This window comes from Crinia signifera, chromosome 3 (assembly GCF_055691185.1).
Source record: "Crinia signifera chromosome 3, ASM5569118v1, whole genome shotgun sequence".
NCBI classification, from domain to species: domain Eukaryota; kingdom Metazoa; phylum Chordata; class Amphibia; order Anura; family Myobatrachidae; genus Crinia; species Crinia signifera.
This window is the reverse complement of record NC_139219.1, coordinates 156,219,216-156,507,573: the sequence shown is the minus strand read 5'-3', so window position 1 is coordinate 156,507,573 and position 288,358 is coordinate 156,219,216. Positions and strand designations below refer to the sequence as shown.

At 45.1% G+C, this 288,358-nt stretch overlaps 3 protein-coding genes across 7 annotated transcripts; 2 read left to right on the top strand and 1 right to left on the bottom strand.

The window, feature by feature from the left end:
• Nucleotides 1-92,130: 92,130 nt before the first annotated feature.
• LOC146063896 (heat shock factor protein 2-like) lies at nucleotides 92,131-153,138 on the top strand. 2 transcript variants are annotated; one of them, XM_083176792.1, is made up of 13 exons: nucleotides 92,131-92,368; nucleotides 95,159-95,267; nucleotides 99,890-100,062; nucleotides 101,577-101,660; nucleotides 104,166-104,290; nucleotides 106,349-106,412; nucleotides 107,206-107,255; nucleotides 108,643-108,715; nucleotides 133,188-133,306; nucleotides 135,737-135,874; nucleotides 146,469-146,538; nucleotides 147,613-147,694; nucleotides 151,823-153,138. In XM_083176792.1, exons 1-13 carry the CDS (start codon nucleotides 92,276-92,278, stop codon nucleotides 152,149-152,151), a joined length of 1,509 nt encoding a protein of 502 aa, XP_083032918.1. In that variant the 5' UTR covers nucleotides 92,131-92,275; the 3' UTR covers nucleotides 152,152-153,138. The 2 variants fall into 2 exon arrangements, with proteins under 2 accessions (XP_083032918.1, XP_083032919.1); XM_083176793.1 differs by lacking the exon at nucleotides 147,613-147,694 and having other exon boundaries at nucleotides 151,823-152,019.
• An 8,326-nt stretch (nucleotides 153,139-161,464) lies between these two features.
• On the top strand, nucleotides 161,465-212,729 carry HSF2 (heat shock transcription factor 2). Of its 4 annotated transcripts, XM_083176791.1 has the most exons (13): nucleotides 161,465-161,700; nucleotides 168,181-168,289; nucleotides 168,749-168,876; nucleotides 168,981-169,105; nucleotides 174,674-174,749; nucleotides 176,496-176,557; nucleotides 176,654-176,738; nucleotides 194,039-194,184; nucleotides 195,414-195,671; nucleotides 202,556-202,661; nucleotides 205,272-205,325; nucleotides 209,364-209,451; nucleotides 211,463-212,729. In XM_083176791.1, the coding sequence occupies exons 1-13, from the start codon at nucleotides 161,608-161,610 to the stop codon at nucleotides 211,726-211,728; spliced, it is 1,596 nt and encodes a 531-aa protein (XP_083032917.1). In that variant the 5' UTR covers nucleotides 161,465-161,607; the 3' UTR covers nucleotides 211,729-212,729. The 4 variants fall into 4 exon arrangements, 3 of the variants coding, with proteins under 3 accessions (XP_083032917.1, XP_083032914.1, XP_083032916.1); XM_083176788.1 differs by lacking the exon at nucleotides 205,272-205,325; XR_014471704.1 differs by lacking the exons at nucleotides 202,556-202,661; nucleotides 205,272-205,325 and having other exon boundaries at nucleotides 211,463-211,605.
• A 33,893-nt stretch (nucleotides 212,730-246,622) lies between these two features.
• Nucleotides 246,623-265,216, bottom strand: SERINC1 (serine incorporator 1). The gene is made up of 10 exons (XM_083176787.1): nucleotides 265,011-265,216; nucleotides 260,203-260,364; nucleotides 259,900-260,093; nucleotides 259,356-259,435; nucleotides 254,493-254,630; nucleotides 254,175-254,344; nucleotides 252,084-252,174; nucleotides 251,846-251,987; nucleotides 251,154-251,381; nucleotides 246,623-248,664 (listed from the first exon to the last, which is right to left on the bottom strand). Exons 1-10 carry the CDS (start codon nucleotides 265,047-265,049, stop codon nucleotides 248,526-248,528), a joined length of 1,383 nt encoding a protein of 460 aa, XP_083032913.1. The 5' UTR covers nucleotides 265,050-265,216; the 3' UTR covers nucleotides 246,623-248,525.
• Nucleotides 265,217-288,358: the final 23,142 nt, after the last annotated feature.

The following is a 288,358-nucleotide window of genomic DNA, read 5'->3' as shown; positions in this document are numbered from 1 at the left end:
GATCTTCCAGAAAGAAGCTGTGAAGATCGGAAGCCGGCGAGTCTGCATCAAGGTACGCCATCTTGCACCACACCGTTGCAGGGGCAGTGTCACAATTACATCAAATGTGATCCAAAACATAAGATCTGTGCAGAATGTTACTTTCCTGAAGCAGTAAGGGTTATCTTACAAGTTTGCCCTAGTGTTTAGACTTTATTATATATTTATTAAAATTTTGGAAACTTATTTTAATAAGATAGTTTAAAAATAGATAAAAGTTTTAATAAATAAAATATTGGTAACTCTTTGCTGGTAAAAAGTGGTAAATGTTACTGCTGTCAGGGTTTTTGCCAGTGGAAGAAGGGACAGGAAAAAAAGGTGCAAGGTAAGATGAAAGTGGTTTGCAAAAGACAATGGTGTACAGGGGGTGGTTTAGGTGTAAGAATAGATAAAATCAAAGGAGTAGTGGGATACAATGTCAAAGGGGGGAAATAGGCCCTTATTCTGATTGAGTCGGATGGCTCCGTGTGCGGTCGGATGGCCGATGTTTGGTATTTGCGCATGTGCAGAGGCGTATCTGCGCATGTGCGAATGCCTCACATGTCTGAACACGGAGAGGTCCGTGCAGAAAACGATCATATGGAACCATCGGAGCAGGGGGTGGAGAGGGGCATGAAGGGATGTTTGGGCTCATTACCATATGTGTACGCCCCGCGTTTCATGGGTGTTCCCATGATAACGCTGGCCGTATGTATGGAAATGCCACCATGACGCCCGAGTGGGGGGCTGACAACTGACATAGCCGGATGTCAGCTGTCTGCCCATATCCCTGCTTTCACAGGGAAAAATGTCCGAGTGGTCTGGAGCACTCGGTGCTGCCTGACCGCTCGGTCCATCATTCGATGGTCGGCGACCATCGGAGGATGGGGGAGGTTCCCACAGATGGAAGATGTTTTCACATGAAACATCCAGTCGCGGTCCGTACGCTCAGCTTCTTACCGCAATCGGGCAGTGTGAGTGATCTGTATGGTAGGTGGGGCTAACAACACTCGGTTCCTGAAATACGCATCCGTCAGAATCAACTAGAATAAGGGTCATAGTCAGACATATAGTTGCGCTGCTATAACACTTCCTGCTTTGCCTCATTAGCGAGGCGAAGCAGGAAGGGACATCAACAAGATGTATTAACATCTTGTCTGCTGAAGCGAGGGAGCGCTAACTCCCCCCTCCGGCGATGTCCCCTCCTGGAGATAGCGCATCAGTTTACACTGATGCGCTGTCTCCTGTCCCCCGGCCGGCTCGACTGGGCATGTGCGGGATCTCGCTGCTCACGCAAGATCCCCAGCGCAGCCCAGAGCTAACAGCAGTTTAGATAGGGCTTCGCCAGCCTGCTGCTGGCGAAGTCAAAACCGGCAACAGGCGGAATGGTCAGCGATGCTGACCTTTCATACATTCGGCCTGCTATCATTTAGATAGCAGTACCGATATGGACAGGGGCGCATAGCGCCCCTGACCTTTCAGTAGCGCACGCAGGGGGGGTTTCCGAGTACACAGAAACCCCCCCAGGAATCTAAGGGCCATTGTCTGAAAGCTGAGGGTCCCCTCTTTCCAAGAGTACAAGAATTTTTTAAATCGGACCTTGGGAACCGGAGATATCTGACTTCAAAGCAGTGGTCCCCATCCAAGCCTGTTAATTGCTGTTCCCAGTCAGATATTTCAGGTTCTGTCTGACGTAGAGTTTTTCTGAGGATATTTTCCAAAAGCTGGGACTCTCCCCCTTTGAAGGACACTAGAATCTTGTCTCTACTGTTCCCAGAACCAGATATATCAGCCTTCAAGCAGCTGGTTACTGCTCCAGCTCCACACACCTGGTATGTAGTTTTATATACTCCTTGGCAGATTGCTCTGCCTCCTTAACTCTGATCCCCCTAATACCATTTGGTAGGTGGGATTCTCTTGTTTTTAATTCCATTAAAATCTAAGAAATCTATTTTCGGGAACTGGAGATATCTGCAGTCAAGCAAGTTGTCCTCCCACCAGAAAATTATGAATAATAAGCCCACTCCACTATACACCCCTCCTCTGCATATTAAATATCCCCTACCACCCTGGAAGTTATGTATCAGGGCCCCTTCATTCAGCCCAATGCCCCCTTCTCACACCATCTGTGCAGTAAAGGGGTAATTAGTGGAAATTACTGATCCAGGCCCTACATGCTGAGCGGTTGATATAATACCCCCTACCACCCGCGGGACATCAAAACATATACTGGGTCACCTAAGTGTCCATCTCCGTACTTTGCTCCGCACCTCTGGAAACCCCCTTCTGAAAATCCTGCGTTTGCCCCTGCCTTTACCGCATCTCGGCTCCTTCATACATGGGGGAGAAGCGGTATCAGTGCACATAATGTGCGCTGATACCCCTTCTCCCCCATAATGCCTGGTCATACATCTGCCCCACAATCAGTTATGGGGGGACATGGATTAATATCTGATGGTGCTGGAGGACAAACACACACTTAAAAATTGAGATGGCTACATGGTGACATCCAACTTTGGGCCTGGTGAGGGACATGAGGCATACACAATAGGGCTGGGTGGACATGTAGACATACATATAGAATCTGGAGAAGACATAGTGACATACAATGGGGACTGGTGGGGTTATGTAGACATACACACTGTGGGTATGGGTGAGGGAATGGAGACAGTTATTCAATAATGAACTATGGGAAGAAGGAACAGAGCAGTGGTCTCACATAGCCCACTGGTACAGAGTGGATGAGTAGAACGGGGGGGGGTTGCAGCATGTGCACAAGAAGAACTGTGTCCACCATAGAAGCAGAGAGAAACCAATTGTGGTTCCAGAATGGGCCCACTTCCATTGGCACCCCTATCACAAGAGCCCACCAGGCCCTAGATGGGCCTCCTGGACAACCTGCCCAGGCATAAATGAGGACAGTAAAGCTGGAGAAATTCCACTGGATCCCCACCTGCACATACAATATGACTACACATATGCAAAACAGTTCTTACTTTTGTCAGCAAAGTTAGACTGCTAGTAAATCAGAAAATATCATAGAGTAGGAAAGATGTTATCTGGATACCAGAGTAGCCCCAGTTTTATAAATACAGTACCAGTGGCATGACATTTTGGATAAACTGGAATAAGTGGAGATACTGAATGCTACTTACCCTCTATAAAAAAGTTTGGTACAGACTTTGCAATGCACTTATCAGATAGCTGGCACACTGCTAAAGATGTCTTAAAAGATTATTTCCAGTCTGTGCATGTTGGTTTTTATCTTTGTTAAGCTGCACAAGCTGAAAAAAAGGTCTTGACATTTGAGCATCATTCTCCAAAACACATTCTCTGCTTCTTTAGCTGTAAAGGCACTACAAAAGCAATTATTCAGCTGAATCTAGATTTAGACGTTTACACATGTCTTACTTAGTGGTATAAAGAGTCCATGGAAAAAAGTGTTATCCGATGTGTACCGATCAAGCCATCAATGATGATAAATACTTGCATCAAGTGTTAGATTATCAGATCATTGCTTAAGTGTACCATGTACGGAAACAAACACCTCACAAGGGATAATGCACTGCAGGGAATGGTGCCCACAGTTCAAGACACTCCACTCAGGCATTATGAAACTTCCAGTCTAATGCATCAATAGAAATTCTGTAAATACAGTACAAATTGTTCAGATGTGAGTCTGGTCAGACAAGACGCCAATATAATTCTATAATTTCTAATAGCAATCCATTTAAATTGATATGTAAAGACAGATTACAGGAAAATGTGCTTTCTAATCTTATTATTCTAAAACAAGGTTATTTCAATGTACTGTAGTCAGATTATCAGCAGTAGTCAGATCATCGAAAAGTCCTTATTGGCCATTTGATGCATGAAACCTGCAACAATATTTACTGTGCCAGCTTTATTTCTCTTTAAAAAAGGCAGATTTACAATGGTTGTTCTCATTGCTGGATGAAGGATTTTAAGGACCCAAAGGCTACAAAGAGTTAACCGGCTCCATAAAATTGAATGTGTTCTCCGTATAGACCAGACATGGTCAAACTATTGCCCTCCAGCTGTTGTGAAACTACTAATCCCATCATGCCTTGCCACAGTTTTGCTATGACTGAATGGTAAAAAATATGGCAAGGCATCCTGGGATGTGTAATTTTACAACAGCTGGAGGGCCACAGTTGGACATGCCTGGTATAGACCAACTCAATGTGAACACATTTATTTTGTAACCTACATAGAATTGAGAAAAGGCAAAATCATTGGTGGGGAAATTTACTAAAGGTCGAGTTATGGTAGATTTGTCTATTTTGGCAAAAAAGCTACGGTTTTGTGAATCGCAAATTTATTAAAGATTAAATGCATGGAAATCGCATGACAAATCATTACAAATCATTATCACATACCTCCCAACATCTGGGAAGGCGGCGTGGGGGTGGTGTGCGCACATTTTTGGGGGCGGGGCCTGTCGGAAAGGGGCGTGACTTTACTTGCGGCACTACCTTGAGGCCACGCCCCCATTTTCCGGCACGGTGGGGGCATGCCCAGCAGCTCTGTGAGCTGCTGGCCAGCCCCCAGCCCCTCTCCATGCAAGAATAGACGCTGTGCGCATGCGCACAGCGTCTATTCACGGACTACAGGGCGGACTCCCAACTGCCCCCCCCCACCGCGGGACACTGCCGGTGGCGGGAGGGATGCGGGAATGTCCCAAAATATCGGGACGTTCCCGCGATAAGCGGGGACAGTTGGGAGGTATGTTATCAGTACAAACATCATTTAAATGTAATTGTTAGTAATAGAATAACTAAGTATTATCTGTACAAAATTGCACCCAAATCATAACAAAATCATACCCCAATGCAGTGCTTTTTTTGTGAATGACAACAAAGCAAGTTAATGTATAAATATATTACAATATACCTATTATAGTTCTGAACTAATGTTTACAATATTGATACTATCTACATGCTATTACGGCAAAATTTTCTAAGCTGCTGTGTTCCAGCTGAGTTATAACTGGCTGGTTATGAATGTGATCGCCTGTGTTTTGTGTGAAAAAAAAGCAGCTTATTTACTAAGGTGCCGTGTTCTCTTGATTTGAATTTTCCGATAGTGAAGTGATTTGTGTTTGGCTGCCGAGTTTGCCGGCAGCTAAACACTGCCGAACATGAAGCATACATGGATTAGTTAGTTCCGTGTTATGCCTCTCTATTTAAATGTAAAAGAAAGAGTTAAAAAATAAAAAACAGCATAGGGTTCCCGTAATTCCAGGAAGCCTTTGGAAACAGAATGCTAATGATATTAGATGCCCATATTCTGAGGCATCTATATTTATATTATCACAAAGGTCCTCTGTTCACTAATTCAGCCATAATTACTTTAATCGGCAGTTTCACCTAAACCATGCTGGGTGTACCCTTTAGGTAATGATAAAAGGTCCTAACTCTGACATGTCCATGACACAAAATGTGTACAAAGAATGAGTGGTAGGCTGCGCTAAACAATAAAAAAATAAATTTGCTAATAAAAAATTACTATAAATTTAATAAACACATTTGTAAAGAATTTTTATATATATAGCATGCTCAACAATTAAAAAGAAAACAATTTATAATAAAATTATTTAAAAGAATAACAGTGTCCATGACACACCCACAAAAAGTTTATTTTACTGTATGTCAAATGCCCAGTTGATGCCAAAGCGACTCCCAATAATATCTATATATAAGATATGTTTTGGCTAACATAGCTCATAAGCAGTGCTTAAAGTGGTCCTGGTGAGGTGGTGGAACTTCCCTGTCCACCCGTCCCCCCATATGTCACAGCCAGGGTGGGTGCTAGGGTGTTTGGCAACCCACTGCAAGCTCTAAATGTATGGCCTATCTCACATACCCATGAAGAGAATAATGTGGGCCACATAATGCCACCCTTAATGCAAATTATGCCCCACAGTGCAAAACAATTCAACAGTCCAAAAATCAGGACAGTGCGCACCAGAGGTGTGCCACAAAAACTTAGGGCATGGCTTTGTGGGAAATGGGATTATGCACACTGCAATGCAATATGACACACACGGTATTGCCCCTTACATATTATGCCACATAAGTGCCACTTATCATTGCATATCATTGCTAGGGTTTTCTTGCTCATTGCCAGGGTTACATGCTCAGTGCCAGGGGTTTCTTGCACAGTACCAGGGGTTATATGCATGGTGCCTAGGGTAACATGCTTCATGCCAGGGGTAATATGCTACTGTATTCATAGACAGCGCGCACAGCAGGCCAGTGGCAGCCCCCTTCTCATGCTACTGCCCGTCAGAGCCTGACACACACTGTGCAGCAGACACCATGAAGGTGACAGGCTGCAGTGGCCCTACTGATGCAGTATTGTAGTGGGCTGGGGGGGCAAATGAAACCTTGCCCACCAGCCCAGCCCCCCACTGCCAATGTGTCTGTCCCTGCCTGCAGATTTGCTATAAAAGAGACAGCCGGGCAGAGCGATGTAAACTCGGCTGTCTTTCTTGTCTATCCCCATCCGCGACTCTGCAGCACGGCGTGGCTATGTAAAAAGATGCGCTGGGCCTGGCTTATGGCCTGGCAGCCAATCAAGCAGCTCCAATGGGCTCGCGAGTCATGAGCTTCCTGATTGGCTGCCGGGCAATGAGCCGGGTCTGGTACATCATTTTGAATAGCCGCGCTGTGCTGTGGAGTCGCGGGATAGACAAGAAAGACAGCCGGGTTACCACACTCTGCCCGGCTGTCTCTTTTATAGCAAAGCTGCAGGCAGGGACAGACACAGCAGGGCAAGGTGACCGGACAGTGGCGGAACCGTTCCCGCCTCCAATATGGAACTGACGGAACGCAGTTCTGCCCCATTCCAGCTCACTTTTACCCCTGCTCATAAGTACTAAATGATGCATATATAGCTCACAACAAATGTGCAGTGTGCGATAAAGTAGCCCCACTGGATAGGATACCCACCAGATAAATAACACCTGGACAGGACACTACAAGCTCTGGCATAACAAGGATGACACTGCTGATGTACTGCATCTACTTGGGGGTGGGGTGTTTCCCAGCATCTCTACACCTGACTCCTGTGCCTCCTGGTGGCCCTGGATCTAGAGTGCCAGTCTGAGGACCATAAACATGCTGACACTACCATCTTGTGCAGAGACTTCAGGACTGCCTGCGCTGAGCCTTCCCTCTCATTTAGGACTCCCTTCACACCTCCTCTAGTACTGTGTTTTTGGGGCTCAAGAACGTGCATCAAAGGACCTGCTTCTCTCAGATCTTCTCGCAATCTGGGCTATTTCTAGATTTATGAACCGAGAGGCAGATTTATTAACCCTGGTGAAGTAGTAAATTGTTCAGTGATAATGCACCAGCCAATCAGCTCCTTACTGTCAGTTTTCAAACCCAGTCTGTAACTGTACAGTTCAGGGCTAATTGGCTGATGTGTTGTCACCAGCCACATTATCACTTCACCAGGCTTAATAAATCTGTTCGAATACCCCTCATTTCTCATACTGTCCCCACCATTGGCTTCAATCACTGCCTTTTATACCACTATTTTCTGCTCTGCTCTTATATTTTCTCTCAGCAATACTCACCTTGCATTATGTATAACTCTCCATCAGTCAGCATGTGGTCCACTACGGATTGTATCCGAACTGCATCTCTGTTAGCTGTATTTACAGTATCCCACTTTATACAATGTACTTCTATCACATTGTATACTATGCCTGTAGGCTATACCTCAACTTAAGTACATCCTCTGTGGGCATATTTCATACTGGATATATCATACTCCCACACAGGTGCCAGTTTTCCCATATATGCCTTGGGTCCTTGTTTGGCTAATCTCTCACAGTGTAACCTTCGAAGTGCGCTCAGTATGGCTGCATTACCTGTGGATGGGAAGAAAAATACATGGAGCGGATGTCAGGGCCGTAACTAGGGGGGGGCTGGGGGGGCACGCGCACCGGGCGCTGGAGGCAGGGGGCGCTGGAGGCAGGGGGACGCTGGTGTGACCAGCGGCAGCAGCGGGGAGCTAGCGCCGCAGCCGCTGCCACATCAAAGATGGCCGCCCGCCGCCGCCCCCTCGTCTCCCCGCTCCCCCGCTGGCTGCCCTGCTCCCGTCCCCTCACGTCTCCCCCGCTGTGTATGCGGGAGAGACGTGCTGCTGCGGTGCTGCATATGCTGCTGGACCGCTAGCCAATGGCCGCTCGCGGTCCAGCAGCCACCAGTTGATTGGCTGCTGGACCGCGAACGGCCATTGGCTAGCGGTCCAGCAGCGGGAGTTAGAAATGTTAAAATCATACAGCACAGCAGCAGCACGTCTCTCCCACGAATACAGCGGGGGAGACGTGAGGGGACGGGCAGGCAGGCACAGGCACACTGACAAGCCTGCCTGCCTGTCTGCCTCCCGCAGGCGGGGGAGGGGGGGGTTCTATCCCCCTTGGCAACGAGCACACTGGCATTCTATCCCCCTTGGCAACGAGCACACTGGCATTCTATCCCCCTTGGCAACGAGCACACTGGCATTCTATCCCCCTTGGCAACGAGCACACTGGCACAGATCAATCCCCCTCGGCAACGAGCACACTGGCACAGATCAATCCCCCTCGGCAACGAGCACAGAGGCACAGATCTATCCCCCTCGGCAACGAGCACAGAGGCACAGATCTATCCCCCTCGGCAACAAGCAAATTCAGTCCACCTTGGCATCGGCATGAAGCCCCTGGCATTGAGCATATAGGTAAGTGGCACTTATGTGTCAAATGTGTATGGTGTGTTATACAGTATGTCATGGGCATTGCGTCGTGTTATATAGTATGACATGGGCATTGCTTAGTGTTATAAAGTATGACATGGGCATTACGGAGTATTTATTTGTAATGGGCATTGCGGTGTTATATAGTATGTCATGGGCATTGCGTAGTGTTATATAGTATGTAATGGGCATTGCAGTGTTATATAGTATGTAATGGGCATTACGGTGTGGCTGGGGGCATGGGGGCTGGGGGCATGGCTAGAGGCTCACAGAGCCTCTGGGTCATGCCCCCATAGCGGCAAAATGGGGGCGTGGCCTCGCGGGGGAGCAGTGATTATAGGCCACGCCCCCAAATTAGGCCACCCCCCCCCCCCCCGAAAATTTCGGCGCGCCTCCGGCGCGCAGCATCACTAGGGTGGGGGGGGGGCACCAAAAGACTGCCTTGCCCCGGGCGCCGGAAACCCTAGTTTCGCCCCTGCGGATGTTATGGTGGGTTTTGGGTCATTTGTTCTAGAAGTAAACTATTCCACCCAGGATAATCCTACATAGTGTGCCCACAATGGCTATCTCATATGGTACCTTTCGTGGGTGGAATATATAATACATGAAGCTACCACCCTAGATTACTGCATTAACCCTAGCCTATGTAGATTACTGTTGTATGTAATTATTTATGTGTTGTTGACTATATTTTGTAATACCAAATTATTTTACAATGCACAATATTTCTTACGTTTGTGAAGAGACTTCGGGGGTGTTCGATCTGTGCCGCTATTTCTGCTGGCTGAAATTGCGGCAATTTCCTATTCAATGCTGCCGTTATTGACAGCATTGAAGGCAGTCAGATCCGACTTATTTTAAAGTCGGATCTGTTTAGTCGGAAACGGACGCGGATTGTCTAATTTACGGATGTTTTTTGAGAATCCACGATCCACGGACTTTCCAACACTCAACATTTGGAAAACTGAATTCCAACTGTCGAGTTACTGTCGGATCAGATGAAAACAGCCCAGGATTCCGACAAGAATATATCAACATGCTTGGCATGTTATCATTGTACACACATTCAATGGTCTTAATGCTATCCCCCAAACCATCCCCTTGTGCCTAACCCTCACCTGCCACAGCCCACCCCTAACCCTTGAATCATGAGTTCTATGTCAACCAATATAATTAATGTTGGGGGAGATGTAAGATTACATAATGGGCCTTATTTTGGTTCACTCTTTCTGACAAAATCCTTCTTAGATGGACAAAACCATGTGCATTGCAGGGGAGCATATGCAAAATGTGCAGAGAGAGTTAGATTTAGGTGGGGTTTTACTGCAAAGTGAGATCTATATTGAAGTGTAAAAATAAAGCAGCCAGTATTTTCCCTGCACAGAAACAAAATTACTCACCCAAATCTAATTCTCTCTGCACATGTTACATCTGCCCCCCTGCAGTGCACATTGTTTTGTCCATCTAAGAAGTATTTTGTCAGAAAGAGTGAACCAAAATAAGGCCCAATATTTGATGAGCATCAGGATTCTGTAATGACACAATATAAATCTGTTACTTTCCACAAAACTTTTGGGAACATTCACTTCATTTTAAATTTATGCAGCAATGTTGTGTTTGGGAAACTGCTATTAGAAAGGCAGGGTGCACTGGTAATTTGTGTAGAGGCACTGGTTGCATAATCAATATATAGGTCCAATGCCAATGCCAATATGAACATAAGGGATTATTCAGACCTGATTGCTGAGTGCGAAATTGCAGAGTCATGCTATCAGGTAGTCTCCGCCATGCCCAAGTGTAATTCAGCCCTGTGCAACTGTGTGAATGGCTTGTGAAAATATTGCAGATCATCACACACCTGCAAATAAATTTGCAACTCACTCACCACTCCTTGAGTTTCTGACAATCAATCAAACAAAGGCCGAGTTGCGAAAAAAAGGCACTGATTTTTGTTGCTGCTTGCATATGCAGTCGTTCAGTGCAAATTCACACAGCATTTTTATTGTGTGTGAGTGGAATAAATTCATGCGGGGAGGGAGAGGACATCAGGGACGTGCAGTCAGGGGAGGCAGGGGAGGCAGTGCCTCCTCTGTCATAATGATGTGAATAATAAAAAGAAGATATTTATATATCTTCTTTTATTATTTTCATCATTTCTACCTCTCCCCCTGCCTCCTACCATCTTACACTGCTGCATGTGAGGGTGGGAGGCAGCGGGAGAGGTGCCTCCCGCTGTTAACATTAAAACACCGGGCAGCAGGGGCGGGTAGGGGAAAGCAGGGTGCAGCAATGGGCTGTAAAAGCCCATTGAAAATGAATGGGGAAGCGGCACTCATACTGGTGCCGCAATGACAGGGGCACCAGTATGAATGCACGCCCCCAGATGTGATTGGGTCAGCGGATCCAGTGATGGATCCGCTGTCCAATCACACACATGCAGGGCCCACCTGGATAGGATGCAGCAGCGCGACAGCGTGGAGTCCAGCGCCGCTGGGAGATAGCCGCTGTCACCGCCGAGGAGAGGTGAGTCCGCTGGGGGAGGGGGGCGCATGTACGCCCTGCTGCCTGTGCCCGGCCGCTGCATATACCATATAGCATGGTATGCGGGCGGGCGAGCGGGGGCAGGAGCGGCAGGGGGGGGTCCCGTGCCTGTGGTCCCATGCCTGTGGTCCCGTGCGGGGAGATCAGTGCCTCCCCAGGCAATGACCTCACCGCACGTCACTGGAGGACATGCATTAATAAATCCTGTATGATTTTTTACAAGTCCATGATAATGCCTCAATTGCTTCTCCTCCCCAATTAAGAATGACCTTTCCTATTGACATGCCTTAATCTCTAATCAGCCCATTCTGCTCCAGAATATTACTACTAGTTAGTGTCCCAACATACATACACACACACTAACTTACTACTTACTCATCACCTGTTCTAGAAACAAGGGACCTCACTCTTGTTGACTCGCAAGGCTACAAATTTTCCAGACCCCGCCCGCCCGCACGGCCGCCCCCCCCTTGCATGCCAGGAACCCCCACATGACTGCGAATGGATTATTTGCATAATCATCAATTCGCAGCCTTGGGTGCGGGGGAGAAATCATTTGATGGCCGTTGACCATCGAGATTTCTCCAGCGCTTGCAGATCTGAGACTCCTCTGTGGGGTCTCAGATCTCTGAACAACCTGTGCGGGAAGCAGGCGGGCAGCTGACATCCGCTGACATCAGCTGCCCACCTCCCGCACCCGTGTCACCTGGTCATTACCATGGGAATGCCCACAATCTAGTGAGAATGCTTAGAAAATCCCTACATGTGTAAGACCAATAAGCCCTTACCTCCCTAAGGAAGTCGCGCTCGGAACCACTCAATATAATTTAACCAAGATTGGTTTCAATCTAAATAATGGCAATATTAATGATAATAATAATAATAAAACATTGAAATTAAAAGACAGTCAAATGGAGAATAATTAATAAAGCATTTTATGTTAATCAAAGATAAGATAAAGGCATAAAAATTATAACATAACATTTAATAAATGTACATATAGGTAACGGCCAATACACAATAAAAACAAAAAATTGTTAAAAAATTATGAAAAAATGAAAAAAGATTTGATTAAACTGCTGTGTAACAAAGAGTAAAAAAGTGTATAAGAATCACAGGAGTTTGTTTCCTGGATAGGGATCAGTTGATGCTCCACTGAATTTCAGTCATAGAGAGCGTCTTGGTACAATGTGTCCATTCACTGGGGAGATTGCTGAGATGGCAACTGTTGCTAAATACCAGAGTACCTTGTTTGTATGCAACGTCTGCCCAGGTTCTCAAGTAGGCTCCTGTGTGCCAGCCGGCGTTGGATGGATGAAGGGATCTGCAGAACTGACGCGATTCCCCGCCTTCGTCTGTTGGTGGCTTTATCAAAGATCAAGTGACACTTCCCTTCATCCAGCCGGCGACACAGGAGCCTACTTGAGAACCTGGGCAGACGTTGCATACAAACAAGGTACTCTGGCATTTAGCAACAATTTCAGCAATCTCCCCAGTGAATGGACACATTGTATCAAGACGCTCTCTATGACTGAAATTCAATGGAGCATCCATTGATCCCTATCCAGGAAACAAACTCCTGTGATTCTTATACACTTTTTTACTCAGCAATTTAATCAAATCTTTTTTAATTTTTTCATCATTTTTAACATTTTTTTCTTTTTGTTGTGTATCGGCCGGTACCTATATGTACATTTATTAAATGTTATGTTATAATTTTTTATGCCTTTATCTTATCTTTGATTAACATAAAATGCATTATTAATTATTCTCCATTTGACTGTCTTTTAATTTGACTGTCTTTATTATTATTATTATTATTATTATTATCATTAACATTATTAATATTGCCATTACTTAGATTGAAACCAATCTTGGTTAAATTATATTGAGTGGTTCCCAGCGCGACTTCCTTTGGTATTCTCTTGTCTTGCTTTTAGGGATTGGTAATCCCGTTTAGTTAGCAGCTGGAACCCTGTTGTTATAGGGTTACGTTAGCGCTCATTTTTTCTTGTTTGTCTTTCCTTACCTCCCTACACTGTGAATGACCATGTGTACGACCAGTGGGGGTACAATCAATGTGTGAGGTCACTGATTGTATAACAAATGTCTGGGGCCACCACTGCTATAATCAATAGGCGCTAAGGGCTATATCGGTGCTAGAGTGAGATATGCGTAAGGAGATGAAGTGGTTTTATTTCTGTGGTTTTACCTGCAAAGTTGAACAAAATGCATCCCTTTGTTCAGTTACTTAGAAACCATTTTATTAGGGTTCATTGGAATTTATAGATTTTCCATGCTAAGAAAGTCCTAAAGAGTCATAAAGAAACTTGTAAAGCTTTCTGCCTATGGAATTTTGAGCTGAAATGCATGTAACAAAGAGTTTGTTTTTATTGAACTTCCCGTTACTAATAAACATCTATTTAATATCTTAGCTGAATGTTGTTTACACTTTTGGAATTACGTGAATGCAGAGCAGGTTTGTTATGCACAAAAACTGATTTGTTAAAAGGGATACCAATACCCATTTTGTACATCCTCAGGAGAAGTCTACAAGACCCTTTTGTGATGTGTGGTCTACACTTATATCAGAAGAAAAGTACTTTTGTTAAAAGTTTATTGCAAATCTTAGCTTGTTCGAAGGGGAGAGTGAGATAATTTTACACCTTTAATACAAGCAGGTTATTCTGTGTGTTTTAGTCTGACATCACTCAGTAATTATGTTGTTGTAAAGAATAAATATTCACACCGTCTATGTGTCATTTTTTTGTTTTCAAGCCAATAAAGCTTTTCATGGTGAAGGAAGCCTGCACATTGTAATTATGACATATGCATTTATATTGTGTCATTACAGAATGACGAACAGCATCAGATCCTCTATTAAACAGATGTGTGCAGCAGCAGCAGCAAACTACCAGCAAGCCATCAGATGGTGACTCTCAAATATTTGGCCAAATAATAGCATTCCAAATGAGTGTGTATGTGTGTGTGTGTGTGTGTGTGTGTGTGTGTGTGTGTGTGTGTTGTGTGTGTCTAAAGACTGCTATTTTTCTGTGGAGTTGTTCTGAAGCTGGCCATACACTTATGCAATTTTGCCCTATTTCACCTGATTCTGACATCAGGCAGATAAATCAGGTGACATCAGATAAAGCACATGTGTTTTAGATGCGATCTGACGGGCGGTTCTGAGCACATCAGATCTGTGCCCCAGATTGCAAGTGCTGCACGTAGGACCTGTTCAATAAGATGGCCTCTTGCCAGTGGTGTAGTTAGGTGCCACAGTGCCCGAAGCAAGGGCATGTTTCCCCCCCCCCCTCCCCGATTTGTAGTAGGCTCTTGCTTGGTGAAAAGGGGGTGCGGCCTAACATTATACCACACACCGTAATGCCCATTGCACATTTTAGCGAACTTTGTAATACCCATTACACATAAAGCCGTATGCTGTAATGCCAATTACATACTATATAACAAACCTTAATGCCCATTACACATTTGTCACATAAGTGCCACTTACCTACATGCTCATTACTAGGAACTTAATGCTCGTTGCCAAGGGTGACTGATCGTGCTCGTTGCAAAGGGGGGCTGACCTTGCTCGTTGCCAAGGGGGTCTGACCCCACAGATTGCTCCCCCTGTATAATAATAATAATAATAATAATAAAAGGACCCCACAGCCAGCTGCTACAATAGTGAGCTGGGTGGAAAGGAAGAAGCCCCAGACCACTAACCCAATGATCTACCTGGCTGCAGTCAAGTGTGTCCCGGTTTTCTTCCATCGGCTCTGCCTCTGTCCATCCACAGGCCGTCCAGACTCCAGCCGCTCATCCCTTGACACCGCCGGCTCCCCCTTCCTGCTCGCCCGCTACCCGCTGTGCCCAGCATCAGTACCCCCGTACCGCCATAAAAACCTGGCGAGCGCACTCACTGCGCATGCGCCGGCTAGGGATGCCGGTGCCAGCTGCGACTTCACTGGCTTTCCTGTACAGTCTATTTTTAATTGCGATGCTGATCACACGGGGGTGCGCATCGGCAATGCAACTCTATACACACTGTGCGATTTGTGCTAACTTTTCCTCGATTTTCCTCTGATGCACCTTAAGCCCTGAGTGCCGATGTGGCAAAAATAGATGCTTATGACCTGACTTCTGTTAGTGAACTATGGTACAATTGAATGCCGACCTAAGTTGTTGTTTATACTGTATACAGTATGTATACTTTCAGTACATCAGGATCGCTTAACATGCATACACATTGTCACATTTACATAGTTATTGTACAGTGTATTAAATAGTACTGTTTTACTGCCATCTAATGGTGGGAGACATAATGCACAAATGGATTATGTGCTTATTTCAGCAATGTGAATTATACAACAAAGCACCACTGCAACCAGCTTATCTTCTGGATAAACTGCTCACTTTGTTATTTTGGGCTAGATGTGAAGTTTGAGTGCATCTGCAGTCAAAGCAAAAAGGTAACACACATTAAAAATGATGTGTATTTTCTGAGGGGCAACCCAGCTTTTTGGCTGAGCGACGTGCTGAAGCACGATCACTCAGCAAACATTGCGGTGCTTTCACGATGCACACCACGATGCTGTGTGCTGAGTCATTGTGCTGAGCGGGGTTTTGCCTAACAGGACCCGAGATCTAGAGAGAGCCAGTGCAAGCAGTGGCTTTCTCTGTGGGCGATAGTGATTCACAGGACCGCGCATCACCAACACACATGGAGCAGTCAGTGCTTTATTTATAAGCAATCTAGTCAAATCGCTTATAAAAGGGGCTGAAATTGCCCCTGTGTGTTCACCTTTACACATATTTAATGATACATTATAAATACATTACATGTGTCACTCAGCATATCATGAAAAATGCATCTATATTATTTAAATATTTATATATCTGCTACGCATTATAGACAAACCACATCATTAATTTCTTGATAATTACAGGCATTTTACTGTTAAATAATAGCAACCTTATTGCAACAGTGCCAACTGTGTTAGCTCTGCAATGTACAGTATGAAATAGAGATTCCTCAGAGCTCCCCTCCAGTGATCACTGTTCCATTTATATCTGATGTGCTGATGTGATACATAATCACTGATAATAAAAAAAGATAAAAACTGCTAAAATCATGTCATTTTTGTGCAATCCAAAATCCGAAATTTAGTTTTAAAATTTGAATTCCAAAACTGTGGGATGATCTGCATGTTATCAGCTACAGTGTTCTTTGCAGTGACAGAAAATATTTTTTTTTCTAATATCACAAGTAGGAATTAGATTTGCCAATTTACTCTAAATAAAAGTACAATTAATTGCAATAAAATTGTTGATAGATGCAGTGCCCATGCAGTTAGGTATAGTGAAACTTCAAGTGGGCCCAAGTGCTGGCACACCCACCTCTTATGTACACACACAGACACATACATATTATATACACACACATATGATTTTATATATATATATATATATATTTATATATATATATATATATATATAGTTCACTGAGGTGCTGTGCACACTCCCTCTGGACTTCATTATTGTGTGGGACACTGAGCATATAACCTTTTGTTTCTGGAGAAAATCAAGCTCTTTTGCTTCTTTTGGAGTTTGCCTATCTGGTTATCTATGAGAAACTGTATCTGGATATATATTTTTGATTTGGAGTGACATAGCTGAATCAGTCGCTCTGTTGTTCCTTATGAAGTTGCCCCTGATGAAGTCATGAGAATGACGAAACGCGTTGGGATTTCCACCATCAACTTTTGAGCAATTCATCTACCCACCAGAAGTGGCATATTGTTGTAACACTTGTGTTTGTGTTTATTTGTTACACCCGATATAGGGTGATTCATGTGAAATTTCATTCTTAATCCTTTTGTATTAAATACAATTCTTTTATCTAAATTGCTCTGTTATTCTAGCGCCCTCTGAAACCCCCCTTTCTTTCTCATATATATATATATAATATATATATATATATGTACCATGGGTCCGGCACTCCCAAAGAAGGTTTAGCGAATACTCCACGGTGCCCTCCCAATGGGACAAATAGATACAGTGAAGGTGCGGCACTCGGATAAATTCAATCAGACTGAGACGTACAACAACGTTTCAGTTTTTTCAAAAAAATTGAAAACAGTTTTTTCTATAAACTGAAACGTTGTTATACATACAATGAAAGATTTCCGTTTCCTTCCAATTGATCACGTCCCCCCTTTGAGGAGAGGGGGTGACAGAGGTACCCTTCTGTTACAAAGAGAAAGCTTTTGGATTCACCAACTTGACTGTATCTCCCCCAAAGGACTAAATGAGGAGCATTCCTTTCACTGTTTTTTATGAATTTTTTTCATCTTTTTCATATATTTTTTTATATTGTATATTCATGATTTGTATTGACCTTGCAAACTGTATTGAATTGTATGTTGCTTTTCTGTTGGCTAGGATGGTGCTGACACTTTCTGCCTGTCATACAAGTAGTGGGAGCCGATACTGTGTGCCATAAGATGTTTCTGTATTTATGAGCATGACCACAGTGGTATTGGATTACAAGTCCAGATCCACTGTGCTATTGTCCGCTGCTCCGTTGGTGTGAGTGACACTGTAACAGGTGATGGGGTCGGTTCTGATTAGTTTCGGTCCGGGCTCTTTCCCCGCAACAGATAGCACTCCCAATTTGTTTTGACAGTCTCCATGACAACGCGCGTCTGTAACGGGGGGCAGTTCCCTACCAGACGTCTAGCGTACGTGTGATGACGTCACCTGTGGTGAGCCCAATGCGGAAGCGAGAGACGCGTGCAGTGAACAGCGTCTGCTGTAATCCTGCACGTCGCCAGCTTCACGCTAATAGAGGTTCGCCGTGCTCAATAATGGCTTACACAGACGGGCTCCCGCGCTTGAAATTCAGGTAGGCAGGTGCTGGCACTTTTTGGCTAATCATGTATGGCATATATACCGGGTCTACTGGACAGTCCATTCATGCTCCTGAGGACGGTGAGAGACTACCGAAACGGCCGTCGGGCATGAATGAACTGTCTAGAGGATTTCCATGATGTTAACAGCCTGTTGAATTGAATATCTTCTTATTGGATGTATCGCTTGTATTTCCATGGATTCCTCTTGTCATTTTTTTGGACTTCATCCATATAAAATTTGCATTTAAAACGTTTTCTGGATGTGCTGGCTTCATATTTCTTCCAAATCTACCATTCAACTACGTGGCTACAGCACTTCGCCGCTGAGAACTTAAAGGTGTGCAGCTCTGTTCCTTCTACACTATATATATATATATATATATATATATATATATATAAATAGGAGTAGGTGTATGGTCGGCACTCCGAGCAATCAATCAAAGCAACTGGTACGGTGCCCTCCACGGCTTTGCAGCAAACAATAAGACAGTGTAGATAGGCGGCACTCGTATCTTCAAACAAACAGACTGACTCAGAAGTTTAAGATGACGTTTCGGTTTATTAACCTTCCTCAGATATACAAACATGTGCTGTGCTTACCTTTATACAAGTGAACTACATACGCCCCTCACCACCGTCACCGTGCAAAAAAAAACAGAAATCTACTGAGCGCTATTAAAAAAAGTTCCCTGGAGTCCCAGGGATCGGCACTCCAAACAACCTTATAACTGCGGCCGGTGCCTTCTCATAGATCCTCCATATATCAGCTACTTTGGAGGGCACTCGTAGCGCAATAAGAACACTGTAAATGCCTTGGTAGATCAACGTTTCAATTTTTTCAAAATTGTCATCAGGATAACATAGCAAAGGAGACATGCCTGTTAAATAGACCTAACACCAAAGTGAGACCAGCTGGTTAGATCAGGACCATACCCCCGTCCTTGCCCTGGCAAAAAACAATGTCATATAATCGACATCTGGTCATAGTTAATCGCCCATTACCATTGCAACATAAACCAAGCTAACATAAGGTTTTTTTTTTTTTTAAAAAGCATTGTAACAAAAATTCTAATAACCAACAATACATATTAGCCCTTATTCTGGTTCACTCTCAGAGGCAAAATCCTTCTCAAATGGACCAAATCATGTGCACTGAAGGTGGGGAAGATATAACATGTGCAGAGGGTAATATTTGGGTGAATTATTTTGTTACTGTGCAGGAAAAATACTGTTTTTTTTTACACTGCAATTTAGTTCTCACTTTGAAGTAAAAGCCCACCCAAATCTAATTATCTTTGCACATGTTACATTTGTCCCCCTGCAGTGCACATGGTTTTGTCCATTTGAGAAGGAATAAGTCTTTGCGAGTGAATCAGAATAAGGGCCATTGTGTGCATATACAAAACAATATACAGTAAATTTCATACAAAAAGAATCTGTATAGCTATTTGCGGAAAGCTGAGAACAAGATCTGCTCATTTAATCCCCGCAGTGGTATCACATCTAATTGATGGATCCACCTGGACTCGCATTGAAGGAGTTTTAGTCCCCGATTCCCTCCTCTATTAGAGGCCGGTACACAATCAATCATGCGGTAACGCAAACTAGTTAGTGGATGTTTACACTCCAGGAAATGTCAGGCGACAGCTTGGTCGCTTTTACCGGAGGACAGAGCTTGACAGATGGCACATTCCTCCCATTAATGCCTTAAACCTCTCCTTCCCGGCTGCATGCTAGCCCCTCGCATACTGGTGAGTATGCAAGGGATGCCAGCTGTATGTATTCTGGTGTTGGCATCCGGATCCTTTTCAAGATGCTGGTCTTCTGATGGCAGTCAGGATGCCGGTTATGTATACTAAACCTAGCTGCATCCCATTGGTGGATTTATGGGATGGGGGGGCAATAGGTTGAAGTTTTGCCTTAGGTGCCAAGAAGCGTTACACCTGTCCTGTATACAGTGCAATCCACTTCAAGGGACATGTGTGCAACATCATAGGAGAAGGGACAGCATTCTCTGTGCCCACAGTTACCATGGGCATGGGCAAATTTGTACCCACCATAATCGTTCCTGCATGCAGCAAAACACATTGCATTTTAAACACTTACTAATTGTAAAAAGCATGGCAAGTGCTTTGAGTTTTACATGGTTTGTTTTGCCAAGAAAAAATAAATAAAACCTTCATAATCTAATACTATACTCTACTGCTTTTTGGAACCCATTTCATGTATTGGACAAAGCAAAAATTAGACATTTTGCTGCCAATAGTACTTTACCCTTTGATAAATATGCCTCTGATGTATCATGTGCTAAAAAAAATTTTTTTACATTAGCCCCTTCCTGACAGAGCTAGTTTTGGCGTTCCTGACAGAGCCATTTTTTTCAAATCTGACATGTCTCACTTAAGTGGGGATAACTTTTTTTTGCTTTTACTTATCCCAGTGATTTTGAGATTGTTTTTTCGTGACACATTGTACTTCAAATTAGTGGTAAATTTGGGTCGATACAGTCTGTGTTTTTTTGTGAAAAATACCAAAATGTCGTGAAAAAATGGAAAATTTAGCGATTTGCAAAATGTTAAATTTTCTGCTTGTGAGACAAATAATCATACCACTCAAAATAGTTAATAACTAACATAGACCATATGTCTACTTTATATTTCCATCATTATTTCAACTTCCTTTTAATTTTTTTGGACACTAGGAGGCTTACAATATGAATAGCAAATTCTCAAATTTTCAAGAAAATTTCAAACACTGATTTTTTTAGGGACCAGTTCAGTTCTGATGTGACTTTGAGGGACTTGTATGTGAGACACCCCCATAAATGATGCCATTTCAAAAACTGCACCCCTCACAGTATTCAAAACAGCATTTTGGAAGTTTGTTAACCCTTTAGGTGTTTCACAGGAATTAAAACAAAGTGTAGGTGAAATTTCAAAATTTCTTTTTTTTTGCAGATTTGCAATTTTAATACATTTTTCTAAGGAACACAGTACATTTTACTAGAGAAATGTGACTAAAAATTGATTCCCCCAATTCTTTTGTTTTCATAAATATCCTATATGTGGCCCTAGTGTGCACGTTGACCAAACCACAGGCTTCATAATAGAAGGAGCACCTACTTGATTTTGGAGACTCCTTTTTCTGAGATTATTTTTTAGGCACCATGTAGGTTTCTAGGCACCATAAGATGCTAAAATTTAGGAACCCCCCCACAAGTGACCCCATTTTGCAAACTACACCCCTCAGGGAATTCATCTAGGGGTATAGTGTACATTTCAAACCCCCAGGGGTTTCACCAATTGTGGTACAACTGGGCATTGAAAATGAAAAATTAAATTTTTTACACAAAAATGCAGTTCTGGCTCAAAATTTTTAATTTTCACAAGGAATGAAGGAGAAAAAGCACCCCAAAATATGTGCCCCAATTTCTCCCGAGTACGGCAATGCCTCACATGTGACCAAAAAATACCAGTTGGGTGCATGGCAGGACTCCGAAGGGAAGGAGTGATTTTTGGATTTTGCAGCTCAGATTCTGGTGGAATTTTGGTGGGTGCTATGTCGCATTAGCAAGACCCCCCAAGCACCAATACAGTGGAACCCCCCCACAAGTCACCCCATTTTGCAAACTACACCCCTCAGGGAATTCATCTAGGGGTATAGTGTACATTTCAAACCCCCAGGGGTTTCACCAATTTTGATACAAGTGGGCAGTGAAAATGAAAAATTAAATTTTTTTACACAAAAATGCAGTTCTGGCTCAAAATTTTTAATTTTCAGAAGGTATGAAGGAGAAAAAGCACCCCAAAATCTGTGCCCCAATTTCTCCCGAGTACGGCAATGCCTCACATGTGACCAAAAAATACCAGTTGGGTGCATGGCAGGACTCAGAAGGGAAGGAGTGATTTTTGGATTTTGCAGCACAGATTTTGGTGGAATGAATGGTGGGTGCTATGTTGCATCAATACAGTGGAACCCCCCCACAAGTCACCCCATTTTGCAAAGTACACCCCTCAGGGAATTCATCTAGGGGTAGAGTGTACATTTCAAACCCCCAGGGGTTTCACCAATTTTGATACAAGTGGGCAGTGAAAATGAAAAATTACATTTTTTTACACAAAAATGCAGTTCTGCCTCAAAATTTTTAATTTTCAGAAGGTATGAAGGAGAAAAAGCACCCCAAAATCTGTGCCCCAATTTCTCCCGAGTACGGCAATGCCTGACATGTGACCATAAAATACCAGTTGGGTGCATGGCAGGACTCAGAACGGAAGGAGTGATTTTGTGGATTTTGCAGCTCAGATTCTGGTGGAATTTTGGTGGGTGCTATGTCGCATTAGCAAGACCCCCCAAGCACCAATACAGTGGAACCCCCCCACAAGTCACCCCATTTTGCAAACTACACCCCTCAGGGAATTCATCTAGGGGTATAGTGTACATTTCAAACCCCCAGGGGTTTCACCAATTTTGATACAAGTGGGCAGTGAACATGAAAAATTACATTTTTTTACACAAAAATGCAGTTCTGGCTCAAAATTTTTCATTTTCAGAAGGTATGAAGGAGAAAAAGCACCCCAAAATCTGTGCCCCAATTTCTCCCGAGTACGGCAATGCCTGACATGTGACCAAAAAATACCAGTTGGGTGCATGGCAGGACTCAGAAGGGAAGGAGTGATTTTTGGATTTTGCAGCTCAGATTCTGGTGGAATTTTGGTGGGTGCTATGTGGCATTAGCAAGACCCCCCAAGCACCAATACAGTGGAACCCCCCCACAAGTCACCCCATTTTGCAAACTACACCCCTCAGGGAATTCATCTAGGGGTATAGTGTACATTTCAAACCCCCAGGGGTTTCACCAATTTTGATACAAGTGGGCAGTGAACATGAAAAATAACATTTTTTTACACAAAAATGCAGTTCTGGCTCAAAATTTTTCATTTTCAGAAGGTATGAAGGAGAAAAAGCACCCCAAAATCTGTGCCCCAATTTCTCCCGAGTACGGCAATGCCTGACATGTGACCAAAAAATACCAGTTGGGTGCATGGCAGGACTCAGAAGGGAAGGAGTGATTTTTGGATTTTGCAGCTCAGATTCTGGTGGAATTTTGGTGGGTGCTATGTGGCATTAGCAAGACCCCCCAAGCACCAATACAGTGGAACCCCCCCACAAGTCACCCCATTTTGCAAACTACACCCCTCAGGGAATTCATCTAGGGGTATAGTGTACATTTCAAACCCCCAGGGGTTTCACCAATTTTGATACAAGTGGGCAGTGAACATGAAAAATAACATTTTTTTACACAAAAATGCAGTTCTGGCTCAAAATTTTTCATTTTCAGAAGGTATGAAGGAGAAAAAGCACCCCAAAATCTGTGCCCCAATTTCTCCCGAGTACGGCAATGCCTGACATGTGACCAAAAAATACCAGTTGGGTGCATGGCAGGACTCAGAAGGGAAGGAGTGATTTTTGGATTTTGCAGCTCAGATTCTGGTGGAATTTTGGTGGGTGCTATGTGGCATTAGCAAGACCCCCCAAGCACCAATACAGTGGAACCCCCCCACAAGTCACCCCATTTTGCAAACTACACCCCTCAGGGAATTCATCTAGGGGTATAGTGTACATTTCAAACCCCCAGGGGTTTCACCAATTTTGATACAAGTGGGCAGTGAACATGAAAAATAACATTTTTTTACACAAAAATGCAGTTCTGGCTCAAAATTTTTCATTTTCAGAAGGTATGAAGGAGAAAAAGCACCCCAAAATCTGTGCCCCAATTTCTCCCGAGTACGGCAATGCCTGACATGTGACCAAAAAATACCAGTTGGGTGCATGGCAGGACTCAGAACGGAAGGAGTGATTTTTTGGATTTTGCAGCTCAGATTCTGGTGGAATGAATGGTGGGTGCTATGTTGCACCAATACAGTGGAACCCCCCCACAAGTCACCCCATTTTGCGAAGTACACCCCTCAGGGAATTCATCTAGGGGTAGAGTGTACATTTCAAACCCCCAGGGGTTTCACCAATTTTGATACAAGTGGGCAGTGAAAATGAAAAATTACATTTTTTTACACAAAAATGCAGTTCTGGCTCAAAATTTTTCATTTTCAGAAGGAATGAAGGAGACAAAGCACCCCAAAATCTGTGCCCCAATTTCTCCCGAGTACGGCAATGCCTCATGTGTGACCAAAAAGTGGCAGGACTCAGAAGGGAAGGAGTGATATTTGGATTTTGCAGCACAAATTCTGGTGGAATAATGGTGGGTGCTATGTCGCATTAGCAAGACCCCCAAAGCACCAATACAGTGGAACCCCCCCACAAGTGACCCCATTTTGCAAACTACACCCCTCAGGGAATTCATCTAGGGGTATAGTGTACATTTCAAACCCCCAGGGGTTTCACCAATTTTGATACAAGTGGGCAGTGAACATGAAAAATTACATTTTTTTACACAAAAATGCAGGTCTGGCTCAAAATTTTTCAATTTCACAAGGAATGAAGGAGAAAAAGCACCCCAAAATCTGTGCCCCAATTTCTCCCAAGTACGGCAATGCCTCACATGTGACCAAAAAATACCAGTTGGTTGCATGGCAGGACTCAGAAGGGAAGGAGTGATTTTTGGATTTTGCGGCTCAGATTCTGGTGGAATGAATGGTGGGTGCTATGTGGCATTAGCAAGACCCCCGAAGCACGGTGAAATTATGAACCTAATATTCCATAGATGTGTGGTATAATTTAAAACACTCCTTTATACATAGGCCGGGTTTGTCGGGGCAAGTGTCACACTGGAAAATAGTTTGCTTTCTTATTCCCTTTTTATAGCAAACTTTGCACCTTTTTTGTGTCCTGCCCTTTTTTCCAGTGGAGGGGATTTCATCAGGAAAATGCTGCCCTGGTACAATACGGGGGCCAGTACTAGAAGTACTGGGGCCCTCTGCCTGCTGGTTCCCAAATATTAGGCCCTTTATGACTTCCTCTTGAAAGTGCATAAATGTCCCCCTCTGGCCGGTAGAACGGAATAGCACGTAAGCGTTATACAGTGCCATCTGGATGATATACACGGCCACCTTCTTGTACCAGATTTTTGTTTTCCGCAGGGCACTGTACGGCTTCAGTACCTGATCTGAAAGATCCACTCCGCCCATGTACCTATTGTAATCCAGGATACAATTAGGTTTGGAGGTGTGGGTACTGGTACCTCGTACAGGGACGGAGGTGGTACTGTCTCCGTGAATTGTTGTCAGTATAAGGACATCCCTCTTGTCCTTATATTTGACCAACAACATATTTTCGTTGCATATTCCCCTGCTTTCACCCCTTCTCATTACTTGGGCAATGTGCGTTTTTGGGAGGACTCTTTGGTTCTTGCGCACAGTACCGCAAGCTGCTGTACCTCTTGAACCAAGGGCCTTAAACAGGGGGATGCTAGTGTAAAAGTTATCCACATAGAGGTGATAACCTTTATCCAGGAAGGGGTGCACTAAATCCCAGACAATTTTCCCACTAACACCTACGAGGGAGGGGGGGCATTCTGGCGGTTCAATTCTTGAATCCTTCCCTTCATATACCCTAAACCTGTGAGTGTACCCTGAGGTGCTTTCACACAGCTTATACATTTTTATGCCATACCTTGCCCTCTTATTGGGAAGGTACTGGCGGAATTTAACCCTTCCTTTAAAATGTATAAGGGACTCGTCGATACAAATAAATTTTTCAGGGATGTACACCTCTTCAAATTTGGCACTGAAATGATCAATGACCGGCCTGACTTTGAATAGCCGGTCAAAGGTGGGATCATCTCTGGGTGGGCACTGTGCATTATCGGTGTAATGTATGAATTTAAGAATTGTCTCAAATCGAGTCCGGGGCATGGCCATACGGTAAAATGGAGTACTGTACAGAACATCTGTACTCCAATATTGCCTAATTTCTGGCTTTTTTACTATGCCCATATGAAACACCAGACCCCAAAACGTCATCATCTCTACTGCATCTACAGGGGTCCACCTAGCAAATGATGACGTGGGGTTTTGAGCAATAAACTGCTGGGCATATAAATTAGTTTGGTCCACCATTAAATTTATAAAATCATCAGAGAAAAATAATTTGAAAAAGTCAATTTCTCTGAGACCTGTGGAATCAAATTGGATTCCTGGCATGCCCAAAAACTCAGGAACCTGGGGCTCAAAATTGTCTGGTGGTGGGGTCCATACTAGATCAATTATTGGGGGGGGAATCTCAGCTGATCTACGGGGGCGTCTTTGAGGGGGTCCCTCATCAGCAGAGGAGGAAGAGGAGCTTAAGGCAAATCCTTCAAATTCCCCGCTTGCATCACTGCCTGTGTCAGAGTCAGAAGCAAGCATGGCATATGCCTCCTCCACTGAATACATTCTCCTGGATGATTGGGAGGACATTTGGGAGGACATTTGGGAGGACATTTGGGATGCCATTTTTATTTTTGTGTTACCGGTAGTGAAATGTTTCAACACGTGTATAGTGTAGGGGGGGGCACAAACTTTATTTCAATCCGGGGGGTATGTAGTGTGTAGTGTGTATGTAGTGCAGAAAAAAAAAAAAATGCTTTATACCAATAAAAAAAAAAAAAATGAAGGGGTTAAAAAAAAAAAAAAATGAAGGGGTTAAAAAAAAAAAAAGGAAGGGGTTAAAAAAAAAAAAGGTCCTGCGCCAAAAATTGAGCACAGATGTTGGTCAGTAACGTCTGTCACTGAACAGCGCTCAAAGGCAACAGGAATTTGATCAAAAAAAAAAAAAAAATAGATCAACCCTGTGCCGAAAAAGATGATCAGTGATGTACGTCACTGATCAGCGCACAGCGGCCACAGGACACCCACAAAATCACAGTGTGTGTAAAAAAAAAAATTAAAAAAATACCCCACAGCACACACACAAAAAAAAAAGGTGATCAGTGATGCGACACTGATTACCAGTGAGGTGCAGCAGGTGCACAACCTTTGGTGCAACTGACAGGTATATATAAAAAAAAAAAAACCTCTGTACCCCCAAAAAAGTTGCTGATCACCTCAGATATAGTGATCAGCACAAAAGGCGGGGACAGCAGACACAAAATTTAGCACTCTCTATCACTATCTCTCTCTATCTCTCTATCTCTCACTATCTAACACTATCTAACACTCTATGACACTGCAGCAGCAGCACTCACAGGTATATCTATATATAAAAAAAAACCTGCGCCCCCAAAAAGTTACTGATCAGTTAATTTATACTGATCAGCACAAAAGGAGGGGGCAGCAGTCAGTTATATAAAAAATATATAGCACAATCTGTCACTATCTCTCTCTATCTCTCTCTCTCTATCTCTCTCTATCTCTCTATAACTATCACACTGCAGCAGCACAAAATATAGCACTCTGTCAGTAGGCCTCTCTCTCTATCTCTCTCTCTCTATCTCTCTCTCTCTATCTATAACTATATCACACTGCAGCAGCACAAAATATAGCACTCTCTGACACTATCTCTCTCTCTATCTCTCTCTATCTCTCTCTATCTCTCTCTATCTCTCTCTCTCTATCTCTCTCTATCTCTCTCTATCTCTCTCTATCTATCTCTATCTATCTCTCTATCTATCTAGCTAATACTAATACAGTGCAGCAGCACAATATCACAGTATGGCACAATTATTGCACAGGATCCAGGAAGCAATCAGCAGCGATCAGGTAAGTATTGCAGCAAGTATTTCTGGTCAGTATGGCGGCAGGGGGGTACGGTGACCGCACTGCACGCTTTCCAGACCGGAATGGCGTCTGCAGTGCAGTCACCGTTAGTTTAAATCTCCCTCCTTGGCTGTGATTGGTCCGTCGGTCCGACGGACCAATCACGGCCTTTGGGGGCGGGCGGGGTGAGGTGGGGTGACACCAGTGTCACCCTTACACCCCGCGGTGATTGGTGCTGTACTTTACAGCACCAATCACCTCTGATCCCGTGTCACCGGCGAACGTTATTCGCCGGTGACACAGGAAAACGCTGTGAATGGCTGTTCACACTGAACAGCCAATCACAGCGATCGCCGACGGGGGGGCGGCATCGCAGCCCCCCCGGGGCATGCACGGACATGTCTGCTGTCAGGGACAGCAGACATGTTGAAACTGTCACCGCGTCTATAGACGCGGTGACAGTTTAAATCCATGACGTACATTTACGCCATGTGTCGGGAAGTGCTTCCCGACCATGACGTAAATGTACGTCAAATGTCGGGAAGGGGTTAGGAACCTGCATAAAGTAGTAATTAAAAAGGTAAGATAAAAATATAATTTGGCTATAAGAGTAATACTTTAACAGCTGAGCTATTTATATTACGACTGTCAATTTGTGGGTGAAAAAAGGGCATAATTGCTATTTTAGAAAAAGAGTACAAAATAAAGAAAGTGTCCAGCTGTGACTTGGTGTGAGCTTTTGGCTATAAAGAAGTGGTTTCAATACTTATGACTACTGTTCCATTTCACTGCACAAAACAAGACATCTATAGTTGTGGTCAACAGGGAACCAGAGTTGTTTTCAGGGAGTGTGTGTGACGTCAGCTTCGTGCTTGATCTGCCTGCACTGTATCTCTTGCAGACTTGTGAAACGTTCAGTTTTCCGCAGACTAGCATAGACTGGGAAAATTTACATTTGGGTGATTTATTTTGTTTTTGTGCAAAATAAATACTAACTGTTTTAATCTTACTCTGTAATTTAGCTTTCAGTTTGAACAAACCCACTGCAATTTAGCTTTCAGGTTCATCACACCCACCCAAATCTAAAGGTCCTCATACACTATGGGCCTTATTCTGGTTGGTGCGGTCCTTTCCGAATATGCGGCCAGGACCGAGTGTCCTGAGCCCCGCCTTCCATACGGATCGCCCACTGCGTCCGAATGCGGTAAGCCGCTGACCGCATGGAGTGGATTTCCCATGTATGGTTCCCATCTCTGGGAACCTCCCCCATCATTCGATGGTCGCAGACCATCGAATGCAGGACCGAGTGGTCAGGCAGCACCGAGTGCTCGAGGCCACTCGGGCATTTCTCCGTGCAAAAGCAGGGATCTGGGCGGACAGCTGACATCCGGCTATGTCATATGTCCGCCCCCTACACGTGCGTCACGGCCTCATTACCATACGTACGCCCAGCGTTTTCATGAGAACGCCCATGAAACGCGGGGCATACACATATGGTAATGAGCCCAAACAGCCCTTCACGCCCCTCTCCTCCCCCTGTTCGTAGTGTACACAATTCATGCGGTATTTGGACGTACGTCCCGTTCGCGCATGCGCAGATATGCCTCTGCACATGCGCAAACACAAAACATCATATATATATATATTTTATTTTATTTTAAATGCCGATTACACATTAAGAAAGGGGGTGGCCATGCCCCCTTCACCAGTGGCCACACCCACTTTACCTGTGGCCATGCCCCCTTTCTGGATATGTACCGATTTCTACCCTTCAGATGTTGGAGGGTATGCTTTATGCGCCTGACCCTCCACTATAAGCTATGGTTGAGTTTAGTTTCCATTCACTGTAAATACCCGGATGTGACTTGTAGTGAGGGTGGTAGTGCTTTCATGCCCTTAAAAAAAATTGCCCTAAATCTTGGTGTTTTGTAATTTTTCCTGTGATCTGGCTTCCAAGATACCCTTGCAGGCTCGCTTTGCTTACTCCACTTTGGACCTAGTGGTTTGCTCTGCTTCACTCGCCACTGGTTACTATTCCCAGTAGATAATTGGACCAGTGCCTGATGGGAAAGGTCATTTCTGAGAAGGGAATCTAGGCTTTACCCAGGGGCGTAACTAACTATTTAGTGCCCCCCCCGCCGCACGTTTATTCGGCGCCCCCCCCCCCCCCCCCACACCTAACCTGCCCCCCTGGCTCTCTGTCGGGACCTTCCCGGCCGGCTCCTGCTGCTACAATGAAAACGGACTCTTAGAAAATGGCTGCCCCCATACTGCAGACAGAAAACTGTCTGCAGTATGGGGGCAGCCATTTTCTAATTGTCAGTTTTCATTGCAGCAGGAGCCGGCCGGGACCGTGACGGTCAGGCAGGTCCCGGCAGAGAGCTGGGCGAGACGCAGACCGCGGGTAACTATAGCCCCGCAGCCCCCCCCGGCGGCACCCCCATTTTCTCTGTGCCCCCCCACCACCGCGGGGGCTGCGGAGCTATAGTTACGCCACTGGCTTTACCTACAAACGCCCCCATACATAACTTGAGCCGCCCAGGCAATCCTGCAATTCTGCTTCCCGGGAGGCAGGATTGCATGCAATACATTGCATGCTGTACCTCTGCATGTGATGTATTGCATGCAATCTCCTTTCCCTGGGATCTCCGACTTCGATCCGCACAGGATGCATCTGATTGGATGTCGCACAAATACTCTTTGAGCCAATTTCACCCAATTTCTCAACCCGATCTACCAGAATCGGGTGAAATCCGGCCCAAATTGCATAATGTATGAGAGCCATGAGTTATAGAGGATGGTACATTATTATTATTATTATTATTTTATTTATAAGGCACCACAGCGCCGTACAATGGAAAAGTACAGGGAGACAAACTTAACAGTACAGTAAATGAATAACAAAATAGAGTACAGGTAAAATGAATGCCACAATTCAATACACATTACAGCTTAAATGTAAGTAGTGAGGATTTGACTACTGTGCTACTAGGGGCTGGTGGCCAAAAGATGGAGATGAGTGTGCAGACGAAGATGGAAGTGTTTGAGTATGGGAGAGCTGTGAGTGAAATATGTAGAGAAGAGGGTTTTGACAACAGGACGGAAGAGGGCCCTGCTCTGAAGACCTTACAATCTAGTAGGAAGGGGAGACAGGCAGATTACATGAGGTGCAATCGAGTGGGAGGTGGCTTGATTGCAGGATGTAAGCAGGTAGAGATTGTCAAGGCATGTGGCTGGGGTCGGAGGACCAGCCTCAGAAATAAGTTATTCAGTGGAAGGGTAGGCTTTGAGGAATAGGTGAGTTTTCAGTGCCCGTCTGAAGCTTTGCAAAGTTGCGGAGAGTCTAATGGAGCGAGGAAGTGCGTTCCACTGAAGGGGTGCATGTGCATTAGTGACAGTAGCAGGCTCTATCTCACTTGAAATAGAATTATAAATTATAACTATTAACTCTAGCTCCAGTCATATAGTGCCTGCTGCTGCCCTAACCTGTTGAATGCACCCTCCGCTATAAAGGTGCAAATTTGGCTATGATGATTTTGACTATGCAACTTTCCTTGAATCACCAGAACCCAGAACCACCGATATTAACTATGCACACTGTGTGATTATGACTATATATGATTTTGCAGAGGTTGTTGCTGTGAGGCAAGAATTTACTGGGCGCTTGAAAGGAGGGGGAGGGGAGAGGGTAGGTGAAGGAGTTAATGGGCTGAGCGTAAAGAGAATAAAGTTTGAGACCAGAAGAAATAAAAATTAAAAGTAAACAAATCAATAAAAAATAAAAAATAATAAAAATAAATATAAAATAAAAATAATAAATAAAAATAAATAAAAATAAATAAAATAAAATTGTGCGCTAATGTTTACACTCTCTTGAGTGGTTATTTTGTAGGAGGCAGCAGTCCAGAGTATGTTGCTAACTGTGCTAGTCTAGCCCTTGCATCTAACCTGGTAACAGGGGAAGGCAGCGGCGTATCGCCGGTCTGTGTCTTCCGTGTGCGGCGGGCGGCTTCCGGGGACGTCACCTTCGTACGAGACTTGCGGCGTGTAGAATGAAAACAACCAGAAAGGACAAGCCTCCTAATCACTGCAGCTGGACAGCCAGACACCGCAGTGTTAGCGTACCGTGCTAACATGTATACAGCCAGGGATACTCCTATAAAGTTATCTTTGTTATTCAGATCCTGTAGGTGTCCATAGGATCGGGGGTTGACTCCCCAATGTAGTAGTGAATGAAAAAAGAGAAAAATATTTTTTTTCTCAATAACATTTTTTTAGATATATGTGCAGATACAAGAAAGAAACACAAATTTTGAACAGCGCTGTGTGAAATAATGATATAGTTTATTCAAAAGAATTTTATAATAACAATACTGTTAATATCACAAAGCCGGCAACAAAGACAAGACAAAAAACATTTAAAAGGATTATTCCCAGACTCCTGGTTAGTCAATCAATGCATGCATGTCTTCCTATTCAATGCTTGAAAACTCATTAGGCCGGTTAGTAGTTTTAGTTCTTAAATCTACAGTCCTCACCTATGTTCACATAGAATTCATTTTATACTTAGGCGTTTGCTTGGATATGCGGTGAGGGTTCTGGGCTCCAGGCTTCCAGCGTGCTGCTCCGACCGCTGGTACAGTCCAGAATATGCGGTCTTTTCCGGGCACCTTTTTAGCTGGGTCTCTTTAGCTAGAGTGGTAGCCGAGCGTGATCGCCTTATGTGCAGATACAAAGATGTGCATCAGAGATGGTCAAAAAATGACAGTACCTGAGAGAGCGGTGCATGGCCATCCACCGCTAGGCCAGGCAGTCACTAGATGCAACAAATAAGTAGTAGCACAGTCCCTCTCCACCAACGCATTTCGACAGACTAGCTGTCTTTTTCAAGGCTGGAGAGTGACTGTGATAAGTGGAGGTATTTATACCAGTGGACATTAATCAAAAAACTTCTCCCACATTGGGGAGGGGATTGGGCCGGAAATGTAGGCAGAAGTGTCATAACCACACAAATAAAGTAAATGCCGCACCAATTCTTAGGATAATATATAGATAATGTGGTGTGACATGGATAGTAAAAAACACAGCATTGTGTGTTAAACAGAAAAGGGCTTTTAAGCCGAAAATCCATAACCAGGAAGCGGCGGGTAACACGCATCTGAAGCGCAAACGTCACTTCCGCCTCTCCTATTTACTACTACGGGGCACAGATTCGGGAACTAGGAAGTGGCGGGTGACACGCGCTAGAGGCGCAAACGTCACTACCACCACTTCTCCTATTGCTGTGGGGATTACTAGGAAGCGGCGGGTGACACGCAAACGTCACTTCCGCCGCTTCTATAATAGAAACGTAAATACAGGATATGTAAATGCAGCTGAATGGACCGCATATTGAAGTGCTGGGAACGTCACTTCTAGTGACGTGCGCCACATCATTACTAAAGCTAAAAGCTTATTAAAATTGGACCACATATTGGTAAATGGTCCAGATATATAACCACACTATAGAAGATTAAATAAATAAGAAATGATTGACCACGTATAAATACCTAAACTTTTGCAAAAAATACTGTATAACAAGTTTAAAAATACATTTTAAAAGTATCAAAATGAACAAGATAAAAACATAGTCTATAAAAACCACTTGAGCTCAAAGTCGGAATTGAATCCATGAGGTGATAAGCTATTGAGGTCATAGATCCACCTCATCTCTTTTTGTGCAAGACGTATATCTCTAGTATTAAGGGGGAAATTTACTAAGAATACGAATGCAAAAAGTTGCATTCGTATTCTTAATACGAATGGCTACGACTGCATACGGCGTATGCTAAGTCGTGTTCCGGAGGGGGATTTACAAAGCAGTCAAATACGACTGCTTTGTAACCCTCGGATGGTGTATAAATTTGTATTAGCTGGCCGTATATACGGCTGCTAATACGAATTAGTGTAGGCAGTCAGTCAGATCTGTGCAGGCTGCAGTGTGTAAAAAAATAGAGAAATAAATAAATAAAAAAACGGCGTGGGGTCCCTCCCACAGCCGTAACCAGCACCAGGCTGAAGGAGCCGGGGCCGGTAATTCAAAATCAGGGAACCTGACAAATAGGGGTTCCCTGATTTTTAACAACCAGCCCCAGATTCCAGGTCCGGGGCTGGTTCCCAAAATACGGGGGACAAAATGAGTAGGGGTCCCCCGTATTTTAAGAACCAGCCCCAGGCCAAACCAGCCAGCAGGGTAATGCCACAGCCGGGGGGAGACTTTTTATACAAGTCCCCCCGGCCAAAGCATTCAGCCCTCTGACCGGTCAGCCTGGCCAGGGGCCCTGGGGGGAGTGGGCACCCCCCTAATAAAGGGGTCCCCCCCTCCAGGACTTACCTGACCAGGCTGAAGCCTGGTGCTGTCCCCGGTGACCCTGGAGCGGTGGCCACCGGGCTGATTTGAGTGTAAAAAATAGAATTAAAAACTATTGTTTTTTACTGTGGAAGTATGAGTCCCAGCAAGCCTCCCCCGCAAGCTGGGACTTGGAGAACCACAAGTCCCAGCCTGCGGGGCATTAAAGGGTCCGCTGGCACTTGTAGTTCCACTGTAAAAAAAATAGAAAAATAAACACACTGACACACAATAAAAATAAAACTTTAATACATCCAAAGCCCATACATACTGATACTTACCTATGATTCTATTGGCCGCTAGGCGGCCAATCAGGAGCCGTCTTTCTCAGTGATGGAGTCGCCGGCATGTCACAGAAGGTGACAGAAGACCAGGACTACGTCGGATCAAGGCTACAGATCTTCACAGGAGGACCTGGGTGAGTTGGATTTCCTTCCACAGGTCCCCCATGGATTTCTTCGGACCCGGATGGATGCCGACACAGACACCGCCAACATGGAGCCGACCGACGACATGTAGCAGGACAAGGCACCGGACCAAGACCCAGGGACCTACCTACGGGCTCAGGATAGGCAAGTATCAGTAGTATGGGCTTTGGAAGTATTAAAGTTTTATTTTAATTGTGTGTCAGTGTGTTTATTTTACAAATTTTTTACAGTGGAACTACAAGTGCCAGCAGGCCCTTTAATGCCCCGCAGGCTGGGACTTGTGGTTCTCCAAGTCCCAGCTTGTGGGGGAGGCTTGCTGGGACTCATAGTTCCACAGTAAAAAACAATAGTTTTTAATTCTATTTTTTACACTCAAATCAGCCCGGTGGCCACCGCCCAGGGCCACCGGGGACAGCACCAGGCTTCAGCCTGGTCAGGTAAGTCCTGGAGGGGGGGGGGGGGGGCTTTATTGGGGGGGTCCCCACTCCCCCAGGGCCCCTGGCCAGGCTGATCGGTTAGGGGTTTAATGCTTTGGCCGGGGGGACTTGAATAAAAAGTCTCCCCCCGGCTGTGGCATTACCCTGCTGAGACTGGGTTGTTCAATCGCACAAGACAATGTATTTTTAATAAAATATTTTCAACAAAAATATAGACCAAAAAGGTATGTTAATTCAGGGGTGTGCCACCACTGACAATGTACAAGTAAAATCAAGGAAAGAAGGAGAGAAAAGAATTGTCATTGTGTGGTGCACCTACTGGGAAGAATTGATCATTTAAAACATAACCTTTATTAATTCAATTAATATGGTAAGCGAAACTTTTAAAAATGAACACACATATGAACAAACAAGTGACTGGTGATTGGTGCTTAAAATTGCACGTGCGGACGTTCTGTGTGTGTATTTTTACATAGAGTAGACAGGCCTTTTTGAAACAATTGGGTTCCTTGGTAGTGTTACTGCAACTGCTGCAATTATTGTATTAATTATGTTGCTTATCTAAGCATTCAATTGAACAAGGTTACAGTTTGCAGGCAAGGAAAAAGACTCTATCTGTGCACCGCAATGTCTGGGTTTCCCCTGCTGGACAGATTTATTAACTCAAACTGACCCAATGGGTCCTGGTGATAGTGTACCGATTGTTAACCCCTAGTGTTGGGTATAAATAGGGCAAGGAACTAGCTAGGTCACAATTATAATATTATATAGAATCCTTGTAGTATGTGGGCTAAATTGCCAGTGTGCACGTTTGGTGATGTACCCACTAACGGTGCACTCAAAAGTAATGCCTCAAGTGGAATAATAAACTGTGCTAATTGCTGCAGTGTAGGTACATATTACATATTGAAATCAGGCTAAACACAAGGGTATTCTAAGTACTACAGTTCAGGGTTAACACTAATCTTGGAGCTGCGGTCTGATAGTTAAGCTGCTGCTCATATATAGCTAGTGCAGGTTATTGTACAGCACACAATAAGTTTGAGCGGCACAGAGAGTCGGGCAATAACCCTTAAAAGGGCTTGAAATATAACAGCACTGTCACTGATACAAAGTTAGCATATAGTATAACACACGCACACACAGTTAGGAACGCCCGCACGGCTAAAGGTGCCGAACGCGCAATTTCGTTAACCGCTTTTTCCAGTTTCTTACTTGTAACTCTTGATATTCCATTTATGCCATTATGTGTTCATGTCATAAATTATATATAGGCAAAACCACTAGAGCATTGAAAGTACGTTGGTCGGAGCATATAAGGAATATAAAAAGGGAATTTACCGACCACCCATTCTCCATGCAGTTAAAATTACACCATCAGAGCTCCGTTAACAATATTATTGGGTTTTGGGGCCTGGAGCAAATTAAAGAAAAGGAGAGACATAATAAAAGAGATATACGTCTTGCACAAAAAGAGATGAGGTGGATCTATGACCTCAATAGCTTATCACCTCATGGATTAAATTTCGACTTTGAGCTCAATTCGTTTTTATAGACTATGTTTTTGTCTTGTTAATTTTGATACCTTTAAATTGTATTTCTCTATCATTCTTATGGGATACAGGGAAGTCGTTCTTAACGATGGGAAAAGAGCTTATCCGTAGGAGACAGGCACATATAAAACTTTATACTGGGTGTACTGGCTCCTCCCCTCTGCTCCCCTCCCTCTAGCTTCAGTTTGAGAACTGTGCCTCAGGAGAAGCACATGTCAGGAAGAGCTCCAGAGAGTTTTATCTTCTGTTTTATTTCTTTATTATTTTGGGGCTGCTGTTTTGGACTTAACAGCAGTCCTGCATCGTGGGAGACTAGGGGAAGGGTTCAGCTGCTGGCCACTTCAAGGTACCGAGCTGTCCCTGCCACAGGACCACCGTCCTGAGTGGGTGCTGTTACCGCGGGCATTGCGCTGCAGCGCGCACACCCCTGGGATGCCGCACACCCCTAGTCCAGTCTGAAGACGTCAGTGGTGAGTATTACCCCGGGGTCCCCTGCCGTGGGGTCCCCGGGTTATTGTGCGGCAAGATGGCGGCGGTATGGCGGTGCCCTGCACAGGGACCGCGTAACCCCCTGCCTACACTGGGACAGGGTACAGTTCCTGTTTTGTCCAGGGCAGTTACCAAAGAGGTTTGGACATTCCCCAATGTCAGTCTCAGTATAAAATGCAGGTAAGCTCAGGCGCCATTACGCTGGGCGGAGCTTATCCAGAGCGGGACCAGTGCTCTGTGGGCGCGCTTTTGGCTACATGCTACAGGAGCAGCCATCAGACAACACAGGACACTCCACAGTGTATGTGTTGCAGAGGGCAGAAGGCACATGACACTTTCCAGTGTATGTGCTGCAGCGATTAAAGTGCTATCTCTGTCAGAGTGTTAGCCCTGTTGTACATGTGTATATAAATGTCTTAAATGTACAGTATATATATATATGTGTCTGCTACCTGCACCTCACAATGTGCACAGCTAAATACTGGTCCCCCTATTTCTGTGATAAACCCACTTGCTTAAGCAACCATCACGAGGTATCACACACTGTAACATGACACCTGTGTGCAGCTGGGGTGATGGGGGAAGGGTTCCTGCTGTGCAGAGAAACAAGCTCAAACATGTGAGCAGCACAGATATTGTCACTAACTGCTGTGTTTAGACCAGCAACATCAAAACCGGGGCCCCCTCAGGTGAGTCCCCGGTTTTGCGTGCAGCATGAATATGGCGACTGCGGTGGCAACCTCGAACCGCATGGTCACCTGCATACAGACTGCCTCTGCACTATAACTGAAGCACCATTGAGACAGAAAGCGCCAAAACCTGCTCCCTCCCTGGGTGCTGAAAAGGCCAGGGCAGGGAATCTGCAGATAACTAATAGCGCTAGTAAGTGTTACCTTGGGTACACTTCAATTGACCTATTATATGTAAATATATATATATTCCATTGACAAAAAACCTTACGGTTTCACATGTCCCATTAAGGCTTCATACGCATGATCTACCATTTCTGAAACCTGCTGTAACTCTTCCACTCAAACGCCAAAAAGCAATGAAATTACGATCATTAAGGCTGACGCCTTAATGGACGTGTTCCTTGCGCAATACAGATATGGTACGCCATCACAGCCTGTGGGTAAGTGCAGATTCAGCACTCTCACAGAGTGAGATTGCTGTCACTCACACAATGGTGGAGCTGCTAATTCACAGATTTGTGTGCTCATTGGAATACACACATGCAGTCTATGCAACTGAAGGTCTGAGCAGTTATGTGGCGCACTCATCCTAATAAGTACCTGCAATCATGTAAAACTGTCTATACCTCTGAGTTACTATAGTGTTCATTCTAGCACCCGCCATCTTTGAAAACCCATGCAGTTCCTCTTCCTTGCCTGAGGTGTAGCTGTCTGCTGTAGTAATTCTAGCACAGTGTGGTCTGTATATCAGCACAGCAAACCAGACCTGTGCTAGAAACACTACAGCAGACAGCAACACCCCAGACAGGGTAGAGAAACTGCATGGGTTTTCAAAGATGGCAGGTGCTAGAATAAACATTATAACTAGAACTATCCCACTGAGGGTCCAACATCTTTCACACTTACTACATATATCCAATTCATTTAGTATTCACATGCAGTTACCAGAAACATCTTTCATAATTGCAAAAACTATAATACTCCCAACTACTATGCATCTACACTTTCTTCTCCTATACGCCTTCAGGCTGCTCTGTCTTCCCCAATCCCTACTGCTGTGTGTACTCCCTCATCCGCACCAATGTGTCTTTTCCCATCTGCGCTGCCCTGTTTTTCCACACCGATGCCACTCTGTTTCTTTCTATCTGTGCCAATGCCTCCCCATCTATTAGTGATACTCTGTCCCCCCCTCCATCCATGCTGCTCTGCCCTTCTCATCCATGCCACAGTTTCCTTACATCTGTACTGCTCTTTCTCTCCTATCTGGTCCACTCTGTCTTTTCTCCAACTGCTTCACTGTTTCCCACCCAATCGCATCACTCTGTCTTACCTCCCCCAATCTGTGCCATGGTTTTCCACCCATCCGCATTTGTTAGTCTCCCATCAGTGCTGCTTAGCCTTTCCACAATCTACGCATTTCTATTCCTCCTCATCTGCACCACACTGTCTCCTCCCCCAACCAACACCACTTTTACCCCATCCGCTCAACTCTCTTTTGCTCAGACCTTCAGTTGCATAGACTGCATGTGTGTATTCCAATGAGCACACAAATCTGTGAATTAGCAGCTCCACCATTGTGTGAGTGACAGCAATCTCACTCTGTGAGAGTGCTGAATCTGCACTTACCCACAGGCTGTGATGGCGTACCATATCTGTATTGCGCAAGGAACACGTCCATTAAGGCGTCAGCCTTAATGATCGTAATTTCATTGCTTTTTGGCGTTTGAGTGGAAGAGTTACAGCAGGTTTCAGAAATGGTAGATCATGCGTATGAAGCCTTAATGGGACATGTGAAACCGTAAGGTTTTTTGTCAATGGAATTTCATTGTTTTTTTTCAATTTATTTTTTAAATTCAGAAATCTAAAATTTCACAGTAAGAATAAACATTGGATTTATTTAAATGTTTAACGATAACACACCCCTGGCAACGTGCATTACCCCTGGCCACAAGAATTTCAAACCCCTGGCAATGAGCATTACAAACCCCTGGCAATGAGTATGACACCCGTCCCAGTGCATGACATCCAGCCCATGTAACCCCTGGAAATGAGCATGACACCCAGCGTGTAGAAGCTTTACTGTAGGGCATTGAAGGAGGATATCCTAAATCATATATTGATGCGCCTGGGCTGCACTAGCATTTTAACTCGTCCCACCCACGTCACCTCCTCCATCCAAAATTGCTGGCAGTGGGATTGTGAAGAAAAGGGTTTGATAACAAAGGGTGAGAAAAAAAATGGCGTGGGTTCCCCCTCCTGAGCATAACCAGCCCCGGGCTCATTGAGCCGGACCTGGTTCCAAAAATACGGGGGACAAAAAGTGTAGGGATCCCCCGTATTTCTGAAACCAGCACCAGACTCTTGGGCCAGTCCTGGTTCCAAAAATACGGGGGACAAAAAAAAACTGGGGGTCCCCCATATTTTGGAACTAGCACCGGGCTCCAACAGCCTATGCTGTCATGACACAGCCGGGGGACACTTTTTACGTAAGGTCCCCCGGCCGTATCATGCTCATTGTGGCTGGTCAGCCCTGGATGGGGTCACTGGGGGAGTTGGGACCCCCCAATAAATGGGGTGTCCCCCCCCCCCCAAGGCTTCACCTGTCCAGGGCTGAAGCCCGGGGCTGTCCCCAGCATCCCTGGGTGGTGGACGCTGGGCTGATATGGTATGAACACGCAAACAAAACATTGCTTTTTACAGACAAAAAAGTCCCAGCAGGGGTCCCCCCTGCATGCTTGGACTTGGTGAACCACAAATACCAGCATGCAGGTCATTAATGGGTCCCCTTGGACTTGCAGTCCACCTGTAAAAAGAATGTTGAAATAAAACACAGACACGGTGAAAAGTAAAAGTTTATTGTACACACACTAATTTTACACCTCTACTTATAAATTCCAGGTTCCAGCGTTGCCTCTCATGTCCTGCAGCAGCTCACCCCGCACTGACTGGGGGGGGGTGTGCTTTGGAAGCATTCATCCCTGATTGGCTGTTAGCATCTCCATGGAGATGACAACAGCCAATCTGGCACATGGGCAGGAATCCTGGGAAAGTGGGGACTCTGCCACTAGAACTTACCTGTCCATGCTGAATCCCAGGGCTGTACCCGATGGCCGTGGACTGTGGCCATTGGGCTGATGCAAAATGTAAAAAAAGAACAAACTATTGTGTATTGCTGTGGAACTACAAGACACAGCAAGCCTGCACTGCATGGTGGGACTTGGAGAACCACAAGTCCCACCATGCAGGGCAATGAAGGGCCTGCTGGGACTTGTAGTCCCACATCAGAACAAATAGTCAAATAAATACACGCACACATGAATAATAAAACTTTAATGCATACAGAGCCCATTCACATAGATAATTGCCTATGTTGCTAGTAGTTCGGTCCCCTTGTCCAGAAGTATCCAGATGGTGTTCCTGCTGAAAGAAATCCTTCTCACCAGCCATCTTCCATAAATAACAAGTGTGTAACAGGAGATGGGGATGGTGCAGGGTGAGAGTAGGACGTGGGGTGGCGGAGGATGCAGGGAGGGGGGACGCAGAGTGGCGTAGGATGTGGGGTGGAGGATGCAGGGAGGGGGGACGCAGAGTGGAGTAGGATGCGGGGTGGTGGAGGATGCAGGTAGGGGGGATGCAGAGTGGCATAGGATGCGGGGTGGTGTAGGATGCAGGGAAGGGGATGCAGAGTAATGTAGGATGCAGGGAGGAGGGACACAGAGTGGCGTAGGATGCGGGGTGGTGGAGGATGCAGGGAGGGGGAATACAGAGTGGCGTAGGATGCAGGGAGGGGGGATGCAGGGTGGTGTAGGATGCGGGGTGGAGGATGCAGGGATGGGGGACGCAGAGTGGCGTAGGATGCGGGGTGGCGTTGGATGCAGAGAGGGGGGACGCAAGGTGGTGTAGGATGCGGGGTGGTGGAGGACGCAGGGAGGGGGAATACAGAGTGGCGTAGGATGCAGGGTAGGGGGGATTTAGGGTGGTGTAGGATGCAGGGTGGTGGAGGATGCAGGGAGGGGGGACGCAGAGTGGCGGCAGATGCAAGGTGGTGTAGGATGCAGGGAGGGGGCTGCAGAGTAGTGTAGGATGCAGGGAGGGGGGATGCAGAGTGGCGTAGGATGCGGGGTGGTGTAAGATGCAGGGAGGGGGTTGCAGAGTGGTGTAGGATGCAGGGAGGGTGGATGCAGAGTGGCGTAGCATGCGGGGTGGTATAGGATGCAGGGAGGGGGTTGCAGAGTGGTGTAGGATGCAGGGAGGGGGGATGCAGAGTGGCGTAGGTTGCGAGGTGGTGTAGGACGCAGGGAGGCGGATGCAGAGTGGTGTAGGATAAGGGAGGGGGGCGCAGAGTGGCGTAGGATGCAGGGTGGTGGAGGATGCAGGGAGGGGGGATGCAGAGTGGCGTAGGATGCGAGGTGGTGTAGGATGCAGGGAGGGGGATGCAGAGTAGTGTAGGATGCAGGGAGGGGGGATGCAGAGTGGCGTAGGATGCGGGGTGGTGTAAGATGCAGGGAGGGGGTTGCAGAGTGGTGTAGGATGCAGGGAGGGTGGATGCAGAGTGGCGTAGCATGCGGGGTGGTATAGGATGCAGGGAGGGGGTTGCAGAGTGGTGTAGGATGCAGGGAGGGGGGATGCAGAGTGGCGTAGGTTGCGAGGTGGTGTAGGACGCAGGGAGGCGGATGCAGAGTGGTGTAGGATAAGGGAGGGGGGCGCAGAGTGGCGTAGGATGCAGGGTGGTGGAGGATGCAGGGAGGGGGGATGCAGAGTGGCGTAGGATGCGAGGTGGTGTAGGATGCAGGGAGGGGGATGCAGAGTGGTGTAGGATGCAGGGAGGGGGGACGCAGAGTGGTGGGGATGCAGGGTGGTGTAGGATGCGGGGTGGAGGATGCAGGGAGGGGGGACGCAGAGTGTCATAGGATGCGGGGTGGTGTAGGATGCGGGGTGGAGGATGCAGAGTGGCGTAGGATGCGGGTTGGTGTAGGATGCAGGGAGGGGGGAAGCAAAGTGGTGTAGGATGCAGGGAGGGGGATGCAGAGTGGTGTAAGATGCAGGGAGGGGGCACGCAGAGTGGCATAAGATGCGGGGTGGTGGAGGGTGCAGGGAGGGGGTACACAGTGTGGCGTAGGATGGGGGTGGTGTAGGATGCAGGGAGGGGGAAGCAGAGTGGCGTAGGATGCAGGGAGGGGGGATGCAGGGTGGTGTAGGATGTGGGATGGCAGAGGATGCAGGGAGGGGGGACGCAGAGTGGCGTAGGATGCAGGGTGGAGGATGCAGGTAGGGGGGACGCAGAGTGACGTAGGATGCGGGGTGGTGGAGGATGCAGGGAGGGGGGATGCAGAGTGGCATAGGATGCGGGGTGGTGTAGGATTCAGGGAGGGGGGATGCAGAGTGGTGTAGGATGCAGGGAGGAGGGACGCAGAGTGGCGTAGGATGCGGGGTGGTGAAGGATGCAGGGAGAGTGAATACAGAGTGGCGTAGGATGCAGGAAGGGGGGACGCAGAGTGGCATAGGATGCGGGTGGTGGAGGATGCAGGGAGGGGAGACGCAGAGTGGTGTAGGATGCAGGATAGGGGGGACGCAGGGTGGTGTAGGATGCAGGGAGGGGAGACGCAGAGTGGCATAGGATGCGGGGTGGTGGAGGATGCCGGGAGGGGAGACGCAGAGTGGTGTAGGATGCGGGGTGGTGGAGGATGCAGGGAGGAGGGACGCAGAGTGGCGTAGGATGCGGGGTGGTGGAGGATGTAGGGAGGGGGAATACAGAGTGGCGTAGGATGCAGGGTAGGGGGGACGCAGGGTGGTGTAGGATGCAGGGAGGGGGGACGCAGAGTGGCATAGGATGCGGGGTGGTGTAGGATGCGGGGTGGAGGATGCAGGGAGGGTGGACGCAGAGTGGCATAGGATGCGGGGTGGTGTAGGATGCAGGGAGGGGGGATGCAGAGTGGTGTAGGATGCAGGGAGGAGGGACGCAGAGTGGCGTACGATGCGGGGTGTTGGAGGATGCAGGGTGGTGTAGGATGCGGGGTGGAGGATGCAGAGAGGGGGGTAGCAGAGTGGTGTAGGATGCGGGGTGGTGGAGGATGCAGGGAGGGGGGACGCAGAGTGGTGTAGGATGCAGGGAGGGGGGATGGAGAGTGGTGTAGGATGCAGGGAGGAGGGACGCAGAGTGGCATAGGATGCGGGTGGTGTAGGATGCAGGGAGGGGGGATGCAGACTGGTGTAGGATGCAGGGAGGGGGGACGCAGAGTGGTGTAGTATGCGGGGTGGAGGATGCAGGGAGGGGGGACGCAGAGTGGTGTAGGATGCAGGGAGGAGGGACGCAGAGTGGCGTAGGATGCGGGGTGGTGTAGGATGCAGGGAGGGGGGGATGCAGACTGGTGTAGGATGCAGGGAGGGGGGACACAGAGTGGTCTAGGATGCAGGGAGGGGGGACGCAGATTGGTGTAGGATGCAGGGAGGGGGGATGCAGGGTGGTGTAGGATGCGGGGTGGAGGATGCAGGGATGGGGGACGCAGAGTGGCGTAGGATGCGGGGTGGCGTTGGATGCAGGGAGGGGGGACGCAGGGTGGTGTAGGATGCGGGGTGGTGGAGGACGCAGGGAGGGGGAATACAGAGTGGCGTAGGATGCAGGGTAGGGGGGATTTAGGGTGGTGTAGGATGCAGGGTGGTGGAGGATGCAGGGAGGGGGGACGCAGAGTGGCGTAGGATGCAAGGTGGTGTAGGATGCAGGGAGGGGGCTGCAGAGTAATGTAGGATGCAGGGAGGAGGGACACAGAGTGGCGTAGGATGCGGGGTGGTGGAGGATGCAGGGAGGGGGAATACAGAGTGGCGTAGGATGCAGGGAGGGGGGATGCAGGGTGGTGTAGGATGCGGGGTGGAGGATGCAGGGATGGGGGACGCAGAGTGGCGTAGGATGCGGGGTGGCGTTGGATGCAGAGAGGGGGGACGCAAGGTGGTGTAGGATGCGGGGTGGTGGAGGACGCAGGGAGGGGGAATACAGAGTGGCGTAGGATGCAGGGTAGGGGGGATTTAGGGTGGTGTAGGATGCAGGGTGGTGGAGGATGCAGGGAGGGGGGACGCAGAGTGGCGGCAGATGCAAGGTGGTGTAGGATGCAGGGAGGGGGCTGCAGAGTAGTGTAGGATGCAGGGAGGGGGGATGCAGAGTGGCGTAGGATGCGGGGTGGTGTAAGATGCAGGGAGGGGGTTGCAGAGTGGTGTAGGATGCAGGGAGGGTGGATGCAGAGTGGCGTAGCATGCGGGGTGGTATAGGATGCAGGGAGGGGGTTGCAGAGTGGTGTAGGATGCAGGGAGGGGGGATGCAGAGTGGCGTAGGTTGCGAGGTGGTGTAGGACGCAGGGAGGCGGATGCAGAGTGGTGTAGGATAAGGGAGGGGGGCGCAGAGTGGCGTAGGATGCAGGGTGGTGGAGGATGCAGGGAGGGGGGATGCAGAGTGGCGTAGGATGCGAGGTGGTGTAGGATGCAGGGAGGGGGATGCAGAGTGGTGTAGGATGCAGGGAGGGGGGACGCAGAGTGGTGGGGATGCAGGGTGGTGTAGGATGCGGGGTGGAGGATGCAGGGAGGGGGGACGCAGAGTGTCATAGGATGCGGGGTGGTGTAGGATGCGGGGTGGAGGATGCAGAGTGGCGTAGGATGCGGGTTGGTGTAGGATGCAGGGAGGGGGGAAGCAAAGTGGTGTAGGATGCAGGGAGGGGGATGCAGAGTGGTGTAAGATGCAGGGAGGGGGCACGCAGAGTGGCATAAGATGCGGGGTGGTGGAGGGTGCAGGGAGGGGGTACACAGTGTGGCGTAGGATGGGGGTGGTGTAGGATGCAGGGAGGGGGAAGCAGAGTGGCGTAGGATGCAGGGAGGGGGGATGCAGGGTGGTGTAGGATGTGGGATGGCAGAGGATGCAGGGAGGGGGGATGCAGAGTGGCGTAGGATGCAGGGTGGAGGATGCAGGTAGGGGGGACGCAGAGTGACGTAGGATGCGGGGTGGTGGAGGATGCAGGGAGGGGGGATGCAGAGTGGCATAGGATGCGGGGTGGTGTAGGATTCAGGGAGGGGGGATGCAGAGTGGTGTAGGATGCAGGGAGGAGGGACGCAGAGTGGCGTAGGATGCGGGGTGGTGAAGGATGCAGGGAGAGTGAATACAGAGTGGCGTAGGATGCAGGAAGGGGGGACGCAGAGTGGCATAGGATGCGGGTGGTGGAGGATGCAGGGAGGGGAGACGCAGAGTGGTGTAGGATGCAGGATAGGGGGGACGCAGGGTGGTGTAGGATGCAGGGAGGGGAGACGCAGAGTGGCATAGGATGCGGGGTGGTGGAGGATGCCGGGAGGGGAGACGCAGAGTGGTGTAGGATGCGGGGTGGTGGAGGATGCAGGGAGGAGGGACGCAGAGTGGCGTAGGATGCGGGGTGGTGGAGGATGTAGGGAGGGGGAATACAGAGTGGCGTAGGATGCAGGGTAGGGGGGACGCAGGGTGGTGTAGGATGCAGGGAGGGGGGACGCAGAGTGGCATAGGATGCGGGGTGGTGTAGGATGCGGGGTGGAGGATGCAGGGAGGGTGGACGCAGAGTGGCATAGGATGCGGGGTGGTGTAGGATGCAGGGAGGGGGGATGCAGAGTGGTGTAGGATGCAGGGAGGAGGGACGCAGAGTGGCGTACGATGCGGGGTGTTGGAGGATGCAGGGTGGTGTAGGATGCGGGGTGGAGGATGCAGAGAGGGGGGTAGCAGAGTGGTGTAGGATGCGGGGTGGTGGAGGATGCAGGGAGGGGGGACGCAGAGTGGTGTAGGATGCAGGGAGGGGGGATGGAGAGTGGTGTAGGATGCAGGGAGGAGGGACGCAGAGTGGCATAGGATGCGGGTGGTGTAGGATGCAGGGAGGGGGGATGCAGACTGGTGTAGGATGCAGGGAGAGGGGACGCAGAGTGGTGTAGTATGCGGGGTGGAGGATGCAGGGAGGGGGGACGCAGAGTGGTGTAGGATGCAGGGAGGAGGGACGCAGAGTGGCGTAGGATGCGGGGTGGTGTAGGATGCAGGGAGGGGGCGATGCAGACTGGTGTAGGATGCAGGGAGGGGGGACACAGAGTGGTCTAGGATGCAGGGAGGGGGGACGCAGATTGGTGTAGGATGCAGGGAGGGGGGATGCAGGGTGGTGTAGGATGCGGGGTGGAGGATGCAGGGATGGGGGACGCAGAGTGGCGTAGGATGCGGGGTGGCGTTGGATGCAGGGAGGGGGGACGCAGGGTGGTGTAGGATGCGGGGTGGTGGAGGACGCAGGGAGGGGGAATACAGAGTGGCGTAGGATGCAGGGTAGGGGGGATTTAGGGTGGTGTAGGATGCAGGGTGGTGGAGGATGCAGGGAGGGGGGACGCAGAGTGGCGTAGGATGCAAGGTGGTGTAGGATGCAGGGAGGGGGCTGCAGAGTAGTGTAGGATGCAGGGAGGGGGGATGCAGAGTGGCGTAGGATGCGGGGTGGTGTAGGATGCAGGGAGGGGGTTGCAGAGTGGTGTAGGATGCAGGGAGGGTGGATGCAGAGTGGCGTAGCATGCGGGGTGGTATAGGATGCAGGGAGGGGGTTGCAGAGTGGTGTAGGATGCAGGGAGGGTGGATGCAGAGTGGCGTAGGTTGCGAGGTGGTGTAGGACGCAGGGAGGCGGATGCAGAGTGGTGTAGGATAAGGGAGGGGGGCGCAGAGTGGCGTAGGATGCAGGGTGGTGGAGGATGCAGGGAGGGGGGATGCAGAGTGGCGTAGGATGCGAGGTGGTGTAGGATGCAGGGAGGGGGATGCAGAGTGGTGTAGGATGCAGGGAGGGGGGACGCAGAGTGGTGGGGATGCAGGGTGGTGTAGGATGCGGGGTGGAGGATGCAGGGAGGGGGGACGCAGAGTGTCATAGGATGCGGGGTGGTGTAGGATGCGGGGTGGAGGATGCAGAGTGGCGTAGGATGCGGGTTGGTGTAGGATGCAGGGAGGGGGGAAGCAAAGTGGTGTAGGATGCAGGGAGGGGGATGCAGAGTGGTGTAAGATGCAGGGAGGGGGCACGCAGAGTGGCATAAGATGCGGGGTGGTGGAGGGTGCAGGTAGGGGGTACGCAGTGTGGCGTAGGATGGGGGTGGTGTAGGATGCAGGGAGGGGGAAGCAGAGTGGCGTAGGATGCAGGGAGGGGGGATGCAGGGTGGTGTAGGATGTGGGATGGCAGAGGATGCAGGGAGGGGGGACGCAGAGTGGCGTAGGATGCAGGGTGGAGGATGCAGGTAGGGGGGACGCAGAGTGACGTAGGATGCGGGGTGGTGGAGGATGCAGGGAGGGGGGATGCAGAGTGGCATAGGATGCGGGGTGGTGTAGGATTCAGGGAGGGGGGATGCAGAGTGGTGTAGGATGCAGGGAGGAGGGACGCAGAGTGGCGTAGGATGCGGGGTGGTGAAGGATGCAGGGAGAGTGAATACAGAGTGGCGTAGGATGCAGGAAGGGGGACTCAGGGTGGTGTAGGATGCGGTGTGGAGGATGCAGGGAGGGGGGATGCAGAGTGTCGTAGGATGCGGGGTGGTGTAGGATGCAGGGAGGGGGGATGCAGAGTGGTGTAGGATGCAGGGAGGGGGGACGCAGAGTGGCATAGGATGCGGGTGGTGGAGGATGCAGGGAGGGGAGACGCAGAGTGGTGTAGGATGCAGGATAGGGGGGACGCAGGGTGGTGTAGGATGCAGGGAGGGGAGACGCAGAGTGGCATAGGATGCGGGGTGGTGGAGGATGCCGGGAGGGGAGACGCAGAGTGGTGTAGGATGCGGGGTGGTGGAGGATGCAGGGAGGAGGGACGCAGAGTGGCGTAGGATGCGGGGTGGTGGAGGATGTAGGGAGGGGGAATACAGAGTGGCGTAGGATGCAGGGTAGGGGGGACGCAGGGTGGTGTAGGATGCAGGGAGGGGGGACGCAGAGTGGCATAGGATGCGGGGTGGTGTAGGATGCGGGGTGGAGGATGCAGGGAGGGTGGACGCAGAGTGGCATAGGATGCGGGGTGGTGTAGGATACAGGGAGGGGGGATGCAGAGTGGTGTAGGATGCAGGGAGGAGGGACGCAGAGTGGCGTACGATGCGGGGTGTTGGAGGATGCAGGGTGGTGTAGGATGCGGGGTGGAATATGCAGAGAGGGGGGTAGCAGAGTGGTGTAGGATGCGGGGTGGTGGAGGATGCAGGGAGGGGGGACGCAGAGTGGTGTAGGATGCAGGGAGGGGGGATGGAGAGTGGTGTAGGATGCAGGGAGGAGGGACGCAGAGTGGCATAGGATGCGGGTGGTGTAGGATGCAGGGAGGGGGGATGCAGACTGGTGTAGGATGCAGGGAGGGGGGACGCAGAGTGGTGTAGTATGCGGGGTGGAGGATGCAGGGAGGGGGGACGCAGAGTGGTGTAGGATGCAGGGAGGAGGGACGCAGAGTGGCGTAGGATGCGGGGTGGTGTAGGATGCAGGGAGGGGGGGACACAGAGTGGTCTAGGATGCAGGGAGGGGGGACGCAGATTGGTGTAGGATGCAGGGAGGGGGGACGCAGATTGGTGTAGGATGCAGAGAGGGGGGATACAGAGTGGCATAGGATGCAGAGAGGGGGGACGAAAAGTGGCGAAGGATGCAGGGTAGGGGGGATGTAGGGTGGTGTAGGATGCGGGAAGGCAGAGGATGCAGAGAGGGGGGACGCAGGGTGGTGTAGGATGCAGGGAGGGGGGACGCAGGGTGGTGTAGGATATGGGGTGGAGGATGCAGGGAGGGGGGACGCAGAGTGGCGTAGGATGCGGGGTGGTGTAGGATGCAGGGAGGGGGGATGCAGAGTGGTGTAGGATGCAGGGAGGAGGGACGCAGAGTGACGTAGGATGCGGGGTGGTGGATGATGCAGGGAGGGGGGACGCAGAGTGGTGTAGGATGCAGGGAGGGGGGACGCAGAGTGGTGTAGGATGCAGGGAGGGGGGATGCTGAGTGGTGTAGGATGCAGGGAGGAGGGATGCAGAGTGGCGTAGGATGCAGGGTGGTGTAGGATGCAGGGAGGGGGAATACAGAGTGGTGTAGGATGCAGGGAGGGGGCGACACAGGGTGGTGTAGGATGCGGGGTGTAGGATGCAGAGTGGAGTAGGATGCGGGGTGGTGGAGGATGCAGGGAGGGGGGACGCAGAGTGGTGTAGGATGCAGGGAGGGGGGACGCAGAGTGGTGTAGGATGCAGGGAGGGGGGATGCAGAGTGGTGTAGGATGCAGGGAGGGGGGATGCAGAGTGGTGTAGGATGCAGGGAGGAGGGACGCAGAGTGGCGTAGGATGCAGGAAGGGGCGACGCAGAGAGGTGTAGGATGCAGGGAGGGGGGATGCAGAGTGGTGTAGGATGCAGGGAGGGGGATGCAGAGTGGTGTAGGATGCAGGGAGGGGGGATGCAGAGTAGTGTAGGATGCAGGGAGGGGGAATACAGAATGGCGTAGGATGCAGGGAGGGGGGAAGCAGGGTGGTGTAGGATTCAGGGTGGAGGATGCAGGAAGGGGAGATGCAGAGTGGTGTAGGAAGCAGGGAGGGGGGATGCAGAGTGGTGTAGGATGCAGGGAGGAGGGACCTAGAGTGGCGTAGGATGCAGGGTGGTGTAGGATGCAGGGAGGGGGGATGCAGACTGGTGTAGGATGCAGGGAGGGGGGACGCAGAGTGGTGTAGGATGCAGGGAGGGGGGACGCAGATTGGTGTAGGATGCAGGGAGGGGATATGCAGAGTGGCATAGGATGCAGTGAGGGGGGACGAAGAGTGGCGTAGGATGCAGGGAGCAGGGATGCAGAGTGGTGTAGGATGCGGGCTGGTGGAGGATGCAGGGAGGGGGAATACAGAGTGGCGTAGGATGCAGGGAGGGGGGATGCAGAGTGGTGTAGAATGCAGGGAGGAGGGACGCAGAGTGGTGTAGGATGCGGGGTGATGGAGGATGCGGGGGGGAATACAGAATGGCGTAGGATGCAGGGAGTGGGGACGCAGGGTGGTGTAGGATTCAGGGTGGAGGATGCATGGAGGGGGGACGCAGAGTGGCATAAGATGTGGGGTGGTGTAGGATGCAGGGAGATGCAGAGTGGTGTAGGATGCAGGGAGGAGGGACGCAGAGTGGCGTAGGATGCGGGGTGGTGTAGGATGCAGGGAGGGGGATGCAGGCTGGTGTAGGATGCAGGGAGGGGGGACGCAGAGTGGTGTAGGATGCAGGGAGGGGGGACGCAGATTGGTGTAGGATGCAGGGAGGGGAGATACAGAGTGGCATAGGATGCAGTGAGGGGGGACGAAGAGTGGCGTAGGATGCAGGAAGGAGGGATGCAGAGTGGTGTAGGATGCGGGCTGGTGGAGGATGCAGGGAGGGGGAATACAGAGTGGCGTAGGATGCAGGGAGGGGGGATGCAGAGTGGTGTAGGATGCAGGGAGGAGGGACGCAGAGTGGCGTAGGATGCAGGGTGGTGTAGGATGCAGGGAGGGGGATGCAGGCTGGTGTAGGATGCAGGGAGGGGGATGCAGAGTGGTGTAGGATGCAGGGAGGGGGAAGCAGAGTGGCGTAGGATGCAGGGAGGGGGGATGCAGGGTGGTGTAGGATGTGGGATGGCAGAGGATGCAGGGAGGGGGGACGCAGAGTGGCGTAGGATGCAGGGTGGAGGATGCAGGTAGGGGGGACGCAGAGTGACGTAGGATGCGGGGTGGTGGAGGATGCAGGGAGGGGGGATGCAGAGTGGCATAGGATGCGGGGTGGTGTAGGATTCAGGGAGGGGGGATGCAGAGTGGTGTAGGATGCAGGGAGGAGGGACGCAGAGTGGCGTAGGATGCGGGGTGGTGAAGGATGCAGGGAGAGTGAATACAGAGTGGCGTAGGATGCAGGAAGGGGGACTCAGGGTGGTGTAGGATGCGGTGTGGAGGATGCAGGGAGGGGGGATGCAGAGTGTCGTAGGATGCGGGGTGGTGTAGGATGCAGGAAGGGGGAATGCAGAGTGGTGTAGGATGCAGGGAGGGGGGACGCAGAGTGGCATAGGATGCGGGTGGTGGAGGATGCAGGGAGGGGAGACGCAGAGTGGTGTAGGATGCAGGATAGGGGGGACGCAGGGTGGTGTAGGATGCAGGGAGGGGAGACGCAGAGTGGCATAGGATGCGGGGTGGTGGAGGATGCCGGGAGGGGAGACGCAGAGTGGTGTAGGATGCGGGGTGGTGGAGGATGCAGGGAGGAGGGACGCAGAGTGGCGTAGGATGCGGGGTGGTGGAGGATGTAGGGAGGGGGAATACAGAGTGGCGTAGGATGCAGGGTAGGGGGGACGCAGGGTGGTGTAGGATGCAGGGAGGGGGGACGCAGAGTGGCATAGGATGCGGGGTGGTGTAGGATGCGGGGTGGAGGATGCAGGGAGGGTGGACGCAGAGTGGCATAGGATGCGGGGTGGTGTAGGATGCAGGGAGGGGGGATGCAGAGTGGTGTAGGATGCAGGGAGGAGGGACGCAGAGTGGCGTACGATGCGGGGTGTTGGAGGATGCAGGGTGGTGTAGGATGCGGGGTGGAGGATGCAGAGAGGGGGGTAGCAGAGTGGTGTAGGATGCGGGGTGGTGGAGGATGCAGGGAGGGGGGACGCAGAGTGGTGTAGGATGCAGGGAGGGGGGATGGAGAGTGGTGTAGGATGCAGGGAGGAGGGACGCAGAGTGGCATAGGATGCGGGTGGTGTAGGATGCAGGGAGGGGGGATGCAGACTGGTGTAGGATGCAGGGAGGGGGGCTGCAGAGTGGTGTAGTATGCGGGGTGGAGGATGCAGGGAGGGGGGACGCAGAGTGGTGTAGGATGCAGGGAGGAGGGACGCAGAGTGGCGTAGGATGCGGGGTGGTGTAGGATGCAGGGAGGGGGGGATGCAGACTGGTGTAGGATGCAGGGAGGGGGGACACAGAGTGGTCTAGGATGCAGGGAGGGGGGACGCAGATTGGTGTAGGATGCAGGGAGGGGGGACGCAGATTGGTGTAGGATGCAGGGAGTGGGGACGCAGATTGGTGTAGGATGCAGAGAGGGGGGATACAGAGTGGCATAGGATGCAGAGAGGGGGGACGAAAAGTGGCGAAGGATGCAGGGTAGGGGGGATGTAGGGTGGTGTAGGATGCGGGAAGGCAGAGGATGCAGAGAGGGGGGACGCAGGGTGGTGTAGGATGCAGGGAGGGGGGACGCAGGGTGGTGTAGGATATGGGGTGGAGGATGCAGGGAGGGGGGACGCAGAGTGGCGTAGGATGCGGGGTGGTGTAGGATGCAGGGAGGGGGGATGCAGAGTGGTGTAGGATGCAGGGAGGAGGGACGCAGAGTGACGTAGGATGCGGGGTGGTGGATGATGCAGGGAGGGGGGACGCAGAGTGGTGTAGGATGCAGGGAGGGGGGACGCAGAGTGGTGTAGGATGCAGGGAGGGGGGATGCTGAGTGGTGTAGGATGCAGGGAGGAGGGATGCAGAGTGGCGTAGGATGCAGGGTGGTGTAGGATGCAGGGAGGGGGAATACAGAGTGGTGTAGGATGCAGGGAGGGGGCGACACAGGGTGGTGTAGGATGCGGGGTGTAGGATGCAGAGTGGAGTAGGATGCGGGGTGGTGGAGGATGCAGGGAGGGGGGACGCAGAGTGGTGTAGGATGCAGGGAGGGGGGACGCAGAGTGGTGTAGGATGCAGGGAGGGGGGACGCAGAGTGGTGTAGGATGCAGGGAGGGGGGATGCAGAGTGGTGTAGGATGCAGGGAGGGGGGATGCAGAGTGGTGTAGGATGCAGGGAGGGGGGATGCAGAGTGGTGTAGGATGCAGGGAGGAGGGACGCAGAGTGGCGTAGGATGCAGGAAGGGGCGACGCAGAGAGGTGTAGGATGCAGGGAGGGGGGATGCAGAGTGGTGTAGGATGCAGGGAGGGGGATGCAGAGTGGTGTAGGATGCAGGGAGGGGGGATGCAGAGTAGTGTAGGATGCAGGGAGGGGGAATACAGAATGGCGTAGGATGCAGGGAGGGGGGAAGCAGGGTGGTGTAGGATTCAGGGTGGAGGATGCAGGAAGGGGAGGTGCAGAGTGGTGTAGGAAGCAGGGAGGGGGGATGCAGAGTGGTGTAGGATGCAGGGAGGAGGGACCTAGAGTGGCGTAGGATGCAGGGTGGTGTAGGATGCAGGGAGGGGGGATGCAGACTGGTGTAGGATGCAGGGAGGGGGGACGCAGAGTGGTGTAGGATGCAGGGAGGGGGGACGCAGATTGGTGTAGGATGCAGGGAGGGGAGATGCAGAGTGGCATAGGATGCAGTGAGGGGCGACGAAGAGTGGCGTAGGATGCAGGGAGCAGGGATGCAGAGTGGTGTAGGATGCGGGCTGGTGGAGGATGCAGGGAGGGGGAATACAGAGTGGCGTAGGATGCAGGGAGGGGGGATGCAGAGTGGTGTAGAATGCAGGGAGGAGGGACGCAGAGTGGTGTAGGATGCGGGGTGATGGAGGATGCGGGGGGGAATACAGAATGGCGTAGGATGCAGGGAGGGGGGACGCAGGGTGGTGTAGGATTCAGGGTGGAGGATGCATGGAGGGGGGACGCAGAGTGGCATAAGATGTGGGGTGGTGTAGGATGCAGGGAGATGCAGAGTGGTGTAGGATGCAGGGAGGAGGGACGCAGAGTGGCGTAGGATGCGGGGTGGTGTAGGATGCAGGGAGGGGGATGCAGGCTGGTGTAGGATGCAGGGAGGGGGGACGCAGAGTGGTGTAGGATGCAGGGAGGGGGGACGCAGATTGGTGTAGGATGCAGGGAGGGGAGATACAGAGTGGCATAGGATGCAGTGAGGGGGGACGAAGAGTGGCGTAGGATGCAGGAAGGAGGGATGCAGAGTGGTGTAGGATGCGGGCTGGTGGAGGATGCAGGGAGGGGGAATACAGAGTGGCGTAGGATGCAGGGAGGGGGGATGCAGAGTGGTGTAGGATGCAGGGAGGAGGGACGCAGAGTGGCGTAGGATGCGGGGTGGTGTAGGATGCAGGGAGGGGTGGATGCAGAGTGGTGTAGGATGCAGGGAGGGGCGGATGCAGAGTGGTGTAGGATGCAGGGAGGGGGGATGCAGAGTGGTGTAGGATGCAGGGAGGAGGGACGCAGAGTGGTGTAGGATGCAGGGAGGAGGGACGCAGAGTGGTGTAGGATGCAGGGAGGAGGGACGCAGAGTGGTGTAGGATGCAGGGAGGAGGGACGCAGAGTGGCGTAGGATTCGGGGTGGTGTAGTATGCAGGAAGGGGGAATACAGAGTGGTATAGGATGCAGGGTAGGGGGGGATGTATGGTGGCGTAGGATGCAGGGAGGGGGGACGCAGGGTGGTGTAGGATTCAGGGTGGAGGATGCAGGGAGGGAGGACACAGAGTGGCATAAGATGCGGGGTGGTGAGGATGCAGGGAGGGGGAACGCAGAGTGGCGTAGGATGCGGGGTGATGTAGGATGCAGGGAGGGGGGGATGCAGAGTGGTGTAGGATGCAGGGAGGGGGATGCAGAGTGGTGTAGGATGCAGGGAGGAGGGACGCAGAGTGGCGTAGGATGCGGGGTGGTGTAGGATGCAGGGAGGGGGGATGCAGACTGGTGTAGGATGCAGGGAGGGGGGACACAGAGTGGTGTAGGAGGCAGGGAGGGGGGACGCAGATTGGTGTAGGATGCAGGGAGGGGAGATACAGAGTGGCATAGGATGCAGTGAGGGGGGATGAAGAGTGGCGTAGGATACAGGGAGCAGGGATGCAGAGTGGTGTAGGATGCGGGGAGGGGTAATACAGAGTGGCGTAGGATGCAGGGAGGGGGGATGCAGAGTGGTGTAGGATGCAGGGAGGAGGGATGCAGAGTGGTGTAGGATGCGGGGGGGAATACAGAATGGCGTAGGATGCAGGGAGGGGGGACGCAGGGTGGTGTAGGATTCAGGGTGGAGGATGCATGGAGGGGGGACGCAGAGTGGCATAAGATGCGGGGTGGTGTAGGATGCAGGGAGATGCAGAGTGGTGTAGGATGCAGGGAGGAGGGACGCAGAGTGGCGTAGGATGCGGGGTGGTGTAGGATGCAGGGAGGGGGGATGCAGGCTGGTCTAGGATGCAGGGAGGGGGGACGCAGAGTGGTGTAGGATGCAGGGAGGGGGGACGCAGATTGGTGTAGGATGCAGGAAGGGGAGATACAGAGTGGCATAGGATGCAGTGAGGGTGGACGAAGAGTGGCGTAGGATGCAGGAAGGAGGGATGCAGAGTGGTGTAGGATGCGGGCTGGTGGAGGATGCAGGGAGGGGGAATACAGAGTGGCGTAGGATGCAGGGAGGGGGGACGCAGAGTGGTGTAGGATGCAGCGAGGAGGGTCGCAGAGTGGTGTAGGATGCAGGGAGGAGGGACGCAGAGTGGCGTAGGATTCGGGGTGGTGTAGTATGCAGGAAGGGGGAATACAGAGTGGCATAGGATGCAGGGTAGGGGGGGATGTAGGGTGGCGTAGGATGCAGGGAGGGGGGACGCAGGGTGGTGTAGGATTCAGGGTGGAGGATGCAGGGAGGGAGGACGCAGAGTGGCATAAGATGCGGGGTGGTGTAGGATGCAGGGAGGGGGGACGCAGAGTGGCGAAGGATGCGGGGTGGTGTAGGATGCAGACTGGTGTAGGATGCAGGGAGGGGGGATGTAGGGTGGCGTAGGATGCAGGGAGGGGGGATGCAGGGTGGTGTAGGATTCAGGGTGGAGGATTCAGACTGGTGTAGGATGCAGGGAGGGGGATGCAGACTGGTGTAGGATGCAGGGAGGGGGGACGCAGGGTGGTGTAGGATGCGGGATGGCAGAGGGTGCAGCGAGGGGCGATGCAGAGTGGCGTAAGATGCGGGGTGGTGTAGGATGCAGGGAGGGGGATGCAGAGTGGTGTAGGATGCAGGGAGGAGGGACGCAGAGTGGCGGAGGATGCGGGATGGCAGAGGATGCAGAGAGGGGGAACGCAGGGTGGTGTAGGATGCAGGTAGGGGGCACGCAGGGTGGTGTAGAATGTGGGTGGAGGATGCAGGGAGGGGGGACGGAGAGTGGCGTAGGATGTGGGGTGGTGGAGGATGCAGGGAGGGGGAATACAGAGTAGCGTTGGATGCAGGGAAGGGGGATGCAGGGTGGTGTAGGATGTGGGACGGCAGAGGATGCCGGGAGGGGGGACGCAGAGTGTCGTAGGATGCAGGGTGGTGTAGGATGCAGGGAGGGGGGATGCAGAGTGGCGGAGGATGCAGGGTGGTGGAGGATGCAGGGTGGTGGAGGATGCAGGGAGGGGGGACGCAGAGTGGCGTAGGATGCGGGGTCGTGGAGGATGCAGGGAGGGGGAATACAGAGTGGCGTAGGATGCAGGGAGGGGAGATGCAGGGTGGTGTAGGATGCGGGATGGCAAAGGATGCAGCGAGGGGGGATGCAGAGTGGCGTAGGATGCAGGGTAGGGGGGTGATGTACGGTGGCGTAGGATGCAGGGAGGGGGGGATGCAGGGTGGTGTAGGATTCAGGGTGGAGGATGCAGGGAGGGGGATGCAGACTGGTGTAGGATGCAGGGAGGGGGATGCAGACTGGTGTAGGATGCAGGGAGGGGGGACGCAGGGTGGTGTAGGATGCGGGATGGCAGAGGGTGCAGCGAGGGGAGATGCAGAGTGGCGTAAGATGCGGGGTGGTGTAGGATGCAGGGAGGGGGATGCAGAGTGGTGTAGGATGCAGGGAGGAGGGACGCAGAGTGGCGTAGGATGCGGGATGGCAGAGGATGCAGAGAGGGGGAACGCAGGGTGGTGTAGGATGCAGGTAGGGGGCACGCAGGGTGGTGTAGAATGTGGGTGGAGGATGCAGGGAGGGGGGACGGAGAGTGGCGTAGGATGTGGGGTGGTGGAGGATGCAGTGAGGGGGAATACAGAGTAGCGTTGGATGCAGGGAAGGGGGATGCAGGGTGGTGTAGGATGTGGGATGGCAGAGGATGCCGGGAGGGGGGACGCAGAGTGTCGTAGGATGCAGGGTGGTGTAGGATGCAGGGAGGGGGGATGCAGAGTGGCGGAGGATGCAGGGTGGTGGAGGATGCAGGGTGGTGGAGGATGCAGGGAGGGGGGACGCAGAGTGGCGTAGGATGCGGGGTCGTGGAGGATGCAGGGAGGGGAATACAGAGTGGCGTAGGATGCAGGGAGGGAAGATGCAGGGTGGTGTAGGATGCGGGATGGCAAAGGATGCAGCGAGGGGGGATGCAGAGTGGCGTAGGATGCGGGGTGGACGATGCAGGGAGGGGAGATGCAGGGTGGTGTATGATGCGGGATGGCAGAGGATGCAGGGAGGGGGGACGCAGAGTGGCGTAAGATGCGGGGTGGTGTAGGATGCAGGGAGGGGGGATGCAGAGTGGCGTAGGATGCGGGGTGGTGGAGGATGCAGGGTGGTGGAGGATGCAGGGAGGGGGGACGCAGAGTGGCGTAGGATGCGGGGTCGTGGAGGATGCAGGGAGGGGGAATACAGAGTGGCGTAGGATGCGGGGTGGAGGATGCAGGGAGGGGAGATGAAGGGTGGGGAGATGCAGGGTGGTGTATGATGCGGGGAGGAGGGACGCAGAGTGGCATAGGATGCGGGGTGGTGTAGGATGCAGGGAGGTGGGACGGAGGGTGGTGTAGGATGCAGGGAGGGGGGGACGCAGGGTGGTGTAGGATGTGGGATGGCAGAGGATACAGGGAGGGGGGACGCAGGGTGGTGTAGGATGTGGGATGGCAGAGGATACAGGGAGGGGGGACGCAGGGTGGTGGAGGATGCAGGGTGGTGGAGGATGCAGGGTGGTGGAGGATGCAGGGTGGCAGGGGGGGCTGTAGGGTGGGGAGGACTTGTGGATGAAATGGGAGCCTGCAAGTTCAACATACTGAGCATTAATTAAAATCCTATTTACCTGCCTGGCTCCAGCGAGTCCAACAGCGGCGGGAAAGGGACATCAAACACAGGCACGTCAGGGCAGGAAAGGGACCCAGGCACACCTCACCTGGGTGCACGTTGGCGGTAGGAAGGAAAAGACCCGGGACCACCCTGCACAGCGATTGAGGAAAGAAGCATTGTAAGCAGCAGCACTTCACCCACTACATATATACACATATATAAATATACATATAAAAAATATAAATATGCATAAATATAGACATAGATAACTATACAGATACATATATATAGCTATATAGATGTGTGTGTGTGTGTGTATATATATATACACACACACACATAAATATACAGCCCCCGCCAGCGGCCGGCTCTTGCCAGGGGCGTGCACGCACTAGATGCTCACGTGTGCCCCGTGGCTACGGAGCTAGCTCCGCCACCGCCTTCCCCGGTGCCCCTCGCCACCCCCCCATCCCTGCCCATCTCCCTGAAGTGGAGATGGGCATGGACCCGCAGCGGCACTGTCCTGAAACTGGGACGCGCGTGCGTGTGAGGCGCATGCGCGTCCCAATCAGATGGAGCACCTCTGCGCCTGTGATCGCCAGCGGAGACCTGCTGGCGATCCCTGGCCAAAGAAGAAAGTCGCTCAATCTGTATATACATACATATACCTATACATACATATACATACCTACCTATACACATACACACACACATATACAGTATATATATATATATATATATATATATATATATATACACACATACACACACACACACACACACATGTACATATACATACACACAATATATATATATATATATATATATATATATATATATATATACACACATATACATATTCACACACACACACACACACACACATATATATATATACACATATACACACAAATATGCAGTGTCAATAGTAACCTGGCTCCTGCTGTGTAGATGCTCCTGTCGGGCTCCTGGTGATCGGTGGCAGCAGATGGGGGACAGAGACCAGATGCCTCCGGGGTCCCGATTCTTCAATGGGCAGCCAGGTGACCACTGCTGCTGTGGGGGGACAGAAACCAGCTGCCTCCGGGGTCCTCAGAAATGCAGTGGGGACGGAGACCTGGCTGCCGGGACCTGCTGCGGGAGGGTCTGCGGATCAGCACCGCAGTGAGGACAGAGACCAGGCTGCGGGGGAAGACTGTACCGTTCGGTATTAGGTACAGCTCCGACATCACCTCCGTCAGGGCGAGCAGCTCCCGTAGTGAGACAGCCGCCCCGGGCTCTTCTTCCCCAGCCGGATCCAGGTTGATGATGGCAGCCGGGCGGCCCATGCTGGTGAGCAAGGCATGTATGGCGCGGACATACTGTAGGTGCTCTTCCCAGAGCCAGGGGGGCCGATCACCGCCTGTCCAAAGCCTAGTAGCAGGTGCTGATTGCCGCCACTGGCTACCGCCATGCTGAGCGGGCACCGGGCACCGGGCCGCCAGAAAAAGAGGACATGGCAGGAGCAGCAGGCTCTCTGGGACCCCGCTGGTGGCGGTGGTGTCTGGACCTTGGCGCCGGTAATTGCAGGGGGTGCTGTGGTCATCGTGGATGGGTGCCGGTGCCGGTAATGAGGAGGGGGGCTGTGCTTGCAGGGTGATCGCAGGGGGGATGGTTCTTTTGTGCTGCTGTTAGTGGTGAGGAAGGTGCAGGGGAAGGAGCCATTTGTGCCGCTGTCATCAGCTGAGCTCCCCCCGCTCACCGGAGCCGCTGGTAGGGAAGAAGGTGTAGTAAGCAGACACAGGAGTTGGCCATGTTTGTGCACCCAACTGAAGCCACTGTACACCCCCTGTAGGCGGCTATGTACTGCGGCTGCGCAACAAGTTGAGAACTCCTATCTTTATAATGGGGGACGTTTCACTAAATTTAATAAAAACTGTACCTATCTGAAAATCCTCAACCCCAAAAGGCACTCCACTGGGACAATATCTACCTAATAAAACAAACCCCAAGTCTCAATTGTTCCCCTACCCCGAGTTATGCCTTCCCAAAAAAACCCTCATAGACTAACATGGGTGACAAAGTGTCATTTCGCGAGTGTCAGAAAAAAACTGACAGTTGGAAGTTTAGATCGCTCCCAATTGGTCATTTTTTTATATTTCGACCTGAAATTTGGCACGCAGCACCGGTTGACGATTCTACGCGTACATGCCAAATTTCAGCTCAGTACGCCCAGTCACTTTTGAGGTGCAGTCCCTCAAACACCATGCCCCCATCCGAAAAGTTCCCTATGGGAAAAATCCGTTCGTTGGATTCAGCCTTAATATAAGGGCACTACCGTGCCCTTATAATTACGGTGTTGCTTTTATACACTGCATTACCAGCCCTTCAGAGCTGTGGTAAGAGTGTCAGTGTCTCTGTGTCCTTATCCCGCTGGCTTGATAGCTAGGGTGCAGACACTGAAATGGTAAATGCTTCACATAATGCCTACTACACACTGTCATACATAGTCTGTGTCAATGTGTCTGGGTGGAAAGGCTCTCTCTCCAACATGTTGAGAAAGTTAACCTGCAGGTGGTGCAAGAATGTTTTCACTCCTGCTGCCTTATCACAAGTGACTTGTCACGAGGTGTCCCCTTAACCAATGGGGGGCAGTAAGTACACTCCCAGGAGTTTGCTTGATCCAGCCATATAAGACAAGGCTGGAGAAGATGTCCTCACCTCTATGGTGTAGTGGATGCTTGCTTTCCTCTTTTGGAGAAGCAAGGTGATTACTCTAATCCTCAGCGCATACCTGACCAACTACCACTGTGGATTGTGTGTGTCTGTGTGTGTGTGATTCTAATTACTGAGATTCACAGTTGCGCTTGACTAGGGTGAATAATAAAGCACTAACAGTGCAGTTACCATTAATGCACGCAACCCTGATAAGGGTGATATGAAATGGTGCAGGTGTCTGAAAATTACACAGCTTTCAGGACACAGCTAAGGTTCTGTGTGAGGCGCAGAAGGAGTTAGGTGCCATTAACGGCCATAACTCAGCCATGGCGGTATTGGGTCACAGACCCCTAAGGCTTCGGCTATGGATGGCTGACGCTGACTCCAAACGGAGTGTTGAAAACCTTCCCTTCACGGGTGAACGGTGGTTTGGCAGCGATTCAGATGAGTTAAATCTCAAAGCCACTGCAGGGAAGGACCATCTTTCCTCCCTCGACACCATAGGCGCCCAAGCGTCCCATTTCCTATTACACCCAACAGTCCTTTCGGACCGGCTAATCCAGTCGGCCGGCACAAAGCGGCCATCCGGGGCAGCTGCAGGTAAACCCGCAGCATGACGGTGGGACTCCACCAATAGCTCGGGCAGAGGTGGGAGCCAGACTGGCGTTCTTCGGCCATGTTTGGGAAGCCTCGTACCACAATGCATGGGGTACAGGCTCTTATTGCACATGGCTACAAGCTGGAGTGTGCAGTACAGCCACCTCAGAGGTTCTTCAAATCAGGCCTTCCAGCGTCCCCTGAGGACCAAGTGGTGTTGCAGCAAGCAACCCAAAAGCTGGTACAGGCCAGGGTGATAACCCCGGTCCCTCCCCTAGAGAGGGGACAGGGTTATTACTTGAATTTATTTGTAGTTCCAAAACCGGACGGGTCAGTACGCCCGATTCTGAATTTAAAATCCCTGAATCCCTTCTTGAAGGTGACCAAATTCAAGATGGAGTCCTTGCGGGCCGTGATAGCGGCACTGGAGGAAGGGGAGTTCTTGGCGTCCTTAGATGAAGGACGCCTACCTTCACATCCCAATATGGGCCCCTCATCAGAAATACCTGAGGTTTGCGCTATTGAACGATCACTATCAGTTCGCGCACTGCCGTTTGGCCTGTCCTCAGCCCCCCGCATATTCACCAAGGTAATGGCGGAGATGATGGTGGTTTTAAGGATAGAGGGTATCTGTGGGATACCATACTTGGACGACCTGCTGGTAAGGGCGCGGTCGCCACAAGAATTACAGACAGCCTTACAGGTTACTATACAGACCCTGTCGGGTCATGGTTGGCTCCGGAACTTGACAAAGTACTCTTTAAACCCTTCACAGAGACTCCAGTTCCTGGGGATGGTGCTGGACACGGCTCTCATGAGAGTGTCCCTGCCACAGGACAAGGTGGTAGACATTCAACAACTGGTCACAGATTTGTTGAAACCCCCCCCCAGGTGACGGTGCACTTGTCCTATTAGGAAAGATGGTAGCCTCTTTCGAGGCTCTCCAATTTGGGAGGTTTCACAGCAGGATTTTCCAGCTCGACCTCCTGGGAAAGTGGTCCGGTTCACACCGCCAGATGCATCGGCGGATTGTGTTGTCATCTCGGACCAGACTGTCGCTACAGTGGTGGCCCCACACGCCCAACCTGCTGGCAGGGCGTCGGATTGGCATCCAGGATTGGGTCTTAGTCACCACGGATGCGAGCCTCACGGGATGGGGTGCAGTGACCATGGGTCAGTCCTTTCAGGGCAAGTGGACCCTATGGGAAACACGCCTCCATATCAACAACCTGGAGTACGTGCTGTGTATTACGCACTTCTGAAGGCGGCCCCTCTCCTCAGCGGTCAGGTGGTCCGCATCCAATCAGACAATGCCACTACTGTGGCATTCCTGAACAGACAGGGCGGGACCTAAAGCAGGCCCTGTATGAGGGAAGCATCGAAGATCCTGTCCTGGGCAGAGAGTCACTGTCAGGCTCTCTCGGCCATATTCATACCCGGGGTGGACAACTGGGAAGCAGACTTCCTCAGTCGCCACGAGCTCCATCCCGGGGAATGGAGTCTACACCACCAGATATTCAGTTCTCTGGTGACTCGGTGGGGGACCCCACTAGTAGACTTGATGGCATCAAGACACAATTGGAAAGTATCCAGGTACTTCTCCAGGGCAAGAGACCCTCAGGCAGAAGGAGTGGACGCCCTCTCCATACCGTGGACGTTCAACAGCCTGATGTATGTCTTCCCACCGATCCTCCTAGTGGCTCGGGGGTTAAGGAAGATGAGAAGAGACGGAGCCGAGGTGATCCTTGGGGCTCCGGACTGGCCACGAAGAACGTGGTACCCAGAACTTCTAAGTCTGCAAAGGGATTCGTGGCGCCTACCTCTGCAAAGGGACCTGCTCATGCAAGGTCCGTGCGTCTTCCAGGCCTTGGAACAGCTGCGTTTGACGGCCTGGAAGTTGAGCGGCAGATCCTGACACAAAAGGGATTTCACACATCAGTCATCAAAACTATGACAAGTGAAAGGAAACCAGTTACGGTTGCACATTACCAACATATCTGGAAGAGATATGTGGGTTGGTGTGAACAGGGAAGGTTTACTCCATCAGAGTTTTAACCTTTAAAGATTTCTCAGATTTCTTCAATCTGGTTTGGATCTGGGCCTACGTTTAGGCTCCTTGAAGGTGCAGGTATCTGCACCATCTGTCTTTTTCCAAGAGAAACTGGCTAATATACCTGAAGTGCATACAATTCTGCAAGGAGTATTGCAGATACAGCCTCCTTTTGTGGCCCCTACTCCACCATGGGACTTGGATGTCGTTCTGACGTTCCTAAAATCCTCCTGGCTTGAGCCATTGGAGACAATTGATCTGAGGAAGATGGTGGTCTTACTACCCCTAGCTTCGGCTAGGAGGGTCTCTGAGTTAGGGGCATTAACTTGCAAGAGCCCATATTTGATCTTCTATGAAGACAGGGCAGAATTGCGCACAAATGCGCGTTTTCTGCCTACAGTGGTGTCTGCGTTCCAGGTGAACCAGCCTATTGTGGTTCCTGCTAGTGGGCCTCATTCTGAGGTACCAACATCTTTGGATGTGGTAAGGGTTCTCCGGTCTACATCAGGAGAACAGCGAGAAATCGCAAGACTAATGGACTTTTTGTCCTTTACGATGCCCAAAACATTGGGCGTCCTGCTTCTAAGCAGTCTATTGCACGATGGATCTGTGCAACAATTAAACAGGCTTATGTGGTAGCAAAGCTTCCTATGCCTGCTGGGGTGAAAGCCCACTCAACTCGTTCAGTGGGGACTTCCTGGGCGGCTGCCCGAGGAGTATCGGCCTTACAACTGTGTAGAGCTGCCACATGGTCAGGCCAACACGCTTTTGTCAAGTTTTACAAATTTTGACGCTCTGGCCACTGAAGATACTCAGTTAGGGCAAGCGGTGCTGCGGCAATAGGTTCCGCACAATCCCGCCCGTTCTGATATCTTTGGTATATCCCCATCGTTAAGAACGACTTCCCTGTATCCCATAAGAATGATAGAGAAAATAGGATTTTAATACCTACCGGTAAATCCTTTTCTCGAAGTTCTTATGGGATACAGGGCGCCCGCCTCTGTGCGGAGATTTGCCTTACTCACTTGGTGAGGTGTGGACCAATACTGGGTCCTTCTGTTGCCCCTTTTGTTCCTTGCGGACAATAGGGTGTAGGTTACCAAGGTAACTTTACTATAACATCGTGTACCTTAGCGGTTCACGAGTGTAGATTGTCACTTAGGTGATAGTTCTTAAAAATTGTTCCAGTTGGAACACAGTTCAAAAAAGTTGTCATGTTTGACATGTTCTTAGGCCCTTAGACTTCCCAGATTCTGGGGTCGCTAATGTGGTCTATGTACGTTGAATGTATGTTGGGTGTGCTGGATGAATCTCACCACGGTAAATATACACATATTCCTCTCATATTGTTCTTCTCCTTCGGCACAGTTCACTTAACTGAAGCTAGAGGGAGGGGAGCAGAGGGGAGGAGCCAGTACACCCAGTATAAAGTTTTATATGTGCCTGTCTCCTACGGATAAGCTCTTTTCCCATCGTTAAGAACGACTTCCCTGTATCCCATAAGAACTTCGAGAAAAGGATTTACCGGTAGGTATTAAAATCCTATTTTTTAAATTTGTTATATTTTTTGTAACAATTTAGGTATTTCTACGTGGTCAATCATTTCTTATTTATTTAATCTTCTATAGTGTGGTTATATATCTGGACCATTTACCTATATGTGGTCCAATTATAATAAGCTTTTTGGCTTTAGTAATGATGCGCCGCACGTCACTAGAAGAGACGTTCCCAGCGATTCAATATGCCGTCCACTCGGCTGCATTTACATATTCTGGTTTCTATTATAGAAGCGGCGGAACTGACATTTGCGTGTCACCCGCTGCTTCCTAGTCATCCCCCCAGCAATAGGAGAAGTGGTGGTAGTGACGTTTGCGCCTCAAGTGTGTGTCACCCGCCAATTCCTAGTTCCTGGATCTGTGCCCCATAGTATTAAACAGGAGCGGTGGAAGTGACGTTTGCGCTCCAGATGTGTGTCACGGATTTTCAGCTTAAAAGCCCTTTTCTATTTAACACACAGTGCTGTGTTTTTTACTATCCATGTCATGCCACATTATCTATATATTAACCTAAGAATTGATCTGGCATTTACTTTATTTGTGTGGTTATGACACTTCTGTCTATATTTCTGGCCCAATCCCCTCCCCAATGTGGGAGTGTTTTTTTGATTAATGACCACTGGTATAAATACCTCCACTTATCACAGTCACTCTCCAGCCTTGAAAAAGACAGCTAGTCTGTCGAAACGTGTTGGTGGAGAGGGACTGTGCTACTACCTGTTTGTTGTATCTAGTGACTGCCTGATCTAGCGGTGGATGGCCATACACCGCTCTCTCAAGTACTGTCAATTTTTTTACCATCTTTGATGCCCATCTTTGTATCTGCACATAGTACCCACGCTTTTATACATGAAAATTTTTTTATTGAGTAAAAAAATCCTTTTTTTCTCTTTTTTCATTCACTACTACATTGGGGAGTCAACCCCCTATCCTATGGACACCTACAGGATCTGAATAACAAAGATACCTTTATAGGAGTATCCCTGGCTGTATACATGTTAGTATGGTACGCATTGACTACCATCCGCTCTATCACTTAAAGACACTGAGGTGGTCCAAAGTTGATAAAGATACCTTGATGAGCCTGTACACATTTCACTTTGTGTGAGTGAGGAATATTTGGGAAATCCCTTCCTCTTCCCCTGAACTAGTTACGTTTAATCTAACACATCCTTATTTCCTTTTTGTATGGAAATCCTCATGTGAGACTATTACATCTGAAACACAATTGGACGAACAAGAACCCAGCTCCTCTATATCTTTGTCGTTTTTTTGCAATAAACTAACCACAAGAGGTTTTGTTGGTGACCCTCATTTTACACTGTGAGGCTACAGGTTTCTGGCTTTGGCCTTGGGACTATTACACTTTGTACTCCTACTGGATGCCAGCTGCCTGCCCACTTCCTCCCGAATGTGCACACATATATAAGTGATCTGAGAGTCAATTTAGATATGTGTGCACTCACCACATCTTTCAATGCAAATTTGCAGCCTTGTGAGTCAACCAGAATAAGGTCCTGTGTATATTCCTCATAAGTTATTGAGAGTGGTGCATGCAAAGACACACTGCAACTTTGAATAATTGGGTGCCTTCTCTGACTCAGGTACCTACAAACTAATCATTGGCATGTGTAAAAAGAGGTGAGGGGATAGGTGCATGGTATAAGCCAGGCAGGCATGAATGGGAGTAGCTAAGAGCTTGGTACCCACAGTGGCGAGTTAGACCATTGGTGAAAGGGGGGGGGGGGGCTGAGTTTCTTTACCTCTGTTTGAACACTTTAAGCACTGCTTACATAACATAGACTGTGTTCATGAAGAAAGTACCATAGTAGTACCCTGAGTGCTTGGCAGCTTGTTAGGAAAAAAATGATACCAGAATCTAGACAATAGAAAATTTGATGATACAAATGGATATTTTGGGGGAAATTTACTAAAGGAAATTTGTAAAAAATTAGGTGTATTTGTATCCAGAAATACACTTATTTTTGACATTTACTATCCCGAAAATATGGCAATTCGTATTCGTATTTATGTGCTATCAATACGAATACGAATAGCCTTATTTTCGGGATAGTAGATGTCAAAAATAAGTGTATTTCTGGATACAAATACACCTATTTTTTACCATCTTTGATGCCCATCTTTGTATCTGCACATAGTACCCACGCTTTTATACATGAAAAAAATTTTATTGAGTAAAAAAATCCTTTTTTTCTCTTTTTTCATTCACTACTACATTGGGGAGTCAACCCCCGATCCTATGGACACCTACAGGATCTGAATAACAAAGATACCTTTATAGGAGTATCCCTGGCTGTATACATGTTAGTATGGTACGCATTGACTACCATCCGCTCTATCAATTAAAGACACTGAGGTGGTCCAAAGTTGATAAAGATACCTTGATGAGCCTGTACACATTTCACTTTGTGTGAGTGAGGGATATTTGGGAAATCCCTTCCTCTTCCCCTGAACTAGTTACATTTAATCTAACACATCCTTATTTCCTTTTTGTATGGAAATCCTCATGTGAGACTATTACATCTGAAACACAATTGGACGAACAAGAACCCAGCTCCTCTATATCTTTGGGGGTTTTTTGCGATAAACTAACCACAAGAGGTTTTGTTGGTGACCCTCATTTTACACTGTGAGGCTGCAGGTTTCTGGCTTTGGCCTTGGGACTATTACACTTTGTACTCCTACTGGATGCCAGCTGCCTACCCACTTCCTCCCGAATGTGCACACATATATAAGTGATCTGAGAGTCAATTTAGATATGTGTGCACTCACCACATCTTTCAATGCAAATTTGCAGCCTTGTGAGTCAACCAGAATAAGGTCCTGTGTATATTCCTCATAAGTTATTGAGAGTGGTGCATGCAAAGACACACTGCAACTTTGAATAATTGGGTGCCTTCTCTGACTCAGGTACCTACAAACTAATCATTGGCATGTGTAAAAAGAGGTGAGGGGATAGGTGCATGGTATAAGCCAGGCAGGCATGAATGGGAGTAGCTAAGAGCTTGGTACCCACAGTGGCTAGTTAGACCATTGGTGAAAGGGGGGGGGGGGGGGCTGAGTTTCTTTACCTCTGTTTGAACACTTTAAGCACTGCTTACATAACATAGACTGTGTTCATGAAGAAAGTACCATAGTAGTACCCTGAGTGCTTGGCAGCTTGTTAGGAAAAAAATGATACCAGAATCTAGACAATAGAAAATTTGATGATACAAATGATTATTTTGGGGGAAATTTACTAAAGGAAATTTGTAAAAAATTAGGTGTATTTGTATCCAGAAATACACTTATTTTTGACATTTACTATCCCGAAAATACGGCAATTCGTATTCGTATTTATGTGCTATCAATACGAATACGAATAGCCGTATTTTCGGGATAGTAGATGTCAAAAATAAGTGTATTTCTGGATACAAATACACCTATTTTTTACCATCTTTGATGCCCATCTTTGTATCTGCACATAGTACCCACGCTTTTATACATGAAAATTTTTTTATTGAGTAAAAAAATCCTTTTTTTCTCTTTTTTCATTCACTACTACATTGGGGAGTCAACCCCCGATCCTATGGACACCTACAGGATCTGAATAACAAAGATACCTTTATAGGAGTATCCCTGGCTGTATACATGTTAGTATGGTACGCATTGACTACCATCCGCTCTATCACTTAAAGACACTGAGGTGGTCCAAAGTTGATAAAGATACCTTGATGAGCCTGTACACATTTCACTTTGTGTGAGTGAGGGATATTTGGGAAATACCTTCCTCTTCCCCTGAACTAGTTATAGTTACATTTAATCTAACACATCCTTATTTCCTTTTTGTATGGAAATCCTCATGTGAGACTATTACATCTGAAACACAATTGGACGAACAAGAACCCAGCTCCTCTATATCTTTGGGGGTTTTTTGCGATAAACTAACCACAAGAGGTTTTGTTGGTGACCCTCATTTTACACTGTGAGGCTGCAGGTTTCTGGCTTTGGCCTTGGGACTATTACACTTTGTACTCCTACTGGATGCCAGCTGCCTACCCACTTCCTCCCGAATGTGCACACATATATAAGTGATCTGAGAGTCAATTTAGATATGTGTGCACTCACCACATCTTTCAATGCAAATTTGCAGCCTTGTGAGTCAACCAGAATAAGGTCCTGTGTATATTCCTCATAAGTTATTGAGAGTGGTGCATGCAAAGACACACTGCAACTTTGAATAATTGGGTGCCTTCTCTGACTCAGGTACCTACAAACTAATCATTGGCATGTGTAAAAAGAGGTGAGGGGATAGGTGCATGGTATAAGCCAGGCAGGCATGAATGGGAGTAGCTAAGGGCTTGGTACCCACAGTGGCTAGTTAGACCATTGGTGAAAGGGGGGGGGGGGGGGCTGAGTTTCTTTACCTCTGTTTGAACACTTTAAGCACTGCTTACATAACATAGACTGTGTTCATGAAGAAAGTACCATAGTAGTACACTGAGTGCTTGGCAGCTTGTTAGGAAAAAAATGATACCAGAATCTAGACAATAGAAAATTTGATGATACAAATGGAAATTTTGGGGGAAATTTACTAAAGGAAATTTGTAAAAAATTAGGTGTATTTGTATCCAGAAATACACTTATTTTTGACATTTACTATCCCGAAAATACGGCAATTCGTATTCGTATTTATGTGCTATCAATATGAATACGAATAGCCGTATTTTCGGGATAGTAGATGTCAAAAATAAGTGTATTTCTGGATACAAATACACCTATTTTTTACAAATTTTCTATAGTAAATTTCCCCAATAATGAGAAAAGCATTAAAAATAGATTCAAACAATTGTATTTTTCACTGAGGAAGTCCTTTAATTATTGGGGGTTGTTCGAATGCAGTCATATATCGACAACAGTAGAGATGTCATTGTACTACCAATAACACAACAATACAAGAATTTCCCAAATGCCCCCCACCATGGGATACTGCTGGCCCTGGGTGGGATGTGGGACAGTCCCAATAAAACAGGACCATCCTGCGGACATCAGGACAATTGGGAGGTATGCAATTTGTAATTACTACAGCAGTGCACCAGCTAGTTTATCTGGAAATGTTGACCGTTGGCAGATCTCAATGGTAGTTTTAGCCAGCCCTGCACTATGCAATATATCGTCCACTTGAGCGAATATATGATACATCACTAGTGGGTCGGCGAGTGTAGGCAAATATGTCTGTGCATGATGTCATTCACAGACTTATTGCATAGGCTGTGCCGCACAGACAATGGCTGATATAGGTTCATCACTGCCTCAACATCACAGCTGGGCAGGCAAATGTAAATGCCCTCCCAGCTGAATGACAGGATGAACACATTGAATGGTCTATCTGCCATCAAGTAGTGATACCCAGCCAATCTCATCACGCCTTTCACTCACTTTTCTTGGACTGCACCTAGCAAAAAGACACTCTCTTTCACAAGACTGCTAATGTAAAATGTCAGATGGAAGTGGGAAGAAGCAGTTTATGGCAGGGATGTAATAGAAGCCAATTTTGGGAAATGTCCGATTTTTCTGCAAGAGTCGCTTATTTTGTAAATTCAGTCAATAAATAGCACCCGAGTTCATGAAAAGTTGGATGTTTTTGGGAAGTAAATAGTCAGATTCAGATGTTTTCCCCATGTTAAACAAAAAACTCTGCTAATGTAAAGGAGTCTGAGTAAGAAAGTCGGACACAAAAGAGCTCTATAAAGTTGGACATAATTAGAGATTTTTGTGAGCTGTAGTCCACAATGTTGTAAAACGATAACAAGTACATGATTATAGCATATATGCAGCAAATATCTTTAGAAAAATATTTTTAACCTTTATAATCCCCCCCCAAAATCCCAAATTGACCGCAGCCTAACCCTAAATCCCCCCACATAGCACACCCCCCCTTTCCCCAAGCGCACACTGGCGCTGGATGCAGATTCTCCATTCAGCATCCTGGGATTTCAGCCCCAGCATCCTAATTGATGCCCAGATTTCAGTGCTTGTCTCCCATTGGGATAGTGCTGAAATGCTAAAATCTACGAAGGTTGCACTTGCAGGAAAGCAAGTCTGAACAACCTATGTTTCTCCAGGTCTAAGGAAAACACAGGCCCCTTAATGCTTTGTCAGATAGTTGGAAACTGGCATGGTAGGCTGGGACTTGCAATATCACATAAATTGGAGAACCACAAATGTTACTGGTCTGCAACACAGTGGCAAATGCAGTATAGAGGGGGTTTCCAAATGTATCAAAAATCTCAGATTCTGCAATGCATTAGAGTAAGTATGGGAGTCTGGGGGGAGCGATAACAGCCCTGGTCTTATTATATAATGGATACTGTATGGAATACATTATTAATATTTAACAGTACATATGGTCTGTAGTATAGGCTGTTTTAAACATTTAAATAAGATAATGGTCAGGAAATATTTAAACATATCATAATATATAAATACACAAACATAATAGAACCAGTACTACACTTTCTGAGCTCCCAATCTCCCACTTCATGGTAAGGCTCCTGTCTTCCTCCTGCCAGCTACTCTCTGGTCCATTGCAATGTTTGAGGGCAGTAAATGTGGTAGAAGCTCTGCTCTGTCCCTTAAACTGCATGATGTGGTGGCAACTCTAGTGATCATATTATATACAGTGCTATTGTTTTCATAATTTAAGGCAATTGCCAGAGGAGCGGGGTTTCTGGGCAAACAGAAACCCCTCTGCGTTTGCCTTTGCAACAGTCACGTGTTCTAATTTCTGCAACGATTACTTTAAGACATGAGTGAAGAGCAATTCATCATTATTTTGTAAGAGAAAATGTAAGTCTAAAATAAAGTGAATTGATCCTAAATTTGTAGAAGTCAGGAAGTCACATTATCGCTTTACAGTGATCCATTAACTTCTGATTCCCACAAACATAGGTTATAGATTTATCCCTCACTTTAAGCATTTATGTGAATCCTGTTATGTGAAAGAGTTAACTGTGGTTCATTTACTCAAGGAGTAGAAGTGGTTACAATACATCTGTTTTTTATGCCTGTACACACCCACATGGCTCCTTCATGATATAAATGGCAAGACAACATAGCCAAGCCATATAACTACTGCACTTTCCTTCCAGGAGTAATCCCATCTAAAACCTGTTAAATCACAATATCATGGATGTCTAACTTAACAAAGACTGAGGCACAGACAGCAGGGACATTATTTATTACTTTAATTCATACAGGATGTTGACGATCATGACAAACATAAGCTTTTGCAAATATACATAAAAATGATGGAGTTTCAAAATGATACACCATATAAAATATTCTAAGTCCCGTAGACAAGTAGTTCTTTCCACTAATCATTAAAAGACATAGATTATAAAGCACCGATTTCCTCCCACTTCAACCTTTCACATGTTCTGTGTTCTAACGTGCCTAGCTCTGACAGTGTTAGTAAAAACAAAAATTATAGAAAACCCTAATACATATCTTGACATATTTCTACATCCAGGTCAGGGAATCAGGAGAATTAAACATGTTTTAAAAAAAATCTCAGCTCCCCGATCCAGCTCCCCCCCAAAAAAAAGGGATTTTTGAAAAAAAGAGTTTTCCCAACAAATTGACAATCATCGATGGCCACCAATCTATTAGGGCCTTAATTTTCAGACATATTCAAGATTGGCATCAAGGGTCTGGTTCTTAGTAAGACACAAGTGTGAAATCAGATGGATCTTGCAGATTTCAGCACATGGCCTGGATCATACTTACACTAATGAAAACTGCTGCTGTAAACAGTTTGACCCGTCTCATACCTCCCAACATTTAAACATTGCTGATTGGGTCTCAGGTGTGTGGTGGTAGCTGCATGCTCCCAAAAAGGGGCATGGCCTCCATAAAGGGAATGAGGCTTCACAGGGATGTTGCAATTGTAAAGCCATGCCCCATTTTTGTCACTGTTGAGTGCATGCCCCCAGCCCCTCTGTCTCTGAAAAGCACAGAGCAGCGACAGGCATGGGGACTCTCAACTGCCCCCACTCCACTGAGGGGCATTGCCAGTGGGTGTGGGACACTGGACAGTCCCAAAAAATGTAACTGTGCCGTGAAAATTGGGACAGTTGGGAGGTATGCTGTCTATTGATGTTCTAGTTTCCGTGATGGTGTTTATGAGTGGTAACTGAGGTATAGACTCTGTTTTCTTAAATACTGTTATTATTGCTGCAGGTGGCATTAACTTGTTGCACAAGGCCTACCATTTGCACTAAGCAACAGGTGTTTGTCAGAAGCAGCAACCATTTTGTCTACTATGACGCATAAAAAACATAAAAAAAATTGGCTGAAGATTCAGAATAGTTTTGTAAAAGTGATTTCTTGTAGAAAATTGTTGCAATTGACAGTACAGAGAGTGAGGACAGCCAGCTAGTCTCCACATTCTTGTCAACAATATGAGAACGACCCGATAACAGGGCCACGCATGCGTAGACCCCAAGGCCACTGAGTATTTCCCTAGTAACAAGGAAGTTGGGTGATGGGTGAATTATGATAGCATGATTGAAAGCAAAGCTTGCCAATAAGACTCTATGCTTATGAATAATTAATTAATTCATGTGAGTAAAGTTTAAATATCAGAGCTAGAGAAGGAGGGGGCAGGCAGTTTAGGAAGAACAGGCAAGCCCGGGGGCTGGAGGAAACTGTGAATGAGGTTTAATGGTTGATCCCTGTCCTTGATAGGTTTCCATTTTGATTTGATATAGAATTATTGTTTAGGTATAAGCCAATCAATTTTATGTTTCTTGTGTTAGTCTGCATTTGCAAATACCTGTAATCAAGCTATCTTTCAAGTAAAGCATTGCCATTAATTTTTTACAAGTTTGCGTTGGTCTGCAATTATTTCAGAGTTTGCCGTTATATTTAAGAGTTATAAAGTAATTATATATACTTCCGTTTTATCACATTGAAATGCAAGGAACAGGCCCATTTTGTGGGAGTGTTATGATTGGATAATTCAATTTCAAGCATAATTGTAGCATGCACACAGAGAGCCTGATTTAGATCCTGATGAAGTAGCTCAGTAGCTTACATGCCTTAATGTACTGATTTTCGTACTTTGCACATTTTCCACATGTGCAGTATAAGTCCTGTAACAGCAGCTGCAGACATCAGTTGATTTACAGTATGCAGCCATTCAAAAAATGTAGGCATGTCACTGACATTTTGGGGGAGTGATGAGACCAGAATCTTCACTGAAAGGCAGAAATTTCCTGGCCTCTTTGTAGGAACTGCAGTGGCTGGCTGGCTTGCATGACTCCATGGGCCATGCAACCGGCCAATGTTTTAGCTGGTGATCAGATAGGTACACACACAGCACAGATCACTAATGCAAGCCAGAGATATCGACATACAGATGGAGCCAGGCTCCCTCTTGCTGGCAAATCGCCAGACTGTCTCCGCTGGCGATCCGCCAGCAGCCCGGCGCTCCATCTGACTGAGACACGCGTTGGGGCGATGGGAACCCTGTCCGTCTCCACTTCAGGGAGAGGGACAGGGTTAGGGGAGGCGGTGGGGGGAGCGGGGAGGCGTGGGGACCCCGGGTGAGCGCCGGCAAGCCAGCGGGGACCCGGGGAAGCGCCGTCGGAAGAGGACGGGCGCGCATCTCGTGCGCACGCGTCCCCTTTCGCAGAGCAGATGGCGGCTGGCAGGAAATGGCGGCTGCCAATTCTGCCGCCATCCCCTCCAAAGACAACGCCGGCTCCATCTGTATGTCAGATGCCTCCTACTGGATTACAGAACCAGAGGGATACAGGTACAGGGAAAATTGCTGAGGGCCCTAGTGCCTAAGGGCTCACAACCTCTATTAATCAGGCTCCAGACTGTGCACTTGATTTATACAATATACATATGTTACATTGTACTTCATAAGATTATGGTGTACTTTTGACATTTACATTGCAGTTATTAATGCAGTATATTATCATGCATGCACTAGAAGTATTTATAATAGAGGGGCCCAATGCATTCACTTAATCCACTAGTGCCATATAGACACTTTTCATACGATTCAGATGAATTGTTGCAATGAAAAGAGTCACATTGCATGTCCTTTTCTTACGATTGTGATGCAAGGTGCTTTCCCATGTGCATCGCAATCGCAGAACTTGGGGCTGCCACAAAGATTTATCAGATTCCACAGCCATGACTGGAATCGCATATGATATATTGCATACAAAAGAATCACATACGATGTATCATATGCGCTCCAGCCGGCTGCAAGCTGCCGGGTGAGTTGGTGGGGTATCGCATGTGAGGTACCCAGTGGCGTAACAATAGCTCCGCAGACCCCGCGGTTGCTTGGGGGTGCTAGGTAACTTTGGGCGCTGCTGGGTCTGCAGATGTTATGATTGCCACTTGGGCGCTGGAGGAAACTATAGGAGGCAGAGAGCCAGAGGTCAGGCGTGAGCCCGTGACCAGGACCGCTGACTAGAACGACCACGGCAGACCCTACACTAACTCTATTGAGCACCTCAGGCAGACGACAAATCCCTGCGAACACTAGACTCCACCTGTGGCCGCCGCGTTCGAAGGAGCGAGTTAGGCCCGCTCCAACCCCGATGCAGCTAGGTCTTGTGGAAAGGACAAAGAGTTAGTGATTGTCAGAGTTGGCTCAAGAGCAGGGCTGGGAAACACCGGCCCTCCAGATGTTGATGAACTACACATTCCAGCATGCCTTGCATCAGTTTCAGCAGCCCTGCTCAAGAGGATAGTCTAGCTAACGGGCATAACTAAAAATAACCCCTATCTGCCAATAACCCCACCTGGCCAAGGACGGGAATACGACCCACTCGCAAGCACAAGTGACTGATACGGGGAATCACTACACAACAGGCAACAAAGACTAGGACGCGAATCCCCAAAGCAAAAACTGGACTGAACAGGGAGGCCCTGCCTAATAAGCAAAACTGGAAGGATGGGTAAAAGGGAAACCAACGTAAATAACTGGTAACCACCAGAGAGGGGGACAGGCTAGGCCCACGGCGGGGAGACGTCCTGAACCCCAAAACTAAATAACGGGCTGAGCAGCCGAATAAGCACAAGGAGATAGGCAGTACTCCAGAAGAAACAAATAGTGAAAGACCAGGCTCCACAGGAGAGCTTACGTGATCCAAGATGATATGGTAACAGTGGGACTGGTCCACACACGGGAGCTGACCACAGCGTGAAGGAACTCCGAGCTGAGGCAGAATGCAGGAATAGAAGCTGCCAGAGGATCTAGTCCAGGGACTAAAACAGACACCAGGACCAGGGACCGGGTAGGGCTTGCTGAAAGCTATAACCGGCGCCATGTTATGGGAGCTCAACCCTTAAAAGGGAGAGCCAGCCCAATCCATGGTTTAGCTGCCGGACCAGAACCCTGATTAAGCTAAGTTTCAGGTGGCCGAGCGTGCATCTCTCCGGCGTCCCCTGTTGCTAAGCAACCACTGAGCGGCTGCAGGGGAACGCCGGGCGCATAGAGACACGTCCTCCCCCGGACGGAAGTGACTTCACACCGCCGGTCGTAAGTGACGCTTGGACGCTTCACACGGGGCTCCTGCTGCTCCTCCTGTAGAGTGTAATTTGTAGAATAGCCACCCACTTCACAGCAGACAGTTATTAAGGATGCTAGAGGAGGCAGAGACCTCTTCTTGCATCCTAAATAATGCTCTGCTGTAAGGCAGTGGCCATTTTGTGTGGGACATTCTAACAAGAGGAGCAGGAGCGCCGGGACTGACAGCAGGTCCAGGAAGCCGGGATCGTCAGCGCGGCGGAAGAAGATTCAGTGGTGAAGGGGTGAGTAGGTGAAGGGGACGAGTGGGGGAAGGGGGGAGGGGGTTTTGGAGGTGGGGACGCAGAAATTTTAGTGGTGGTTGGCACCCCAATTCTAGTTACGCCACTGGAGGTACCGCATGCAGTACTTTGCACTAGTAGATCGGGGCCTTAAGGCTAGTCAAGCCTCCGTGGCCTCACCCTATCTGGAGGCTGGACAAATCCCTAAACAGGAGCCCCTACTACTGCTTTCACCCAATTAGGCCCTTCATGCCCCTGTCGAAATGTGCTGCATTATCGTACTAAAGCATTGCTGCTGCCCCCTCAAACCACATCTGAATTAGACACTGAGATAGGACATCTGTTCCTCATAGATCCTTTGCACCTAGCATGGGGCTGCTCCAGATTGACAGGGCCTGATTGAAGTTCCAGGTGCTCTAGGCTAATAAACATGCAGCTCCCCTTAAAATGCTGCTAAACACAAATGCATGAAAGCTCAGGGACTTGCCATTCATACTGCTCATGTGCATGTAACGAATGTTATACAAATGGAATGTAGGATCTAATGTTTGTGGTGTGTGAACAAGACTTTGGCTTTAGGCTGCCCAGCTGGCGCTGTAACACAATGTACATACTGTAAAATAATGGTTACATTTGCACAGCTTAATAAAAGTACCACAGTACATGGGGACGGGTGATAGGTAGCTAAAAAGTGTGGAATAAATTAGGCCTTCATTTTATTCCTTGGCTGTCTCTTGCAAGCTTTAAATCTGAAGCACTGGAATCTGTACCCAAAGAAGATCTGGCCTTACAGCAGAAAAAAAAAATTAAAAAGTTTGCTGACTGTTGTAAATCATTTTTATTGATTTATGTGTATGTGATGTGAAAATTATTGAAAATTTGCAAACATACAGTGTTAAGAGTGAAAAAAAATGTCATCACTTGTTTCATGAATAAATATTATTGAAACCATTGCACCTCCATGTGGTGGCCAAGGAAAATGAAGTTATGAATGCTGAAATAATAATAAATAATGGGGGACATATATTAAAGCAATCCTGCAGTATGAGTTGTGTAATATAAGTTGTGTAATATAAATTGTGTAATATTTTTGAGAATTTCTGTATTGTAATTATACTTGTATACACCTCTGGAATGTACACGAGACTGGCATATTTTGTGAAGTTTACCTAGACCAGGCATGTCCAAACTATAGCCCTCCAGCTGTTGTGAAAATACACATCCCAGCATGCATTGCTATAGCTTTAGTATTCCCTAATAGCAAAACTGGGGCTAGGCATGATGGAGGGCTATAGGTTTGGACATGCCTGACCTAGACCCACTGCCAGATTAAGCCTTTGCGGGGGCCTGGGGCACTTTAGACAGGGGAGCCCCCTTGCACTTGTCATTACTGGCCTCACAAGAGAATATTAGACTGTCAAAACAAGAGTAAAGGCACTATAAACTTGGTCAAGGGGTAACTGCAGGGGGGATTTTATATTTTATAATTTATATATATATATATATATATATATATATTATATATATATATATATATATATATATATATATATATACACACACATACATAAATACCAAATGAAAAGTCTGTGTTTGTCCCTCTGTACCTTACTCTGTAGGACTGTAGGAGACCTCACAGGCTCAGTGCTACCTCTGATTAAAAACCCTCCCATGATGAAGATGCTGCTACTGTCCTCCATGGGCCTGAGAAGCATGTAATGAGCTCCACCAATCAGAGCTCAGCAAAAACCTCTCTGCCTCTGCCCTCTTGTGCAAAGTATCAACTCCCAGTAATGCACTGCACACTTCTGCACTCAGTGTGCCTTGACTCCTGATGCTCAGAATCATTAATCATTGTCACATTGGTAGATAGGTGAAGCTGCAGCACTAACTCACTTCCATGCACAAAACCTTTATATATATATATATATATATATATATATATATATATATATATATATATATATATATATATATATATATATATATAGAAATGTTTTTTAAATACATGCTGACCACAGGGGGGCCCTAGCTAGAGGGGGGCCCAGGGATCCTGACCCCCTGTGCCCCCCTTTAGGCTGGCCCTGCCTAGACCACAGGTTCTCAAACTCGGTCCCCACACAGAAATAAAAGTGAAATAATTAGCTCCATCTGTGGGTCTTTTCAAATATGTCAGTGAGTAATGAGTGCAATTGTGCACCTGCCAGGAGACCTGGGAAAGGTAAACTGTGTGGGGTCCTGCGGACCGAGTTTGAGAACCACTGTCCTAGACTACAGGAAGAGTGTCTATCCCTTCTGAATTACATACTTCATTACATAATCCAAAGCAAACTGCTTCATTATGGCCATGCCCCTTGCTGCACAATGGCACTTGTTTCTTGGATCAGAAATTAGGCTAATATGACCACATTAATATTCAGTACATGTGCCATAATGGGTACTGTATCCACATGGATCACCAAGACATATATGACATACATAGCTGAAGGGCCTCAGCAACAAAGTTTCCTGGTAACTATTTCAAAATGCGGACTTCAATGTACTTTGCCAAAATATGCTATTTTGGCAGTGAGCACCCTCTTTCTGGATTATTCACAAAGGGTGTATTGTAAAAATAAAAATGCCAATTTCCATGAACCATCTTAACATCTGCCAATAGACTGTGGGATTGTAAAGATGGTTTAATAAATATGCGTGACAGCAGAAAATATAAAATTCACACATCATAGCTTCATGATTTAAAAAGAAATGGCATTACTAGACAAGAAACACAGGCACATGAACAGAAGCGAGACATATTAAAACAAGACAAAAGGAAGGGTGAGGTTTCAAATTGTCTTGGACAGATCACTCAAGGAAATTACTTATTTTCCTAGTTACATTACGGGAATTTTCGATTCCCTGTTCTTTTCTTTCCAATATACCTTTTACATACTGTTTATTACAGTATCTATTTGAAGTAAAATTACATTATTAAGAAATGATATAGAAAAGTTCTGTTTTGCTTTAATCTAAAAAAATATATGTTACTGCAATAAGCTATCCATAGAGTCCGTGCAGTGGTACCAAGCTGCATACAATTAATTGTAAGCATGGTAGTGAAATAGTCAACCATCCACTTCAACATCTGATAAGGATACACGAGATTTTGCTTGGGAATACCAGGAAATTTAGTTGGTGATTGTATGTATTGGTCATTGTTTAAGTGGGTCCCATAGGATCTGTTAAATTCAGCTGCACCATTTAGATAAATAGGAGTGCTCGCCTCATGACAGATACAGGATGCTCCTGTTTCTGTGTACTTTCTATAACTTCTAGTGCTGAATTTTATGTTATTGCTAGTGGAGAATGAGTACTTTTTTATATTTCTCAGTATCTGTATTCTAGGGTGAAGTTTGTAGCGCTAATTTTAGTCTACAATTTACAGTATAGTTTATTACCGGTTATTTATATAGCGCACACAGCAGCGTAGACATTTCGGCATCAGTGAACGGCATAGTTTACAGATATATCTCATCGGCTGTACAACACAGCCAATGCCCAATATATCTAACGATATATCAGTGCACCGGTCTGTGTGTATAGATGAATCACAGATGCCTGTACAGCTATGCCAGGAGCCCCCTGTTATTGACAGCTCAGTGCGTGGGCGCATGCAAATGCACCCACCTATTTGTGATGTCAGTCCCCACAGACCTGGCAACTTGTATGGAGAACACGCTGCCCAATCCGTGTGTAGCTACGATAGGTACTATGGGCTGCAGGGCTGCAGCCCCCCCAGGGAAAATCCGCCACTGTAGTGAAGCCAGATGCAGTCTGTGAGAATACATTGGCTTCACTGTGACTGGCAGTGACTTCCAATTGGAAGTCTGACCTGCCAGTCACAAAGGCAGTCCCATTGGGAGGTGTTCCCTCCCTCCAGGATGCCTTTGTGCGGGCTGCTGTGCAAAAAAGGTACTGCGCATGTGCTGGTCCTGATGCCTGTAACTTATGTAGGCGCCAGGACCAAGATTGCTTTTATGGGCTGTTGCCCAAGCAGCCCATAGAAGCTGGTCAGTCCTGGCACCTGTCATCACAGCACAGGCGCCGGGAGGAGAGGAAGTAGTAGCAGCGGCAGTGGCGACAGGGGGGTGCCTGAATCGTGGTACCCCCGCTGCAGCCAGAAGCAGCCCCCCTTTCCCAATAAGGTAAGAGCCGCCACTGTCTACTAGTGTGTACGCACCTTAAGATTGAATGAAAATATTGATTGGGTTAGGCAACACACTTATCCAATGTCAGACCAACTGGTCAGTCTCAGGTTGAATTATATGTAGATTGGACAAGTGTGTATGCAGCTTTAGCCCAATTAACAGATCTATTGTGAACAGATTTAGACATTTTCTTTACAATAGCTCTATACCTTTTTATATTCATAAACACGCCTCCCAACTGTCTCACTTTTGGCAGGACAGTACCTCTGTTTGGGGATTGTCCCACTGTGACATCCATACTCCAGGGATGGGAGGTAGTTGTGGGCACTCTCAGAGTGAATAGAAGCCATGTTCATGCTCATAGCATATACACAGTGCAGGGAAGAGTCTGGTGGCAGATTAGCATCTCCGGGCGTGCCAGGCATGCCTCCAGAGTGCGTTCTGTGATTTCATTCCCTCTAATAGTCCATTTGGTAAGTAGAAACTTCTTTATCACTGTAATTATGACTATCAAAAATAAAAAAAAGAATTTCCCTAGTATAAAAGACAAATGCTAAATAGCAATTGTTCACGGTAAAGAGGGAGAATAGGGTGAATTTCAGATTAACGAAGAACATCGGTCTATTCGGCCATATAATAGGATGTTTTATCTTACCGATAAATCCCTTTCTCTGATTCCATAGGGATGCTAGAGTAATCCTTACAATGGGGTATAGACGGGTGACTTTGGAGCCAGGCACTTTAAATATTAAAATTTTGTGTGTGTGCAGGCTACTTCCGCTCTATGCCCCTCCAACAGACTAGTTAAATACTGTGCCCGAGGAGAGACGGGAGACAACAACAGAGGAAGAGAAACATAAGAAAAACACACATTAAGTAAAAAAAAAACTGGCAAGCAATAGCAACCCAGACAAAATAATTGAACTAACCAGTGTCCTGTAGACAAAGCAATGCGGTGGTGGGTGCCTAGCATCCCCTATGGAATCAGAGAAAGGGATTTATCGGTACCAAAGTACCAAAATCCCATTTTCTCTTTCATCTATAGGGGATGCTAGAGTAATCCTTACGATAAGGACGTCCCATAGCCCCTCCCATGGGCGAGAGAGCGTTTTGTAGAACAGTACGGCCCAACAAAGATCCAGAAGCCGCAATAGTATCGAACCGATAAAATTTTATGAACGTGTATCTGCCAGCCCAAGTAGCTGCACAACATAATTGTAAAGAACCCGGGCAGCCGCCCAAGAGGGACACACCGAACGGGTGGAATGACCCAATACTGATGCCGACATTGGTCGTGAGGCTGTAGCATATGCCTGACAAATTGTTAGATGTATCCATCTAGACAAGGTCTGTTTTGAGGCAGGCCAACCTTGTCTATTTAATTCAAACAGAACAAAAAGAGTATGTCTTATGGATGGAAGCTGTTGTCTTAACATAGATGTCACTGGAGACTCATCCGTTAACACAGGCACCACAATAGGTTGATTTATATGGAATGCCGAAACCACCTTTGGAAGAAAATCCTGACATGTTTGAAGTTCTGCCCTGTCTTCGTGAAAAATTAAATAAGGTGAACAACATGATAGGGCCCCTAATTCAGACGCTCTTCTAGCTGAAGTAATGGCTAGTAACAAAAATGGTTTTCCAAGTCAAAAATTTTAGATCTGTCTGTTCAAGAGGCTCAAACAATGGAGACTGTAGAAACTGTAACACCAGGGTAAGATCCCATGGAGCTGTGGGTGCCTTAAAAGGCAGCTGAAGCCTAAGTACTCCTTGAAAAAAAATCTGAAAGAGATGCTAGCTTCTTTTAGAAAGGTAACGGCTTTTCATGCTCACATCATTGTTGGAATTACTATTGACGTAATTCCCCTCTTCTTGAGCAATGCCTTTTCAATAGCCATGCCGTTAAACGTAGCCAATGTAAGGCATGATAAAGAAAAGGACCCTGCAGAAGCAGATCTGGCCACAGAGGCAGCATCCAAGGGTTGTCTGATACCAACTGGAGATTGGCATACCAAGATCTCTTTGGACAATCGGGAACAATTAGGATAACCATCACCTGTTCCTGCTTAACCTTCTTGAGAAAGCATGGAAGCAGCGGAAAAGGTGGAAGAGCAAAGACGAATTAGAACGGCCACGGAGTCGTCAACATGCCTACTGCCAGAGCCTGCGGATCTTGAGTTCTGGAGTAGTAACTGGGCAGATTCTTGTTGTTGCTTGAAGCCATGAGATCCACCTTCGGCATCCCACCGATCTACCAATTGGTGAAAGATGCTCGGATGCAGAGACCACTCTCCCTGTCTGCTGATGTAATCTACTTCCCAGTTGTCCATTCCAGGTATGAAAATTGCTGAGAATGCTTGAGAATGTCTTTTGGCCCAACAAATGATTGGTACCACTTCCTTCATGACCGCCCTGCTTTTCGTTCCTCCGTGTTTGTTGATGTTGGACTGAACCTGCACAGCCTTTCCTTTGGAATTGGAGTAGACTGACACAAGGCTCGTTAAACTGCCCTCAATTCTAACACATTCATTGGAAGAACTGCTTCCTGAGGAGTCCATTGACATTTAAAAAGTGTTTTGAGGTGTCACTGCACCCCAGCCATGCTTAGTGGCATCGGTTGTGAGCAGTACTCTATGTATGGGTCCGAACCGACATCCCTGCACCAGATTTTTCTCCTTGAGCCACCACAGCAGTGATAGACGACTCTGCGGGGACAATCTGACTAATTGATGAAAATGGAGATGAGAACCTGTCCACTCGGATAGAAGATGTAGTTGGAAAGGTCTGGAATGGAATGTTCCAAACAACCGAATGGAAAGAAGAACCGATACCCATCTTGGTTGCAGGACTTGATGAACTAATGTCTGTATGGCATGAGCTTTGTTTACAGGAAGGAAAACCTTCTCCAAAACGGTATCTATGATCATTCCCAAAAACAGAATTCCCTGAATGGGAACAAACTGAGATTTGAGCACATGCATGCTACAAACATGCTGGATTAGAGCCTCTTGAGTAACTAAAATGTAGTGAAAAAGGCGCTCTTTGGAAGCTGCTTTGATCCTCCTCTCCTGTCCATGCTGCTCTCCTCACAGAGGCGTACCTAGATAATCGTGGGCCCCATAGCAAAAGTTTGTAAGGGCCCCCTATTTAGCAACTGATGGTGATACATGTATGTAAAACATATTACTTAGACAGCAAAGATGGGCCCCCTTCAGCTCTGGGCCCCATAGCAGCTGCACCCCTTGCACCTATGGTAGTTACGCCCTTGTCTCCTCACTACCTTTCTAAGGTCGAAATGGTGCCAGACCCCTTTATATAGAGTGTGCGATGCCTATTCTAGGGGACTTAGGTGGGCCATTAGGTGTGTATTTTGTTTGGTTTGGTTAGGTGGTGTTTGAAATCGCATTCTGGTTGATCAGAAATTTGCACATGACCAGGTCATAAAATCATGCCACATCGCACCATATCGCAATTTTCCTGGCGGGAATTCGCAACCCATTAAATTGTATTTTTTTTTTTTTTAAATTGGTGATTTCAGAACACGCAATAAGGTGCAATTTTCAAACCTTACGAAAAATTGCACTCTATTAAATGTCACCCTTTATATTTCTCGCTTTCTCCTGCAGAAATATTCATTTAAAAGGTTACAGGTGCAGCTTTATTCTGAATATATTTAATAATAGATAAAATTTATGTTTATTATTTCTTTTTTCGCCTTAATCATTTTTCTGTGTATTATGTAGACTGCATTTATCCGAGGCAGCGCCAGTGAAATTACTTATGTGGAAATTGCTACATAATACTACTTTAACCATACTTTTTACTGTTACGATTCAGATTTTAAGGTAATACATGCTTGATACAAAGTAGCTGCTGTTAAAACTACAGATTTCAGGGTTTGCTAGTCCAAGCACTACTTTACTATTTTTCACTTGCAGAATCTATCATCTACAGATTAAATGGTCAATTTGTTTAATTTGGGCATTGTAATGTACCAGTGTCTTTCACTTTAATACGCTCTCCTTACCCAGATTAACGCTGGCATATTGATCTCACAGCATATTTTATAGATAATTTGAGGTGTATTTTGAACCCACAGGATATTGACACCCCCCCCCCCCCCCCCGTAGTACATATACTGTATTTCTGATACTTTGCAGGCTTAAAATCTACTGGTATCTTCCTTGTGACATAACTTTATCCTACAGGTGACTATTAATTAACCTTACATATAAGGGTTTTCACATACCGTCACAAATTAAATATCGCCTCAGCGAGATTTATTCTATAATAAATATGTCTAGTGTCCGTGTGACTAGGAAACACTGCCATCTGTTGGTAGGAAGTGAAACTGCATTGAGTGAAATTACATCTCTTTCTCTCTCACACATGAAAACACAGAAGGAAGCAGACTAGCTTTTAAATCTTTTGCTTTGAGCGGGCTTACTAGTTGTTATATGTGTTTTTCTCTGGTTCACTACCTACTTTTTGATTGTATATATATATATATATATATATATATATATTATTAAAAGTTATATTTTTTATTTCTTTTTGATTTACAACTAATGCAGGGTACACACCAGGACGACCCACTCACGATGCACATCGTGAGCGGGTCATCAGTGTTTCTTCCGACCCGCTCACGATGTGCACCGTGAGAGGGTCCGATCTGATGGCGACCCGCACCCGGGAGTATGGTTGTTTCCAGATCCTACCTGCTGCAGGTAGGATCTGAATAACGACCGACCGACCCGCGGGACCGCACATCGGATCGGTATCGGACCACACCAGGACAGAAAAGGGCCCAATCACCACACAATCTACATCCAATCGGTCGGAATTTGATCTAGATTGATGGGATCTGACCCTTGTCGTCCTGGTGTGTACCCAGCATAAGACTGCCCCCAACAAAAGAGATGACTTGTTTCTTATTCCAATTTATACCCTCCCTTCTTGCAATTTATACCCTCCCTTTCTTCTTGCAATTTATACCCTCCCTTTCTTCTTCCAATTTATACCATCTGAGGAGAGTACTTGTTTCTTCTTCCAATTGCATCTGCTAGGGAGCAAGCAGTCGCTGTAAACCGGTATAATTTTTTTTATTTTAGCCGATACAGACCATAATAAACGATACTGTGCCGGCTAAAATGGTTCAGTTAGAGGGTGCGGGTGCGGGTGCGGGTGGAGAGAGCTGAGAACTTGGCCACATGGAGAAGGGGGAGGTCACAGGTCAAAGCCATCCAATGTGCCCATGATGTACAAGGTGTGTATTTTATTGGGATGATCACCCTATTCTGTTATGCCCCATACATATGAAGTGATGGGAGCAGTGTGCTGAGCGATCAAGTTAAGCACAGATCAATCAGCACTCAGCTTTGCACCAGTGATGTGTGTTGAGCTATCTGTTACAGCCAGTGTTCTTAATTGAGAGAATACTGGCTATCACTATATTTATACTGCAGGCACAGTGGAAAATGCAGGATTTTTAGAGGGGGAGTAAGTGCAGGAGTCTGGGGGAGCGTTAACAGCCTTGAAAATTGGTCTTTTTATACACGCTAGATTCCTCTTAATCAACAGCAGCCAGAGACTGTCAGTCCTATTCAGCGGCAGTCGCCGGAGTGTGGGACGGCTGCAGCAGGACAATTTGTAGGAGAAATTTTTACATATGGCCCCCGAAGGATTTTTCCCATACAAACGGCCCTTGGCACAAAAAAGGTTCCCCACCCCTGCAGTAGTGCATTGCTAAGCTCGCAATCTCCCACTTCATGGCAAGGCTCCTGTCTCTTCCTGGCAGTTACTCTCTGTTTGAGTGCTAAGGTCCACACATTCAGTAAATTAGGTAGACGAAGCTGGTACACTAGGCATGTGCAGCAGCTCCGCTCTGTCCCTTACACTGCATCATGTGGTGGCAGCTCTAATGATCATATTATATACTAGTGCTATTTCATAATTTAAGGCATTCGCCAAGAGGAGGGGGGTTTCCAGGCAACCAGAACCCCCCCCCCCCCCGTGTTTGCCTACACCACTTCACAGCGAGAGAGTGTGGCGGTGTCGCACAAGGTTTCTTTAAAAAACAAGAAACCAGAAATCTAATTTTCTTTATCCCATACATTGTGGAGACATCTGACCATAGTTTTACAATCATTGATACTAGAGATGAGCGGGTCCGGATCCCCGAGATCCGACAGATCTGAATATCGGGGATCCGGGCCAGATCCGAGCCGACTCGGGAGTTCCCGTCTGAATTCCGGACCAATAACGAGGCCGAACGTCATCATCGGGCTGTCGGATTCTCGCGGGAGCGGGATCTTATAAAAGACGCACGCGCGCCCTGCCCTCTTCACTCCAATCTTGGAGAGGGAAGAGGGTGGTTGGGAAGCTCCGTGTGCTCCGTGCTGTGCTCTGTGCCATGTGCTCTGTGGCCTGACCTGTGCCCTCACTTGCCCTGTGCTGTGCTCCGTGCCATGTGCTCCGTGCTGTGCTCCGTGACCTGCCCTGTGCCCTCACTGCCCTGTGCTGTGCTCCGTGACCTGCCCTGTGCCCTCACTGCCCTGTGCTGTGCTCCGTGACCTGCCCTGTGCCCTGACTGCCCTGTGCTGTGCTCCGTGACCTGCCCTGTGCCCTCACTGCCCTGTGCTGTGCTCCGTGACCTGCCCTGTGCCCTCTCTGCCCTGTGCTGTGCTCCGTGACCTGCCCTGTGCCCTCACTGCCCTGTGCTGTGCTCCGTGACCTGCCCTGTGCCCTCACTGCCCTGTGTTGTAGACTTGAGAGTCAGTGACTGTTTATAGGCCTGAGCCCTGTAGTGTGATTTAACAAACTAGGTGCTGCAGTGCTCACACGCAGGGGCTGCAGTGTCCACTGTCCAGGGGCTGTCCTGTGGCCCGTGCCCTGTTGTGATTTATTTAGCCCTAAGCCCTGTGTTGTGATTTATTTAGCCCTGAACCCTGTGTTTTTTTTGTGATTTAACTAACTAACTCAGTGCTGCAGTGCTCACATGCAGGGGCTGCAGTACTGCTGAGTAGTACACTGTGTACAGGGGCAGTTTGACGGCCTATATCTTAATCATTGTCCAGTGTCACGAGTCACTCACGACATATATCCTGTGTCCTGTCCTGTGTGACGACTGATGACATATCCTGTGTCCAGTGTGACGACATATATCCTGTGTCCAGTGTGACGACATATATCCTGTGTCCAGTGTGACGACATATATCCTGTGTCCAGCGTGACATATATCCATTGTCCAGTGTGACGACATATATCCTGTGTCCAGTGTGACGACATATATCCAGTGGCCAGTGTGACATCTAACCATTGTGTGACGGCATATATCCAGTGTCCAGCGTGACATATATCCATTGTCCAGTGTACAGGAGCTGTGTCCAGGGGCGGTGTCCAGAGGCTGTGTCCAGTGTGACAGCTGTGTCCATTGTCCAGGGGCTGTGTCCAGTGTGACGGCTGTGTCCAGTGTACAGGAGCTGTGTCCAGAGGCTGTGTCCATTGTCCAGGGGCTGTGTCCAGGGTGACAGGCTGTGTCCAGTGTCCAGGGGCTGTGTCCAGTGTGACAGGCTGTGTCCAGTGTAAAGTAAGAAAAATAAATAAAAGTAATAAATAAAATAAAAACACATTTTTGGAGGATGATGGAGGAGGAAATAGTGGGAGTGCTGAAGCTGCTACCACCAGTCATGACAAGGCCGATACCTCTTTGTATTTGCTGTTTGGAGCATTTCTCTTTTTTTGGGATAGTTTATTAAACTGCCACCCTGCGAGTGGGTGGTGGTTAGATAGCAGGATGTAAAAAGGCAAGGGGTCGGAGAACCAGCTGGTTTATGCAGTGGAAGGGTGATGAATAGGTGAGTTTTCAGTGCCCGTTTGAAGCTTTGCAAGGTCGGGGAGAGTCTAATGGAGCGAGGGAGTGCGTTCCACTGAAGGGGTGCAGCACGGGCAAAGTCCTATACTCTAGCATGGGAAGCAGTGATCAGGGTGGAGGAGAGACGACAGTCGTCAGCCGACCGTAGAGGGCGGGAGGGTGTATGAATGGAGATGAGGTTAGAGATATATGGAGCAATGGAATTAGAGATGGCCCTGTATGTGAGTGTGAGGTGTTTGAAGAGGATTCTGTAGGGGAATGGAAGCCAGTGCAGATTTTGTTGAAGGGGAGTGGCAGAATTAGAGCGGCGGGAGAGGAAGATAAGCCTGGCTGCAGCATTGAGGACAGATTGGAGAGGAGCCAGTTGGGATTGAGCGAGGCCGGTGAGGAGAACATTGCAGTAGTCGAGCCGTGAGATGACCAATGAGTGGATGATCAGCTTAGTTGCACTCTGTGAGAGAAAGGGCCTGATGCGAGCAATGTTGCGTAACTGGAACCGGCAAGAATGGGCCAGGGCTTGGATGTGGGGTGCAAAGGAGAGGGAGGAGTCAAGAGTGACACCCAGGCAGCGGAGTTGGGGAACAGGGGAGATGATGGTGTTGTTAACAGTGATAGAGATATTAGTAGGGGGCATAGCTCTGGGTGGGGGAAAGATAATAAGTTTGGTTTTGTCCATATTCAGCTTCAGAAATCGCTCAGACATCATAGGCTATGAATGAGTGCACACCAGTACAGATAAGAATGTGTGTGTTATAATGTGCTTTGTCGCTCTCTATCCTGTCAGGGGTTCACACAAAGGGATATAATGTGGGTCATTGGGTCGACCTACATTATGTCGACCAGTGAAGGTTAAAATGGCTTAGGTCAACACCTGAAATAGGATGACATGCCTAAGGTAGACATGGATGGAAGGTTGACACAAGCATTAAGTCGACATTGACTAGGTTGACAGTCAAAAGGTTGACATGGGTTTTTCACTATTTGGTGTGTCCACCTAAAGACCATATACCAGGCATTTCCAAACTATGGCCCTCCACCTGTTGCGAAACTACACATCCCAGCATGCCGTGCCATAGTTTTAGCATTGTCTAATAGCAAAACTGTGGCATGATGGGCAGAAGCCTATGGAGCGACACCCACATCATTTGATGGTCGGCGACCATCAAATTGTGTGGTGCGCACACGCAAATCTAAGACACTTTCAGGTGTCTTAGGCTTGCGTATGTCCTGGAGGGGTACATGGCGGGCAGCTGACATTCGGTGATGTCAGCTGCCCGCTCTCAGCATCCACCTCATCAGCCCATTAGCATGAGAACGCCCAGCATTTTCATTGGAATGCCCATGAAACCCCATGAGCACGACTACCCGTCCCGCATCCCCTCTGCACTGGTGGGTGCGAGCGCCCGCCGAACACTGTTCGCCATGGCTGCTCACACCCGGCACATGAACATGTGCAGAAATGCACATGCGCAGTAAAGAATGTAAAGAAACATTGCGTACTATTGCGAATTTGCAACTGTGTGCATGGACCAGAATAAGGTCCTAAGAGTGCAATACAAGGCAGCAAGAGATATATTGCTGAAACGGGAGCCTCCTAAAGAATGTGGTAGAATAGGCACCTATTTTATGGCAAGTCTTAAGCCGTCTACACACAACAGCGATATGGGCTGATATCACTGGCAATATGGTCGCTGGCGACCATATTGCCAGTGATGGGAGTGTGCCCCGGCGATAAATCGCCGGGTGCGCGCTCCCGTTTTCCGCCCCGTTATAATCGCTGGTCGCAGGAGCGACCAGCTGATTCCCTCTGGGGCTCCCCCGGCAGAGGTTCCCTTTCATCAGCGACCATCTCTGGTCGCTGAAGCAAACTGGACACTGAGCGATATATCGCTCAGCGTTAGCGATATATATCGCCCCGTGTGTACAGGGCTTTTAGGTGCGTACACACTGGGGCGATTATTGCAAATATCGCTGGAAATATCGTCTCCAGCGATGGGAGTGTGCACCGGCAATAAATCGCAGAGTGCGCGCTCTCGTTTTCAGCCCCTGAATGGTCGCTGGTCGGAGGAGCATGCTCCTCCGACCAGCGACTTCCACTGCCTCTTCTCCCGGCAGTGTGACATTTTCATCTGCGACCATCTCTGGTAGCAGATGAAAACGGTACACTGAGCAATATGATTGCTACCAATATATTGCCAGCGATCATATTGCCCCTTGTGTACGCTCCTTTATTATGATAAAAAAAACAAAAAAACACATTTTTAGAAATTACAAATGTATTAATTCCTAATTCTTCGTAGTTATTTATAGTTATTTGTTTATGTGTCTCTACGCCTATGTGTCTGCAATGACAGGCAGCTGTTTAATAACTACTCCTATCCTCTTCGCCGATTAATTTGCTGAAACAAATGCTACATAAATCATAATGTACACAGTAGAATACTGTTGATAAAACTTTGTGAATAAAAAAAAAAAAAGAAGCAAGCGGCTCGCCCACAGACCCAATCACGACACCGGTTGGCAGTCACGTGGGTAGAGGACTGCACCAGTGGCGTGTGCGGATGGTAATCACGTGTGTGGGCTGGGCTGGCGCAGTGTGTCTATGGACTGTGATGGAGGGCATGTAAGCGGCGGGGGACAACAATAGCAGTAGCAGAGGCATTCTACCCAGGCTGAGCATCAGCAGCATAAGAGGAGGAAGCGGGGGAACATGAATGTCATCCCCGGTGTCCCCAAATTTCTCACTAAAATATGGGCGCTGGTGGAGGACACCAGGAACAGCAATTACATCTGCTGGAGCCAAGTAAGGGGCGCTGGTGTCCGCTGTGAGCTGGCAGCAATGCAGCAGCTCATCCCTAGCTGATGCCATGGTCGTGTTCTCTTCATACATTACACTAGGGAGCTATTTGTTCGAATACATTACTGTGGGCACAGTCACACTGTGGCATGGCTGCCTCCCTCATCTCTGCTGTGTAACCAATGGTTTAATCATGCGTTGTGTGACACTACCGGTAGTAATTACAATCTTCCATGATATCACTGAAACATCAATCTTTTATTAGTTAACCAATTATTTATATGCTGCTGCAGGTTACTCTGAGCACCTTGAAGTAGAAAGTAGTAATAAATGTAACTATACAAGAATAAAAAGCCAAATTCCTAATGTTCAAACATTGGCGATAATAGAATACAGGCTATATAATAATTGTTGCGCATGCAGTCATAATACCTTCAGAAGCAATGCCGGCTGTTCCACCTAATGGTTTGGTGTCACTAGGTATTGGGGAGGAGATACTGGTATAAATGAGGAAGGGAAGAAGGACCTGCTCTTAACAGTTTACAATCTACTATTTACTTCCTGTTTAATTGCTAACATTATTTTGTTAGTGCATATTGTCAGTATGGCATTATTTTTAAATAAAAACAAATAGGCCTAATTTGTAAATGGATATGTACACATTATACTGTAACCCATATACCAGTCTGTTTTTGTTTTTTTATTCTAAATTGAACTACAGTTCATCTTGAAGAATAGATGTTCTGATGTAGAAGCATCCAGAGGATTATCAACATACACAAATAAGGATATTTCCATTGTGAACTGTAGCATTTCATCCAGAGGGAATGGAACATACTGTAGGCCCCGATCGCAGTACAAATTTGTTCTCAAAATGGGAAAAACCATGTGCACAAGCAGCAGGGGCAGATGTAACATGTGCAGAGAGAGTTATGTTTGGGTGGGATGTGTTGAAACTGAAATCTAATTAGCAGTTTAAAATAATACAGCCAGTATATTTACCCTGCACAGAAACAAATTAACTTGCCCAAATCTAACTATCTATGCATGTTACATCTGCCCCACCTGCAGTTAGGACAGGGCTGGGCAACACCTGCCCTCCAGAAGTTAATGAACTACACATCCCAGGATGCTTTGCATTAGTTTTGCTATGTGGCCATGCTGAAACTGATGCAAGGCATGCTGGGATGTGTAGTTCATTAACATCTGGAGGGCCGGTGTTGCCCAGCCCTGAGTTAGGGTGACCAACTCATCCCTTTAATCCGGGACACATATTAATTACACAGGTTCTGTGGCAGTTTAAAACCAGGTGAAAGCCAGCCACAGAACCTGTGTAATTAATGTGTCCCGGATTAAAGGGATGAGTTGGTCACCCTACCTGCAGTGCACATGGTTTTGCCCATTTTGAGAACAAATTTGTACTGCGATCAGATCTGAATAAGGGCCGTAGTCTGTAGTAACTCGAGCTAATGGCAAATGCAAAATAGGTTTTTACCTTACATTTAACACTCATTATACGCAGTGTTTTGAGTAGGAGTAATAGTCAAATAGTGCACATTATATGTAGATATTTATCATTAACAATGGAGGGGAATACATTTTTGGATATTGATGCAATGTTGTGCAATGGCACATCTCTTTGGGATATGGTAATTAGGTCAACCACTGAAGGTTGACAAGGCTTAGGTTGGAAGGTCGACACAAGCATTAGGTCCACATGAGTTTTACACACACAGTGGATCAGGCAGTGGCACTCTGGACTTCGTATAGGTGACAATAATAGCCATAGTTATCTATTAATGTTTCAGCCTTTTTGTTGTCATTTATACAAACTCCGGAATGTCACTGCCTGATCTACTGTACACTGGTCCGACTGGGACGGATCGCTCTGAGGGCATCAGGCAAGTGTTTAATTTTTTTTGAGTGCTTGTTGCAAACTCAAAAGTGTGTATGTACTGTACATGAGTGTGTATGTGTGTGTGTGTATATATATATATATATATATATATATTAGTCCTGATGTCGGCACTCATCCCTTACAAATAGCAATAAGATGGCCAGGTGCCCTCCTGGGTATGCAGGTGCAATACTGATGTATAATTGGCGGCACTCACGGCGTAAGAAATGAAGACAAGCTACAACAGGGTGAAGCTTAACGTTTCAATTCATAAACAGAATTTTCGTCAGAAGCGCTTCTGACAAATTCTGTTTATGAATTGAAACGTTAAGCTTCACCCTGTTGTAGCTTGTCTTCATTTCTTGCGCCGTGAGTGCCGCCAATTATACATCAGTATATATATGTATATGTTAAGAGGCGGCACTCTTAGGTCTTTGAAGAAATATTTCAGGCGAGAAACACCATAACTTGGACTTTTCTCAAGGCTGGCAATAGATTCAAATACAGGGAACAGGAATATGTATATATTATGGCGTCGCTTGGGTGACAATTTGCTACTCCAAGGTTTCTATTCTTGCTTCCCTGGTCCCTACAATCCATAACTGTTTGGAAGAGCAATCTGTTCGTGCTTAATCTGTATTGTGCAGGGATCGCGTGCGTGCATGCATCATCATCTGCATAATAAATACAATTCTGCAGGCTGTACATGAAAATGTTTAATTCTCCAAGCATAATGTATGTTATTTTCTTATTATTTTGCATAAGAAGTTTTTTTAAATTATGTTATCATTCTCATTGGTGTCTGGTTTTAATATTTAAATTGTATTTCCTACTTGCTTGTATGGTGGCCAGAACATACTGTAATATAAATACTGTATAACACTTATTTTTCTATATAGGATGGAAACAGCTTCATAGTGTTGGATGAAGGAAGATTTGCAAAAGAAATATTGCCTAAACATTTCAAACATAACAATATGGCCAGTTTCGTGAGGCAACTCAACTGGTGTAAGTATAGACCATTTTATTATGGTTTCTTTCACACTTAAAATAGCCATCAAAATACAAAAGCAGATTCTAGAGGCCTGATTGTACGGCCGCAAATTCTCACGATCAGCGAGATTTAGCCTCCGCCCTGCTCCAGGAAACACCCGCAAATGAAAGTGCATGCTGTGCGAATGGATGTATACGGCTGCACATCCATTTGCACCTGAGCGAAAATGTCCAAATCCCGACGTAAGCCACTCGCCATCGAATGTTTTTTACACTGGACACAAATCATCGCAGCTGTTGCATAGCCATCGACTCCACGGCTGTGATGAATACAGGAACATCAGCCTGCTACTGACGTAACGTATTCTCCCCTAAACGGCCAGCGAACAGAAAATGTTACAGGAGTTTATTGCAGCACGGCCTCGCACTTGCGTATTGTGAACTTTACGCATGCGCAGTCTATAGATAATATGCCATTGTGTGACTTTACAGACATGTGATCAGATCTAAATCGGGCTCTGTCTAGAAAAATAAAACATGTGACTCCCTTATTGAATTAAAACCAGCCTTCCAAGATTAGTTGTCCCTAGTGTAGTCATCCTAGGCCTGAATACCGTAAAAAAAAAAAAAACATGTCCTAACGCCTCAGCCATGGGGCTGTGACAGTGAAAAATTTTTTTTAGTTCTAGATGTAGTCATGTTGGATCATGCTAGGGTAAACAAACCCTTGGTTTAAAAAGGTGGTAAAGTATCCCAAGGTCCAGTGTAATAATTAAATTAATAATTTAAACTAACTAATAGCCGCTACATCTTTCTCTGAACTGAAGAGATTTATTTATTAACAGTTTCTTATATAGCGCATACATATTCCGCAGCGCTTTACAGAGTATATTTGAACATTCACATAAGTCCCTACCCCAGTGGAGTTTACAATCTATATTCCCTACCACATGTACACGCACACAGACATTCTAGGGTTAATTTGTTGGGAGCCAATTATCCTACCAGTATATTTTTGGATTGTGGGAGGAAACCAGAGTACTCAGAGGAAACCCATGCAAGTACGGGGAGAATATACAAACTCCACACAGTTAGGGCCATGTTGGGAATCTAACCCATGACCTCAGTGCTGTGTGGTAGTAATGCTAACCATTACACCATCCGTACTGTACATATTATCTGAAACAAATAAGAGAGAACATTTAGGGACCTATTTTTAGAAGCACATGAAGTGCTTGAGATAATATGGCATGGTAAAGTGTAGTCTTACTATGTTTATCTAATTTAGCTTTTATAATATAAAGAAAATACTATTTTAAAACGCTGCTTAAGGTGTCTGTACAGGCTGTGATAATTGCATGCGTTTTGGTCCTGTTCATATCTGCAAATCGCAGCGTGTATGGGCATAGTTGGTTAGATTGAGCTGTCATGGAGAAAACAATGTGTAATTGTCTATCAAATAAGTTTAACCAGCACAATCCAAAAAAAGTGCTTGTGTTAGTGGTTCTTAATGCCAGACAATAGGAACATTAAAAAAGAATGAGACTTCAAGGAAACCAGAGATGATTAGACAGTCTGTTTGCTAACTGCTTGAGTGTCCAAGAAGTTAAACCCTGAGTCGAAGTGGAGTACCCCAGGGATCTGAACTTGGACCGGTGCTTTTTAATATCTTTATTGGTGATATTGCAAATGGAATTGAGGGTAAAATGTGCCTTTTTGCAGATGACACAAAGGTATGCAACAGGGTAGACACACCAGGAGGGGTAAAACAAATGATTGAGGATCTAGGCAGATTAGAGAAATGGTCAAGAGAATGGCAACTACAGTTTAATGCCAAAAAATGCAAAATCATGCACTTGAGTCTCAGAAATCCAAAGACTCAATATAGTATAAATGGCACTATAATGGAAACTACTGAGAAAGAGAGGGATCTAGGTGTCACTATTTCAGGGGACTTAAAAGCAGGTAAGCAATGTAACAAAGCAATGAAGAAGGCAAGTCAGATGCTTGGTTGCATAGGGAGAGTTATCAGCAGTAGAAAGAAAGAAGTAATAATGCCACTGTATAGGTCATTGGTACGACCTCACCTAGAGTATTGTGTTCAGTTCTGGAGGCCATATCTCCAGAAGGATATAAATACATTAGCGACTGTACAAAGAAGAGCAACTAAATGGTGCATGGCCTACATCACAAAACGTACCAGGAAAGACTAAAATATCTTAATATGTATACTTTAGAGCAGAGAAGGGAAAGGGGGGACATGATAGAAACTTTCAAATATATCAAGGGCTTTAACAAGGTACAGGTGGGAGACATTCTTCACAGGAAGAGAAGCAGCAGAACACGAGGACATGCACTGAAACTAGAGGGAGGAAGATTCAGGGGAAATGCGAGGAAGAATTTTTTCACAGAAAGAGTAGTAGATAAGTGGAATAGCCTCCCAACAGAGGTGGTAGACGCAAATACAGTAGTACAATTTAAACATGCTTGAGATAAGCATATTGATATCCTTACAAAAAAATAAGGATCAAATATGGTTTGAGGTAACATGTTTAAAAAAAGGGGCAGACTAGATGGGCCAAGTGGTTCTTATCTGCTGTCAAATTCTATGTTTCTATGTTTAGTAGCAATGATTGCCCTGAACAGGAGCAAAGTACATGACAGTTAATTTACATGTATACATTAGATAAAAGAAAATTCCAAGAAGACTGCAAATAGGAAGCCCAAATACTAGTAGTAGTCTACTTTGATTTAAGATTTTTTTGTCCATTTACTAAAAGTGAGATTCTGGTGCTTGAATCAGATTTATTATAATTTATTTTTTATTAAAGGTAGATCTTTAACTATGGTATAATGGCAGCTGAATAGGGAATTTCTGTGTCAGCAAGTCATGTGAAATGACCAGTGAATGGACTGTTTATTTGTGAGGAGATAGATATATATATATATCTATCTATCTATCTATCTCTAATAGTATAAATAATAAAACTTTAAATATATAGAAAAGTCTAAAGATTTAATACATCCAATGAGGGTTTAAAAAAGACTACACATACAAATACAATAAATACATAAGAAAGGGGTAGTAGATGCGTTTAAAAAAAAAAAAATCACAATACATATGACTAGATTTCATACATGGACTAAAAAAGAAGAAATAGAAGAAAGAACGCTTAGCTTTTCAGTGGAAAGTGAGTTAGGTATCAGAAGCTGCCCAACATGTTTCATCACCACTGACTTCCTCAGGGGGTGGGGACAAACTGGCAAAGGCTCCTATTTATCAGGAACGCAGGATTACCTCTCTTCCTGCTACTTTAATCAATCAATCAGAACTTGTATAAATCCAGACTGGGAATCGGGCAGATTCTTTATAAAAATAGGATAAATCTGATGTAATAAAGGAAAACCATGGCTAAGAACATTAAAACGGATAGGGGACATGTCCACATAATGCCAAATTTATGTAATTGGTACTGTAACAGAGGCGCTGTGGGGCGAGACGTCACTTCTGCCCCACATCTGCCGTCAGTCTCCTGCTACTGTGCATGCGTGTGCGGCGTTTTCATTCAGGAGGCTCTGTCCATGTAGCTGGATGGCGGCGCTTCCTGATTGTCATGTGTTCTTTTTGTGGTGTGCTCATGCGGCCAGTCATAATAGTAGTTGTCACATAGAAAAAGAAAAATGGGAACAGGTTACACCAATAAGGGAATGTCATGCGCCGTACTGTTCTGACTTGCTATACCACCTCTGGCTCAATGTGATAACCTCATGTATAGTTCACCTCTCTACTATACTTAAAACCATCTGATTAAACTATGTTTCGAAGATATACTAGCTACATCTATTCAATATTTATTTATTAGCAAGTTATCATTTTAACATTACAATCCAAGAAGAATTCTAGCTCTCTAACCCACCGTATATAAATAGCCTAATTAAGTGCACCATTTATCTGTAAATTCTGCTGGTTCTAATAAAGTGGGGATATACTAATACACCTAGTATATTGGTGTGTATATACATGTATGGATATCAAAGTGTATGCATACCCGTGCACTATAATCCAAATCACACTTACACTGCTAATTTTTCTTTTTCTATGTGACAATTACTATTATGACTGGCTGCATGAGCACACCACAAAAATAATTCATTTCAATGCATATTTGTGGCCACGAGGTCTCTCTAAAGGAAACCTGCATGCCAGATGCGTTCCAGAACAAGAGGACGTTAACCCTCCAACGTCCTCACATGACAATCGGGAAGCGCCGCCATCCAGCTACATGGACAGAGCCTCCTGAATGAAAATGCCGCACGCGCAATCTGTTTTAATGATCTTAGCCACAAGATTCTGCCAGATTCCCAGTCTGGATTTATATAAGTTCTGATTGATTGATTAAGTAGCAGGAAGTGAGGTAATCCTGCCTTCTTGATAAATAGGAGCTTTTGCCTATTTTTATATTTATAGTTTTATTATTCGTAACACTTAAAACACAGGTCGCCGAGGTCCAAAACTATTTTTACCATTTACCTCCCTGTGCACAGACTGTCCACCACCGTTTAATTGGACTTGTGCTGACGCCCCATGTACCTAAATATAGACCCATCCTTGACCATATATATTTTTGCTTTTACAGATGGCTTCCATAAAGTTATGCAGGATGAGACTGGAGCAGCTAGGCATGACAAATATTGTTCCGGCAGATACCAACATCAGTTTTTCAAGCGTGGCCAAGAAGAGCTATTGTCATTGATAAAGCGGAAAGTAACCACAAGTACCGGAGACAAGCGTGTGGTCCGCAAGGCTAAGGTTTGTATGCTTGTTTCCTTCTAAGATACTTAAAATATGATATAGACAAAGCACTAATTTTCATGCATGGTCCATATAATAATTCTAGACTTTTTTGCATTCATAGAAAAATGTACTGATTTTTTGTTAGTGTATACAAAGACATTGGGGATATTCAATGTTGGGTCAAGACTGTCGGACTGGCCCGACAACCGTGACCCTGTCCCGCTCTCGGTCTGCTCAACTGAGATTTTTCAGGCGGGATTCAACGTCCCGCCTGCCACGGATCAAGAAGGGGGGTGGCCGCAAGAAGCGGCTGGAAATCGGTGAGCTTTGGCCGAGAGGTCATTAGAACGAGCCTGACTGCTTGTGAAGTCAGGCTCGTTCTGCTGTTGGGAAAGACCGCATTGAATAGGGCCCCGCAGACATTCCCGACGGAGGAGATTGAATATACCTAATTGTGACAGAGAAGGCTTCATTTGTCGGCCTGGGTTATGTTTGTTTTTTGGTTTTTCTCCATTAGACCATTTATTTGTGGTTTTACTGCCCCTCCTTCAGGTTCCATGAGCTGTCATTACTGACCATCCCTGTGGTGGTACTCCACCACCAGACTCCCCTGCATAGCTCCTTCAGTGCGGTGTATTAATAATAATAATTATAATTATTATTTTTAACAATTTGTCCAGGTCGTAGTTACAGATTTATTAAGGGTTTTAATTAACGTAAACCCATTCTTATGGACAGTATTGCTTTACATTTATTCCATGGATGTATTTTTAGAATTGTAAATATTCTGTCTGGCTTAATTCAATGATTGGTGACCCATTTGTTAAATGACTTAAAGAATGGAAAAGCCATTCTACGTTAAGTGGGTAACTGACTCAGCCTTCCAATTCCTACTTTCAAAGCAAAGACTATTACTGTATGTAACAATACTATTCTTTGTGTTTACACAAAAGTTCTTGCTTTATCTTTACACTAATGTATATGTTCAGCTTTTTATACTCCACAACTTGTTTGATCTTTATATTGGGCCTGATTCTGGTTCACTCGCAAAAGAAAATTTTCTCTCTAATGGACAAAACTATGTGCACTGCAGGGGGGACAAAGAGTTAGATTTGGGTGAATTATTTTGTTTCTGTGCAGAGTAAATACTGGTTGTTTTATTTTTACACTGCAATTTAGATTTGAGTTTGAACAGACCCCACCCAGGTGTAACTCTCTCTGTACCCCACCTGCAGTGCTCATGGTGTTGCCCATTAAAGAGACCTTTTTGTAATCCTTACTAAAATTACTCCCAATGTATGAATTAGAATTTGTGCAAATTATAATAACAATGGAGAACATGTTTTGTCTGTACCACACAGAAATAATGCTTGAAAGAACATTCTACACCAATAACATGGCTATATGTGCTTGACATTTAGGGTACATATCTATTGAGAACAAAATTCAAACCAATGCATCAATCTATCTTTGTAACAAATATACGCAATTTATGCCACAAGTTCTTACCCTGTAATTAACCCTTATAGGAGGAGTCTGTTGAGTGTGGAGAGGAGACTTGCACCTTGATCTGCACTGGGCAGACCATTGAGACACACCACTGCAAAACTAAGGTATTTTGAGTTGCACATTATATCCGTTTGTGTGTCCTCCTCCCCCTCTTTAAATACCTGTTATGAGTGTTGTGAGTTGCAAATAAATAGTGTAAATAGGAAGTGCAGATTGCATGTGCAATAATGGACATTTATCATAAACCCTGAAATAGCGCAAGTACAATAAATATTAAGCACTGGGGAAAAAGCCACACGCAGACTACAATTTATTTATATCAATCATACATTGAAAACTCACTGTATATGTATATAATTTACTGGTATGATCTCAAAATATATACATTCATCATGTAGAATCGTGATGAAGCAATAAGGGTCTAAAACCTAGTTTGAACCACATCAAGATCAAACAATATGGAAAACCAAGGATGCCTCCTTTTCCATGTGTATGCAATAACCTAGAAATGTTCAAAAAAAATGAAATCAATATATTGGTCCCCAAAATGATAATAGCTTACCACAACAGACCTTTTCTTTAGTACCGCTCCTGTATTAGCAGATAGCACAGTGATTTGGTAGTGATTGCATACTTTCAATGGTAGATATTGAAATAGTTGATATTTAACAGCTTTTTTTTTTCTTTAAATATTAGTAGCCAATTTATCATGTGGGTTTAAGAAATGTGTATGCACTGTGAATATCGCCCTCTCAACTTTTCGAACACTGGGCTTTGCTATTGTGGAATGCTAAAACTGAGCGTGCATGCTGTGATGTGTAGTTTCACAACAGCTGGAGACCCATGAGTTTGCCATGCCTGGGCTAGAATATTATTAATAATCAGTGGCCCCTCTCACCAAAATGTAGAAGTCCTGTGTTTGAAAAGTTGATAAATGTCCGAGTCCATAAACTATTATAATAGGGCAGGTGGTATTTGAAGGGAACAGTGCCCAACAGCTTTCTATATTGTTTTTTGACTTGTACTTAGATTTTATTAAGATGGAAGCCTTTGATCATGTTCCAAAGGGGTTGTAGTATCTGGGGCGCTAATACTAAACAATACAGTGCACAAAGGTATAAAGAGTAAAGTCCACTGGGCCATTTAAGTAGGAGTTTGCCTGGTTTAAAATCGGCAATATTTTTACCCAAGACTTAGGGGGGTATTCAGTCCCGGCAGTCATGACCCTGGCTCGTACTCGGCCAGCTCTACTGTTTATCGGCAGACGGGATTCAATGTCCCGCCTGCCAATCGACAAAAAGGGGGTGTGGCTGCATAAACGGCCGTGGATGGTTGAATTATGACCCTGATCTTGATAATCCACGGCTATTCTGGGCAAAACACCCAACTGCTTTTAAAGTTAGGCCCGTTCTGTCGATCTGCCTCTTCAATGCTGTCAGGAAAGACAGCATTGAATAGATGCCCGCTGCTATTTCCCCTAAAGCTACTAGGAAAGTGGATAGCCAGATCTGAAATGAGCACGTGTTACAAAGTCGAGTTTTTCACAGTCTGCATTATCTATAGTTGACCTCCAATCTGACCCACTCAAGGCTTTTATGGTGTATTATTTTAGATTTGCCCATATGGCCTTGGAGTTTGTGGACTTATAAACCCAACCTGGTCTAAAATATTTGTATACAGCTTTATCATTGTTAGGAAACCACTTTCTTTAATCTTCTACATGCCTTTGAATAAGAATCACCTGATTCTTAATTACATTGTAATGGGAGGTAATTGCAATGTGTTTATTGTGTTTTATTTTTTCTGGTGGATTGGCAGTTAAAAAAACCCTGCTCTAATTTAGTGCCCCTGTGATTGATATATAGCCTTTCAAGTACTAAGTATCAGAGCGCTGTGAAAGGTTCCCTCCATCTGTCCCTTTGCTCACTGTAATGACATTTGGGGAAGGAAATGTATTTCTCCTTTGCATAGCGTTGTGTGGATCTTTTGGATACATTTACTAATGTCTCTCCAGTCTTATTAGTTTCTCATATATGCATCATTTAGAAGAACTTCATTTACTAAGTGAATTCATTTCTGTTAAATTCTGCATGTATGTATGTAAGTAAGTTTTGTTTATGTAGCGCACTTTCTCCAACAGGGCTCCAGGCGCTTCATTGCTTGTGTTTTTTTTTTTTTTTTATTAAACGATCAACAATTGTGTGTGTGAAAATATTAAAGTGACTGGTAGATGGGGGGGGGGGGGGGGGGAAACTATAATTCTTCTCATTGATTCCCAAATAATAGTATTAATATGGGAGCGGACTGACGAGGGACGATGGATGTTGAACTACCTGTTAGCCTTTAGCTTGATTTTATTTAGTAGATGCAGATATTCGTTCTTCTTGTGTTTTGTCATAATGTACATTCCCATTATATTGCTTTCAGTCCCAAACAGTCTACTAATACTCCAGTGTCTTATTTAAAATGTATGTATGCCACAATATTATATACTAGTAGTATATATGCTCTTTCTATGCTTGGTTTCATAGGCACATATGTGAAATTCAGAAGTGCATTTAAACTCATCCTTAAAGCGAATCTTGCTTACAAAGTCTACTCTCTACTAGGTTCCCGTCCTCCAAATTGAAGAAGGTAAAACAGGACCAGATGACCTTCAGAAAATCTTAACGTTCCTCCATCAGCTGCAAGCAAGACAAGATGTTCTTGATACAACTGTCGAATCTCTAAAGAGGTACAAAAGGGGGGCATTTAGCTAGAGGGGTAAACCTCATTACACACTGGGACAATCCCATTTGTTAGGGCTGTTCCACTGGCAGGCCGCATTTACCCTCTGTATCACTTGGTGCTCTGCTCCCGGAGTGCTGGGTATGCCCCATAGTGATGAAAGCAGAAGGCATGGCTAGCAATAGCGGAATTCGTGCAAGACCATGTGGCCTGGTTCACTTCTTTATAATGTTAGCTATGCCATTGTAACTTTTCATTTAAAAGGGAATTAAGAATGTAGACATTTAGGAAAATAACTATAAGATTGTGCTGAATATTTGCTCTTTACAGTTTCAGTTCAGTGTGTACAGTATATCCAGAAATGCATTTTTAACAGTAATGAATGTTTTCAAATATTACATGCAATTCTTAGTACTTGGCTCGGAGCATACTATTAAATAGTAGAAGTTAAAAGTTGTAATTTAAAGCACCACCTTTTATGTTTATGTTATTAAATCTAGAAGGTATGTTCTGACTTTTATTGAAGCAAAGACACCACATCGCAGCAGCACAATTGGTAAAAATAACACACAACATATTGAAGTGATACAGCTATATTACCCACATTTCAAGAAACCTTGAATTACTTTGCATATAATCTGCAATGGAAAGTGCGTGCTGATGCTAAGCTTCCATCACATAATTTCAGCATTCCTAAAGGTTGGATGTTTAAAGTCCAATGGAACAATTCTTATGAACAGAAACCGTAACAACAGAAAACAAAGGAACATGAAAAAGCGCACTTGCTTGTATACTTTTTATTTAAAATAAGAAAAAAAACGAAAAGAATATAAACAAACACAAAAGGAAAAAGAGGAGGAGAAGGATGTTATCTTTTAATAAGCATGTGATAGCTAGGGGTTGTATACTGGAGATGATGGAGTGCACTCTGGAGATTCAATATTCAAAAAAGGTGTATTGTGAAAAGTAGCATCTAATATGGGCAACGTTTCGTGGCTCGTTGCCCCTTTTTCAAGGCATACGCTCCGAGCCCTGAAATGGTGCTATTGAGTGATTAAAGGACACCTTTAATATCGGACTTGCTGTCTTGGAGTGCCGCTGCTATGACACAAAATATTTTGACTTTCTCATATATTTTTTTATTTCGGAAAATTTGCATGCAATAATGAAAGCTCTTGAGGACTGGACCCAAATTTAAACATAAAATGCATTTTTTTTTCTGTTTTTAGCTTTTACATACAGCCTGAATAATTATAATAATTACTAATTTTGTGCATTTAAAGTATTATTTTTGTCTCTTTTTGATTTGGGTCTCTATATACTTTTAGGACTTCAGAAAATCTGATGTAGTTTTAGGCCAACTTTTAGCAGAAATATAAACCTGATGTATGATCTGTACATAGTCAGTTATAGTAACAGCCATAGAACAGAAAACAAGCTACAGAATATAATACAGGTTTAGTATCCCGTATCCGAATTATTCCAAATACCGTGTTTTTTTTTTTTTTTAGAATTCAAATATATATTTTCTTTACCCCCCCCCCAACCCTTTTTTTATACTTACCAAGTCCTCTGGCTACCACGGCAGGCCTTCAGCATCCTCTCCGTCGTCTCCAGCGGTCCCAGGAGTGCATTGCGCGAGTGTGTGAGCGTGCTGGTGACGTCACCGGCGCGCCTGGGAACTCACGCAATGCACTCCTGGGACAGCTGGAGACACCAGAGATGAAGCTGAAGGCCTGCCATGGACACCGAGTACTCCATGGATGCTGAGGGACCATCAGGGCACCACCAGGGGACAGGTAAGTCTGTTTAAAAAAAAATAATTCCAAAATCCGGAAAAATCCCTTATACGGAATGCTGGTGGTCCCGAGCATTTCGGATAAGGGATACTCAACCTGTATATGGTCCCTTAATTTGAATTTGCCATAGAAAGCTTGTAAACTAAAACCCATTTTATAGGATTATTGGAGTGCTCTGTATTTTATTTAAAAAAAATATTTTAATGGAAGAGCATTAGTTACCTCCATAATTGTCACATCTCTTTTTGTTTTTCTCTTTAATTTAGGGAAAATGAGGCCTTATGGAAAGAGGTCCTACAGTTAAGACCAGCACAAGCACAGTTTGAACCTGTGAGTATAAAATAAAATATTAATTTAGAAACATTGGTAGATCACAGTAGACCTGCTAGCATGCACATATATAAACACACTAAATATAAGGAGATGAATTTAAGGCGAATGTACTAAACTTTCACTTGAACACGTCAGAAAGTGAAAAAATTGAACAATTTGTGGGATATTCATTTAGCTGCGGGACAGTCAAATTATCGCAGCTATTACAAGAAATGTGCTGCAAAAACAGCTTATTTCGGGTGTGCACTCACCTTTTTTCACACCTATTCTTTTACAAATTCCTGAAACCAGGACTAGCACAATGATTCAAGATGGCAAAACTAGAGATAAGTATAGGAGAAAATTAGTAAATTTGTCTGTATCCCTAACCAAGCTAAATTAATATGGGAAAACATTAGAGGTCTATTGGTGCCCATAATATTATTAGTCCCATGTGTTTTTTCACATGATCATGGTCCATTTTAATCTGATAATTAGATACTGCGATAATGACCATCGTTTTTTTATCAGCCTACACGGCATCCGGGCTAATAGGATGCCGCCTTTAAGTAATAACCACAGTAAGATTTGCTGTAGATGTGTATATTTTAAAACAAGGGACCCCCCTCCTTTAAAGGGATTGGTCATTTTTGAGCAACTCATCCTTTGTGTCAAGTGTTCCTAAATTATATAGCAAATACTGTGCTCTACAGAGCCTACTGAAGGGCTAAGGCCAGGTTGTAGCTTTCATCTTTTGAAACGGAGCAAGGTGCAGGATTTCTAATACTTATTAATATACTTTTCTTTTCAGGTTGCTTCATCTCAGACTTATGACCAAATGGCATCCTTACAAACAAATCCGTAAGTACATCTTAAATGTAATTAATCATGACTCTAAGAAAATAAAGCATTATCAGTCTTGTACCTCTGGGTATTCCGCACAAGTGCGTGCACCACATCATTAACGAGCACCTGTCATAGACTGTGCAGGCAGAGCACTTAGAATAGCTCTAAGCATTCACTGTCCCTAAGGACACATTGTTAATAGGTGCAAATAGAAAAAAGAGCACATCTGGAAGCAAAATAGAACATGACCCTGACTTACTACCCAATTAGTAAAAAGTTAAGGGTGTTTGTATAGGGCACTATTATGCTTGATTCAGATGTGTACGGAGTTGCTGTCGCTGTTGCTTACATAGAAGCAGCAGCAATAGCTCCAATATGGCAGTGCATAGGCATTCATCATTGAAACGCACAAGGAATCGCCACATGAATGTTCGTTTATCATTAAAACACACATGGGAATCATCACATCAGAGCTTTCAAATGAGAAGTACAAACCTAAAAATACTGGTTACAATAGAACAAAGTTTTAGTTCTATTCCAAAAAATATATATTACAATTATAGGATACTAAACAGATACAAATACAGGTCGAGTATCCCTTATCCGAAATACTCTGGACCACGATCATTTTGGATAAGGGATATTTACGGTTTTCGAATAATTTTGTTATTTAATACTTACCTGGTCCGCTGGTGGTGCCCCGCTGCTCCCACTGAGGCCTTCAGGATCCTCTTCAGCGGTGCCAGAAGTGTATTGCTCAAGTTCGTGAACGCGCCGGTGACGTCACCGGTGCGCCTGCGAAATGTACTCCTGGGACCGCTGAAGACACGGAAGAAGATCCTGAAGGCCGCTGTGGACATTGGGGGACATGTTAAGTATGAAAAAAGGGGGGTGGTGGAAAAAACAAACAAAAAAATCAGACCTATTCTAAAAAAAACACGGTTTTGGAACATTTCAGATAAGAGATCTACGGATACGGGAGGCTCGACCTGTATACGTTTACCAGATTGTGCATCATTGATTAATAAACTTTTTTATTCCTTATTAACCGGGTAATAATTTAGATAACAAATTTAGAATTGTATGTAATAGTAGAACCTGCTTACTGCAATAAATGTATCCTATTTTATCCCCCCCCCCCCCCCCCCCCACTGTTTACTACCTTTTTCATTATATTTTTTTGAGCTTTTTTTAAGGAACTATATAATTACAAGAATTGTTATAGCACTCCCTATAAGATTTAGTCTGGTGTGGGATTCTTTCAGTATCTAGATTTTAGTAATCTCTAGTATTTGCTCCAGCAGAGTAGAAAAAAAAAGATAGGTGGAGCAGAAGATGTATGTCATATATGTGTACACAGTGTAAAGAAATACTCAAATATCGTTTTTGCATTGCTTTGTAGGCCACTTATGATTGACAGTACAGGAAACTACAACCAACTGTCAGTCTCCAAAACCTCGCAGACTGTTATTCAGGTAAACCAATAGTTTTTTCTTTAAAACTAAATTTCATTTTTTATTTATTTTTACAAAATGTTAATACAAAGCATTGAGACAGATAAATCACTACTCAATCAGCTACTGTTATTTTTTCAAACACATATTGCAACATGAAAGTAAAGCTGGATACATATTGTAAGTTTGGACATGTAATCTGGCTGCTTGGAGTGATATCTGGTAATGGGAGCAAATGATTTTCTCCCTTATACCAGGAAAATAAATGGTTTGGATACATTTTATCTGTTTTTAAAGTGTTTTGAAGCAAGTGTGTGATACAACGGGGAGAGTAGATGAAGTTTGTTCAAGTTGCAATATTTGAACTCTGTTGTCCCAAATAGACCCAGGAATCTGACGCTCCAGAAAACAGATCTCTGCTTCATTGCTTTCTCTTTCAATGGTCCTGGTGACACAGCTTCACATTGGGATGTAGGAGGGTCCGCAGGAGCCAGGCACCTATCCTAAAGCTTTTGGAGGGTAGGCTCCTCCCCTACTGCATCCCAGATTCCTCACAGTTCGTGTTAGGTGCCCACTGGAGTGGGTGCTATTCTAAAGGGCTGCTGGAGCAGCCGAAGGAGTAGAGTTAGTTAGGGTTTTTATTATTTTATTAACTTCTACACTAGCTAGGTAGGCACAGTGTGAGGATTCTCATTAGTGAATCCTCACACTGCTAGCGCAGCAGGAGCTGACAGAAACGAGTCCTGTCAGCTCACTGTGCACGAGGGAGACGCTGTCTGGCCTCCCTGTGCAGCGCTTACAGCTTCTTTTAAGAAGCTGCCTGGGCTCCGGAGCGCTCTGAAACCGGCTTCACGCTAGGTGGGGATCATGGGGGACAGGCGCTCCGTGATGGCGGCGGCCATTTTCTGCGGAGCTTACACACTGAGCTCCTGATATGAGAGGACAGCAGTGTTGTTACAGGCATGTTCCGAGTGGTCCCCAGCTGAGGGGGAGATACTGGAACGAGGAGATCCTACAATGGGAGCGGCTGTCTGGGGGTAGTTGGCGCCAAAAGTCACAGACCCCGCAGCAGCAGGGACTTGGTCCCTTCCCTCACTCTGTTTTGGCGCCATTCAGAACGCTTGCAGCGGAGCTGAGCTGGCTTACAGATACTAACAGAGTGATTGGATTTCCTGGGCTTCGCTTTCCCCATTCTGAAGACTACAGAAAGCTAAGTGACTGAGTACACTGTATATAATGTATGTACATTTAATGCTGTGACTGTGTTATTGAGAACATCATGTCTGAGCAACAGTCTGTGGTTTTGGGGGAGGGAGCCTTTAATGCATTGAGCACTTGCAGTGGTTGTACACTGAAATTTGTCCCTAAGGGGGGCTTATGTATTTGTTGCGCTGCTGTGAAACCCATGGGGAGTGAACCCCAGAGGGTAGTGCATCGGACCTTGCGAGGGCTAAGTCCCTGAGACAGGTCGGAAAATGCTTTGGTGCATTACTGGACAGGCAAGAGTGATGGCTGGTAATTTCCCTAGACCAGGGCCATTCTCTCAGCAGTCCGTCCAGCTCTTTGCCTCGGACCCAGACAGATCCTGACTTCTACAAGTCATGCAGGATACTGCTATGGGAATCAGCAGGTTTAAATTACTTGTTTGACAAGTTTTATGGTTATTCTGGGGGGACCCCTAAAAGGTCTTATTCAGTGCCATTATTAGCTGCTGATGAGGAGGGAGAGTACACAGACATACCCTGGGTTCAGGGTGATGTTTCTGAAGAGTCCTCACCCTCTGGGGTGGAGGATTTGATTACTGCTGTAAACAGGCATTGAATTTGTCTGTGAAGAAAAAACTCCTGCTAAGGTTGTTTTTAAGAGACAGCGTGAGGGAAATGATATCTCTCTGCAGACAAGGGTTTACAAGATTTATTGGAAAACCCCTGACAAAAGGCTTTAGATGCCTAATAGATGGTTAAGCCTGTATCCTATGCCTGAGGATCATGCAGACCTCTGGGAAAATGTTCCAGTGGTAGAGGCTTCTGTGGTATACTTGTCAAAAGCCACTGTGCTACCAGTGCAAGCCTTCAAGCAAGCAAGTCTTCTGATTGGCTTCAGTCTGGGTCTCTAAGGCCAGGATTGGTGGGTCAGTGACCTGTGCTCTAGTTGATATACTGTTTTTTGTGTGTTGTTACTATGCAGAGAAGTCTAATGCTGCTGCAGAAATGTGATTCAGGCTGAGCAGGAAGCTCTCAAAATGGCTGCCAGAGTTTCCTCAGTGTCTGGAGTGCCAGGAGAGTGCTCTGGCTTATAGCTTGGAAGGCAGATAACAAGTCTAAAAAAGGCTTAGAGGCATTAGCTTTTAAAGGAAAGCTGTTATTGGTTTACAACTGAAAGAGATCAATAAGCAGGCCACAGGTGGAAAAAAAAAGCACTTTCCTGCCTACCCCTGCAGCCAAGCAGACATCAAGGTTTTCTGTTTTCAGGCCATCCTTTCGGCCCTCCCCTAGAGGAGGTGCGTCCTTTTGAGAACAGTCTTTTAAGGGATAGTCTCAGTCCTCCAGGGGCAAGGCCCCATAGTCAAAAATTGGGTTCTTTTTATAAGAAACCAAAGGAGAGGAAAAATCCTCTGCATACTGCCAGGGGTTTTGCCCGGCGGTGTTTAAGGAGGGGGGACGTCTGTCACTGTTCAAAGACGCAGGGGCACTGTTAGACCGGAACGCTTGGGTTAGAAATATAACCCAGGGTTAAAAGATTCCCTTCAAAGTTCTTCCACCGAGAAGGTTCATTCCTACACCACTACCAAAGGAGGCTCGACTCCGTACAGCTCTCTTGGGAGCGGCTCATTCTCTTTTAGAGAAGGGTGTGGTAGTCCCGGTCCCCAGAGCGGAGGGAAAAAAGGCTTTTATTTCACTCTGTTTTTGGTGCCCAAACCAGACGGGTCTTTCAGCTGATCCTAAACTTAAAGGCATTAATAGCCATTTGTGGGTAGACCATTTCAAAATAGAGTCTCTACGGTCTGTGCTGCTAAGCCGGGACCAGGGAGAATTTTTAGCGTCCATGAAGGTCCAGGACGCATACTTGCAGGTTCCTATGCACTCGGAACATCAGGGTGTGCAATAGGAGACCTTCTCCTGTAATAACAGGCGTTGCCTTTCGGTCTGGCCACAGCGTCAAGGGTATTCACCAAATAATGTCAGAAATGGCGGATGTGCTTCGACTTAGGGAAATCATGGTTATTCCATTTTTGGACGACCTGCGGTTTAAAGCGGAGTCAGCAGACAAGTGAAGAGTCACTTGGCAGAAACCATCAGGTTTTGCAGATTCACGGCTGGCTTTTAAATTTACAAAAATCTCAATCGGTGCCGTCACAGAGACTCCAATTCTTGGGGATTGGTCTGGATACCCAGTTGCATTGGGTGTTTCTACCAGAGGCATAGGCCAGGGATCTGGCTGCCTTGGTACAGGAGATCCTAGGGTCTCAGAGCACAGCAGTATGGAGGTGCCTCAAACTGCTGGGGAAGATGATGGCGTCTTTCGAGACGTTACAGTTCGCCAGGTTCCACTCTAGAGTGTCCCAGTGGACAGGGAACACTCAGACCATGAGGTCAGAACTATTAAAGTACACCAGAAAAAAAAATAAAAAAAAACTTTTTTCTTCCTTTCTGGTAGATGATCCCACACCTGCCGATATTCGCAAAAACCTGCGCATATCTGCACATCGTCAAATGCTTAATCCCGGACGAGCCCCCATCTATTAAAGTACATTTACTTAAATATGCAAAGTCTATCTAATTTATTCATTTCGCACGCAACCAATAATTGAATGTCCAGATTTATAACCAATGAATATTATTTATGAATGTAAACTGATGAAACTGTATCATGGATTACAAAATATATAACAATACAGGTATTATACATAATAACGATTATATATTCCAGCATCCTTAAATAAAGCTAACCTCAGTGATGTATAATGTGTATGTGAATTACAGCGCGGGAGGGGGCGTGGCTTATGAAGAAGCAGCCATTTTGTGATACCAAGTCTTTGTGTCCGCCATTTTAGATACCGCCGCATGGCATTCAAACATCTTATGGTAACTGTCGGCCATCTTAGATTCCACTACATGGCACACAAAGGAAACCTTAACAAAAGACTAATAACTTTCGCCTGGCAATCACACATACTGACTGTATGTTCATAATTCCTTTCCACAACATTTATTCCAAATTATCTCTAGCTTGCATCATACGATACGCTCAATCCTTACAATAACTCGCACATTCAGCAAACACATTTTACCTGCAGCATACACAATTGAATATCATTTAAGCTACAATGTACTTCTCTGTACAGAACACCTAACTGGCACATACAATCTATGGCCTTGTTATATCATACTCACATCACATGCCGATACACACACCATCCGAGCATCATGCTATCAACATTTGTATCATATAAGTTGGATTTATCCGATAGTTTATCTAGATATTCTCACATGATATCACACAAAGCATTCACACTCTGTTCTTGCATAGCCTTACACATGCATTCAAATACCAAGAATCCCTTTGAGAACAACACACTCTCTTTCATACAAAGAGTCCATACCATATACTACAGAACTCCTTTGCAACCAATCCCTTGGACACACACAGTGGCTAGTTTAACTATCCAGACACATAGCAGAGAAAAGCAAGCTATTTACACTCCTTGCATACAAACGATCCAGGAACTAGGCCTCTGCTTTTCCACATGGCAGCAGCAGGCTTAGACTTCACTTTATCCACATGTAAACGTACACGGCTATATCTACCAATTTAAGCATATCCTTACTCACATTCATAACATCTACACATACCCATATATATATATATATATATATATATATCAGATTCCAATCATTACTTTATCTCTTACAGTCACTTTTCACATACCTTCCAATCATTTGACCTTCTCAGACCTTCAACACTCTATACCTCAATCATACTCTCATGAATAAGCTCTATCCATTATCAATATTCCGAGCCATGCCTGATACACAGTAATATAAACATTTGATACTTATCCCTCACTCATGTCCTGGCGAGTCCAATCCCATAGCTCCTTCCGTCTCCTGCTAAAATCACACACTAACTTATTTGATTTTCTCTGGCTTTCAAGAGAACTCTCGGGGGAGGAGTTGATCCTATTGTCTTCCCCTGGTATCACTTAGCTTATGTTTACAGTATCTTGTGACTGGCTTAGGTGCTTTCCAGAGAACCATTCATTCACCTCCTTTCATTAGCTTATAGACACGCCCCTCTGATTGCTGTATCCTAATCTTATGTGAACTTATGATTCGTAATAACATGTGAGTGCAATATGATATGGAATTCCAATAACTGTCATCTGACAGTTATTATAATTTCGCACATTTTGAGTCCAAACATGACATTATGTTATATCTAAAAATATGTAAATTAATATTCGATCTTTTCCTTACTTATGAGATATGAATAATATTTATCTCAGACTATATTAATTTAGTGGGCATGATTATAATTATGATTATGGAAATTATATGCTGGGAAAAATTAGGCATTGACAGTCGCCCATTTGACAGATTATAATAACTGTCACATTAATAATGCATAATTTCCGCATTAATTTTCATAATTCATAAAATTTCAATATTTTTCATAAAAAATATTTTTCATTGATAAAAAAATTTTTTTTAAAGGGTGGAACTTATGTGTATGTGTATAAAGAAGGGGATGTATCATTTTTGCGCAATGGCTTAATCCGAGATTAATAATAAATGGGGGAGTGCATTTACTTAACGCCGGCATGTCCAGACTATGACCTCACAATAGTTGTAGGGCCACAGCCCAGACACACACGACTGAATGATACATTTGGGGAGTGTATGTGTAGTCTATGTGGGTGTAGTGTTCCTGCATAGGTGTTGTGTAACCTACCGCAGGGTGTACAGGGTTGTACAACCTTCATATGTCCTACAAAGGATGCTGGGAAAACATTGATGAACAACATAACAAAAAAAACAATTTAACAGAGTATTATAAAGATTTCCTGAAAGAGTGGAGAACAGTCATTTCTCTTTGTGCAGTTAGTGGACTAAAAAACCTGGCTAGACCTCCCAGGATAAAAACCGTTCTAACGCACTTTTGGGTCATTCCTAGTGTCTCTTGACATTAAAACTAAGGGCCAAAGAAAGTCTCTAGTGGGTCTTCTGCTCATCACGACGTGGGGTCGTCTAGGGGTCATCATTCTCTTGGTCGGCTTGAGTATTTCGTCGGCTCTTGGGGCTTTCTAGCTGGGTTCCTGTCCAGTCATCTGTCGGTATCCAAGTCGTCATCTCGAGGACCATCGTCTGTCTACAGCTGGGCTTGTCTTTTCTTATCCATTGCATCTGTAGGAAAAAGGAGTATCAATAATTTTGCATTTCCACCTATTTTCCCTACCATCCTTGGCTTCTTGTATTCCATCCGATCCACTTGTAGACTTCCGATAGTTCTGTCGTCGACTTGTTTCCCTGCAGAGACATAAACAGAAAGAACTTCCCAAACGTTAAAAATATCCCGCCTCCCACATCAGTGAAGCTTCTACACTCTAGAGTGCTATAGTTTAACCCTCGCCTTACTGTCTTTTGACACTAGGTGGCGCTCTAATTTATTTAAAGGTATTTCTACCCTGTACTACCAAACCTCTTTCAATTTAACCTCTATACCACTCCATATATTACAAATACAGTTGTCTGAGCCAAATAATCTGTGTTCTTCTTCGGAAAAATGTGACTAGAGGAAATCTGAGATATTTAGAATATTCAATCTCTCATTTTCCTCTTCTCTGTCTAATCACTAGGGACTATCAGTTACTTGACATCTGGACCTAACACTATCAATATCTTGAGATTTTTAAATCTCATTTAAAACACTAATATATATATATATATCTCGTTGTCTAGGGGATGAAACTTTTTCAATGTTAGGTCCATACGCTCTCCATGCAGTTAGGAGCAATAGGGGTTTCCAAATTCAATGCGTCACATTTGACCGGGTCCAATCACAGCTCTTTCTGGCTTAGCTAAACAACACAAAGAAAAACAAGTCGTTAGACATCTTACACGACACATGTCTGATTCTGTGAACCATCAAAACAAACAATAACAATCAAACAAACAAAAGAGAGTACGTATAAACTAACTTCCATTTCTCCTTATCTCCTTACCTGATTCCTAAGAACCTGGACTGACAATTACACCACATACAAGTCACCACTAGGTGGCTATTAACTTTTTTAACCACTTCCCTATGCCTATGTGTTCACATACATATGTGTCATGGGAACTATATGTCATGTAATGAACAAGCATGTTTCAAAAACAAATTTCCCAATACGTCATTACCCTGGTACCGAGGGCGGATCGTATGCAGTACTCCTTTGAGTAGAACATGTTATCTTGTTCTCTACCTTTCCTCGTGTTCTATACCTGTATGTCTTACCATAGTCTAAACCTTCATGTGTTTGCTGTAATATTGTGTTCTACGTTTAAATCTTTAATCTATTTGTTAAAAAGGGGAGAAAGAAAATTTAGGAGTCTTGCTGGTTACCGTTCTTCTTGTGCGACATCTCTGCTTCTCTATACCTACAGCAGTTATTAACCTGGGGATGTAATTAATTTCAAATACAATTTGGCCTTCTCAATTTATCTTGTTACCTTAATACTTATTACCTGAGTCAGTGTGAAACCAGTATACCTACTTCTCCAGCTGTCAATTTGGCGTCAACTGTACATTCTCTTACCACTTGGGAAAAACAAACATCCTCTCTGGCTGTTCGACTCCGCCTTACATTTGACTTCTCTCGTCTCGGAGATGACAGCTGTCTGGAACATTACGTCAACACTTAATAATCCTTAACAAGGAGTTGACACAGGGTATAGGTTAGTCAGTTTCACAATTACATCAGACACTTTAAAATAACTGGTCCCATTATATACGAATGGGGGGGTATTGCTATTCTGCATTAACAGTCCAATTGCATCTTTTGTCATCACTCTTCCTATTGCCTCTTCCTATACCACAGTTTTAAACAAACACTATGCCTCCTCTTACCTCGCGTTGATGAGAGCAGACATTGTTTTCAATTCTTATTGTGTAATTCATCCGGTTCGAAGCTATCAACACTGGGAAATTCTAAACTTGCTGCCTGTGTATTCCTTTTTCATTTGGCAAACAACTGCTCGTTCACCGTGCCCACAGCACTTAATGAAAGCAGCCATTCCTTTTGGCTGGCTTGCTTCCTCCCTAACATGCACGTTATCACAGCGTGACCCGTAATTACCCATAATTACAGGAATAAACGTTCACAGCTTAATAGATAATCGGTGGGTTATTACTTATCTGAGAGCTCCCCAAACACTCACTTCTACAGCTTCCTAGAACATCCCACAGTCAAGCAGGTGCGAAGGATACGAGGTACGATACTCAATCACCAAGTCTTTCAACTAGCAGCGAACTTCTAGCCAACTTGCTTGGAGCGGCACAATTTTTCCAGGGTATAACAAACTTGTTTTCCTATACCCCCAAAAATCGGATTTCTAAAGTAGCTAATCGGAAACAAGTGCGTTCCGATATATCTTCTTGTACCCTCCTAGCGGAATCAATTCCACTGAAGGGGCAGTTCCTATGTGTACGTCGGCACGTACACTCTGTCCTTACTGGACCTGTCCTACACTGGACTACACTGCGCTTGGGTCGTGTCCGTCCCACACCCGTTCGCCTCAGTTATGTTTTACACTGGGCGCTATACATCTTACGGTCTTATGCTTAAACTTGAAATATTTCTGTACAGAAAATCTTCCTCAGGCCGGTAGCTTTTCTACTGGATGTCACACGAGTGTTCCCTTGACTATCAATGGGAATTTGATCAATACTACTTGAATTTCTTGAATTTTGAACAATAATAAAAGAGTCCTGTTTGTAACTCAACAGGAGTCTTACTCAATATGTATGAATTTATAATTATCACTCAATTAAGTATCACTACCCATCCTTGGGCATTTACCTGTACAGCGTACCTAGGCAATCACATGTGCCCGCACATGTGTCCGTCACGCAAACAGTGTCTCACTGAGCGGCAGACGTTGACACCCATGTGTCCGAGTCCCGCCTTCTTTTGTATACTTTGCAAACCTATTTGCACTTGTATTTAACTTAATTCTTCAAGAAATCCCAATAGCACACTCTTTCTATAACATTTGTGGTTAGCACGGATATGGCACTATGAATTTAACACCTCTTACAATACTGTAGATATCTCATATTCACATGGGAAAACAAATGCAATTTTACTCTTAACAGGCACAAACTCCACACAGTACAATACCTCTTACCAATTTTTCCATGCACTTATGCATTTGGGATAAAGATCACAATAGTTACAAAAAGAAATTTTCTGTCTATTGAGCCTATTCAAAACTACAGTCTCTGCTGCTGAGAGTATAAATGAACCATTCCTATTCAAACTCTCCCTTTGGCTATGGTTGTAAATCTATTGTCTCAACACCTTAATTTACATCTAAATACCCTCTGGCTGGCCCTTTTTAAAAGTTAAGAATCTTTTTCTTTGCTGTATTATATGCTTAGGAGAAAATCTGTCTTTTAGCCTGAAATAAAAAAGAAAAATGTTATATATCATAACTTGGTAATAATTACTTTCAGTTTCAGGTTTAATACTTTAGAGTAACATTCAAATTTCATACCTCTTGGAATTTGTTGATTTTAACTGTATTAGATTTTTCTATTGACTGGTATTTTATCTCTCTCTGCTTTTATCTTTCTAAAGTTAAAATACTTATGACTCAATCCTATCAATTATGGGAATGAAAGTTTACCATTAAACACTCCTAGCCACCTTGCCTACTATTCTCATTACCATATGTTGAAAGATATACTAAAAATAAAATAAATTTATTTAGTAGACATAGCACTTTTACCCAGAATTCTTTGCAACATACAATTATACATATAGCTTTCTCAGGTTGAGATGGTCTGCAGTAAAATACCTGCAATTTATGGCTATACATTATTCCCTTATAATCCGCTTCTGCTGCACTTATAAAAGATGTGCATTTATTTAAAATTTGCACTGCTTATAAAACAATTCAAATTTAAAAAAAACAATTCAACCTGAAACAGCCCTTGCCAATCATATCTGACTATTATTTAAAAGATAAACATCAAAAGGAGATACCATCACATGAGAAAAAACAAATTATTAAAACATATATATATTTATAGAATTGCATCTTGATATTTAAATATAAATAAATGTTTTTCCTTTTGTCCCAAAGTTCAAATTAGAGCTTTGTAATACTACAGATCCAACACAGGCCCCTAACCGGCAGTAACATGGAAACACACAAAAACGCACCAGAAAAAAAAATAAAAAAAAACTTTTTTCTTCCTTTCTGGTAGATGATCCCACACCTGCCGATATTCGCAAAAACCTGCGCATATCTGCACATCGGGGTCTTTTTATAAGAAACCAAAGGAGAGGAAAAATCCTCCGCATACTGCCAGGGGTTTTGCCCGGCGGTGTTTAAGGAGGGGGGACGTCTGTCACTGTTCAAAGACGCAGGGGCACTGTTAGACCGGAACGCTTGGGTTAGAAATATAACCCAGGGTTAAAAGATTCCCTTCAAAGTTCTTCCACCGAGAAGGTTCATTCCTACACCACTACCAAAGGAGGCTCGACTCCGTACAGCTCTCTTGGGAGCGGCTCATTCTCTTTTAGAGAAGGGTGTGGTAGTCCCGGTCCCCAGAGCGGAGGGAAAAAAGGCTTTTATTTCACTCTGTTTTTGGTGCCCAAACCAGACGGGTCTTTCAGCTGATCCTAAACTTAAAGGCATTAATAGCCATTTGTGGGTAGACCATTTCAAAATAGAGTCTCTACGGTCTGTGCTGCTAAGCCGGGACCAGGGAGAATTTTTAGCGTCCATGAAGGTCCAGGACGCATACTTGCAGGTTCCTATGCACTCGGAACATCAGGGTGTGCAATAGGAGACCTTCTCCTGTAATAACAGGCGTTGCCTTTCGGTCTGGCCACAGCGTCAAGGGTATTCACCAAATAATGTCAGAAATGGCGGATGTGCTTCGACTTAGGGAAATCATGGTTATTCCATTTTTGGACGACCTGCGGTTTAAAGCGGAGTCAGCAGACAAGTGAAGAGTCACTTGGCAGAAACCATCAGGTTTTGCAGATTCACGGCTGGCTTTTAAATTTACAAAAATCTCAATCGGTGCCGTCACAGAGACTCCAATTCTTGGGGATTGGTCTGGATACCCAGTTGCATTGGGTGTTTCTACCAGAGGCATAGGCCAGGGATCTGGCTGCCTTGGTACAGGAGATCCTAGGGTCTCAGAGCACAGCAGTATGGAGGTGCCTCAAACTGCTGGGGAAGATGATGGCGTCTTTCGAGACGTTACAGTTCGCCAGGTTCCACTCTAGAGTGTCCCAGTGGACAGGGAACACTCAGACCATGAGGTCAGAACTATTAAAGTACACCAGAAAAAAAAATAAAAAAAAACTTTTTTCTTCCTTTCTGGTAGATGATCCCACACCTGCCGATATTCGCAAAAACCTGCGCATATCTGCACATCGTCAAATGCTTAATCCCGGACGAGCCCCCATCTATTAAAGTACATTTACTTAAATATGCAAAGTCTATCTAATTTATTCATTTCGCACGCAACCAATAATTGAATGTCCAGATTTATAACCAATGAATATTATTTATGAATGTAAACTGATGAAACTGTATCATGGATTACAAAATATATAACAATACAGGTATTATACATAATAACGATTATATATTCCAGCATCCTTAAATAAAGCTAACCTCAGTGATGTATAATGTGTATGTGAATTACAGCGCGGGAGGGGGCGTGGCTTATGAAGAAGCAGCCATTTTGTGATACCAAGTCTTTGTGTCCGCCATTTTAGATACCGCCGCATGGCATTCAAACATCTTATGGTAACTGTCGGCCATCTTAGATTCCACTACATGGCACACAAAGGAAACCTTAACAAAAGACTAATAACTTTCGCCTGGCAATCACACATACTGACTGTATGTTCATAATTCCTTTCCACAACATTTATTCCAAATTATCTCTAGCTTGCATCATACGATACGCTCAATCCTTACAATAACTCGCACATTCAGCAAACACATTTTACCTGCAGCATACACAATTGAATATCATTTAAGCTACAATGTACTTCTCTGTACAGAACACCTAACTGGCACATACAATCTATGGCCTTGTTATATCATACTCACATCACATGCCGATACACACACCATCCGAGCATCATGCTATCAACATTTGTATCATATAAGTTGGATTTATCCGATAGTTTATCTAGATATTCTCACATGATATCACACAAAGCATTCACACTCTGTTCTTGCATAGCCTTACACATGCATTCAAATACCAAGAATCCCTTTGAGAACAACACACTCTCTTTCATACAAAGAGTCCATACCATATACTACAGAACTCCTTTGCAACCAATCCCTTGGACACACACAGTGGCTAGTTTAACTATCCAGACACATAGCAGAGAAAAGCAAGCTATTTACACTCCTTGCATACAAACGATCCAGGAACTAGGCCTCTGCTTTTCCACATGGCAGCAGCAGGCTTAGACTTCACTTTATCCACATGTAAACGTACACGGCTATATCTACCAATTTAAGCATATCCTTACTCACATTCATAACATCTACACATACCCATATATATATATATATATATATATCAGATTCCAATCATTACTTTATCTCTTACAGTCACTTTTCACATACCTTCCAATCATTTGACCTTCTCAGACCTTCAACACTCTATACCTCAATCATACTCTCATGAATAAGCTCTATCCATTATCAATATTCCGAGCCATGCCTGATACACAGTAATATAAACATTTGATACTTATCCCTCACTCATGTCCTGGCGAGTCCAATCCCATAGCTCCTTCCGTCTCCTGCTAAAATCACACACTAACTTATTTGATTTTCTCTGGCTTTCAAGAGAACTCTCGGGGGAGGAGTTGATCCTATTGTCTTCCCCTGGTATCACTTAGCTTATGTTTACAGTATCTTGTGACTGGCTTAGGTGCTTTCCAGAGAACCATTCATTCACCTCCTTTCATTAGCTTATAGACACGCCCCTCTGATTGCTGTATCCTAATCTTATGTGAACTTATGATTCGTAATAACATGTGAGTGCAATATGATATGGAATTCCAATAACTGTCATCTGACAGTTATTATAATTTCGCACATTTTGAGTCCAAACATGACATTATGTTATATCTAAAAATATGTAAATTAATATTCGATCTTTTCCTTACTTATGAGATATGAATAATATTTATCTCAGACTATATTAATTTAGTGGGCATGATTATAATTATGATTATGGAAATTATATGCTGGGAAAAATTAGGCATTGACAGTCGCCCATTTGACAGATTATAATAACTGTCACATTAATAATGCATAATTTCCGCATTAATTTTCATAATTCATAAAATTTCAATATTTTTCATAAAAAATATTTTTCATTGATAAAAAATTTTTTTTTAAAGGGTGGAACTTATGTGTATGTGTATAAAGAAGGGGATGTATCATTTTTGCGCAATGGCTTAATCCGAGATTAATAATAAATGGGGGAGTGCATTTACTTAACGCCGGCATGTCCAGACTATGACCTCACAATAGTTGTAGGGCCACAGCCCAGACACACACGACTGAATGATACATTTGGGGAGTGTATGTGTAGTCTATGTGGGTGTAGTGTTCCTGCATAGGTGTTGTGTAACCTACCGCAGGGTGTACAGGGTTGTACAACCTTCATATGTCCTACAAAGGATGCTGGGAAAACATTGATGAACAACATAACAAAAAAAACAATTTAACAGAGTATTATAAAGATTTCCTGAAAGAGTGGAGAACAGTCATTTCTCTTTGTGCAGTTAGTGGACTAAAAAACCTGGCTAGACCTCCCAGGATAAAAACCGTTCTAACGCACTTTTGGGTCATTCCTAGTGTCTCTTGACATTAAAACTAAGGGCCAAAGAAAGTCTCTAGTGGGTCTTCTGCTCATCACGACGTGGGGTCGTCTAGGGGTCATCATTCTCTTGGTCGGCTTGAGTATTTCGTCGGCTCTTGGGGCTTTCTAGCTGGGTTCCTGTCCAGTCATCTGTCGGTATCCAAGTCGTCATCTCGAGGACCATCGTCTGTCTACAGCTGGGCTTGTCTTTTCTTATCCATTGCATCTGTAGGAAAAAGGAGTATCAATAATTTTGCATTTCCACCTATTTTCCCTACCATCCTTGGCTTCTTGTATTCCATCCGATCCACTTGTAGACTTCCGATAGTTCTGTCGTCGACTTGTTTCCCTGCAGAGACATAAACAGAAAGAACTTCCCAAACGTTAAAAATATCCCGCCTCCCACATCAGTGAAGCTTCTACACTCTAGAGTGCTATAGTTTAACCCTCGCCTTACTGTCTTTTGACACTAGGTGGCGCTCTAATTTATTTAAAGGTATTTCTACCCTGTACTACCAAACCTCTTTCAATTTAACCTCTATACCACTCCATATATTACAAATACAGTTGTCTGAGCCAAATAATCTGTGTTCTTCTTCGGAAAAATGTGACTAGAGGAAATCTGAGATATTTAGAATATTCAATCTCTCATTTTCCTCTTCTCTGTCTAATCACTAGGGACTATCAGTTACTTGACATCTGGACCTAACACTATCAATATCTTGAGATTTTTAAATCTCATTTAAAACACTAATATATATATATATATCTCGTTGTCTAGGGGATGAAACTTTTTCAATGTTAGGTCCATACGCTCTCCATGCAGTTAGGAGCAATAGGGGTTTCCAAATTCAATGCGTCACATTTGACCGGGTCCAATCACAGCTCTTTCTGGCTTAGCTAAACAACACAAAGAAAAACAAGTCGTTAGACATCTTACACGACACATGTCTGATTCTGTGAACCATCAAAACAAACAATAACAATCAAACAAACAAAAGAGAGTACGTATAAACTAACTTCCATTTCTCCTTATCTCCTTACCTGATTCCTAAGAACCTGGACTGACAATTACACCACATACAAGTCACCACTAGGTGGCTATTAACTTTTTTAACCACTTCCCTATGCCTATGTGTTCACATACATATGTGTCATGGGAACTATATGTCATGTAATGAACAAGCATGTTTCAAAAACAAATTTCCCAATACGTCATTACCCTGGTACCGAGGGCGGATCGTATGCAGTACTCCTTTGAGTAGAACATGTTATCTTGTTCTCTACCTTTCCTCGTGTTCTATACCTGTATGTCTTACCATAGTCTAAACCTTCATGTGTTTGCTGTAATATTGTGTTCTACGTTTAAATCTTTAATCTATTTGTTAAAAAGGGGAGAAAGAAAATTTAGGAGTCTTGCTGGTTACCGTTCTTCTTGTGCGACATCTCTGCTTCTCTATACCTACAGCAGTTATTAACCTGGGGATGTAATTAATTTCAAATACAATTTGGCCTTCTCAATTTATCTTGTTACCTTAATACTTATTACCTGAGTCAGTGTGAAACCAGTATACCTACTTCTCCAGCTGTCAATTTGGCGTCAACTGTACATTCTCTTACCACTTGGGAAAAACAAACATCCTCTCTGGCTGTTCGACTCCGCCTTACATTTGACTTCTCTCGTCTCGGAGATGACAGCTGTCTGGAACATTACGTCAACACTTAATAATCCTTAACAAGGAGTTGACACAGGGTATAGGTTAGTCAGTTTCACAATTACATCAGACACTTTAAAATAACTGGTCCCATTATATACGAATGGGGGGGTATTGCTATTCTGCATTAACAGTCCAATTGCATCTTTTGTCATCACTCTTCCTATTGCCTCTTCCTATACCACAGTTTTAAACAAACACTATGCCTCCTCTTACCTCGCGTTGATGAGAGCAGACATTGTTTTCAATTCTTATTGTGTAATTCATCCGGTTCGAAGCTATCAACACTGGGAAATTCTAAACTTGCTGCCTGTGTATTCCTTTTTCATTTGGCAAACAACTGCTCGTTCACCGTGCCCACAGCACTTAATGAAAGCAGCCATTCCTTTTGGCTGGCTTGCTTCCTCCCTAACATGCACGTTATCACAGCGTGACCCGTTATTACCCATAATTACAGGAATAAACGTTCACAGCTTAATAGATAATCGGTGGGTTATTACTTATCTGAGAGCTCCCCAAACACTCACTTCTACAGCTTCCTAGAACATCCCACAGTCAAGCAGGTGCGAAGGATACGAGGTACGATACTCAATCACCAAGTCTTTCAACTAGCAGCGAACTTCTAGCCAACTTGCTTGGAGCGGCACAATTTTTCCAGGGTATAACAAACTTGTTTTCCTATACCCCCAAAAATCGGATTTCTAAAGTAGCTAATCGGAAACAAGTGCGTTCCGATATATCTTCTTGTACCCTCCTAGCGGAATCAATTCCACTGAAGGGGCAGTTCCTATGTGTACGTCGGCACGTACACTCTGTCCTTACTGGACCTGTCCTACACTGGACTACACTGCGCTTGGGTCGTGTCCGTCCCACACCCGTTCGCCTCAGTTATGTTTTACACTGGGCGCTATACATCTTACGGTCTTATGCTTAAACTTGAAATATTTCTGTACAGAAAATCTTCCTCAGGCCGGTAGCTTTTCTACTGGATGTCACACGAGTGTTCCCTTGACTATCAATGGGAATTTGATCAATACTACTTGAATTTCTTGAATTTTGAACAATAATAAAAGAGTCCTGTTTGTAACTCAACAGGAGTCTTACTCAATATGTATGAATTTATAATTATCACTCAATTAAGTATCACTACCCATCCTTGGGCATTTACCTGTACAGCGTACCTAGGCAATCACATGTGCCCGCACATGTGTCCGTCACGCAAACAGTGTCTCACTGAGCGGCAGACGTTGACACCCATGTGTCCGAGTCCCGCCTTCTTTTGTATACTTTGCAAACCTATTTGCACTTGTATTTAACTTAATTCTTCAAGAAATCCCAATAGCACACTCTTTCTATAACATTTGTGGTTAGCACGGATATGGCACTATGAATTTAACACCTCTTACAATACTGTAGATATCTCATATTCACATGGAAAAACAAATGCAATTTTACTCTTAACAGGCACAAACTCCACACAGTACAATACCTCTTACCAATTTTTCCATGCACTTATGCATTTGGGATAAAGATCACAATAGTTACAAAAAGAAATTTTCTGTCTATTGAGCCTATTCAAAACTACAGTCTCTGCTGCTGAGAGTATAAATGAACCATTCCTATTCAAACTCTCCCTTTGGCTATGGTTGTAAATCTATTGTCTCAACACCTTAATTTACATCTAAATACCCTCTGGCTGGCCCTTTTTAAAAGTTAAGAATCTTTTTCTTTGCTGTATTATATGCTTAGGAGAAAATCTGTCTTTTAGCCTGAAATAAAAAAGAAAAATGTTATATATCATAACTTGGTAATAATTACTTTCAGTTTCAGGTTTAATACTTTAGAGTAACATTCAAATTTCATACCTCTTGGAATTTGTTGATTTTAACTGTATTAGATTTTTCTATTGACTGGTATTTTATCTCTCTCTGCTTTTATCTTTCTAAAGTTAAAATACTTATGACTCAATCCTATCAATTATGGGAATGAAAGTTTACCATTAAACACTCCTAGCCACCTTGCCTACTATTCTCATTACCATATGTTGAAAGATATACTAAAAATAAAATAAATTTATTTAGTAGACATAGCACTTTTACCCAGAATTCTTTGCAACATACAATTATACATATAGCTTTCTCAGGTTGAGATGGTCTGCAGTAAAATACCTGCAATTTATGGCTATACATTATTCCCTTATAATCCGCTTCTGCTGCACTTATAAAAGATGTGCATTTATTTAAAATTTGCACTGCTTATAAAACAATTCAAATTTAAAAAAAACAATTCAACCTGAAACAGCCCTTGCCAATCATATCTGACTATTATTTAAAAGATAAACATCAAAAGGAGATACCATCACATGAGAAAAAACAAATTATTAAAACATATATATATTTATAGAATTGCATCTTGATATTTAAATATAAATAAATGTTTTTCCTTTTGTCCCAAAGTTCAAATTAGAGCTTTGTAATACTACAGATCCAACACAGGCCCCTAACCGGCAGTAACATGGAAACACACAAAAACGCACCAGAAAAAAAAATAAAAAAAAACTTTTTTCTTCCTTTCTGGTAGATGATCCCACACCTGCCGATATTCGCAAAAACCTGCGCATATCTGCACATCGTCAAATGCTTAATCCCGGACGAGCCCCCATCTATTAAAGTACATTTACTTAAATATGCAAAGTCTATCTAATTTATTCATTTCGCACGCAACCAATAATTGAATGTCCAGATTTATAACCAATGAATATTATTTATGAATGTAAACTGATGAAACTGTATCATGGATTACAAAATATATAACAATACAGGTATTATACATAATAACGATTATATATTCCAGCATCCTTAAATAAAGCTAACCTCAGTGATGTATAATGTGTATGTGAATTACAGCGCGGGAGGGGGCGTGGCTTATGAAGAAGCAGCCATTTTGTGATACCAAGTCTTTGTGTCCGCCATTTTAGATACCGCCGCATGGCATTCAAACATCTTATGGTAACTGTCGGCCATCTTAGATTCCACTACATGGCACACAAAGGAAACCTTAACAAAAGACTAATAACTTCCGCCTGGCAATCACACATACTGACTGTATGTTCATAATTCCTTTCCATAACATTTATTCCAAATTATCTCTAGCTTGCATCATACGATACGCTCAATCCTTACAATAACTCACACATTCAGCAAACACATTTTACCTGCAGCATACACAATTGAATATCATTTAAGCTACAATGTACTTCTCTGTACAGAACACCTAACTGGCACATACAATCTATGGCCTTGTTATATCATACTCACATCACATGCCGATACACACACCATCCGAGCATCATGCTATCAACATTTGTATCATATAAGTTGGATTTATCCGATAGTTTATCTAGATATTCTCACATGATATCACACAAAGCATTCACACTCTGTTCTTGCATAGCCTTACACATGCATTCAAATACCAAGAATCCCTTTGAGAACAACACACTCTCTTTCATACAAAGAGTCCATACCATATACTACAGAACTCCTTTGCAACCAATCCCTTGGACACACACAGTGGCTAGTTTAACTATCCAGACACATAGCAGAGAAAAGCAAGCTATTTACACTCCTTGCATACAAACGATCCAGGAACTAGGCCTCTGCTTTTCCACATGGCAGCAGCAGGCTTAGACTTCACTTTATCCACATGTAAACGTACACGGCTATATCTACCAATTTAAGCATATCCTTACTCACATTCATAACATCTACACATACCCATATATATATATATATATATATCAGATTCCAATCATTACTTTATCTCTTACAGTCACTTTTCACATACCTTCCAATCATTTGACCTTCTCAGACCTTCAACACTCTATACCTGAATCATACTCTCATGAATAAGCTCTATCCATTATCAATATTCCGAGCCATGCCTGATACACAGTAATATAAACATTTGATACTTATCCCTCACTCATGTCCTGGCGAGTCCAATCCCATAGCTCCTTCCGTCTCCTGCTAAAATCACACACTAACTTATTTGATTTTCTCTGGCTTTCAAGAGAACTCTCGGGGGAGGAGTTGATCCTATTGTCTTCCCCTGGTATCACTTAGCTTATGTTTACAGTATCTTGTGACTGGCTTAGGTGCTTTCCAGAGAACCATTCATTCACCTCCTTTCATTAGCTTATAGACACGCCCCTCTGATTGCTGTATCCTAATCTTATGTGAACTTATGATTCGTAATAACATGTGAGTGCAATATGATATGGAATTCCAATAACTGTCATCTGACAGTTATTATAATTTCGCACATTTTGAGTCCAAACATGACATTATGTTATATCTAAAAATATGTAAATTAATATTCGATCTTTTCCTTACTTATGAGATATGAATAATATTTATCTCAGACTATATTAATTTAGTGGGCATGATTATAATTATGATTATGGAAATTATATGCTGGGAAAAATTAGGCATTGACAGAACAAATGGTGTTGTTTTCAGAAACTCGATCCTTCCTAAAATGGTGGATGGAGGTGGATTCCCTTCGGGGGAGTCGGTTCCTGCAGTCCTGGAGCTGGTTGGTAGTCACTACCGACGCCAGTCTCAGAGGCTGAGGGGCAGTAGTCGTGGACCTGCGTCTGCAGGGCTTGTGGACTTTAGAGCAGAAAGACTGATACTTTACAGTCTGCCTTACTGATCAACATCTTGGAACTGAGGGCTGTGTGGAAGAGGTTTTCTCTGGCGGGAGAAAAGATTACAAGAGCTCCCTTTTAGGCATTCAGACCGACAACGTCACAGCTGTGGCGTATCTGAATCACCAGGGAGGCACACACAGCAATCTGGCCATGTGGGAGGTGTCCCGAATCTTCTTGTGGGTGGAACAGAATGTTCTAGCATTATCAGCAATCTTCATACCAGGAGTGGAGAATATAGAGGCCGACTTCCTGAGCAGGGAGAAACTGATGGAAGGAAAATGGAGGCTGAATCCACAAGTATTCCACTAGATTACAATAAGGGGGAAACCCCGGATAGGGACCTGAAGGCATACAGGTTCATCCATCAGGTACCCAGGTTGTATGACAGGACGTGGGATCCACTGGCAGAAGCAGTGGATGCCATGACTATCCCCTGGGAGGGGAATCTTCTTTATGATTTTCCGCCAGTTCCAATGCTGGCAAGAGAGTTGAAAACAATACAGGCCCAGACAATTCCAGTAATTTTAGTGGCCCCAGATTGGCCAGGGAGATCCTGGTACTCGAGGCTTCAGAGATTCTCTGTGGACTCGTGGCGTCTACCTCTGAGGTCAGACCTTCTAAAACAAGGACCGTTCAACCAGCTGGATTCAGCTCGATTAATTTTGACGGTCTGGCTGTTGAAAACGCCATTTTGAGGAATATAGGATTCTCAGAGGCGGTTAACGCAATGAGGAAAGCCAGAAAGTCAGTGTCTTCTGTAAATTATTTTGGGGCCTGGAAGACCTATATTTGGTGGTGTGTAAGACAGAGGTCACGCACATCGAGATTTAAAATGGCTAAATTGTTGGAGTTTTTTACAGGAGGGCCTTTCCTCTGGATTAGGCCTTCAGTCACTCAGAGTACATATCTCGACCGTGTCAATTTTTCTTTCCAAAGAAGGATTGCGTTAGAACCAGAAGTACAGACCTTCCTGCAGGGGGTTTATCTATTGAAACCTCCCTACAACCAACCAGTAGCGCCAGGGGAATTATCTCTGGCTCTGGAGTACCTTAAAGACCTTGAGCCGTTAAGGTCGGTTGACCTTAGTTTCCTTTCAGGGAAGCTGGTAATTTTGTTGGTGGTGGCGTCAGAGAAAAAAAAAAAAAAATATCGGAGTTGATTGCTTTGTTCTACAAGTCTTCCTCCCTTATATGTCATGATGATAGGGCTGCCTTTCGGACAGTACCCCTAGATTTTTACCAAAAGTAGTCTCTGCTTTTCTTCTAAATCAGGAGATTGTTCTGCCTGTGTTTCAACCCCCAGAGGGTTGTTAGGAAAAGGGACAAATTGAGGAATTTGGATGTTGTGCGCGTCTTGCGCGTTTATGTGGACAGAGTTAAGAGTGTCAGAAAGACTGATACTTTACTGGTTTTGTATGACATACACAAACTTAGTTGGCCTGCTTCTAAGCAGACCATTGCTAGGTGGTTGCGCTCTGTTATTGCGTTTGCATATACAAAAGTTGGTAGGCCTGTACCGGCCAGGATTAATGCGCATACCACCAGGTCGGTTGCCACCTCTTGGGCGGTTCGACATGGGGCAACAGCTGAGCAGGTTTGCAGCGCTGCCACTTGGTCATCTGTTAATAATTTTGCCAAATTTGATAGGTTCCATGAGTTCGCGTCGGTGGACGCATCATTCGGGCGAGCAGTGATGAATACTGCAGACCTGAGCGTACCCACCCAAAAGGACCGGCTCTGGAACGTCCCAATGTGAAGCTGTGTCACCAGGACCATTGAAAGAGAAAAAGGGATTTTTGTAAGAACTTACCGTTCGAATCCCTTTCTCTGATATGGTCCTGGTGACACAGCGATCCCTCCCTTACGCTCAGTAAGTATGCCAGTGTGCATGATGTTTCATGTTATAATTGGTTGAAAAGTTAAATTTAAAATTGTGCATATAATATGTGCAGTTGTTTGTACTGAGTTAATGTATTCCAGTGGCTTTGAAAGATTGAACTGAGGAATCTGGGATGCAGTAGGGGAGGAGCCTACCCTCCAAAAGCTTTAGGATAGGTGCCTGGCTCCTGCGGACCCTCCTACATCCCAATGTGAAGCTGTGTCACCAGGACCATATCAGAGAAAGGGATTCGAACGGTAAGTTCTTACAAAAATCCCTTTTTCTGACATTCAATGTCTCCAGCATGTGGCTGAGCCTATTAGTGCCTGCTTGTATGTTGAGCTATGGAAGCAGCACTCGTCTGACTCTTATCACTGGCCTGGGTGAGGAGCTGCGCATGCAGGATAGGAATTGGAGTTTTAGTTCAGACTGATCCGTATGAGCAACAGTGGTCTGGTCCCACTTGTCTAAGTGTCAGGCTACACCTGCAACATTTGTAGTTATATCGAGATGAAGATGTAGTAACACACCAACCGTAAAGTATCCTGAAAGATGTGCATTCCAAAGCTAAAGGAGCTGTAGGTCTCTAGGAAAAATATATACATACACCATTTAGTGGTTGTTGAAATAAAGAAACCTTGTTCCTTTTTCATTTAGAATGTGTGTCTCCTTAAGTGCATGAAGCTGGTCTGCCTAGTTTGAAACATAATTTAGTATGTGTACACTATATGATTTGTCAGGGAGTTCCAGGCAGCTCAAGGGAAATAATTAATGACATTGCATAATTTACTATTGTTGTCTAATGTGTACCCAGCTTTAACCTTCCCACCAGGTTGTTTCAGAAGTTAAGTTATCCCATTGACAGGTCTTTCCACAAGCTGTTTTTTTTTTTCTTTTCAATTGAATTTTTTGGACTTTTACCATCCACTCCACGTAATCCTTATATTTTTCCACCCACTATGACTGGCAACAGTAAAGTGTGCCAAGGAACAGCAAGACACAATGTGCCAATGTCACCCTTTTTCTCATCCTATCGTAAACCACTTGGCTGCATGTACAAACGACAGAGGGGTCGCAAATATCTTGCGGGAGTCTTCATTGTTGACGATATAGTGTGTTCACCTTTAGATGATATGCATGAAAATATCGTTAATGATGATTATCGAGTGTATCATGTATTTTATCGTCTAATGTCAGCAGTTGCATCTTATGCAATTGTCCGTTTAAATCAGGGGTGGGGAACCTTCGGCCCTCCAGCTGTTGTTGAGCTACACATCCCATCATGCCCTGGTATAGTTTTGCTATTTGGCCATGCTAAAACTGTTGCAGTGCATGCTGGGACTTGTAGTTTAATAACCGCTGCAGGGCCAAAGGTTCCCCACCCCTGGTTTAAATGGTTAAGCCAGTGGTTCCCAAACTTTTTTTGAATGATGGCACCCTAAAGTATCACAATTAATTTAAAGTACACCTAGGCCAAAAAAATGTAGAAAAAAATATGAAATCAAGTAGAATTCTGAGTACTTGTGTACTTTCATGGTGCCGTGCGTATTTGTCCCCTTGCGGGGCTCGCTACGCTCGCCCACGCTATCTAAAATTAACTCCATGCCAACGTGGATAGTGGGGGTACGAACTATCCATGTTGGCATGGAGTTTACAGCCCCGAAGCTGGACACAGACGCTGGCGTCGTGAAACTACACAAGTACCTAATTCTGTAAGTCATCCAAAGGGACAGTTTTGTGGGGAGGGACCAGATTTGTTTCTGTTTGTACAGACATGTTATGATTGGCAGCCACATCACTGGTTTTGTCTGTTACTAATTTCATTGGTACTTGGACACCAATTCATGGCCCCCCTGCAAGTGTCCCAAGGCACCCCAGGGTGTCACGGCATACCGTTTGGGAACCACTGGCTTAAGCAAAGAATAAAATCCCTGGGATAATTAAGATCGAGATTAGCATGTAACATTTGATGATGAAACACGATTAAAAATGTTTCATGTGTGCTTTTCTTATTACATTTTATTGCTTTGTACCTTCATTATATGTCCTGTTTAATGTGTAGGCATTTGACAACGGATGGTCCACTGACAGGAAGTCCAGCAGAGGCATCAAAAGAACTGTGAAAGAAGATATAGACAGCTCTGCAGAGGAGCCAAATGACCATTTATTAAGTAGTTCTTTGTAAGTTGATCACTTTTGTTTACTTTACAAATATTCAAATTACATTATGAAAAAATATATACAATTTATTGGTTACATATGTATATCTTTTTTCCTCCAGATCAAAGGTGAGAGAAATAACTAATGGGTTTAAGCTACAACCAATAGGAAGCACATCATTTGAAAATCATTCTTCCTGATGTGCTGTTTTAAAAATGAACATATTGCTCAACAAACGTGGCAGGTTTAAAGGGGCTGATTCTGAGTTGGTATGGGTCATTGGGTCGCACAATATTAGGTCAACATGCATTGTGTTGACAACTGATGTTCTACACAGCGTAAGTTGGCACATGGAATAGGTCGACATGGATGGAAGGTCGAAACAAGCATTAGGTCGACAGTCAAAAGGTTGACATGTTTTTTAAGTTTTTTGTCCCGAATGTCAACATGGACACCGTGTCGGTGAACCGCATCCCCTTCATGGCTTGTTGCACTTGCTGTGTTTCAGGCACTAGCCTCGCTGCGCTGGGCACACTATTAATTTTCTCCCTTCATGCCCTAGTGGATGGCAGGGCATGAAATACCACCTATCGCCCCAAAAACAAGTGACCTTTTGACTGTCGACCTAGCCATTGTCGACCTAATACTTGTGTTGACCTTCCATCCATGTTGACCTAAGCCATGTCGGCCTTCAGTGATCAACCCAATACATGTTGACCTTGTATGTGTCGACCCAACAACTGTATTCCTTCTAAATTGGGAACAAAAAAGCAAGTTACTGGCACCTGGACAAACCATATTGCAATGCAAGTGCTAATATCTATATCAGGGGTTCTCAGACTCGGTCCTCAGGACCCCACACAGTTCACGTTTTGCAGGTCACCCCGACAGCTTCATTCATTACTCACTGACACATTTTAAAAGATCCACAGGTGGAGCCAATTATTTCACTTGTGATTCTGTGAGGAAACCTGCAATACATGCGCTGTGTGGGGTCCTGAGCACTGAGTTTGAGAACCTGTGATCTATATAATATCTATTTTTTTGTGTGTGTGTGTGTCAGCCCACAAATCCCGGGCAGCTTTATTTTTACACTGCAATTTAGATTGGAGTTTGGAATCTGAATCTCTCTGTACATGTTAAATTTCCACCACCTACAGTGTAACCAAGAGATTTAGATTTGGGCGGGCATATCCCAATTCAAACCTAAATTGCATTGTAAAGTTGTTCAGCATTTGCAGACAAAATGCAAAAGCAGCCACTAATTACATTACATGCAAAAAAATAAATGAAGGATTTGCCAACATTACTTTGCAGCATGGCATTCCCAAGTGCAAAGTTAAGGCCGCCATACACTATGCGATTTGGCCCCGATTTATCCCCGATCCAGATAGATCGGGCAGTGAAATAGGACCAAATCGCAGGTTTTGACACCCGGTCCGACCTGATGCGCGGTCCCGTGTGCATCGGGTCAGAGTCGGGACGTCGGACCGGCTGCACATAAGATAAATCTTATGTGCAGCCGTGGGGACTCTGAGGACGCTGGCGAGGGAGGGGGGCGGAAGACGCCGGCGAGGGAGGGGGGCGGCAGGGGGAGCCGGAGCAGGGAGCTGTCATGCTCCGTCCGGGCGGGGGGAGCCGGGAGCTGTCAGCACTGAAAAAATTGTGCTAGTAGTGCGGACGCTGCGGGGGACACAGGCGGCAGTAACAGAGCCGGGCGGGGGGAGCCGGGAGCTGTCAGTACTGAAAAAAAAAAAAAGCCCATACAATGAATGGGCAGCCTGTGATTGGCTGAGCGCTCTCTCAGCCTGTCAGCAATTGGCTGAGAGAGCGCTCAGCCAATCACAGGCTGCCCATTCATTGTATGGGCTTTTTTTTTTTTTCAGTACTGACAGCTCCCGGCTCCCCCCGCCCGGCTCTGTTACTGCCGCCTGTGTCCCCCGCAGCGTCCGCACTACTAGCAGCGTGCGTCCGTCCCCCCAGCCGCCTTGCAGCATCCCCCGCCCGCCACCTGGATGTCCCCGGCCCCCCTGCTCGCTCCACATTGCAGCTCCACGGGAGTTGCAAATGATACATCGCATGCGATGTATCATTTGCAAAACGATACATCGCATGCGATGTATCATTTGCAAAACTTGGCACATCAAGTGCCAAATCGTGTGTCCCCCTCCCGGGGAGCTGCAGGGGGAAATCAGGTCCGACTTGTCCTTAGGACAAGTCGGACTAATGTATGGGGGCCTTTACTTTTTTCTCTTTCAATTTGAATTGATTTCCACTATCTGTTACATGTAGATAACGTAATTTTATTATATACTGGAAATGCAAATAAAAACTGGTTGTTCGTTTAAAAGGATTTACATGTGTAACACTTTTTTTTTGTGTAGATTCTTGATTACTCGTATTTTATTGAGAGCTTCATTGAAACGCTGTACTATTTTGCCTTTTCTACAGCCATAGATCTCAGGAGTGTGACCGATATCAAACTGATGACTCGGACCCTTCAGACGTACACTCCTGCCAGAGTGATGACATGGCTAATGAGGATTACTCTCCTAACCATAGCAATTCATTTGCAAAGATAGCAGAAAAGTAAGTAATGAGAGGTGACGTTTCAATTTACTTTGTTAGTAAACAATATTCATAATAAAATGGTAATCCAAGTTAGACAAAGTGATGGGAATCCCAATTCATCAGTCTTGAGGCCCTGTACACTAGTGCAACTTCTCAGAGGCTTGAAGTCACATGCATTTTCCCCTGAAGTCCCTGGCAGGATTGCATACGATACACCGTTATACAGTCCTTTTTGTATACAGTGTATCCTATGCGATCCCAGTCATTACTGTGGCATCCAATAAATCTTTGTCGCAGCCTTGGGGATCTCAGGCTCTGATGTGCATGGGAACACGGATCGGAATCTGATGTTAAACACATACAATGTGACACTTTTTACATGATGTTTGGGTCTGATGCGTCGGAGTAGGGCGAAAAGGGCCCAAATAGCGCTAGTGTATAGGCACCTTAAGGAAGCAAGAAAGAATTGGGTTCAACAGCCAGAAACCAGGCTTCTTATTTTAAATATTGCAGAAAGGGGGAGCCTGGACTGCACACAAGAATTTTAAACCGAATGAGAGGTGCTCCCATGTTAAGGCTTCTAGTACCTATAGTGAAAAAGAAAAATAATGATGCACACTCTTAATTTAAATCCCTGAACATTCTAACTGGGTTGGGATCATTTGGGCTACAGCATGATGGTTGATATTTTGTTTCTCGTTCGGCAGGTCGTTAGTTCGACAATGTTTAGGTCGACAGTCAAAAGGTCGACAGTGGACATGGACACAGTTTAAAGTGCAACGCATACCCTCGCATCGCTCGCTGCGCTCACAATGCGTCGGGCACGGTGCCTCGCTGCGCTCGGCACGTTATTTTATTCTCCCACCACGCCCTAGTGGATGGTAGGGCATGAAATACCGCCTGTCGGCTCAAAAAATCAGCGAAAAGCCCCATGTCGACCTAGACAATGTCGAACTAATGACCTGTCAAATTTTTCCTGTGTCAACATTTTCCCGTGTCGGCCTTTTCCCGTGTCGACCTTTTCCCGTGTCGGCCTTATGGCTGTCGGCCTAAATGACCATCATGCTGTAGAACAAATGACCGCATCCTCTAACTTGCACAATTTTTACCAAACTGGTTTTTACTGTTTGCGGCTTTTTACCAAGAATCCTTTAGCCCAAATTTGAAATAATATACTTGGGTATAGAATCTTAACTCACTAGGTATGCCAGCATATTACAACAGTTCATTGATTGCACAGGCAAGATAACTGGGAAGATACAGCTATGTATCATATTATAAGGTAGAAATTCAACAAGTTAAATTAAATGGTATAGTACTTAGTCGCCAGGTTAATCACTAGATATTGGTGATATTATTCCTCTCCAGTGTGCCCATTAGGGTGGGGACCACTCGAGAAGATTGCCATTTAGTTTTTAAATATCTGACATTTTTGTGGCCCAACTGGCAACAAAAAAACACAGTGGCAATACATTTTCATATTGTTGTATACCAATTTAAACAATTGATTTATTTTGTAGCGCTCCACCTTCACCTATTGCCTTTTGTACTCCAGTATATTGACTTTTTGTGATCGCCTCTTCTTTGTCATTTTTCTCCAGACTCTTCCCTTGACCTCTCCCTCTCCACCTTCTCTCTCCCATCCAGCTGTCTCTCTCTGTCCCAGTGCTATTTGAAACTCTGCATGTACCTAGCGATTTGCTGAGCGACGCTAGAAGGCTTAGCAAGATCCCTCAGCACAGTATTCTCTGGCGATATTACTAGATTTATCCAGCATGTTCGATATTAATCGCTGGGCAATAACGAGGCGCGGGACCTCGCATCCATATTGCTATAGCCCCTACACACAGAGCGATGTAGGGGCATTGTCTAAGCAATTTAGAAAATGTCCCGGTACTTGTGTAGTTTCACGGCGCCAGCATGCTACTTCCGCGTTCTACGCTCGCCACAAACTATGTAAAATAAAGTAACTTAACTCCATGTCAACATTGATAGTTCATACCTCCACTATCCATGTTGGCATGGAGTTGATTTTAAATAGCGTGGCGAGCGTAGCGAGCCACCGAGCCCGCAGCGTGGGCGAGCGAAGCGAGCCCCGCTAGGGGACACCGACGCACAGCGCCATGAAACTACACAAGTGCCAATGTCCCTAACTCGTTACATTTGTAGGCCCCATTAGAAAGAGCTTATTGCCTCCCTCCCTCTCTCCAGAACATCCCCTTTCCTTCCTACATCTTACTGTTGCCAACACTGTCTGTTTTCCTGTCATATCTGCTTCTTTTGGTCATCATGACACATTAGTCTCCTTAATTCTCCATATTCATGCTATCTCTTCAGCCTATCTTTCCACCTCCCAAACACCTTAAGTTTGTGACTTCGGGCAGCACGGATAGTGTGAGGATTAGTATTACTGCTTCACAGTAAAGATCATAGGTTCAATTACCACCATGATCCTAACTGTGAGAAGTTTGTCTATTTTCTCTGTACTTGTGTGGGTTTTTTCCCACTATTCAAAAATATACTGGTAGGTTAACTGCTTCCAACAAGGTTAACCCTAGCGTGAATGTGTGTGCGCATGTGGTAGGGATATAGATTGTAAGCTCCAATGGGGCAGGCACTGATGTGAATGGCCAAATATCTATAAAAGCACTGCGCAATATGTGTGCACAATATAAAACTGTTAATAAGAAAATAAGCTTCACCCATGAGGATACTGAATTTTCCATACCCTTCCCATTTCCTGCTTTGACTTGGTCTTACTCACTCCTGACTCCCCTATGACCTATATATTTAATGCTCATTTGATCTTACTTTCCTATTCCATCATTTTACATCGACTTTTAATGTCCTTCTAATGCTCAACATCTCTTGTAGTACCCAGATTAAATGCCTATCTTTAAACTGCAAAGCGTTTAATAATTCTTCTTGCGTCAATCTGGGGAACGCTGCTTTAGCCATTACATCTGGGGTTAGAGTGTAGGTCCTGCAGTTTACCAAAGAGTTAAAAAATAAACTCCTCTCCTACTTCCAGTAGCTCTGTAATCTTGTTTTTAGTTCTTTTGAGTGATGGCACACATTTTTGCTAACTTTTAGTTAGGTTTCATTGCATTGTTTTAATGAGATTCTACTGCTTCAGTCTCTGTTTGCAGGAGCAGTAGGGTTAGTGTAAGCCCTTGTCCTGCCATGCTGGTCCATTTGGCTCTGCCATTGCCAGACCATACTACGAGGAAGCAGCAGGTCAGACTGGAGCAGCTACTTGTTACCCTGGTATCACTGGGCTGACCCTTTAACTGCTTGACCAGATACATTGTGTCATATAGAGATAAGAGGTGTTTCCGGAGATCATGACCTTGAGGGATGTGCCTGACCTAGATTTCCGGGCTACTCACTTAAATAGTAAATATCCTCTGTATGGAGCTTTAACACAGGATCCTGAAGCAGCTCATATGGATGCCATGAGGGCACCTTGTTGCTTTCACATTGGGTACATGCTTCCACCTCTGTTAAATACTACCCAGGTTTCTTCAGCATATTCGGCCAGGAGTGGTATACTCTACTTCACAGCATGTTGACGAAGGCTCCTTTTCAACCTACCTCTTCGGCCAGACTTACTTCACAAAGGGCTGTCTGCATTAACATTTGTAATGACTGGCTTGATTGGCATGGTTCTCGAGGCCCAGATCTTGAAGGCATAGGAGCTTTCCCTGCTGATGGTTCAGACAAACTGGTGACATCCAAAATAATTAGTATGAAAGTTACACATCTTCTCGTGCAAACATCAGCATCTGTTGGCTGCTGCCTTCAATTTCCACATCTCTTATCCTTTTCCAGAATGGTTTGACTAAAGGTCTTCCCTTTTCATCACTCAAAGGGCAGGTTTTCAGCTTTGTATCTAGCCACTATACCTACCACTTGTCCCTAATTGGGACTCGACCTCTTGTATCTGTTGAATTGCTGTACATCACTTTGGCAATTGTGTTCCATCTGGCTATTGCATCTTCCAGAGATTTTTCTGTACTGTTTGCTCTGTCCTGGAAACCTCCTCGGATCATTTTTCTACTAAACCTTTTCCTTTTTTGTATGGGGATGCCAATTTTTGTCTGAGAAGTTCTTTGTGCAGCGATTGCCCTCTTGTTAGGTTGCTTTAAGAAGTCCCACATGCAGTGGCTAACACAGATCATTTGAAGAGAAAATAAAAATTGTTTTCTTGAAGTCCATCTGTAGATGACTTCCATCCCTCCCTGATTTGTTGTCTGCTAATATTGCTCAATTTATTTATATGAGTGATCTGCAATATTTTCCGGATGGATAGTAAATAAGCAGGAGACAGTCTGACTGTAATCTCAAGCTAAAGTTCCTGTGAAATGTCAAGTAACAGAACCATATATAAGCAGTTCTACACGCCGAAGAAGTTGGCATTTTTCACATTCTTAATGAATTCTGATTATGGAGCTCAACAGAAGCTACTGGAGAGCCATGTCCTTCTACGATTACAGGAGTAGTCTGCGACAGAAGGCGCATTTTGACCAACTGTGAAACTCTTTTGGAGGCGGAAGCACATTCCCCTACAACTGTGTTTTTTGAGTGGTTTGCAGAGTTTCAGCACGAGATTCATCGGCTTGATACTACACAATAAGCTTGGGCTGAGCAAGGTTTCTGTAAGCTGGGTGACCCATTAGCGAAGACCACAATGTGGCACTGATGCCTTAGTGCAGTGGTAGCCAACCCTAGCCCTCGAGAGCTACCAACAGTTCACATTTTCCAGACAACCTAGCTGCTGCACTCATTACTCACTGACACATTTTAAAAAATCCACAGATGGAGCTAATTAGCTCACTTGTGATTCTGTGAGGAGACCTGCAAAGCATGCAATGTTGGTAGCTCTTGAGGATTAGGGTTGGCTACCCCAGCCTTAGTGCCACAACATGCAGGCCAGGTGAATCTTGGATCTACAGTTTAGAACAAAAACCAAACAACCCAGTGGACCATAGTTGGAGTTTTACCGCTACAAAAGTGTGCACAGCATGTGGCCAACCAGATTGTGTTAATTTGTCTAATTACATTTGAGCCCCTGAAAACAGTACTGTGTATGAACTGGTTACAATTCTTAAATGTTTTTTTTTTTTTACCTTTTAAATTAAAGGTAAAAAGCCTGACCTTTTAATTGCATCTACAGTTTTTAATTGAAATCTAATGTGGTGGAGTACAGAGCCAAAATCATGAAATTTGTCAGTGTCCAAATATATATGAGGCAATACAAAATAATATTTTGTTGCACTTTTTTTATCTTAAGACTCATGCTTCTGCTTTGTGTACTTTAATTTAATTTTTAATGGTCTTCCCGATCTACATTTTCACCCATACAATTAATTTTCAGTGCAATAATCACAGGAAAGTGATGGTTCAAATGACCCTCCTGTAGAAGCCTTTTGCTCTCAAGATGGATGTCTTGAGCCAACGAGTTGGGTCATAGTCGCATGATAGCATTCTCCTTGAAACTGGATATTTGGCTGTAAAAGAAGCAGCGCCAAGCAAAGGTCCTTGGATACTGCACTGACCTCCAGGGCATTGTTTGGGGGTAGGTTCTCATAAGCTGATCACTGCTCCCCACCCCCGCAGACTCTTGTAGGTGAACAGGACCCAGTCCAGTCCTGGATCCAGAGGGGGCTGCTGTTGCCTAAGTTGGACCGTTGGAGCCACCACAGGAGATTATTAAACTTAAGTGGATAAAATGTCTGTGCTTTAATGTAAAGATGGGACCTGTCCCACCTGGGCATGAACTCTAGCTGAAGAGGACAGGAGTGGATTTTAACCCCTTCCCGACATTTGACGTGTATATATACGTCATGGCCGGGATGTACTTCCCGACACATGACGTATATACGTCATGGCTTTAAACTGTCCCCGCGTCTATAGACGCGGTGACAGTTTGGAAATGTCTGCTGTCCCTGACAGCAGACATCCCCCCTCGCTGCCCAGGGGGGGCAGGGATGCCCCCCCCGGTCGGCGATCGCTGTGATTGGCTGTTCAAATGTGAACAGTCAATCACAGCGTTTCCTCGGTAACACAGTGATCGGTGGTGATCGGTGCTGTTAAGTACAGCACCGATCACCACCGATCGCCAGCCCCCCCTCCCACCCACCCGGCAGCTCACCCGGCAGTCCCTGCAGTCCCTCCTTCCGGCAGCCGCAGCGCACGCAGCGCTCCCCCCCTACCACCCCCCCGCCAGCCGCAGCACAAATAAAATAACTTGTAATGTACTGAATTATATATATATATATATATATATGTGTGTGTATATATATATACATGTGTGTGTGTATATATATATATATATATATATATATACACATATATATATATATGTGTATATATATATATATATATATATATATATATATATATAGACCGATAGATAGAAAGATATTCCCGACATATGACGTATATATACGTCATGGTTTTAAACTGTCACCGCGTCTATAGACGCGGTGACAGTTTGGAGATGTCTGCTGTCCCTGACAGCAGACATCCCCCCTCGCGGCGATCGCTGCGATTGGCTGTTCAAATGTGTTTTCTGTGTTACCGACGGCTAAGCCGCTCGGTAACACAGTGATCGGTGGTGATCGGTGCTGTTAAGTACAGCACCAATCACCACCGATCGCCAGCCCCCCCCACCCGGCAGCCCCCCCTCCCTCCCACCCACCCGGCTGCCGCAGCGTCAGCACCCCTCCCACCCCCCCACCAGCCGCAGCGCCAGCCCCCCTCCCAAAGCTGGTGAGCAAAATTGGGTCACATGTGGGGGGGTTATATATATATATATATATATATATATATATATATATATATATAGACAGATAGATAGAAAGATATTCCCGACATATGACGTGTATATACGTCATGGTCGGGAGGTACTTCCCGACCGAAGACGTATATATACGTCATGGTTTTAAACTGTCACCGCGTCTATAGACGCGGTGACAGTTTGGAGATGTCTGCTGTCCCTGACAGCCCCCCCACATGTGAGGCATTGCCATACTCGGGAGAAATTGGGGCACAGATTTTGGGGTGCTTTGTCTCCTTCATTCCTTGTGAAAATGAAAAATTTTGAGCCAGAACTGCATTTTTGTGTAAAAAATTACATTTTTTTACACAAAAATGCAGATCTGGCTCAAAATTTTTCATTTTCACAAGGAATGAAGGAGACAAAGCACCCCAAAATCTGTGCCCCAATTTCTCCCGAGTATGGCAATGCCTCACATGTGACCAAAAAATACCAGTTGGGTGCATGGCAGGACTCAGAAGGGAATGAGTGATATTTGGATTTTGCAGCACAGATTCTGGTTGAATGACCCCTGAAGCACCCATACAGTGGAACCCCCCCACAAGTGACCCCATTTTGCAAACTACACCCTTTAGGGAATTCATCTAGGGGTATAGTGTACATTTCAATCCCCCAGGGGTTTCACCAATTTTGATACAACTGAGCTGTGAAAATGAAAAATTAAATTTTTTCATTTTCACAGCCCAGTTGTATCAAAATTGGTGAAACCCCTGGGGGTTTGAAATGTACACTATACCCCTAGATGAATTCCCTGAAGGGTGTAGTTTGCAAAATGGGGTCACTTGTGGGGGAGGTTCCTAACTTTTAGCATCTTATGGTGCCTAGAAACCTACATGGTGCCTAAAAAATAATCTCATAAAAAGGAGGCTCCAAAATCAAGTAGGTGCTCCTTCTATTATGAAGCCTGTGGTTTGGTCAACGTGCACACTAGGGCCACATATAGGATATTTATGAAAACAAAAGAATTGGGGGAATCAATTTTTAGTCACAATTCTCTAGTAAAATCTACTGTGTTCCTTAGAAAAATGTATTAAAATTGAAAATCTGCAAAAAAAATGAAGTTTTGAAATTTCACCTACACTTTGTTTTAATTCCTGTGAAACACCTAAAGGGTTAACAAACTTCCAAAATGCTGTTTTGAATACTGTGAGGGGTTCAGTTTTTGAAATGGCATCATTTATGGGGGTGTCTCACATACAAGTCCCTCAAAGTCACATCAGAACTGAACTGGTCCCTAAAAAAATCAGTGTTTGAAATTTTCTTGAAAATTTGAGAATTTGCTATTCATATTTTATGCCTCCTAGTGTCCAAAAAAATGAAAATGAGGTTGAAATAATGATGGCAACATAAAGTATACATATGGTCTATGTTAGTTATTAACTATTTTGAGTGGTAAGATTATTTGTCTCACAAGCAGAAAATTTAACTTTTTGCAAATTGCTAAATTTTCCATTTTTTTACGACATTTTGGTATTTTTCACAAAAAAACACAGACTGTATCGACGAAAATTTACCACTAACTTGAAGTACAATGTGTCACGAGAAAACAATCTTAAAATCACTGGGATAAGTAAAAGCAAAAAAAAGTTATCCCCACTTAAGTGATACATGTCAGATTTGAAAAAAAGGGCTCTGTCAGGAAGGCAAAAACTGGCTGTGTCAGGAAGGGGTTAATGTACTTCACAATGCTGAATGTAGAGATCATGGACCCCAGGATGGACATGCTGTGAAAATCCTGGAAGCAGTGAATTTTGGAGTGTGGTGCTTGGATCTTCTCTGACCTGTTATATGCAAGACTCTAGCAGGTGTTCAGGAAGACTTGCACAAATTGATCATCCATAGAAGGGCCACTGTCAAGCGAATGTGGCTTGACCAAACTTTCAGTGACCAGGCCCAAGCCATTGAAAAGGTAGGGTTCTGTCGAAGCAGATTCTCTTCCATTACTGCCATGATCTCCTTGAAGATACGAAAAACAGTGGACAACCGAAAAGGCTGAAACTGGGAATTGTCGCTTTGAATTGCACACCTGGGACGCATTGATGGACAGTTCTTATGTGGCTGTGTATATGGGCATCCTGGATATCCAAAGGCTTAATATAATCCCCTGCTTCTCTGGTCAGGAATAAAGATTCAACATGAAATTTGGGAACCTAAAAAACCTTTATCCTAGGCCTTTATTGCTCTAAGATTAAGAATTGGCAAGAAAGAGCTGCCTGACTTTTGTACTAGAAAAAAGTTTGGTAGACCCCTTTAACTCTTTGAGGCAGGGGACCGGGAAGTTGAACTCTTGAGACCAGAAAGGTCCCTGAGAGCTTCTACTTTGCTTGGATTTTCTGGCAAATTTACAGAAGCCAGCCTGCCACCTTGGGATACCTTATGATGGAGCCTGCCTGCCTTGTCATGCGGCAGGCATGTCTGCTGGCTTACTGCAGAGCTAAGATCCTTTTTGAGGAAATACACCTGGCTGAAAGGAACAAAAACTTGTCTTTGCTCTGGATGGTGCGACTGATTGGAACAGTCGTATTGTACACTGCTAAAATGGCAAAATAGGATATCCCCAGAGTGTGGGAGTGTCCCTATGTTTTTGTTTTTTTGTGTGTGTTATCCTGCCAGGTGCTTAGCCAAAGAGCTCTCCTAACCACCACTGTCGATGCTAAAACCACAGAGACCAAGACCCCAGCATCTAAAGCAGCCTCCCCTAGATAGGTGCTCACTGCCCTAATATGTACTACTAAGGGTAAAAGTCCTTGCACTTGGTACACATGGAAAGGCTTTCCTCTAATTCCTCTGGCCAATGGCGGACTGCCTTAGCTACCCATGCTGGTTAGGGAAAGTCCAGTTCAGAGTCTATTGCACTAGTTAGTAAGTAGGAGATGAGTGCATTAATGAAAGTTTTTGCAGTGTGTTGTATGATAGATGTGTGTATTGCGATATGTTTTGTAAGTTGGCCACACACCAGACCAACTTTCCTCCAACAATTCAACTACTGTGGTAGACTTTTGTATGAATTTTTTGGTTAAGTAGCGTGGCACTTATCAGATAGGGATCAGCCTGGTCTATTCTATAAGGATATCCAAAAAGGGCAATGGTATGAGGTTGTTTTTAGTATAGACAGCTGGGCGCTCCCCTTTGTTCGAAACGAGAAAAAAAAATGAAGATTAACTTTAAGATTAAACAGAGCAAGAAGAAAAGGAAAGTTAATCTTCATTTCCTTTTTTTTTTTTTTCGTTTCAAACAAAGGGGCGCGCCCAGCTGTCTATACTAAAAACAACCTCATACTGTGGTAGACTGTAAATTGCTCCCATACATTACCAAATTTTCTTTTCGAACAGACATTTGCTCTTAAACACCAGACAATGAACATAAACCTAATTCAGACAAGCTGTTTAAATCAAACAGATTTAACCAACTTCACTGTACAACCATTTTCATCTGTAGCAGCCCTAATTGTTGGATTGTTGGAGGAAAAGGTGTTCTGTGTATGGCCATCGTATGATGTGTATAACAGGGTTTGGAAAATGAACATGCTGTACAGGGGGAGCAAAGTTTAATGCTGAATCCAAGATGATACCTTGACGGCAGATTTGAAGGATTTATGATTATAATGTTGTAAACAGAGATTGTAAGATCTGTCACTTTTTTATTAAAATGCGTATGTAATTTTTACACCTGTGTTAATTTCCCATAGACTCATGGTAATTTTTTACAAGTCTGTAATAGATCGGTAATATATACAGTAATATATGTCTAAATTTTTTTATTTTTATTAAGCAAAATGGGCAATCGCAGAAAACAAGTTCCTCACAAGCGACTAAAAACCAGTGCAGAAAGATATGTGTCGGTAAGTTGTTTTTGTTTTTTTATAAACCTTCCTGATTTCCTGGAACCAATGCATGCAAACTTTCGAATTCTGTTCTGCAATCAAGAGGTTAGATTACCTAGAAAACATTTTGGTGAAAAGGCCTGCGTTAAATTCCTTAGGTAATATGGTTTAACATTCCATTATTCTCTCTTTAGGTAAAGGTGGCCTGGTCTTAAGATTATTAGACTCATCGACTTTGTTTTAAAATATAAAGGTGCCCATACACGGTGCGACAGGGGGTGCGATGTGATGCATGCTCTCTTGCACATCCCATTGCACAGCACATAAAGTATATGCAGCCCGTGCGTTTAGTACTAGATTGCATCGTATCATACAAAAAGCACGGTGCTGTAGCACATTGTATTATTTTTGTACGCGATGCTATGCAATCTAGTACTAAAAGCACAGAGTTCATCGCACCTGCGTATGGGCACCTTAAGATTAGGAAATTAAACTGCCATGAGGTGCAAGCGTTAATTTAAGGGACCTACTCACGTGGAGATGTGCTGAGCGTTCGAGGCTGTGTGCTGAGCGATCTAGCAGGGCCAGTGTTCTCTCCCCGGAGTTGACAAATTAATATCCAGCATGCTGAATATTAATCGCCGGGTGACAGCAAAGCGCGGGGCCTCACGTTGCTATCGCAATGCCCCTACACACGGAGCAATGTAGGGCCATTTTCTAAGCAATCTATTGAAATTGCTTCGAAAAAGCCCCTAAATCGCTAAATGTGTAGCCCCATGAGGGTTGGGTTCTAACCAGCAAATTACACTAATTAATTATTATTAGGCTCACTGTAGGCTTTCTGTCGGCCTGTACATTTTTCATAAATAATTTAGAACAATGTATTGGTTATTATTTTTGCAGCCATGATTTCAGATAGTGAAACCTACTTCAGTTGTGTACTAAACAAAAGGGCGTGTAAAGTAAATCTAGAAAATCTGATGCCCACTTGTATGTGTAAGCTAAAATGCCTTCATACATCAAAAAGCATTCCCAGAAAAAAAATCACACTTGCATTATCTTGTGTTTTGTGTGGGTTTTTATCACATGTAGGCAACTAAAGCTCAGAATGGATCACAGTGGATTGGTGGTTCAGAGAATGAAGATGAAGGCAAGAATTGCTTTGTGGACTCTGGTAAACCAATCCTATAATACAGAATAAATGAAAAATGGTTTAGAAATATTTTCGCTTTTATTTTTTATTTTTTTAACCAGTCCACAGGGATTTATTTTATTATTTTGTAAAGCAACATGATGAGGTTTTTGTTATCAGACAGTCATTGGCTTGTTACTAGTTTTAAAATAAGACCTTCAATAAAGGAGCCCCTTTTCTATGGGAAAAAAATATTATAGCATTGTATCTTGCAGAAAGAGCCACTTTCAAATACGCAAAATATACTTTTAAGGATAGAAAGAGTATTTATTTTTAGAAGGAAACCTAGTGTACTCCTGGAAAATGCTTGCTAAATGAAAAACTTGTTTCACTGCACAGGAAAGGGTTTAGTCTGCAATTAAGAGGAATACATTTATAAGAAGACTTTCTGGAAACACAAAATCACATATAATGGGGTGGTTGAATTAGAAGTGATTGGTGCAGTGATTGGGGTGTGTCAAATAAGAGAAAACGGTACTTATGTATTATCTGGGCTCCCATGATAAATGCACCCCATTTTTTCATACCCCTACTATCCAACTACGCATGGAGTTGATTTTATATAGTGTGGCGAGAGCAGCGAGCCACCGTGCCCGAAGCGTGGCGAGCGTAGCGAGCCCCGCGGTCTCATAAGAAAAACGGAAGCCCAGATATTACATAAGTACCGAGAAAACATGTTAAGTCAGTAACTTTTTACTGTGGTGTGTGCAGCCAAGAGTTGCGGCACGTCACAGAACTATATCTCTCCCTAGTATACAACCTTATTTAAGAAATATTTACTAGTATACGGTCATTAAGTCAACACACTCAAGTTTGACATGGCTTTAGGTAAATGGGGTCATTAGGTCTACATTGGGAAGGTCGTTTTTTTTCCACTTGTTGCACCGATAGTGTCCATGTCGACATCCAGGACAAAAAAACTGAATATCCCATGTCCACCTTTCGACTGTCAACATTCCCAATGTCAACCTAATGCTTGTATCAACCTAAAGCCATGTCGGCCTTTTGACTGTGTCGACCTAAGGCCGGTTAATCATCAGTGGTTGACCTAATGCATGTTGACCTTCCTGTGGTCGACCTATCGATCCCAACCCATATTCACTATGCAGTAATTGTTTGCAAACCACAAGAAGCATTAACTTTTTCTAAGCAGATTTCTATTTATTCTGTTTTAGCATGTGTTTGGTGTCCTGGCATATTACTCTGTAACTCATATATATATATATTTCTTCATATTGTCACAATAAGGATGTAAATAGTCTGTGATCAATCTTAGGTACTAAAAGTGAGGGTACTATACCATCAGTTATATCTCATCTAAAATAAGACCTTCAATAAAGGCAACCACAATTTATATGTGTAATGCACTAATTATACACAATATACGACAACTAAAGGTGATCTATGATTTTTTTTATTTAAATTGGTACACCGTAATGCAGTTTCTGTGCAGCAGAATAAAGAGGCCTCTTGGCTCTAAATATCTGCAGTTTGCAGTATCTCTGCACTGTACATAAGTCTTAAGGATTGCACTTCAGTATTATATTATGGCTGACTTAAGTGGATGATTCACAATGTATCTCTGCCCCCCCAAAAATGGTATGGAAAATGGTTAATATAGGCAATCATATAAAACTGTAAATAAACAGATCCTATTTAAGAGCAATTTTATGAAGAGCCACACAGATAAGGTCATCATTCTAGGAGTAGTAGATTCTTATACCCCTTTCACATCGCAACTAATTATTGGGTACAAGCCAGTTTGACCCGGAAATTAGTGTGATGTGAAAGGGGTTACAGTGTCCAGAAAATGAGTAGCAACACGGCAAAACAATCCGGTAAAAAAATCAAAGTCCTAACTGGTTCGTTGCCGTGTTGCTTGGCGGTGTGAACGGTTTACCAGGTCGAGCGACCTGTTTTCCCGTTCACACTATGGAAGAGGCAGTGCTTGGATCAGTGCCAGCTCGAAGCGTTGCCTCCTCCCCCGCCCCTGATGACGCATCGAATCCCCGCTGCACCCCTGGATGACGTTGGCGAGCAGGCAATGATGCCGGTTCGCTGTGGGGATCTGAATATCCCAAAATGCAGGTTTGCGCTGGGACTGACCCGTTTAAAAGTTCCGGTGTGAACCGGCATTTTGCGATGTGAAAGCAGTATGTGATGTTATGTCATTTATCAATGTTTACAGTGTTATCTAGCTCTAGCACTACATGGTACAATTATTGTATGCAATTTAGACTATGGCCCTTATTTTGGTTCATTCTTTCTGACAAAATCCTTCTTAGATGGGCAAAACCATGTGCTTTGCAGGTGGGGCAGATGTAACATGTGCAGAGAGAATTAGATTTGGGTGGGGTTTTACTTCAAAGTGAGATCTATATTGCAGTGTAAAAATAAAGCAGTCAGTATTTTCCCTGCACAGAAACAAAATTACTCACCCAAATCTAATTCTCTCTGCACAAGTAACATCTGCCCCCCCTGCAGTGCACATGGTTTTGTCCATCTAAGAAGGATTTTGTCAGAAAGAATGAACCAAAATAAGGCCCTAGATCACATTGCATACGTTTTGCAATGCAATGAGATGCAATCTAGTCCAAAAAGTATGTGGTGCACATAGTTTTTGAGCTGTGCGGGAGCAGCCATCAATTGTAACGTGTATGGGTACCTTGAAGGATTCTGGAGTCAGGGCTTATAGCATAGCCTTTGGTGATGCTCACCGCCTGGTTCTAATTACAATGGGGCTGCCTCTAGTGACACTCGTGACTGGTGCCACGGCACTCCTGGCGCACAGTTTGGGAACCACTGCCTTAAACACTACCTGATGATGATTGGGTAAAGATTGTGTGGTGTGTCAATAATATATATATATATATATATATATATATATATATATATATATATATATATATATATATATATATATACACATACATACATACATACACACCTAGTGTCCGTGTAATAACGAAACGCTGGCAGCGAGTGAAACTACATCTTTCTCTTTCACACATACAGAAACAAAGGGGCAATCAGCAGAATAGATTTTAAAGCTTTTGCTTTGAGCAGGCTTAGCTAGTATAATATATAATTGGTCCCTTTTGCTCAGTTGTATATGATGCCGGTTCTTTAGCTTTCTCAGGTACAAGTTTTCAAATTCTCCGACTTCTGCCACACTTGGTGTTGGACATCTGTGCTCCTTATTTAGGCAGATCGGATGCGGGACCATTTGTCTCTACAACATGAAGATAGACAGCCATTAGGTCGACCAGCCATTAGGTCGACCAGCCATTAGGTCGACCAGCCATTAGGTCGACCAGCCATTAGGTCGACCAGCCATTAGGTCGACCAGCCATTAGGTCGACCAGCCATTAGGTCGACCAGCCATTAGGTCGACCAGCCATTAGGTCGACATGCCATTAGGTCGACATGCCATTAGGTCGACACTGCCATTAGGTCGACACTGCCATTAGGTCGACACTGCCATTAGGTCGACACTGCCATTAGGTCAACACTGTCTAGGTCGACAGTCAAAAGGTCGACATGGTTTTTTCACTGTTTTTTTTACCCAAATGTCGACACAGTCGACATGGACACAGTTTGAAGTGAACCGCAGCCCCTCGCTTCGCTCGCAATGCTTCGGGCACGGTGCCTCGCTGCGCTCGGCACATTATTATAATCTAACTCCATGCCGTAGTGGATGGTAGGGCATGAAATACCGCCTGTCGGCTCAAAAAACAGTGAAAAAACCATGTCCACCTTTTGACTGTCGACCTAATGGCAGTGTCGACCTATTGAGTTGTCGAACTAATGGTGTCGACCTAATGGCTGTCTATCTTCTTGTTGTAGACAAATAGTCCGGATACCAGGCAGATCACGGTCAGTTGCTTCTAAAAAAAAATGTTCTTTTAATGCAGTCTAAATATAATGATGCTACAAAACTGCAGACTTTTATGTACCAAGTCTCTTAATTATTCATGTTTTGGTTTTCGGAATCAAGGGTTATTTAATAATCTAGATAACAATATTTTATTTATTGTATTTTAGGCAACACATTATATAAAGTGAACGGTTACTAAATGTATACTTTTTTTTTTTTTTTTTTTTTCAAAGAACATCCAAAGAAAACCCTTAAATCATGCAGAGCCTCCTGTTTTAAAATGGGACACGTGCTGAGAAAAATTCATCAGGACAATACTTGTTTGACTGAGAAGGTTCTAGCTGTGGAACAACAGTCTTTTCAGAAACTTTCTGAAATCTCAACAGTACTCTCCACTTTAGCCAACTACATGATGAACACTCAAACCTGCCAAAGATCTTCATGTTCACATGCTCTGGATGCAGCAAGGATTCATGAAAAGGAAAGACAGAGTTCACACAGACATCATGGACTGTGGTCTGATGCTACAAGTTATTCAGCCAAGAAAGAATATGATTCTTAGCACACGTATTACAAATAATACAAATATGTGACTACATGTACTGAACAAATCTGGTCAGAATGCATACATTGTAGGTACTGTCAGTGTTTCAGTTGTATCTAGTAGTTATTTTTAGATCAATTTTTTTTCCCCTTGTTGCGTACATGTTACACCCTAACAAGTACTTTTAATTGCTGGTTATTTTCTTTATACATTTCCATAAATATACAATTCAATATTTTACTTTAGAAGCGTTTTAAACTGTCAATATCTTTACTCTGGGAATCTGATGACCATTGCATAGTTCATGGTAAGCGTAAAGGAAATTACTTTAATAAATTGAAGGCCTGCACCCCATGTAGAAATGTCACTGGTAAATGGCATGATGTGGATGTTGGGTAATGTAATCCCTCCCCAAACTTTTTAACCCTTTAAGTGCCAAGTGGTCTGTCAAAAAAAAAAAAAAAAAGTGTGAAAATTGTCAAGAAAACATTTTATTCATCATAATGACCTGTAATATTTACCTTACCTTTTATATAGGAAAAATAATCCCTTTTTTTTTTTACACAAATTCTTTTATTTGAATTTATATAACAAATGTCAGAGATGGTGGGATTTTTAGTGGATATTTTGCACATCTTACAGATGTTGGCACTCAAAGGGTTAAAATTGCCCTTTCCCTTGTCCCACTCGGTAGCGGTTTCCCCTTCACCCATGTACTTGTTAGTGTTTTTAAATAGCTCATCAAACAAGAACCTTGTACTGTATGTTATGGATAGACAACTTTTTTAACTAGAATGTGCCATTATTTTTTGTTTTGCAACAAAGCTCAGTGATGAAATAGACAATTTGATGTTAAATAGATAAGAGACACTGGACTATTTCTTATTGATGTAGTTCATTATGTTTTCGCATCATTCTCTTTGTAAGTAATGTTCTGCAACTTTGTTGCTATCACCTATTATTTTCTTGGTCATCATACTTCTAACAAAGACTTTGTGCACAGTGGTATTTATCGATTTATTAACTGAAGAGAATACTACGCAGAGGGATAGTTATTCTGTGAGAAGGACGCCTAGCTGTGTACTGGGAATTGGTAATATTAGTAAAGCAGAAAGTGGCTGCTTCCAGAGTGTGTGTGTGTGTGTTGATGTGCCTGTATTATTGCTGCAGGAAATATGTGGGAGCAGCCTTATGCCCCTTTCCCACTGCAGGCTTTACACGGTAAAATGCCGTTTTTTTAGCCTTTTTAAACGGCTAGAGCTGCAGTGGGAAAGCTCCAGGTTGCTTTACACGGGTAACAAATACCGGTATTTGTTAACCGGGTAAAAAGCAGTGTTTTTACCGTGTAAGAGCCGTTTTTTTGGCAATGGGAAAGGGTTTTAAACGGTATTTAGAAATAATAATAAAGGTTAAGAACATGATTGGTGCATGTGATGTTTTTAATGACAGGCAAGGTTTACTAGAGAGTTTAAACGTGTTGCTTTGTGGTTTACACGGGTAAGTGTGAATGGGACAAAAACTGCTTTTAAACGTTATTTTAACGTTTAAAAGCTGCAGTGGGAAAGGGTCTTTGTGGCTATTACCCGGGTAAAGACACGTTTAAAAAAAACGGGTCTTTACCCGGGTAGGCAGTGGGAAAGCAGCATTAGTAATGTAAGTAGTCATAAAAATACCTACACAATTCCTGTTACAGGAATTATGTGAAGACCTTTTTGTAACCTTCATATAGTATTAAAATACAGTATTGTCTGACCGCTTTATTACATAAGCTATCAGCAATGTTTATACTTTTATATGAAAATGTGTTGTCTTTCACTAGCTTTAGGAAACCATTCATCTTTGCATTTATGTACTTGCTTCAATCCACATGTTGGTATAGGAAAAAGAGAGAATATTTGCTTGCACCCATTAACAATCATTTCTCAGTGGTTTGTTCTCGATTTATGATAAGGAGAGATTAGCAAAGGTTCACAAGCCATGTGGGAGTGAAACAAAATTCACAGTTTTAGGAAATCTGCATAAGTACAGTATAATTGAACAATGTGTGTGTGGATATTCCACGATAACATGAGCGTTTTACCTAATAGTCTTCAAACTTTGCACACTATCATATCATAAGGGAAGATCTATGTTCGAAGATGGGTTTAATCGGATAAGCCCTTAAGGGTGCTGTCATAAGGGTCGATGCTATTTCAGTTTTCATGCATTGTGATATGTCGTTGGAAAGATTAGGACTTTCTGAATACAACACAATAAACATATTCCCTTAGGTGGACCCTTAAAGGCATATAAGGGTCTATTAAATGAAAAATATTTTCACTTTACAAAACTTTTGACAAACTGAAATTAATAAGAGATTCATTGGCAGAGTTGTCTGAATCGAACGCTGTAGATATCGTTGTGAGATCAATCCACCAGTCAGTTATTTTTCTTTTTTTTTTTTATGGTGCACCTATAAAATCTCAACTACATTACTGACCCTTTTATACCCAACACTACATTACTGCCTCCTCTATACCCTACACTATGGACCCCACTATACTCTACACTTATGACCCCTTTATACCCGCAACTACATTATTGATCCCTCTATAATCTCAGATACACTACTGACCCCTATATACTCACCACTACATTACTGATCCTTCTATACCTTACACTACTGACTCCTCTACCCGCCTACAGGGGTTGGGATAATTTGGTCTACAGCATTATGATCGACATGGGTCTAGGTCGAGAGTTTGTTAATTCGACAGGTCATTTGTTCCAAATTGTCTAGGTTGACAGTCAAAAGGTCAACATGGGGTTTTTCACTGTTTTTTTTTACCTGAATGTCAACACAGTCGACATGGACACAGTTTGAAGTGCACCACATCCCCTTGCTTCGCTCGCTATGTGTCGGGCACACTATTTTATTCTCCCACCACGCCCTAGTGGATGGTAGGGCATGAAATACCGCCTGTCGGCACATGTCGGCTCAAAAAACAGTGAAAAATTCCATGTCGAGCTTTTGACTGTCAACCTACACAATGTTGAACTAATGACCTGTCGACCTTTTCCCATGTTGACCTAATGGTGTAGACCTAATGACCACATCCCCACTACCACTACACTACTGACTCCTCTGTACCCGACACTACACTACTGACGCCTCTGTACCCGACACTACACTACTGACGCCTCTGTACCCACCACATTACTGACTTCTCCATACCTGCCATTACACTACTGACCCCTCCAAACCCCCTGACCCACTCTATACCCTATTTTAGGAGGAAGAAGGGAAAGACTCTCTCTTTGTCGGGGCACTCTTTTTATGAAAAAGTTTTTTACAATTCAAAAAAGTATTGTAGGTTAAACAGAAGGAAAACACAAGGGAACCCACACACTAGGTAATTGTTGAAGAAATTAGTGAAACATTACTTTACATTTTGTGTATGAAATGGTTTAAAAAAAATTCTTTAATGGTATTTTATTGTATTGTAGAGGAGCCCCTGCTGCTAGCGGTAAAGGGATGCTGGCCTCCTGTAGAAGTTACTGCCATGCTTGCATTGAAAATGGAGAGATAACAAAAAATGGTTAAATGATGGAATATTTGCCTAAGTGTCCTCTCTGCCACTGTTGCAACACCTTATCACACATGGCAACCAACTTTTACAAAACATCATTTACAAAACAGGCAGGACTCCGAGCCCTGCAAATAGTGGGAACACTAGTCAGCGTCTCCAGCCATTGATATTTTGATTGCATGCATGCTTAAAGGGATTCCCTGACATTCCCTCACTGATTTACAAATAATGAGGCAAGAGGCTAGTCCTATTATATGATCAAATTAATACGTTAAAATCAATGGTGTTTTACTCAAGTACCACCAACAAGTCATGTTTTATGGATTTCTTTAATCATGCACTGGTGAGTTAATATATTATTTTGCTGGCTCAGTAAATATTTCCGCTGCTCCTGTAGATAGAAATCCTCAAACCATAAACAATATTGGGGGTATTTGAAGCTTGGGAGCTGGTTTTAATGGATGAGGTAAATAAAATAAAAAGTAAACCGCGCTGGTTATGTTACAGCGGCACAGTAAACAAACAATATGCAATACAATCAAAATGAGCGCTCTCATTTTTTGTGTTGCCACCTGTAAAAATGTCACCGAGCCCGAAGCGTGGCGAGCGGACGCGCATTACTTCACATGTATTCCGCGTCCGCTCGCCACGCTTCGGGCTCGCTGTGCTCGCCACACTATATAAAATTAACTCCATGCCGACGTGGATAGTGGGGGTATGAAAAGGTCGGAGGACGCGTACCGCCGCCCCTCGCGGGCACGCTGCGCGAGCCACGCGTTGGGTTGGGTTGATAGTACAGGTGGCGTGGGGGTGCTTTTAACATTGTAAGCACCTATTACGGTGCTTATACAATTATTTATCATATAGGGCGCACATTTAACATTGAAAACACCCATTAGGGTGCTTATACAATTTAAAATCTTATACCATTGTATATGCCATACAATGGCATACAATTCGATGGTATACAATTTTAAATTGTATCACATCGCATACCATCGTATGCTTTATGGTATGCGATGCGATGAGCGCCGTGCTAGGAAACAAATACCCAAATAAATATTTGTCAACCCTTTTGGGGAAATATTTGATGGGGTACTGAATATTAAAGGTCCAGTATTCACGCTTGCTAACTGTCCGATGAGTATTCTGTAGGGAATTTTTCTCAACCTCTTCTCACATTCAAATCTACCTCCAAGTGTTGAACCGCTGCAACTAGCGCTATGCCGAAGTATGCATTGCAAAGGCAAATAAATATGGTGTGGTTTGAACTAAAAAGTTCAAATCGCACCGTGTGTGGGCTCCAGGACTATTTATTTGTCTCACATATTGAAAATCACAAGGGCATTTGAGTAAATGTTTTATTTATTCTGTTTCCCAGTTTATATGGTCTTTGATAGTCTATATTTTACGTTTTGTTGGCCTTTAATCTGATTTGTCCGTATTTCTTTTCCTATCGTTGGATACTAAGAATTCCTTTCTGTCAATACTTAAATTTTGAAATATGGCAGGTTCTATTTTCTCAAAAGTATATCCAGACTTGGGTACATTTATCCTACATAACCCCAGCTTGTTCGTCATACGTTTCTATTTAATACAATTGCGCATGAGGTGTCTAAACCAGGCTTTCCCAACCACGGTCCTCAAGGCACACCAACAGTGCAGGTTTTAAGGAGCCCATACACGTTGTGTATGGCTCCGTTCTGCACTATGCGATGCGCGCTCCCGCGCATCACATAGTACGGTACAAAAAGTATGTGCTGCACATACTTTTTGTACTAGGTACACATCGGATCGGATCGCAGTGCATGCACACTGCATGCACTAGGGATGCGATCCGATCCGATGTGTGCTAATTAAGTCCCAAACGGATCCGTTAAACGGACCGTGTATGGGCTGCTTTAGTGATATCCAGACTTCAGCACAGATGGTTTAATCAGAATCACTCAGGTACTAATAAAGTCACCTGTGCTCAAGCCTGGATATACCATGTGTGGAGCTATGGGTGACTGGAGCGTTCAGAGGCACAATGAACATGGTGAGGTGCTGAGCATAGTGTGGGGACACAGCTGCGGGTGATTTCCCCAGATACCTGGGGAAATCAGGGGGCACAGTTGCAGACAGACCCAGAGGTAAGACTTCTAGGAGAAGGGGTTGAGCTTCAAGTGAGTTGAGAGGACTGGAGGAAAATAGGAGTAATTGTGCTCTGCTGCTTGTGGCTGGGAACAGAGAAACAGAAATTTTGATGGCTGGGACTGTACTACCAAAAATCCTATGGGCCTATTTTCAATGGAGGCCTGGAGCTGCAGCTCCAGCTCCATCTGGCCTATTGTTAATCCGGCCCTGGGTTATAGGGTTGACACTAATAAGGTCATCTGTCAACAGGTCAACCACTATTGATCAACACAAAAAAGATTGACATACCTTAGGTTGACATGGTCAAAAAGTTGATGCAACTGGCATGGCATGAGTTTTTCCATTTTTTTTTGTGTGTGCCTATGTTGACATGGACATTATACTAGTGTCCTACGTCTTCTCACTGGGCTCTCTTTGCCTGACATGCTTTGGGCTAGCTGTGCTCGGTAAACTATTTAATCTAGCGCTATGTCCACTTGGATGGTAAAGCACTGCCACTTGTGGCAGCTGAGATGTACTAACTCCGGAGAGTATTGCATTGGAGCTGCTGAGTGCTGAATAACAGGGATGCTGCAGAACTTGAAGCTCCGCAGGTCCCAGCAGAGAATTTGATACAGCTATATGCTGCTCACAGGAGTGTATCCTGTACCAGAACAGCATAGTACTGTATCACAGAAAGGTTAGTAGCATGACCATACATTCTCGCTCACAGACTTTGGCTAGGCAGTGCACGTTTTTTTATTTATTAGATCTGTTTTTGCTGGGCTGTGTAATACTTTTTTCCTGAAGTAAAGATCCAGTGAGCTGTGCTCCATTTGTCTATGTCTCCCACTATGCAGCACATACTTTTTGTACTAGAACTCATCGCAAAACCGAGATGCGATGATATGCAATATTGTATGCAACAATTGTAACGTGTATGGGCACCTTTAGGTTCAGTTATGTGTTAAAGGGCAGGATTTGCTTCTGATTATACACATATTTTATGATTGGCAGCCACCAGCACTGGTTTTGTCCATACAGAATTGATCATAAATAGTATGAATTGGTCCCGTGTCACCCCTGCAAATGTCCTGAGGCACCCTAGGGAGCCACAGCACATAGTATGGGAACCACTGTCCTAGTGTATCACACTTATATTACACCAGTGGACCACTAACAGCTGTGTGCTACATCATTGTCTGGTATCAAACTGCCCCCCGTGTCTGGCTTAATTGTTGAACACATTGTGGCATGACACTGGAGATAATCGGTTTAGTGGCTTTATCGTACAAGTGGGTATGGCGGCATATGGAATCTTATCGGTGTTCAGCAGGATAAATAGAAAAATAGGTGAAAATAACCACCTGTGAGTTTAAAGTACGAAATTTGCTTTACATTACTAGAATCAATTGAAAGGTAAATAAAACAAACAGATACTACACTGAGGGGTAGATTTATGAAGCAATGATAAGGGAGGAGAAGTGATACAGTGCCTGGTAATTTATCACCGGCCAATCAGCTCCTATTTAAACCCAGACTGTAACTTAACACTCAGAAGCTGATTGGCCAGTGATAAAGTACCAGGCATTTATCACTTCTCCTCCCTTATCACTGCTTCATGAATCTACCCCTCAGGCCTTTATTCTAGTTGACTCGGACGGATGCGTATTTTTGGACTGCCACCGAGTGTTCTTAGCCCCGCCTACCATACAGATCGCTCACACTGTCCAAATGCGGTAAGACGCCGAGCGAACGGGCCGCAAGTGGATGTTTCATGTGAACAACTCCCCCATCTTTGGGTACCTCCCCATCCTCCGATGGTCGCCGACCATCGAATGATGTACCGATCGGTCAGACAGCTCCGAGTGCTCCAGACCACTCTGACATTTCTCTGTGCGAAAGCAGGGATATGGGCAGGGCCATCTTTTCGTATGGGCTAAATGGGCACTTGCCAGGGGCCCCAGGTGTATAAGGGCCCTATACTGATAGCTGAGGATCCCCTTTTTCCAGGGATACCAAAATTTAGAAAATCGGCCCTGGGGAACTGGAGATATCCAACTTCAAAGCAGCAGTCCACATCCGACCTGTTAAATGCAATTCCCAGTCATATTGCTCAGGTTCTCTCTGACTTAGGGGCACATTTATCAATGATCGCATTTGCATTGCGATCTGGGCGGAATATTACCGCCCAGGATCCCATTGTAAAATGCGATCAGATCACTGGGATGTATCATCCCTGGCACTGCAGGGACAGGGCTCCGAAAGGAGCCTGTCCCTGCGAAGTGCTAAGCCGGAAGCCGGGGGGTCTGCACATGCGCAGTTATGCGCTGACCCCTGCAGACCCCCTCTTACCACACTGCTCTGCTCGAGCAGTGCAATGTGTAGCCATAGGCTACAATGGGCTATCGCCATATCAGAATGGTGATAGCCCAGGGGTGCGATGCCGGGCTGCCCGATGTTGATACATCGGGCAGCTTCGCATCCCCCATAGAAACCTATGGGGGATGCGGCCGGCGACGGTGCAGGGGGGATTGCAGCAGGCATCGGAGATTCCTGCTGCGGTCCCTCTGATACATTTAGGTGAAACTTAATATTTGCGGCTAACCCCCGAAAATGGGTGATTTCGGGGATTTAGCCGCAAATATTAGTTGATAAATGGGCCCCTTAGAGTTTTTCTGAGAGTATTTTCCAAACGCATATGGTAATGAGACCAAACAGCCCTTCACACCCCTCTCCACCCCCTGCTCGGATTGTTCCGACCGATTGTTTTCTGTAAGGAATTCACGCCGTATTCGGCCGAGCGTGGCATTCGTACATGCGCAGAAACGCCTCTGCACATGCGCAAACACAATACTTTGGCCGTCCGACTCTATCAGAATAAGGGCCCTCCTAGTACAATCAAACTGTAAATAACCATTCTTTTTATTCAAAGTTGGCCACCGACCCGTCAAAAAAAAAAACGGATCTTTTCACAGATTCCATCGCTCTCTTGAGTGAGTCGCTTTGGCCGTCTCTAAATTAGGGATGGCCATCGACCATCGATGATTCGAAATCATCAATGGTTCATGGCCGATGTCGAATACTTTTGCCATCGATAGGGGAGTACCAGATGGTTTCCCTCCATCGATGGAATAGCAAAACGATGTTTTGCTGTTTTTTTTTCCCAAAGTGCCCCCGACACCCGCGAAGCCCCGCCCCCGTGTTTTGATTGGCCCAGAGGCCAATCAATCAAACACAATGGATGACCATCGATATGTAAAAATATCGATGGTCATCCATTGCATAGTTAAGCACTATCGATGGCCAGTTGCCAAATTGCCATCGATGGCAACCATCGATGGCAATGGCAATGATGGCCATCCCTACTCTAAATTCCCTACCCCTACGTCAGTAACAATCAGGAGAAGCATCATGTGATCCCAGACTAGTAACAACAACAGTGACCCTGTCTGAGTCATTTCATAGGGCAGTTGTTCGGGAAGCAGGATTCTCGTTACCCAATCAATCGCAATGGGCGGGTAGAGTACTCCGCCTGTCACTCCACGTGAGGATGTGCCCGTTATGTAAGGTGGCGCCTGAGCCGCACTCTCTCAGTGATCCCATCCTATCCTTGCCAATGCCTACCTTCAACATGTGGTGGGCGTGTCCTAGAGGCGAGTTGCTAGGGTGCACAGCTGGCGCATGCGCGGTACGTCAGCCTTGGCCTGCACGGGCATAACCATCAGTATACTAGCAGCGTTGGCTTCTTCTCAGTCAGTCAGGCTCAGCGGCGGCGCTGCCCGGGATAATGAAGCAGAGTTCTACCGTGCCGGCCTTCCTGAGCAAGTTGTGGACGCTGGTCGAGGACTCTGACACCAACGAGTTCATCACCTGGAGCCAGGTAACCGCCTGGGCCTGTGTGCCATGCCATGGCTACCATCTTGTGCCAGCAGTATAATCGCCGACATGTTGGAACCTCCGGCCTTGGTCACACTCTGCGGCTCATTGTTATGGCGGCTGGAGCTGCGGTCCTTACTGTAACTACTGCGGTTAGTGTGCTTTGGCCCCATAATGTCGGGGCATGACATCACGCCTCGCCCACAGCCCATTACCATATACAGGCACAAGGCCGCCGTGCACCCATCTGCCGGGCTGATACTCCGTGCTGTCAGGCGCCGCATCTTTCTGCCCTATGGGAAGGCGCTTTCTGGCTGATGGCCTGCACAGCACCCGTCCGGATGTGTGACCTTGCTGCCCGGTGCAGCCTGGGTGAGCACTTTGTTAGTGATCGGATCACCCCTGGGTTATATGTAATTGTAGGACCGATACATGCTCACATGGGTGAGAGTGGCCCAGCTTTTCCTATGTGCCTCTTCTCCGCACCACACCTGCCGCATACAGTAGCCCGTACAGAGTGACAGCCTGCCCACATCATATGTGATAACAATAGTAACCTGCTTCTAGTAGAGCGATGGAAAGTGTGAGCTCACGAACTTGTTTGGGGCAGAGGTTTTGCACAGTCGGTAACTATTGCTGTATGGTTTAGGTCCATGTATGGGGAAACTGATACTTTTTTTTTATTTTTTCTTCTTGTCGGTCTACCAACAGTATCGATTTAAAAATGCAGCTCAGGAATTAGTAGTTTTAAAAGGAATACCCCTTTTACACCAAAAACCCTGATTGGACCATGGTCTTTAAACAGGTGTTTCCAGGGTCGGACCCTGCTTCATACCCCGTTTACACAGTGCCCCCCCCCCCCCCCCCAAAAAAAAGGGGCGTTCCCAAATAATTGGCTACAGATAATAATATTTATATAATAATATAGAAAGACATCAAAGCAACCATCATATTCCAACACGTCAAACAAATCCATTCCCCCCAGTACAGCCAGGGCTGGCAATACAAATCTTGGGGCCTGGTACACTGATACCTCTGGGGGCCCCCAGACCCAAACAGAGATTAAAGGAGACATTCAATTAGTGCCAAACTTTTCACATAGTCGAAAAATCAACACTTTTAAACGTTTTTAGGTCGACTTTAGATTTGACCTACTCAGTGAAATTGCTTATTTTATCACCCAGGTGACAAATTTGTCACGGTCAAGGAATATGTAGATTGGTGAATTACTCGTCGTTACTTCTGCGGGAATTACGTGTATAAGCGGTGTTACTACAGTGGGTGTTGCATGTATAATCGGCTTTACTACTGAGGGTATGTACAGTAGTAACGATACTTATACACGTAATGCCCACAGTAGTAACGATGCTTATACACGTAATGCCTGCAGTAGTAACGACGCTTATACACGTAATGCCCGCAGTAGTAACGACGCTTATACACGTAATGCCCGCAGTAGTAACGACGCTTATACACGTAATGCCCGCAGTAGTAACGACGCTTATACACGTAATGCCCGCAGTAGTAACGACGCTTATACACGTAATGCCCGCAGTAGTAACGACGCTTATACACGTAATGCCCGCAGTAGTAACAACGCCTATACACGTAATGCCCACAGTAGTAATGACGCCTATACATGTAACGCCCACATTGCGGCTGGGTGGTGGGTGAAGGAACTTGCGCAGCAGGAGGGTTGAGTGGGTGGTCGGCTGAGTAGGGTGCTGTGTAGGTGGCAGAGTGCATCATCGCTGCAGCCATGCTTTGGGGCCCCTGAGAACGCCGGGGTCAGCTGTACCCTTTGCCCCCCACCCCCCATGTCGCCAGGCCTGAGTACATCCCCCACCCCCATAGGCAGACATGTCACATAATCAACACCTCCCCATAGACAGACATGTCACATGAACAACCCTCCAGTACAGCACAGTTCATTCTCCCCCAACATATTCAGAATCTGAATGTGACATGTCTGCCTATGGGGGGAGGCTGAGCTGGAGGAGCATCTGAGTTGTCACAGTGAGTCTATTGCAGACAGCAGTCAGTCACAAAGTCACAGCCCCCCCCCCCCCCATATGCAGGCATTTCACATAAACAGAACCACCCCTATATGCAGGCATGTCACATATAAACAGAATCCCCTTCTATGCTGGTTCCGATGTTTTTCGCCCGGCCGCGATAAAAACATCGGAATCGGCGTATGATATATCGGGCAGCCAGGGGGGATTTCTAGATACTCAGAAACCACCCATGCGTGTGCCCCTGCCTGCAGCATCACATCATCACCCCCTGCAGCATCACATTCAACCCACCCCAGCACGGGGTGAAGTAGTGCAGACGGGCCCTCCAGTGTATGGGAAGTAACTCACAGGGTCCCTGCAGCTGATGGGAACGAGTAGTGGTAGTTCCCAGCCACCGCAGGGACCCTCACCGACTACTTCCCATACTCTGGATGGACCGCCTGCACTGCCGGACCCCAGTGCCTGGAGGCTGGGGTGGGGTGGGGTGATGTCCCCTGCCCACCTGTACTGCTGGATCCCGCTGCCTCCACGTCCCGACCCCGCGCCTGCAGGGGGGAGTTGCAGCCGCGGCCAGCATCCCCTCCGTCTCCCCCCTCAGCAGCCACAGACACCCCCCTCCAACACCCCCCTCCTCCCGCAGCAGCTGGGGACAGGTGCCTCAACCCACAGCGGGACCATTTACACCGGCCTCTACACGGGTCCTAACCGTGTTTTACCTAGGTCAGGACCTGTGTAAATGGACATGGCTTGACACCATTTAGACCGCCGAAGATCCAGTCTGACCCGCCGCTGACCCGGATTTTTCGGCGGTGTAAAAGGGGTATAATTGGACAGTTGACTCAAAAGCTATTTTATGGAGATGTCAGGCCTATTCTTTATTTATTAAACTTTCTTCTACTGTACAGCAGGTTCAGTTGCAATTTAAAATAAAAATAGGGATAAAGTATACTGGGTAGTTAGACAGTAAAATGGTAGGAGGGCCCTGCTCGCAAGCTTACAATCTATCAGACAAGTTTATGGGGGCTTTTAGCGGTGACCAATATATGATGTTTGTGCATCCCAAAATTAGCACACTAATAAAAATTGGAAAGACAAAGGCACTCGGAGACTTCTTAGGTGAAGCAAAATGGACCAATTTAATCCATACAGTGCAAAGCCTGTCTACGTTTCGGGGGTCAAGCCCCCAGTCGTCAGGACAATAAGGCCGTTATATACCAGCCTTATTGTCCTGATGACGGGGGCTTGACCCCCAAAACGTTGACAGGCTTTGCACTGTATGGATTTAATTGGTCCATTTTGCTTCACCTAAGAAGTCTCCGAGTGCCTTTTGTCTTTCCATTTTCTACATTGCTGGCTGTACTTAGTGCAGCCTCCGGGCTCATGGCAACGGAGCAAGCCACAGACTTCTGCAGCTAAGATTAGTCCTGAGTGATGGTTCTTCTCCAGTCCATATATATATATATATATTTTATACGTTTCGGGGCTGGCACGCCCCTTTGTCAAGGTGTGGGTGAGTAAACTTGACAAAGGGGCGTGCCATCCTCGAAACGTTGGCTTTTGTGATTAATACACCAGTTGAAAAATCCTATTGAGTGCCGCTGCCTGCTTCATCTCCTTTCTATCTACCGAACCAGAAGGCACCCAGGTTGTTGTCAAGAGTAAGGGAGTGCCGGGGGGCGTGGTCTGGCTGGCCAAGTGAGCGGACGCCGGGAGTGAGAGCTCCGACCCAATCCTTTATAAATATCCTGCCCCGGGTACCCTGGACATCGCATACTTACCCCCACCGGCTCCTGAGCTGTGCCTGTGTCCCCAGAGTTGATTGAGCTTCTCCTTTGCGGCACGCAGAGATCTGCTGGGAGTCCGTTCCCTCGGGTGCGGCCGCCATCTTGGATACCCCGACGATCCTTGCTGGGCTCCAGTGTTTCTGGGGCGCGGCCCCGAGCTCTGACTGCGCTGGTGTCTCAGCGGGTGAGGACGTCTGGTGACCCTCTGGTGGAGTGACGGGGAGAGCGGTAGTTGCTTCTGCGGAGGCACGCTGCTCGGCCGTACGGAGACTCCGGCGCCATCTTGCTCGCCTGACTCCTGGGCTGGAGGTCTTGGGATCACTCTCTTGATTTTACTGGGCTCCACGGGTGTCCCTGATCTCGTTGGAACCTGCAAGCTGGGGTCTGTGCTGTTTCCTGCTGCACTTATTAGTTACATGCTGGACTGTAAACAAAAGAAGAATGCAGCACTCCAGCGTAGGTATCAAAATAATTCTTATTAGTGAGACAAATGTACAGCAGCGTTTTGACCTCCAGACTCAATCAAAAAAGTGAAGTGACCAACCTTAAATAGCCCCCTGAGTCTGTCTGCCCGTGAGATTAACCAAACCAGTTAATCCACCAATAGGTTTCTGGAGTGTGAGGAAACCCACATAACCAAATGGAGCACATACACATTCCACACATATTGGTCTTGGTCAGTAACATGATAATGCCTGAGGACGACACGCCAGTGTCGAAACGTTGCTGTATATTTGTCTCCCTAATAAGAATTCTACTTATGTAGTATCTGGGCTGCCGATTTTCTGATTGTATGCCTTACCTTAGGCATACAATCAGATGCGATTCAACGCGATTTTCGGCGATATCGCATGCAATGCGATTTTGCATAGGATTCAATGTTAACAAGGTCCTGTTTATTTCCCCACTATGCAAGTGGGCATGGAGTTGGATATAAACCTGTGGCGAGCGCAGCGAGCCAACAAGCCCGAAGCGTGGCGAACGGACGCAGATTTCTTAAAAAGTATTCTGTGTCCTCTTGCGGGGCTCGCTACTCTCGCCACGCTTCGGGCTCAGGTTTATATCCAACTCCATGCCCACTTGGATAGTGGGGAAAGGAAAAGGACCCCTTTTTCCCATTGAATTTTATGTTAAAATGGACTCAGACCATTTTAACATTGAATCCTATGGAAAAATCGGGACCATCGCATACGATTTGGTCGCATGCGATGCTACGATTTTCTAAATCGGACGCCCAGATACTACATAAGTACCGAATTCTTTTGATACCTACGCTGGAGTGCTGCATTCTTTTGTTTATATCGATCTGTAACTATTCAGTGTTGCATACTGTCTGCTGGGCTAAAGCTGTGTACACACTATTATCGTTTATTTATATGGCACTACAAGGGATCGATCTTTTTGCATCCTATTTATTGAAAACATGCTGAAGTTCACAGGACCTGTCCGCAAACTTCCCTGACAAAGCAAGTTAGAGAGAAGTTCTCTGGTGTACTGAAGAACGTTGGTTAGGTGTGTGGGGCAGATTTTTTTAAGTTGACTTTTTGGAGTAAAGATGGTGTAGTTTATGGCCAGCATTACTAATGCTTTTAAAAAGTGTGAGGGTCCATACACACTGGGCGACGGAGGGGGGAGGACGGCGTTGCATAGCGCAGAGCTATGCAAAGCCGTCCTCAATGCCGCTCATCTGCTGGTATTACCAGCAGATGAGCATCTTTCCCGGCGTTGATGCGGGAGGGCGCAGCAGCGCTCCTCGTCGGGGCATACACACTGGGCAGCTTTGAGCTGAAAGCCGCTCAAACAGGCTGTTTTGAGCTGCTTTCAGCTCAGTCGCCCAGTGTGTATGGACCTATAGACTGCTATGGGCAACACAACATATCAGTCCCTAGTTTTAGTTTCTATGTTTTCTTTTTTTCCTTTTTTTTGGGGGGGGGGAAGCGCCAAGAATGCTCTCAGCCAATCAACGGCCAGCGTGTGTGTGTGTGTGTGTGGTTTTTTTTTTTTTTTATGTATCTACTTTTAAAAAATTCTGCTGCAGCTGGCTGCTCACCACTTCCAGGCACCCCAACCCCACTGTGCACACTCACTGTAGCCCAGCACCTGCCACTGGCTGCCCCGCCACTTACCCCTGTCAGCCCTTCCACCCACACCTGCACATAGGTGTGTGCTTGCAGTGCTTCACCACTGGCACACCCCTACGGAATTGGACCCAACACAATGCGGGTGCTGCTGCTGGGTCCGATCCAATACATTTCATGTGCAGCTGGTACAATCTCCAGTGTCCCACCTGATGCGTAGCATCGGGTCAGAGGGGATAATTGTGCTCCTTTATGCTGAAGTTTAAATATTATGAAAACATGTACTGTTGAGGTAGCTTGAATGCCAAGTTTGTTTTGAAACACTAGTTTAACTATTACGTTATTAGCAGTCTCTCAATGTCTCCTTTTTCAGTTTACACACATTTTGATGGAGGTTCTTTCTCTCACTTATGAATATCTGCTTGGTCATAAGCAATGGTTCCTTGGTAAAGATTTAGTGGTGAACAGGTTTGCAAAATTAGGTTGGACCATTGGTTGTTACTTATTGAGATTGGGGGGGGGGGATATATAATCTGTCAATTCCTGGTGATTGCTACTCTATATGCAAATGCTTTTCTTTATTATTCTTCTTTTTTTTTTTTAGAATGGGCAGAGTTTCTTGGTCCTCGACGAACAAAGGTTTGCTAAGGAGATTTTGCCTAAGTACTTCAAGCACAATAACATGGCCAGCTTTGTGAGACAGCTTAACATGTGTAAGTAATATGTTTAACTTGTCCGGATCTGAAGTCTAAAAGTCTCTTGTATTTTAAAATTCAAGTTGGCATTACTGTTTGAGGTCATGCGTCATGTTACTGACCAAGACCAATATGTGTGGAATGTGTATGTGCTCCATTTGGTTATGTGGGTTTCCTCACACTCCAGAAACCTAATGGTGGATTAACTGATTTCTGACCAACATTAACCCTAGTGTTCATTTAGTGTTCATCCTTGTGATATGGAATATACAGAGTGTAGGCTTTACAGACAATGTTTTGTTGCTCACATCAGTCAAGTGCAGCATAATTGTGTGTGTGTGTGTGTGTGTGTGTGTGCGCACTATATAAATAACGTAGTAATTGGTTTTATTTGGCATGTAATGAAAGTGTAAATTGTAGTCAACACAATACTTAAAATTACAGTGGGGTTTCCCTTTTTTTTTCTGCACACCTTAGATGGCTTCAGGAAGGTTGTTCATGTGGACTCTGGAATTATGAAGCAGGAGAGAGATGGTCCAGTTGAATTTCAACATCCGTTCTTTATTCAAGGGCAAGATGAGCTATTAGAAAATATTAAGAGAAAGGTAATTTTAACAGTCTATCCCGTAATGGGTTGGGGGGCCAATGTCATTGTGTATTTTTACCAAAATAAGCTTCTTTGCATGTGTTCTAAATTTATCTTACTTAGGTCTCCTCTACAAGACCTGAAGAAGTGAAGGTGAGACAGGAAGATATATCTCAAATCTTGAGCAGTGCTGCAAAAGTTCAAGTCAAACAAGACACAATTGATTCACGGCTTTTTACTCTGAAAAGGTAAAGATTGCTTAAATGAATACTTTTTTAATTTTTACGGCACATGCTTTTATGGGAGATATTCAGTATTTTTTAGAGGGGAGGGGGAACTTGGACTGTACACCCTAATTAAAAGCATAATTAGAGGTGCTATCTTGCTGAGAAAAAAACCAATATGCAGATGCACTCTATAATTCTGATTAGCAGTGCTTAGTGCTATAATAACTCTGTAGCCTGACATACAGGGTAGAGCAACGATGAGGAGCTTGGCATACTCTTTGGCCCAGAAATATGGATATGAGATATTTCAATGATGTATTTTGCATTTATCTTGTACATATACATTAAACACTTGAAATGAACACAAATATATTTTATTTGTGCATGAAACAAGGTTTCAAAACATGAAACAAAGTTTCTGTACAATCTCCGGCACTGCAATTAAATGCCGAGCAATCATTGTCTTGACCATATATAATGGCAGTTACATATCATTCCCTCAGTAGTGCTGTTATAGATGTCCCCAGTAAGTTTTTAGCAAAAAAAAATGTTTTTGGTCACTTTCTGGAATGTATGGTTTTCGGAATAATTCGGATAACGGATAATATTCGGAAATGGGATACTCAACCTGTATAATATGTTATCTGTACCATATAGACTGCCTGTCTATATATCACTGCATGGTATATTACAAGCTTGCTGTGTAACGCTATCAATGCTATGTCATTGCTATATATGCATTAACACTATCTCTAATTGTCAGAGGTATGCGTGTTATCTGTACCATATAGACTTCTTGCATATATCATTGCAATATATGCAGAGTACTAGCTTTCTGGGCTTCGCCCTGCAATGTATGCATAGTACAAGCTTACGGTGTACTGTGTATAACAGGAGTATGCTGTGTTGCCGGTACCATATAGGCTACCTGCCTATTTTATGGCATTGTATGCCTTGTACGCTTGTAGTATATTGTGTTAACTGCACCTTTAGTTGCCGGTTCACAGGGCAATAATACTGCAATGTATTCCAGGGATACCAGTCCCAGTGACTCTGGGGCTCCGGCACTGATATCATGTACATCCTGTAATACTGGCCTATGACCCCATGACTAGTACAGGACGGCTTATGCGCAAGCTGCTACAATGCGTGGGCGATGCCCGCAGCTACAGCCTCCTCTCAGGAGCCTGCTTGGGCCACGTTCTTTGCTCAGTTGACGGTGACCGTTCTTATCTGCACCGCCCCTGCAACCTTGGACCAGCATCATCCCTTGGGTGAGTGCTTATCTGTCTCTGGACAAGGTCCCCAGAAACGCCGTCCCCATCCTTGGCGGGTGTAGCCACCCGCACAGTGGGAGCGCTCTGTACCCGCAGGAACACGCGGGATACCCCCGTCGTCCAGACTCCTCCGTATTACACCTAGGATTTGGATTTTCTAGAGCAGTGGTAACCAACCCTAGCCCTCGAGAGCTACCAACAGTTCACATTTTCCAGACAACCTAGCTGCTGCACAGCTGCACTCATTAATCACTGACACATTTTAAAAGATACACAGATGGAGCTAATTAACTCACTTGTGATTCTGTGAGGAGACCTGCAAAACATGCACTGTTGGTAGCTCTCGAGGACTATGGTTGGCTACCACAGGTCTAGAGGGTGCCTTCGACTACGGTATTGACGATGGGGGGCCTGCAATAAGGTAAATCCCCCACCTCGTCTTGAGGTGACGACTTTGGGTCTACGGCCACACCACCCTGAACACGCTCGATCTTGTCTGATCTCGGAAGCTAAAGTCAGGCCTGGTTAGCACTTGGATTCTCAGCTGTCAAGTAGGTCTTTACCTTAAACGACCCCACTCTGCCGCCTACACCTTTGGGTAACTCCCTAGGTGTATTCTGGGTTTATTCTGTAAGTCAGTGAACTTGACTAAGGTCATCAGTTGGGACTTGGGAGATTCCTAACTGGAAGTTTAGCTTGCCATTAGCAGGTTCCCTTCCTTTTACCCCTTTCCACAGGAGGACACACTCCTGCCCCAGGCATCTGCTTGGGTGGCTAAGGCCTTAGTTGCATGGAAATTATGCCACTCACCTCCAGAGTGTCACCTTCGGCCATAGCTGCACACCCATACCGGTGTCTGCGCTCTTGGAAAGCCCGAACTCTAAAACCCTTTGAGGGTTCCTTAATCGGGCCAGAGCCAGGTATGGTGGCCGGGTTAGATACTGTTCGGCAGCGGATATCCCTTCTGGGGGATTGCCATCTGGCTCTACAGTCCAGAATCAGACATCTCTTCTCCCCTGTCTGTGCATGCCTGCATGGGGGCCCTGGGGTTGGTGGTATCGGCCTTTGCATTGGCAGAATAGGCTCAGTTCCATTTCCGCCCTCTACAGGGGAAGATACCCTCCAGGTTGTTGGGACCCTACCACAATATCAGGGCCCAGAAGTTCACCTGGTCTCCAGCAGTACCTCTCCCCCTTTCCTGGTGACTTTGGGACGAAACGCACTACTGGATCCACGCGTGCTAGCCTCCGTGTTTGGGGGGGGGGGTGTCACTTGTCAAGGGTCGGTCCAGGGTATCTGGACCGCTCTGGAGGCCCAGCTCTCCATCATTGTCCTCGAACTGAGGACAGTCTTTGTGGCTCTCCGCCTGGCGGAACCCTGCCTTAGGGGTCACCCAGTGCAGGTTCAGTCGGACATTGCGACAAGGGTGGCTTATGTTAACCACCAGGGTGGCACTCTGTCAGCCAGCGAGGACCGAAGCATCCTGCATCTTTCAGTGGCTGAAGAAGAGGATCCCTGCTTGTTCTGCAATCTTTATCCTTGGCGTCCTAGCTTGGGTGGTGGACTTCCTCGGCCGTTAGACCCTGGATGCCGGCGACTTGACCCTCCATCAGGAGGTGTTTCAAATGCTGGTACCATGATGGGGCCTAACCAAGGTGGCCCTGTTGCCCTCTCGCCATAAGCACAAATCTCCAGGTGCGGGTCCAGGTCTTATGACCCAGGGGGGCTTGCCTAGTGGACGCCCTGTCCGCCCCATGGCCGTCCACACTGATGGCCAGGGCCGTCTTAACTGCAGTGTGGGCCCCTGGGCAAAGCAATGCACTGGGGCCCTTACCCATTCTCCCCTCCTAGGGGTGGGGGGTGCTATCAGCAGCAGCTTTGATGTCCCACCAGTGGCAGGGGGTGCTCTATCTTCCATTCAACATGTAGGACCTGGAGTAGTAACTTCTGCTAATTACTCCTTTACTGCACAGGTGGTGGGAGAGTGAACACTAACGTGCTGAATGAAAAGTCCCTTGTAAATTACTTCCAGGGAGGTAGGGGGTGTTTTATACGCAGGGGAGGGTTGGATAATGGAGTGGGCTTAATATTTGTCATTTTCTGGTGGAAGGGCAGCTTGTTTGACTGCAGATATCGCCATTATCTGGAAATAGATTTCTTAGCCTTCAATAGTATAAAAACCTAGAGTCCCAACTTTCAGGAGGTGCTGGGAACTTGGGGATCAGGAGCCAGAGCAATCCATTGACAAAAATATAAAACGGCACACCAGATGTTTGGAGCTGGAGCAGGGACTGGCTGCTGGAAGGCTGATATCTCTGGTTCTGGGAATGATCGAGACAAGCCGCTAGTGTCTACAGAAAGGGGAGAGTCCCAGTTTTTGGAATATACTGTCAGAAAATCTCTAAGTCAGAGAGAACCTGACAAATATGACTGGGAATTGCAATTTAACAGGTCAGATGTGGACTGCTGCTTTGAAGTTGGATATCTCCAGTTCCCCAGGGCTGATTTTCAAAATTTTGGTATCCCTGGAAAAAGGGGATTCTCAGCAATCAGCATAGTTCCCTTATACACCTGGGGCCCCTTAAGCCCATAAGAAAAGACAGCCCTGCTGATGGCGCATTTCTGCCATTCTTACTCCTCTTGTGAATGACGGCATGTTGATTCTGGTTGCTCCACTTTGGCCCAGACGGATCTGGGTTTCGGATCTGAAGCCCCTGTCAGTAGCTCCTCCTATTCGCTTACCCCTGTGCACAGGCCAGCTCTCAGGGTCTGCGTCTCTCTGGGCTTTGAAGCACCTGGCTTTGATGGGGGGGCTGTCGAGACCTCCTGGTTAAGACCCTGGGGCTTTCACTAAAAAGTGATCTCAACCATGCTCAAGGCGAGGAAACCTTCCTAGATGGGGGTGTAACGTTGCATATGGAGGGCTAACTTTTCCTGGTGTCAAGCTCTACGCTTCAAATTCCGGGACCTACTACCTGGCTAGGGTTCGATCATTCTTGCAGAAGGGCCTGGAGGCTGGGTTGCGTTTATCATCTTTGAAGGTCCAAATTTCGGCCTTGTTCATCTTGCTCCGTCAACGGGTGGCCCTGTCGACAGATGTCTGCACATTCCTGCAGGGTTGCCCCGTGGGATCTCTCTAGGCCTGTCGGCTTCAGGGCCCACCTTTTTGTGCCCTTGCGGTTGGTGGACCGGTGTTGGCTCACCTGGAAGATCATTTTCTTGTTGGCGATATCTTTGACCAGGGGAGTGTAACCGCTCTGTCTGGTAAGTCCTTTATCTTTGGTCTTTAGTTATGTCTGGGCGGTTCTTTGTACCGTCCTCTCTCACCTACCTTAGGTGATGTCCAGCTTTCCTTTCAACCAGGACATTCTTGTTCCAGCATTAAGTCAGTACGAGGTTTCTACTGTTTGGTTCTCCTTGGGCGAGGTCCGGCTGTGGCGCATCTACCTTATGTGCGCCATTCAAGGCCATTGCACTAGTTAGACTGTGTCTCCCTCTCCCTCCCCTTTGTACTCTATGGCTTTCAGGTGAGAGGGTGGCCTGCCTCTACACAAACTACTGCCCGCTGGATTCGCTCTGGCAGGAATATTTGGGCACCTCTCTCCTGGTTCCAGCAGGGATTTGGCAACATTCCGCTAGGTCTGTGGGGGTGTCCCGGACTATAAGGGGTAGGGCTACAGTTGAGCAAATTTGCAGGGCGGTGACTTTGTCGTCCGCCTATACTGTCTTGCGCTTTTACGCTTTTGGCACGTTTTTCCTCCCATGACTCGGCCTTCGGACAAAGTGTGTTGGCTGCGGCACAGGCGCGTCCCCACCCATAGGTGGTTGCTTTAGGATGTTCCACTGTAAAGCTGTGGCCCCTGATTTCTCCCAAAGGAGAAAATTTGATTTATGTCTTACCTGGTAAATCTTTCTTCTAGGACATCAGGGGCCACAGGGATCCCTCCCTGCCGCGCCTGCTTTACTTCCGTTACGGTTAAGTTACGATTTATGTTATACTGTTCCTTGATTGAGGGTACTAACGAGTTCAGAATGTGTTTTCTGTGTGGTGCTTCTCTTCCTTCTATCTTGTCTCTTGCCTTGGCTTGTTAAACTGAGCTTCCTGGCCTGGAGGCGGGGTAGAGGAGGGGAGGAGCCCGGCTGCCTGGGAGGCAGTTGAAGTTTAACCTCTAGGGTGCTGGTGCTCTCTCCCACTACCCACTGTAAATCTGTGGCCCCTGATGTCCTTGAAGAAAGAGATTTACCAGGTAAGACAAAAATCTCATCTAGTTATTTTTATTTACTAACAGTTATATTTGGTTTTCCTTTGCAGGGAAAATGAGGCATTATGGAGAGAGATTTCAGAGCTTCGCAGCAAACACTCACAGCAGCAACAAGTTATTCGAAAAGTATGTGTTTTTTTTTTCCTATTGAATCAATGTGGTCATACCATTGTATCAGGTGAGAGAATGGAGAACAAAATACTAATACAATAAACATTTCAAGTAAAATAAATGTATGTGATTGTGCAGTTAAAAACATACACTTAAAATGAGAAGAGAAAAAAAACAAGTAACAGATATTGTGGTACTATTGCACAATACTACTACTGGTTTAAACTGAATGCATGTGTTTAATACCAATTTTTACTTACTGTAACTGTTTTTTCTTCAGCGAAACCCTATTCTTCAATTAAACTTGCCAGTACAATCACTGGAGCAACAGGCACCATATTTCCTTTGCTTTCTAAACTTCACAATTACAGCTACAGTTTCTTCTGTAGACCTACAGGTTGTTTGGTGTCTATTAGTATTTTTTTTCTCCATTAAACCTATAAAACACCAGAGCTATTTATAAAAAACAAACCTTTTCACATCATTCAGTAACCACTGTCTGCCCTGTGTGACTTTTGGTATTTAGGCCTCATTTCTAACCACTTCACCCCAGTAGCCTGCTTATCACAGCATTTCATAGCTGGTGAGTTATTGGAGTGTTGCTCAGTGAAACATCTCTGTCTGCAATGGAAAATGTTTGAATCGCCAGCAAGAGCTTTATGCAGTGGTGAATAACTGGGGGTTTATTGCTTGTTTGAAGAGAAGCTGTTGGTGCTGAATGTGGATCTCTTCAGCAGCCTACTTGTTAAAAACAGACCCTATTTCTAGTCTATACAGTCTTTCAGGTGCTTTCTCTCTTTAAACTGTGCCTATATACCTATTTTAAATCTAATTCGGTATACATTTCTTTAGCTCTTATTTTTTTATTCTGCAAATGGGTTCACATGCCAATTGTAGGCACTGTCTGCAGTGGGAAGGGATCAGCATGGGGACTTTGGCTGATCTGTGGCTGTGCACATTTGTTTGTGCCGAAATCTCTTCTATAATAGCCAGCATTAACTTTTGCCATATTTGTGCTACAGCGGCTCTTCTGTGGTAAAGGACACAGCAGGGCAGATTTATTAAGCCTGGGTAAGTGATAAAGTGGCTCGTAGTTTATCACTGGCCTATCAGCTCCTAACTCATTTTTCAAATCCAGTCTGTATCTCGACAATTAGGAGCTGATAGGCCGGTGATAAATTACCAGCCACATTATCACTTCACAAGGCTTAATAAAGCTTCCCGATGTTCCCTATGCTCCCATTATCCTAGGACATCCGTAACACTACCTAGTTTACTTGTCCGTCCGTGGACTATATTTTTTATTTATTTTTGGTTGGTATGAACAGCTGGATACCAGGAACTCCCCACAAGATCTGCAATTTTGTAGATGCTATAATCATCTAGCCCTTGTCAAAGGCACTCATACTCTTACACTTGGCCATTTTTCCTACTTCCAACACAATAGTCTTCAAAGTTGAAGGGAAATTTATCACACCCCTTGATATTGTCATAATGATCTAATTTTGTTACCATCGTCTGCCAGTGCATTAATGTTATGGCTGGTCAAGGTGTATATGTGTGCTTAAATATCTCAAACACACACACACACACACACACACACACACACATACACATTTCTGTGTATTCTAAGGAATCACTATATATTGTAGGGGACATTATCACATTCCTCCCATTTGAGAGTGACTGACTAATTACATGAATTACATGAAAGATGTTCAGATATAAAATGTTTTTTTTTTTTTTTTTTTACATTTGCAGATTGTGCAGTTCATTGTGACCTTGGTGCAGAATAACAGATTAGTGAGTTTGAAGAGGAAACAGTAAGTACCTTGTTTTTATAATTTATACGGAGTCCATGTGATCGGCACAGACAGTGTCTAACTTATTCCCCATCCTTCTATTTTTGTCAAATGAAGGCCACTACTTCTGAACACAAAGAGTTCTTCCAAAGCCACTATTTTAAAGACCATAGTTAAGGAAACTGTTGAAGACAACCACCATGTAAGTGTATGCGTGTTATTTGTTATATGTTAAGCTCCATGCAAATTGTATTTGTACAGTTGCACCATAAGTATATCAGTGTAATCCTGTTTGATCTTTTAATGCGGTTTTGGTAAAGGGACATTTTAATACCTGTAGTAATTTAAAATGCTACCGGAGTATTTCTCCATACTATTTATCCATATAAAATAAGAGTAAAATGCCTGGTGTGTTTTGTGCTTGATACCTTGAGTCCACCCTGACATTATGCGTACATATTACAAATTTAACTGCATGTACAGATGATGATTGGGGTGGGCAATAACTACCCACAGGAGTGCTCATTGTTACCGCTATAGTGGGGACACACTAGATGATATGCACCATAATATCGTTAATGATAGCATTATGCATATTTTTAAGAAATTGAGTTTTGCTAAAAACCAAAAGAGTACAAGGCGCATGTATAATGGAGATACTATGTGGAAGAGTTGGAGGAGAATTGAAGGAGAAGCAGTATAATAGTGAAAGATGACATAAGGCTGGAAGTAAATTCAATGAAAGTAAAGATAAAGCAATAAAAATTTAGAAATGTGCAAAAATAGTTTACACTCTTTTGGAGGGTTGGGAGGGCAACAGTCCAGTTATGAGGTATTTTAAGCTAGCTCACCCTAACTGCTAACCTGATTTACAGGTCAAGACGGCAGCGTTTTTCCGATCAGCGTCTTCTGTGTGCGGCGGGCGGCTTGGAGTGTCGTCACCCGATTCTCCGGCTTCTGCTAACAACGTGCAGCGTTTAGCTGGGGCGGGTGGCAGCGTCTCCCCTTGGTATCTGGTGTCCCTCTTGGCAAACCAACGCGTTTCGCATCCAAAAGGATGCTTTTTTTTTTTTTTTTTTTTAAAGATATGACCAAATCTTCTCTCCAATGGGGTTTTATATTCTGTATTCCCATGAAGATTAGACCTTTAGGGTCTTCTGTTGTGTTTTTAAAAAAAAAAAAAATGTGCTGAAACGCTGTGTTTAGTCCTTTTATTTATATATATATATATATATCAACACTTATTCCTATCAAGGAAAAGAAACCAGCACTCACGATTTGATGAAAAAGAATGATGTATTTCAACAGGTCATACAGGTTAACAAGCTGTCTGCCATCCCAACAGCTGTTTCGGCCGGCAGCATGCCAGCCTTCATCAGGGGTAAAGAACGAGTGTCCCCGCAGGATATATATAGACAAGTTAATTGACATAAAAGGCAACAATCCCGCCTCCCGCAAGCTCCGTTACGGAGCTGTCACTCAGCACCTCTAGTGGGGTGCGCGCGGCTGTTTAGATGTCAGCCGGGGATGTGGGAGGGTTTGGCTCGCAGAGGGGAATCCTATCATGACGTCAGGGGACGCCCGCTGTCAGACGCGCTGACAACCGCGCTCTGTGATAGTAGACACGAGTGAGGAGTGTGTATGAAGGGTAAGGGTGATCCAGCTGCACAGTAATGTACGGGACTGCTGCAAAGATGTGCGTGACAGCTCCCTGTCAATGGTTTATGCAGCAAGAACAAAACGATTGGTTAAAGACAGTGATGGCAATAATACCGTAGAGGTTTACACGCATTAATCTCATGGGCACCCGCTGACCTCCTACCCATTAATGGTGTAGGGGTATTTGATAGGTATATAGACAATTTCAACGTATAACAAGTTTAGGTGCACTAAGGTACCGTACGTGAGATGCTGCACAATAGCGCGGCGGCATGTTGTGTGCATCCTCCAGAGTACATAGATGCTCAACCCATATGTTAAGCACAAATATTATGCGCCATTATAACAGATATCAGTAGGTATACTGCGATACCGTATGTGGAGTAGAATACATTGTGCTAATAGACAAAGTATTTACTCTAACAATAGAAGTTACGGCACACGGCGGTGCTGGGGATTATGGGTACACTCAGGTACCGTATGTGGTGTTAATACACTTCAGGGGTTTCGAGGTGTTGACACAAATTGGGATTAGTCAAATGTCAGCCAGTCTATATAAAACAGCCCATCTTAAAGTCCTCGTTGAGTCCTTCAGGGGCCAAACAATTTAAGCGGTGGATCCACTGCAGTTCTCTTTGCAATAGTATTTTATCACGGTCTCCGCCTCTGTGCAGGGGTGGTATGTGGTCAATAGGTGAGCACTTCAGCTCACTTATTTTGTGTTGAAGTTCCTTAAAATGTCTGGCAACCGGTAGTAATTTCAGGTCCAGTTCACTTGTGCCCGGAGTCAGGCACTTTTTTATTGATGACCTGTGTTGGCCAATTCTCTCCTTAATCATCCGCGACGTCTTGCCGACGTAGACTAGGTTACAAGGGCAGATTAGAGCGTATACAATATACTTGGTATTGCAATCGATTCTGTGTCTAGTCTTATAGATTTTCCCATCTTTGGGATTGGTAAAGCGGTCTCCAATTTTCATGAATGGACAATTAGAGCATCCTGTGCACTTGAAGGTACCATTCTTTTTGGATAGCCAGTTCCTGTTCATGGTCTTGCTACGTGAGACGTCGGTAACCACCAGCATGTCTTTGAGGTTAGGACCTCTTCTGTAGGCAAAGCGAGGAGGAGTTGCAAGTATTGGTCCCAGAGTTGGATCACTGGCAAGTAGGTGCCAATGTTCATGAATTTTGTCCTTAATGTGCTTGGAGGCCACAGTGTAGGTGCTGGAAAAGTTTAGACGATTTAGTTCATCCGGTAAGCGTTCCTTGGTTTGTAGTAAATCATCTCTTTTTAATAACAGTGCCTTCTGGTATGCTGCTTTAATATCATCGGGGTGGTACCCTCGGTCCTTGAAGCGTTGTCCCATTTCAGTTAACGCCTGTTGTAAACTCTCTGGCTCAGAATTAATCCTGCAGACTCTTACCATCTGCGAGTATGGGAGTCCCCTTTTCAATGCAGTAGGGTGAAAGCTTTCATTCTGTAGCAGAGTGTTTTTATCTGTTGCTTTGGTGTAGATTTGTGTTGATAGCTTCAGGTCCTCGAGTTTAACCGTTACATCCAGAAAGTTAATTTGTTTGTCGCTTAGATTCATAGTGAATCGGATGGTGCCGTCAATGGTATTCAAATGATTGAAGAACTGTAGCAACTTGGTTTCTCCTCCATTCCATAGTAGGAATAGGTCGTCTATAAACCTTACATAAAAGACGACGTATTTGGAAAATTCTTCATTATGGTAAATGTGTTGCTCCTCGTACGCTGCCATATAGAGGTTGGCGTATGCAGGGGCCATGTTAGACCCCATGGCTGTGCCTTGTCTTTGTAGATAGAACCTATTTTGAAATAGGAAATAGTTCTTGTTTAGGATCACCTCCATTAGGAGTGAAAGGTATTCAGTCGGGGGACCGGTGTAGACACTGCTTGTAGTAATAGCTTCTCTACACGCTTGCACACCCCCTTTATGGGGGATATTTGTGTAGAGGCTTGCCACGTCAAGGGTGACCAGCAAAGTCCCTGGTTCGATATCTGTTTGTTGGTTCAGTTTTTTTAGGAAGTGTGTAGTATCTTCAATGAAGCTGGATGTGCACCTTACGACTGGCTGAACATAATCACTAGTGCACCTAGCCAATATAAGCTAACTGCACATTTTTTCCTCATTTAAGTTTTTCTGAAACCCTTTTTTTCTAACCTTTTCCACACAACCCACTGTGACCACACATTGTGAGCAAGTGATTACCACCTACTTGCATTTATGTCTCAACAACCGGGACCAGATATCACCTCCACCCTCCAATATTCAGATGCCGACAGGCAGAGAATTCTGTTCACTGACACAGATACTTTGGCTTTTGATAAGGATAGCCCTGAGGAAACTTATGCGGATCTACTCAAACTGAGTAAACGGGAGATCGAGCTCCATTTACATGGACTAACACTGTCCCAATACCACAAGGAGCAGCTAATACCCCGTGGCTTCAGATTAAGGAATCAACCAACGCTGGGCAGACACAATAATGATTTCTGCACCAAGTGGTGCAACATCTTAAATAAATGCTCACAAGACCTGATGTTACTTGTGATCGAACAGACCAGCATAGATCTAACAAACATCAAGGAAGAAATCGCTGAGGTACGTGCAACTGAACCCTACCAATCACTGAGCCAATCAGATGGTGAGCTGTTGAAGAAGCTTGACAAAGAACTGGAGAAATACAAAGAAAATCTTCTCAAATTTAAGAAAAACAAATATAAACAGGTGAAGCTTGATTATAAAGAAAGCAAAGTCTACACCTGGTTTTCAAGAATTGACAACAGGAGACCACGACCCAACTTCAGACGAGGTGGTGGGAGGAGACAACAACCGTATTTTACTGACATAGATAGCCACTCGCAAACATCTGCAAGTGACTCTGACGCCCCGACCACTTCTGAACAAGGACCACAATACCTGGCCAGAGGTGATAGACAGAGACGACCGCCAAAAAACCTGCAATACCCACCCGCAGAGGTGGGAGAAAAAGGCAGGAAGCGGGACCGGCGACACAATACAGCTCGGTAGTCTTCAACCTGTCCAAACATACTCTGACACCTCCAGAAGAATCCCTATTGGGAAGAGGGTTATCCTTTGTGCCGACACTATTACAGGACGATTTCCAGTGGCAAGTGGATATGTGGAAATTAGGGAGACAATTAAGATTAAAGGACTTCTTCCAGCGGAACCCAACGCCGCCAACAGCGACACCATACAGCAACAAAACCAGCACTCCAAAAAACCCCAGTACCTTTGACCCTCCGACGCAGAATGCCTCCGTCAACACTTTCCTAAGAGTGTTAAAAAGGGATACCTGTCCATTTATCTCCAAGCAAAAAATCTCTTACCGAAATTTGTCTGTTGACGAAATGCAGGCAATCAAAACTCTCAAAGAGGACAAGGACTTGATAATAAGGGCTGCAGACAAAGGAGGAGGAATAGTGCTAATGGATTTTGATTACTATGTGAAAGAAGCCACAAACCAATTGATGCAGACTGATTGCTATCTTCCACTTGACCATGACCCCACCTGGAGGTACAAGAAGGAAATCGATGGAATAATACAACTGGGTCTTACTAATCGATATATAAACAAAGAAACTGCCGATTTTCTAACCCAAAAACACCCCAAAATTCCCATCCTCTACACTCCCCAAAGTGCACAAATCACTTACAGCACCACCGGGACGCCCAATTATTAGTGCAAGAGGCTCACTATGTCAACCACTGTCTCAATTGGTAGACTTTTTCCTTCAGCCAGTCGTAAGGTGCACATCCAGCTTCATTGAAGATACTACACACTTCCTAAAAAAACTGAACCAACAAACAGATATCGAACCAGGGACTTTGCTGGTCACCCTTGACGTGGCAAGCCTCTACACAAATATCCCCCATAAAGGGGGTGTGCAAGCGTGTAGAGAAGCTATTACTACAAGCAGTGTCTACACCGGTCCCCCGACTGAATACCTTTCACTCCTAATGGAGGTGATCCTAAACAAGAACTATTTCCTATTTCAAAATAGGTTCTATCTACAAAGACAAGGCACAGCCATGGGGTCTAACATGGCCCCTGCATACGCCAACCTCTATATGGCAGCGTACGAGGAGCAACACATTTACCATAATGAAGAATTTTCCAAATACGTCGTCTTTTATGTAAGGTTTATAGACGACCTATTCCTACTATGGAATGGAGGAGAAACCAAGTTGCTACAGTTCTTCAATCATTTGAATACCATTGACGGCACCATCCGATTCACTATGAATCTAAGCGACAAACAAATTAACTTTCTGGATGTAACGGTTAAACTCGAGGACCTGAAGCTATCAACACAAATCTACACCAAAGCAACAGATAAAAACACTCTGCTACAGAATGAAAGCTTTCACCCTACTGCATTGAAAAGGGGACTCCCATACTCGCAGATGGTAAGAGTCTGCAGGATTAATTCTGAGCCAGAGAGTTTACAACAGGCGTTAACTGAAATGGGACAACGCTTCAAGGACCGAGGGTACCACCCCGATGATATTAAAGCAGCATACCAGAAGGCACTGTTATTAAAAAGAGATGATTTACTACAAACCAAGGAACGCTTACCGGATGAACTAAATCGTCTAAACTTTTCCAGCACCTACACTGTGGCCTCCAAGCACATTAAGGACAAAATTCATGAACATTGGCACCTACTTGCCAGTGATCCAACTCTGGGACCAATACTTGCAACTCCTCCTCGCTTTGCCTACAGAAGAGGTCCTAACCTCAAAGACATGCTGGTGGTTACCGACGTCTCACGTAGCAAGACCATGAACAGGAACTGGCTATCCAAAAAGAATGGTACCTTCAAGTGCACAGGATGCTCTAATTGTCCATTCATGAAAATTGGAGACCGCTTTACCAATCCCAAAGATGGGAAAATCTATAAGACTAGACACAGAATCGATTGCAATACCAAGTATATTGTATACGCTCTAATCTGCCCTTGTAACCTAGTCTACGTCGGCAAGACGTCGCGGATGATTAAGGAGAGAATTGGCCAACACAGGTCATCAATAAAAAAGTGCCTGACTCCGGGCACAAGTGAACTGGACCTGAAATTACTACCGGTTGCCAGACATTTTAAGGAACTTCAACACAAAATAAGTGAGCTGAAGTGCTCACCTATTGACCACATACCACCCCTGCACAGAGGCGGAGACCGTGATAAAATACTATTGCAAAGAGAACTGCAGTGGATCCACCGCTTAAATTGTTTGGCCCCTGAAGGACTCAACGAGGACTTTAAGATGGGCTGTTTTATATAGACTGGCTGACATTTGACTAATCCCCAGCACCGCCGTGTGCCGTAACTTCTATTGTTAGAGTAAATACTTTGTCTATTAGCACAATGTATTCTACTCCACATACGGTATCGCAGTATACCTACTGATATCTGTTATAATGGCGCATAATATTTGTGCTTAACATATGGGTTGAGCATCTATGTACTCTGGAGGATGCACACAACATGCCGCCGCGCTATTGTGCAGCATCTCACGTACGGTACCTTAGTGCACCTAAACTTGTTATACGTTGAAATTGTCTATATACCTATCAAATACCCCTACACCATTAATGGGTAGGAGGTCAGCGGGTGCCCATGAGATTAATGCGGGTAAACCTCTACGGTATTATTGCCATCACTGTCTTTAACCAATCGTTTTGTTCTTGCTGCATAAACCATTGACAGGGAGCTGTCACGCACATCTTTGCAGCAGTCCCGTACATTACTGTGCAGCTGGATCACCCTTACCCTTCATACACACTCCTCACTCGTGTCTACTATCACAGAGCGCGGTTGTCAGCGCGTCTGACAGCGGGCGTCCCCTGACGTCATGATAGGATTCCCCTCTGCGAGCCAAACCCTCCCACATCCCCGGCTGACATCTAAACAGCCGCGCGCACCCCACTAGAGGTGCTGAGTGACAGCTCCGTAACGGAGCTTGCGGGAGGCGGGATTGGCGCCTTTTATGTCAATTAACTTGTCTATATATATCCTGCGGGGACACTCGTTCTTTACCCCTGATGAAGGCTGGCATGCTGCCGGCCGAAACAGCTGTTGGGATGGCAGACAGCTTGTTAACCTGTATGACCTGTTACATCATTCTTTTTCATCAAATCGTGAGTGCTGGTTTCTTTTCCTTGATAGGAATAAGTGTTGCTGTAAAATTAAGTCTGGACCTTGCACCGCTCCTCCATTACTTACTGTGATTGAGTGCCACCTTGCCCAAGTAAATTATATATATATATATATATATATATATATATATATATATATATATATATATATATATATATATATATATATATATATATATATATATATATATATATATATATATATATATATATATATATATATACATATATATATATATATATATACATATATATACATATACATACATACATACATACATACATACATACATACATACATACATACATACAGTTCCTAGTTCTGGCACTCGCTATAATGAAACGATATCTTGCCTGTTGCCATCTGCCAAAAGGGACAGCTCGCTGTAGCCACCCACACAACCACGTACTTGCAGCGGCACTCAGGACCAATAAAAAAACACACAGAGGCAGCCCAATGTATGCCAACGTTTCAATAAGATTTTACTTATTTAGGCCCTGAGGAAAATAAGTAAAATCTTATTGAAACGTTGGCATACATTGGGCTGCCTCTGTGTGTTTTTTTATTGGTCCTGAGTGCCGCTGCAAGTACGTGGTTATATATATATATATATCGAGTATGTCCTGAAGGCGGGCTTGTCCCGAAACGCCGTTGACACCAGTAAAACGTTTTTGAGTTTACTAGACCCGGAGTGACGTGTCTTATTGGAAGTATTGCATGTGGTCAGGTTTACCCTGTTCATTGGACGAGCACCCGGGCAAGGTATTCTGGTGGGCAGTGCTGGATTGAGTGGAGATAGATATATATATATATATATATATATATATATATATATATATATATATATATATATATATATATATATATATATATATATATATATATATATATATATATATATATATATATATATATATATATATATTTTGTAAAGATGTTCTGTAATTCTGGTTTTCAATTTTCTTTTTGTTTGGCCCACGTATTGGAGACTGCATGGGCATTCTAGAAGTTATATAGCGCCTTCTGTTTCGCAGGAAAAGTGGTTATTTAGAACTTCTTTTTGTTCTCATTTGATGAAAAGTTCTTTATCAGTTTGTTAGTTTTTTTTTTATTTTTGCATCCTTTGCATTGCATACAATGAAAGAAACCTTTTGTTGTTGTTTTTTTCTCTTCAGTTGGAAGGTAGCTGTTGGTGAGTGTTTTTGTTTTAGATTTTTTTGCTTTTCTGTAAACTATTTTTTCTATCATACCAATGGTGGTCACTGGGACAGTGGGGTGTGGGTGGAGCTTCAGCTACAGGCACCAAGAAGATTGACAATGTTTTTGTGCAGCACAGGCTCCTCCTCCTCCACGCCCCCTACAGGCTTCAGTTTTTTCTTGGTGCCTCAAGGCACAGGTACCAGGGGACAGGGCTCCGTGCCCTGTCAGACTTTTCATCATATTTTTAACTTATTTTTTCTACAAGATTGGGAGACAGCTTGCGTCAGCAGCGCTGCTCCCCTGTGGATGGAAACGGCACGCTGACTTTCACAGCCAGACCTGCCGTTTTTTCCTCACGACACGGAGGAAGCTGCACCCACCCACAGGTAAGCGGGTCCCTCTGAGGGACAGCCGTTCGCGGCGCACACCGCTAGCAGCTATGTCACCAGGGCATGGTGCAGCCCGGTGACCCTGGCAGTGGCACCCAGTTATTTCTGCGCGGCCACTAGACCACCAGGATGCCGCGCTGTGGAGCGCCATTTTGGCGCAGGGCACTGTTGGTTCCAGGGGAGGCGGGCCGGATCCACAGCTCCCCGCCTCCACTCTCAGAGCGGGCGCAGTCACTGTTTCCCGCCTGAGCTCAGCTTCTCCACGCCCTCGCAGCGTACAGTAAGCGCCATTACAGGACTTCACTGAGGGAGAAGCGCACCAGGTTTTCCTGCTCCTCTACACGCTACAGGACCAGGTTTTTCAGCAGCCCTCTGTACCACACTATATTAGCGCTGGTCAGAGAGTATTGTGTCTTGCTTTCTGTCCCCCATCTGAATATCCTTTTTGTGTCAGAGGGTGATAGTATACACTGTGTTTTTCATTGCATTAGTGTGTTTGTGAATTCTGTGAAGTATGTCACAGAAACCTTCCAAAGCTAAGCCTGTCAGGGAAACGCCTAAGCTGCACGCGTACACATGTACAAATTGTAAGGAAAATTATTCCTCTGTGCAAGACCAGGCTGGTATGTGTGAGCGCTGCTCTGCACAGGACCCCCTGGGGGGCCCCTCAGTCCCACAGGCAGTAGAGCCCAGTTGGGCTTCCACTCTTTCATCTGCCATGAAAGAGTTAGCGTCACAGTTAGCTGCATCCAGGGAGTCATCTCAGCCCCCACAGACCGCTGTGCTACCTGAACCTGCCAGGGTGCAGGGTTTCTCCTCCACCATTCAGGATTTAGTTCAGGTGTCGGCATCCTTACAATCAGGTTTGAGGGCCCCACCTAAGCGCAGAGCTCAGGCGCCAGTGGTAGCCCATAACTCAGATTCTGGTGATGACATAGCTGACCAGGACATGGTCGACACAGATGATGATGTCGACTTAGAGGAACCTGATAAGGAGGAAAGAATGACCCAAACCAGGGTGGATTCTTTAGTTAAAGCGGTTAGGATGTCCCTTAACATAGAGGACTCCCAAGCCTCAGCGCCTGACGCCCTTCACTTCAAAAAGAAGAAGAAGGAATTAGCCATCTTCCCTTCAAATTCAGATTTAGAGGAAGTTTTGTCAGAGGCATGGCAACACCCAAATAAAAAGTTTCTGGTTTCAAAACGCCTTATTTCCTTCTTCCCGTTTGCACAGGCAGACCGGCAGAAGTGGGAGACTCCCCCGCAAGTAGATGCACATGTAGCTCGCCTGGTAAAGGCAACCACCCTTCCCATTCCTACGGTGGCTTCTCTTAAAGACCCCACTGATAGGAAGATTGAACACTGCCTCAAGGCAGTATTCACCAATGCAGGAGTCTCAGCCAGACCGGCCATGGCCTCGGCATGGGTTGCTAAGGCTATAGGCGCATGGGCAGACAGCCTGCAGGATCAGATTACCTCAGGTACAAGGCGTTCTGAATTGCTATCCACAGTAGACCTAATCAGAGAAGGCGCCACATATTTGGAAGAGGCAGCAGTGGATGCAGCTGCGTTGTCTTCTAAAATTTCAGCCTCATCAGTAGCAGCTCGGCGCGCTCTCTGGCTGCGTACATGGAACGCTGATTCCGAGTCAAAAAGGGCCCTAGAAGCTTTGCCCTTCACAGGAGAGGTCCTTTTTGGCCCCGAGTTGGACAAGATTGTAACCACAATAGCCACGTCCAAAACGGCTTTCTTGCCCTCAGCACCAACAAAGCCAAGATCCCAGTCCTTTCGGTCCTTCCGACCCCAGGGGAGGCCCAGGGGTCAGCCCTCTTCGAGAGCTCAGCCCTCTACAAAGCGTTCTTCGGCCTCCAAGCCAAAACAGTCCTGGGCAGGACGCCGTCTGGCCCCTAAGCAGACAGACAAGCCCGCAGCATGAGGGGGAGGCGGCTTACCGGTGGGCGGTCGCCTGTTGTTTTTTGCCGAGATTTGGCAAGCCACATCCACCGACAGGTGGGTGAACACCATAATTGCTCAGGGATACTCCCTCTCCTTTCAGGGTCGCCCTCCAGCTCGGTTCTTCACAACAGGCACCCCCTTGGACCCGGGGAAAGCAAGGGCATTGTCCAGCTCTGTAGGCTCCCTGCTAACAGCAGGGGTGATAATACAGGTCCCGCCTTCTCAGCGAGGGACAGGTTTCTACTCAAGCCTGTTCCTGGTAGGGAAGCCGGACGGATCTTACAGACCCATCCTCAATCTAAAAGGACTAAACGAGTATCTCAAGGTACCCAGGTTCAGGATGGAGTCTCTCAGGTCCATCCTTCAGGCCCTGGAACCAGGGGACTTCCTAGCATCCCTGGACATCCAGGATGCTTACCTGCATGTGCCAATAAGGGCAGACAGCCAGCGCTTCCTAAGGTTCGCGATCAGGGACTGCCACTACCAGTTTGTTGCACTGCCTTTCGGATTATCAACAGCCCCGAGGATCTTTACAAAGATCATGGCAGTAATGGCAGCAACACTCAGGACCCAGGGGGTACGTCTGTTACCATACCTGGACGATCTCCTGATCTTAGCCCAGTCCCAAGAGACTCTCCAAAGGCATCTCAAGCTCAGTGTCCCTCCTTCAGAGGCACGGGTGGCTCATAAACTGGAGGAAGTCCACCACTACCCCATCGCAGAGGATGGTGCACTTGGGAGCCTTGATAGACACCAGGGCCCAAAAGGTATTCCTTCCGGAGGACAAAAGAGTGGCTCTAGTAGATCTCCTACTCTCCTTTTTGAAACAGCGCAGGGTCTCAGTACATCAATGCATGAAGGTCCTAGGAAAGCTGGTGTCATGCTTCGACATGGCAGAATTTGCCCAGTTCCATTCCCGTCAGCTCCAGAGGGAGATGCTACGCCACTGGAACCGCTCCAGAACAAATCTCAAAACACAGACCTTTGTTCTATCCAGGCAGACGCGTCTATCCCTAAGTTGGTGGATCACTCCACACAACCTACAAAAGGGACGCCAGTTTGTCATTCCCCAATGGATGATCCTGACAACGGACGCCAGCCTCAGAGGTTGGGGGGCGGTCCTGGCAGAACACTCCTTCCAGGGACGGTGGTCAGGGGAAGAAGCAAAACTCCCTATAAACATTCTAGAACTAAGGGCGATCCTCAGGGCTCTACAGAGTGCAGGACCACTGGTTCACTCCAGACCAGTGAAGGTTCAGTCAGACAATGCCACAGCGGTGGCATATGTCAACCACCAGGGAGGGACCAGAAGTTCAGCGGCGATGAGGGAGGTATCCTCGATCCTCAGTTGGGCAGAACGCCATCTGATGGCCTTATCAGCGGTCCACATTCCCGGGGTCCAGAATTGGGAGGCCGACTTTTTAAGTCGCCAAGACATTCAGTCAGGAGAATGGGCTCTCCACGAAGAAGTCTTCCAGGAGCTGGTGGCCAGGTGGGGACTCCCACAGGTAGATCTCATGGCCTCGAGATCAAACAAAAAGCTCCAGTGTTACGGGGCTCGCACCAGAGATCCACAAGCTTGCCTAGTGGACGCGCTCTCAGCCCCATGGCCATTCTCCCTGATTTACATATTCCCTCCTGTAGCCCTTCTTCCAAGAATCATCAGGCGCCTCAAGCAGGAGCATTCCACAGCAATTCTTCTGGCCCCCAATTGGCCTCAAAGGGCCTGGTACACAGACCTTCAGGAAATGTCCATTCAACCTCCCTGGATTCTACCAGCCCGTCCAGACTTGCTGTCACAAGGACCATGCCTTCACCCCAACCTGCACAGCCTTTCCTTGACGGCGTGGCTCTTGAGACGGAAATTCTAAGAGCAAAAGGTTTCTCCTTACCGGTCATTAAGACCATGATCGCAGCAAGAAAACCAGCCTCTTCCAGAGTCTATTATAGAGTATGGAATGCTTTTTTCGGCTGGTGCGCGGAAAGAAACCTCACCCCGCGGGAGTTTAGTTTAGCCAGAATCCTGGCCTTTTTGCAAACAGGCCTAGATTTAGGCCTCAAGCTATCTTCTCTAAAGGTTCAGGTGTCGGCCCTTTCAATACTGTTTCAAAGGAAACTGGCCACACGGATGGCAGTCCGTACATTCCTGCAGGGGGTCCTCCACATTCAGCCCCCCTTTATACCCCCAATTCAACCATGGGATCTAACCGTGGTTTTATCGGCTCTACAACATCCTCCGTTTGAACCGCTTGAGTCAATAGATCTCAGGTGGCTAACATGGAAGGTTGTTTTTCTGTTAGCTATAGCCTCGGCCAGGCGGGTTTCAGACCTATCAGCCCTGTCACATGCTTCTCCTTATTTAGTGTTCCATTCGGACAGGGCAGTTTTGCGGACTCGTAAGGAGTTCCTACCAAAAGTTGTGTCCAAGTTTCATATTAATCAGGACATTGTTGTACCTGCGTTTTCTCCGTTGGAAGACTCTTTGGAACTTGTTTCTCTAGATGTTGTGAGATCTCTGAAAGTTTATGTTTCCAGAACACAAAGCATTCGTAAGACTGAGACGTTGTTTGTCTTATATGATGCTAACAAGCGAGGTTGGCCTGCAACAAAGCAGACGTTGGCTCGCTGGCTGCGGTTAACAATCAAACAGGCTTATTTATCCTCAAATAAGCCAGTCCCTTCTTCCATCAGGGCCCACTCCACCCGTTCGGTTGGGGCCAGTTGGGCTGCTCACCAGGGAGCCTCTGCAGAACAATTGTGTCGCGCAGCCACTTGGTCTTCACCTCATACCTTTTATCAAATTTTACCAATTCGACACGTTCGCCTCAGCAGACTCTGCTTTTGGGCGCCGTGTCCTCAGTGCAGCTCAGGTGCGTCCCCTCCCGTAAAGGGACAGCTTTGGGACGTCCCACTGTCCCAGTGACCACCATTGGTATGATAGAAAAAAGGGGATTTTGGTCCTACCTGTAAAATCCTTTTTTCTGAATCCATGGTGGACACTGGGCGCCCACCCTAACGCACTAATCTGCAATGAGAGGGTGTATACGTTACTCTCTGGAACCTTACACTTCCACGGTAGCTAGGTTTCCTTTTTTCTTTTCTCTTCCTCTTCCTGTTCCTTGCGGATAAGCTGTTGAACAAACTGAAGCCTGTAGGGGGCGTGGAGGAGGAGGAGCCTGTGCTGCACAAAAACATTGTCAATCTTCTTGGTGCCTGTAGCTGAAGCTCCACCCACACCCCACTGTCCCAGTGTCCACCATGGATTCAGAAAAAAGGATTTTACAGGTAGGACCAAAATCCCCTTTTTGGTTTTGTGGGTAATATTTGGCATAATTGGTCGTCGAGCATCAAAATGTGCCAATGTTGGTTCAGTATACTTTCAAAATTTTTGTAATTGCTGCTGTATTTCGTGATGAAGGTGACTGGTATTTCTTTCTGGGTTTTTGTTTTGTATGTGATGAGTTTGTTTCTTCTAATGCAGCCCACACACGCACCGATTCCAGCGTGCGTTGTGGGCTTAACTAGCACACACAGCATCGCATCGTATGCCTTGTGCATACGATGTGCATGCGATGCGATGCTGTGCTAGAAAAAGCTAGTACAAAAAGTATGTGCAGCACATACTTTTTGTACTGTACGATGAGGTGCCGCGGGAGCGCGCACCCCATCGTACAGCATCGCACCGCCGGCATCGGCGCGTATGTGGGCTGCATTAGTGTTTTTGTTTTGTTCTTTGAGAGTTTTTTTTTTTTGTATCCTTTTTGTAAGAATTTCGTCTCTAAGTGTTTGCTTTGTATTTCAAAAGGTATGGTCTTTGGTGCAGTTTCTTCGTATGCGCCGAAACTGTCCACCTGGGATGTTATTTCTCCATTGGTGGTGGTGGTTACTGTTGTAGGCCAGCATGTTGTTGCCATTCACGTTTTTGTTATGTGTTCGTGTGTGAATGTTGTTTTCTTTAATGTAGATCTCTAAGTCGAGAAAAACTACCATTTCTTTGCTGTCGGTCATTGTGAATTCTTGGTTCTGGTTATTGCTGTTAATGTATTGTTTAAATTCTTTTTGTTCCTCTTGTGTTCCATCCCTTATGAAGAACAGGTCGTCTATGTACAGTTATCAGCATTTTATTTTCTCGAGGTGCTGGTTGTTGGTCCATATTTTGGTATCCTCCCACCATGATTCAAATAGATTCGCATAACTTGGTGCGAAGGATGTTCCCATAGTGGTCCCCCTGTTCTTGATTAAATAATTTGCCATTATACCTAAAGTAATTGTGTCTTAAAATGAAATCAATTCTCTCTCTCTCTCTCTCTCTCTCTCTCTCTCTCTCTCTCTCTCTCTCTCTCTCTCTCTCTCTCTCTCTCTCTCTCTCTCTCTCTCTCTCTCTCTCTCTCTCTCTCTCTCTCTCTCTCTCTCTCTCGCCTTGATTCAATTTGAATCAAAGCACTTTATTCAGCATTAGGTCAGAGTGTTTATAAGATGTGTTTGAGGACACCTTGCTTATAGAAGGCTCATGGTCTGGTGTTCTGTCTGCATTTAGAACAGTTTGTACTGTGTGCTAGGTTAGTGGTCACTTCTGTTCTTCGTTACTTCTGTGCTTAGTCACTCTCAAGTTGGAGAGGGAAACCTGTTTGACACGAAGGCTCATTCTACTATATCAGCGATGGCAACCATGGAGGCTGTGGCTGAATCATTGTGTCAGATGACAACATTAACTGTTTAGTACATAATACAAAGTTCAATGTTTTCACATTTCATGATCCTAGTTTTGGTCAGTAGATGTTGGAAACTTCAAACGTGATGAATAAGAAAACAGGATGATTCTATTACAGGTTTTGCACAGGAATAATGTGGTAGCACAACATTTTGACAACGTGAAAGCTCACTACATTTTTAATAAGCATACTAAGTGCGAGTTATAAATTTAGATTAATGAGAACCCCACACAATCAACCATGTTTTGGTTAACCCAAAATTCTGCATTGATTGCACATTCACTTCTGCATCTTCTCACACTTTGTGAGGCATGGTTGCTAGGTTCTTCCTACCTATTCCTGGAGTACTCTCCTTTTTATGCCTACCTTTGTGCTAGTACTTTCTCTTTTATACTGCTGTAATTTTTGCAAGCATGATATGCTCCATCCAAGATCCCATGATACTTTAGCCTAACAAGCACAGAGTTATCGAGGGTAGGAATTTCCTCCCTAGGCCTCGGTGGTAGGGTTTTTTTTTTTTTTTTTGAGACCACGTTGGCGTGGAGTTGATTTTCTAAAGTGTGGCGAGCACATGTGGATTACACGTCAACTAAAATGAGCCCACTGCGCTCACCACACTTTATAAAATCAACAGCACGCCTCACAATGCTGAATGACTACGCTAACTTTATAAAATCAACTCCACGCCGATGTGGATAATGGGGGTATGAACAGGTCGGGTGGATGAGTACCGCGTCCCCTCACGTGACTCGCCACTCTTTGGGCTGGCGTGGATAGTGGGGGGTGTCAATCTAAGTGGTGACACAACGCTGACTGACTCTGCTAACTACGTAAGCTCCGGCTAGCAGCGAACGTACTGACTATACGCTAACTGCGTAACGCTGACTGACTATGCTAACTATGTAAGCTCCGGCTAGCCGCGAACTGATGAACGGAATTGATGCCCTTGCTAATCTATTGGACTCCAAGTAGGCCCATATGGAAATAGGAAAACTAGTCTGTGTTCTAACAACTAATATATATGTTCAGTATTCCCTTTCTGCTTCCTAGGTGGTGGTCCGTATGGTGTCCCTGAACCATATTTGTAACCTAGCTCATGTTATGCCTTGCAAAGCTGTTTATTCTGTTCTTGGCCACAAAATTATGCTAGTTGAGGCACTGACTTGGAACTTTCACCAAATATACTGTCTTTGTTTGTTGAAACTATGGGCTCCTTTAAGCAGTGGCAGTGTCTACAACTATTCGAAGGCAGATGAAGCTTTTATTTTAGGTCTTCCTCTCCCTACCCATTGATAAAGGTGCATGTTTTCTGCATAAGCATTATTGACATGAAGTTGAAGTATTCCCATATGTTAACATTTTGATCTTGTTTTTTTTGCAGGTCCCACTTAGGACAGAAGGTTTGAATGTAGGAGAGATTTCTGAAGATATTGTTATTTATGATGTGACAGACAACTTGGAGGAAGATGTTGATAGAACTGTAGGCACGCCTGAAAATTCTGAGAGACGTTCTTCTGACATGTCAAAGTAAGTGAATTGTTTGCAAGTGTCTAGATAACCTTGCTTTCCTACTTTATTTACATGAGATCTGCTAAGGTTCCACACACCACCCTTTTACTTTCCTTCCTCTCTCCTGTCTCCAGGACAGAATATTATAGATGATGTAAATGAAAACAGATATGACGGTATAGCTTTGTAAGTTAATACATACAAAAAAGTAAAGTGTGAAAACCTGTTAGGGATAAATGTGCAATACGACAGTGGTCATATACATAAGTAGACACCTCAAGAGTAACACCCACCAATTAAGCAAATAAAGAGGAACACAATGGGATTCAACTTCAGCAGCAGCAGCTGGCGCCGGTTTTTGCTAGCAGTAGATGCTGATCGATTGAACCGACGTGTACTAATTTATGCCTTTATTGGTGGGTGTTACTGTTGATGTGTCTTTATGACCATTGTTGTATTTCACATTTTTCTGCATTTCAGAGCTATGAAAGAATGATCCCGTTATTTGGAGAGAAGGACCGGAAGTGTACCTTCTTAAATTTTCCATTTGAGTGTTAAAACCAATAACATTTATATAGATTAAAGGATTTCTTTACATAATGTAAAGTCTCGCTTTGCTACTAGCATGTAAGCAAATCCTCTGACTAATAAAATATAGCTATTGACACCAGCTACAGGTATGTGCTGGTAGCTTCCAGACTCTTGTTGGTCACATTTGGATACTTTTTATTTTAATTGTCGGTACCTGTGTAGTTTCACGGCGCCAGCACGTCCGGGTTCTACGCTCGCCACAAACTATCTAAAATAAACTAACTTAACTCCATGCCAACATGGATAGTTCATACCCCCACTATCCATGTTGGCATGGAGTTTATTTTAGATAGCGTGGCGAGCGTAGCGAGCCACTGAGCCCGCAGCGTGGGCGAGCAAAGTGAGCCCCGCAAGGGGACTCAGACGCACGGCGCCGTGAAACTACACAAGTACCTAATTGTCAAGATTTGCAAATATGTACACCTCCATCATGAAAGCTTGCTAATTACTAGTGAGAAACCTACTTAAGAGAACAGAATGTCCAATGCACAGTTCATCACACAAACATTGCTTCCTGGTAGCCATGAAAAGCCTACTAGTAAACAAAATGGCATCACAATCACATCAGCAGCTCCCCTATTCAAGGCCACTCCTTGTGTCCTTGCTGTTTTGTGGCAATTCATTAAAACTGCATTTTATTTTTATTTTTTTGCTAGTGATCGTCTTTCACCTGAGATTGTTATAGTGGAAGATGATAGTGAGGATGAAGAAACTACAGTTGTTCAAGAAGATAGAACTTCAAGGGAGATGGAGTCACTGAGCCCAGTCTGTGAGGACATTTCAAGCCCATTGATGTCTGGTGCTGTGCAACTTAATAACCAGTGTTCGCTTACCACAGAAGACCCTGTTACTATGATGGATTCCATTCTTAATGAAAGTGGTGTTCTTTCTCAAAATATTAATCTTCTTGGAAAGTAAGTCTTGGTATTTTTGTGTGTATAGTATAAAATATGTATTTAGTTGAGGTGATATTTTATATCTTCGTGTCTGTGTTTAAATAACACTTGCAGCTCCCTGAAGAAGGGGAAAGTAGTAATATTTGTAATGCTTTCAATAGCTGCCTAGTTTGTGGTGTGGCAGATAATGTAATATTGACTTTATCACTTAGCTTATTTTGTACCCCTAATGTAAAAACAAATCTAGTACACAGTTTGGTTTCCTCTTTTGGAGCAAACTTTTTTTCTTTTCCCTTTTTTCTCGTGCAGCTCTTATTGATGTTTTTTGAGGTACAGACATAAGCAGGTAATTTATTTGTACCACTAAATGAAGTGGCCAGAGTCCCTTAGTCTGTAAACCAGTCAGTGTTTGTCCCTCTTTATGCACTGTTAAAAACAATAAAAAAAGATAAACTATTGACTGTATATTTACTGGGGATGGATAGGAAATATGACATTTCTTGATGAGCATGGTAAAATGTTTCACACATGTATATGAAGCAGAATGATAGGTCCTATTTGTTGTCCAGGTTAGAGGTGACAGCTGATTTACTATGGGTGCAGCACGTTGGTTAGGAGGGGTATTCTTTTAAACCTTGACAGAGCAAATAGATCCATTAAAGTTGAACTTGTAGCATAGCCTGAGAGCAGAGTGACTGCGTGCCTCTTCAGTTTGGGCACCTATGGGTGGCCGGTATGCGCAAGTTCTGGCTGAGTGGAACTGATCTGTCGGTTTGCTGAGAATGTTGTTTACTGGAGCATGTTGAAGTGCACCAAGTGTACAGGCCTACAATATCCTCGTGCAACTACACTTACCAATATGTCTGATTTTCTCTTACATTCTTATGGGATACAGGGGAGTCGTTCATAACAATGGGGAAAAGAGGTTATCCGAAGGAGACAGGCACTTATAAAACTTTATACAGGGTGTACGGGCTCCTCCCCTCTGCTCCCCTCCCTCTAACCAGTTAAAGATATTTCCCTTAGGAGAAGCACGCATCAGGAAGAGCTCCAGAGAGTTTTGTCTTCTGTTTAATTTCTTTATTATTTTGGGACTGCTGTTTTGGACTCAACAGCAGTCCTGCGTCGTGGGAGACTAGGGGAAGGGTTCAGCTGCAGGCCACTTCATGGTACCGAGCTGTCCCTGCCACAGGACCACCGTCCTGCGTGGGTGATGTTACCGCGGGCATTGCGCTGCAGCACGCACACCCCTGGCATGCCGCACACCCTTAGTCCAGTCTGAAGACGTCGTGTGGTGAGTACTACCCCGGGGTCCCCCGCCGTGGGGTCCCCGGGTAACGGTGCGGCAAGATGGCGGCGGCGTTATCGGCGGTGCCCTGCACAGGGACCGCGCAACCCCCTGCCTACACTGGGACAGGGGACTGCCTCCTGTACTGTCCAGGGCAGTTAACCAAAGGGTTTGGACATTCTTCAATGTCAGTCTCAGTATAAAAATGCAGGTAAGCTCTGGCGCCATTACGCTGGGCGGAGCTTACCCAGAGTGGGACCATAGCTCTGTGAGGGCGCCAAAACATGCTTCCTGCTTCTTCCCTGGCTGCTGGAAACGCCATTGTACTGCTCCAGACACTCCTCAGCGGTGTGGAACAGAGGGAATCTGCTTGCAGAGACAGCTTCAGGTTTTCAGCGCTTGTGTACTTGTACACTTGCCTGCATACACTGTAAAGTACTGTTAGATTACTGTACGGTTTACCAGCTCTTAAAATTGGATGGTGTATTGGTCCCCTCCATTACCCTCTGTACACTACCCCACTAGCTTGTTAAGCTATAAACTACTCAGATAGTACCTCACATAGTAATTATCTGTCTAAATCACACTGCATATCCACTGTGTTTGCTCTGTGTGTGAGGGGAGACTGTTTGTCACAATGGTGAGGAAACTTACATGTATGGTGTGCAGTGATAAGTTTGCGCCAGCTTCTTCATCACAAGTTACTTGTGGGCCATGCATGTCCCCACAAAGTAGTGGGGTTCCCCCACAGCTTACTGGACAGCAAAGTAGCACACAGGACAATTCACAGGAGCCTGCCTGGGCAGCAGGGATAAAATCCATGCTAGAAACTGTAACTACACAGTTAGCTGCTACAGCAGCACAGACCCAAAGGGTACAGAGGGATCTTACTATCCTCTCTGCCAGAGTTGATGAATGACTCCTACCCCTGGGGTAACTCGTAAGAGAAGTGCACCCTCTCAAACCCCTGACTCTGGTGCAGATGACGGGGATGATGATGATGATGATATTGGAGAAGCAGACGCGGGGGGTGAGGAGCCTGATGCTTCAGTCACTGCTCCGGGGCACAGAGCCATTACATAATCCAATCAGGGAGGTGCTTGACCTTCCCTTAGCTGAGTCCTCTGAAGGGGATTCTTTCTTTGCCACTCAGAAAAAACAGCAGGTTGTTTTCCCTGAGCAGACTGACTTGGAGAATACTTTCAAGTCAGCGTGGAAAAACCCAGAAATGAGGTTTAAAGTGGCTAAGAAATTTAAAGCCACGTTGAAAATACCCTTAAGTCCATTTTTACTGCTAGTGGCACGTGTCAGCGTCCAGTCTTAGCAAGCTGTTATATGGCAAAGTCTATATACACATGGGCCTCCCAGATCCAGGAGGGCCTTCTGGGTGACATGACAGTGGCGCAGGTGTCTGAAAAATTACACCATATTCAGGACACAGCTAAAGTTCTGTGTGAGGCGCAGAAAGAGTTTGGAGCCATTAACGGCTGTAACTCAGCCATGGCGGTGTCGGGGCGCAGATCCCTCTGGCTCCGGCAGTGGATAGCTGACGCTGACTCCAAACGGAGTGTAGAAATCCTTCCCTTCACTGGCGACAGGTTGTTTGGGAGCGATTTAGATGAGTTAATCTCTAAAGCCACAGCAGGGAAGTCCACCTTCCTGCCATCGACCCCACAGGTGCCCAAGCGTCCTTTTCCATCTCACACCCAGCAGTCCTTTCGGACCAGTAAATTTTGCCCAAAAGCCAGGGGTGGCTCTAATGCTGCCAGAGGCTCCCGAGGTAAATTCAGGAAGCCTTCTGCTTCGGCCACCACAGAGCGGCCATCCGGGGCAGCTGCAAGTAAAACCGCAGCATGACGGTGGGGCTCCACCAATAGCTCCGGCCGAGGTGGGAGCCAGACTGGCCTCAATTCTTGGGTACGGGCTCTTATTTCGCAAGGCTACAAGCTGGAGTTTGCAATACAACCACCTCAGAAGTTTTTCAAATCAGGCCTTCCAGTGTCCCCAGGGGACCAAACGGTTTTGCAGCAAGCAATCCAAAAACTGGTACAGGCCAGGGTAATAACCCCAGTCCCTCCCCTGGAGAGGGGGCAGGGTTATTATTCAAATTTATTTGTTGTCCCAAAACCGGACGGGTCAGTACGCCCAATACTGAACCTAAAATCCCTGAACCCATTCTTGACTGTAACCAAGTTCAAGATGGAGTCCTTGCGGGCTGTTATAGTGGCACTGGAGGAAGGGGAGTTCTTGGCGTCCTTGAAGGTGAAGGACGCCTACCTTCACATCCCAATCTGGCCTCCTCATCAAAAATATCTGAGGTTTGCGCTGTTGAACGATCACTATCAGTTCCGCGCACTGCCGTTCGGCCTGTCCTCAGCCCCGCGCATATTCACCAAGGTGATGGCGGAGATGATGGTTGTTCTCAGGAAACAAGGGATTTGTGTTATACCATACTTGGACGACCTGCTGGTAAAGGCGCGGTCGTCAGAGGAACTGCAGGCAGCCTTACAAATTACCAGACAGACCCTGTCGGGTCACGGTTGGCTCCTGAACCTAGCAAAGTCCTCTCTGATCCCTTCACAGAGACTCCAGTTCCTGGGGATGGTGTTGGACACGGCTCTCATGAGAGTGTCCCTGCCACAGGACAAGATTGTGGATATTCAACAGCTGGTCACAGACTTGTTAAAAAAAAAAACAGGTGTTAGTGCACAAGTGCATTGTCCTTTTAGGAAAAATGGTGGCCTCTTTCGAGGCTCTCCAATTCGGGAGGTTTACAGCAGGATTTTCCAGCTCGATCTCCTGAGCAAGTGGTCCGGTTCACATCGCCAGATGCATCGGCAGATTGTGTTGTCATCTCGGACGAGACTGTCGCTACAGTGGTGGCTCCAAAAGCCCAACCTACTGGCAGGGCGTCGGATTGGCATCCAAGATTGGGTCTTAGTCACCACGGATGCGAGCCTCCTGGGATGGGGTGCAGTGACCATGGGTCAGTCCTTTCAGGGCAAATGGACCCTATGGGAAACACGCCTCCACATCAACAACTTGGAGTTACGTGCTGTGTATTATGCACTTCTGGAGGCGGCCCCTCTCCTCAGCGGTCCGCATCCAATCAGACAATGCCACTACTGTGGCGTTTCTGAACAGGCAGGGCGGGACCAAAAGCAGGCCCTGCATGCGGGAAGCAACAAAAATCCTGTCCTGGGCAGAGAGTCACTGTCAGGCTCTATCTGCCATATTCATACCCGGGGTGGACAACTGGGAAGCCGACTTACTCAGTCGCCACGAGCTCCATCCCGGGGAATGGAGTCTGCACCACCAGGTGTTCAGTGCTCTGGTGGCTCGGTGGGGGACCCCACTAGTAGACTTGATGGCATCAAGACACAATTGGAAAGTATCCAGGTACTTCTCCAGGGCGAGAGACCCTCAGGCAGAAGGAGTGGACGCCCTCTCCATACCGTGGACATTCAACAGCCTGATTTATGTCTTCCCACCGATTCCCCTAGTGGCTCGGGTGTTAAGGAAGATAAGGAGAGACGGAGCCGAGGTCATTCTAGTGGCTCCGGACTGGCCACGAAGAGCGTGGTACCCAGATCTGCTAAGTCTTCAGAGGGACTCGTGGCGCCTACCTCTGCAAAGAGACCTGCTCATGCAAGGTCTGTGCGTCTTCCAGGCCTTGGAACAGCTTCGTTTGACGGCCTGGAAGTTGAGCGGCAGATCCTGACCGAAAAAGGATTTCACACATCAGTCATCAAGACCATGACGAGTGCAAGGAAGCCGGTTACGGCCGCACATTACCACCATATCTGAAAGAGATATGTGGGATGGTGTGAACAAGGAAAGTTTACTCCAGCAGAGTTTAAACTTGAAAGATTTCTCAGATTTCTTCAATCTGGTTTGGATCTGGGCCTACGTTTAGGCTCCTTGAAGGTGCAGGTATCTGCATTATCTGTCTTTTTCCTAAAGAAGCTGGCTAATATACCTGAAGTGCAAACATTTCTGCAAGGAGTATTGCATATACAGCCTCCTTTTGTGGCCCCTACTCCACCATGGGACTTGGATGTCGTTCTGACGTTCCTAAAATCCTCCTGGTTTGAACCACTGGAGGAAATTGAGTTAAAATATCTCACATGGAAGACGGTGGTCTTACTAGCCTTAGCTTCGCTAGGCGGGTCTCTGAGCTGGGGGCGTTAACATGCAAGAGCCCATATTTGATCTTCTATGAAGACAGGGCAGAATTATGCACAAATCCGCGTTTTCTTCCCAAAGTAGTGTCTGCGTTCCATGTGAACCAGCCAATTGTGGTTCCTGCTAGTGGACCTCATTCTGAGGTGCCGACACCTTTTGGATGTGGTAAGGATTCTCCGTGTATACATCAGGAGAATAGCAAGGATTCGTAAGACTGAGGGACTTTGTCCTTTATAATGCCCAAAAGATTGGGCGTCCTGCTTCTAAACAGTCTATTGCACGCTGGATCTGTGCAACCATTAAACAGGCTTATGTGGTGGCGAAGCTTCCTATGCCTGCTGGGGTGAAAGCCCACTCAACTCGTTCAGTGGGGACTTCCTGGGCGGCTGCCTGAGAAAATGTCGGCCTTACAATTGTGTTGAGCCGCTACATGGTCAGGCCAACACACTTTTGTCAAGTTTTACAAATTTGATGCTTTGGCCTCTGAAGATACTCAGTTTGGGCAAGCGGTGCTGCGGCAATCTCCGCACAATCCCGCCCGTTCTGATGTCTTTGGTATATCCCCATCGTTATGAACGACTCCTCTGTATCCCATAAGAATGTAAGAGAAAATAGGATTTTAATACCTACCGGTAAATCCTTTTCTCTGAGTTCTTATGGGATACAGGGCGCCCGCCTCTGTGCGGAGTTCTGCTTTACTCACTAGGGTGAGATATGGACCAATACTGGGTCCTCCTGCTACCATTTGTTCCTTGCGGCCATAAGGGTGTAGGTTACCAAGGTAACCTTATTGTTTACATCGTGTATCTCGGCTGTTCACGAGTGTATTTTACCACTTAGGTGATGTTCTTATCAAGTTGTTCTAGTTGGAACACATAGTTTACAAATGTTGTCATTGGTTGACATGTTCTAAGGCCCTGAGACTTACCATGTTCTGTGGTCGCTACAGTGGTCTATGTATGTTGAAAGTATGTTGAGTGTGCTGGATGAATCTCACCACGTTAAATATTACACATATTCCTCTCATATTGTTCTTCTCCTTCGGCACAGTTTCTATTAACTGGTTAGAGGGAGGGGAGCAGAGGGGAGGAGCCAGTACACCCTGTATAACGTTTTAGAAGTGCCTGTCTCCTTCGGATAACCTCTTTTCCCCATCGTTATGAACGACTCCCCTGTATCCCATAAGAACTCAGAGAAAAGGATTTACCGGTAGGTATTAAAATCCTATTTTATAAGGCATGTCTTTAAGAAGCACAGATGATGCAATAGGCCACTCGTGTGGTTTTGCAGTGTGCCTGGCCGTAGGGATGTTTGTTTGATTTTGTGTGTTGTATTTCTCTTTCCAGACATTAATAAATTAGAATGCATATAAATTCTACACATTTTGACCTTTTTTTTTTTTTTTATATTTGTCATCTTATGTTTCCAGAGTTGAACTTTTGGATTATTTAGACAGCATTGATTGCACGTTAGAAGATTTCAAAGCATTATTATCTGGACGTCAGTTCAGCATAGACCGAGATCTGCTGGTAGATGTATGAACCAATTTTGTCAAATTTTCTTTTCTTTATTTAAAATTTAATTAAATATTTTATGGGGAGATATCAAAAGTACTAGACGCATTTTACAAATGTCATTGAGGTTAATTTTAGTTTTTTAGTTTTTTTTTAACGAATTAAATACAAAGTTTTGTAAATGTAAGCTAGTTAACGTAAACATTAAAAAAATCAGATTATGTACTATGGTAAAACGGCATTGCACTTACAGATAATAGGTTGACAGTCAATATGTTGGCATGCGTTTTTTTCATGATTTTATATTTTTTTGGACTTTTATATACATACTTTGCATTGAGCAGCATAGAAGTAGACTGGCGACATGGTCAAGATAGACTTTCCTGTACAGTCTATTAAGCCATGCGATACCGATGCGGCTGGGTCACACCGTGATCGTGACTTTTGACTATATAGTCAAAAACGATAGGCAACATATCTCAGCTATACTTCTCTAGTTCCACTCTATGGAACAAATACCCTTTTATTTTTTTACTGTAGAATTTTGAAGTACAATTTAATAGTCTCATCCCATCCAGCAAAAAGCCATGTCCCACCTAAACCATGAAGCAAGTGGCGGTAGTATCATGATATGGTTTGAGTGAGAAACCCTGCATTCCAACAAACCTTCAGAGTTCTCATTGGATGCCACTGTATTCCGTACTAGTAGTCTGTCTGGCTCGTATAGGTGGTCGTTGGCAAATCTCAAATGGGCAGCAGTATTTTTCTAGTCCTAACATTCACACTATTCTTGGTCAGTGTTTGACTGCTGGTAAACTCTTAACGTTTACTGTGCATATCCTTTAACGTTATCCTGGCATATTTGTAGTGTTTGCCTTGGCAAGATATTGGTTGAATAACTACTACTGGAGAGAGTAACTTTCATTATATTCATCCATCCACAATCTGACCATGGATTGGTTAAGGAAAGTCTAGCAATTGTGTATCCTTTTCAAATCTAACGAGCAATAAAATCTGGGGGTTTTTGGGGGATGATAAAGAATCTTTGATCAAGAAGACATTGCATATATTCACGAGCACCGTTTGCAGTTATAAAAAAAATTGATTCATTTTTCTTTATTTTTTTTTTTTAAATAGGGCAGGGCTACCTAAGTTCATGCTTGAGGGGGCTTGTCCACCCGTAGCTCCCACCTAAAGCGATCAGAGCTGTTCAGTTGCTTTTGCAAGAAGTGCTATGGAGGCATTCTTGTACTGAAAATTCATGGGGTTATCCTATAAAGCAGCTCCTCCTGTACAAACTACAGGGTGTTCTGCAGTTAAGGTGCTCCATTCTATTCTTTAGTTGTAGGAAATTTTTGTTTTGCCCTTCCCAGTAAAACAAAGATGGTTTTCTTCTAGAATATCTTTTGGGGCGGAACCGCAAGCTGACCCAGTCAGTGAGCTTTTAGAGGTGCACTCTTCCTTGCAGCTATAGGAGCTGTAAAGTAAGGTTCACAATAAAAGAGACCTCTGTGGTCTAAACTGCATGCCAAACCCATTCTGCATTTTACCTCAAATTAACTGATGAAAGCCAGGAAAACATTATTAAAAATATTCTGGAAACTCCCAGTTGTGGTGAGGGAAATGGTTCATGTTCTATAGCATTGTAATGGATCATTCTGCATGAACAGTGGGAGGTGGTGCCTCTGTCAGGTTTGAGGAGTTGCTACATGGTCATCAATGCACATATTCATTAGACTTTGTTTTTACACCCTTTTTGGCCTAATAAAATGCAAATTTGAGGTGTGAGTGTTTTGTTACGGCTACAAAGTGCTCCCTCCTGCAAAGGCAGCTTTGTTATGTTCCCTGTCTTCCAGAGTCACCCATCAACTGGAGGGGAAAGATTTCTATGCCTACTGATTCCAGTGCTTTTTATTTTTATCCATGCCATTCTGTTTGGACAATGCTTTTACATTCACATCCTAATTGCTGATATTTTTAGATATAACTGATGGATCTAGACAGCCGTGGTAACGAAAACATGCTTCTATGTGTTTTTTTAAAGTGCCAGGCTCCCCGCAGTACCGCTAGTGTTCCCGCTAGGCTGTTTTTAGCGGGGCGCTGCGCCCTGCTCCTCTGACAGCGCCCTGCTAAAACAGCCTGCCTCCTACTCCTCTAGTGGTACCGGGGAAGCCCGGCGCCACAGTAGATGGCGATGCCCGGTGCTTCCCCGGCAGTGCAGAGCCTTTCGTAACGCTGCGGTCCAGGCATGCCCCTTTTGTGATGTTGGTGGCCCGGGACCGCTCATAACAGTGATGTCAGCAGGCCCAGTCCGCCCCCTTGACGCTGCCCCCCGTGCAGGCCCTGCCCGCCCCTGTTCCTAGAGGGAACACTAACCGCCTTTTACTCTAGTGTGCCAATGAAGTTGGAGACTTTTTTTTTTTTTTTTTTTTTTAAGGCCATCCAGCGGCTGCTAGCTTTTAGCTATATACTATATGAAAAAAGGAAGATGTGGGTGCACGGACTTTCAGTATAGGATATATTTGTGCCCTTGAGCATGAGGTTGGCGAATGGACCAGAAAAGTGCGCTAGGTTCTGAAACAACAAAATCGAAGTGTTGCTTATGATCTTTTAAATCTTTCCTTTTTTCAGATTTTCTCCACTAATGTCCCTATGAGTTCTACTGACATTCTAAATGTTTCAAAGGTATGCAACTCTGAATAGGAACAGCCATTATTTCTTCACTTTATGCATTTATGGGAAGTAAAGTTATAATGGCTGACTCAATTTATGCTTGGTACACTGGTCGATATATCATTTATCCTATTGATGAACTATATATCGCAGATTGGCTGGTCATTCAAACATATTTGATTGGCCCTGCAGCGCAGCCAATGCAGATGTACAGATATTTATTTGTAGCATATGTGGGACTGTAGACCTTGACATCACAGCAGGGTGGGCAAGTTTAAGTACCCATTCAGTTGTGACATCTGGTCAGACCTATTCAGTGGCTGATTGGTGTGTATACCACTGTGTCAGTAAGGCTGGGTACACCCCTGGCTGACTTGTCTACCAAGTAAAATCTTTTGTACAGCGTATATCTGTACTGCAGCAAAGTTTATTAAACCAGTCAAAAGTTGCAACAAAGCTTGATAAATATGTTCTGGAGCTAAAATCTTTGGTACTTATGTATTATCACGGCGCCCGTTACGTAGTTAGCGTAGAGTCCCTGTCAGAATCAGCGTAGTGTTCCCGTGGTCAGTGTAGTCAGCATAGCGGCAGTTACTTGTTTATTATCACGGTGCCTGTAGTGTCAGTCTAGTTATACTGTCTAGTTGGGTAGTCAGCATAGTGTCCCTCTAGAGCAGGGCTGGGCAACACCGGCCCACCAGATGTTGATGAACTACACATCCCAGGATGCTTTGCATTGGTTTTGTTATGTGGCCATGCTGAAACTGATGCAAGGCATGCTGGGATGTGTAGTTCATCAACATCTGAAGGGCCGGTGTTGCCCAGCCCTGCTCTAGAGGGTCAGTGTAGTCAGTCAGGTACTGTGACTGTATTTCTGTTGCTTCGAAGCGGAGCTAGCGGACCTTTACGCACTCAGCGTAATCAGTCAGAGGTGAAGGTGAAATGACACTGAGAATTCATTTGGAATGGCTGCTGAACCACTGACAATATTTAACCTGCCGCAGACGGAGGAGTCAGTGGCATTTTTTTCAAGAGCACCACTTGCTGCCACAGACTCAAACCTGCCTCAATGGCCACCCAATCCGTTTGAGCATAAAGGAGTGTATGTGGCGCTGCCACATTAAAACATGCAGAAAAAAGGTCAGTCTCCGTGTGGCACATTGGTTTCATGGCTGTCGCATCACGTTTCAGACCCTGCGTTTTATTTTTTCGTGGGCAGAGGAGCTTACAAACATTTTCATTTTGTGAGCCACACCTAAAGTTGTCAAACAAAACCACCATTTTGTATAACAATTTGATGTGTGAGGCCTGCACCCTTGATTTGACGTCCCAGCCCCAATGCCGGATTGGTGGACAAAAGTCTATTTGTCCAGCGCAAGAATCAGCACCCTGATGTCCGCCATCCAGATGCATATTGAACTGGGTACCACCATATACTCACTGTTGGAGCACATACAACACACAACAACTTGAGCAGATGGGGTACCCAAAATATTGAAAGGCTCTGGGCTCATGCAAGTGGAGGAACAAGAGACAGAGGGGCACTGCATGCCAATACCTTGACTCCTACCTGCAGGAGTTTATATGGCGCAAAACACTTGGTGCAGAGAACGCTTTCCTGTGTATTTTACACGCACCAATTCTGGTCCCAACGGCCGACAAACCAACTGACACAAATGTTGACACCGCTGCGTGAACATCCGCTGCATTTGAAGGGAATGCATAAAGTGAAGAATGACTGTTAGTTTCTTGGACTTGTTATACGCTATTATTGAACATTGTTCATTGGTTTTCTTTTTTATTGTTCACTAAAATCCAGTTGCCAGTTAACACATGTCGTCTTTACGGTTTCAGATGTATGATATGCCACGTGTGAATTTTTTCTTTAAACACCCCTATTCACATCAGCCTGAAGCGCGGCGAGCGGATGCGTTACGCGTCCTCCCAACCTGTTCATACCCCCACTATCCATGTCGGTGTAGAGTTCATTTTATAGAGTGGTGAGCCACCGAGCCAGCTCCGGGCTCGATGTGCTCGCCACACTCTATAAAATCAACTCCACGCCAACGTGGATAGTGGAGGTATGAACAGGTTAGGAGGACGCGGGGTGCGCTGCGCACGCCATGCTTCGGGCTGGCGTGGATAGTGGGGGTTTGAAAAGGAGGCATTTGCCAGTATGTAACATGGAGCACTGGCAAATGCGTCCTTTGTGCACGTGCTACCGAACCCATAACCCCGTCTCCCTGAAGTGGACATGGGCAGTGTTGTCGTACCCTGCCGCAAGAATTCCTAAGACTCTCAAGCCGCTGAGACGCTCATGCGTCTCAGGCAGATGGAGCGCCTCTCCGCTGGTGCCCGCACGATCGCTGGCGTCTGCCAGCGCAGGGGATCTGGCGGTTACCGGCACTGTGTGAGAGATGCTCTCTAGGCTTGCTGGGGACAAAGCTGCAGCTCACGGGGACAGTACGGTGACTATGCAGGGCTGCCGCGGGAACTCTACGATAGGCAGCCGTTGGGCTACGCTGACAACGTAGCGTAGACTGGCGCCGTGATAATACACAAGTACCAATTCTTCATTTGTGTATAGTATAATAGGAACTGGTGGAATCCTTGTAAAGATTGTTGCACAGTGGCTACTAGGGAATTTTTGTGGTTCTGCGCTTATTGGTGGGAGCAGCTCCTATAAAGTTAAGATCGTGAGGTTTTTCAGTGGCAGTGGCTACTGCTTTATAGTCGTGCACTTCATGAATTCAGCAATGGCTCAGTTTAGTTTTCCATCTCCTTTCAAAAGCACACTGGGCTGTTCTGAGATGAAAGCAGCTCCCTTTTACCGTTGAGCTGCTTTCAGCTGAAAAGCCACCCAGTGTGTGTGGCTAAGCAGCGAGCACGGATGCGCGCTCCCACATCATTGCTGGCCACCGCCATTCATTGACCGGTATTACCAACTGAGTGGACGGCTTTGCATAGCGTCATGCCATGGAAAGCCATCCACCAAGTGTGTGGACTTTAAGACTTACATTAACCATCACTTTATACTTTTATGACTAATGTGACAGGCTTATTCTGCACTATCTCCCTGGCCCAAAAACTCATCCACCCTAGATTTGTTTGTGGAATTACTACCTTTTATCTATTGCTTTTAAGCAACATATTGAATTAGATAAATCTCAGTTTTTCTGACTGCAGGAATTCACTTATTTATAGAACTATCACATTACCTGATTTGGCTAAATTAGGTGAAAGTCTGATCATTTAGGCAAAATGAGCAGGTATCTGTATGTCACCATATACAGGTATATTACACTATTAGTCTTTGAACTTCCCTCCTATGTTTACTGCATAATAAGCCAGGTACCTGCCCTCCATACACAACTTGTAGGGAGAATGTTAACCGTGCTTTTACAACTGTTATTATCCTTATAGCTGTGCCTCTTAGGTTTTTGCATAATACAGAATTGCATTACAAAAATTCAGCAAAAAGCGTAGGATGTTGCCACAAAGCATTTTACATGTTTACTTTGGATCGAGACTCCTAATTTACTACATATTTTGAAGTGCTATGAATTTTGCGGAAAGCTTTGCTTAGTGATGAACACTGTCCTACTCTACCTCTGAGGGGTCAGTTCAATTAGCTGCTGGGGAGGGCTGATCTGCCATTGTGATGGTGGTGAAATGCCACCCAAAGCCATGCAATTCAGCACTCTCTTGGGCCAGACTCTAGATGAATTTACAGCTGCGAAGGAAATCCGTGAATCTGACAGTACTGTGTGTGTGGCATATAGCAGTACTTGCTGACTCAAGCAAGTCTAATTAAATCAAACCCCTTCTTTCCTCTAAGCAGCGATGCTCTTGAGATCTGGTTAGGGAAAGGAGAAGGTTTAGTTAAATTTGAGTATAGTATGCGCTAGTGCAGACAAACATTTGAAATGTTACCCCTAATCCATTTTGCAAAGACTATAGTGCTAGTTTTGACAATCCTTGTTGTAAAGCAATACTGTTTGCAAACTGGCTTTGTCATAAAACCACATTATTCTGTTTTTTCTGGTACAGCTAGAAACCAAAGGAATGGAGTCACTAAGAAGCAGTGAAATTATTACAGAACCAGCCAATCGCAATGAACATGAACGCCAGAAATCAGGTTAGCTTTTTTTTTTTTTATTATAGATGGTTGAATGTAATAGTGTCTGAGTTTGCTGGGTGCTGTTATTTTTAAAGTGCCAAATCCTTTACAAAGCAAAACCATGCCTTGTAAATTATTGATACTGAGTTAAGATGCCCACACACTTGTATGGTTTGGGCTGATTTCACCAGATTCTGATGGATCGGGCAGATAAATCTGCTCAAATTGGATGTGTTTGAAATCCGCTCCAACCCGATGCACGGTCCCAAGCGCATCGGGTCAGAGTGGGGAGGTCGGACAGGTTGCACATTAAATTTATCGGATCGGACCCATCACTGGCACATTGCGGGTGCTTTTAAGAACCCACAATGTTTTGGGTCAGATATTAGGTGTGAAGCAGCGGGGTCCTTTTGGTGGCTGGGAACCAAGTAGCACTACTTGCCGTAGGGTGGTAAGTGGCTGACTATAAAAAAAACATATTTTGAAAATACTGGCCAGGCACTGATTGGCTGAGCCAGTCTTTTCAAATTATGTTTTCATATTCAGCAGCCGCTTCCCCCCCCCGCCACCTGGCAAATAGCGCTACTTAGTTCACAGGGACCCCGCTGGCTGCACTGACAGCCCGCCCTGTGCTGCACGGACCCTACTGCCTGCTCCTTCCAGCTCCCCGGGGATATACATGCAATAAATCGCATGCAATTTATTGCAATTTATTTGGCACATCAAGTGCCAGATTGTAAATGAGCCTGGAGGGTTTATGGTGGGCTCTCAAGGGCAAACTGGTCCCACTTGTCCTTAGGACAATTCAGACTAGTGTATGGGGGGCTTTCGGCTGGCATCCCGTACCTCCGGCAAGCTCTGACGTGATTACATCCTGCCAATAGTCTTGGGCTAAGTGCACATCAGACAATCCTGTATTGTTAATGACTGGACAACTGATGTAACCATACAATGATCACCCATACTGGAGAACTAGACAGCGAACCAATATATCATTCAGTAGCCACATCCAGGAGCATGTCGTTGTGTCCCACATCTGATATGTAGAACATCACATGTGACCACGGCAATGTGAGCGGGAGCAAGCAATCACTAGTGCACTACAATATGTGCTGCTCCAATATGCTGGATTAGACGACATTTCTGTGTACCAGCCTTACGCGTACATTTCTTACTCTAACCTTTGAAACCACTGAATGGGAATTGTGCATGTGTCTGCATGAAGTGAACAGTTGAACTATAACCTGTTATTTCAAACGTTGCTACAACCTGGCTACCCTGGCTGGAATTCAAGGAATCCTTACTATAGAAGTCCCTACTGGGACGTCCTTAATCAGTCAGCCTAGCCACTGAACCCATCTGCGAGATACAGCCCTCTCTCTTTAACGGCTCCAAGACATTACTTATTGACCTCTTTTTCTCTCTTTCTCTCCTTCTCTCTTCCCTCTCCTTCTCCTCCTCTCTCTCCTCTCTTCTTCTCTCTCCTCTCTTCTCTCTCCTCTCTTCTTCTTCTCTCTCCTCTCTTCTTCTTCTCTCTCCTCTCTTCTTCTTCTCTCTCCTCTCTTCTTCTTCTCTCTTCTCTCCTTTTCTCTCTTCTCTCCTTTTCTCTCTTCTCTCCTTTTCTCTGTCCTTCTTTCTTCTCTCTCCTCTCCTTTTCTCTGTCCTTCTTTCTTCTCTCTCCTCTCCTTTTCTCTGTCCTTCTTTCTTCTTCTCTCCCCTTATCCGTTTGTTTAGACATAGATTTATTACTGGGGATTGTACAATGTATTTTAGGTCTTGTCTAATGCTACATTAACTGTAAGATAACAACGACCTTCTATGTGAAGTTTACATTTGATTCTATTTTTCCAAACAAGACACAACACATTATCTCGATGTACCTTCTTTACTTTTATTGATGTACATGCCAGTCTTAATAAAAACCGTTTTAATAAAATAAGAAATATAACCTGTTACTCGATTTCACACTGATAAGCAAATCATTAAGTTAACCCCTTTATGGTAATCAGTACTGCTTTTGTATCTGCAGACAAACAACTTGTACAATATACAACTTACCCACTTATGGCTTTCCTCGATGGAGATTCTGGTAACTTCACATCAGAAGCACAGGCTGCCAAAGCAAATGAAATGGACAATCTTCTAGAGTCTAGTCTAGACTCTGCGCCCACACAGAGTAAACTAGTGCGTCTAGAGCCGCTGACTGAAGCAGAGGCCAGTGAAGCTACCCTGTTTTATTTATGTGAACTTGCCCCCATGCCTTCGGAAAGTGATATGTCTCTAATGGAAAACTGAAGTCTTGGCATATTGTACATCTGTATATATTCATCAAAATGATGAAATATTTATTGAAAGTATCATTTTGGTACTGTTTGTGTGGTTTTTTTGTTTGTTTTTCTTCCCCCTCTCCTATTTTTTTGCAGTTCTTGACTTACTGGGATTTCACAATTTGCCTGCCAGTTTTAGTCAAAACTCAGTTATTTTCTGTTTTTTATCTGTAACCTTTGGTTTTATAGTCCAAGATTATTTTATCGGTTTGGCTACTTTTAGTTAGTAAGCTAGGATTTGAGCTCCACTAAGCCATGTAGCTTTTATTTATATATCTGTATGTTTGTTGTACAATGTGCAAACAAATGGCAGATGAGGCACAAGCACTTATAAAACTGCACCTTCTTTGAATAAATTTAGTGGATTTTATTATACTTGCAGCTATCGCTATGTAATGTGCAGTGTGCCTACTATTACATCTGTGGTACTTGAGTAGTTGATGCATATGTATACAAATAATCTATTTTAAATTATATGTCTGAAGAGCTGCGGTATATGGGAACTAGGAATATAAGTGCCTGTTCTTTTTTCATTGTGTGCGTTTTTAAAAGGCAGTTTCATTCAAGGGACCAATGAAAATTACTGTTCAATTATACAGTGGGTCTTTTTATGTCAACCCGTTAATGCACTATTTACTGAAGTTGGCTTTGTAATGGCAGTGAAATGTTTCACTTAAATATTAATTCCATAGAGATGGACAGACTGGTTTAAGATGCTTGTTTTGTATAATAGCTAACGACTTTGAGACATCAAGGGAGAAATTATTTACTTGCCTTTGTCACGTGACTGCACACTACAAATTAAAGTTTTTAACATGAATACAGTGTAATTTTAAATCTGCTCCAAAGTAATCTTATCCATTTTTTATACTTTTTTTTTTATTATTATTATTACAAATACAACTAACTACGTTTTACCAGAAGCTGTATTGCTCCTGTAGTTATGTAATAAAACCTTTCTATATATCAGATTTGTAGTCCCTTTATTTGTATTATGCAACTTCAGTGTACCAGTAGCGTATGTAATCAAGCATCCAATCTGAAGAGCACTGCTAGGATGGGGCTGGATGCTTAAAAGGTTAACACTTTCTTTGGGGGAACACACTTACACATGTTCCTCTTTTCCTTTTTTATAGGTTTTCTGACAATATTTATTATTATTATTTAGTTATTAACAGTTTCTTATATAGCGGTTTAAATAGAATATTTTAACATTCACATCAGTCATGCCAATAGTCCATTTCTTCACGCAGTGGATCATAGGGGCTTGGCTATGTAAGTATTTACTCTACTCCAGGCATGTCCAGAGTCTTGCCCGGGGGCCAATTGTGGCCCGTGCTGTCATTTCAAGCGGCCCGCAGCCGCTAGCAGGAAGTGTGTGGAGCATCAAATGCAGGATGCACAGGACACAAAAGGTGAGGCCTTGGCGAGCGCACCTTTACCTTGCTGTCTGCAGCAGTGAGGAGGTGCCTGCCACCACAGTGAGATGTTTGCCATTTTGAGTATGCATCCAACCCCTGCTGCTGCACTCATATATCACCCTCCTCCGCAATCACAGTGACAGCAGTGTGTAGGGTGGGGGTGCAGCAAGGGGGAAGCTTGCACCCATAACACGCAGAGCAGAAGAGGATGGCAGCAGGAGCCTAAGCATCTCCTGTCCTCGCAGTGCCTGCTTTGCCTCTCTGTCCTCTGGATCACACAAGTGGCTGGGAAACATACTGAGAAGGGAGGGGGCAGGCAGGGGGACATACAGTGAATGGAGGCAGTGATGGCCATTCAGAGAAGGGGAGGGGGGCAGGCTGGGGGGGCATAAAGTGAATGGGAGTCATAAAGTGAAGGAGGGGCAGGCTGGAGGACATACAGTGAATGGAGGCAGTGATAGACATTCAGAGAAGGGGCAGGCTGGGGAACAGAATGAAAGGGTGCAGAGTGAGGAACATACAGAGAAGGATGGTCAGTAAGGGGAATATACAGTGAAGGGGGCAGACTGGGAAATACAGAGATGGTGGGCAAGCTGGGGAATATACAGTGAAGGGGTAGGCTGAGGGACATAGAGTGAATGGGGGGGGAGTGGGGGAACATTCTGATGTGATTAATGATTCAAAGAATGTCAGGATGAATGGTCGGCCTCCACATAATTGCACCTCACCAAATCTGGCCCTCGTCGCTAAAAGTTTGGTCACCCCTGCTCTACTCTGTTAATTAATACTCCACCCAGCTTGGGCTGCTGTTCAAGTTACTCTTCATTTGTTCAGAGACTGAGAGGATCATACCAGTTCTGCAGCTATAGCTTACACTGCCACTAGAGATGGGCAAAACGGGTCACTAACGAGAGCTGGGATCCAGCAGACCAGACAGTAAAAAGATCCGTATCTTTTACACTGAGCGCCGGTTCACTTTGAAAGAAGGGGTAATTTGATAATAACGAAGCGTAATTTGTTTTACAATTTTTTTTTTTTTTTAAACCGTGCGCTGAACAAATACATGACCAAGTAAAACACTGATTGATGGCTGGGTGCAAAATCGCCATCAATGGCAACCATCGATGACCATCCCTAGCAGCAGCCTTGTTATTCTTTCTTTCACTTGCAGTCACAGCACTGTAACTCTGTCTCCATAGTTAGTACATTTCAGCTCCACAGTTGGCAGTGCTGAGCTCAGGCAAATGCATTGTAATGAAAAACGAAACAAAGTAAAAGAACGACGGGTCACCTTTTTGGGATCGTCGGCTCCCTCAGTCTTTTATGGGATCTGTTCAAAAGACCCGCTTCGTTCGCGAATGACCCATCTCTAACTGCCACGCAGTTGAACATTCACCAGAATTTTTTTTTCCCGCAGACCATACTAGTAGTACCTTTTGGTCCATATTGACCCTATAGACCTTGGGCCAATAATTTTAAGGATGTATATTTGGATTTCCATCTGGGAAGGATGTGTCTACTTAGTTTACCAGTGCTAGAGGTCACTCCTGCACAAAACTGGCCATGTATTGGCATCACACCAGTGGACTTTAAAATATAAAATGTATAACCTGATGCCATATCTGAAGATGGTGTTTGCTCTTTGGTATTGATGACAAAGTCTAGAGAGGCTTCATTCTCCCTCACTGCTTCCCCCCTCTCCCACCCCCCCTCCCAAGCGCATTGTCTCACGGCATAACGTCAACACACTTGATCTTGCTGCCTTCTCAAACACGCTGTGTCCTCTTCTCGCCCCAATCGCCCTCATGTCCTGCCCGAACCTCGCTGCCTCCCTCTATAATGACACCCTATCTTCGGCATTGGACTCTGCCTGCCCTCCCTCCTCTATCCCCCTTCGATGCTCCAACCCCCAACCGTGGCACTCACCTATCACCCGATTCCTTAAAAAGTGCTCTCGCACTGCTGAGCGCTTCTGGAAGAAATCACGCTCCCTTGCGGATTATCTCCATTTCAAATTCATTCTTTCCTCCTTCAGCTCTGCCCTTGCTCTGGCCAAGGAATCCTACTTTAAGTCCCTCATCCTTTCCCAATCATCCAATCCCCGCAGGCTCTTCGCCACCTTCAACTCCTTGCTCTCCCCCCCTCCTCCAGCTCTTCAGTCCTCCATCGTAGCCGCTGATTTTGCTGCCTACTTTTCAACCAAAATCTCCTCTCTCAGGACTGCCATCACTGCTGCCATGACCTCACCCTCTCCCTCCTCCTACATCTCCACTCCCCTCCTTCCAACCCCTGTCCTCATTTTACCCCACCACTGCTGCTGAAGTCCACTCTATCCTTCAATCCGCTTCTCCCTCCACCTGCCCGCTCGATCCTATCCCCTCCAATATTATCCGTCATCTCAGTCCATCAGTCTGCTCTCACCTGGCTCACCTCTTTAATCTTTCCCCATCCTCTGGGATCTTCCCTTCCTCCTTCAAACACGCTCTTGTCTCCCCAATTCTCAAAAAAACAAATCTGGACCCCAACTCTCCATCCAACTACAGGCCCATCTCCCTCCTCCCTTTTGCCTCCAAGCTCCTAGAACGTCTGACCTATAATCGTCTCCTAAGCCACCTTACTGCTAACTCCATTCTAGACCCTCTCCAATCCGGGTTCCGCCCTTTACATTCCACTGAAACTGCCCTGACCAAAGTCACTAACGATCTACTATCGGCTAAATCCAAAGGCCTCTTCTCTATCCTCATCCAGCTTGATCTGTCGGCTGCCTTTGACACTGTTGACCACTTTCTCCTGCTCAACACCCTCCGCTCCTTTGGCATCACTGGCACGGTCTTCTCCTGGTTCACCTCATACCTCTCCGATCGCTCCTTCTCCGTCTCCACTCCGAGCTCCTCCTCTCCTACTACCCCCCAGCCAGTCGTTGTTCCCCAAGGGTCAGTCCTTGGCCCTCTCCTCTTCTCCCTCTACACCACCTCTCTAGGCACCCTCATCAGCTCCTATGGTTTTCATTACCACCTTTATGCTGATGATACCCTAATCTATCTCTCCTCCCCCGACTTATCCCCATCACTCCTGTCCAAGGTCTCCGAATGCCTCACGGCCATCTCAGCCTGGATGACCCAACGCTTCCTGAAACTAAACATGGCTAAAACTGAACTTCTAATCTTCCATCCCCCGAACATCCCCTCTTCTCCCACTTCTCCATCAGCATTGGTGAAACCGAGATCACGTCCACCGACCAAACGCGCTGCCTCAGTGTCATCATTGACTCCTCCCTCTCTTTCACCCCCCACATTCGTGCTCTCTCACAGTCTTGCCGCTTTCACCTACGCAACATCACGCATCAGACCATTCCTCTCCACTGACGCGACCAAAATTCTCATTCACTCTCTTGTCATCTCCCGCCTTGACTACTGCAACATCCTTCTCTCTGGGCTACCTCTCACCCGCCTCGCACCTCTCCAATCCATTCTTAACGCTGCTGCTAGGCTCATCTTCCTCTCCCGCCGCTCTACCTCCGCCTCCCCCCTCTGTCTATCTCTTCACTGGCTCCCCATTCCTTTCCGAGTTCTCTTTAAACTCCTCACCACCACCTACAAGGCGCTCTCCTCCTCCACAGCTCCCTACCTCTCTTCACTGATCTCTATCCACACTCCCTCCCGTCCTCTTCGCTCCATCGCTGACCGCCGACTGACCTCTCACCTAATCACCTCCTCCCACTCCCGTGTCCAAGATTTCTCTCGCGCTGCCCCCCTGCACTGGAACAACCTCCCGCCACCCATCAGGCTATCTGATTCCCTTACCTCCTTCAAGCGCTCCCTCAAAACCCACTTTTTTTCGACTAGCCTATCCCTCCTCCTAACCTCTTTTGATCCTCCTATCCTGCCTCCGTTCCCCTCTGTTCCTACTTATCCTATTGTATTTTGTTCGTCCACCCACCTATTTTTAGTATGTTAACTCTTATGAGCAGGGCCCTCCTTCCTCACGTACTCACCCTACCTCATTACCTCACCTGTGCTCCTTTCCTGTTCTTCCCTTCCTCTACTTCATCTTCAGTCTCCTTGACAATTTTGACACCTACTTCTGAACTGATGCTGATTTTAGTTCTACCAGCTATACCCCTATTTATACTGTATCTTTCAACACACCCTGTACGTTACCTTGTAATTTGTTTTTTTTTGTTTGCTATGTACGGCGCTGCGGACACTTTGCGGCGCCTTATAAATAAACGTACTACTACTACTAAGGAAGCATTTATTACATTCATGAGCCAACATAAAAACTAAAGCAAGTCAGGAGCATAGACTTACCTCCCAACATGATCCTCTTCAGGATGGACACGATGCACTGCTTCTGGATTTACCTCTAAATTTATGATTGTCATCTTCTGTTTTAAACAGGTTAATGGATAAGAAATGTGTTTCATCACAGGTGATAGTAATCATAAATTAGGAGAAAAGTACAGAAACAGAGTATAGTGGCCCTCCTGGAGAGGGTCATGTTGGGAGGTATGTATATACAGTAAGTCACTCTCCATCCTTGGAATCAGGAAGGTCTCAAAGATAAAACTGGTTAAGTAGCATGACTTCCAGGTAAGTACTAGGTTAACATTTAAATCCATATGCCAACATTTCTTCTACGATCCCTATGGCAGCCATACTTAGGGATATTTCCCCTTTCCTCAGCTTAGACAGGGTGATTTTTTTCCACCTAGGCGCCGCCCACCTCAGGTACATAAGCCTACTCCTCCCCTTCCTCCATGTCTTTTTTCCTGTCTCCTAGTAGTTTAGACAGGGCAGGGTGTTATTTTATTTTAGGGCTCACCTAAGCAGGGGGGAAGAAGAAGATGCAGGGGGACCTGTTTCAGCTCTACCCTGCACTTATGGATATGCTCCAGGAACGGCGTATAAGGAAAATTCACCTGTCAGCGGCGATGTCTCCCCGTCTGTCAGGGTAAGGTCTGGGTTCGCAGGGCGGCGAGTCACATCCCCGTTCCAGCGTCCAGCTCGATACAGCTACTGGCGCGTCTCCTCTGACTGGGTTCACAAGGAGACAGCGGTACATGCCGGCAGCGGTACACGCCGGAGCGCGTGTACCGGAAGTGAGGTCCCGGATATTGCGCCCAGAGGGTGGCTCAATGAGGGGCAATTTAACAGGTCTAGTGACCTGTGGAGGAGGTTACTTCCGGGTAAACAGCTGGGGATAAAAATCAGACAGACCATGCTGGTTCATTCAGTTGTTTGCGGTCTCAGTGTGTACTGGAGTGTCTGCTGTTACTGCGCATCATGGATCCTTCCCCCCCCCCCCCCCATAAGCCTGATACTGCTCTAGCGAGGTGAGCCTGCAGATTGTTTTTTTGAGCAATATTAGAAAAATGTATTTCTAGTTAGTAATAGATATTATATATATATATATATATATATATTACACGAGAGGGAGTGGCACTCGGTCAGTGAAAACACGATACACAGGATTCTGCAACGTTTCGATGTTTGCCTGAGCAATATTAGAAAAATGTATTTCTAGTTAGTAATAGATTATATATATATATATATATATATATTACACGAGAGGGAGTGGCACTCGGTCAGTGAAAACACGATACACAGGATTCTGCAACGTTTCGATGTTTGCCTGTTGCCTGAAGACGATGTAAAATAAAACATCGAAACGTTGCAGAATCCTGTGTATCGTGTTTTCACTGACCGAGTGCCGCTCCCTCTCGTGGAATATATATGTGGGGTTCCTCCTGAACCACCCTTGGTCCAGGCACCGGTACCATTACACTGATCAAGTAAGCGAGTGTGCTGCCCTTCCAGGACTCATATATATATATATATTGCAGTGTGCCTTCTTCTCCAAGCAAGAAATGTACTTCCAAGAAGAAGCATACTACAATCAATTGTGTCACCTGTGATAAAGTGTTACCTGGCTCCTATAAGGGCAACAAATGTAGAGAATGTGCAAAATCTCTAACACAAGACAATCAGTCTGAAATGTTATCTCAGCTGATGGAATGGATGAAAAAATCCTTTGTGACTAAGTAGGAGCTTACTCAATTACAATCTACTAAGAGATCGAGGTCTCAAACAAGTCTAGACTATGATAATAGGTCTGAGGACAAACAAGATGATGTTTATGTTTCTTCAGGTGAAGAATCTGGGGAAATTAAAGAGGAGAGCTCTTTTAATTTGGAATTAGTTCAAAGCGTGTTAAAATATATACATAAAGCTATTGACTATAAAGAACCTGATAAGCCTGTGGATAGTCAGGATATTCTGTTTGAAGATCGTGTTAAGTCTGGCAGATTCTTTCCATTTCATCGAGTTATGAAGGAGCTGATTTCTAAAGAATGGTTGTCAGTAGATAGAAGATTGGGTAAGATACCCAGGATAGAAAAGATGTATCCATTTAAAGATGAACAATTGTTAAGCTGGTGCGAAGTTCCCAAAGTAGATGCTGCGGTGGCAGAAGTTACCTCTAAGACCACTATTCCTAGAGGATGGTGCTTCCTTTAAGGATACTATGGAGAAAAGAATTGAGAATTCATTGAAGAAAACACATATGGCGTCATCCATTTCTATGAGAGCAGGCATAGCAGTGGCTTCATCAGCTAGAGCTCTCAGGTTATGGAGTACTGAGATGCACAAAGATATAGAGGATAAAATATCAAGACAGTACTTATTAAAAAATCTTGAGATTATGCAAAAGACTATACATTATATATGTGAAGCTTCTCTAGACATAGTATCTTTCTCTGCTAAATCTGTAGGAGCAGGGGTAGTGGCGAGAAGAGCTCTCTGGTTGAAGAATTGGAGTGCGGATGCAAATTCAAAGAATCGACTAGCGTCACTACTTTTTGAGGGAAACTTTTTGTTCGGGGCAAAATTGGATGCTATGATCCAAAGAATAACTGGAGGAAAATCCGTTCGGCTGCCCCAGGATAAGAAGAATAAATTTCCTATCCCAACAATTCAGAGATGCCAGAAGTTACCGACCGGGGCGCCAGTATAACAGAAGAGGAGGTGCTTTGTCACGTAGTTCCTTTCGGGGTGCGAACAGAGGAAATCCAAGACAATGACTATCGCCAATCGGTTCAGGTAGGGGCGAGACTCCTAGACTTTGCAAGCATATGGGAAAAATCTATCCACGACAAGTGGGTGATCACAGTCGTAAAACAAGGTTATCATTTAGAATTCCAACATTATCAACCAGCAAACAAGTTTATGAAGTCTCGTCCTCCAGAAAACAGGATGGAGAGAGTAGCTTTAACAAAGATATTGGATCAATTGATACAATCAAGAGCAATAGAAATTGTACCAAAGGCACATTGGAAGGAAGGGTTTTACTCAAATCTCTTTTTGGTAAAAAAGCATTCAGGCGATTTCAGATCTATCCTAGATCTAAGAAAACTAAATATGTATCTGAAGAAGACAAGATTCAAGATGGAAACTCTAACATCCATACTGGCAGGGATCAAGAAGAACGATTTCTTAGTCTCTCTGGACTTGAAGGACGCTTACTACCACGTACCCATATGTCAGTCAGACCGAAGGTTTCTCAGATTCTACCTGTTGGGTCACCATTTTCAGTTCAGATGTCTCCCTTTTGGCCTCACCTCGTCACCCAGAGTGTTCACAAAGATGCTGATTGTTCTAGTGGCACAATTGAGACTAAAAGGAATACAGATATGGCCCTATCTGGACGACCTCTTGATTGCAGGAAGCTCAGCCAACCAAGTAAGACAAAGTTTATCGATGGTCATACACTATTTGGAGAAACACGGCTGGGTTATAAACATCAGGAAGAGTCAACTACAGCCGTCACAGAAGATACAGTTCCTGGGAGTATTAATAGATACCGTTCAATTTCAAATCTCATTGTCCAAAGAAAGGTGTGTAAAGATACAAACTCTGGCAACAGAACTTCGGCACAAGAAATCTATCAATCTGGGCCTAGGTCTCCAACTGTTGGGATTGATGACCTCGGCGATAGGAACAGTGCCTTGGGCACAATGGAACGTGCGTCCTTTTCAGTGGAAGCTTCTGCCTTATGTGAGGCTGTCAAAGAGCAATCAAGAAAGAATTGTCCTGGGAAAGGAGGTAAAGGACTCTCTAAGGTGGTGGACACAAGATCTAGAACTCAAGTCAACAGATCTTCATCTACCTCGGTTCATCAATCTTACAACAGATGCAAGCCTTGTGGGGTGGGGAGCGCATATTGCAGAACACAACATTCAAGGAAGATGGTCTCGAGAAGAATCAGAGCTAACATCAAACGTGAGAGAAGCCCTAGCAGTATGGCGAGCTATTTGCCATTTCAAGACTCTGATAGAAGGCAAGCATCTCAAGATCTTCTCGGACAATATATCGGTGGTAGCACACCTCAATCATCAAGGGGGTACGAGAAGCAGAGATTTGATGAACATTATGCAGAAGATAGTACCTTGGGCAAGGAAGAAATTGATATCTCTTTCAGCACTGTATGTACCAGGGAAGGAGAACATAGTTGCAGATTATTTAAGCAGAAAGGTAGTTCTACCTGGAGAATGGGCGCTGAAAACATCAGTCTTCCAGAAGGTTGTGAAGAGGTTTGGGAAACCAGACATAGACCTCATGGCCTCTGACATGAATCACAAGGTAGAGAGATTCTACTCAAGGTTCTATCTTCCAACAGCGACAGCAACAGATGCATTCTCAGTCAAATGGGATTGTCAACTAGGCTATGTATTCCCACCTGTCCAGATGATAGGTCGAGTATTGAAGAAGGTGCAGGAAGACGGAGTATCGGTAATAGCAATATTACCATTCTGGCCGAGAAGACCTTGGTTTCCTGCAATACTCAAACTTGCGATACAGGAATCAATGATCCTCCCAATATCACCAGATCTCTTGAACCAGGGACCTTTACATCATCCCAATCCAGGGATATTCTGTCTCAGGGCCTGGAAGCTGAGAGGCAATTCCTGAAGCAAAATGGGATGTCTGATCAAGTTGCTGATGTTCTATTGAGGGCTAGGAAAGAAGTTTCTTCCTTGGCATATTATAGAGTTTGGCGTAAATTCCTGCTATGGAAAAATGACTCTACTCTTATTTCACAGACTTCTACAGCTCGGATTCTTCAGTTTCTCTATGAGGGATTCCATATGGGCCTAGCAGTATCTACATTAAAGTGTCAGATATCAGCCTTGAGCGTTTTGCTAGATCGCAAGTTGGCGAAAGAAGAGATAGTGATCAGATTCTGTAGGGCAATAAAGAAAATGCGGCCTCCCAGAAAATCTATGGTAGTACCTTGGGATCTCAACATTGTACTAAATGATCTAATGCAAGCTCCCTTTGAACCCCTGTCTCAAGCAGAGCTTAAATATCTGTCCTGGAAAGTCGTATTCCTTGTAGCGATAACATCAGCCAGAAGGATTAGTGAAATCCAAGCCTTATGGGCAGAGGAACCCTACCTGAGTATGTTTCCAAACAAGGTGGTGTTAAGAACACACCCAGACTTTCTTCCTAAAGTTGTATCCAAATTCCATCTGAACCAGGAAATTATATTACCAACATTCTATGATGATCCTACTAAACCTGAGGAAGAGGAATTACACTCTCTAGATTTAGTACGAGCTATTTCGCTTTATCTACTAAGAGTTGAAGAAATTAGGAAAACTAAACATTTGTTTATCATTACGGAAGGAATAAACAGGGGGTTTGTACCTTCTAAACAAACCTTAGCAAGGTGGATTCGAAGTCTCATTATCTTTGCTTACGAACGAGAAGGAAGAACTGTTCCACAGATTATAAGAGCACACTCGACAAGAGCTATGGCTGTCTCATGGGCTAGGAAGGCTCAAGCTTCCCTCTCCGACATCTGCCAAGCTGCTACCTGGTCGTCTGTGCATACTTTCACTAGGCATTATGCCTTACACATTCCTTCCGCCCACTTTGGGGAAAATGTGCTGAAAAGTGCCTTAAATAAATAATATTGCATTAATATGGTCTCCCTCCCTTTTTTGCTTTGGTATGTCCCTAAGTATGGCTGCCATAGGGATCGTAGAAGAAAACATCGAATTATACTAACCGATAATTCCTTTTCGGTACTTGTTTCCTAGAACGGCCACAATCGTGAGTGATCGTGGCTCTTAATTAAGGGACACGATCCTCACGATGTGGCCGATTTTTTACAATTTTTTCCCTTTGATTGACAGAAATCGGGTCAATCGGTCGGTCGCGACCAATTAAAATCGGCCGCGATGCGACCGACCGATTGACCCGATTTTTCCATAGACTTCAATGTTAAAAAAACTTTTAACATTGAAATCGGGAGGATCTTGTCGGTCTTGTGCCATTATAATGGCACAAGATGAGATGGACTTGATTAAGTCCATCTCACATAGGGAAAAATGATAAAAAAGGTGAAATGGGCCAATATGACCCATTTCACATTTTTTATGTGCCCGCCATGACCCCACGATAGACGTCAACCCGAAGCGTGGCGAGCGCAGCGAGCCCGCGAGGGGCGGCGGTGCGCGTCCTCCGACCTTTTCATTCCCCTACTATCCACTAGGGCGTGGAGTGAGAATAGAATAGTGTGGCGAGCGCAGCGAGCCACCGAGCCCGAAGCGTGGCGAGCGCAGCGAGCCCCGCGAGGGGACGCGTATACCTGTGAAGTTATACGCGTCCCCTCGCGGGGCTCGCTGCGCTCGCCACGCTTCGGGCTCGGTGGCTCGCTGCGCTCGCCACACTATTCTATTCTCACTCCACGCCCTAGTGGATAGTAGGGGAATGAAAAGGTCGGAGGACGCGCACCACCGCCCCTCGCGGGCTCGCTGCGCTCGCCACGCTTCGGGTTGACGTCTATCGTGGGGTCTAGCCCACTTAGTAACATTTGGGGGGGCAATTGAAAATAATCAGGTGAAAAAAAAAAAATCGGGTGAAAAATCGGTCGGTCGGATCGGTCGCATCGCATGCGACCAAATCGCATGCGATGCGATCGATCCGATTTTTTATCTTACGACCACAACGATCTAAATCGTTGTGGCCGTGCTAGGAAACAAGTACCTCCTTTTCTTCCTAGAGATCCCATGGCAGCCACAAAAAAGATCCCTCCCTATGTACTGGATGATTTATTTCCATGAGTTAGGAGACATTCAAAAGACATGGAGGAAGGGGAGGAGTAGGCTTATGTACCTGAGGTGGGCGGAGCCTAGGTGGAAAAAAATCACCCTGTCTAAGCTGAGGAAAGGGGAAATATCCCTAAGTATGGCTGCCATGGGATCTCTAGGAAGAAAAGGAATTATCGGTGAGTATAATTTGATGTTTTTTTGCAGAATGCCTAAACATTATGGCAAAACCCAGTTGTTCCCATCTGGACTGGACATCATCCCCTTCTGAGCTTTGCTGTGGGACCGTTACATTTTAAATTTCAGGCTTGCCCTTTTGGTCTGTCAATGGGTTCCAGAGTGTTAGTAAAAGTAATGGCTCATTACGATTTATTGCATATAAAAATAGTACATCAAGTGCCAACCCGTAAGCGAGCCTCCCAGGGAGTTTGAGTTTATCCTTAGGATTGTCCAGGCTGATGCTTAGATGATGTGAAAGCAACTAGAACTGAAAAATGTTCCAGTCTGAGAGACCAGCCATAAATGCAGAATGACAATGCACTCTGGTCTAACAACTGCCGGGCTCTGTCAAGCTTTCCACTTATACACATGAATGTTCAAAGCATCCATAGGCTCCAGAGAGAGAAGGCAGAGCCCTATGAAGCAAAGCCTACATGTAGTGAACATCCTGTACAATTGTCCATATATCAGGTGCCAGCAGAAAAACCCCCAGAGTACATAGAGGGACGAAACATTGAAGACAGGCAAAGGCCCTATGCAGAACCTGAGTTTGGTAATGAGAGGGTTTGCAAGAGTTGAAATGGCCACGGGGAAAAAAAAGGAAGGAAGTACCAGGTCAATTCTTTGTTATTTTTAGGTCCCATACTGTCCAGCATTGATGCACAAAAAAAAAAAAGACAAAGGATTAGATGGAAATGCAGAGGACGGAAGCCCTGCCTGCATGGACTGGGGGAAAACTTGTGGTGAAAAACTGGACTGGATAGTGATCCTAAAAGGAAAGGGAGTGCCCTTGGGACATACTACTCGCGTGCACCTTTTGTAATCTGTCTCCCCTTCCTACTAGATTGTAAGCTCCTCCGAGTAGGGCCATCTTTCCTCCTGTTGTCAAAGCCCACTTCTCTTCACATCTCACTCACAGCTCTCCTTTACTCCAACACTCAGTGACCATCTTCGTCTGCATACTCATCTCCATCATTGGCATCTAGCCTCTAGTTGTATGTTGATTGAGTCCTCACTACTTATATCCAAGCTGTAATGTGTATTGAACTGTGGCGCTCTTTATTTGTACTGTATTTTTGTTATTTATTCAATGTTATGCCAAGCTTTGTCTCCCTGTATTGTTCCTTTGTACGGCGCTGCGAAACACTTGTGGCGCCTTATAAATAAAATTATAATAATAATAATAACCCACAAATCGGTAGTCAGTTGCAGCCTACAGTTGGCAAATTGGTTAAGATTGCTGCCAATTTGTTACAATCCCAGGGATGAATTATTCTGTCCTGCCACTGGTTTGTCAATCTGTTTAGGGATCTTCTGGCAGAAGAATAACTTTTGGCTTTCTGTTGTGGCTGCAAGGAACAAAAAAAGATGTGTTTTTGTCTTTAGAGTTAAGAGTGGGAAGGCTGTCTTGGAGACTACCACTGTAGCCGCGATCTATTGAAGCAATGGTGCCAGAATCAACGGTTGCCTTGATCTTTGTCAGATCCCTAATCTTTTTTTGACAATAAAAGGTAATGCCGACCGGCTCCCTACAGCATACTGCACTTTGAGAATCGTCTCCAGCCACTCAGGATAGTTGGCTATCCTTTCTGCTGAAAATTAACTCCTATAAAAGATTTGTGAATGGCAGCTATATGAATGCTCTATTTTGAATGCGGATATACCATTAATACAATTATTGACTAATCTTACTAATCGGATCAGTAAAAGTGTGCAAGATTAATAATCCAGACTATTCGCATAATCCCTCCTAATGACTGGATGCCCCACAGCACTAATATATGCAGTCTGATTGCAACATCAAGTCATTTTTCATCTTTTTGTTTATACATTAACCTCATATATTTGCATTGATGAGGTTTTCTTAAATTACATTTTTTTTTTTTTATAATTCATTGTATGTTTTGTTATTGGCCGGTACCTGTCTAATTGTTGTGTGTGATTATTTGTTAAATTAGATTTTGATTATGTCTATAAAACTTACGTGTTAAATACTCTAACTGACATCTTTTACAATTACCTTAACCAGTGAACTTTCTTTTTTCTTTGTCTGTTTTTTCCATATACTGTGAAAGGCTCCCTAATATGATCCACTATAGTGAGATAGGGTGATGAGCACATGACATGAAGCTCTTGCATAGTGCCTTTGCCGATTGCTTTGGATAACCATGCTGCAGCAAGTGCACACAGTAGAACCAGTATTTGTGAACATGGCCAACTTTTCCAGTAGGGCCTTTTAATGTATGTTACATAAGGAATAGGCAAGGTGATAGATTTAACCAAATGTGCAACATCTACTGGATGTGCTTTTTCCAATTTCTTTTGGTACTCCTGTGGGTAGAGAGTAGACTATCAAAACATTTTTTTTGGTTAGGTTAAAACAGGGGCAGCCAACTCCAGTCCTCGAGAGTTACCAACAGTTAACGTTTTCCATATCTCTCACAGAATCACAAGTGAAGTATTTAGCTCCACCTGTGGATCTTTAAAATGTGTTAGTAATGAATGTACCTGCGAGGTGAGCTGGAAAATGTGAACTATTGGTAGCTCTCGAGGACTGGAGTTGGCTACCTCTGGGTTAAAACCAAGCTTCTACTAGGTCTAGGACTGGGGTAGCCAACTCCAGTCCTCGAGACCTACCAACAATTAATGTTTTCCAGATCTCCTTACAGAATCACAAGTGAAGTAATTAGCTACACCTGTGGATCTTTTAAAATGTTAGTGAGTACACATGTGCAGCAGCTAGGTTGTCTGGAAAATGTGCTCTGTTGGTAGCTCTCGAGGACTGGAGTTGGCTACCACTGGTCTAGGGCAGTGGTTCCCAACCCTGGTCCTCAAGTACCCCCAACAGTGCATGTTTTGCAGGTCTCCACACAGAATCACAAGTGCTATAATTAGCTCCACCTGTGGAGCTTTTAAAATGTGCCTGAATAATGAGGCACCTGCTGGGTGACTTGGAAAACGTGCACTGTTGGGGGTACTTGAGGACCAGGGTTGGGAACCACTGGTATAGGGGGTCTTTGTGTTGATGAAGGAAAGTGTAAATAGATCTCTGTAGGCTCCAAGTATAGTAATAAGACTATAGTAAATAAACAGTGGACACTGGCTAAAAATAATATTAACTGAGTAATAAATTGTTATATATTAAATACAGAAATCTAGCAATACATGATAGACATAAAATAAATAATACACTAGCTAACCGGTACAACAGGCATTCCCAACCACGGTCCTCAAGGCACACCAACAGTGCAGGTTTTAGTGATATCCAGGCTTCAGCACAGATGGTTTAATCAGAATCCCTCAGATACTAATTAAGTCACCTGTGCTCAAGTCTGGATATCTACAAAACCTGCACTGTTGGTGTGCCTTGAGGACCGTGGTTGGGAATGCCTGCGGTACAATAATAAATAGCACTCAGTTCACTTGCGCTATAGATAAATCTGTCCAAAGTAGGAATAGAAAATGTGTGTTTTTATATATATATATATATATATATATATATATATATATATATATATATATATATATATATATATATATAGTTGCTGGACTTTTAATTTATCATTGTCTTCACTTGTTTTGAACTTGTTAATTGATTGGAAAGGTGTTTCAACACAGGTGACGGCATTCATACATTAAGAGGAAAGTCAGGAATAGAGCATTTTATCCCACCTGGAGAGGGTCACGATGGGAGCCATGGTATAAGGGAGGCAGTGGGTAAAAATAACCCCCAAGCATGAAGTGAGGATAAAAGTTACCTGTGGTAGGAAAACTCAGGTCAGGCATGAGCTGAGGTGGTGAGACAGGGAAAGGCTCTACTCCTACCTGGTAGCCCCAACAATCTGCCACCTAATTGCAGATTTTGTGCTGTAACGATACTGCTGTCAGGACCACCAGTAAGCACCCCTCGCCCCCCCATATTTTGGAGAGATTAGTGCAACTTCGTCTCTTCTCAGTCCACCCTCTCCCTCCTGCTGCTGAGGAATGTACTGTTCAGCAGCACACTGAGCACGGCCAGAGCAGCCCCGGCTTCTGTGTGAGTTAAGTAGCTATATAGAAGCACGGGGAATGTGGAGGGCTGAATGGCTGCTGATGTGCAGGCATGCTGCAACACACATATATACCCATACCCTTCAACATGACCCATTACATTAGGTACAAAATGCTCTATTCCACGACTTCCCTCTTACGTATGATTGCGGTCTCCTGTGTTGACACACCTTTATTATAAATGAACTAGTTCAACAAATGTGACGGCAATCATAAATGAAGAGGTAAGTCCAGGAACAGAGCATTTTGTACCTAATGGAGAGGGTCATGTTGGAGGGTATGCACACCTGCTTCTAACCGTCACCTGGGTCCCTAAAGATAAGAGGCAACACACAATACAGCAGCTGCAGTGAGCACTTCCTTGCTGCTTGCAGACCCGCCCCCCTGATCCCTGCACAGCAAATCAAGAATCAGTTTTGTTCTACAGTGGCCCTGAGAACAAGGCAACAATTCCAAAAACAAGCTACCCGCAACTAGAAGAAAAAACAAGCTACTTGGAAAATATACAAGCCCAATTCCGCTTGTTTAGGCTCCTAAGAAGCAGCACTGGTTTTACAGTGTTACTCCTCCAGACACCAAACAGAAACATGCCTACCTGAGGCTGGTGACAGGTTATAGTGGAGGAACCAGGGCTGCTTCAGAGAAGAAACAGTTACCTCTATGGAACTGGGCTTCTCATCCTGCCATATCCTAAGTGTGCTCCCAATGGGGCAGATGTATCATAGCTGCGCGATAAGCGCAGCTATGATACTTCCTGCTTCGCCTCAATAGCGAGGCGAAGCAGGAAGGGACATCGACAAGATGTATTAACATCTTGTCTGCCGAAGCGGGGGAGCGTTAACTCCCCCCTCCGGCGATGTCCCTTTCTGGAGATAGCGCATCAGTTAATACTGATGCGCTATCTCCTGTCCCCCGGCCGGCCGCACTGGGCATGCGCGGGATCTCGCTGTTCACGCGAGATCCCCAGCGCAGCCCACAGCTGACAGCAAGGACAGCGCTGTCCCTGCTGTTTAGATAGGGCTTCGCCAGCCTGATGCTGGCGAAGCCAAACCCGGCTTCGTGCGGAACGGTCAGCAATGCTGACCGTTCATACATTCGGCCTGCTATCATTTTGATAGCAGCGCCGATATGGACAGGGGCGCATAGCGCCCCTGTCCATTACCGCATCCTGGCGCCGTCATACATGGGGGAGAAGCGGTATCAGTGCACATAACGTGCGCTGATACCCCTTCTCCCCCATAACGACGGATCATACATCTGCCCCAGAGTCCCCTATTGAATGGGAAGCGGTACATCTGTCAGAACAGACTTAGGTCGACAGTCATTAGGTCGACCCCGGAAGAAGGTCGACAGGGTTAAAGGTCAACATGACTCAAGGTCGACATGGTTTTAGGTCGACATGAGTTTTTTCCCGTTTTTTGACCCGAATGTCGACACAGTCGACATGGACACAGTAGGAGTTGAACCACAGCCCCTCGCATTGCTCGGCACACTATTTTATTCTCCCACCACGCCCTAGTGGATGCTAGGGCATGAAATACCGCCTGTCGGCTCAAAAAGCTGTGAAAAACTCATGTCGACCGAATGACTGCCGACCTAAAACCATGTCGACCTAAAACCATGTCGACCTTAAGTCATGTCGACATTGGGGACAGTCGACCTTCCGGGGTCGACCTAATGACTGTCGACCTAAGTCTGGTCTGACAGATGACCGTTTCCCATTGAATGGGGGGGGGGGGGGGAAGCAACAAACATTCTACAGTTGCGGTAGCCTTCTACTCTGAGGATTATGGAAACATGTTGGGGAGGAAAATGCATTACAAGAAAAGAGAACAAAAGGATGTCCGTTTCTAAGTAGAAAATATAATAAAATGTAACTTAATAAACTTTAATAAATTTGACTTCAGCAAAATATGTTAAAAAATAAAGAATTGTGCAAGAAGTGATTTTAATAAAATATGTCTGTGTGTAAGTTACCTTGGTGTGTGTGCTGTTTTTCTTCTAGTTCATTCAATGAATTAAATGTTAATTTTATTGCTTTTATCCCTGGTTTTATTGCTTTTATCCCTGGTTTTGTACACTAATTATTAGTACTTTATAGTGAGTCCCAGCGCTCTATTAACCCCTTACCGCCGCAGCCTGTTTTTGCCTTCCTGACAGAGCCATTTTTTTCCAAATCTGACATGTATCACTTAAGTGGGGATAACTTTTTTTTGCTTTTACTTATCCCAGTGATTTTGAGATTGTTTTCTCGTGACACATTGTACTTCAAGTTAGTGGTAAATTTTGGTCGATACAGTCTGTGTTTTTTTGTGAAAAATACCAAAATGTCGTAAAAAAATTGAAAATTTTGCAATTTGCAAAATGTTAAATTTTCTGCTTGTGAGACAAATAATCATACCACTCAAAATAGTTAATAACTAACATAGACCATATGTATACTTTATGTTTCCATCATTATTTCAACCTCCTTTTAATTTTTTTGGACACTAGGAGGCTTAAAATATGAATAGCAAATTCTCAAATTTTCAAGAAAATTTCAAACACTGATTTTTTTAGGGACCAGTTCAGTTCTGATGTGACTTTGAGGGACTTGTATGTGAGACACCCCCATAAATGATGCCATTTCAAAAACTGCACCCCTCACAGTATTCAAAACAGCATTTTGGAAGTTTGTTAACCCTTTAGGTGTTTCACAGGAATTAAAACAAAGTGTAGGTGAAATTTCAAAATTTCATTTTTTTTGCAGAATTTCAATTTTAATACATTTTTCTAAGGAACACAGTAGATTTTACTAGAGAAATGTGACTAAAAATTGATTCCCCCAATTCTTTTGTTTTCATAAATATCCTATATGTGGCCCTAGTGTGCACGTTGACCAAACCACAGGCTTCATAATAGAAGGAGCACCTACTTGATTTTGGAGCCTCCTTTTTATGAGATTATTTTTTAGGCACCATGTAGGTTTCTAGGCACCATAAGATGCTAAAAGTTAGGAACCCCCCCACAAGTGACCCCATTTTGCAAACTACACCCCTCAGGGAATTCATCTAGGGGTATAGTGTACATTTCAAACCCCCAGGGGTTTCACCAATTTTGGTACAACTGGGCTGTGAAAATGAAAAATTACATTTTTTACACAAAAATGCAGTTCTGGCTCAAAATTTTTCATTTTCACAAGGAATGAAGGAGACAAAGCACCCCAAAATCTGTGCCCCAATTTCTCCCGAGTAGGGCAATGCCTCATATGTGACCAAAAAATACCATTTGGGTGCATGGCAGGACTCAGAAGGGAAGGAGTGATATTTGGATTTTGCAGCACACATTCTGGTGGAATGAATGGTGGGTGCTATGTCGCATTAGCAAGACCCCCGAAGCACCAATACAGTGGAACCCCCCCACAAGTGACCCCATTTTGCAAACTACACCCCTCAGGGAATTCATCTAGGGGTATAGTGTACATTTCAAACCCCCAGGGGTTTCACCAATTTTAGTACAACTGGGCTGTGAAAATGAAAAATTACATTTTTTTTACACAAAAATGCAGTTCTGGCTCAAAATTTTTCATTTTCACAAGGAATGAAGGAGACAAAGCACCCCAAAATCTGTGCCCCAATTTCTCCCGAGTACGGCAATGCCTCATATGTGACCAAAAAATACCATTTGGGTGCATGGCAGGACTCAGAAGGGAAGGAGTGATATTTGGATTTTGCAGAACACATTCTGGTGGAATGAATGGTGGGTGCTATGTCGCATTAGCAAGACCCCCGAAGCACCAATACAGTGGAACCCCCCCCCCACAAGTGACCCCATTTTGCAAACTACACCCCTAAGGGAATTCATCTAGGGGTATAGTGTACATTTCAAACCCCCAGGGGTTTCACCAATTTTGGTACAACTGGGCTGTGAAAATGAAAAATTAAATTTTTTTACACAAAAATGCAGTTCTGGCTCAAAATTTTTCATTTTCACAAGGAATGAAGGAGACAAAGCACCCCAAAATCTGTGCCCCAATTTCTCCCGAGTACGGCAATGCCTCATATGTGACCAAAAAATGGCAGGACTCAGAAGGGAAGGAGTGATATTTGGATTTTGCAGCACAGATTCTGGTGGAATGAATGGTGGGTGCTATGTCGCATTAGCAAGACCCCCGAAGCACCAATACAGTGGAACCCCCCCACAAGTGACCCCATTTTGCAAACTACACCCCTCAGGGAATTCATCTAGGGGTATAGTGTACATTTCAAACCCCCAGGGGTTTCACCAATTTTGGTACAATTGGGCTGTGAAAATGAAAAAATACATTTTTCCTCTACCTCCCCATGGCAGCATACATATGGGTTACGCCCTCTTGGGTAGATATCTGGAAAGGAACACACAAAAACAGACACTGCCCCTATATAAGGACCTCCTACCTTGGGCTCTGTGTCTTTTTTTCCTTTCCGGGTAGATGTGCATGGCTTACCCTGTGAAGTGGCTGAGAAGAAGGCTGGCTCCCCTGCCGAGTGCAGTAAGGGGTAATGGCGTTTTTGGACCCCCGCTGTCGAGGGCAGTTGGGACGTCCATCTGCTGGAGTGCCCCGCCGCCAGGAGCGGTTGCGGGTAACGACGCCGGCATCAGCAGCAGGCATGCATACAGAGGGAGAGGCGCACTTCCGTGACGCGGCGCGTGATGACGCAGAGCGTCACGCGTGGTACATAGGAGACGCCTGAGAGCGTCTGAGGTCATCGGAAGGCGTCTCAGAGTGTCTGGATGCCGGTGATCGTGCACAGGACTGTGTCCATACGGAGGTGCAGACAAGCGGAAAGCGTGTGTTTGATACCAGCAGACTGGGGTAAGGTCCCGACAAGCAGCAGCGCTGCTGGGACTTGGTTGTTTTACTTACCTGTAACGGAGGTCTCATGTTGTTTCAGTGAGTCTGTGATAAAAATAATAATGGAGGAAGAGAAAAAACAGCCGAGTAAGCCAGGGTAAGCCACATTGAAATAGCGCTGTTTTGGCTAAGGAAAAAATTTTTTGTTTTATGCATATAACTAAAATAGGGTTTTCTTGCTAGGTCTGATACTGGCAAAGAAAAAGGAGAAGTTAAGGCTAAGCACAAAAGGAAGTGCTCATCCTGTGATAAAGTATTACCTGATAAATGTTCAGGTCCTGAATGCAGCAAATGCAGGAGCTCGGTGCAGATGGGATCTATACAGATAACTGATTTAGTGAAACTGCTTAAAACTGAGCTGGCAGACACCTTTATGTCTAAAGATGAGTTTGTCAAGTCCTCAGGGAAGAGGCCTAGAGCAGTGCGTTCTGACTCCGAAGGATCAGAGCCAGGCCCCTCTGGGAAGCCAGAGGAAGAGATGGAAGAAGGAGAAGTATTCCAGGAAAAAGATGGGGTGGAGTTTAACCCTGACTTACTGGAGAACCTACTTTGCTTAGTGCATAAGTCACTCAACATAGAGGACCCTCAGGAGGAGGGTAAGCTGCAGGATCTTTTGTTTAAGGACAAAAAGAGGAAAAATAAAGCCTTTCCATTATCTAAAACGCTACAAGAGGTAGTAGAAGAGGAATGGGGACACCCCGATAAAAAGGTGGCAGTACCCTTAAGAGTATCTAAGATGTACCCCTTTGACCATGAGCAGGTCAAAAAGTGGGATGAGGCACCCAAGGTGGATGCGGCTATAGCACGCATCTCAAGGAAAACGACGCTTCCATTAGAGGATGCGAACATATTTAAGGACTCAATGGAAAGAAAAATTGAGATGAGTCTGAGGAAGCAACATACCACAATAGGGGCTTCTATGAAGGCTTCATCAGCAGCAGCAGTAACTACCAGAGTCCTAAGATCATGGTGCCAGGACCTGGAGTCCGACATGTTGGATGGCATTAAGAGGTCAGAACTGCTGAAGGTGGTACAAAACATACAGGTTGCTGTAGAATTTTTATGTGATGCTTCCCTGGATATGGTACGGTTGGCGGCCAGATCTAACGCTACAACTGCGGTAATAAGAAGGGCCTTGTGGCTGAAGCCTTGGGCGGCGGACAGTCAGTCCAAAAACAAACTTATCTCTTTGCCCTTCCAAGGGAGTTACTTGTTTGGGCAACAATTAGACGAAATTATCACTAAAGTATCAGGTGGTAAGTCGGTATGGCTACCGCAAGATAAGGCCGCAAGAAGAGGGTCATTCAATAAATCATCCCGGTACCAGTCCACGGACTTCAGAGAAGCGAAAACATATAGGCCAGGCAGAGGCTTTCGCAGGCCTTGGCTGGGTAACAGATATAATTTTCGTGGACAAAGAGGCAGAGATGGCAGGTTTGCCTTCAGGCAAAACCAGCAATGACGCCAGAGAGAAAGTAGGCGGCAGGCTGAGGCAATTTCAACAGGCTTGGCATCAGTCAGTACAGGACAAGTGGGTATTGGAAGTAGTCTCATCAGGCTACAAAATAGAATTTGTCACAGTACCAGGAAGCTGGATGGAAGTGTCACCTATCCCCAGCAATTCGGAAGAAAGAGCTGCCTTATTCAGCAGCCTACAGACCATGATAGAACAAGGAGTGGTCATAAGAATTCCCAAACAAGACGAAGATCTGGGATGGTTTTCAAGATTCTTTGTCGTGAAAAAACCGTCAGGGGGGTTCAGAACTATATTAGACCTAAGAAGGCTGAATACCTATGTTCATGTGAAACGATTCAGAATGGAGTCAATCAGATCCATCATACCAGATATAGAAAGAGGGATGTTTCTAACAACAATCGATCTAAAGGATGCATACTTACACGTCCCGATATTTCTGGGACATCAAAGGTTTCTCAGGTTTCGCCTAAGACAAATAACATACCAGTTCACATCGCTGCCGTTCGGCCTGTCTACATCCCCGAGAACTTTTACAAAAATTCTGGTGGTTCTGGTGGCCAACTTAAGGGTGTTAGGCATTGCAATCTGGCCGTACTTGGACGACCTTTTGATTGCGGCAGATACCAAAGAAATGGCGGAAGCACATACAAGGATAGTGCTAGACTACTTGAGACAACACGGATGGTTAATCAACATCCAAAAAAGTCAGCTAGTACCGACACAAGAGGTGAAGTACCTAGGGGTCATTCTGGATACAAAAGAAATGACTATAAAATTAACAGAAGACAGACGCCTAAAGCTTCTACAGGAGGTAAAAGGGATGTTAAGGAAAAAGGTGGTGTACTCAGAAGACTGCATGAGGGTACTCGGTATCCTGTCGGCCGCATTAGATACGACCAGTTGGGCCAGGTTCCACATCAGGACGCTGCAGAATTGCTTCTTGAGACAGTGGAACGGGGATGCGAAGGACCGAAGACAGAGAATATATCTGTCAAAAGGAGCGATAGAAGATCTGCTCTGGTGGTCAAAAGCACACAGGCTGACCAAGGGGAAGTCATTCGCGACCAGTCCACAAGTAGTGGTGACGACGGACGCCAGCGAGACAGGATGGGGCGCGTTGTGCGAAGAGCAGTCGACACAAGGAGAATGGGACCAGGCTATGGGCCGGCAGCATTCAAACGTAAGAGAGATGCGGGCGGTGTTCTTGGCATGTCAAGAATTTCAAGAGCTAATAATAGGCAAAGATCTGATAATAAGATCGGACAACCAGTCAGTGGTCATGTACCTGAACAAACAAGGGGGTACAAGGAGCCGGAAACTGATGGCAGAAGTCACGCTTATCCTGAAATGGGCAGAACGTCATGTCAGGAGCATATCTGCAGTGTTCGTGGCAGGAAGAGAAAACTTTAGGGCAGACACTCTGAGCAGGTACAGGCTAGTCCCAGGAGAGTGGGAGTTGTCAGCAGCGGTGTTTACACAACTGACGAAAGAATGGGGGGTACCAGAAGTGGACCTGATGGCGACGGCAAGCAATGCAAAGGTTCCAAGGTTCATCTCCAGACACTGGGAGCCGACAGCATGGCAGACGGACGCTCTCACGGCGAAGTGGGGAGCGGAGCTGGTGTATGCGTTTCCCCCGTTTACAATCATCCACAGATTCCTGAACAAAGTACAGCGAGAGAGTGCCACGGTAATAACAATCCTGCCCTACTGGCCAAGAAGACCTTGGTTTGCCAAACTAGTAAGGATGGCGATAGCGGGGCCATGGTTTCTACCCGACCACGAGGATCTCATCGGGCAGGGTCGGTTTCATCAACGACAGCCAGCAAGCTGGAGCCTGGCGGCTTGGTTACTGAGACCAGGACACTTAGAGGGAAAGGGTTTTCCCAGAAAGTAGTCGACACATTACTGAAAGCAAGGAAGAAGTCGACATCCGTGACTTATTATAGAATATGGAGCAAGTATGTATTCTTCTGTAAAGAAAATAACAAAAACCCTAAGTTAATACCTACCATTCTGGACTTCCTGCAAGCAGGATTAGAGAAAAAGCTGGCGGCAAATTCTTTAAAGGTACAGATTTCGGCCATTGGGGCGATGTTAGATACAAAAATTGCGGACAATAAGTACATCCAGAGGTTCGTTCAGGCGATTAAAAAGATCAGGCCAACCTTCCACAACCCTATGGCCCCGTGGGATCTTAATCTGGTACTTAACACACTGACGGAGGCTCCATTCGAGCCTATAGAGGAAATATCGCTCAAGTATCTCACGATGAAAGTGGTTTTTCTTATAGCCATTACGTCAGCAAGGAGAGTATCTGAGCTCCAGGCCCTGTGGGTGCAAGAACCATTTTTAAACTTCTTCGAAGACAGGGCAGTGCTGAGGACGAATCCTACATTTTTACCTAAAGTAGTTTCCAGCTTCCATCTCAACCAAGAAATAATCCTTCCTTCATTCTGTGCGAATCCTAAGAATACTAAAGAAGAAAGGCTACACAATCTAGATGTGACGAGGGCCTTAAAAGCTTACATAAGAAGGGTACAGGCTTTTAGGAAATCAAAAAGGCTGTTCGTACTGATGGAAGGCAGGAATAAAGGGCTGGGAGCTACCAAAACTACCATTTCAAGATGGATTAAAGCATGCATCAGTGAAGCATACAAAATTAGGAAAGTGGAAATCCCGGTGGGGCTTAAAGCCCATTCGACCAGGTCCTTGGCGGCATCCTGGGCCGAAAGGGAGTCCACATCAATAGAAGAAGTATGCAGAGCAGCGTGCTGGTCATCTGCACACACGTTTACCAAGCACTACAGGGTAGACGTCACAGCATCCCAAGATGCCAGCATGGGGCGCAAAATATTGAGCGCAGTCGTATGATAGTAATACGTACAAGCTACAGACGGAGGTGGTGAAGTAACCGTATCCTTTCATAATTATGTATGTCCCACCCAGTGAAATAAAACTGCTTGGGTATACCCATATGTATGCTGCCATGGGGAGGTAGAGGAAAGTACAGATTAGTACCTGTTAATAGGCTTTCCTCTACTCCACCATGGCAGCCGTTTTTCCCGTCCCATTTAAGTATTTAAGTATTATGTTATAAGGAGCTGTTTAATAAGACACAGAGCCCAAGGGAGGAGGTCCTTATATAGGGGCAGTGTCTGTTTTTTTGTGTTCCTTTCCAGATATCTACCCAAGAGGGCGTAACCCATATGTATGCTGCCATGGTGGAGTAGAGGAAAGCCTATTAACAGGTACTAATCTGTACTTTTACACAAAAATGCAGTTCTGGCTCAAAATTTTTCATTTTCACAAGGAATGAAGGAGACAAAGTACCCCAAAATCTGTGCCCCAATTTCTCCCGAGTACGGCAATGCCTCATATGTGACCAAAAAATACCATTTGGGTGCATGGCAGGACTCAGAAGGGAAGGAGTGATATTTGGATTTTGCAGCACACATTCTGGTGGAATGAATGGTGGGTGCTATGTCGCATAAGCAAGACCCCCGAAGCACGGTGAAATGATGAACCTAATAATCCATAGATGTGTGGTATATTTTAAAGCACTCCTTCATACATAGGCCGGGTTTGTCGGGGCAAGTTTCACAGTGGAAAATAGTTTGCTTTCGTATTCCCTTTTTATAGCAAACTTTGCACCTTTTTTGTGTCCTGCCCTTTTTTCCAGTGGAGGGGATTTCGTTAGGAAAATGCTGCCCTGATACAATACGGGGGCCAGTACTAGAAGTATTGGGGCCAGTACTAGAAGTACTGGGGCCAGTACTAGAAGTACTGGGGCCCTCTGCCTGCTGGTTCCCAAATATTAGGCCCTTTATGACTTCCTCTTGAAAGTGCATAAATGTTCCCGTCTGGCTGGTAGAACGGAATAGTACGTAAGCGTTATACAGTGCCATCTGGATGATATACACGGCCAGCTTCTTATACCATATTTTTTTTTTCCGCAGGGCACTGTACGGCTTCAGTACCTGATCTGAAAGATCCACTCCGCCCATGTACTTATTGTAATCAAGGATACAAATAGGTTTTGAGGTGTGGGTACTGGTACCTCGTACAGGGACGGAGGTGGTACTGTCTCCGTGAATTGTTGTCAGTATAAGGACATCCCTCTTGTCCTTATATTTGACCAACAACATATTTTCGGTGCATATTCCCCTGCTTTCACCCTTTCTCAGTAATTGGGCAAGTGCGTTTTTGGGAGGCCTCTTTGGTTCTTGCGCACAGTACCGCAAGCTGCTGTACCTCTTGAACCAAGGGCCTTAACCAGGGGGATGCTGGTGTAAAAGTTATCCACATAGAGGTGATAACCCTTATCCAGGAAGGGGTGCACTAAATCCCAGACAATCTTTCCACTAACACCTACGAGGGAGGGGGGGCATTCTGGCGGTTCAATTCTTGTGTCCTTCCCTTCATATACCCTAAACCTGTGGGTGTACCCTGAGGTACTTTCACACAGCTTATACATTTTTATGCCATACCTTGCCCTCTTATTGGGAAGGTACTGGCGAAATTTAACCCTTCCTTTAAAATGTATAAGTGACTCGTCTACACAAATGAATTTTTGGGGGATGTACATCTCAGCAAATTTGGCGCTGAAATGATCAATGACCAGCCTGACTTTGAATAGCCGGTCAAAGGTGGGATCATCTCTGGGTGGGCACTGTGCATTATCGTTGTAATGCAAAAATTTAAGGATCGTCTCAAAACGAGTCCGGGTCATGGCCATACGATGAAGTGGGGTGCTGTACAGAACATCTGTACTCCAATATTGCCTAATTTCTGGCTTTTTAACTATGCCCATATGTAACACCAGACCCCAAAACGTCATCATCTCTACTGCATCTACAGGGGTCCACCTAGCAAATGATGACGTGGGGTTTTGGGCAATAAACTGCTGGGCATATAAATTACTTTGGTCCACCATTAAATTTATAAAATCATCAGAGAAAAAGACTTTGAAAAAGTCAATTTCTTTGAGGCCTGTACTATAAAATTGGATTCCTGGGTTGGCCAAAAACTCAGGAACCTGGGGCTCAAAATTGTCTGGTGGTGGGGTCCATACGAGATCAATCATTGGGGGGGGGGTCTCAGCTGCTCTACGGGGGCGTCTTTGAGGGGGTCCCTCATCACTAGAGGAGGAAGAGGAGCTTAAGACAAATGCCAATTCATCGCTTACTTCACTGGCTGTGTCAGTGTCAGAGGCAAGAAGGGCATATGCCTCCTCCGCTGAAAACAGTCTTTGCGATGATTGGGACATTTTTATTATTTTTAAGTGTAGTGTTTCAACACGTGTATAGTGTAGGGGGGGGTACAAACTTTATTTCAACACGGGGAGTATGTAGTGTGTATGTAGTGCTTTAACACGTGTAAGTTAAAAGAAAAAAAAAAAGCTCCTGCGCCAAAAATTGAGCACAGATGTTGGTCAGTAACGTCCATCACTGATCAGCGCTCAGCGGGCACAGGACACCCACAAAAGCACCGTAGGTGTAAAAACAATTAAAAAAAAAAAACCCACAGCACTCTCCCAAAAAAAAAAAATTTAAAATAACTGCTGATGAGTCAAAGGCAACAGAAATTTGATCAAAAAAAAAAAATTAGATCAACCCTGTGCCAAAAATGCTGATCAGTGATGTACGTCACTGATCAGCGCTCAGCGGCCACAGGACACCCACAAAAGCACAGTGGGTGTAAAAACAATTTAAAAAAAAAACCCCACAGCACTCTCCAAAAAAAAAAAATTTAAAATAACTGCTGATGAGTCAAAGGCAACAGAAATTTGATAAAAAAAAAAAAATAGATCAACCCTGTGCCAAAAATGCTGATCAGTGATGTACGTCACTGATCAGCGCTCAGCGGCCACAGGACACCCACAAAAGCACCGTGGGTGTAAAAACAATTTAAAAAAAAAACCCCACAGCACTCTCCAAAAAAAAAAAACTGCTGATCAGTGATGCAACACTGATTAGCAGTGAGGGGCAGCAGGCACACAACTGTGGGTGCAACCTGACAGGGTATATATATATATATAAAAAAAAAAACCCTGCACCCCAAAAAAGGTGCTGATCAGTTAGTTTATACTGAGGGGCAGCAGGGGGCAGCAGATACAAAATTATATCACACAATATCTATATCTCTGACACAATGGCGCTGCAGCAGCAGCACAAGCAGACAGGAAGCAAGAGCAACCAGGAAGCAACCAGTAGCTGGCAGATGCCAGCAACGCTGATCAGGTCAGTATAGGGCACAGATGGGCACGGAGACCGCTCTGCACGCTGTTCCTGACCGGAATGGCGGCTGCAGGGCTGTCTGCGTTATCTTATTTGAGGTGTAATGGCTGTGATTGGTCCGTCGGTCCGACGGACCAATCACAGCCTTCGGGGGCAGGTGGGGTGACCACCAGTGACACCCTTACACCCGGTGGTGATTGGTGCTGTACTTAACAGCACCAATCACCACCGATCCGTGTCACCGGCGAACGTTATTCGCCGGTACACAGAAAACGCTGTAATTGGCTGTTCACATTGAACAGCCAATCACAGCGATCGCCGATGGGCGGGGGCATCGCTGCCCCCCCTGGGCAATGAGGGAAGATGTCTGCTGTCAGGGACAGCAGACATCGTCCCTCTGTCACCGCGTCTATAGACGCGGTGACAGTTAAATGGCATGACGTACATTTATGCTATGTGTCGGGAAGTACATCCCGACCATGACGTAAATGTACGTCAAATGTCCGGAAGGGGTTAATAAGACCTGTATTGGTCCCTTTTTATGTCTGATAATAAATAATAATAATATAGAGCTCCCTATAGTGGATTCATTTGCTCCCTGGAGTGGATAGGGTTAATGCAGTTCTGTCCCATTTCAACATATATACGAGAGAGGATCTCCTATATAGAGATGGTTTGTTCACACTCTCTAGTTGTTATAAGTGGTGCTTTAATACAGTGGTTCTCAACCTGTGACCCCCCCCCAACGGTGCACGTTTTCCAGGTCACCTCACAGATACACAGGTGCACTGATTACTCACTGGCACATTTTAATAGATCACAGGTGGAGCGAATTATATCACCTGTGAGGAGACCTGCAAAATGTGCACTGTTGGGGGTCCCTGAGGACCAAGGTTGAGAACCACTGCTTTAATAGATCTACAACGTTGTTATAACCTGTGTTCATGAGAGATTGGTGCCACTCTGGGGGTTAATAGGGCTAATAAAGTAGCTTTGCTGTTAATTAACCTTTATGGTGTCATTTCACACTCTTTGGGGCATATGTATCGCATACAGGATGCTGGTAATATTAGTATAGAGGACTTCTATATACAGTATATTAGGTGTTGCAAGTGTTAAAGCTACTGCTGACTTCTGCAGCCATACAGATAGATCACACTGCCCATCTGAGTGTACTCAGTACAGATCTAGATTACTGCACTGTGCTTGGAGAGCAGGAGGTCAGTGCCGTCTTGTAAATGTAGATAAGGCTGATAAAGTGACAGCCTCTGCTCCTATTCCTCCTACAATCTCAGCAGAGTTCACACACTCTGGCTATTATATTATTATATATGTAGTGATTTAATAAATCTGCATCTATATAACCTGTGTTTATAAGAGATTGGTGCCACTCTGCGGGTTAATAGGGCTAACTAGGGGGCTCCGTTTGCTGATTAAACTTTATGGTGTCCTTTCACACTCTTAGGGCATATGTATCACATACAGGATGCTAGTATTATTAGTACAGGTTGAGTATCCTGTATGCGAATTATTCCGAAAACCATACATTCCACAAAGTGGGAAAAAAATATTTTTTGCTAAAAACTTACTGGGGACATTTGTAACAGCCCTACTGAGGACATGATATGTAACTGGAACTATATATGTACAAGAAAATGATTGCTTGCCATTCAAATATCTGAGAGAGTACACAAATTTTGTTTTATGTTTTGAAACCCTGTTTTTTGAACAAATAAAATATATTTGTGTGCATTTCATGTGTTTGATGTGTTTATACAGCATAATGCAAGATACTTCAAAATACATCATTGAAATATTAAAATATTCCAAAATACGGAATAATCCGTCATCCAAAATTCTCCTGGTCCCGAGCATCTTGGATATGGGATACTCAACCTGTATAGGACTTCTATACACAGTATATTGCAGGTATTAACGCTAATGCTGTCTTGTGCAGTAGTACAGATAAATCACACTGCCCGTATAAATGAACACAGTACATGTCTGAATTGCTGCACTGTGCTTGGAGAGCAGGCGGTCAGTGCCGTCTTGTAAGTGTAGATAAGGCTGATTTAGTGACAGCCTCTGCTCCTATTCCTCCTACAATCTCAGCATGTTAGGTTTATGCTGGGTCGGTCACTAAATATCAAAACAATAATTATTCATTGACATGATTAATTCTCAGAACACACACAACACAAACTAACACAGCGAGAGCTGATGCGCGCTTCGCTGTGAAGCTTTAAAAGGCTAAAACCATTGCATTACCATACATTATGGGGTAGAAGTGTTATGGCATAAACACCCCCCCTCCCCATATGTATGATGGAGCAGGTGTAAATGACAGGTGCGGTATGCACCCCGGAAAAGCATACCACAATATGTGGTGGCAATGTATAAATGGTCAGCAGCATTGCCAATTTCCACAGCTGTAGCTGTAGCTTGCTTCTCCTACACAGGAGGGACAGCACTGTGGCATGCGTAGATTTTGAGTGAGCAGCAAAATCTTGTGCATGCCCAGTAGAGCCAGCCAAGCAGGACGAGCGCTATGACAAGTGATTCACCCCCTGTGAAAATCACTAGGCCAAGTGAAACTCGCTCAGTGTGCATGCACTGAGTAATTTATCGGCCAGCAATTGTCATTGCATTGTTCAGCATACACACTGGGCAAAAATGCCTAGCTTATATGCACCTTTAGATTTGGGTGTGGGGTATAATGGGGCAGATGTATTAAGCCTGGAGAAGAGATAAACTGGAGATAAAGTGGAAGGAGATAACGCACCAGCCAATCAACTCCCAACTGTCATATTTCAAACACAGCTGATTGGCTGGTGCGTTATCTCCTTTCACTTTATCTCCAGTTTATCTCTTCTCCAGGCTTAATACATCTGCCTTATTGTTTCTGTGCAGGGTAAATACTAGTTTATTTCTTCTTAAACTGAAATTTAGATTTCAAATTGAACACATCTCACCCAAAACGAAATCTGCGCATGTTACATCTGCCCCACCAGCAGTGCAACATGGTTTTGACCATTAGAAAAAGGATTTTGCTTTTGCAAAAACAAGGCATCATACACCAAAATACAGTGCCTCATTTATATTGCACATAAACATTTTTTATTAGGATATGTAAGCATCCACCCAGTGAAGCAACACCTTTAGTATTACCCCCTCAGTGTCTACCGCCATGAATGAGAAATAGGAAAGTTATTGTTAATGATGAATCTGTAAAGATGAGGATGTGCCAGATTTGAGCTGGATAGGGAAAAAAAAAAAGTGAACAGAGGTGGCCACTCGTAGCTGGTTTCTCATGACACGGTAGGAAAACACAATGAAGCACACAAACAGAAGTGTCTGCTTTATTTAATAACATTAGAATTCCATAGAGTTAAATAAAATAAAAAAAGTGAAGTTGGGATGTAACAATTTACATTTTTCAATCACAATGGCCTAAACTTCTCATCACATGTACAAGACAAAAAAAATATCTGACCATGTTCAGTTACTTAATGACTAAATATAGAGAACAAAACACATACTTGTCAGATAACATAATACCAATGCCTAAAAAGCAAATACTGACTACTAAACTTGAACTTTCCCACAGTAAGCCAGACATTTTAGCTAAAAAAAAGGTTTGTTCTAAAATGCCACAATTCATACCATCTTGCATTGCACTGCATTACATATTTCTACCCAGAATGTCCAATACAAAGCAATCACAATTTGTTATAAATATTCTTGACCAGTGATTACTGAACTGCTGTGGCATGGAGAGGCATACGGACTGTAGTGTTATTGTCAGTTGTACAAAACAGTTTGTGAGAAATACATATGCTTTATTGTATTGTTTTTAGCACATGCATTTCATTTAGCTCCAACAGCAGTTATATTCACTACAAATGCATTGCTCTTCAAATGCTAAGGGAATATCACAAATGGGCTGCCAGGGCACACCACATGGAAAATCAGAGACACACTTTTCTGTTCAGAGAAAGTCTCTTATTTAAACTTATATCAATCATTGTTATTAGTCATATGCAAAGTTTTATCATTGTATCAGTGATGGCATTTCCCTGTAGGGTGGGTAAACATTAGAACGATCTTGGACCATTATGTAATTTCCAGCCAAACCAGAAACACTACATCAGCTGGATCATTCAGTGTGCACCAGTAGTTGCGGCCTCCCGTGCATTTAAGGTCTTGTGGTCAAGACCTGCTGCGCATCCTACATTGTGCAAGTGTGTTCGCACTTGCAGATATAAGGTCCTAAGTAATATGAAATACTGGAGGTTTCCAAGGCGCAAGGGAAAACAGAAAAGCAGCTCAATATAACCTAAAACTTCAACCAAAACAAGTAAAACAATGATAAATATAACAGGGGTAAGGATATATTCAAGCGCTGTCTGTATGTGTTCTCTTCACTTCTCCCGTCCTCGTGAGTTGATATGCGGAAAAAAGGAAAAGAACACAATGTGTGGGACTGTATTTAAACTCTAAAACATATAAGGGAAATGGAAATAGAACGTACCACACTCACAAGGGGAGTGTGTGTTTCAAATACATAAAGGTATCTTTTTTTCAACGATAGTAAGCCTTCACCAAGTCCACCCTGGTGTCCAATAGAAATAGATTGGGCGTACGTTTTCACTCACAAGATATAGATGTTATAATATATATAAAGGTTTCTTTTCAAGGCAAGCGTACCAATAACTCACAATTGGCAGGAATTTTCAAAGCACATCTGGGTTTCTTTTGCTTGAAAAATTAATTTTATTGCCCAAAAAAATATTGTTAAAATACACTAAGACCATAGGTACACTGTAGAAAAATCCAAAGGTGGGTGATAGATGTTGATTGGAACTCTCACTAAATAACACCAAAAAACTCTCAAGCCTTGAAAAAGATTCTAAATCGAAACGCGTTGGCTGGCTTTCTGGATTTGCACAATCCCCCTTTTTAACTTTGGACCATCCCATGCTGGACATTTAAACGAAGGTACCGGGTGTTCACTCACCGACATCTCTAAGCTTATCCGGAGAGTTTTTTGGTGTTATTTAGTGTGAGTTCCAATCAACATCTATCACCCACCTTTGGATTTTTCTACAGTGTACCTATGGTCTTAGTGTATTTTAACAATATTTTTTTGGGCAACAAAATTAATTTTTCAAGCAAAAGAAACCCAGATGTGCTTTGAAAATTCCTGCCAATTGTGAGTTATTGGTACGCTTGCCTTGAAAAGAAACCTTTATATGTATTATAACATCTATATCTTGTGAGTGAAAACGTACGCCCAATCTATTTCTATTGGACACCAGGGTGGACTTGGTGAAGGCTTACTATCGTTGAAAAAAAGATACCTTTATGTATTTGAAACACACACTCCCCTTGTGAGTGTGGTACGTTCTATTTCCATTTCCCTTATATGTTTTAGAGTTTAAATACAGTCCCACACATTGTGTTCTTTTCCTTTTTTCCGCATATCAACTCACGAGGACGGGAGAAGTGAAGAGAACACATACAGACAGCGCTTGAATATATCCTTACCCCTGTTATAGATATAAGGTCCTGTCGCACATCTGATCGACTGTGTACAAATCATTCTAGTGTGTACCCAACCTAAGGGAAGTATTTATCAATGCATGGAGAGTGATTAATCACTCATCAGCCAGCTGTCATTTTTCAAACACCATCTGTAAGAAGTAAAGCTATGTACACATTAGACAATACTTTAAACAACATTGTCTTGTATAATTTCTAGTGTGTACACACTAACGTTAAATGATGCACGCTCCTGCGGGTAGTTAGCAATGTTCAATATCATCTGTATATATAGCTCAGATATTAGCAATGACAGCATACTACTGGATGTGGCCAATGACTTATCTTTTGTGAAATCATTTGTCCAGGAATTCAAGTGGAATTATGAACATCAACACATAGTCTAATGTGTACCCAGCTTAAAGCTGAAAACATGCTATTGGATTATCTGTCCAATCTTTTTGGTTGGAACAATAATTTAGTTTGTATAGGAGCATATGACAATTGACAAATTTTTAAAACACTGGAAAATGGACAAAAAACGGACAAACAAATTGGTTAAGTCCACTTGATTTAACCAATATATCTTAAATGATCATTTTTATCTATCCACCCAGAAAGGCTGGATAGATTATTAGAATGTGTTCAGACATATCACAGGGTGTACACCCTCCAACGGGCTCATAATATATAAACCAGTCACTTCAGCCCATATATACCTGCCTGTGTGTAGCCAGCTTTGGTGCTAGATCTCTCTCCAACCTTTGATAAATACTGGCCTTAGGGAGATAGTATTTTTTTCTTCTATTTTTCAGTGACATTCTCCTTTGGGCCATGTGATTTAAAGAAAGAAAAAAAAAAAAAAACATATAACGCCAAATGACATATATTACTGGATCTGTATTTTTTTTTTTTTTTAACTTTAAACCAGAGTCCGACAATAACTTTCTTGTTAAAAGGTAAAAATCCTTCCTTAATGCAATTCGTTGCATTTACAGGGCATCCTTGTGGAGGAGACATTTACCATATATACTAGAGTATAAGCCTACCTTTTCAGAACATTTTTTATGCTGAAAAATCCCCCCTTGGCTTATACTCGAGTGATGGTCCCACTTGGGTCAATACGTTTTCCCAGTTTTTGTTCTAAAATTAGGTGCCTCGGCTTATATTCGGGTCGACTTATACTCGAGTATATATGGTAAGTTCATCAGACACACTCAGAAAACCATACTGCAGTAGAACACAATTTAATATGTGTAAAATCATTATCTATTGCCTCCTTTTGTATAATGATATTACATGTGTTTAATTTAAAGTTAGAAATACATCTTAAACACCGAATACCAGGAGCCTAAACATCCCTTTGTTAATGCATTAAATATGTAGATTAAAGTCACTAGCACACACTGCCATACAAATTCAAAGTAATTTCTAGGCACAAGTCCCAATTCTACACCTGTGTGCGCTACTTTGTCCCCCATCCCCACGGGGCAACATCTGGCCTACAACTACTGTTTAAGTTAAAATACCAATCTGATATTGTAGAAATAAAAATCACACTTGTTTTTCACTTTAACACTATTTTCTATGAATCATCATAGCATTTCAGAATAAACAATATTGCGTGACACGATTATTGTAAAGCATACTGCACTGGGAATGGTTAGCATAAATAATACCTGTTCTATGGAGTGGAACTTCAAACAGCTAGTCTTACTGTACATATATACGGTGACATCATGCAGGGAAAATGCGGATATAAAACATGCACAATTGACAGCCTAGTGTCCATGGCACATTTACACAGATTACATATTTTCTTTTTGCTTCAACTAATCAAAGTCACGATTGGTCAGCACCAATGGAGCAGCCAGCGTCCAAACATACAGGGCGATGCACACCCAACTTGACGAGATCTTCACCCAGACAGATGGCCATTTGCTAGTCATTGTCTCATATGTTGAGTCAGGGCTGGAAAGCATAAAAAAAGGGAATTAGTTTAGTGGACTATACCGTATATATACCCAGGAAACAGACAGTGGACCAGTCACGTACGCCATCTGAGGTGACAGGTCCCCCATCCCAGCCTCCTGCCTGCTGCCCTCCCATGCTGCCTGAATTCCTCCAGCGGGATCCAGCTGCTGTATTGGTTTATGGCCACCTTGCCTGCTGCAGAGGCTATCGGGTCATAGCCTGCGGTGCACACTAATATAGCCCCGCACCCCCACGCCTACGAGCGAAAGGCGGAAGAAAAGACCCCACAAGCCGCATACCATTGATCTAATAATTTGTGGTTTTGTCAGCGCTAGATGTACTGCTCTTACTAGCATACCATTGATCGTATATGCACCACAGGTTTCCCGATTTGTGAAAATACTGTAGGAGCTAAAGTAAAAAGGGACAATATCCTCATCAGCATCCATTGGTGAAATCCTTTACAGCTATCTTAAAGACAGCAATACCTAATGGAGTGCAGGTAAAAACCTATAATACACACATAACATTCATAGATTTGTTCAGTGGATTACCATTTCCCTAAGCTGCTGGGGATGCCCATCTTACCAGGAGATCACAATTAAGTGTGGACTATTCATTTACTATATCTTCCATCATTAGAAGAACATTTTAAATAAAATCTGAACTGTCTGTCAAGTACCCAATAACTTCATGAACATATCTCTGTACATTTAGTTTTATTTTATATTGAGTCATCAATATATATATATCTGTAATTTATTGTTCCATCTTTATATAGTATTTACATTAGCCTATTTTTATAAATAAATTTGATTTGAAAAATTAACTAAATAATTCATATAAAAACAATGCAATTCCCAATTTTAAGTATAGAATATGGTCTATATTTAGTCCAATTTATACAAGCAGTCTTTTTAATGAAAACATTAAAATGTAACAAATGGGAACTTAAAATGAAGACTTGTTGCTTTTTACTTTATATAGATCAGTGTCTCTTTCTTTTATACACTTGATAGGTTAACCAGGTTGAATATGTTTTCACTGGAGAAACGGAGGCGATATGATTAGTATGTTCAAATACAGGATTGGGAATCATATGGAACTGGGAGATGATTTGTTCACCAACAGGCCTATACTTGGGACACGCGGGCATGTACTGAGGCCCGAGGAAAAGAAATTCCGTACTGAATTAAGATGAGGATTCACCATTAGAGCAGTAAGATTCTGGAACTCATTGCCGGTGGGGGTGGTTACAGCAACTACTGTTAATGAATTGAAATCAAAACTGGATACATTTTTGGCCACTAAGGGAATCCTATAGATATAACTTACTCAAATCAGTAGTTACAAGTCAAATAGGTTGAACTCACGTCTTTTTTCAACCATAATTACTATCTTACTATAGAATGGAGATAAAGGGGTACGTACAGCCCTTTTGGATGGTCAGAGGCAGCACTTGTACTCCTGTAAGTGATCTGCAAATGCAGCGCGGTCCATGGAACAAGTAATGAAAATAGGTACTTGTGTATTATAACGGCGCCCGATTTCATCCAAATCGCATCCGATTTATCGGCCGATTTGCGGCCGATTTGATCTGCGATGCGATTTTGCGTCCGATTTTCGGCCATTTCCTGATGATTTGCATGTTATTCCATCCTTGCACACCCCCAGGTACTATGCGATGGTATGCGATGTGATTTTCGAGAAAATGCCCCTGATTGTACAATTAAATATCGCATAGCAACGCATGCCAGCAAGTGGCATGCGATTTGCAATGTTAAATGCACCCCCATTGTTAACGCCACCCCCACTATCAATGCCAACCCGAAGCGTGGAGAGCGCAGCGAGCCCGCGAGGGGCGGCGGTACGCGTCGTCCGACCTTTTCATACCCCCACCATCCACGTCGGCGTGGAGTTGATTTTAGATAGTGTGGCGAGCCACCGAGCCCGAAGCGTGGCGAGCGCAGCGAGCCCCGCGAGGGGACGCGGATTACTTTACATGTATTCCGCGTGCGCTCGCCACGCTTCGGGCTCGGTGGCTCGCTGCGCTCGCCACACTATCTAAAATCATCTCCACGCCGACGTGGATAGTGGGGGTATGAAAAGGTCGGAGGACGCGTACCGCCGCCACTCGCCACGCTTCGGGTTGGCGTTGATAGTGGGGATGGCGTTAACAATGGCGGTGCATTTAATATTTTAAGCACCCATCAGTGTGATAGTACAATTACAAATCGAATCGCTTCACATGCATCGCATGGCATGCATCACATGCCACTATATTGCATGCGATGCACTACGATGGAAATCAGGGGTGTGCAATAATGGAACAGCATGCAAATTGGCCGGAAAAAGTGAAAAATCGGCCGCAAAATCGCATCCGATTTTTCCATGCGATTTTCGGCCGATGATAATACACAAGTACCAAAATATTTTATGATTTAACAACACAATCATCTCCTACAGTCTGTAAATGGGGAACCCACCTGTACCAGTTGGTAAGTGTCATCATGATGTACAGTGAGGCCAGAAAGAGCATGAAATGAAAGAATGAGTAGCTGTAAGTAACTCCATCTCGTTCATTGTCCACAGCACGGTGTGCATCATCAGCATCACCTAGAGATCCATCACTCCTACTCCCATCTTCTATTAGCGTAGACTCATCACTAGTTAGAGTAAGCTTGTTCACTTGGCTGTTAGAGGACGTTCGAATGCTGAATAAATAAAGAATCATAATTAAAGAAACGCACACTGGTAGTGTAAAAATTACGACTGGATACTAAGGTACGGACAAGAAAGGTTAAGAGAACGGAGCTAAAGCAAAACAAACACAAGTTTGAATGTTTGACCCTCAAGAAATTGCAGACAAACCAATACAGTTCATTGTATTTAGGTTAATCACATTATGCAAATTAGTCTCTGCATGCCACTGTGCGCTAAATTAGTTTTAGGAGAGAGTCATATTTAGAATTTTACCAACTGACCTTAAATCGGGTAGACACACGCTGGTCCGTTCAGCTTATTAAATTAGTGCAACAAGAATAAACCCTATCAGTTTGGTAAATTAGCATCTAACTACTTAACACATACATTTAGTACATTTTTAATTTTATATAGTGGATAAAAGATCCCAAAAGTATAATTACACAGAGATGCACATACATACATACATACATACCTGGAGTACAGAACACAAAGCAGGAAGAGAATAAGTCCCACAATTCCTTGAGCATCCCACCACTGCACTACCTGAGCTTGTCCTGGAGTAGTAGTTTTATTGTAGCCAATAATGCCAAGCAAACTGGGATTGCATTTCCGATCTATGAGATATTAGGAGGGCAAAGAAGTGAATTGTGTATACAATGCTGTGCTCATTAATGTAACACCACAAAGAACACCTACATAAATATGCATACCTGGCTCGTTGGTCATGGCAGACCAAGTCAGGTACATGGTGTAAATGGTGATCACAGAAGACTGCAGCAGACCGGATCTGGGCTGAGATTCCTTAGACAGAAGCAGAAATATGCAATGTATGTTGTGTTTCTTAAAGCAACTACAGGTTAAGTATCCCTTATCCGAAATGCTCGGGACCATGAGCATTTTGGATAAGGGATTTTTCTGGTTTTAGGAATGTTTTTTTTTTTTTTAAACACACTTACCTGCCCCCCCCCCCCCCACGGCCTACAGGAACTTCTTCAGCAGTCACAGGGGTGCATTGGCCTCACCGGCGCACCCTCGCAATGCACTCCTGGGACCACTGAAGAAGATCCTGAAGGCAACCGTGGACATCGGGGGACTTGGTAAGTATGAAAAATAGGGCGGGGGGGGTTGGAATTTTTCGGATAAGAGATCTCCGGGGACGGGAGGCTCTACCTGTATTACAATATACAGTACATGTATATAAGGCTCCGGTTGGGAAAGCATATGTCATTTATTCATAGGACAATTTTATACAGCTACAACTTCCAAGATACCAGTTAAGCCAACCCATCTAAAGCAGTCATGGAATGAAGTTATCCATATGACAGAAGTAGCCATACTTACAATATTTCTCTGAAAAGGACTATGAAAAAAAAAAAAAAAAAAAAACCTACCAATGACGCAACATATCCAGCATTAGCCCAAGACTAATGCTGCCCATACACATGTGAGATATCGCATGCAATCATTCGATTATGGCCACATCTGACCGATAAATCGAATGATTGCATGCATTTTTAAAGCTGACATTCGACACGATGCGCAGGCATGCCGTCGAATGTCGCATCGATAGATATTAGGAGTTGCACATAATATTTATCGAATTGCATGAGCAATCGCATGTGCTTTTTAAATACATGCAATTGCTCAAATGCAATCAGTGGCGGGTTCGGAGAGCGGGCCCGGGATGGGGACCGGAGTGCTGGCGGGGAGCCAGTACCTTAATGCTGGGGAGGCATGGCAGCTGTGTAGCTTTCAGGCAGCGGCAGCAGATGACTTTAGCTGAGGCCGCTGAGAGAGAGCTCTCTGCCAATCAGAGGGCCGTCCAGTGTTTCAAAGTCACTGCTGCTGCTGACAAGTACCGCCGCCTAAAAGCTCCACCGTTATGGTCCCCAGCTCCAGTCCCGCCTACACAGCCCCACACCACCCCTCTTCCAGCACCGATGTCCATCGCAGGATGGCATGCGACATCGGGTGCTGCACTGGGCACCACTTGATGCGATCATTGCGATGTTGCATCTCATCTGACCGCATAAGTGTATGGGCAGCATAATAATAAACTTGTCTCTTGGGTTAAGGAACAGAATTTTCTGTTTAATGGTTAATTTTAGGCAGCACAGAAGGGAATTAAATTGTTATTGCCACCCAATCTAAAGGGTCAGGAATGCAGGGGTGATATTCAATAGATGCTGGTTATCCCACTGATTGCGATCATTATGGTCTGGTTTAGCCACGTTTGGCAGTGAATCCTGACTAACTAATGGTCGCAATGTGAAAAGTCTTGTTTGATCACTCAAAACAGTTTTGCATATTTCAGCTTGGAGGTGGCGTGGTGTGAGCTGAAATGCCGGCCCCAACAGGGGCAACAATTGTATAACTCCATCAGGCGTGCAGGAGAGACAGCTGCCAAAATTAACAATTGAATTCCCCCATGACAAAAAAGAAAAATCTGAGATGAGGAGCACTTTAAATATGTACTCCTGGAAGGAACTAAAGCATGGACTACAGTATTAAAGCCACTGAGCATTTTTAAACAAGAGAAATCCTTGTCCTTTTCATCTTCAATTCTGGATGCTGTATTCTCCAATACACCAAATTAGAAGTAATTCTAAAATAATATGAATGTTTATCAGGATTCTATTTAGTGGAAATCCTAGGTATCACGGTTTTTCGAAGCAATCCTTTCGGCGTGACTTTTCATAACCAAAATCATAGGCAAAAAACATGTAATGGGTACTGCATTCCTCTATAGTTTACCCCAACTAACATGCCCCCACACAGCAGGCAAGCAAAGGAGTTCATACCTGGATCTTTGGCAGAACGGACATCAGAGAAGCTCCAATACAAAGAAGCAAATTCACACTGATAAAAGCTTTGTTTTCAGAGCAGCCCTCAGGATGGGTGTAATAGACATAGAATAGCACTACGGCTACCAGTGACAAGGCATAGTTAATGCCAGTAGCCGACAGCAATGCTGTGGAAACAGAGACATCTATATTGTGGATTTGATGACTTGAAATACAAGAATAATATTTTAAAAGGAGTTTGGACTCATTAAGTATACAACAGGTAATAGGGAAAAAAGCATGGTCATTAGGTAATGCTATGTAAATATTACTCACCGGCGTACCAACACCGAGAGTTTCCTTCTTCCATCTTTTCAACCCAAGACTCATTCCAGGAGTGAGCAAAATCAATCAGCAGGACAAGTTGGATTAGGATGAAGCAGAACGCCCCTCCCATTCCAACATAGAACCACACTGAAATCAAGAAGACAAAAAAAAGTGACTACAAAAATAAAGATTAGAGAGAAACAAAAAGTAAACTAGGAAGCAGAAAACTGAATGTAAAAAAAAATAAAACATTACATATTTTGATGTGTGTGTATTTGCCACTTCAATTTTGTAATGTACTGTAAAAGTGTGATTTTTTTTTTTTTTAGAAGATATGCACAAATACAACATATTTTAATGACATTATCGCATAGATCGTCCAGTATGTACACACTAGATCATTACTGTGAGCTACTGCGGGTTGTTAGCAATGTCCTCAATCATCTGTACATGTACACACGCTTAATATTTTAGTTGTGTAAAAGCATTTACATTTAATAATAAACTTAAACATTATTAGACAACTAAGAACAAAACAAAATGGAGAATAGTTATTATACACCCATCTGTAAGTAAATGAGTAAACATAAAAGAAGCTATGACATACTAAGCTGGCTGGACCATCGTCAGAACATCTCCAATGTCATATAGATACTAATGTAACCATATTTAGTGATAATTAGTAAAGACCTTATGAGTATCCAATACTCCTGGTTCATAGCATCAATTATGCCCCGTTCTCACTGCAGGCAAATTCCCGGGTCTAGCATGTCGACCCGGAAATTTGCCTTTTAACACAGGTTTTTTTGCAGTGTGAACGGGTCGCATACCCGGATCCCATACACGGGTAAAACCCTTCTTTTTACCCGTGTTTGAGATCCGGGTATGCAGACACGGGTTGACCCGTGCTCACTGCATAAAAACCAGTGTTAAAAGGTAAATTACCGCGTAGAACTTCTTCACCCAGGAATTTGCCTTGCAGTGAGAACAGGGGTACGTCCCTGCAGTCCTTGGCATTTTAACCCCTTCCCGACATTTGACGTACATTTACGTCATGGTCGGGAAGTACTTCCCGACACATGGCATAAATGTACGTCATGACTTGTAACTGTCACCGCGTCTATAGACGCGGTGACAGTTAGGAGATGTCTGCTGTCCCTGACAGCAGACATCCCCCCTCGCCGCCCAGGGGGGGGCAGGGATGCCCCCCCCGGTCGGCGATCGCTGTGATTGGCTGTTCGCTGTTCAAATCTGAACAGCCATTCACAGCGTTTCCTGTGTTACCGGCGGCTAAGCCGCTCGGTAACATAGAAAACGGTGGTGATCGGTGCTGTACCGATCACCACCGATGAGCAGGAGCCCCCCCACCCACCCACTCACCCGGCAGCCCGGCAGGTCCTTAGTAGGGGAAGCGCTGAGCGCACGCAGCGCTCCCCCCCTCCGCCCCCCCCCGCCAGGCTCAGCAGCAGCAGCAGCATGAGCTGCTGTAAAAGTAAAAAAAAAAAAGACACACTGAAATATATATATACACACACACACACACACACACACACACACACACACACACACACACACACACATATATACAGTGATCGGTGCTGTTAAGTACAGCACCGATCGCCAGCCACCCCCCCCCCCCTCCCACCCGGCGGCCCCCCCTCCCACCCACCCGGCTGCCGCAGCGCCAGCACCCCTCCCACCCCCCCACCAGCCGCAGCGCCAGCCCCCCTCCCAAAGCTGGTGAGCAAAATGGGGTCACATGTGGGGGGGTTCCACTGTATTGGTGCTTCGGGGGTCTTGCTAATGCGACATAGCACCCACCATTCATTCCACCACCAAAAATCACTCCTTCCCTTCTGAGTCCTGCCATGCACCCAAATGGTATTTTTGGGTCACATATGAGGCATTGCCGTACTCGGGAGAAATTGGGGCACAGATTTTGGGGTGCTTTGTCTCCTTCATTCCTTGCGAAAATGAAAAATTTTGAGCCAGAACTGCATTTTTGTGTAAAAAATTACATTTTTTTACACAAAAATGCAGATCTGGCTCAAAATTTTTCATTTTCGCAAGGAATGAAGGAGACAAAGCACCCCAAAATCTGTGCCCCAATTTCTCCCGAGTATGGCAATGCCTCACATGTGACCAAAAAATACCAGTTGGGTGCATGGCAGGACTCAGAAGGGAAGGAGTGATTTTTGGATTTTGCAGCACAGATTCTGGTTGAATGACCCCTGAAGCACCCATACAGTGGAACCCCCCCACAAGTGACCCCATTTTGCAAACTACACCCTTCAGGGAATTCATCAGGGGGTATAGTGTACATTTCAAACCCCCAGGGGTTTCACCAATTTTGATACAACTGAGCTGTGAAAATGAAAAATTAAATTTTTTCATTTTCACAGCCCAGTTGTATCAAAATTGGTGAAACCCCTGGGGGTTTGAAATGTACACTATACCCCTAAATGAATTCCCTGAAGGGTGTAGTTTGCAAAATGGGGTGACTTGTGGGGGAGGTTCCTAACTTTTAGCACTTATGGTGCCTAGAAACCTACATGGTGCCTAAAAAAAAATCTCATAAAAAGGAGGCTCCAAAATCAAGTAGGTGCTCCTTCTATTATGAAGCCTGTGGTTTGGTCAACGTGCACACTAGGGCCACATATAGGATATTTATGAAAACAAAAGAATTGGGGGAATCAATTTTTAGTCACATTTCTCTAGTAAAATCTACTGTGTTCGTTAGAAAAATGTATTAAAATTGAAACTCTGCAAAAAAAAAAGAAATTTTGAAATTTCACCTACACTTTGTTTTAATTCCTGTGAAACACATAAAGGGTTAACAAACTTCCAAAATGCTGTTTTGAATACTGTGAGGGGTGCAGTTTTTGAAATGGCATCATTTATGGGGGTGTCTCACATACAAGTCCCTCAAAGTCACATCAGAACTGAACTGGTCCCTAAAAAAATCAGTGTTTGAAATTTTCTTGAAAATTTGAGAATTTGCTATTCATATTTGAAGCCTCCTAGTGTCCAAAAAAATGAAAAGGAGGTTGAAATAATGATTGCAACATAAAGTAGACATATGGTCTTTGTTAGTTATTAACTATTTTGAGTGGTATGTTTATTTGTCTCACAAGCAGAAAATGTGACATTTTGCAAATTGCTAAATTTTCCATTTTTTCACGACATTTTGGTATTTTTCACAAAAAAACACAGACTGTATCGACCCAAATTTACCACTAACTTGAAGTACAATGTGTCACGAGAAAACAATCTCAAAATCACTGGGATAAGTAAAAGCAAAAAAAAGTTATCCCCACTTAAGTGAAACATGTCAGATTTGAAAAAAATGACTGTCAGGAACGCAAAAACTGGCTCTGTCAGGAAGGGGTTAATGCTGGGTAAAAGCCATGTATTTCTCACTCGCAGTGAGAACACGGTATTACAAGTACTTTACAATTTATCAAGTCACTGAGCTTCACTGCCGCCAAGTTCTAGAAAGAACGACTTATTAATTGTAAGGGGTAGCAGTTGATTTATACATGGACACAACATTGAAGGTCATAATCCCGGCACCCATTGACAGACAGTCAAAATACAAACACGGGCAATATATTGACATTCATTATGCCAAAGTAGTTCAAAATAGCGACATGGTCAAAATAGCAACATTTGAAATACCAACATGAGTTTTAAAGGGATTTTTGCCCCAAAAAAATGACTTGTTCATACTTGACAATCCCAGTCGACCTGGTAGGGGAATGTGATAGTCTGTTAAGCATAGTGAGCCACTATGCCCGAAGCATGGAGAGTGCAGCAAGCCGTGCATTAGATGGTGCCTATGTTGATCTTTGTCAACAAGTATTGTTCATTCTGAGTTTCTACTGTATGTTTTTTTTTTTTGTATATCCTTATTTAGTGTTCATACTAGCACTCGCTATATTTGAAAACCCATGCAGTTCCTCTTCCCTACCTGGGGTGTCTATCTGCTGTTGTGTTTCTAGCACAGTGTGGTCTGTATATCAGCACTTATATGCAAACCAGACCTGTGCTAGAAACACCACAGCAGACAGTGACACCCCAGGCAGGGAAGGGGAACTGCATGGATTTTCAAATATAGCGAGTGCTAGAATGAACACTAAACAAGGACATAAAAATAAAAAAAAAACATAGAAACTCATGGTGACATTTCAAATGTCAGTATTTTAACTAACTATGTCAGCATAATGAATGACTGTATTTTGCCCATGTCTGTATTTTTACTGATGGTCAATGGGGGTCGGTGGTATGTCCAATGGGAAATTATACTGAACCCATTGTAAGATTGAAGACATTTATACATGTTTTTAGATATAGCTTCTTGATGCAAGTCATCATAAAAACTTTTGAATCTATAGGAGAAGGACAAGCAAAATATATTATCCTGTAACCCCACATTTATCTGTAATTTATGTGAATGCGTAGAACTATACTGCACAATGCATCAAGAGTTTAACATACAGTATATAAAATGTGTAAGTAGATTTTCTGATAACTAATGCAACATGTGGCATCACAAATACCTCCCATACTGTCAGGAGAAGGAGGATTTTAATGTATTCCCATTTTCACTTAGAGCCTTATGGCAATACGAATAGGGTGAGCATAGCATAAAGATTTGATATAACTTGTACGTACCAACCTAGTTTAATAGTTAATTACAGGTTATGCAGGTGATGGGATAAGTTTCTGGGCACAAAAAGTTCTCAAATGAAGATACTTGTACAATGCCAATTTAATCCATTTTTGAGTTGTATATCACCAGACTAAAAGACTTGTCCCAAAAATACATTATATATCCACAAGGGACATGACAAAATAAATAAATAAAGTCACCTATTGTAAAGGGTCCTTCAGGAATGAAAAATGCACCAACTGTAATTCCAATGGCTGCGGCAAACTTAAAGAACCAGAGACTGAAAATAAAGAAAAGCTCCTATTAGATATTAAAATCATTCTATTGCCATCTATACCAGCTTTATACCCTCAATGTAATGATTAAAGGAGAACATTGCTGTCAGTTTCCTCTATGAAGACATGATGTTAAATACTGTTTAATACATTAAATTGTTTGCAGAATTGATTTTAAATAAGAAATAAAACTATGTTAATTGTCTGCTATCGTGCATATTTTATACTATTGGCAACATGAAAAAATGATGGAGAATTATTGAGCAATTGTAAACCTCGTAGAGTGATAACGTGTAGAGAGATAAATCACTGGCCAATCAGCTCCTGTACTTTTAAAACACAGCAGTTGGGAGCAGATTTGCTGGTACTTTATCACTCCACCAGGCTTAGTCCATATGCCACTAAATAGCTGGCAAGTCATATTTTACAAAAACACTAGTATACTGGTGGTTACAAATTAATGTCTTACCCATTGTGAATAGCAGCCCGTGGATCCTGACTACTCTTCACTTTAATCATAAGGAGAGAAAAGAGGAGGAAAAACATGGCCATACCGAAGCACACTCGATACACAGCTTGGTACCCGACCAGCACATCACAGTTGACATGGACACTCACTCCTGGGATTGATGATCCCATTCCTCCATCACAAAAGCCAGGAATCTGCAACAAGTTAATGACATTTATATGAAGTCCGCATTACAATAATACATTTTGTTTTCTTTTCTTTTTTTTTTTACTAGCTTTAAAATAAGTTCTGGAGCTTTCTGACCTTTTTGAGATGTTCCTCCATCCCAGGCATTAACATCACACAAGCAACGCCGACCCCGAGAAGTAAGAAGAAGGCATAGATAAGTCGCGTCACTGTGGAATTATTTCCACTTGGGCAGCACCGGCACAGCAAGCACGGAGCAGTGCCACAAAGGCAAGGAATCTAAAGCAGACATATGTAAAATCACTGGATGCATATCGAGAAATGCAGAAAGTGGTAGAGATACTAATATGAACACTATAACACACAGACAGTAGACCCCAAGGAAACCATGTAGTCATAGATACTGTATGTATTTTCAGAGATTTTCCGATGCCTGTGATCCCTTATCTGAACATACATAGATGACAGAGCATCTTACTACATTATTTTACACAGTGTGTATTCACATTTACAGCTTTCAATTGGCAGTACCTAACAGGGAGGCCCACAACAATGTCATTTTACTCATAATGGTACCAATGTTTTACATGCCACTTTGATGAAAAAAAATCCCAATTTAAGGAAAAAACAACCCCCCCCCCCCCCCCCCCACACACACACTATTTACCGTCAATATCATGGTGTACTTGGATAAGACTATGCCAAAATACATACGGATGATCGGCAGACAGGATTCCGGCAGTAAGAATACCAACACTGGCATTCTGATAGAGGGAATCCAGACAGGGGTCCAGTAAGTATACTCACCTTCCCTCCCATAACACAACTCTCTCCCAGCAGTCTGAGCTTCTAACTAGCCTCGTATCCCCACTAGTGCCTATAACCTTAACCTACCCCCTCCTCACTAACCCACCCAGCATACTTATGTTCAGGTTTCTGGCAGTTGGATTTCGGCATCTGCATCTTCTTCGATGAGAGAATTCTGGCGCCAATCTTGTGGCTACAAGTTGGAATGCCGACGTCGGTATTCTGCCGTTCAGCATCCTGCTCACCAGGATGTCAGCCACATGCCACTATATCTACTCAGGACAACCAACCTATATCTACTTAGGACAACCATGACCGTGCGACAATCGTGAAACAATTCCCTTTGAAATTGCACGATGGTCATACCATTGACTGGAGTACACGATCTGTACCCAATCCAATGTAGATGACAAATCTCCAATCCAACAGACGACAACAGACAACCACCGGGGTATAGAATCATACTGTAAACAGGTACAACTCTGCTCTTTTTACAATTAGTCGCACAACGCATTAAAATCGGGGATTGGAGCCCATATCGTCCTGGTGTGTACCCAGCATTAGCTTAAATACTATAGAGACTGTATAGCAATAATAAGCTATTCGATGGGAGACTTGTTGCTATTTGGAAATATTACATTCTCTTTTCATCTTTAGACATGCCATATTTAATATGCAAGGCGATATGGAGAACCAAGTGATCATATATCCCTATAGTGTTCATTCTAGAACCCGCTATCTTTAAAAACCTGTGCAGTTCCTCTTCCCTGCCTGGGGTATCGCTGTCTGCTATAGTGCTTCTAGTACAGTGTGGTCTGTATAGCAGCACGGATATGCAGACCAGACATGTGCTAGAAACACCACAGCGACCGGCGACACCCCAGGCAGGGAAGAGGAACTATATGGATTTTCAAAAATAGCGGGTGCTAGAATGAACACTTCCTATACCATTACTGATTACTTAGAAGATTGATTACCTCCGTAACTGGGGAACTTCTAGACTGAAGCTAGAAGGAAGACATAAGCCCCATACACAATAGATGTGAGGTTAAAAAATATTACTCAGAAGGACTCACCTGAGCATTATCTTCTAAAAGAAAGTTTAGTGCATACACAATATCGCAATGCACGCTTCTGCTTAACAAGGAGGTTGACTTTGCCTATATAGCCAATGACTAACATGTTCAGCAGGTCCCTGTGAAGTCACTGAACAATATTGTTTACCAATATCATTCAGCATCGTTTGACTAGCGGCACCGCTGATATAGTTACCTAGATGGATAGTGCCTCTAGTTGCCTAGTGTGTATGGAGCTTTAAAAGCACCAAGGTGTCAGTGGCTCAAAGTACCAAACGTCTCTGCTCAGAGACTTGACAGGTGATTCTTATGTAAGGTATATATAATAGATGTCCTGTTGGAGTACTACATTGTGTAAGGGAGATAAACTTGTGGACACAAAACCCACTCATCCTATTGGTACGGAGGTAATGGCATACAAGTGCAGTCAGCAGGGACACTAACAAAACTGCCTGGTGCTGGTATTGGAACAGTTTGTGAAGAGCCTCACGATATGTTTACCTCCTAATTTGCCCTTGAACAAGCAGGTGTTCTCATACAGTACATCATCTTAGATTAATGTTATGTTTCATTAATGTGAAAATGCTTAAGAGATCAGTGCTGCCCCTCCATGTATCACACTAGGGAAGTTAGAAAGAATAAACTTTTCTGGATAATATACATGCTCTTGACCCTTTGAGTGCCAACGTTGCTGTGAGATGTTCAAAATATCCTTTAAAAATGGCAGGGTCCAGGAATATAAATCACTTTAATTATTGCCGGAAAACAGTGAGGTCAATTAACTGAAGTTTTGTTAAACATTATTTATTTTATTTATTTATTAACAGTTTCTTATATAGCGCACACATTGCACCCCAATTTTTTTTTTTTTTAAAGTCGCATTTTTGTGGATATCTTGCACATCTCTCACAGCAACTTTGGCACCGAAAGCGTTAACAGACAAAAGCTTTGAATTTTATCACTATTGTTTCCAAATTTAAAGTGCAACAGAATAAGCTGCACTATAAGAAACTGTAAATAAATAATAAATTCCAAAAAACACTCCCCCCCCCCCCCCCTCCCCCCCCAAAAAAAAGAAGGATTACAGGGTCAAGTTTTATGCAATTGCTCTTGCCCACTCGGAAGGGGTATTATTTTACTGTAGAATATTTCACACAGTGGAGAAATAACTCCAATGTATAGCTTTTTATTGCATTGTACTGTCACCTCTATAGTTCAGAATGGGGCCTGATAATTTCATGTAATGGGGCATAGGTACATTGTGATTTTTGGCTATTTTCAAGCGGTCTAGATTGCTTAAACATTAAGCACAAATAACGGTGTATACACTATATAGCAATAGCGATGCGCAGTCCTGTACGTCGCTATCGCCGGCTCAGATATTGTGTGCATGCAGTCAAAATCTAGTTAGATCGCTTAGAAAGTGAGTTCAAATAGCAACAGGTTTACACAATAAGAGAAAGCAGTGATAGGTGGGTATGGGTAAAAACCGGACCAGGACAAAACCCCCGGACCAGACATCAAACTCTGCATTTTGGAGCTTGTAGTGTCCGGTCCGGGGGGTGTCCTGTCACACCTGTCACCAGGTAGAGGAGGAGGGGTAGAATAAAGCCTCCCTGTATGGTCCGGGCATGTAGCAAAAACCGGACGGTCCGGACCACACAGGGAGGCTGTAATCTCCCCTCTCCCATGTCCCTGGTGATAGCTATCACAGGGGGACCCCCGGACAAGACACCCCCCGGACCGGACCCTACAAGCTCCGGACTGCAGATTTTGATGTTCTGTCCGGCGGTCCGGAGTCTAGTCCGGGTCCGGTTTTTACATAGTCCCGTGATAGGTTCATGCCTCCTCCCATTGAGCTTTGCTAACTCATCTCCCCTCTGATAACAGCCTCTAGGGTGGGGTTGGCCAATAAGTGGTCAGCCAGCTGATGTTGAACTACAAATCCCAGCATACCCTGCAAGTTGTAGCATGATTAAGTAGAACTTGGAATCTCAAATAAGGTGAAATAACTATAACATTATTCTTTACCGAGAATAAAGTTAGTTATTTCACCTTAGTCATGACTGTCGCCTTTGTACACACTGCTTTATTATTTAAAAATGTGTGCGTGCGTATAAAAATAAATATAATCTAATTCTGAAAGCAATATATAGATTGCAATAGGCATAATCAAGCTACTGAACAGCTATGAAGCAGAATGTCAGTTTGCAGAGCACATCACAGGGCACAGTAACCTTAGCTGGGGCAGCTGTTCTTCCCAAGATCTGTCAAAGCAGGTTCAAGTTGCTAAACAACTGCAAAATCGTGATACCAAAAGTGGCACTCATTTATGAAATAGGCAATAATTAATAAACAGACTACTTAATCGGTCTAAGGAATCATCTGGCTGCCAATAGATCACACCAATCATCATTCTGCTGTTTTGTATGCAGGGACACTGCTATTATACATGTTAGTACATTCCAGTCAATGTATATAAGAACACACCACATATATACCGTTATAGGGTGCGATGCATTACCCAGGAACAGTGCCAGTAGTGTTCTGGGTATGGGTATGCTAGCCTGTATCATTATCTACACTCAAACACACGATATGGCCACATATGTGCAACTAACAGCACAGGAGACACAGCACATGCATGTATTTGAAACATGTATGTGCGCCAGGATGTGTGTCAGTGCTGCTGCGCATACACCTTCCACTCTCGAATGGTTACCCAGTGTAATAGAATGGTAAACACGGCGCACCTCTCACTAGCCTAGTGTGTAACACCCACACACACGGCTTTTGTTGTTGCTGTCAGCAGCACTACCAAGAAAGAGCCACGGCTATGTATTACTGTACAGCGTCCTATTTACTATAAGGAGTAACCCGCACACAGTTTGGAGAGAGAGGACATTACTGTGACCTCCCAATTAAATGCAACATCATCACAATAATCGTAGCTGCCATCACGAGATATCAGGGCGAGAGTGACAGGCGGCTCTTAGCTCCCCCCGCAGCCCACCCATGGTCCCGAGCCCCCGCAGTGATTACCCAGCTGGTGGCGGCACACAGGCCCAGAACTCCCCCCATGGCGGTCTCGGTGTCGCACGACAAAAATGGAGCCTTCACGAAAGCACTCTCTGTGTGTGTTTACAAGCCAGACAGCAGCAGGCTCTGGGCGGTGACCCAGCTCTGTGTCACTTCCGTCTCTGTGTTACTGCCCGCCCCAGGGCGGCATCTTCTGCAACGTGCTAGCAATAAGAGGTGTTGCATTATCATGTTGTGCGACGGCCATGTTACGTGAGACAGGATTTCTGTTCCATTCGCAGACAGCCGCTGGCTACGACACAATGGCCAGCCACTGCACTGCAGCCAGAATCGCGGGAGCTCATTTTCTGTCTCTCGTGCCGGATGTTATGTCTGAGTCACGTGTTGGTGATTATTGTTATTATGATGACGATAGTGATAATGTGTATATCAGTGGTAAAAGTGGAACTTTTGAAGTGGGGGTATGGAAAAATAGTAAGGTTATTTTGTGCGCGATCCAGAAAAGGGGTGTGTCCACATAAAAGGGGGGTGGTCATACGAAAGGGGCGTGTTCTTAAGCGTAACGTACCACACCCTGTACACACGGAATGCTGCATAATACTCATGGAATGAGACAAAATTCACACAGAATAAGTCAAAATGTACATTATGCCACAAGGAATAAATCAAAATTCACATGGATTGAGCCAAAATTCACACATAAATCAAAATTCACATTATGCCACACGGAATAAGCCAAAATTCACATGGATTGAGCCAACATTCACACATAATAAGTAAAAATTCACTTTATGCCACACGGAATAAGCCAAAATTCTCATGGATTGAGCCAGAATTCACACAAGTCAAAAGTTGCATTATAACACATGGAATAAGCCACAATTCAGAGACATAGGGACAGTGCAGGGGCAAATGCAGGATTTTCAGAAGGGGGTTTCCAGAGGGGCAGAGCAAAGCACGGAATTGGACACTTAGGTGACCCAGTATATGCCGGGTCAGTAAATGTATTAAAGATAGACTAAATGTATATAAATAATAATAATAAAAAAAAATATGTGTGTATATATATATATATATATATATATATATACATATATATATATATATATATATATATATATATATATACATACCTCCCAACTTTTGTCCGTAAGAAATAGGGACATGCGGGGCGTATGCAAATGAGGGTGCGGCTTATGCTAATTAGCCGCAACCTCATTTTCATACGAGAATAGACGCTGTGCGCATGCGCACAGGGTCTATTCTACTAGATTGGGGGTCTCCCAACTGTCACGCCCCCGCAGCGGGACAATGCCTGCCGCGGGTGGGACAGCGGGACAGGACCCGAAAATCGGGACTGTCCCTCTAAAATCGTGACAGTTGGGAGGTATGTATATATATATATATATATATATATATATATATATAGAGTCCAGTGGGGGAGGGGCGGCACTCCAAAGGAAATAATCACGCAGTCAAACAGTCATGAATGAAAGATAAAAAGTGTATTCTGGCGCTAGAATACACTTTTTATCTTTCATTCATGACTGTTTGACTGCGTGATTATTTCCTTTGGAGTGCCGCCCCTCCCCCACTGGACTCTGCATGACTTGTTTGGGAAGGCACCCACCTGCTGATTCATCTACCTGAGTGCCGGCATATTGCTGTGTATATATATATATATATATATATATATATATAGCAGTCACTGTAGTGTGCGGCACTCATCAACCAGACAGCAGGTACAACGCAAGACATGTCTTGATAAAGAGTCTCAGTACCCGAAACGTTGACTTACCGCACTGCCTGTTGGCTGAATTATTTGCGTTGTACCTGCTGTCTGGTTGATGAGTGCCGCACACTACAGTGACTGCTATATTTTCTCTATTTGAGATCGCGTGCACCGCACAAGCTGCTTCAAGTACGGATGAGTGCTGGACATTTCTGCTACATATATATATATATATATATATATATACACACACACAGGGGCGTCAACAGCAGCATAGACCCCTGCGCATAGCAATGTATTGGGGACCCTACCGATCCTCCAGCGGTAGGGGTAGCTTTGATGTCCAGCGGGTGGTAGGGGGTATTACATCAACCGCTCAGCATGTAGGGCCTGGATCAGTAATTTCCACTAATTACCCCTTTACTGCACAGATGGTGGGAGATGAGTTGGGAGAAGGGGGCATTGGGCTGAATGAAGGGGCCCTGATACAAAACTTCCAGGGGAGGGGTGTATAGTGGAGTGGGCTTATTCATAATTTTCTGGTGGGAGGACAGCTTGCTTGACTGCAGATATCTCCAGTTCCCAGAAATAGATTTCTTAGATTTTAATGGAATTAAAAACTAGAGAATTCCACCTACCAAATGGTATTGGGGACTAGGGGATCAGAGTTCAGGAGGCAGAGCAATCTGCCAACGAGTATACAAAACTACATACCAGGTGTGTGGAGCTGGAGCAGTAACCAGCTGCTGGAAGGCTGATATCTCTGGTTCTGGGGAAAAGTATAGACAAGCTACTAGTGTCCATCAAAGGGGAAGAGTCTCAGCTTTTGGAATATAACCTCAGAAAATCTCTAGGTCCGACAGAACCTGAAATATCTGACTGGGAAGAGCAATTAACAAGCTTGGATGGGGACCACTGCTTTGAAGTCAGATATCTCCGGTTTCCAAGGGCCGATTTTTAAAATACTTGTACCCCTGGAAAGAGGGGACCCTCAGCTTTCACGCTAGTGCCCTTAGACTCCTAGGGGGGTTTCTGGGTACTCAGAAAACCCCCCTGCGTGCGCTACTGTAGTGATAGCTTGGACAAAGTGACAGGGAGTGATAGGGTGACCAACTCATCCCTTTAATCCGGGACCATACCTCCCAACTGTCCCGCTTACCGCCCGGGGCCGCCATTGTCCCGCGTGGGGGGGGGACAGTTGGGAGCTCCCCCAGCCTGCCAAGAATAGACAGGCTGGGGGAGCTCCCAACTGTGCGCATGCGCACAGCGTCTATTCAGCGCCGAAAATGGGGGCGTGGCCGGAGTTCGCGTCATCCCGTGCGAACGTTGGGAGGGATGCGGGACACATATTAATTACACAGGTTCTGTGGCTGGCTTTCACCTGGTTTTAAACTGTCACACCTCAAGACCCCATTTCACCTGGTTTTAAACTGCCACAGAACCTGTGTAATTAATATGTGTCCCGGATTAAAGGGATGAGTTGGTAATCCTAGTGAGTGACAGCAGCGGCACAGAGAGAGTGACAACAGGGAGAGCAACACAAGGGCAGGGGGGACACAGGGAGAGCAAGAGTGACAGAGGGGACACAGGGAGAGCGAGAGTGACAGAGGGGACACAGGGAGAGCAACAGCAGGGACCAAGGATGGAAAACAAGGGGATGCCAAGTAGGGATGTGCACCGGCCACTTTTCGTGTTTTAGGTTTTGCGTTCTAAATACCTTGAGGTTTTTTGTTCCAATGGGGCAGATGTATTAATCCCTAACAAGAGATAAATTCAAGTGTGATAAGGAGAGATAAACGTCCAGCCAATCAGCTCATTACTGACTTTTTTCAAACACAGCCTGTAAAATGGCAGTTGGCAGGTAATTGGCTGGACATTTATCTCTCCTTATCACCCTTGCATTTATCTCTTGTTAAGGCTTAATACATCTGCCCTAATGTGCCAAAACACCCCCTAAACGTTGGATTTTTGGGTTTTGGATTCTGATTTTTTTTTTTTTTTTTAAAGCATAAAAACTGCTAAAATCGCTGAATTATTTTTTTTTGCTCCTACGCTATATTAACCTCAATAAAATTAATTTCCACTCATTTCCAGTCTATTCTGAACACCTCACACCTCACAATATTCTTTTTAGGGAAAAAGGTTGCACCGAGGTAGCTGGATAACTATGCTAGGCCACACAAGTGTGCGGCACAAACACGTGGCTCATGTAATAGTGGCACTGCAGCAGCAGACAGGATGGCAGTTTAAAAAACTAGGCCCCAAAAAGACCCCTATCAGGCTTGATCGTGCACTGTTTACCATGTGCAGCCAAAGAGCAGTGGGCATTTCCTGCAGCACAGAGTTTGTCTTCAAGTGTGTAACTGTTTCGATCAGTTTAACATCCAACAAGACCCATATCTGGCTTGATTGTGTGATTATGATTATTTTTAATTAATGTAATCTGATTGTTGCATTTTGTGATTATTATTCATTTATTACCAGTCGTCTCTTAAATCATTGCCTAATGCAGTGGTTCCCAAAGGGTTGCCGCGGTGCTGTCACAAGGGTGCCGCCGCCACAGCCTTTCAGCCGCGTGTATTTTTGTTTTTTTCTCATGCAAACTTTGCAGTGTTTGTGGAGCTAGCCGGCGCGGGGAATGGGTGAGTGCAGTGCTGAGCGACTGCCTGTGCCAAGTCAGCAGGCCGGGCAGCGTGTACAGTTCGTCGGCGCCGGGGGAGTGGGGCTTAGTGCAGGGAGCAGAGCAGCTGCCCGTGCCAAGTCAGCAGGCCGGGCAGAGTTTCACCTGTGCTGGAGGGGGGCTGAGTGTGTGCCGACTCAGAGGGCCGCGCACCGGGTTATGCCGGGGGAGGGGGGATTGGAGTGCAGCAGGGAGCTGAGTGGCTGCCCGTGCCGAGTCAGCAGGCCGGGCAGCATGTACATTGGTGCTGGGGAGTGAGGGTTAGTGCAGGGAGCGGAGCAGCTGCCCATACCAAAGTCAGCAGGCCGGGCAGTGTGTACACCTGCACTGGAGAGGGTGCCGAATCAGCAGGCTGTGCAGCGGGTGTATGCCGGGGGGAAATGGAGTGCAGGGAGCTAAGCTGCTGCCCGTGCCAACACAGCAGGCCGGGCAGCGTGTACATCATCGCCGGGTGAGTGGGGGTTCTTGCAGGGAGTGGAGCAGTGGGCTGTGCAGCAGGTGTAACGGGGGGGATTGGAGTACAGGGAGCCGAGCAACTAGCTTGCGGCAGTGACCTGTGCTGAGTCAGCCAGCAGCTCATGTGCAGGGGGGAGGGAGTGGGGGATTGGGGTAGGTGGGGTGCTCAGGACTCGGCAGGGGGTGTAGCCAGCAAAGACTGCTGGTGCGAGCAGGCTGAATTATGCTGCAGAGGCAAAACAGTGCACTGGACAAGGGTCCTGGCGGCTAATTCAAATTCTGGCTGAGAAAGTTAGTAAAAAATGAATGTTATATGTAAGGTGCTGCATAGGGAAATCTATAGGACTGAGGTGCCTACTATAAATGACTTATACCTCTTTTACACCAAGCAGCAAATTATCTGGTTAAACATTTCAATCCAGTAATCCAACGCTTCAGCATCGCTACATGTGTAGGCACCTTAACACGGAAATTCCTTTGGTGTGAAAGGGTCAACCCGGGTCTAAAATCTCAGGTCTCAACCCTGCTCTTATCCAGGGTCAGCGACCCGGGATTTAAGACCTGGGTTGACCTTTTCACACCAAAGAAATAACAGAGTTATTCAGAAAATTTGCCACTCGGTGTGAAAAGGGGGTCAGAATGCATCCGGCAAAATGATGCTTGGTAATTGCCAGGTCGCAGGTCTAAAAGGGGTATTATACAATGTTATACAGTAGGTAAGAGAGAGGACAAGCTGGTAAGCAGGTGGGGGGAGGGGTTGGTCTTGGTGCATGGATGCACATGAACCTTTTTAAATTGATTTATTTGACTGCAAAAAAAAACCTGTTATTTTATACAAAGCCTGTTTTTTTTTAATGGATGCAGGTGACCAGTATTGCACTGCAAAAATGACATAGTGGAGTATTTATGTATCTATGTAAAATAAATTGCTACTTATCACTACACATTGCATTGGTTTGATGCCTCTCCGGCAATGTGTGTTATGTGGGGCTCCAGCGGCGCTGTTTTCTCCTTCGGTCCCCCACTGCGGTGTTGGATTCAGCTGGCAGGTCCCTCTTTACATGCAGAGGTCCTGGGACACTGAGTGGTCAGGGAGCAGAGCTATTGCTGGGTGCTGGGCATACATCAGAAAAGCACCCATGGCAATACATGGTACATTGTTTATATTTTTAATGTTATTCCTGTTAATGAGTGCCGTCAATTGTTCTTTGAAAGAAATCAAAGAAATATATTTTTTCTTGGATTTCTGTTATTATGTTTACAAACAAATTAATGAATCATTTTTTCCTGCTCTAAAGACTGATAGCATTGTTTTGACCCAGCTACTTTAAAAAAAAAAGGACAGTTGAGTAAATATTTTGGCATAAGGGTGCCTTGAAAAAGTCACGGAGACCCAAAGGGTGCCTTGGACTGAAAAAGTTTGGGAACCACTGGCCTAATGGGTGGAGGGGAGGGGGCTAATCAATTTTAAGGTGGCAGATGGAAGAGTTCCTCCACCTCTCTAGGACCCCTGGGTTGGAGATGTATCGCTTTTCAGCAACCGGTGTCTTACCACCTAACTGTACATGTACGGGTAAGCAGCCAACAAGTAAGCAGCCAACAAGACCCCTATCTGGTATGTGAGGGCTATCTGGCTGCTACTTCTCTCACTCAATTGATCGCTAGGGTGGATTCAGCTATCTGGCTTGCTAGGCGGGTGTTTCCTTTCCTCCCTCACCACTTCACATGCGTCAGGTGCAGCCCCTCTCCTCTGTCTATGTCGTAGGTGGCCGTGTAGGCTTCAATAGCCTTTTGCTGCTCCTCCATCCTCTGCAGCATATAGAGGGTGGAGTTCCAGCGCAGGGCAGGATGGCAGTCTCTATTCATTACAGGCAGCACCAGTGGACTATATATATAATTAATTATTAATATAATATATAATATTATATAATATCAGGCACAGCACCAGAGGTAGGCCCCAGCTCAGATGAGACAGTAGTACTACAAGTACACAGTTAGACTGTCCTCCTTGCTAGGATGATCCCACGCTAAACAGAGAGGAGAACAGAGTACACAGCAGCACTGAGGGAGACAGCCCCAGCGAATAAAATATTGCGTTCAAGGTCAAGCTCAAGTTTAAGCCCCAGCAGCAGCACCAACTCTCCCAACCCACTACTAGACTGGAGTGAAGAAGGTGGGCGCGGGAGCCGCTATTTAAAGCCTTGCGAAATCCGGCACTGTTCTCGGATTGATGACTGTTGTGGGGGCTCAGATCTCCGGATTCCGAGTCCGCACATCTCTAAATTATATACTGCGATAAATACTGGTAGCCAGTGGCTACAGCAAACTAAAATTATATACTGCGATAAATACTGGTAGCTAGTGGCAACAGCAGACTGTAATTATACACTGCGATAAGTTCTGGTAGCCAGCGCCAACAGCAGACTGGAATTATATACTGCGATAAATACTGGTAGGCAGTGGCAACAGCAGACTGGAATTATATACGGCGATGAATACTGGTAGCCAGCGGCAACAGCAAAGTGGAATTATGTACTGCGATAAATACTGGTAGCCAGTGGCAACAGCAGACTGGAACTATATACTGCAATAAATACTGGTAGCCTAGCCAGTGGCAACAGCAGACTGGAATTATATACTGCGATATATAATACTGGTAGCCAGCTGCAACAGCAAAGTGGAATTATATACTGCGATAAATGCTGGTAGCCAGTGGCAACATCAAACTGGATTTATATACTGTGAAAGGTACTGGTCGTTAGGGGCAACAGTACACTGGAATTATATACTGCAATAGGTACTGGTAGCCACTAGCCAGTGGCAACAGCAGAGAGCAGACTGGAATTAATTAATTGTACTAGGCAGGGCAGGCAATGGCACTAGCAGCACCAGTGGACTATCACACTGTGACTGACTATACAGGAGCAGATTCAGCAGAGGCAGGCCCCAGCACATAGTAGAGACAGTACACAGCACCAGTCGTCCTTGCAATAGTGATGTCTTGAACACTCAGCAGAGACACAGTACACAGCAGCACGAGACCATAAACAGCAGCACACCCTTCCCCACCCTTCTCCGAGAATGGAGTGAAGATGGTAGCGCGAGGTTGCGAAATGTAAGGGTTCCGTTATCTTGCGAGAATCCGACGGCAGGCAATGACGTTTTGCCCACACGCCCGGATCCGAGTCAGGCCGGAAGCTCCGACCCCTCGTTCGGATTGATGATGTCCGTGCGGGCTCAGATCTGGGAAATCCGAGTCCGCAAATCTCTAATGCCAATGCAGATGTGGAACAGGCTGGTCACTGCCCTCACCACCTGCTGCACAGTGCTGCTTCTGTGCTCACATTCATTTAAATACATTTGGGATCAGGAGAACTGGCAAAATTTACAGCAGGTGAACACACACACACACACACACGTGTCCTCCACCCCAAACACACATATACAGCTACCTTTGCAATGGGTGGGGGGGCAACACAGAAAATGACAGGCAGGAGGGGAAGCAGAACAGAGTTGTGTGACAAATTTCGCAAGGAGTGCAAAGAGGTTGCTGTTCCCGGGCCGTGCAATGCGGTGAGGAACAGATGCCGGGCTGGTCAGACATCGGCGGTTGGGTGGAGGACAAGAGGGGATTGGGGCCACAGATGCCAGTCTGCGTGGGAATGTGAGTGCACCAGGGGCAAACAAAGGATTTTCAGAAGGGGGTTTCCAGAGAGGGGTAGAGCAAAGCAGGGAGATGGACACTTAGGTGACCCAGTATATGCCGGGTCAGTTAAAGTATTATAGATAGACCAAATGTATATAAATAATAATATTAATATACATACATACATACATAACAGCAGTGTAGACCCCTGGGCATAGCAATGTATTGGGGCCCCTACCTATCCTCCAGCGGTAGGGGTGAAGCTTTAATGTTGCGCGGGTGGTAGGGGATATTATATCAACCGCTCAGCATGTAGGGTCTGGATCAGTAATTTCCACTAATTACCCCTTTACTGCACAGATGGTGGGAGATGGGGTGGGAGAAGGGGGCATTGGGCTGAATGAAGGGGTCCTGATACATAACTTCCAGGGTGGTAGAGGATGTTTAATACGCAGAGGAGGGGTGTATAGTGGAGTGGACTTATTCTTCATAATTTTCTGTCGGGAGGACAGCTTGCTTGACTGCAGATATCTCCAGTTCCTGGAACTAGATTTCTTAGCTTTTAATGGAATTAAAAACTAGAGAATCCCGCCTACTAAATAGTACTGGGGACTAGGGGACCAGAATTCAGGAGGCAAAGCAATCCTCCAACGAGAATATAAAACTACATACCAGGTGTGTGGAGCTGGAGCAGTAACCAGCTGCTGGAAGACTGATATCTCTGGTTCTGGGAAAAGTAGAGACAAGCTACTAGGTCCATCAAATTGGGAGATTCCCAGCATTTGTAATATATCCTCATAAAAACTCTAAGTCAGACAGAACCTGAAATATCTGCCTGGGAAGAGCAATTAACAGGCTTGGATGGGGACCACTGCTTTGAAGTCAGATATCTCCGGTTCCTAAGGGACGATTTTTAAAATTCTTGTACCCATGGAAAGAGGGGACCCTCAGCTTTCAGTCTGAGGGTGCGTCACTGTGCACAGGCACCAGGCAGGGGACTGGAGTAGGCAGACATTGGCAGGGTGAGAGTGCAAAGGAGGATGAGGGCCGCAGACGTTACTAGAACACTGTGGGCCCCTTTGTCACTACAATGCCCCTGAGGGGGACAGAAGATGAGAAGAGTGAGAGGCAAAACAGGTGTCAAGAAAAAGAGAATTGGGAGAAAGATGGGGGTTAGGTAGTGGGTAGATGGGGTGAGGGGAAGGGGAGAGAGAGAGAGATGCGGGAGGTAGTGAGGGTGTAGAGAGATGATGAGGTTAGGGGAGAGAGAGATGGGGTGAGGGGAGAAAGATGAGGTGAGAGTAAGGGGGAGAGAAATGGGGGAGAAAGTGAGGGTAGAGAGAGATGATGAGGGATAAGGTGAGGGGTGTGGGTAGGGTTGCCACCTCTCCTGGATTTCCTGGATTCTCTCTGAATTTGTGGCAACCCTCCAGGATGTTTTTGCAATCTCCCGGATTCTGAGATTCTCCCGGAATCTGGGTGACTTTCAAAGACTCCACAGCCTCCCAACTGAGTGTGCACACTGTCAGGGGCAAAGGGAGGGTGGTTCCAGCGGAGCTCGAGCTCCAGGCACCAGAAAAGCCACAGGGTATGCACATGTGTGTCTCCAGCACTTGTGAGTTGCTGTCTGCCCCACAGCTCCCTCTACCTCCAGAAATATTTAAACTGGGCCACAGGAGAGGAGAGGACAGAGGAGCACTGTGCAGCCAACAGCTTAGGATGCTGCAGCAGCGCTTCCTCCCAAACTGCACCTCAGCGGAGAGATAAGCCGGCTGCTACTGTGTATCATTCCCAGGAGACCTCTGCCTGTCTGTGCTGTCAGATGAGGAAATGGTGAGGCCAGTGTGGAGGGGGGGATTTGTGTGTGTGGACGGTGTTTGGGGCAGATATGCATGTTAGAGAATAGAGGGGGTGGGGGAGGTTGCTATGAAGTTGTTGTCACTGGTGTCAGAGTGAGGGGAGGATGCATGAGGTATCTCTGTGTAGGAGATGTCAGTAGGGGAAATTTGTTATTAAATGTAACAATAGGGACTTCAATACATGTCTGTATTAAAGGCCATGCCCACTTTTTCAGTTTACAAAGCCATGCCCACTTTTCCGGGAGCGTGAACATGAAGGTGTGTGGGTGGGGGGAATCTCCAGGAATCAAAGATACCTGAGGTGGCAACCCTAGGTGTGGGGGATGAGGGGAGGGGGCAGAGAGAGATGGGGTCATTGAGGGGGATATTAAGAGGGCAGGGCTTAATGTCACAAAGTGCCCACCCCCCATCAGATACCTTGGCTGGATAAGGTAGTCTGCTCGCCCCCCTCCTTCCTCACTCTCACTCCCTCCCCTTCCGCCTCCCTATCCTCCTGTAACCGACAATATCTCTCCCCATCTGCCTTACACTCTGCCCCCCCCCCTCTCTCTCTCTGACACTCTACCTCCCTGACACTCTGCCCCCCTCTCCCATTGTGGGTCCCCCTCTCACCCTGCATTTTCTCCCACTATGATTTTCCCTTCTAACTGCATCCTCTCCCACCCTGCAACCCGCCTCTAACACTGCATCCTCTCCCACCCTGCATCCCCGCACACTGCATCACCCCTCTTATCCTGTGTCCTCTCCCACCCTGCGTATCCTCTCACCTGGTGTCCCCACTTTCACATTGAGTCCTCTCCCATCATGCGTCCCCCACTCACCCCATGTCCTCTCTCATCCTACGTTCCCTCTCTCATCATGCGTTCCCTCTCTCATCATGCGTTTCCTCTCTCATTCTGCTTCCCTTCTCTTGGCCTTCATCCCCCCATACCTTGCGTTTTCTCCTACCTCAACCTTCTCTATCACACTGCATCCTCGTGGACCCCATCTCACCCTGCTTCTCCCCTCTAACTGTGTCCTCTCCCACCCTGCATTGCCCAACTCTCAATATGTCCCGCCTCTCACACTGCGTTCTGCCTCTCTTACTGCATCCCACCTCTCTTACTTCGTCCTCTTCCACCCTGCGTCCCGCCTCTCTCACCATGTCCTCTCCCACCCTGCATTCCTCCTCTCACCCTGCAGCCACCCTCTCACCCTGGTTTCTCTCCCAATCTGCACCCTACCACACTGCATCTGCTCTCACCTTGTACCCCCTCTCACCCTCCGTCCTCTCCCACCCTGTACCCCCCCTCTCACCCTCCGTCCTCTCCCACCCTGTACCCCCCTCTCACCCTCTCATCCTCTCCCACCCTGTACCTTCCCTCTCACCCTGCGTCCTCTCCCACACTGTACCCCTCCTTTAACAGCGCTTCCCCCCTCTCACCCTGCATCACCCCTTCCACCTCTGTCCCTTTATGGGGTGCTACCTGTGTGTGAATACATATGGATGGCCGGCGGTCATGGGTGCATTCTATTAATAAATCATAGTTTGTGTTTTATTAAAAGCATTTTTTAATTCAGTGGTCTATAATATAAGAGGGTGTGTATGCAAAGAGGTGAAAGAGATTAAGGTGGTTGAAGGTAAGTGGATAGCTACGTAGCTATGCCCTCCATGGTTCTAGCTACACCTTACAGCACAGACCACACCCCATATCAGTAGTCACGTCCAGACCATGTGGTCACACCCCCTGAAGCAACACACGATAGGCCCTTCATATATTTCAGCTCCAGGCCCTTAAGGACCTTAATCTGGCACTGCAGGGATGCCCAAACAATTCTATCAGGGACACTGGTGGAGACAGGACTTATTGCTTAATATACACAGTGCATACCGGTACTTCTGTACCACTGACAGAAGTGGTTTATTTCACTAATTCACTTCACAATGACCGCTCTGCTCACTCCTTACATCCCCGACCGCTCCTCTCCCCCCCCCCGCCATTCTTCCGTCGCTGCTGGAGCCTGTCGGGCAATTACATGGAGTGTCCCGGCTCTCTCCCTGTCCGCCTATGGATTCCCTCGGCCGGGTGGCCTGGCTCTGCTCCCTCTCGCTGACGAATCCCAGTCGCCATGTGGCCTGGCTCTCCTGCCGCCCGCCGATTGACTCCCTCCGCCGTGTGGCCTGGCTCTCCTCCCACCGACGGATCCCATCCGCCGTGTGGCCTGGCTCTTTTCCTGCCCACTGATGGATCCCCTCTGCCATGTGGCCTGGCTCTCTTCCCACTCAGAGACGCTAGCATCAGGGAAACCCCATCTTGATTGAGTCTGGACAAGTAAAATACATAAAAGGTAGCTGACTATTGAATTGGGTGGCAGTCATGCAATGTCAGCCATCAACATGCCTGCAATCGCAGAGGTACGGCCAGTGTTTTCATGGGCATGCTCATGAAATGCTGGGCTTTCCCCTGCGTCCACCCCCTGCCAGCCCTTTATGTAGCAAACAGCTCGGCTCCTGGGGTTTGTACATGCGCATATCTGCACATGAGCAAACCCAGACCAAGTATAAAATTCCTGATAGGAAAGGTATAGAGCCATTCTCATTATGAATTACACACATATGTGAAAATGTTATGGTCATATTTAGTGTAAGCCACTCTCTGTCACTGTCCCTATGTCCCTGCTGTCACCCTCTGTCACTGCTGTTACTGTCCCAATGTCCTTGCTGTGCCCCTGCTGTCTCTCCGTGTCCTTGCACCCCTGCATGTTGCCTCATTCCAAGTGAATTTAGGCTCATACCATCTAGCTTCATGTGTATTTTAACTCTTTGAATTTTGGCTCATTCCGTGTAACCTAATGTGAATTTTACCTCATTCCATGTGGCCTTTTGTGTAACGGGTACTAGACAGAGCACATACTATTGTGGTGCATAATATGTTTTACTAATATTTTTAGTCATTTGCAATATGTGGAAGGTTAAAAAGGGCCAAATCGCACATTTACCAAAAATCGCACATGTAGCAGCATGCGATTTGTGATAAAAATAGCACGTTTTGCAGTGACCAAAAAAAAGCTCATCCAAAATCGCAAACCTCAAATTGAATGGGGTGCGATCTTTAAAAAAATTTTTTTTAGCTTTCTAAAAAAATTTCACCCTGTTGCATTTTGCACCTGGTGTGTTACAGTACACTTATGGACATGCCCCTTTTGAGTGGCCACACCCCTTTTTCTACAACATGCGCACCACTACAGCCTTTGCTTTCCCATTGCCCTAATTCAACATTTGCACTTCAATGTATGTGTAAGTGTGTGTGTGTGTGTATATATATATAGTAGATCAATGATTTTCCAATCAATCAGCGGCACTCAGAAAGGACTTTCAAATGGACAAAATATGTTATTGCATTACAAAAAATGCAAGTGGTCCTAACGTTTCAGAGCAATCATGCTCCTTTTTCAAAGGTAAGGTGAAAAATAGTGAAAGAGGCATACACTTACCATTTAAATAAGGTGTCCGTCTGTATTGCTCTGCTGCCCTGTCCCCGCATGTTGGGGCGCCGGTGGCCAGAAGTCGGGATCCGGCCGGAAGTGACATGCACAGCTACCGCTGTTGGTTTACTGTGGACCGCAAGCTGGCTTGGTGTGCCAGACTGACTGTGAGGGGGAGACGGGGAACAGAACATACTTCAAGACAAGTTATAACAGTGCAATATGACATTGTAAAGCGCAACGGAATCTGCTGTGCTATATAAGAAACTGTAAATAAATAAATATCGGTACTTTGTTTCCTAGCACGGCACCCATCGCATCGTATACCATAAGACTAAATATGGTATATCAACGCCAACCCAAAGTGTGGCGAGCGCAGCGAGCCCGCGAGGGGTGGCGGTACGCATCCTCTGACCTTTTCATACCCCCACTATCATCAATATTGAAAGGATATAGGGTTTAAAGTATGTTGTCCCTGTGGCTAGCATTGGCAAGTTATAGTTCCGAATGGTGTCGGGGTGTTTTAGTGTGGAGTCGAAGATGTGAGAGGAGTGTCTCTCCTCACAAAAGTACATTCTCCACTTCGATGAAGAGCATGTTGGTTGGTCATTAATAAATTAGTGTTCTAGAATGTCATTATCAAGTAGGGTTGTCTTCCTCAAAGCAACCACGGTGTTCTGGAATACGCAGAGTCGGATGTAAGAAAGCCACCCGTCTTGTCATATACAGCCACCTAAACATATTGATCAACCTTCCCATATAGGGACAGGATATAGTGTCTTCCTATTTGAAGGGGTCCAATAAATCAAGTGTCGTTATCATCCCAGGATGAAGTTGTTTGTTTAATTTGTCTCCTCTTGGAAACGTGGGTTGTTTTCCATGTGGATCCACCGCTGGGAGGGTGTGGAAGATGTAATTCAGGTGTGGAGAATTACAGCCGGAAACAGGGATACCCAGGCCTTAACAGAATGATGGTAAGTCCGAAGACCTGGTTAGGATATGGACCTTGCCAGAAGAGGAAACCTGAAGGTTAAAAGGGAATCCCCATTTGTACTTCAACTGGCGTTTTCAAAGCTCATCCGTAAGAAGTTTAAGAATCTTCCTTTGTTGGAGCATGTGCCAAGAAAGGTCTTGGTAGATATTCAGCTTCTTGCCATTGAAGTCTATTCCATCTAGCTGTCTGACTTTGCGCATTATTTCGTCTTTCTGGGAGAAGTAATTTAAGACGACATTTGACATCTTGTGAGTGATCTGATGAGAGGCCTCTAGGTTTTAAAGCTCTATGGGCTCGGTCAAATGTGATGACATTGTTTGGATTTTCTTCCAAAATTTCGTTAAAGATCTTGGTAAGAGCATCAGCCTGATTGAGGAACATCCTCTGGTAGACCTCTAATGTGGATGTTATTCCTCCTCCCACGGTTATCCAAGATGGGTACAAAGCAAGCAAATTTCATCTGCTTGAACTGCTATCACATGCAGAGGTTTTAGGAAAGCTTTGGTGGTATCTTGGCATTCTTCCAAAGAGGAAACTTGATCAGTCAGTTGGACATCCTGTTTAATAGAGGCCAGTTCTTCTCTGATGGTATCTTTGAAGTATTGCTTTGTAGGCAATGTTTTCAAATATGCTAGAATATCCTGAAGACCTTCACCTTCTTTAATAAGAGGCTGGGAGGATTCTGGATGGGGAAGGGAGGTTGGAGAGGAGGAGGGAGAGGATGGAAAACTTGATGTTGAGCGGTCGTCCGAGTGCTTTGCAGGGGTGGTTGGTAGGTAAGGCCTCATATCTGTTTGAGACATTATCTTTTGGACACAGAATGTTTCCTTTTTGTGATGGTTTCTTAGATTTTCCCATTAAGCAAACATGAAAAAGCAATGAGTACCGAGTGCGGGCATGTCATCTTAGAGGTTGATGCATGTGAATTAGGTTGTGCCCTCAGTGTAGGAGCCCCCAGTAGATTGGCGTCAATGGGTCATCATAGGGTTATCGTTCACATATCCGCAGAAAGATCTCGCCTATAGCTTGCCCTCACTCATAGGAGAGTGACGTATAAGAAGCTCCATCGCAGTTTACCTTTTTATCTAAGGACCGGTGCAGAGGTTAAATGTACCGTAGAGTGTTGAAAGAAGGTAATGTGGCCTTCCAACAATATTTTTATTGAAAAAAGGTCCAAAATTAGAGGCAGGGAAAGAGCTATACAGCTTTTACATATTGGGAGATTATCCTTGGTATCAGTGGTAGTACAGTGAAATAGCCACAGGGGAGAGCTCCAACCTCAAAGATGGATTTATAAGTTGAATTCACGGTATTGGAGGCTGGATATTTAATTACAGTATTAGAGAAAGTATTCCATATCAGATAAAGAGCGCCAATGTTATCAGGAAGCTTTTTATCTCCAGATTTAATCACAGGTTTTAGTAAAGGGTGACTCCCTGTGTGGTGATGAGCTCCCAGATGTAGCTTTTAGGTTTGGAGAAGGATTACTGAAAAACATGTAGCACTGTAGTATACTGCTCACCTGTCCCCTTTGCTTCCCACATCCATCCAGATGTTATCCAGTAAAGGTGTGTGAGGGATCCGGGGTAATCAGGCCTCATGTGAATTATGTTGCTGCAGCACTAGTTGGCAGCCTGCCAGCGGCACCCGCAGCTCCATGCGGTGGACGCCCGCTGCCTCTTTCAATGGATGCCGGGCTGAAGGCAGGGGTTGCTCCTCCACCCCAGGGCTCGGCAGGATGTGGAGGAGGGTTACAGAGCTGTCAGGTGGCCTTTGAGCCGCTCCGTGTCCCACTCCACCGCCACTTTTATTGTTCATTATTGATGCTATTAATTGTTCTATTATATTTAATCGTTATATCTTTAGTAAATTAATACAGTTATTCGTTAACACATGTTGTCATTACGGTGTCAGATGATTGATATTGCTGGTGTGAATGTGTCCCCAAGGCCCTCAGCCCCCCCACTAACCACGTCCGCCCGACCTTTTCATACCCCCACTAATGTGTCCCCAAGGCCCCCAGCCCCCCCCCCCCCCCACTATCCACGTCCGCCCGACCTTTTCATACCCCCACTATCCACGTCGGTGTGGAGTTGATTTTATATAGTGTGGCGAGCGCAGCGAGCCCCGCAAGGGGAGGCGTAATACATGTAACATAATACGCGTCCCCTCGCGGGCCCATGAGGGGATGCATATTATGTTACATGTATTACGCGTCACGTCGCGGGGCTACCTGCGCTCGCCACGCTTCGGGCTCAGTGGCTCGCTGTGCTCGCCACACTATATAAAATCAACTCCACTCCGACGTGGATAGTGGGGGTATGAAAAGGTCTGGCGTACACGCGCTCGCCACGCTTCGGGATGACGTGGATTGTGTGTGTGGGGGGGGGGGGGGGGTGACACAAGTACCTCTAACATTTCACCACAATCTACATAAAGAAATGTTAACATGGTTAATTAGGACATTCACATGTCAACATGATGAATGCCGGCATTGTGCCTGTCTACAGCCACCAACCCACCTTTTAAAGAAACTGTACACATCCTCTAGGCTTCTTTCTATTTTTTTATACTATAGATATTTCCATTATTGGTCCAGTATATATATATATAAAGTACACAAAAGTGGTTGTGGTGCCTATAATTCAAATGTTAATGTCCGAATACAATATATGCAATCCAAATCCAAATGAAGTAAAAGGGGAGAATTCTCCCCTTTTACTTCATTTGGATTTGGATTGCACGTATTGTATTCGGACATTAACATTTGAATTATAGGCGCCACAACCACTATTGTGTACTATACTTGGGTTTGGTTATTCCCTATCCCTCAGGGAATATAGTGGTAAGGCGGCCGTACCTTAACTTATTGATATTGTTAACTCTGTTGGTAGCACGACTCAGAATATTGGGAACACACACATATATATACAGTGGCGTAAGTGCAGGGGGTGCAGCTGCTATGGGGCCTGGCCTGTCTCAGGGGCCCGCAGCTCCCCCTGCACTCAGTAGTTACACCAGAGCAACAGTCACAGTGTTAGTGACACTCAAGAGGCACCTGACGCTGCTATCCCCATGCAGCGCAGATCGGCACAAGCGGGAAGGTGAGGTGAGCACTGGGGGGGAGGAGGAGATGATGTCTGTAGTGAAGGAGAACCAGGGGTGCAGGACTGAGCAGAGCGGAGCGCAGGAGGAGAGTGAGACTACATCAGGAAAGGAGTAGGGTAAGTGATTTGATTTTCATGCCTAAAGTGGCATGGGGGCAGGTGGGGTTTTCTTAGGTAACATAAGATCTTAATAAATGTGACATCTTATTTATTTTATTGTATCTCTCTCCCCATCATTCTCCTTTCTTTCTCTCCCCGTCGCTATCGCTCCTTCTCTCTTTCTCTCTCTCCCCATCGCTATCGCTCCTTCTCCCTCTCCCGTCGCTTTCGCTCCTTTCCTCTCTCCTATCTCTGTCGCTTCCTATCTCTCACGACATTGTCCCTGGGGGGGGGGGCCCTTTCAGTATTTTGTTTTGGGGCCCATTAAGTTCTAGTTACGCCCCTGTGTATATATATATATATATATATCTGTACTTGAATTTGGATGTTGTTTGGCACTCCTCTCTGGACAAAGTTCCAAAACCGAGGCGCCTTCCATAAATTAATTATATGAGCAGACTCCCATGCATGTTCTTAGCAGATCAACATGAGAAAGGAGGCGGCACTCAAACGGATTTATTCAAAAGTGCTTTAGTGTTGTAACAATCATAAGAGCTTCATTGTATTCCAGTAGACGACGTTTCAAGACCTGCGCAGTCTTTTCATCAGGTCAAACATCAGATAGCAATCGCATCAGTGCTGTATAATAAGTGCAAAGTTGATAGAACAAACAGTTTCTTACCTCTTCATTGAGACAATTAATAGACATTCAGCGTGCAACAGCGATGCCAAGCCTCTGGGACTTCCGGGAGGCCGGACCTCCACCCCTTGGGTGTTACCTCTATGACATCACTGTACATCATACCTTGGGTGTTACCTCTATGTCCGCCCCTTGGGTGTTACCTCTATGACATCACTGTAAGCCGGGCATCACGCTGCAGTGTACAATAATACATAGTGAAAAAACATGGCAACTGATATAACTTCACACAAAACTAGTGAATTAAGTGCATGAACGTGTACACATTCTTGTTGTGAATAAACAGTAAAAACAATGTCACAAACTAACATCGGGATATTCATGGTGAACGAAGTTGATTAAATTTATAGCAGGAAAACTACATTAATATAGTCAGTCTATTTTCTGTAGGATTTTATACCTGTAGAGGCGGAATGGTAAATGTATCATACTGATAATATCATTGTCGCTAATGCGTACTAGGGTAATCCAACTCAAAGTGGTTACCCTCTATAAATGTCCCATCGGCTAACTTGTTATAATTATTATCCTATGGGCTATGTTTGCTGAGTATTCACTGAACCTTGCAAAGACACTTCATAATATTATATTATCCCTTATAGGAAAAAGTTCCATGTAAAATTTTTATTCAGTCCATTAGGGACTAGTGTATTCAAGGTATGAATCCACTTGGATTCACACTGTTATAATCTTCTTTGACGATCTCCACCTCTTGGGGATTGAGGCACATGATCAATAATTTTGCAGCGCAAACTGGCAAGTGAATGTCCAACAGTCTTAAAATGTTTTGCGACTGGTTGTTCAACCCCTTTGGTTTCTTTTCCATCCAGTATTGCTCAAATTGATGAACGATGTTGGGCCATTCTTGTCCATAGATCACGAGTAGTTTGTTCCACATATATGAGACCACATGGGCATTTGATAATGTATATGATGTATGTCATAGTGCATGTCAAGGTTTGTCTTAGTTTATGCTTATATCTAGGGCCCTTATTCTGGTTGGTGCGTATATTTCCGAATACTTTCGGATGGCGTTTTTTAGCCGTCTGCGCATGCGTGGGGAACGCAATGCGCATGTGCCATGCATGGTCTACGTACTTGTTCTCAATAATCCCGTACAGAAATGTGCGCCGCAAACACTCGGGAAATATGGGCGTATTATGGGCGTCATTCGGAAATACACAGGGGCGTACTTTCAAAGTGGGCTAAACTGGGCGGAAACATGGGCGGACACGGGGGAGTGCACTTATTTTGGTAGGCGTGCATTCGGATAGCACACCGAATGCACGCGTACAAAAAGGCAAGAAATATGCAGTGTCCATAAGCAAGTATTGCTTTGCGGACATCACTCGTTCATGCGCTAGGCAATCGGAACGCCTAATCACTACAATCAATGTCAGCTGAACACAATACAATCCACTCCTTTACTCATTAATCATTAATTACACGCTTCTCACTGCTTCAATTGGAACCATTGCAGCTTAAATGGAACATTACTAAACACACACATATATGCTGCACTTTTCACACACTTTTACACTGCAAATAATGGACACAACTTAATATTAATAATACAAATACACATGTCACTTCTACATGTATCAATTAAACCACACATTTGGGGGGGGGAGAAAAATATTTATTACATGAACTTAACAAATAAAATGTAAACCGTAACAAATTAAAAGGTACCATGCCAGGAATAAAATTATAAAAAATATAATAAAGACATGATTTTTTGACATACATAGCCACAGCAGAATCATTAGGAACACATCAGGTGGCTTCACAACAAAAGTATAGCACCAACACTTCAAGTACAGCAGACAGTAATGGTAGCCGAAAGAGGCCAACAGGGGAACCAAACATGACATTCGAAACGAGGGCAAATGTGGGTACCCTCTGCACGGAATTGGACACAGGAAGCTGACACACACACAGCTCAATGAAAGATTTGGGAAGACATAAGGGTGGAGATTAATGCGGACACAAGTTCATTTGCAGGCACGTTTGCCCCTGGCAGGCTCCTTGCCACGTGCAGCAGCTCTTCGGCCACGGCCACGGTCACGGTCACGGTCAGATGATGGCCCAGGTGGAGCAGATGCTGGTGAGGGGGTGGATGGTCTTTCCCCTCTGGCAGCAGGGAGTGCTGATGGTGGGAATGCACCAGAAACGGATGACATTAGGACCCTATTGCTGGCAACTAGCTCCACAATAAGCTCATTATGGTGGAGGAGGAGGTCATTTTGCCGCAGGGCTTGATCAGCCAGCACCTGCAGGCTAGCAGCAATTGATTGCTGGGTGGCAGCCATAGCCTGCAGGCTCCCAGCGATACTCTGGTGGCTGCTGACCAAACCCTGCAAGACCTCCTCGGTCCTACGCACCCGCTCTGATGCCGACTCTCCCTGCTGCTGAATATGGGAAAGCACCTGCACCCACCTGGTCAATTCAGCCTCGGTCAGTGGCTGCTGCTGCTGCACGGGCCTGGTACTGGTGGCAGGTGGCACAGACTCCTCAACCTCCTCAAGAGATTCTTGACCAAGCGGTGAGGATGCTGGTGAAAGAGAACATTCCAATTATAACACATTCCATGCAAAATTAGAACCAGCTACTTATGGCATGGCAAATAATTACCTTCAAGCTAAGAAGCCATGACTTCCGCTGGGGACTCGCTGTCCATGGTGCTCACCCCCCGGACCTCCTCGACTGCAATGCAGCACTCTGCCATCTCTTCCAGGGGGGTGAGCTTCAGCTTTGATGGCATGGGGCCAGCCCCAGAGGTGTGGCTGTGTTCCCACCGCTGGGTCAATTTCTTCTTGAGGTTCGTTTTGAAGTCGTGCCACCTGCAATCAAAGTTTACATATTAATACATGTCACTCCTCATGTTTGCTGTAGCACCCATTGCAATCTGCAACAGATTACAACATGTGCCTCATTACACCAAACTTACATTATATTATATTTGAAAACCAACCCTTAGAAGATACACTCACACTCACCCTACAATAACTATCAATTAAATTACATGGCAAACATGTCTGTGCCTCCAAGCAACGTGACCGCCCATTGACCAACTCCATCTAACATCTTATGTAAACATTACTGGTCTTGTACTGCTCAAATGTAACACACATGAACTTGCCTCTTCTTAACGTGCTTCGTCTCACGAACTTGTGGAGCCACCGCATTAATCTCCGCCGTTATGTCCTCCCAGATCTTCCATCTCCTTGTGTGTGTCAACCGGTCCTGTGGACACTCGATCCAATCCCGTGCGCGGGGCACCAGGATGGCAAGCTCCTGCGCTTCGAATGCCATGTTTCTGGTGGTTGGTTCCTCTGTTGCCCTATTTCGGCCACGGCCACTGGCACGGTCACGGCCACTGGCACCGCCACTGCCACTGGCACCGCCACGGCCACCTGTCGCTGTACTCGAAGTGCTGGCCAGGCTACTCTGTTGGGAAGCCACCTGCTGTGTTCCCAATGATTCTGCTGAGGCTGAAGATGGGCCAGCTGCCGATTGGCCTGATGTAGATGGCCCATCTGGCTGCTGTTCTCCCAATGGCTGGTCTGGGTTGACACCTATGTCCCATAGGTGGTGCTGGAGTCCATGTTGGCAAACAGGTCCTGCAACACCTGGTCTTCCTCTGATTCTGAGCCAGCCATGTTTGCAACAACATTGCATTTGTCTAACACACCTTTATATCCTATTTCTGTAATTGGCGTACATCAGCGACACCCTGCGTTCCTTACGGCAGCGTCGACCGTGCGGCGCATAGGCCACGCCCCTAGCTGCAGGGAAAAAAAATTAAAACCTGGCAAACTTAGTAAGTCTGATTTAGTAGGTAATTGCAGATTTGTACTCCAATGACCAAATAAAACTGAGGTCAGACATGACATGTATATGTGAATGTACATCTGTACTGAGCACTTGTTTGGTATGTAGTACAAATGACACTACCCATTCCATATGTAAATCCAGTCCACCACTTAGGCAATAGTAATCAGTGCTATCATCCAAATCACATGTGAAAGGTCTCCAAATTCTGCCTTGATGCTAGCTACATTGCATTCCACATCTCTAGTGTGGGCCAGTAGAAGGTAAGTGTACACATGGCACCATGGCCTAATATTGGGAAAAGGTCTGGCACTATTTGCTATGTTTCTGCTGTATAGCTTTCACTATAATGAAGCTGTTTAGTACCTTGTAGAGTTAGGTGTAACTGGACAGTGATGCACACTATTTCACCTGTTGTTTTCACCCATGTTTGGTGAATGTAATAGATTATATATACTGGGTTGCAATCTTCTTTCACCCTGTATGTGTAGGAGATCCTAAGTAATGGCATGGTCTGCTCAACTATGCAAAGGTACAGCAAGTGCAGTTTTGCGATGCAATGGGTTAGCCGTCTGTTGTGGCGCATACACGCTGTTAATGTCAAAATGAACAATAAAGTTAATACCAAATATCACTCTGAACAACCAATTACAGGACATGATTGCTTGAATTGTGCCATTGCTAAGATGGCGGCCTATGGCAGAGCAGCACCTTTCTCTGCCGCGGAGCTGAGGGCACTGGTCTCTGTTATGGAGACCAGGCTGGGGCGTGCGGGGCCC

Bases quoted from the DNA above. Each gene is read 5' to 3' on its own strand.
- LOC146063896 (XM_083176792.1), top strand. From the start codon at position 92,276: ATGAATGTCATCCCCGGTGTCCCCAAATTTCTCACTAAAATATGGGCG. The intron at 107,256-108,642 runs GTAAGTACATCT...ATTGCTTTGTAG, and splicing joins GCATCCTTACAAACAAATCC to GCCACTTATGATTGACAGTA. The intron at 147,695-151,822 runs GTAAACCAATCC...TTTTTTTCAAAG, and splicing joins GAATTGCTTTGTGGACTCTG to AACATCCAAAGAAAACCCTT.
- SERINC1 (XM_083176787.1), bottom strand. From the start codon at position 265,049: ATGGGGGGAGTTCTGGGCCTGTGTGCCGCCACCAGCTGG. The intron at 260,094-260,202 runs GTCAGAAAGCTC...AACTTGTTGCAG, and splicing joins TGGAGGAACATCTCAAAAAG to ATTCCTGGCTTTTGTGATGG. The intron at 251,382-251,845 runs GTATGTATGTAT...TTATTTATTCAG, and splicing joins CTTTGTGTTCTGTACTCCAG to CATTCGAACGTCCTCTAACA.
- HSF2 (XM_083176791.1), top strand. From the start codon at position 161,608: ATGAAGCAGAGTTCTACCGTGCCGGCCTTCCTGAGCAAGTTGTGGACG. The intron at 174,750-176,495 runs GTATGTGTTTTT...TTACATTTGCAG, and splicing joins AGCAACAAGTTATTCGAAAA to ATTGTGCAGTTCATTGTGAC. The intron at 176,739-194,038 runs GTAAGTGTATGC...TTTTTTTTGCAG, and splicing joins CTGTTGAAGACAACCACCAT to GTCCCACTTAGGACAGAAGG.